The sequence below is a fragment of the Xenopus laevis genome, chromosome 2S (genome assembly GCF_017654675.1).
Source record: "Xenopus laevis strain J_2021 chromosome 2S, Xenopus_laevis_v10.1, whole genome shotgun sequence".
Classification (NCBI taxonomy): domain Eukaryota; kingdom Metazoa; phylum Chordata; class Amphibia; order Anura; family Pipidae; genus Xenopus; species Xenopus laevis.
This window is the reverse complement of record NC_054374.1, coordinates 115,710,688-115,999,045: the sequence shown is the minus strand read 5'-3', so window position 1 is coordinate 115,999,045 and position 288,358 is coordinate 115,710,688. Positions and strand designations below refer to the sequence as shown.

General features: G+C 38.1%; 1 protein-coding gene across 1 annotated transcript in view; it reads right to left on the bottom strand.

Annotated features, from left to right (window-relative positions):
• spry2.S (sprouty RTK signaling antagonist 2 S homeolog) overlaps positions 1-1,678 on the bottom strand; it is a 10,388-nt gene extending 8,710 nt beyond the window's left edge. Inside the window, exon 1 of the mRNA XM_018248124.2 lies at positions 1,657-1,678. The gene's annotated coding sequence lies outside the window, so the exon portion shown is untranslated. The remainder of the gene's footprint in view (positions 1-1,656) is intronic.
• Positions 1,679-288,358: the final 286,680 nt, after the last annotated feature.

Sequence of the window (288,358 nt, the reverse complement as noted above, 5' to 3'; positions counted from 1 at the left end):
GCTGGGGGAAGGCGAGACTTACGCAATAACTTGTCTTGCCTGTGGTTACCTTGTCTTTGTGCGTCTCAAAGCGGAATTTAGGAATGAAAGTCGGAACAAAAACAATATTTCAGTTGGTGAACAGCCTTGAATACAAAGAGTCACATGTGACAGGATTCAATGAGTTTCTGTCCTGCAAAAGTGAGGACGTTTGATCTGAGCTGCTCTTGGGATTCAGAAAATAGAACCGACTCCCCTTTCTCTGTACTCAGTTTTGTGTTTAACAAACTCCATGTCAATTGGACTGTATGATCCGCTCCACGGTAGTGTGGGCTCCAATCCTATCATGTTATTATTGGGGTGAACAGAAATAGGCTTTTAATTCGGATTCAGGACTGGATAATTACCATCCTACGCAGTGCGACTTCACCTTCCTGCTTAGGGTCCCTAGAGATTACAGTAAAACAACATGTATTCAAAATATGGTTGTCTAGTAGTGATCAGATTATGCTTCAGACTTAATTTAGGGTTGCCTCTTCTGGAAATAAATACCCCATTTCATTCCTGGTACAGTATGGGACCCCTTATCCAAAACCCATTATTCAGAAAACTCCAAATTGCAGCCATCTCCTATGCAGTCCATTTTAAGCATATTATTTTATATATTTAAAATTATTTCCCTTTTTTTCTATAATAAAACTAGTATTTTGTAGTTGATGGTAACGAAAACTGGCCATAGACGTGCAGATATTCCTGCAATATCGGACAAATGATCGGACGTCCCAGTCTCCCGACCTGCCACTAACCATTCAGATCAAATAAAGTAGCAAAAGAACAGATCAGACAATGTTCTGCTCCTGACAGCAATCGTACGAACGTTATGTCTGACAAAAGCTGACATAATCAAAATCCACAAGTAATAAAAAATGAAAACCAATTGCAAACTGCCTCAGAACATCACTCTCCACGTCATACCAAAAGTTCATCCGCTGATAGCAACAGATCAGCAATATATGCTGAGATAATATCAGTAGCCGACAGAAATTTTCTAACCTCTCTGATTAACTGAAACGTCGGGAAACAACACACACGTTCCAAAAATCATACAAAACCTTTTCGTACGATCATATCTGCACGACTATGGCCAGCTTTAGATGCATGAAGGCATATTGATGGCAAAACAATCCTATTAATCTAGAAAATAATACAGTCTCACAATATAAAGTCCTGGAATGCACTTACCCTATCCATACATCATACAGAAAGAAGGCTAGTAGTGTATTACTTCAGATGCCGGTCCCAATAGCCAGTGAATAATGTAGTTTATCTGGAAGCTCATTCAAACTAAACCAAATGCACAGGCCTGATGCAAAATAATTACTTTAATTCCTCTGCCCACAGAGTTCATTCCCAAGACCCACAAGTTTGTTTAATCGCAGACATATTTATCTCGCAGTATTTGACTGTGGACCACAATGGGTGATGAGACTTGTGGGTTTCATAGAGTTTGTATTTTCTGGATGAATATGGCCCAGTGTGCAAGGGGCATAATTTTAGTAGGCCAGGCCCCCTGCGAAAATAAAAATTCCATGCCACCTCGCACAAAATCTTAGGTAACCCATGCCATGACACAAGCAAAATTGTAGGTTATTTGCGATTTCACGTGTGCAACCATACCTGTTAGGCTCCCCCCTGCAGTTGTGGGGTCTTCTTCCTCGGTAGTTAAGCCACTGCAGTGTGCACCATGAAAGGCAGAGTACTATTACTGCACACACAGGGCAGAATCTGCATTTATTTTCTGTGCTTTTCCTGTGGAGGAGATGGTACATTGTGTGACATTATGCATATAATACACACAGATGAGAAAAATGGATGCCAACTTAGAAATTAGCTGACAGTATCCCCATTTTGATTGACTGCTCAAAGTAGTGCCAAAGTGTGCCATAGCTGTTAGAGGGAAGCAAGGAAGTTTAATCTCACTCTAATTGGGCACTTAATAGATGTATCCTTAAGGCAACGGCACACAGGGTGCATTCGCAAAAGCTTAGCATTGAATTTAACAGAGATCACATGTACTTGTGAATGCACTAGAAAGTTAGGTAATAGTTGCTTGGTTAAGACTACTGGAAATTAGGAATGCACTGAATCCAGGATTTGTTTCTGGTTTCCGCCAGGATTCTGCATTTTTTCAGCAGGATTCGGCCGAACCAAATCCGAATCCAAATTTGCAAAATAGTGGATTCGGTGCATCGCTACTGGAAATCAGCCAAGTGACAAAACTCCTGAAAACACTCTATGTGCCATTGACCTGAAAATATTTGTTCTTATTTAAATGAACACTTAATTATGGTGTTTGGGGATCTACATTACAGAAAGATTGCTTATCCAGAAAACCCCAGGTCACAATCATTCCAGATAATTGATCTCATATCTATATAAAAAAGTACTTCCAGGATTAATAAAACACACATTGCACTTACAAGATAACAAAGGAAAATACTCATCAAGTAAGTATGATATCCTTTATGTGCGCATAGTACTGTATACAAATACAGACGCAGGTTTTCATAGTCACCAATTCCACTTATGGTACAGTCGCACAAGCAGATGCCGTGTGTTATAAATCTGCACTTTCCTTAAACTGTTTTAACGGATCCCTGCAAGTAGAACTTATTACTTGTAGCGATATGGTTTAATTGTGGGAAGAGGTGGAAGAAGGTCTTTTCCCATGATTAAGCTGGATCACTGCAAGCAATGTGTTTCACTTGCAGTGTTTCAAAACTTAGACAAGGGGACACATATCCTCGTGTACCCTCACAAAAAATAATTACTTGCATATGCCCATATGGAGTTTCAAGACCAGTATGGGATCTGTTATCCAGAATGTTGGGGACCTGCAGTTTTCCGGTTAACAGATCTTAAGGTAATTTGGATCTCCATACCATAAGTCTACTCGAAAACCATTTAAACAATAAGCTGGGTTTGCTTCCAATAAGGATTCATTATATATTAGTTTGGATCAAGTACAAGGTACTATTTTATTATTACAGAGAAAAGGGAAATCCATTTTAAAAATTTGGATTATTTGGTTAAAATGGGAGTCTATGGGAGACAGATTTTCTGTAATTTGGAGCTTTCTGGATAACGGGTTTCCAGATAATGGATCCCATACCTGTAGTAAGTCTGCTGTGCCACACATAAAGAGCATCACTCCTGGTCTCTCATGGACAAATTACAATAGCCAGTAATGTATTTTAGATGTCTCAACTGATGTCTCTCTGTTCCTTGTTCGATGTCTCTACCGCCTTCCTATATACTATATATTTTTTTTAAAATTTAAGATTGAAAAAAAAAAAAGACAAATTTAACCTACAAGAGAACAAACCAAAATATTCATTGTTGCAAGTGGAGACACCTGCTGGATTCACATGAGCAGTGGCGCCTACATCTAACATGTTTTGGCAACCAGGCTTTCTCTGAAAAACCTTCCCTTTTTAAATTGTTACCATTTAAAGGAACAGTAACACCAAAAAATGTAAGTGTTTTAAAGTAATGAAAATATCATGTACTGTTGCCCTGCACTGGTAAAACTGATGTCTTTGCTTCAGAAACACTACTATAGTTCATATAAACAAGCTGCTGTAGAGCAATGGCGGAAATTGAAAAATGGCTATATGGCACAGGTTAACTAATGGATAAAAGATAACACCATTAGACAGACAGAGCTTATCTGCTATCTGCTGTGTAACCTGAGCCTTTCTCCTTTGAATGGCTGCCCCCATTGCTACACAGCAGCTTATTGATATAAACAATAGTAGTGTTTCTTAAGCAAACACAGCAGTTTTACCAGTGCAGGGCAACACTGCATTATATTTTCATTACTTTAAATTACTTTTATTTTTTGACGTTGCTGTTCCTTTAAACATTTTACACAAATGCATTGTTATGTCCTTTATAATGTTTGTTGTCACTGGAAATATATCTCTGTCTAGTTATTTTTAATGTTTTTCTACAGGTCCAAACTTTAACTCTAAGCAATGCCTAGTTGAGTTTTAGAACATTACTGGGTTTAGATGCACGGCAGTAGTTTGAATACATTTGACTAAATTGCCATGCAAAGAGATCTTGTTGAGGAGGGAATCTATAAAGTCAGTTCAAGTTAGAGAGCTCAGAAAATAGCAGGATTTCTTCTCCCATTCTGCCTGTTAATTAGGTATGCTTAGTAGAAATATATTTAGGACTGTGTGCTATGGGGTGTAGGCTGGAGAAAAGCCCATTCAGGACCTCCCTGCTGCTGCTGTCACTACCAAAACATGTGATTGGGTGCTTGCAAGTATGTGACAAGCAGCCAGAAACTCAAGTCTCACACCACATCATTCTTTATATTCACTAATGTTTAGCCCACAGGGGGTTCCTTTATGGTTTAAGTGGCATATCTAAGACTTCTCAAAACAATTGGAAATGTTACCTTTAACATAGTGTTAAGAATATTAGCAATTTTATACTGCTATTAGGCTTTCAGTTCAACAACATTCTTTGAAGGGCTAAGGATAAGTCATATCTGCAACCCTAAACATCTAAGCACTTTTTATGCATTTCCTGTACTTCTCAGCTTAACGAAAGCCTGATGTTATCAGTCTAAAAATGCAAATATCTCAGCAACAGTTAAGATCAAAGAACTCACCTTTAAGACCATTTATAACATTATCCCCAAAGCATTTTGTTCAGATTCTTTTCCTGGCAGCTCTTAAATAATTGTGGCCCCAGCTTAGTTGCCCCAATATCCCCAGTTTTTCTCTTTAGTGGTGAAAGATCTACTCATCTCATGCCCTCTGTGGCTCCAGGGGGCAGTTATGGTCACAATCCTTGCAATGCTTTGTCTAGCTAACCAATACGGCAGCTCCTTCTAGTATGTTTAACTGTTAATTATACAGAAACTAGATGACTTGTGCACATTGAACTATGCCAACCTTTTGTGAATCGAAATTAAAGGAGAATGTAATCTTTACTTTAAAAATCTAAGGATCTGTTAAAGTATCCAGACTTTGTATTAGATATACCATGACCTGGATGAATGAAAATCTTCATAGTCATATCCAGACCTTGTACTTATGTTGGATTCAAATGATACATTTGATTGGTATGGCGCAGACTTTAACCTCTGAAACAAATTCAATGGAATGATAATTTGATAAGAGTGTCCATTACACTGTACCATCATGCAGGAGTCATTTTAATGATAATTGATCTGTGAAGCCCAGAATTTTTTGCAGCCCTGTAAAATAATTACATAAACAGAAATAAACCAGAATGAACTGTCATGAGACCAGTGAAAATCTATTACTCAGGCGTGCTATGGAACGCTATTAAAAAAAAGTTGAATTATGCACAAAGAGATTCTGGTTTAAGAATGCTGGAATGTGAACCTTTTTTCTGTGGGGTGGAACATAAGCTGCAGATTGTTGTCTTGGGATCTTCAACTTGTTCACTTTATACACGAAATGTTCTCAAGTGATTCAAGATCAGGCCTGGAGAGACTGGAAAACGCAGGAATGTAGGCAAACGTGTAATGTGTGTTTCAATTGCTAGTTTCCTGTTTCACCTTTACAATACAACTCCCTTCTGCCAACTTGTTCAAAATAGTGAGATGATTAATGGCACTGGATTCATCCCAGGGTTTAGCACATCTAAGCTTTTGTTTTAACCACTTCAGTATTACCATGGAAAAATGTCATTGATGCATATTGGTGAGGCCTTAGTGTTCATATATAATACATATATACCTAGCACCAAATCATTTGCAATCTTTAGTTTTTTTCTGGGAATTTCAAACCAACTGTCTAAAAAGTACACATTTTTTTTTTTTACAAGGATGGCTGCTTGCCTTGTAAATCATATTATGTAATTTTTAAACACTACATTTTTTGTTTTAAATATTTGAAGTTAAATAAGACATCTAAGAGCTTTACAGTGGTTGCTGCTAAGAACCATGCAGTTTTTGTATTGTAAACCATTAGACTTCTGCCCTTCCCCCTACAAGCTGCCAGCAAAGTTCCCTCAGTCTTTCTCACTACTAGTACTCTGACCCAAGGAGATAAAGAAGTTACATGGAGGTTACTCAAGCATATTCAGTGAGCAAATCAAATTTGTTATTTATCATGATGTCCTTGTCTGGACTTTTGAGATGAAAACTAAAAATTGTTGGATAGTCCAGCAGGGTGAGTGCTAAAGAAGCTTAAAGTGAGTAGACACACAAGGATTAATATTAATGTGTATTGCAGTTCACGGAAGTCCTGCTGGCCTGGGTGCAGTTCCAGATAAATCCATATATCCACAGCAAAGAAGGAATCCGCAACAATAGGTTGTTTATTGGGTGGAGACTAATGTTATGGTCAAAACGTTTGTCTCCACCCAATATACAACCTATTTTCCAGTACACCTGTTTTTTATGCAACCCAATGTGTGTTGGGAGTTTCCTTAAATTAGAATCTAGGTTTTTTTGTAGATAACAAGTTGTCTAATTCGGGGCAGTGTCATTTTGTGGCTACTAAAGCAAATAAAGTTCTGTCTTGCATAAAAAAGGGCATTAACTCAAGGGATGAAAACATAATTATGCCTCTTTATAGGTCCCTGGTGAGGCCTCATCTGGAGTATGCAGTGCAGTTTTGGACTCCAGTCCTTAAGAGGGATATAAATGAGCTTGAGAGAGTGCAGAGATGTGCAACTAAACTGGGTAGAGGAATGGAAGACTTAAATTATGAGGGTAGACTGTCAAGGTTGTGGTTTTTTTCTCTGGAAAAAAGGTGCTTCTGAGGGGAAATGATTACATTTTACAAGTACATTAGAGGACATTATAGACAAATAGCAGGGGACCTTTTTACCCATAAAGTGGATCACCGTACCAGAGGCCACCTCTTTAGACTAGAAGAAAATAAATTTCATTTGAAGCAACGTAGGGGGTTCTTCACAGTCAGGACAGTGAGGTTATGGAATGCACTGCCAGGTGATATTGTTAATATGCCTTTAAGAATGGCTTGGATGATTTCTTGGACAGACATAATATCAAATGCTATTGTGATTCTAAACTCTATAGTTAGTATAGATATGGGTATATATAATTTATTTGAGAGTAGGGAGGTATGTGTGTATGGATGCAGGGTTTTCATTTGGAGGGGTTGAACTTGATGGACTTTGTCTTTTTTCAACCCGATTTAACTATGCAACTATGTAACTATGTAACAACGTTGCCCCCAAACCAGGAACTGAAAGCAACATCCAATCAATTGCACATGTTGCTAATATATATATTTATATATCCACCTGGAGCACTCCGAAAATATGTCAAACACCTGGGTGCAGGTTATATAATATACATCCAAATAGCAAAGAAACCGCACTCCAGGTCTTTTAAGGTGAAAAAATCAAATCGTATTTATTTTCGGCTCCTAACTCAAGCCGTCCTCAGGAAGTGATAACAACACAAACAACACACATATTTAAACCATAAGATGGCGCAAAATCAAATCATGACGTCATCATCAGGAAGTGCTTTTCATTGGTTTTCATATTACAAGGTGAATGACCCAGCAGTGAATGGGTGTATACCCTTAGTGACTAATCAAACCCCGTGACAGACTTAAAAGTAGTGACAGCATCAACAGGACATACCTGTTTTATGGTAAGTATAAAGAAGGTATATCATATGTGCCCCTGTGTCATAAATATCCTCTTTGTGACTGCGTGTACATAAAAACATTGCATAACGCGTTTCACATAAACATAGCTCCTTACCCCTCTGGACCTCATCAATTGTATTCGGCGCTCTGACAAGTGTATAACCACATGTCCATCCAGGGTTCTATTACTCCTGCTCGGAGGCACGTATCACCGCTCAAGGTCGACCTTCAATCGTTACCCAAATCGTCCATATGTACCCTATGGATGGACTGAGAGTTGTGGAGTATCGGTGCCTGTTGGTATCCTGTGCTGCTTGCTGTTCAGTTTAGAGAATAGGAAGGAGGTTGGAGGTCTTGATATATCGGCACAACCAATGGCTAAGAGAGCCACAATGGCTAAGAAAGCCACTGAGATCAGTGCAGGCTTGTTGCAGGTAGGCGCTGACAAATTGAAGCGGAATAAAATAGGGTTACTCCAGCACAGATCGTAGGTACGTGTTCCACACATAAGGCGATACATCACCAAGATGCAGTTGATGAGGTCCAGAGGGGTAAGGAGCTATGTTTATGTGAAACGCGCTATGCAATGTTTTTATGTACATGCAGTCACGAAGAGGATATTTATGACACAGGGGCACATATGATATACCTTCTTAAGATACTTACCATAAAACAGGTATGTCCTGTTGATGCTCTCACTACTTTTAAGTCTTTTACTTTTTACTTTTTACTTTTTAAGACTACTTTTTAGTCACTAAGGGTATACACCCATTCACTGCTGGGTCATTCACCTTGTAATATGATCACCAATGAAAAGCACTTCCTGATGATGACGTCATGATTTGATTTTGGCGCTATCTTATGGTTTAAATATGTGTTGTTTGTGTTGTTATCACTTCCTGAGGACGGCTTGAATTAGGAGCCGAAATGTCAAAATAAATACGATTTGATTTTTTCACCTTAAAAGACCTGGAGTGCGGTTTCTTTCCTATTTGGATATATATTATATATATGTTGATGTTTTTATCTCTTCACTTGTATTAGTCCAACATAGAGTTTTTTTCCCTGGTGGATTTTAAATGTGTTTTCTTATACTGCTTCTGCTGTTTTATTATATGCCTGAAACAAACATCTAATTGCAATCTGAGTTATTATAAGCAATAAATGTGTGCATTTTACATTGCTTTATATCTCTGAGTCATGGTTTATTAGTTTACTCACGGCTGATATGTTGAAGCATTTTATGGTCCTTATAGGAAATAAAAGATTGCTCTTCACTGGAACCTATTGCTTTTATGTAATTTACCAGCATGAACATATACAATTCTATAATATTTATATAACATTATATAGTATGTGAGAAAGCAAACTTACTTTGGGCTAGCTTTGACAAAGGTTGGATTGCTTTCCCATTAAAGGAAAACTATACCCCCGAACAATGTAGGTCTCTATACAAATAGCTTGCATAAAACAGCTTATATGTAAAACCCTGCTTCATGTAAATAAAGCATTTTCATAAATATCCTTTTTTGTATTATGTGTGATTGGGTAATTCTAAATTGAAAATTGCCATTTGAAGAACTAAGCCCCCCCGCCCCCGGGATCCTACAATTCATGGTGTACACAAACAAACCAAACATGTTAGGTAATTAGCCAATTAATGGACAAAGTTCTGTCTTTTACTCCTACACTTCTTCCTGTTACAGAGTCAGGGTTGTAACTACAGAGGAAGCAGAGGGGACCCAGGAGGTACAGGGTGCCTCATGAGGCCCTAATTAATGAGCAATTTCAACTAATATTGGTAAAAAAAGACATCCTCTGAATATGTTGGGTCCCTCAAATAATTTTGCTGTGGGCCCAGTAATATTTTGTTACGCCACTGGTTAGAGCTGCAGTATTTCTGGCCAGGTGATCTGTAAGGGACCACAGAGACCATAAAAAATGGTTGCTCAAGGGAAAAGATGTAAAAGGTCAATATTTTCTGATATTTATATTCCGGTTTGGTAAGATTATTTAATAGGCCACTTAATATGATATAAGCTTTCTGTTTGTTAAATGTTATTCTAGGGGTATAGTTTCCTTTAAAATGTTGCCTTTTTCACACAGAATTTTTTTGCTAAAATGAAAAAAAAAATTTGAATAACCATAAAGATCAGTTAGTCTTGGAACTACAAACTAAAGCATAACTTAATAGAGATTTGGGGAGATAGCATGAATGTATACTATCATATTACAACCTAATGGCCTGCCCCCTGTGCTGTCCCGGATACAAATGTGTAAACAATGGCACCATAGTAAGGCTACAGTCATATGCAAAACACTCATTGGTAGTGTAATAAGAGTCACAATTTTTGTATCAGGTCATGTAAATGCAAATTGGCATGGGCTTGCAATTGTACTGGAAATACATGTCAATTTGGATACACCATGCACTGCGTTCTTGTTCAAGTTTTATCAGATGGTACAGAATAAACATCAACTGTTGGAGAGGGCCTGTCATAGCTCCACAGTCGCCACAGTAGGTTTAATCTACTAATACAAACATACCAGCCGAGATGAGAAGGGGTCCAGGTGCATCTTGCCCATGCCTGTCCCAACCAATTGCTGGCACTTGCTGTTCCAGACCTGTTCCTGTGGGCGACTGGTGAGGAGGGATTATATTAGAGTAACACCTGAAAAATACAGGTGAGTTGTCTGTTGTCAGTAGGCATATATGCCCAAGTAACCCATAGCTACCAATCAGAAAACAAAGTTGTTTGCTATAATTATTGCACTGGTGCAAATTTATCCAATCTCAGAAAATTACCCCTGTTACTTTTGATCAAAGGGACATAGTTACTTGTTGTGTGGGAAAAAGGTGAGTCTATTACAAGTACTATCATGCATACAATTTGGTGCTTGTTTGTTTTTGAAGTACTGGGTTATACAGTTTCCATCTCTGAGTGACAATATCCAACATGCTAAATAAATGATTTCCCCATCATAGGGGAGGTGTCATAAGGAAGTGTAATGCCATAAAATGAGGTGAAATGCATTGTGAAGAAGTACATTCTTTGTCAGGAATTTAGACTCTAAAGTAATGACTGGGGAGCAAATGACAGAGAAGTGGTTAATGAAATACAGCGTTAGACTGCTCTTACTTTTCTTCCTGTGTCTGTCTTTTTAGCATTGTCACACCTTATAAGCTGATTTGTATTCAAATACACGAGTGATCCAATTTCCATTGTTCACTTTCTTACAGAACACTTTCACCTACACCTCCTTCCTCTCATTTTATAGTCTCTGAGCTTCTTCCTGCCCTGAATGCAATAGGCCCAATTCATTCAAATTCCCATCATTAGTACCCAGTCCTCCTACTGAAATTATGAATGAAAAGCCTTGTTGTTCTTTACAAATAACCCTGGCTTCCTCGGTCAGTCAAATTCAAATGAAAGTGACTGCCAGCAAAGTGACTGTATGATGAACAATCCTGCCAGTGAGTGAACAAATGAGACTGGAAGCTGCGTCGGCTGCTTAGTATCTGCCATCAAATGCACACAAGGACAAATTGTGTGGAAAATGAATGCTTGGTGTTATTATTTTTTTAAATTTACAATGCTGCAAAGACATCTCCATTATTCCATTTTTAGTACTTAATGCATATTCAATTTATTCTTCTTATTATTGCATTGCATGTGTTAATGTTCCCCTGACACAGCTATTTCATAAAAAAAATCAGCTTCCTAGATGGCCCGGCTAGGATGGCCCCTGCCTTTTTATAGAGGCCCAGCAGTAGTAAACATTCTTCTGATGGCTATTTTTGTTGAACAAAAACAATTTCGCCGCACAACAATTTTTTTTTGACACCCATAGACTTTAATGGCCGTCTGCGACATTTCGCCGGCGGCAAATTTTTGGCGAAACAAAATGAGTCAAATTCGCCCATCCCTAGTGGTTAACTGCTAATTTGTAGTCAACGGATATTTGCTGCCAACTTTAGAATTATCAGGGGTCAAGTGTAACTTAAACTGACCATACATACAGAGATCCGATGGTTTGGCGAGGTTACTAAATTAGCGGATCTCTCCCTGCTATGCCCACCTAGAGATGGGCGATATCAACTGAACCGATCGTGGGCCCTAGGGCCCAACGATTAGATCACAACTTGGACAATACGGGAGGTTGGATTGAGGAACACATCAACGAACCATTGCGGTCCTCGATCCAATTGGAGTTTTACACCTGCCCGATCAACTTTCGGGGAAGCCCATCGGAGGGCCCTATACACCGCCCAATATCTTGGCCTGTGTATGGGAACCTTTAATGAACAGTACTACTAAATCCTGCTTTTCAGGGTCTCCGTAAACATAGGTTTTAAGTAAATTCATGTATAGCTTGCTGAAGTACTTAGGGGCATAACTGCAAAAAAAAATCATTTTTAATAAAAGAGAGACTGTTCTTTTAAGGAAACTGTATTATAAACTCTGCTTATGTATCCTTTGGCTTCATTGTACAGATTATTTACACTTGTATGCCCATAACACAAACACACACAATTGTTGAGCATATTTTATACTTGTTTTTCCATGTATTTTTCATATTCTGCTGTTATTCTATGAATAAGCCATTTCTTACCATCCCGATTAAATGCAGTTCTGGTTGAGCAGACTGTGAAGAATCCCTGCAGTGGAAGCACCTACACCTTCATTTGCTTTTGTTGGGGCCTAAAGAAGGACAGGCAGGGTTTTATTTGGTTTTGAATGTGGAGAGCAGGTCACATAGTTGAATTAGCACAACCCCCAGCTGAGAAGTTTTATTCTTCTCAGCTTTCCTTTCAGAGCAGGGCAAAAGGCAATAGACAGAGTGATTGTGCAGCCAAGGCCCCAGTCACACATTGTTAATAATAGCTGTCTGAGGTGATGAGTGAAGGAGGACTGTTCAGGAAACACTTTGAGCCCTTCAAGTGGACAGGCCTCAGTGACTTCCACATACATGCTACCACAAATGTCTCTTCCAAAAATAACACAAAACATCCAGCATTGCGTTTGTTTTTCCTGCACCAAGCAGAGAGAATCATATGTTTCCTCATTTAGGAAGTAATACTTCTTCCAAAAAAACACTCCCAGCATACCATTGTATTTCGAATGTACTGTACTTAGCATTTCCATAATTGGTTCCAGAATGTTCTGTGTTGGCATACAGCATACGGTTAACCCTCTGTGATCTTACCAGTATTGCTTCACTTAAATGTTACTGGGTCCCAGAACAGTAACTTTTAAGACTATTATTATTATTATAAATAACAACAATTTATTAGAAGAGCTACATGTTATCTTATCTTAATAATACAGGAATGGGATCTGTTATATGGAAACCCATTTTCCAGAAAGTTCCAAACTACGCAAAGGCCATTTCCCATAGACTCGATTTTAATCATAATCCATATTTCTTAAACATTATTTCCTTTTTCTCTGTAATAATAAAACAGTACCTTGTACTTGATCCAAACTAAGATATAATTAATCCTGATTGGAAGCAGAACCAGCCCTTTGGGTTTAATTAATATTTAAATTATTTTTAGTAGACTTAAGGTTTGAAGATCCAAATTACAGAATGATCTATTATCAGGCCCGGACTGGCAATCTGTGGGTTCTCGCAAATGCCAGAGGGGCTGCTATAAAGTGCCATAGAAAGTCAGTATTTAGTGGGCTGGTGGGGGCTGTTTGGGCCTCTATTTGGGCTGTTTGGGCCTCTGTGTACCTTAAATGGCAGGGTCTATTTTATTTCTCAGTCCGGACCTGTCTATTATCTGTGAATACTGGATAACCAGTCCCATACAAGTAGTTTTATTGATTGTATTCCACAGATCTCTTTCATGCAATAGACATCTGCCCAAATATCTGATACACCACCAAACTTCCGAACATCAACATAAAGTGGTACATTTTGAATGTAAAATTAACACAATGCTTATATATTGCAAAGAAATGGGAATGTACCAACAATCACATTAAGTTAAAATGAGAAACTTCTTTGTCACGACTACATAGGTTAAAGCTTGTTGTTTAGTTAAGGTGTTTAATTCTTTCCATTGTCTCCTGTTGGGATAGACGGACTACTTTAAATTATTGAAATTACTGATTTGGCACAATTTGACAAAATGGTAAAATAACAATTGCCCATTCTTTTAGCCAGTGATCTGACTAAACAAACCTGAATCTAAATTAGAGAGAATTATGGCCCCTTCTGCCCCTTCAATTGTTAGATTGACATTGTAATCTTTTAGTTTTGTACTACTTATATCTTTTCCAATTTAATCAATTATATGGAGAACTGATATCTGACCCCTGTCTTAATCCCTGATGGCTCACAGTGGACTGTAAAGTCCAAGGTACTTTCAGCTAACTCTTCATATCGCACTCCATAGAATGATCTAAGGTCCCAGTCACATGCACACCACCACTAACTGCACATCTACATTTGTTATGTGTTTACAGACTCTCTACTTGCATAATACATTGAATGCAAGTGCTGGCAGGGCCCCAGAGAAATAACTTTTCTTCAATGAAGTTGCAGTGTATAATCTACAATTTGCAACGTTGCACTAAAGATAATGCACATCCCTGTGATGTCATCTAATGCTCATCTAATCGCACTGTTAGATTAAGCACTGCCATTTTCAAAGTTAATGGATTTGAGTTTGATATGTTTCGCAAGTTGTCACATGTACGTTTGTACTCAGGAGGTCAACGATGTAGGTCTCTATACATATTGTATTGCATAAAACCGCTCATATGTAATACCTGCTTCATGTAAATAAATTTTTTTCAAAATAATATATATTTTTAGTAGTATGTGTCATTGGGTTATCATAAATAGAACAAAAAAATAAGGCCCCCTGGGATCCTAGGATTCACAGTGCACACAAACTATACGTTAGCTCACATGAGCCAATTAACAGACAGAATTCTGTCTTTGCTTCCACACTTTTTCCTGTTACAGTTAGAGCTGCAGTATTTCTGGTCAGGTGATCTCTGATGGAGCACACAGACCATCACAAAATGGTGGTGAAAGGCAAAATATGTAAAAGGGGCAATTTTTACTTAAATATATGTACCAGTTTGGTAAGATTCTTTATTATGCCACTTAATTTAATATAAACTATCTGTTGCTTCATATTCATTTGGGGGGTATAGTTTTCCTTTAAGCGTAGGCGACAAATCATCCTGTCTGCCATTACCTTATAATGCAGATATGCATGAGGCCTCATCTTTATTCCAGTAATAAAGGTTTGGTTTATTATCCCCCCTCAAAAAAAACATAGATCTTGGTGTTTGTGGTTCTTGCAAGAAAATATCAGATTCTGGTAATATTACTGATTGTGAAAAGAACTTTAGATGTTCCATTTAGTCTGGCTTTCCCTATCACATCAAGATATTGTAGCAGAATGGCCTAATATTTATAACCTGCTCCAGTATTAAGCAGGACTGCCATATACTGTATTTATTCAGGATGGGCTGTAGTCACCCACCAATCAGATCAAATGCACTGTGCTCATTAGAGCTTTAAAGAATCCCTGTGCCACAGTAAAAAGACAATTGCAGAGAGCATAAGATGAATCAAAATGAAAAGAATTGTCACTCTGACAAGCAGACAGGTAGACAGAATGCCTCTGGGTAAAACAAAACAGAACTAAACAGACAGTACATGAATGGCAGACACAGCATGAAATGGCACAGTGGGTAGCAGGTAACATATGGCACAGTCAATACAAAATTGTCAAAGCACAATATTGGCGCAAGCCTCACGAGATAAAAAATTGTGATAATTAATTTGATGATAATAATAATAAAACATTTTAAAATACACTCAGATTTGTATACTTGAGCAGTATAATAGTGATATAGTGCTTGGATAGGGCAGTCAGGATAGTCCACGTGGCTGTGTCCACGTGATTTATTTTACAACTCTTTTTGCACACCCATCCATGTGTTTATAAAGGGGAGTCCCTACTTTAACCAAGACTAATGCTGTAATTTAGCTTATACCACATCAGACTTGCGGAGACCCAATCCAGTTAGCAGGACAAAATCAGGCAACTGCTCGAATATAAAAACACAATGGGGCTCATTTACTAACTTTGGGCAAATTATAATCAGTAACCAATGGCAAGCTGTCTAATTTTTGCTTTCTTTCTTTCTACCCACAGCGGATTGGTTGCTACGGGTTACTGCTCAGGTACAAATTAGCCTACTTTGCACTCATTTAGTAAATGAGCCCCAATGCCTATATGGTTCACATAAAGCTTGATAAAAATAATTATAGTTATTTCTATATTCCAGTTGCACTGGCCTGACGCTTGGTCTAGGCTTGTAAAATGGTAACAACTTGTTTTACCTTAACTATCAGTAGCATTGCTACATGCTGTACAGTGGCAGAAGTTATTAGAAAAAAAATCAAATTCAACTGCAATGCCTGTTTAGACATAGTGATGATGTTGAGTACTAAATGACACAAAGGGCCCACTCTGCTTATAGGTTGTACCTGCATAGTTTGTGCATTGAATGCTGGAAGTTTATAAACTCCAGACTGTATGTTAGACAGAGTGTTGGTGCTTAAAACACCTGGTCAATCCTTCTTTTTGGGTAAGACCAAGAGCTGTAAATTTCTTCCTATGTTTGTATACCATACGACTATCTGCACATGCACTGAAAAAGTGTTATATGAAACATATACAAAGGTTTTTTTTTTTTGGGAAAAAAAATACACTTTCAGTTTATGCCTTGGGTTTCAGAAGGAATCAAAGACAAATGTCTGATTGCTGTTATGTTAACAATTTTATACAATACATTTCTTGGCATCTTTTCAGTTGGTCTTCATTTATATACTTTTTAATAGTTGTGATTTATATTTCCTCTTTCAAGTTAAATGAGGGTCACAGACAGTGGCGTATTTATATAAAGGCACACGAGAGCCTGTGCCTAGGGTGGCAGCTTTAAGGGAAAGCCCTCGTGTGACTATATAATTGCTTATTTAAAAAACAAAACCATCAGCAGAAATTACCTGCATAAATCTGGGAGCGGGGTTGGGGGATTGAAGGGGTCATCTGGAATTTCATTGGCGCCATGATGTCATACATAGAGCTAGTGAAATCACTTTTGTATATTAGGGGGCAGGTAGGTCTGGTGCCTAGAGTAACTCTGGACCTTTATACTTCAACTGACAACGATCCCAGCATTCAAACAACTATTGTTCTCTTGATATTGATACTTTTTAATGTCTTTCTTTCTGTTCAGGCACTTTCCAATTCATTTTCCAGTTTCTCATTCATACCACTGCTTGGTTACTATGAGTTACAAACTGGAGAGCCACTGAAAAGCTAAATAATTAAAAGTCCATAAAAAATGCAAAAAAAAAAAAAGACCAATTTTCACTGTCTACATCATACATAAAATTAAAAAAGAACTATTCTTGTTTCAAACTATACTGTTTCAACTGCATATAGAAATCAACTATAATTTTCTTGTTTATACATTCTCATGCTAGTTAACATAATCCATTAGCAAGGCCTAGACTATCACCAGATTAATTTCTCTAGTCCTGGAAAGGGGTTTCCTTATCTTGGTTTGGAATACTGAGAATAATATATGTTCTATATTGCATAACCTCTGCCCTGTTCACTATTATTTATAAATAGGGTTTTATCTTAAACTTCAAGTCCTCCAGATATTTTTGAACTACTGATTCCATTAACCAAGGGACGCATTTGGTTGCACCTTATTACAGCTGGCTCCAACATTGTTAGAGGTAGCTGCTTCTAGAAGAGAGGAATCTAAGCCCAGGTACATATAAAGTAATAGAAAAAATTCTGTACACACCAGACTTGCAACAAGAAGGCTTTATTATAAAGTATGGTGTCACACATGTTGGCTTCAAGAAAGTAGCAATGTTGTTCCCTGTGACAATTAAATGTTACAATAATGACTTACTAATATCCAACATGGCCAAAACTTTGTTCACTTGGTTTATAAATGTGTTCCTTTGAACAATCATAAGAGTCTCTGTTCAGCCAACAGGGGACATGGCTAAATTTCTTGACAAATCCTTCTCTTGTGTAAAGAAGCCCTATAACTAAGGATAATGGTACACAGGGCAATTTCAAACTTTTTATACCTGTGGGCGAGGGGAATAAAATACTTAAAACTGCCCCCATTCATTCTGATTCCTTTTCAAAGTGGTTGGTATTCTGTTCCCCCTCCCATGTAGCTGCAAAATGCTCTGGTGGCAAAATGCTCCTAAGAGCCCCATGTGCCATTACTCTAAGTCCTCTCTATGTCCTTATCATAAAAACAAGTGTTCAGAGCAACTGGAATATAGATTTCTTCAGAATAAAACTGGTAATTAAAAAAATAAAACTGGCCTCTCTATGGTTCCAAGGAACTATTAATACAATTGTTCCATAGGGAATCCTAAAAAAAGCCTTGAATCAGGAAAGTCAATTTATAGAAGTGTGTGTGTTTTTTTTTTTTTTGGCAAAGTCCGTTTTCAAGCCTTTCCTTTACTATCCTTTATCTGTCAATCTTCCTTGATAGTCTTGAAACACACCTCCCTATGAAGCACTTGAAGTTGTTGCTGCCCCAGGTCTGGAGTAGTGTTTTCTCAACTTTGTGATCAAGTACTGCCACCTACTGCATGGAGTCCATTTCTCCACCCAGGATGACATAAACCTCTTGTGTTGTCCCAAACAAAAAGTAGATGTACATATTTTTTTTTAGAATGGACAATGAACTAATACAGATATTATGAAGCCAAATTGTTTTCTGTATTAACAACATGGTTATAAAACTAATCAGAATATTTTTGTTAGGTGGGCTAAGGGTACATGCCTTCAAATGTTAACCAAACAGTGAACAGTGTTTCTTGGAAATACACATTTAACATGCATAATACACTTGCGACTATATCTCTAAGGTTGTAATAAATAACAAAGAAACTAATAAAAACTGGTAAACAATAAATGGTGTAAGCTTTGTTGTTATCCTAAAGTGGTGGGAATTTACTCCATTATCTTAAAACACAGCCAAAGCCCACTAAAAACAGATTCAGGTAGCAAAGTGTTTCTGATGGGAAAAGTGGCATTAAATGCTGAATATAAAGTGGCAGCATATAGTGCAGTTTTTTTTAAATAGCTTTTTTTGAATACCAAACCTCTTTTATACCAAACCGTTACACTTGGCTACACATTCACATAAAATCATTACACATCTCCATAAACTGCTCAGTTTTTTTTACATTGCATATACCATGACATTAAAAAGGGCGAAATTTGGTTTATTTCAAGGCTGTTTTATTTTTAATGCCTTTATAAATATGCCCCGTAAAATCAGTCACATGGTTCTACTGAACATGCAGCCCGTTTTCTCCTCCAATATATCTACATTTAAATTCAAGTGAAGAAGTTACTGTACAAGAGAATGAAAGCTACAGTTTGTTCCAATGAAACTCTGAAAACTGTCAGTGTCATTATCAGTAGGTAGACATAATAATGGAAACACAACAGTTGTCTCGTGTTATATCATTACAGTAACATCAAGACAACCATAGGTCTGGAAATGTCTTTATCTTTAAATATGTTAAGAACTAATTTAAAGGTAAAGATATACTTGAAGATTAGACCGATCTCCTCTGAATACTTCTCCAGCAGCTAAAACACATATGGCCACTACTTTCAAAGAAGCTCATAGTTTCCTTGCAAGGAAACTTCGGGCAATTTTGCACCATGTACTATAAGGGGGTTATTTGCAAAACTTCAAATGCAAAAATTACGAAAAATTTGTGATTTTTTTTTTAATAAAATCGGACTTTTAAAAAAATCACAAATTTTTCGGAATTTATTAAACCCCGAGAATTAGAAAATCCCAAATTAGAAAATCCAGCATCTCAGACCTGTCGAGGTTGCATATAAGTCAATGGGAGGAGTCCCAATGATTTTTTTTATGTGCGCTGGGTTTCATGCAATACTCCGAAGTTTTCGGGCAAAAATCTGAGTTTTCGGGTGAAAAATCAAAAAAAATCTTGAAAATCGGATGAAAAATCTGAAAAAAATTGAGAAAATTGCTTTGTTCTTTCAAAGCAAATTTCATGGAAAATCTAATAATAAATAAGCATAAAAAACCTGAGCAGATTTGATCGGAGTTTGTAGCAGAAAATATTGAGATAAATTCGGACTTTATAAATAACCCCAGTGGCCTCAAAGCAGAAGTTTATTTTTGAATTCCAGGCTTGGAGGTAAGTTTTGGTTATATAAAAACCAGGTGCATTGCCAAACAGAGTCTCAATGTAGGTTGGTAATCCACATAGGGGCTATTAAATGGCCAATCACAGCACTTATTTGGCACCCCAAGAACATTTTTCATGCTAGTGTTGCTCCGCAACTTCTTTTAGTGCTGAATGTTGCTCACGGGTTCAAAAGGTTGGGGATCCCTGGTTTAGATACACAAGCTGCTGTGTAGCCATGGGGCAGCCATTGAAGCTGTAAAAAGGAGAAAAGGCACAGATTACCTAGCAGATAACAGATAAGCTCTGTAGTATACAATAGGATTCTTCAGAACTCATCTGTTATCTGCTGTGTCTCCAGTACTTGGATGGCTGCCCCCATGGCAACACAGCAGCTTAATTATATAAACTATAGTTCTGTTTCTAAAGCAAACAACAGTTTTACCAGTGCATGGCAACACTATATTATATTGCATTCATTTAAAATACTTTAATTTTTTGGTGTTACTGATTGGGAAAAAAACAATGGGTTTACTGTATTGAGGCCCTCAGGTCAATGACTGTCTGACTCTGGACATCTGTGGCTACTTCAGTGACTGACTTGTTGACTGTCCTGGATGGGTACCACACTCGGCTGAACCTTAGGCATTGAAGAAAAGATGGTCAGGCTACCTGGCAGGCCTATACTTCTCTTTGACGCCTCTGCTTGCTGTTTAGGGGGTGAGTTGGCAACTGGTGTCTTTTACACTTGCCTTTTCCTTTGCTGACAGTTACAGGCTGTGTGCAATATCTCCCTAAATCCAGTCCCATTTATGCTTCTGTTAATAAAAAGTTTGAGACCTGGAGACGCATGTAGTGAATCTGCCCTTACTGTTATGCTCTAAACCTGTCAGTCACTACAGGAAGATGATTGACAGGAGGATTCGACAACAGTGAGCTGCCTGCCACTTCCCACCAATGCACACAGAAAGGACTTTAGAAAACAACCAGGACAGTGCCCCTGCCAGAGTAAACCCTTACTTAAACTTGCCATGACTGAGCAGCCCTAGACCCCACTGGGGCCCAAAAGGTAAAATCAGACTAAAACTGGCTCTGTGGATGGAGCAGCAGGACAGAGGAAACTGGTCTCTGTTTACCATTTTCACTAATTCCTTTCAGTGCTGTAAACTTATGGAAAAGCCTTAAGACAGCTGTTGCCTCCCTTGCCAATACTTATCCCATAAATAATTATATAAGAAATTCTATTATCACGACCAGCTGCAGAAACGAAAAGCTTGAAGTGTTTCTGTAGCGTTTTGTTATGCTGTGTAAAATAGAGCGGGATAATACACCACACATCGTCACGCTTCACTGTGAAAAAAACAGCCTCAAATTGTTACGAGTTTTTTCTTATGTTACTTCCGGCGGAAAAAATGTAAGATAATGGAGTCAAATCTGGCATTCACATGGTATAACATTACACACACCTTTGTCAATTATTTTACACAACTTTTTACACCGTTTTTTCTATAAATTTCGTTTTACACAGCATAATAAAATGCCCCTTAATATAGAAGGAAAACTTTAGCATAGATTGTGGTGGTGATTCCCATTCCTAAACAATGCTTTAAATTGCATCCTTTGAGCATGCAGCTAACATCTGGTTCATTGATGATCATTTAATAATTCATTGCTTCTCTTTATACTCTTCTCATTCCTGATCCTATTAGGTTTCTAAAATGCTGGCATTGTTCTTCCTAAAAAGAATGGGGGATTGAGATTGTTCATATTTGTTCTTACTTTTTAAGGTAATTTTCTCCCTCATAATGAAACTGCAATAGTGAAAATACCACCTGGTGGAGAGGCCCCACAATTGGAGGAGGCTCCTTATTTAACAGCTTTATGTGCAGACAAAAAAAGACTGGAATATAAATCAGAAGTTTGATGAGTTTGAAAACCTGTAAAACCTCATCATTCTTTAAGGGCTTAATTTTTTCCCCAGATCTAACTTTGCTGTACATTGCACCCTCAAGTGAAATACTTTCTAGGCATTTCCTTGTTGATAACTTTTTTGCTATACGAGTAAAGGTCTTCTTTTCACACTCTACATTTACATTATAAATACAGAGCTAATACATACCATACTAATAGAAATGTAGGTGGCTGTGCTGCTAATCTACAGTGCAACCAGTCAGCACCAGCATTTAATTAATTTTATTATTCTCATTCAATGGTTGTCACTTCTTTCTTCTGTGTGGTTGAATTTCAATCGGTTTTAAACATAGATTCTATTCCACTTTTTCCTTTATTGTTGATATTTTAGCATTCGTTGACTGAGGGTGTTTTCACCTGAAAGTGTTTTAACGTTTTTGTGGTCTGCGGTGATATTAATATAAGAAGTGCCAGTTGAGCTTGAAGCTGGGAGCCAGGTATCACTGGGACTAATAAGGTAAAATTGGTACTAGTGCAATAGGTAAAAGCAGGTTATGATCTTGAAACAAGCCTATCTTAACCAGACAACCCGATAACTATGACCATGTACTTTATTAGGTATATCATGCTTTTTTGGACTTTATCACTGATTCCCATTTGAGCCATGGAGCCAAAATTAGTACTTAATACATGAGAACTACCCTCTCCAATGCTGTATAAAATGATGATTTCCTCCAATTGGTTTATACTCTTAATACAGTACACTATTTTGTTGGCCCTCACTGCTTCTGACGTTCCAACTTTTCCATGCTATATGATTAGCACAATGTACTTTAGGACTGGATAGTGGCAAAGTACTCTGGTTTCTTTCCATATGTCAATAACCATACAGGAAGGTCAATTGGCTCCTGATGAAATTGAGCCTAGTGTGTGTGAATGTGAAGCTTCAGTGGTCATGAACTGGTGAATGATGACATGTTGAATAATCTATTTTAATGTTGCAGAATATATATATATATATATATATATATATATATATATATATATATATATATATTTTTTTTTTTTTTTCAAAGGTATATGAATAAGAAAGTAACTTTTTGGCATTTTAGTAATTCTATAATATATATATACACATATATACACACACACACACACACACACACACACACACACACACACACACACACACACACACATATATAATCAAACAGAATGGAATGCACAACCATTAGTATGCAGAAACCTGGGTGCTAGTCTGAGAAGTATGTAGACAAAATGCAGGGATTGACAGCACTCCAAGGAAATACATCAAGTCAATAATTCAAATGAAAGTGGAGATTTATTGGTGATCCAACGTTTCGGCTCCACACAGAAGCCTTCGTCAGGGAAAGAAAAGCAGTGCACAAGTGTTTGGGGGTTTGAATAGGGTAAAAAATGGCTCCAAGACACCTGTATACGATGCCTGTCACTCATCGTTTGTTATGCAAAGTAGTATATACAAGTGGATACAAAGGCAAATGTTGTTATCCATGTTAGGTATGCCCCTTTGTATGGGAGAGTTCTGCTTATACACAGGGTGCGTCCTACTGTTACCCCACTCTGTCACATTATTCTGATGTGTAGCGAGCTACCCGTCCTATGCCCTGTATAGATGGGCTGGAAATGCACCACAAACCCACAGTGAGCGGTACCCTTGGTAAGAGGGGGTGATAGGGACCAGGCCCTACTGAGAATGGAGTCCCGCTGGATTTTGAAACTGGACACAGTTGCTCCCCGAGGTCTCAATGAGACCCTGCCTTTGGGTTGCTTTTTGTGAAACAATATTGACTTTTACTACCTTGTATCCTGTTTTGTTGCCATATAGCTTGCTACAAATGTTGCTTTTTTGTCCAATTATGTTTATTGTCATTTTGGTTTACCCATTTGTCCTCCCCTTCTTATGTAAACACAGCGCAGTTCACTCTGACTATATGCACTGTTATGTATCCATATTTGCCCTGTCTGTCTGTTCCACTGATGACCACTGGGAGGTTAATTGGCTTAAGGACGCGGTGGTGCTTTAGTCAGTTCCCCTAACATAACTCTGCAAGGCCCTAACGTGTTTGTACTACCTTGCCCTGCATGTGGGTCCCTATACCAAGGTGAGCTGAGCACAAGCAGTACGAAGGCCGGTGGCACCCATGTAACCCTAATGATGCGGCTGGGTAGAACCGCTGGCAGTAGGCAGCCGTTGGTTTCAGTGACTGCACACTCCGCAAAACCCTCCGCTAACAATCGCCCACAAGCGCTGTCTCTGCTGGCTCCCCTTTGCGGTTGCTAGCAGTTGAGTGCTCGGCGACGGACATGGGTTGCCTAGCAACGGTACACACCGCTCACTGTGGGTTTGTGGTGCATTTCCAGCCCATCTATACAGGGCATAGGACGGGTAGCTCGCTACACATCAGAATAATGTGACAGAGTGGGGTAACAGTAGGACGCACCCTGTGTATAAGCAGAACTCTCCCATACAAAGGGGCATACCTAACATGGATAACAACATTTGCCTTTGTATCCACTTGTATATACTACTTTGCATAACAAACGATGAGTGACAGGCATCGTATACAGGTGTCTTGGAGCCATTTTTTACCCTATTTAAACCCCCAAACACTTGTGCACTGCTTTTCTTTCCCTGGCGAAGGCTTCTGTGCGGAGCCGAAACGTTGGATCACCAATAAATCTCCACTTTCATTTGAATTATTGACTTGATGTATTTCCTTGGAGTGCTGTCAATCCCTGCATTATATATATATATATATATATATATATATATATATATATATATATATATATATATATATATATATATATATATATATATATATATATATATATATACACACACACTTTTAAATTCATTATTAAGCAAATGACTAGAGTTAGCAGTACCTGAAAACGGTTCCTCATGTAGTATATGTGGTATTGACATTATTTATTTTGTTACTATATTTGTCTTTTAAACAGGAAGGAGATTTTCAGATGTGGTTAATATGCTGCAAACTTCTACACTTATTTTTAAAGAAAATATAACACTTTTCTTGTCTTCAAGGAAAGCCATTTCCTTTTGCTAATGGAATTATTAGCACTTTACTTCCTTCTACAATGTTTGAAACAGAAATCTAGTCATTTTAATACAGCTAAATATATTTAATGTTCCCTCAGCATCTGGATGATCTGTACATTAAATGGCTTTTATGTGACCACTTCGTATAAATATTGAAATACTAACATGCAAGTCCACATTGCAAATTGCCTCTTTACATGGCAAACTTTGTGTATATAGGTTGCATACCAAACAAATCAGTTTATGTCTGTGGCCAAAAAAATGTACTAGGAAGGATTTACAGCTCCTGAAAAGAAAATAATAGTTACCAACTGGTAGCTAGTTTTCATGGGATTATCCATCCATTAGCTATTTCCATAAAGTAAGTTTCATGTTACCTTTCAATAAGCACATAATCATGTTGTACTTGAGAGGTAGCTGGGCAGTTGCAGTCTTAAATTCCTCTGATAGAGAAATTATATTACAGAAGAAATATATATATATATATATATATATATATATATATATATATATATATATATATATATATATATATATATATATACCTTATGTTATATTTTCCCCAGTGCTGGTGTGCTTTATATATGCCTGATAGTTATGAGAGGGTAGGTAAAAAGTGTATGCAGCTGTAACTGTACCTGAACTGCCTAAAGCATTTAACAGGATATACTATCTAAATAATTAGTATGGTGAGTGCAGCAGAAGAGGTATACCAAGTTGAGACCTCTACAAATGTTTCCTCATTAGTGACTGGCAAATTTGACCCATTGCACTTGGCAAAAAATTTGTGAAATGACAAAAATTTGCTGAAATGCATTGAAGTCTACTGGCGACAAAATTTTGATGCGTGATGCGAGTCTACAGGCATAATTTCCACTGCGAAACTCTGCAATAATTTCATTCCTCACTTATCCTTATCTGATGAATATAAATCTTCCATGTTATGATGCTAAGAATAATCAATATAGCTGCCAATCCTTGTTGCTATCTGTTCTAATCAGTTAAGTATATGGAAGAAGGTTAGGCTGAGTTGGAATAAAAGGAGCCCAAAAAGCCCAGAACTATGCATCAAAAACTTCTGCAAACAGCATAACAAGAACCATGCTCCAAAACAGGGCATATTGGAGAACAACAGGTATGGAAAATGAGCAATGAGAAAGATCTCCATATTTCAGTTTGGTTTAGAGCTTGATAATGTCTTATGCAGCTACCCTAAGCCTGAGGTCAAGCAAGGAATCTGGTTCTTACACACTCATCTGTTTTGTGACAGATATACATCATTAATGCAGTATTACCATCTGGAAGACATAGGCATTCTGTTAATAGACATGCTAAATATATTAGCAGAATGAGAACGCTCAGTCTGCTTCTTCCATTGCAGCTCAGAAATTTCCAGCATTTCCTTGAAATATGGAACTTGGACTACAGTACATGGCAGGCATTATCTGAATCTCTCTCTGAAGCTGCTTTAGAGCAACCGCTTCTCAGCCACAAGTATTTGACGACCAGTATATTTTGGGATGAATTATATGGTCTGTCTGTTCACATCCATATGGATGATATAACAGTATTTGTTCACCCAGTTCACCCAGTCCAGTAGAAGTTTACCAAGTGGTCTGTCCCATTTTCAATAAGGGCCAATTACATTGCAAGTGCAAAATGCAAATTTTGGACATAAATTGCCATGTTTCTTACCCAGAATCTCAGCATCATTGTGAACACATATGAGTCACTAATATAGATGCAAAATAGATGCAACATTTGCAATCACTTTGGTAAATCCCGCACAAGTCAGTTAAGTGTGTAGACACACGAAAAATGAAAACCAGAACTCAAGGATGATGTAAGCCAGGCCTATTGCTTGCTGAGGTGCAAATATTTGTACAAGTACCTATGTGAATAGTGTCTTGCATTCAGTAATGTGCCTTATCATTATCAGAGAAAGAAACTAGCAGCTTTTCTGTCACCTTTTTTGAATATGTTCATATATTTTTTCTTTAAATTTCCTATTAGTACAATTTTTTATTGCATAACCTCGCAATTAACTTAGAAAAAACCTTTATTTTATCCCCTTAGCTGTCAGATTTGCACTCCATTGGTGATATGATGCTTAGCCATGCATGATACAAGAAAAACTCATTGCTAAATCACTTTACTTTAAACAATGTAGAATTGCTTATTATATTGGCTCATTTTAAGCAGCTTAAAGCTTTTCCTTCTCTAATAACTCTTTACAATACTTTTAACATAAAATCAATAAATGCAACAAGTACATCTTAATACATCTACAGGCGGTGTTTCAGACACCTTGGGGGAAATTCACTAACGGGCGAAAATTCGACAGCGATGGCTTTGTCGCCTTTGCTACACTACGCCAGGTGCTAATTTAAGTTGCAAAGTTTCGACGCCGGTGCCGAATGCTTGCGAAGTTGAGCTAGTGTTACTACGGCAGGCATAGCGAAGTTGCGCTAGCGTTAGATAATTTGCATAGGCCGGGAAGATAAATTTCAATGGACGTATATGTTGCAGCAAATACAGTACATGACACAAGCCCAGGGAACCTTAATAAAAGAAAATAGAGTTGTTATATTACCCTACACATGAACCCACAGTATAGTTTATGTGCCATATGTAAGGAAATGTAGGGGGGAATGAGTGTACCCCAAAAAAAATGTACGATATTTATCAGCCTATCACCCTGTAAGAAGGTAAAGACACCAGCGTTTTTTGGACCAAGTCCTATCTACTCTGTTGCACTTCGCCTGGTCTGAGGTGGCGTAGGCAAGTCTGGCGATAGAGGTAACGTTCCGTAAAAACAAAATCGTAGTGAATTTGCGTAGTAACGCTCTTTCGACAGAGCGAAAATACGTTAGAGTGTCGAAATGACGTCACGCTGGCGAATTTTCGCCAGTGTAAGCCACTTTGCCTTTTAGTAAATTTGCCCCTTGTTTCTGTTTAGTGGCTACCAATAAAAATTAGGAGTCCAAAATCACATGCATTTTCACCTCTACACAAGCCTACATTGCTAGTGGACCTTATCCTATATACTAAACGAAGGTTGTTTCTATGCCCGGCGTGTCGGGGAGGCAGATGCGCGCGCATCTTCAGCTGAAAGGTTAGGAAAGATGCGCGCGTAGAAAGACACGCCGGACATAGGTTGCTGCCAGCTGCCAGAAGATTCAGGCAGACACCGTCCCCCTCACTCATGCCCGGCGTGTCGGGGAGGCCCCTCACTCATGCCCGGCGCGCGCATCTTCAGCTGAAAGGCTAGGAAAGATGCGCGCGCAGAAAGACACGCCGGACATAGGTTGCTGGCATAAGATCATCCCCCTCACTCTTACCGCTGTCTCCTTCTGCCTCCCGCCGCCTCTTCTTTGCTGGGCGGCCATGTTGCTACTCCTCTGTGAGTGCCCGGCGTGTCAGCTGAAAGACACGCCGGACATAGGTTAGGAAGGAGGCATATGCGCTGTGCTGGCGGCAGATTCAGGCTCCCCAGACACCGTCCCCCTCACTCTTACCGCTCACTCTTACCGCTGTCTCCTTCTGCCTCCCGCCACCTCTTCTTTGCTGGGAGAGTGGGCGGCACCGCACTGCCCAATCAGCACGCACCATCGGCCATGTTGCTACTCCTCTGTGAGTTTGTGTAATGGCGGCGCTCCTCTGCCTCTGTCACACCACCAGTGCCGGCAGCTACTCCACTGCCTCTGTCACACCAGTTAATAAGCTGTCTGCCTCTGTCACCAGTGCTGGCAGCTACTCCACTGCCTCTGTCACCAGCCGACTGCCAGCAGCTACTCCACTGCCGCTGTCACCAGTGCCACCAGCTACTCCTCTGCCTCTGTCACACCAGTTAATAAACTGTCTGCCTCTGTCACCAGTGCCAGTAGCTACTCCACTGCCTCTGTCACCAGTGCAGACTGCCAGCAGCTACTCCACTGCCGCTGTCACCAGTGCCACCAGCTACTCCACTGCCTCTGTCACACCAGTTAATAAACTGTCTGCCTCTGTCACCAGTGCCGGCAGCTACTCCACTGCCTCTGTCACCAGTGCCGACTGCCAGCAGCTACTCCACTGCCTCTGTCACCAGTGCCGGCAGCTACTCCACTGCCTCTGTCACACCAGTTAAAAAACTGTCTGCCTCTGTCACCAGTGCCAGCAGCTACTCCACTGCCTCTGTCACCAGTGCAGACTGCCAGCAGCTACTCCACTGCCGCTGTCACCAGTGCCACCAGCTACTCCACTGCCTCTGTCACACCAGTTAATAAACTGTCTGCCTCTGTCACCAGTGCCGGCAGCTACTCCACTGCCTCTGTCACCAGTGCCGACTGCCAGCAGCTACTCCACTGCCTCTGTCACCAGTGCCGGCAGCTACTCCACTGCCTCTGTCACACCAGTTAATAAACTGTCTGCCTCTGTCACCAGTGCCGGCAGCTACTCCACTGCCTCTGTCACACCAGTTAATAAACTGTCTGCCTCTGTCACCAGTGCCAGTAGCTACTCCACTGCCTCTGTCACCAGTGCAGACTGCCAGCAGCTACTCCACTGCCGCTATCACCAGTGCCACCAGCTACTCCACTGCCTCTGTCACACCAGTTAATAAACTGTCTGCCTCTGTCACCAGTGCCAGCAGCTACTCCACTGCCTCTGTCACCAGTGCCGACTGCCAGCAGCTACTCCACTGCCTCTGTCACCAGTGCCGGCAGCTACTCCACTGCCTCTGTCACACCAGTTAATAAACTGTCTGCCTCTGTCACCAGTGCCACCAGCTACTCCACTGCCTCTGTCACACCAGTTAATAAACTGTCTGCCTCTGTCACCAGTGCCGACTGCCAGCAGCTACTCCACTGCCTCTGTCACCAGTGCCGGCAGCTACTCCACTGCCTCTGTCACCAGTGCCGACTGCCAGCAGCTACTCCACTGCCTCTGTCACCAGTGCCGGCAGCTACTCCACTGCCTCTGTCACACCAGTTAATAAACTGTCTGCCGCTGTCACCAGTGCCACCAGCTACTCCACTACCTCTGTCACACCAGTTAATAAACTGTCTGCCTCTGTCACCAGTGCCGGCAGCTACTCCACTGCCTCTGTCACCAGTGCCGACTGCCAGCAGCTACTCCACTGCCTCTGTCACCAGTGCCGGCAGCTACTCCACTGCCTCTGTCACACCAGTTAATAAACTGTCTGCCTCTGTCACCAGTGCCAGCAGCTACTCCACTGCCTCTGTCACCAGTGCAGACTGCCAGCAGCTACTCCACTGCCGCTGTCACCAGTGCCACCAGCTACTCCACTGCCTCTGTCACACCAGTTAATAAACTGTCTGCCTCTGTCACCAGTGCCAGCAGCTACTCCACTGCCTCTGTCACCAGTGCCGACTGCCAGCAGCTACTCCACTGCCTCTGTCACCAGTGCCGGCAGCTACTCCACTGCCTCTGTCACACCAGTTAATAAACTGTCTGCCTCTGTCACCAGTGCCGGCAGCTACTCCACTGCCTCTGTCACACCAGTTAATAAACTGTCTGCCTCTGTCACCAGTGCCGGCAGCTACTCCACTGCCTCTGTCACCAGTGCCGACTGCCAGCAGCTACTCCACTGCCTCTGTCACCAGTGCCAGCAGCTACTCCACTGCCTCTATCACACCAGTTAATAAACTGTCTGCCTCTGTCACCAGTGCCGGCAGCTACTCCACTGCCTCTGTCACCAGTGCCGACTGCCAGCAGCTACTCCACTGCCTCTGTCACCAGTGCCAGCAGGTACTCCCTGTCTCAATCACCAGTGCCAGCACCTACTCCCCTCCATCTGCAGTCAGCTACTCCACTCTGTCAGCAGTCACTGTGATCTACTCTATAGTGCTAGCATTCACTGTGCTCTGCTCCACAGTGCCAGTACTTATTTGTGCTCTAATACACTGCGCCAGCTCACTGTGTGCATTTTTACTCAACGTTGCAATCAACTTAAATTATGCATCCTGCAAGACAACTACGTCTAAAAAATGCCACAGCTACAGAAGAACTAAAACGATCCCGGAGAGATAAAGAACATGAACAAAAGCGCATTCAGCGCATTACAGAGACACCAAAAGCAAAACAGGAAAGGCTCCTAAAACGAAGAGCTCAAGAATATAAATACAATGAGCAAAAACGTCTACAACGCGCTACTGAAACACCAGAAGCAAAAGAGGAAAGGCTACAAAAAAGAGTTCAAGAATATCATGAATGCAATGAGCAAAGGTGTCTAAAACGCGCTACAGAAACAACAGACGCAAAAGAGGCACGCCTCCAAAAAGAGAAAAAAAGAGATTTGGATAGACGTGCAAATGAGACCACCAAAAAACGGGAAAAACGTTTGGAAGGCTTGCGCAAACGTGCATCCCAAAGATATTTGGAGGAAAAAGCAGGAATGTCACAAGAACGTTTACAAGGTTTAAGAGAGTAAGCAGCCAAAATAAGAAAAAGACAAAGAGAGAAACATCGGACAGTTGCAGAACAATTTCGTGAGTTAGCTAAAAATGCATTCAATAATGAGTCCACTGTTCAGGAAAATTTCTTGGGATTAATGAATGTCATCTGCACTCATTGTCATTCACTTAATTTCATGGAAGAAAAAAGGGGCAAAACAGCAGACGAGTTTACACGTTGTTGTCAAAAAGGTCAAGTAAACCTCCCTCCTTTGGACAAATATCCTCAATATTTACAAAAACTTTTGACTAATGAGGTACCTGAAAGCAAAAGCTTTATGGAGTGCATACGATCATACAATAGTTCCTTTGCTTTTGCATCTACTGGGGCAAATATCAAGCCACCACCGGGCAATGGCCCATACTGCTTTCGTGTGTGTGGACAAATATTACATCGGATTGGAACATTGCACCCGGAAAAAAATGACGTCCGTAAATTTGCTCAAATTTACGTGTTAGATCCAGATGACGCAGTTTATCAACGAATGAACCTTCCTGAAAACAAACAATGCACAGAGATGATAATGAGAAATGTAGCTGAAGTCATAAACAATCACCCATTAGCAAAATCAATACAAATGCTACATGAGGTTGAAAAAGAAGCCAATGCGAAAGCAGAGGCAGAAGGTGTAGCACCAACTAAAATAGCCTTGGTGTTAATAAAAGATAAAGATCAGGATCAAAGACGATACAATGTTCCCACTATTAATGAAGTAGCTATTGTGTTTCAAAGTAAAGATGGTGAGCCTCCATTTCACCGCGATATTGTCATGCATTTGCGGACAGATGGAACCAACCAGCCTAAATTCCAACGTGTAGACATTTGTTTTCCAAAACTTGATACCTTAACATACCCAATTCTGTTTCCAACTGGCCAGGAGGGATGGAGTACTGGAATTTCCAGATATAAAAAAAACCAAGCACAAAAAAGAACACGTGTGTCAATGAAAGAGTATTTCTCCTACAGACTTTCCGTAAGAGATGACTTTAATCCATTACTCAATGCTGGAAAACTAACTCAACAGTACATAGTTGACGTATATGTTCGCGCTGAATCAAATGATCTCCAATGGATTAAAAACAACCAATCTGCATTGAGAGCCGATAACTACAATTCACTGATGGAGTACATAAATCGTGATGCAGATGTGGTAGATCAACCTGCAGGAAAAGCTGTTATTTTACCATCAAGCTTTCAAGGCAGCCCGCGTAATATGCAGCAGCATTACCAAGATGCAATGGCTATTGTTAGAAAGTTTGGAAAACCGGATCTATTTATCACTATGACTTGCAATCCAAAATGGAAAGAAATTACAAATAATCTTATGCCGTGGCAAAAAGTGCAACATCGTCCTGATTTAGTTGCAAGAGTTTTTAGAATGAAACTGAATAATTTGCTAGAAGACATCACCAAAAACTCTATATTTGGGACTGTTAAAGCAATTGTCCATGTTATAGAATTTCAGAAGAGGGGTTTGCCACACGCTCATATTTTACTAATCCTAGATGATAATTCAAAAATTCGCACTGAAGATGACATCAATAACATTGTGAAAGCTGAAATACCAGACCATAACATTTCTCCACGTCTCTTTGAAATTGTTACCAAAAATATGATCCATACACCATGTGGCAATGTCAATCCAAAATCTCCATGTATGTTAAATGGTAAATGTTCAAAGGGCTTCCCCAAACAGTTTCAAGACGTTACACTTGGAAACGTGAATGGATATCCTAAGTATATGAGAAGACAAACAAATGAACTGGAAGTTGTACCGGGTCGTCCTATTGACAATAGCTGGGTGGTACCATATAATCCTTATTTGTGCTTACGATACAACTGCCATATCAATGTTGAAATCTGTGCAACAGTAAAAAGCGTAAAATATTTATTCAAATATGTTTATAAGGGACACGATTGTGCTAATGTTTCAGTGTCCGAAAGTAACAATTACGATGAAACTCAAATGTATGTGGATTCACGGTATGTCAGTGCTCCCGAAGCCATCTGGAGATTATTTTGCTTTCCAATGTATGAACAGAGCCATACAATTTATCGATTGCCAGTTCATTTGGAACAAGAACAGCATGTCTGCTTCCAAGTTGGCAATGAAGTTCAAGCAGCAGAGAGAGCAAGTATAAGAGACACAAAACTAACAGCATGGTTTAAGCTCAATCAAGAGGATCCAGATGCTCGGCAGTGGAAGTATTGGGAAATTCCAATTCACTACGTCTGGGTTGACAATGGTACTTTCTGGAAAAAGAGGCAGTACGGTGGTGATAAGGTCATAGGCCGAATGTATACTGTGAGTATTAAAGAGCAGGAAAGGTATTACCTAAGATTACTTCTTCAACATGAAGCTGGAGTTAGGTCATTTAATGACATTAGAACTGTGCATATTGGAAATGCTGTCAAAGTGTCCAAGACATTTCAGGAAGCAGCGAAAGAGAAAGGATATTTGTTGGATGATACAATTTGGCAGAAAACTATAGAAGATGCAGTATCTTTTTCAATGCCATGTCAAGTTCGTCAGCTTTTTGCTTACATCTGTGCATTTTCATCTCCAGCTGATCCACTGAATCTGTGGAATACAAATAAGGATGGAATGATAGAGGATATATGCCACAAACTGCATGGAAAGGATGATCCTTGCATCAGCTGTGAAGCCTATGCACTTAAAGAAATTCAGTTTGTTCTCATGCTCCTTGGATTTACTTTGGAGAACTTCAATTTGCCAAATTTTCCAAATACGTTACCTCAGTTGAATTTGCTGCCAATAAATATTCAAGAAGAGCAGGATATTGCACAAAGAATGATTTCAAGCTTGAACACTTTACAATCCACCGCATTTAATAAAATTATTGTTGCTGCAGAAGACAATAGAACAATGCCTAAATGCTACTTTCTTGATGGCCCATGGGGAAGCGGAAAGACATACCTTTATGAAACACTTATACATTTTTTCCGTGCAAAGAATCTCTCCATTTTGGCATCGGCCACCACAGGAATAGCGGCAAATTTATTAATAAATGGACGGACATGTCACTCCTTATTCAAACTTCCAGTTCCAATCACAGAAACATCTGTTTCACATATGAAAATGGACAGTGACAGTGCAAATGAGATACGACTTGCAAAACTATTGATTTTAGATGAATGTACTATGGCATCCAGTCATTTACTCAATACCATTGATAAACTTCTGAGAGAATTAATGGATAATGATATTCCATTTGGAGGAAAATTACTTTTATTAGGAGGTGATTTTCGACAATGCTTAGCTATTGTTCCGCATGCCATGCGTTCCGCTATTGTTCAGTCAAGTTTGAAATATGCCGAAAATTGGCATTACTTTGAGAAAGTAACCTTAGTAGAAAACATGCGCTGTGCAGACCCCCAATATAACAATTGGTTATTGCTACTTGGAAATGGAAAGCTTACCAATGACTTTGAACTTCATCCAGATATTATTCAAATCCCAAAAGAATTTATTTGTGAAGATTTGGTCACAGAAATTTTTGGTAAAGAAATATCATTAGACCAGATACCATTATTAGCAAAACGGGCTATATTATCTCCAAAAAATATTGATGTTGACATGATAAACAACCAAGTGATTGCATTACTTCCTGGACAAAGCTGTGTCTTTCTGAGTACAGACTGTATTGATTCTGAAGACGAAAGTGAGAAACTTAATTTCCCATTAGAATATTTAAACACTATCAACCCTGCTGGATTACCACAACACAATCTAATACTCAAAGTAGGAACAATAGTCATGCTGTTAAGAAACCTTAACACTAAGCAAGGTTTATGTAACGGTACACGGTTGGTTGTGAAGACCATGAGACAAAATGTTATCAAGGCAGAAGTGCTTACAGGATCCCATAGCGGTGATACCATTTTGATTCCCAGAATTGACCTTACCAGTTCTGACCAGGAATTACCTTTTAAACTTAAACGACGACAATTCCCCATTAAGGCTGCATTTGCCATGACAATCAACAAATCACAAGGACAAACATTGGATAAAGTCGGCATTTACCTATCTGAGCCTGTGTTTGGTCATGGTCAACTTTATGTTGCATTTTCAAGAGTGCAGCGTTCATCTGATATTAAAGTCAAGATTTTAAGTACACCTCACCAGGGAGAACTCATTCAAGGACAGGAGAACATTTTCACCAAAAATGTTGTTTATAAAGAAATTTTTCAGTAACACTTTACTACCAATAAACTCAAAATTTAAGAATTCTAATAGCAGATAGGTAACAACAAGCAATCGGCACAGATTCACTCTACATCCCCACAAATTAGCGTCGCCAGTTGCTGCCTGGGGATGGAGAGTGAATCAGCACCCATCACATTTTGCTGCCTCACTGTTGTTACCATTCTTTCATTAACGATTCTTTAGAGAATCGGGGGTTTACTGGTATCCACTAGGCTCCCATGTTGCCAATTTCTATCTGTGTTTTTTTTTACTTTACATCTGGTTGACTGGTTATGGTACTACTACTACACTATGTTGCTGTTTAAGCAAAAAGAACCATCTATAGATTATATATTACTACTATCTTACTAACACAAGCACAACTAATAATACATCTGACCACCAACAGCTAATACTCAGGTGCTTTGTATCCCACATTAAAATGAATAAACCATATAGTTATGTATTTGTCCTTATATAGACAGTGGGATGGGCCAGATGCCTTTGGTTGATGGGGAAGGATAAAATTACATATCTGTTTGTCGCGTCTATTTATTTGTTGCGCTTCAATTTTTTTGGTGCGCAAAGCGTAACGAGCCGGAAGTGGGTTACAAATGTGCATGTGCCTATGTTATGAGAATAACTATAACTCATTAATAAACTTAATAAAATATAATAGTAAAAAGTGCACAAAAGCAGTCCTTTCCATTGCACACTTTTATAGCAACATCATTCCCATATGTATAATGTAGTAACAGGGCATTCCCCAAATCCTGGCAACATTGGTAACAGAAATATTGTTTTTAAAGATTATTCCTTACAGCTGCGATAGTCTCAAGCTTTTTAGTAGGAATTTACAACTAGGAGTGGGGTAATTCATCCTGGAAGAAAAATTCTGTTATGGAGGAACTTTGCATAGACTTTTATGTGGCTAGTTCTAAATTACAGGACCTAATACATACAGTTCTAATAGTCGTTACCTAATATAATTGTTAAGAGCATAGACAATCTTGTCTTTTATTACTTAGGAAAATAAATGTCCTTGCTAATAAGTACAAAGTGACTAAATAAATCTAGGGATACATCTGAATTCTATATCAGTTGTTTATATTTGCAATATATTCTTTGTGCATGTGATTCTGGCTTTGCATGAAGCTAAAACAACATTTCTAAGTAATTTCTGATCTCAGTGTTTTAGTCTGAGGGATTGAGGCTATGCCACGAGTGAACTCAGCCATAACTGACCTTCAGGAAGAAAGGGGAAATAAAGCCTCCCTTTTAATTATGTCCTTATAAACATCCTCAGAGCCTTTGATAATGTGGTCAGAGGAAGGCTTTCAAACCATAATACTTGAGTCTGGAGCCTGTACGTGCAATTAGGACAAGCTATTTACCCTAATCATTCAGTCAGACAAAAAATACATGTTCATTCCTGGAGGCAAGACACAATGAGGGTCATTTAAAACAGCAATCCTACAAAGTCATCAGCTTTTGATAAATTAAGGAATGTGTGCTGGGGTGGAGCAGGCAATTTCTTCTAATCTATTTTTCCTATTCCAGTAAATGCACAAAGCCAGGCTTATCAACGTCGCATTTGAAATATTCAAGTTTGTTTCAAATAAGAAAAAAAAAGCAACCCTTCTTAGCATATGAAACAAGCAGACTGACATTTATTAATGTAAAATACTCATAAATATTGATATCTCACTGACAACTCAGCCAGCTGCGACAAATATAATATTATGAATGCTGAAGCGGAAATCTTTTCCTATACATCCCATCTCAGTGTTTTTATTTTTAGCATTGATATGTTGAAATTAAATATGTATATACATAGTTGAATGCACCGTCATTTCTGGTCACAGATCTTTAGCACATCTGCTGCAAAATGTTAAACACTGAGTTTATTACCAAATCAGGCCCATCAAATTTCAGACACATAAAGTTTTGCTGGCACTTGATGTGAAAGGTTCTTTAAAGCTTTGCCATACTCCATGCACAAGTTAGAACAGATGTACAGTTTGTGAAAGCGAATAAAGAAAAACATTTACATTTGCATGTCATTAGGAGAAATCACGGGCTGCAGAGAAAATATTGTGACAGATCGTTTGTGAATGTAGGTTTTTGCAATTGGCAAATATGCTGTATGTGCAGATGCTTTTAGTGTACAAGTAAAATGAATACTGTTTGATAGTTTAATGTTAAACAAATAGGACAGGGGTAGTGATGAGCACAAATTTGAGCAACACATTGAAGTCAATGGGCTCTCTGCTTTTCGCAAAAATATTCGCAGAGGGCGAAATGTGTGCCTCGCAAATCCATAACTGGCAAAAAATTTTGCTCAGAGCTACACAGACGATACTGTACCCCCTGATGTAAACGATAAAAGTAATTAAAGGAAGTGTTCAGTGTAAAAATAAAAACTGGGTAAATAGATAGGCTGTGCAAAGTAAAACATGTTTTCAATATAGTAAGTTAGCCAAAAATGTAATGTATAAAGGCTGGAGTGACTGGATGTCTAACATAATAGCCAGAACATTACTTCCTGATTTGCAGCTCTCTTGGTTTCCACTGATTGGTTACCAGGCAGTAAGCAATCAGTGACTTGAGGGAGACCACATGGGTCACAACAGTTTGCTTTTGAATCTGAGCTGCATGCTAAGAATCAATTGCAAACTCACTGAACAGTTATTTGTTCTTCGGAAGGATGCCACCTAGCAACAGCTGTTGGGTTAGGCGGCAGCCTCCCGAATTGATCGCTGGAAACTTCTAATGCTCTGAAAAGAGCGGGAAGAAGTTACAGGAACAGGATCTCTTAACTCTCGCGAGATCTTGTTCCTGTCAGAATTTTTCACAGCGCTGTGATGGAGGACACACTCTCTGTAACGGCTACTGAGTCGTTAGAAATTTCTCCTCACAGACAGTTAAAAAATGTTAAACAAAGGAGACGAATTCAGTCTCCAGATAATTCTTCATCCTCGGAAGAGGAATTTATAAAAAATAAGAAAAAGAAAAACTATAATATTCAAGACTCTTCCTCAGACTCTGGTAAGAGTTCAACAGACAGCTCTCCTAAGGCAAAAAAGTCTCGTTTGAGACAGAAAGGAAAGGAGAAGAAAAGAAATTTGGTCCCGTTTGGGATTTCACAAAAATTACCCAGAAAGGGTCATTTTAAACATTATGATAGCAGCAGTCATTCTTCATTATACTCTGAAGCGGTTGCTTCTGATTCTGAGCCCGTAGCTGGCAATTCAAAAATCTCTGAGGTGGATTGGGATTGTGAAAAAACAATGAAATCTTCAGCATCCTCTGTAAAAGGGAAAATAAGTGACACACAAATGTCAAGAGTTGATCTCTTAGGAAAAACACCTCCACCAAAATTATTTAATGCCAGATGGGCACTTAATGATAAATCTGAGGTGTATGATTTCACAAAGTATGCCTTTCGCTCTTCTTTAATGAAAGAAGATGACTTGGTTTTAAGAAACCATATTGGAATCCCTGATATACAGGCTATGTTAGCACCAGAAGTAGACCCTGCACTATCCTCTATTACTGGTACAGTAACTAATAATGACAGGATGGATCAGTCCTTGCGCAACATACAATTTAAAATTGCAGATGCAGCCGGTCTTTTGTAACTCATGCTTGATAAAGCAGAACAAGAAGGACAACAGTCCAGAAAGAATATTCATTCCTTGCAATCTTCAAAATTAGCACTTCTTAAAGCATCCACCAGGGCTGCATTGATGATTGGCCAGGCTTTTAACCATGTCACAAGTGTGAGAAGAGCTCGTTGGTTACATACTATGGGCATGTCAGACCTGGCTCCGAAATCACATGAATTTCCAAATTTTGAGGACTCTAATTTATTTGGTCCAGATTTTATTAAGGAGGTAAAATCACGCTATAAGGCAAGAAAATCATTTGGGGACTGGAAAAGACCTTCCTTTTTCAACAAAAAACCCTTTCGTGGAGAGGGACGTCCTTACAGAGCTCAGGGGTCGTCCCGTGAAGCCTCACAGAGCTATAAAAGACCTTTCTTTGGCCAGAGAGTCCAGTCCAGTGGACGAACAACCAACCCAAAGTGGTCTACTGGTTATAAGAAAAGAGTGCCAGGTAAACAAAACTCAAGCTTTTTCCCAGTCAGAAATTATACCTTTATGGCAAACAATAACCACAGACAAATGGGTTTTAAACATAATAAGAAGGGGCTTGTACCTTCCTCTAAAATCTTTCCCACTTCAAATCTCAAACAGATACAGAGACACCAGTGCAGTTCTAGACGGTGCCTTAGAAAAGGCTTTGCTAGAGGGAAAGATAGAACTCTCAGACCTTTCACAGTCAGGCTGGATAAGTCATCTTTTCCCAATACCAAAGCCAGATGGTTCTGTCAGACCAGTCCTGAATGTGAAGTCTTTAAACAAATTTTTAAAAAGGAAACGTTTCAGAATGGAAAGCATTGCAGATCTCACATACCTCTTGAAAGAAAATGCTTATTGCATAAAGATAGATCTAAAGGATGCATTCCATGCTATAAAAATATCAAAAAATCACAAAAGGTTTTTTGAGATTCCAGTGGAAGCAAAATATTTACCACTGGAATGTAATGGTGTTTGGCCTCTCCAACGCTCCATACACATTTTCCAGGATAATGAAATCAGTAATTTCTCACATAAGACAAAAAGGGATAACATGCATTTTTTATCTGGACGACATTCTTATTCTAAATCCAGATATTTCAGTTCTCATAGACCAAAGACAGATGTTCATCACTTTAATGCAAAAATTAGGATTCACAATAAATTGGGAAAAATCAGTACTAAACCCTTGCCAATCAATAACATTTCTGGGATTCACAGTAGATACAAGAAGGTTAACCCTTTCCATTCCCAGAGAAAAGTGGGAACATATTCAGGTTTTCATAACCCAGTTGCTACCACTTCATCAAGTTTCCCTACGTTTAATTGCAGCAGCAATAGGGAAAATAATTGCTTTGTCCCCAGGATGCACTCAAGCACCTCTTCTGTGTCGGCACTCACAAATGTGGCTAGCACAAAAATTAAGGGAAAATATTCACTGGAACAAAAAATTAACACTTCCAAACAAAGTAAAAAGGGAACTCGCTCTGATAACCTGGCAAACCCAGCCTTTCCCAAAGCCACTTATAAAAAACGATTACGACATCATAATAACAACGGACGCCTCCTTAAGAGGTTGGGGAGCTTACACTCACAAAGGAGCAGTCAGAGGTCTTTGGTCAGGAAAAGAAAAAACACTTCACATAAATGTATTAGAGCTAAAGGCGATGTTTTTAGGCTTAAAGGCTCTAATATCACCAAATATTCAAAAGTCTGTGTTAATTCAGTCAGACAACAAAACAGCAGTTTCATATGTAAACAGAATGGGAGGAACAAAATCAAAAACACTTTGTTATTTGGCGCTAGACCTTTGGGATTGGGCTTTTTCCAATCAAATCACATTACACGCCACATATATTCCCGGAGAGGAAAACGAATTAGCAGACGCTTTATCGCGTATACACTATCACAAGTCTCACTAAAAAAGGACATTTTCCACAAAATAGAGACACAACTGGGAGAAAGATCAATAGATTTATTTGCATCCCAGACATCAGCTCAAACAAAGAAATTTGTAGCCAGAACCTGGACAAGCAATGCATGGAGAATGGATGCACTTTCCTTCCCATGGACAGGTTTAACAAACCTTTATGCCTTTCCCCCTCCATATATTCTCCCGAATGTTCTCCAAAAAATTCAAATGGAGGGAGTCAGAGATCTAGTCCTGGTGTATCCAATTTGGCCATCCAAACCATGGTTTCCACTGATACAACCCCTAATTTCAGGCAGGAAGGTTCCATTGGGGTTCACTCAGGACTGTTTTCAGGGTACACAAGAGATACTGAAGAACCTACCAACACTAATGTGGATTGCAGCTCCAATTTCTTATACCAAAATCCTTCATTGAAACATTCTACCATAAAGCTGATAAATTCTTCCCTTCGATCTAGAACATGTAAAAAATATAATTCCCTTATTGCGGAATTTAAAACTTGGATGTACCCTCATTTACAGGACTCAAATAAAGGGATTTCACTACACTCGGCATTAGATTTTTTAGCATATAAGTTTGAACAAGGGACAGCTTCTAATACCCTAAAATCATACGGTTCAGCACTAAATTTCTTAATTCCAAATTTCACGGATAGTAAACTCTATTTGAGATTAATCAGAGGAGCTTGTTTATCAAGACCAATTTGTCCTAAATATGACAACACTTGGGACACCGAACCTCTGTTGCAGTACCTATCTACGATAGATAATCAGAATGCAGACTTGAGAAGCCTTACTATAAAAGTGACTGCTCTCTTAGCTTTAGCTCTAGCAGCAAGAGGGGCAGAACTAACTCTCATCCACATAACAGACCCATGGTTTTCTTCAACCCCAGGTGGTTTCCACATTATTCTTAAAGGTAGAACTAAAACGCTAATTGAAAACTCATCTCCAGTGGAAGTGGACTTATTAAGAGATGAGGAAGATACATCTTTATGTATTGTATCGGCTTTATCCACCTACTTAGAAAAATCTAGGGAGGTAAGAGGTGATATGTCGCAATTACTCTTGACAACAAGAAATCCTTTTCGTCCCGCTAAAGTAAACACAATAAGAGGGTGGATACTGCATGCTATGAGTCAGGCCTCGATTGATACTACCATATTTAAAGCACACTCACTAAGATCAGCCACAGCCACAAAGGCAGCATCAAAGGGTGTTTCACTTCCCATCATACTTAAAGCAGCCAGGTGGTCTTCTCAGAGGACATTTGCAAAATATTATTGGAGACCTACAGAGCAAGAAAAACTCAATTTCATTCGCGCAACCACCAGGTGTGTGCTATTCTACCCAACAGCTGTTGCTAGGTGGCATCCTCCCGAAGAACAAAGAGGAGTTTGCAGGAATCTATGATCTGCGAACTCTATTTGTTCTAGGGAATAAGGATAGCCACCTAGCAACAGCGCCCATCCCACCCACCCAAGTTAACTGGTGGTTTAGTTTTACATGTGTTAAATTGAAAAATAGAAAATAAACAAAGATTTTCTTTTCTCTACAGGATTCAACAAGCCAGCTAAGGTGGATAATAACTCATCTACTAAAGATACAAAATAGAAGATATTTCAGTCAAACAAGATACACACTGAAATTGTATTTCAATTGAATTACAAAGTATCTCATACCAAATGTCACTAAAGAATGTTAATTGTTACAATTACAAATATCTTACAAAAAAGTTTCTTTATTATCTCTTCCTCTCAAGGAATAAAGAGTTACACTGTTTATTTCAAAAATGTGTTTTTTCACTCTTATTTGAAAACAGGTATACTTAAGGATAGTCATCACCAGTCTTCCGAAAAATTCTGACAGGAACAAGATCTCGCGAGAGTTAAGAGATCCTGTTCCTGTAACTTCTTCCCGCTCTTTTCAGAGCATTAGAAGTTTCCAGCGATCAATTCGGGAGGCTGCCGCCTAACCCAACAGTTGTTGCTAGGTGGCTATCCTTATTCCCTAGAACAAATAGAGTTCGCAGATCATAGATTCCTGCAAACTCCTCTGTCCCACCTTCATCCCCTTAAAGTCACTAACTAACTCAGAGTTAGAGAACTGCAAAGCAGGAAGTAATGTTCTGGCTATGATGTTAGACATCTAGTCACTGCAGACTTTATACATTACACTTTTTGTCTAACTAACTATATTAGAAATATTTTTTTATTTTGCACAGCCTATTTATCCAGTTTTATTTTTACACTGAACTGTTCCTTTGAAAGAACTTATGCGCCACATAAAGGAACAAGACTGCAGCCAATGTACTTGTAGTGTAGGTGATGGAACGCAGAGGTGACTTCTGATGCTTTCATTTAGGGGCCTATTTATTAAACTTTTTTAAATTTTCTGGTCGACATTTTAAAGGGGAAAAAAAAAAACTTATTATGCTCTGAAGCTGCTAAAAAAAAAAAGAATTATCTGAAAATACTCCAGCTAAAACCTGTTTAAATCATGCATAAGTCAATGGCAGATGGTCCCTTCATTTGTAACATGTTATGTTCCCATTGTTCTGTTAGGCTGCTAGGAGGGAAAGGGAGGGGGTTATATCACTCCAACTTGCAGTACAGCAGTCAGGAGTAACTGAAGCTATCAGAGCACAAATCACATGACTGGAGGCAGCTGGGAAACTGACAATATGTCTAGCCCCATGTAAGAGTTCAAAATTAAATATAAAAAAAATCTGTTTGCTCTTTTGTGAAATGGATTTCAGTGCACAATTTTGCTGGATCAGCACTATTAACGGATGCGTTTTGAAAAAAACATGTTTTCCCATGACCGTATCCCTTTAACGTGCAATAATGCTAAGGTACCACTTCAGTTGGCTCTGGAGAATTTGATCCTAGACTTACTGTTAATTACAGGATTCCTTGAGTGGCAGAACTTGCTGTAAGTGTATCAAACACCGATGGTGTTATTTATATCATGCACTGAAAGAGACGTAATTTCATTAAAAAAAATTGTGTACATTGCAACTTGTGTGTGTTTTATCAAAACAAATAGTAATTTGTGTCCATATTTGTGCATTGCATTCATGTTGCATTCGATGTAACTTAAAGGTCTATTTATCAAAATTCTAATTTGTTATAGGTTTTTTTTAAAGCGATTTTATAGACAGTTTTTTAAAGCTTATTTCAAATTCAGGAGGGAGGGTGATGAGGGGAGTGACGGAGGTAAGGAAGAATGATAGAGGGGAGGGGAAGAGAGAAGAGGGAAGCCTGGACTAGGGATAGGCAGAAGACCTTTGAACACTTACCTGCCTAGCACTCCCACATCTGGAAAAATGTGTGGAATCCTTGACTTGAGTGGTGTTAAAATTGGTGTCATTATCAGGATTTAAGCACTTTTTTGAATAGGAAATGGAAAACTCTACATTATTTTGCAAGCTTTTTTGTATGGTTTTTGAGATGTAACAGCAAATAAAATATCTGAGAAGTCATCTTATTGGTCTTTGTTCTTTGGCAACAACCAACAATTTACTTTGATTACTGTGTTAACTTATTTTGAATTATTTTACCTTCTTAAAATGATAAGAGGTGGCCATTTACCAATGCCTCAAAGCTCTTAGCAGTACAAAATTGCTCCAATTAGTGGTACTTATACATACTCATTTACCAAGTGGTTGTACCTGCTGCATTTGCTGTACTCAGCACCTAGTGCCAAATTGAAAATCCAAAGCAGGGGGCAGAGAGCAGCTACAGGGCAATTCTGTACTTAAAAATGCCATAGGCAGCCATTAAGTACATGGTTACCTGTGCTGTGTGGCCTCTGTGATCCCTTACTTGTGTTCTGAAAGACATGTAGGCTAGGTGACGTTTCAGGGTATGCCCATATGACAAATGCTGTCCCACTGGCAAATGTAATGTAAATTGTTAGTGGGGAAAAATATTGCTACACAAATATCAATAGAACACCCTTTAGACTAGAGGAAAAGAACTTTAACTTGAAGCAACATAGGTGGTTTTTCACAGTGAGGACAGTGAGGTTCGGGAATGCACGGGTGACGGCTGATGCCTTTAAGAGGGGCTTGGATAATTTCTTGGACAAGCATAATATCAAGGACTATAGTGATACTAAACTCTACAGTTAATATAGATATTGGTATATATAGTTTATGTGAGTATATGTAGGTGTTGGAGTGAATGCGTGTGTCTATGTATGTGCATTGGGTTTATTTGGAGGGGTTTGACTTGATGGACTTTGGTCTTTTTTCAACCCAACTTAAAATGTGATGTGACAGTTGTAATAAACATTAAACATGATATCACTATATACAATTTATAAGGGTCATTTTAAGTAATTTTATGTTATATTAGTTATGGTCATACAAATGGGTTTTCATTGCACAAAGCTTGCAGTAATTTCAGGATCTGCCTTAAAGCAATGGTACCTCCAAGCCTCCCTTTGTATGTAGTGCCTAAACATATGAATGGCAGACACATAGCAAATCACATACTAACCATGTTACTGATGCACATTAGTATGCAAAAAGTCCTGTCATTTGTGCACAACAACTTACATGTTAACATTATTAATAAAAAGTTGGGAAAAACGGAAAGAGTCCATTAAACTTATATCAAGACCCTTATTCATTATACATTTTACTAAAATGCTGTATGCTTGTGATAAATAAATAAATGATCATAAAATATTGCCACCTTAAAGTCTAGGTATTATGGGTAAATGTTGAAGAAATATGAGCAACAAAAACAAATGCGTAGTTAAATAATCATGAAAATATGGCATTTATTTTACGAGATAGAAAGAAAAATTACAAAGCAAAGATATGAGATTCCACTTTGTCTATCACTATGGTAACATTTTAAAACCCACAGGAAATTTTTTCAGCATTTTGTTCAGTACGACAAGCTTCTAAGAGCACTTCATTACTTTTGAGTGTTTCCATTTTACTTGTTTACACAAAATTTGCTGACCGCCTAACATTACAGCCCATCAATTAAAAAGGATTTGTATTAGTACAGCCAGTAGCTGTTTAGCGTACACTTTCAGTGCAAATACACCCCTCTGCACAAAGTAAAAGCTTTCTATTGGTTTCAATATTTACTTGTTTATTGAGAAAGCAATGACAAACATTAAACTGCTGTGAATTATTTTAAAGAACCAAAGTACCTATTAAAATACAGCTGTTGTTGAATGAAAACTCACAACATTTATTGACAGTTGTACTTCAACAACAGTCTTTAAAAGAGAGTGAAAAGAATTAAACTTAAATATACAAGACCAATGGACAAACTTGGAAACTTTGACTTAGCAACCCGTAGTGACCAGTAAGATGTAAACGTTGATTATCCTGATTTCATTGGGCTAGTAATAGACTACATTTTAAGCTTAATGGAAGAGAGAATCAGTAGGCCCAGTGTCGGACTGGCCCACCAGGATACCAGGAAAACTCCCGGTGGGCCCAGGTGTCAGTGGGCCTCTTGCTTCTAATCATTTGGCCTATTTCATGGTCATTCCCTATTTCTTTATGGGAAAAAGAGGCTTAATAATGGAAGAATAGAGTATAGTATGTAGAGAAAAGAGACTAGAAAAATAAAGAAGTTGGGTTAGGAGAGGAGGAATAATAGTCTGGAAAATGGCCCCATGGTCTAAGGTTTTCTAATGGGCCCCTGGCATTCCAGTCCGACACTGAGAAGGCCTTCTTTATGAAGTGCAATGTAGGGCTCAAAGTACAATGAAAAATGTTTATTACACTTTGCACCCTCACCTGTACTTAGTATCCTATACACAGAACTTTGTGTTTGGAATGAAACCTAGACCTTAAAAATGTTCACCTATGATACAGCATTGCCTGCATTTTGAAAAACTATATTCAAGAGGGGCAGGCTGGGGGCAATCACCAAGGCAATTCCTAGCCATTGTATCATTCAAATGGGCATTTATGGAGCATAAATGTGTGATTGGCAGGCATCGAAGGGACTCTGTCCGTAAAAAACACATTTTTTTATTCACAAATTGAATCAGTTAATAGCACTCCTCCAGCAGAATATTGCATCAAAATCAGAGATAAACTTTTTTTTAGATTTATTTTGAAATTTTGACATGGAGCTAGACATGTTCTTAGTTCCCCACGTGCTCTGAACTACTTCAATCATTCTTTACTGCTGAACTGCAAGTTAAAGTGATATCACTCCCTCTATGGGAAGATAAAAAAATGCTCTCATCCCCACCTAATGGTACATATGAGAATAGTACTCAATAGTAAAACACTCAAGTCTGGTGATGACTCCCCCAGTTACATTGAGTAGGAGAAACAATAGCTTACCTTATGCAACTTCTATATGGATGGATATGCTCTTTTAGCTGAATGCTCAGGGTGGTGCACCTGGGCATCTTCCTTTTTGCAGTGAGTAATTTGACTTATTTCAGGACTGCAATTTTTCAGTGTCCATTCTGACTTTCACACTGTCTCATTGCTAAAGTAATGAAGCTCTATCAACCATTTAGCAACCATTTATGGTGCATGCGAGTGCGGGAGAAGGGAGGGAGGGCAACGAAAGGGAAGGGCAGGGGCGGGAGGGATGTAGGGGGAGTCTCTTTGGCTGTGATAATTCAAAGATGGCACAGGTGTGCTCCTGTGTGTACTTTGCAGTCTACCTTATACGGGGTCTATATTAATTCAGTATATGGGCTATAGTAGTGTATACTTATCACATGTGCTTTTATATATTAAGGTGGAATTTCACCTGGAAAAGGGAAGGGCAATGTAAATCTTTAAACAGTTTGTTAAATTGCATTCACAGAGTCTGATGGGGACCATAAAAATATTATTCATATTGTCATACTCACAATAAAAAGGCTAAGCACCTGTGTATATGGTGGCTTTCTTGCCTTAACACTTATTAACACAGCATATTCTACATGGAAAAATAATATGTTGTCATGTTGTCAATGTAAAATGATAGACTGTAATTGTAACTTTTGCAGAGCAGCTCTTCCCCCAGATGGAAACCATAATTGTTTCAGGTCAGGACCACCATGAAGTTTCTTATTCTGATTTCAAGAAACATCTGACAAATAAACAAAATAAAGAGAGTAAAGCTGTACATCAATAAATTACAGCACATGCAACCTCCAGAGTACTTAGAAAGTATTTTACAGCACTGGAATAATTTCCCATATACAGTACTTGGTTGTTTTCATCACATAAAAATGGAACATTTGTTATAAAGGAATCTTGACAGGTCACCGAACCCATATAAATGATGCATTTCCCTCTTATCCTGTAGAAGTTATGGAATTCCCCAAAGAATGAAATGAAGACAAAGTTTTAGTGGAAGCAACCTGGTACATCCTTCAAGAAAGCTGCACTGTGATTTGTTCTTCTTATTTTTTTTATTTCCTTTTATGCTTTGTTTAGAAAATTGTGCAAAATGTGACATATAATTTTATTGATATAAAAAAGGACCCAACGTCAGTTCTATCCCAATACAGCTGCTACAGAATATTGAGCAAGACATTTTTTGGGGTGGGGGGGTGGGGGAAGGACTATGCAATGTTGGTTGATTCTCAAGGGGTCACACATACTATTCATATAGTTTGGTTGGAATAAGTGAACTGAACAACATCAACTAATGTTTTGTTGTATACCACACTAAAGCAAGATAACATCTCTACTGCTTACCAATCTCATTTGTATCTGTAAGTTTTTCACCCTCTTAGAACAAGATCTGGATAAAGTCTATGGGACAGGGACCTTCTTCTTCATTACCTGGCACTTAATTTATGTAACAGTATTTATGTAATATTACTCCCTTGTTCTTTTATATTACATCCTTACCTTGCATAAATAAAAAAAAGTGTAATACTAAACTATATGTATGGGATCCGTATCTGGAAACCCATTATCCAGAAAGCTTTGAATTACTGAAAGGCCATCTCTCAAAGGCTTCTGGATAACGTGTCATATCTGTACATAAACGCACTGCTCATTATATGAATTCAAAGCCTGGAGAATCAAATAAGAACAGTGCTCACTGAAAACATAATTTTGGTCATGGACAACCAAAAAGGAGCCTGCTAAGCAGCACTCTCCAGTATATCAATGTTACAAAACGTTTTATTTAAAAAGTGCATTTAGGACATGTACTCCATTAAATATTCATTAACACACCCCCCTCCACAAAACAATACAAAATTCAGTGGAGCTCCCAACCATATTCTTTACCACCTAATGAGGCTCATTTATTAACGCAGCGCAGCGCTAAAAAGAGCGCAGAGGTCTGATATTTGCCCAGAGCATGCGAGTATTTATTAATGTTACGCACAACCCTGCAAGATACCTTAAAAAGTGCGATTGTGCGCTGTTGTAGACGCAGGCAGTTGAGACGGCGCGGAACTGCGTCTCAGTTGTCGCAATGCTTATAATAAATTGTGCGCTCTGGAAGTCCGCAAAGGTAAGGCTTAGTTGTGCGCATGTATGAACGCACATCTTATTTTAGTTGCGCTACCTATCGCGCATATTGCGTTCAATGTGCCCCACCTGCGTTTATTTTTACGCAAATATTTCTTTGCTTCCAAAGGTTTTTCGGCATCCTGGAACTCTTAAAGGAACCTTGGTCTCTTTTAAAATGTTGGGGGCGAGACCTGGTTACTTGTTCTCCTTTGAGTTATCTTTTAGATTAACATTTGGTTAGTGGTTATCATTTTCCATTAGTTGTAGAGTTTGTTTTAATTAGCTTTTTATTTAGCAGTTCTCTTGTTTGCAGTTTTAGCAATGTGTTTGCTAGGGTCCAAATTACCCTAGCAAACATGCATTGATTTCAGTAATAGATTCAGATATGAAAAGGTTAGGCTTTCAATAGAAACTGGAGTAATAGACACAGCATTTGTCATCTGAAAAACAAACATCCCCACCAACAGGCAGCAGACACTAATTGCCAGAACCCAATTTAGCAGTATTGCCCTGCACACATAAGTAAAATTAACATTCAATCAACATGAATCGCAAAAATGCGAACAAACTAGCGCAGCTATTTTGAAGAGCGTTACTATTACGCCACCAAGAGGCTGTCGTAAAAATTGTGGTGCTGTTGTGTGGGCGCAAATGTGCGAATATATAGATGCAACTCTGTGACGGCCGCAGTACAAGCGCATTGTAGCCACGCCCCCAGACACGCCCCTCTCAAACACGGCATAGTTTGCAACATAAATGCCCAATCTTTTGCGCAAAGCGCATAAAAAAAGCCATCGCAAAAGCTGTGATGAGCGCAAAGTGATAAGCGCAAATATATTTGCGGTGTCGCTTGTGATGGCGCAGTCAAATTTTGCGTCCAATTATGCGCTGCGCTGCGTTAATAAATGAGCCCCAATGTGTCCATTCCAAACTGTACAGTTTTTAACTGGCTTGACACCATCAACTGTGTATTTATTAACAGATCAGAGTGGATATATTTGTGAAGGAGTAGCTCAATCATAGCACTACAATTCAAAGCACCACAACGCTTGAATACTGTCAATTATAGTCAGGAGATGGAATTTGCAGTTCAATTGGCACTGAATGAGTTTATACAGACAAGGACCCCTGTGCTGTTATCAACATGATTGACAAATGTGGATCCCATTCCACATATAAATGCACCTGGGAAAATACACTGTTCTCAGTGGGTGCTCATGTCACTCAATGTGTAAAAAGGTGTGTTTTGCCTTTAATTTTAACATAGTAGGAGATTTAAGCTGCAAGGGAGAAATTTCTTAACAGAGATGGGTATTTAATTCTTATTAAAGTATTAGGAAGGTCTCTCTGAGCAGGGCACAGAACAGGAAGGTTACCTGTCTGTGTTAGGAACTCCCAGAGGGGCTGGGGCGCTGCCTGCAACTGCAAGGGGCTGAGCAAGACATGACTGAGTCTAAAGTGATTGAGGAAATTCAGAAGGTGAGCCAGGCCAGAGGCTGGTGAATTGGTATCCCTGGAGGGAAGCGTTAACATTGCTTAGTAAGAAGCCCAGAATATTCTAGAGTGTGGAAACCACCCTGTATGGCGAGAACCCCAATGTGGGGAAAAGTCTTGAATGCTTACTGTTAAAACTCTGTGTTCCTGTATGCCTGAATTTTTTATGTTGGGAAGAGTTTGCCAAAATAAACTGTGTTCTTGCCTGAAGACATAGGGGCAGATTTAATAAAGGGCAAAGTGGCAAATACTAGCGGCAATTCACCAGCGTTACCACCCGCAGGGACTTTGCCGTTCAAAAAACGCTGGCGTCTTTTCCTTTTTTCAGGGTGATAGGCTGCAAGGGTCCTAAAAAAATATTTATTACAGTGGGCTCATGTGTAGGGCATTAAAACAACTCTATTGCCTTTATTAAGGTTCCATGGACATGTCTAGATATCAGTGTCAATGTGATTTATTAGACAACATGTAACATAAAGAAGTCCATTCAACTTTAAATTTCCCGGCGTATGCAAATTAGCCTGATCGCAAGACCTCTAACGAATTTGCGCTAGGCAGAATTGAACCCTAGTGCATCTTCGCTTTGATTTGCTCTCATTGCCAAAGTAATGCTAGCGAAAAATCGCCCAGCGCCCGTTGGCCAGGACGAAACTTTGCATTTTAGTAAATTAGCAAATTTTTGCATGGCAAAGTGTTGCGATGGGTGCGAAGCCGTTGCTGCCGAATTTCATCGCTTAGCAAATTTACACCCTGGTATCTCTGTCTCGGTGTCATCTGCTGTCCCACGGTCATCGTACTACTCACAGACTGAGCATTGACTGCTTTTGGACCCCCCACATATTTTAGTGAATTTACCCTACTAAGATGTATTGGAATCCCCCTTGAGCATAATCCTTTATAACAGAAATGTCCAAGGCTCTTGTTTAAGCAACCAAGCCTCCTCCAAGATAAAATCAATACTGACAGAACAGAAAGAACCAAAAGCCTTGAAATAATTCCCTTGAAGAAGCTACATTTCAACTGCTCATATAACCTTTATTTCAAGAATGAAGCAGATCATTTTTAAGATAAAGCGAATCCCTTAAATCATTTAATGCACTCTTGAAAAAAAAAAAAAAAAAAAAAAGAATTCTCTTTTGCTTTTTGGGCACAGACATAGCGGTTTATTTGCAGTGATCGCCATTCGTTTGCATTACAAGGGTTTTTTAGATGCTTTGTCATCTGCAGGAGAGGCAAGCCTATATATGCCTTTGCCTTTAATGTCAAAAGTTAGCTACATTTTAGAGATAAAGTATTGTTAGGTGGTCCCCAGAAATAATTGGACCATATTCCATTCGTCTCTAGCCATGCAACAATAAAGGCTTTTTATATATAAAAATGGTGCTGTCCATCATTGAGGTTTTCCAGTGGAGCTTACATTCCAATTCGTATGGCAAGCACACACTATGCTTAATTTGGTTTTACAGGCATTAGAATAAAGAGCCGATTACAATATTACATACTACTTTTTGCATAATCAAACCAAAATAATAGTTTCATCCAGAAAACTTGCTAAATATCAAGTAGAATGCGGAAACTTTTTTTTTTTTTTTTTTAATTTAAAGGTGACCTATCACCCAGGCATAAATAGCTGTAAAATAAAAGTTCTTTTCAAATTAAACATGAAACCAATTTTTTTTTTTAAAACACCCATAATTGTTAAAAACACATTTGAAAATCTCAGCTGTTAACCATATCATGCCTGCCCATCCTCTATGCCTTAGGGATAGAGGCCCTTCCTAGAAGTTATAGCTTATTTATATAAACTACAGTTGTCTTTCTGAAGTAAATACACCAGTTTTACCAGTGTAGCACAACAGTACATTATGGCTTCATTACTTAAAAGGAATTGTTCAGAGTACAAACAAAAACTGGGTAAATAGATAGGCAGTGCAAAATAAAAATGTTTCTGATAAAGTTAGGCAAAAATGTAATCTAGAAAAGGCTGGAGTGGCTGGATGTCTAACATAACAGCCACAACACTACTTCCTGCTTTGCAGCTGTCCCATAGGTTACCAGGCAGTAACCAATCAGTGACTTGAGGAGGGTCCATATGGGTCATAAATGTTTGCTTTTAAATCTGACCTACATGCTGAGCATCTAAAGCAACCCCCCCATGCGGCCCCCTGACTAAAGAAGCTGCAAAGCAGGAAGCAATGTTCTTCTTGATATGTTAGACATCCAGCCTTACAATTTTGCCTAACTAACTATATTGAAAACTTTTTTTATTTCATACTGAGTTTCTATATACCGAGTTTTTATTTTTATACTTAAAGGAAAACTATACCCCCAAAATAAATACTTAAGCAACAGATAGTTTATATCAAATTGAATGACATATTAAAGAATCTTACCAAACTGGAATATATATTTACATAAATATTGCCCTTTTACATCTCTTGCCTTGAACCACCATTTCGTGACTCTATCTGTGCTGCCTCAGAGATCACCTGACCAGAAATACTACAACACTAACTGTAACAGGAAGAAGTGAGGAAGCAAAAGGCAGAACTCTGTCTGTTAATTGGCTCATGTGACCTTACATGTGGTTTGTATGTGTGCACAGTGAATCTTACGATCTCAGGGGGCGGCCCTTATTTTTTAAAATGGCAATTTTCTATTTATGATTACCCAATGGCACATACTACTAAATAAGTATATTATTATGATAATGGTTCATTTACATGAAGCAGGGTTTTACATATGAGCTGTTTTACTCAGTATCTTTTAATAGAGACCTACATTGTTTGGGGGGTATAGTTTTCCTTTAACAATTCCTTGGGTGTCGCTGTTCCTTTAATGTATACATTTTATAAACTACTCCCTAGGAGTCTGATGACATATAAAAGATACCTTTCACCTAAATAAATATCTTTTCTTAAGAGCCTTGCATCTTCACACACATTCCACCAAATAAAAGAAAAGCAAGTGGCATAAATACAGTTTAGTGCTTGGCTGTAATGCATGACGGGTTTCTATGAATGTGCTTATTTGGATTCTACTTCTGTTTGGAAAGATAGCATTCAAAGGCTGTTCTTCTTGAAATATGTCTGCATCAATAGATTTGCATTGATCGTAGAATGTGTAACATATGATTGATCAACCAACTATTGTATAAAATATGTTTCTCTGCACTTCAATCCAGAAATGTACTTTTCACTCCACAGAAAAGAAGAGAAAATAGACTGAGAATATAATAAATACAATATTGCGCATCAGATTTATGGCATAAATATGAAAGTATTTGATCAAAATGGCATGCTGGGAAGGTTAAATGAATAATTAATAACTAGGAGCACTTAAGGGAAATGGACACAAAATACAATAAATAAAGAAAAATAGAAAGCATGGGGAGAATAAGCAGCAGAAATCAAACTGTATAGAAATAATAGCACTCATGCTTTTATATGGTGATGGAACTTCTCGTGACTTATATTTTACAATGGGGGGTACTTTATTCACTATATTATACACAATGGCCATGAATATCCTATAAATGATATCCATATAAATGGTGCTTAGTGATATCATCACTTGTAATTAGGTGTGCACCAAATCCACTATTTTGGATTTGGCAGAACCCCCGAATCCTTCATGAAAGAGTCGGCTGAATACCGAACCGTATACTAATTTGCAAATGCAAATTATGGGTGGAGAGGGGAAAACGTTTTTTACTTCCTTGTTTTGTGACAAAAAGTCACATGATTTCTCTCCCCACTGCTAATTTGCATATGCAAATTAGGATTCAGATTCGGTTCAGCCAGGCAGAAGGATTCTGCTGAAAAAGGCCAAATCCTGTCTGAATCCCGAACCAAATCCTGGATTCAGTGCATCCCTACTTGTAATTAGTGCTTAGTGATGTAATTCCTGTCACATGACTTGCTGAAATGTATGTATTGCAATGAATAATGTACCCCTTGTTGTAAAATATAAGGTTATTAAAAGTCACCTTAAAGTCCCATGTAAATAATCTCTTTTGCCTTTATATGGAATTTCTCAGTCAGACTGCATAAGTTTGGAAGTTATGTCTTTTAAAATGTATTGTATCTACTATATGTTATGGAGGTTAGTTCATTAGGGTTGCTGGATTTTTTCATATGTATGGAATAATTACCCTCATGGCTTGCAAAATATATATCACTGACATCTTTTACCCACATTTAGACTCAATAATGCTACCCCTAATTAATGTCTAAATGTAAGGGATAACATAGGGGGCCCTGTGGAGGCAGCAGGAGGAAAGTGAGTCTTTTAGGCAAGAGCTGGCTGAACCCACGGGACACAGACAGGAAAAGGGCAAGAACAGGGTGACGAGGGCGATGAGTCAGACTGGAGCAGGCGCAGAGTGGAATAGGACAGAGAGGGCAAAGATCAAGACTGGACTAGACAGGATGAAGAGGGTGAAGGTCAGGACAGGAACAGACTAGATTAGGACTGGATGGTGCAGGAGTAGATCAGATCAGGAGACAGGAGCAGACTAGAAGTATAGAACAGGACTGGTGTGGGAGTAGATCAGGAGACAGGAACAGACTAGAAGTACAAGACAGGATGGTGGATAGTGGGAGGAGACTGGAGCAGATAGCATTTAATTAATGATAAGTAATATAATTTCTATCAAGGGTATATATTTAATGTATGTGTACAGAATAAGATTGTACTTTTCAAATGACAGAAATATGTTAAAGGAGAACTAAAAGTATAATCACTGGGGGTGCCAACGTATTAGGCTAACCCCCTTATTATGGTATGGGATCTGTTATCCAGAAAGCTGTTATCTGCAAAGATATAAATTATGGAAAGGTTGTAATAAAACAGTAATAATAAAACAGTACCTTGTAAATTGATATAATGAATCCTTATTGGAAGCAGACACAGCCTATTGGGGTTATTCTATATTTACATGATTTTCTAGTAGACTTAAAGGGGATGTAAAGGCAAAAAAAAAAAATCCCATTTTTACTTTCTTTAATGAAAAAGAAAAATATCTCCAATATACTTTAATTAAAAAATGTATACAATTTTTATAAGAAACCTGACTGTATGCAGTGAAATTCCTCCTTCATTTTACTTGCTGTGACTGTTGTGGAAACTTCATAAGGTCCCTAGCTGCTCTGCAGGGAAATGATCATATTGAACAGCAGAGGGCAACCCCCACCTTACTTCCCAGCCATGCAGAACTAAAGGAGCTTTGTTTGTTTCCTTGTTTTGGATTTTATTTTTGCTTTTACATTCCCTTTAATGTTTCCAACTCCAGTGGCAGGGAGCCAGATTCAAACACATAAACTGGGGTTCTCATTGAAGTATTGTTTTTCTGCAGCCACTGGTTCTGCAGAGTTGGAGAAAGTATGTATTAAACAATACAAAAACTATAAAAATCCACATTAGATTACATGACAACACAGGACCAAGTGCAGTCTGCCTATTCTGATTATTAATCAGTCTTGTTGTATCAGCTTCTGGCAGATATTATTTGACTTGTCTTGATAATTTATGAAGATCCCTAAGCTTAGCCTCTCAACAGCAGAACAGACCACACTGAGCATGTGCATAGTCTTGGTCTTGCAAAGATGTTTAACAAAGTTACAAGATGGTGACCCCCTGTAGCCAACTTTGAAAGCATAAATCATTTGTTTGATTAGGCTTGTGGTGCAGTAAATTCATGTTTATGTTTAGTATAAAAATACAGCATTTCTAGCATTATTCTATTTTAGACTTAGTTCCCTTTAAGGTATGAAGATCCAAATTAGGGAAAGATCCATTATCCAGAAAGCCCAGAGTATTCTGGATAACAGGTCCCATACCTGTAATTGTTTACCCTACCTACCCGGTGTACCTGTCTGATTAAAACTGTCCCGCGTCAAAAAAAAGATTGTCACCCATAGATTTAGCACATTTGGCAAACTTTCCACCGTTTCGTGGATTTCAGCAAAGCAGATCAGATTCGCCCATCACCATTGGTGATCATATGATACAGCTGAAACGGCTGTGTGCTAGTCAGCAATGAATGATTAACTGAGGTTCCAGATCTGTCTTTATGTTTGAACTTTGTGAATGTGTGGATTACAAAGGCCTCCGCTACATATACGGTATGTTGTTCTGTAACACTAGATGCAAGAAAGTTTTCAGTAAATATACTGTATTTTCTATATTTTAGTGGATATGTTTTTCTAGCTTAATTTATGTTTGCTCTTTATGGTTTATATACCTGTAATCTTGCAAATGTCTGTACATAGTGGTATTCAAGATGAATCTTTGCAGCACCAATGTAACACTGGTAGCTATACAGGAAAGGCAGCAGAACCAGCATGGTTACACACTAAGGGAATTCATTAAGCAGCTACCAGTGTGCAGACCATAACTTCCAATCAAGGAGATGACATTCATTTTCTGAACAGCGAATCAAGAGACAATTTTGCAAAATTAGCATCATCAACCCTTTATAGGATGTAGTAGTCTCCATAGACACTATGCATGCTCTTTTATTAATGCTGAATGTCATTACTGCTAACAGAGAGTCCATGTTATAGGAGCTTGCAAAACAAGGGTTAATAAGGAAGAGCAAGGTGATTATACATTTCCCAACAAATACAGGGGCAGCAACGGGAATACAAGTCAAACAGATATATCATATACAAAATGTCACCAGCAAGGTCCCAGAATACTTTGAATTTACTGAAAATGTTTTTTAGAAATGGTCACTGGAATGAAAGGGAGATTGATTCAGGGGCAGTATTTACAATAATAAATTCAGAATTATTTGATACTGTTCCTTCATGATCCTCCTATATTAACAAAGACATTGTTTACACACTGTAACTATAATGGGCAGTGTGTTAAACTTCAATGACCGCCATTTTTATATAAGGCTGAGCTCTAATCATTTACGTTGCTCTCCTGTAATGAAAGGCCAAACAAAAACCAATGTGAAAGAAAATCAAGCACAGCATTTTTCCATAAAAAGAATGTCTAGGAATTGTATGAATACCTTTAGTCTGTATTGTTTTTTAACTAGCTGAAGGTAAATAAGGATCATGATAAAGTAAATAAACAGGTCCTGTATTACATATGATATAATAAATAGATTTATATAGCTTTTGCTAGTTTAAATGATGGGAATGCATTTGAGAGGGGCAACCATCAGTTCAGGAACATTATACTGGCCACTTATTAGATCATTAGCAATACCAAAACTGTGGATGCACTGAATGTTTACAGCTCCATTAGCAGGTTATTGTCATGAGCAGGCAATGGAGACAAAACCTCCAATGACAAATTGCTTGGTCTCTATAAAGGCAGAGTTTAATATGAGCAATTGCTTACAGTCTTGTGTTGTGACACCTCACATGAATAAATGATGCAGGGTTTATTTTGGAAACAGCTGCACAGATGAATTAAACATAACCAGAATGCAGTTGTCCAACTCTATTATGTGTGCACTGAATTTGTGTACTGTTAACACTGGCACATGAAGCATTGGTAGTTATGATTCTGAACAGCAGAATCATGTTTGATGCTATTTTTTCGATATATAAACTCTGCAAATGTAGTGCTCCATATCCAGTGCATTTAAGATGCTCGCAACAAACCAATAGCATTATACATTTCACACAGAAGAAGAAACAATAAAAACAGAGATAACTAATCAAATCTTCATTATCACCATAGCAATTGTGGGTGAAAATATAAATAATATGAACCATGCCAAATGTATGTATCTATTATGTATAATTTGCTGCAAGATACAAATAAGGTTACAAACTTGACTGTGCTATCTGTTGTCTGTACATTAGTGCAAAGGTGGCCATACCTCGACAAACCAGCAGGTCTTTCTTCTGATATGCCCACAAAAAGCAAGGCAATATCATGCTAATTACAACTATGGCGTCAAGGGTGAAGTAGGGGGTACTGTGGAGGTAGAGAAGGAAGGTTAGTCCTTCAAGCAAGAACTGGCTGAGCCCACAAGACACGGGCAGGACCAGGGTGAAGAGGGCAAGGAATCAGACTGGACAGGATGACAAGGACGAGGAGTCAGGACAGGAGGACTGGGAAGGAGCAGTATGGAGCAGGCGTAGTACAGAAACAGACTGGATAGGACAGGACAGTGCAGGCGAAGATCAGGGCAGGAGGACTGGAGCAGGAGGACTGGAGCCGGAACAGAAGGGCAAGGCAGAGCAAGACCAGGGAAGATATAAGACAAGGTGCTAGAAAAAGGTCAGATAAGGTAAGGCAAGGTCAAGGCAGGATAAGGCAGAGTAAGATACAAGGCTGGATACAAGGAAAAGGGCTAGAGCAGTAAAACAAGCTAGGGGTGATGCTGCATTGCTAAGGTAGGCCTTATATAGGGCAGGGTCAGCCCTGATTGTCTGACCCCAACCCACCAATCAGGATGCTGGGGTAAGATGACTAATCCTGGGACCCAGTGGAAGTATAGATAGCAGCTTGCTGGCTGCTCATGTGGCCAGGTGCATTTGGCAAGCAGCTAGTAACCAGGAGGTCCAAGGATGAAATACCACCAGAGCCTGACGAGCCTATTTTTGCCCAGGTTTGCCCCGTGTATGGCCACCTATACACTCTTACCTGTGCTGTTGCCTGTACGTTTGAGTTAAACTACAACCTTTGCTGTCCATTGTCCATACTGAAGATTTACCTACTTCCCTTCTCTGTCTGTTGCTTGACACTTATTTGTGCTGTCTTTTTCCTCTACAATAGTGTTACATTCTTGTCTGTGTTGTCTCTTGCCGGTACATTCGAGTTACACTCTTGCCTTTGCTTTCTCTTGCCGGTATATTAAAGTTACAGTCTTGCCTGTGCTGTCCATTGCCTGTACATTAGAATTACACACTTGCTTGTGCTGTATGTTGCCTGTACAGTAGAGTTACACTCTTGCCTGTGCTGTCTGTTGCCTATACTTAAACAGTCCCTGTTAGCTTCAGGTGTTCTGTACTTGTGGGTGAAAACCTGATGTTTAAACTTCCAGAAACTGCTAACACAAAGAAGTAAGCAATAAGCTGCATAAGTGACACAGATATTCAGGTTTATTACACTGTGAGGAAGTTACCCATCAAAGCATAGCCATAAGCACCGGTGCCTTTCAGATGTTCCAGATATTGAGATATAGCTCAGTGGAAAAACAAAGCCATGGGATATCAGCAGATTCCATGTTCTGAATAGGTAGATCAGAAAAATATGTTGAATGCGATTTACCCGTATATTTAACTGATAACAGTTTGCCTTGAGTTATTGTATTTTATTGTTGCAACAAATTTTACATAATTCCTCTATGCTCTGTATGTTCCGCAAATTCTTTCACAAGCTTTAGGCAAGGATTGATGCATGCATGATTTAATTTCCTCTTTTAAATTGGAAACAGGAATCACTAGAGATGGCTAAGATGTTGATTTGCTCCAATTTAGTTTTCCAGGCTGTCTAATTGAAGCCTGGTTCCCAAGCCTGATTAGGCTGTGTCTCCATATGACTGCAGTTTACAGATAGTGTAGATAGTGCTTCCAGGCAGGAACTTGTACACATTTTCCAATAAATGGAACAATCTGTGCTGGATTTTTTTCCCTCCATTTAACTATAAACCCCCCAAGCGACTGTAGCGTTGTGGCAACTCACAACATATGGTGGTTCTTCTACTAAGAGAGCATTTTTCCTACAGTCAGAACTAATATATTTAAAATCCCAATTATAGATCATGGAGTCTTCCATAAATGTGACATAATGGCAGAAAAAGGTATAATTAGAGACATGGCAATGGCTTAAGAAGTAGACATACATAGCGATGAGCAGATGTCAGAATTAAAATTTGTGTGGATGTTAATGACATCCAATAGCATTGTCTATTTTAACGAGTGCTTTATTATGCAAAGTATATTTCCTTCTGGAAAGTGCTAGAAATTTAATACAGAAGTTATTTAACTCTGTAGAGCCAGTGAAAATATATTTCTCAAAATCCCTATTAAAAGGTATATGGAATATTATGCTCTGCACAGCCCTTTTTTATAACCTATAGTAACTGTTCTACTTGTAGTCTGCTAACAAACCATGTCAGACTGGGACACCAGGGGCCCAACCAAAAATCTTTGACTAGGGGCCCACCAATTAATCTTAGACCAGGGGCCCACTCTCAGTACTATTATTCTTCCTCTCCTCGCTCAACCTCTATTCTCCTAGTCTCTTTTCTTTACATACTATAATACTATAATCTGTTATTCCATCTATTTAGCCACTTTGTTCTCATAAAAATAGGGAATGGCCATAAAATAGGCCAAATGTCTAGTAGCATAAAGGCCCACTGACACCTGGGCCCACTGGGAGTTTTCCTGGTATCCCGATGGGCCAGTCCGGCACTGCTAACAAATGTCTGTTTTTATTTTGTACACTGTAGCATAATGAGATCCCTTTGTTACACAGCATCCTCTAACCAACCATTTTATTTTATTTTTTTTAGGACTAAGCCTCAATTTTGTCATAAATTTTATGTCCTCTGCATAGCAATAGTAGCTGTAATGGTAAACAAAAGTTATTATATTTATACAGTAAAATGTAAAAAAAGGGAACTATACCCCCACAAACTGGGGGTTAATGTATAATTTCTTAGAATGTTTTTTTTATTTTAAAGACACCGTTGCTTTAATTGGTTACTATAAAAGCTTTATAGTAACCTCTTCTTATTTCTTTTCAATGTCCTGTCTTAAGGCTAATATTTTAGGGGCAATAATGTATGAAAGGAGTAATGTAATAAATGCTCTTAAAAGGGAACTAAGCCCAAAAAATGTATTAAAGGGATATTGTCATGGGAAAAAACATTTTTTTCAAAATGAATCCGTTAATAGTGCTGCACCAGCAGAATTCTGCACTGGAATCCATTTCTCAGAAGAGCAAACAGATTTTTTTATATTCAATTTTGAAATCTGACACGGGGCTAGACATATTGTCAATTTCCCAGCTGCCCCAAGTCATGTGACTTGTGCTCTGATAAACTTCAATCACTCTTTACTGCTCTACTGCAAGTTGGAGTGATATCACCCCCCTCCCTTTTCCCCCCAACAGCCAAACAAAAGAACAATGGGAAGGTAACCAGATAATAGCTCCCTAACACAAGATAACAGCTGCCTGTTAGATCTAAGAACAACACTCAATAGTAAAAACCCATGTCCCACTGAGACTCCTTCAGTTACATTGAGAAGGAAAAACAGCAGCCTGCCAGAAAGCATTTCTCTCCTAAAGTGCAGGCACAAGTCACATGACTGGGGGCAGCTGGGAAATTGACAATATGTCTAGCCCCGTGTCAGATTTCAAAATTGAATATAAAAAAATCTGTTTGCTCTTTTGAAAAATGGATTTCAGTGCAGAAGTCTGCTGGAGTAGCACTATTAACTGATGTGTTTTGAAAAAAACATGTTTTCCGATGACAGGATCCCTTTAACGTTAACTTACTCAGGGTGCTTCTTTTGGGCCTTCAAAGAGAGCTGAAGCCTGCCTAGCAGTATAAATGTGTCTAAAACTGCCGTTATCTTAGAAACCACTAAAAATAGAAAAATTATTGTAAATTGCTCGATTTCTGTTACTAGATTACTAGATGTAGGCAAACTTCAGACTTTTTATTACATGACCCCATAAAATGTCACCCAGTTTGCACAGGTTTAAAAACATATCTGGTGTAACCTTGGAAAACTAATCTATTACTAGGAATCTTTATTTATTTTTAGACAGGGGCAGATTTATCAAGGGTCGAATCTTGGATTTGAAAAACTTCGAAATTCGAATTCAAAAAAACCAAACGAAGTTAGATCAAAGGGGTTTATTTGGCCAAATAGGTCCGCTTTCGATCTAATAGGTCAGTTTTTGATTGAATTTGAATCGTACGAATCTAAGTAATATAACACATTCGAATCGTACGATTCAAAGTTTTTTTGAAGTCCACCAATTGACTCCAAATGGGTTCTAGAGTTCCCCCATAGGCTAAAACAGCAATTCGGCAGGTTTTAGATGGCGAATGTTCTAAGCTGAATTTTTAAAGAGACAGTACATGATAGATTTCTAAATTATTTTTTTTTTTCAAATTGAAATCGAATTTGGACTATTCCCTACTCGAAGTACACAAAAATTAGCTCGAAATTCTAATTTTCACTTCGACCTATGATAAATCTGCCCCTCAGTTCATTAAGATTTAACTTCTTGAGGTATTCTGATTGTTTCTCACTGCTATCTTTTATAAGTAATTATGCACAGGGAAAATGTAACAGCTAAACTCTACAAAATATCACCCTCTAGTGGAGATGCTTAAGATGACGGCATATGCAATAACTTAACAGTCACCTTGCTGTAACTCCTGATTACAGGAAATAACTCTTTAACTACTTTTTTAATAGCTCACTTTATATCTGAGACAACTTTTCAGGTTGAAATATGCCATTTTCCTAGAATTTGAAATTGATTGAAAACCGAGCCGAGCCAGTATGAGCAAATAAGATATAGGGACAGTTTATAACATAAAATTATGTGGCAAATATTATTCTGCGGCAAGGAAAAGATGATGATTTAATTAATCATCTCTGTATCAGCTGTTAGATTTGCTTTTATTTCTGCAGTGCCAATTTGCTGGGAAGTGGAGTATAATGGACAGTAAATGCTGTGAGGTCACAGCGCTCAAGTATATGCTGCTTTTACAGTTTTCAGAATTGCTTAATAAAGACACCCCAGAGTGGATCCCACATGTCTAATTATAGGGAGCAATGTCTACTCCTGAGATTCTTGCATGCTCAGCAAGCTTTGGGCTAGTGTATGAGCCCAGAGTGCAAGCAGATATGTTACACTGTGGATTTGTGAGGAATTCTTAAAGGGGCTCTACACACAAACATGATTTAATGTAAACTTCTATGCTTCTTGAAGAAACTTTGTAATTAGATTACATTTCTTTTTTTGGTGGTTTCTGAGATACAGTATTTGGTCGAGATGAATTATCAAATGAAAAAAAAATCCAATTTTGGTGCTATTTTTTGTGCACTTCGACTAAGGAATAGTTTAAATTCGATTCAAATTTGAAAAAAAAAAATTGAAATATCGAAATGTATGATGTACTGTCTCTTAAAAAATTGACTTCAACCATTTGCCATCTAAAACCTGCAGAGTTGCTGTTTTAGCCCATGGGGGGCCTCCTAGAACCCATTTGGAGTCAATTGGTGGACTTTGAAAAACTTTGAATCGAATTCGATTGAATGCACTATTCCTTCGATTCGTACAATTCTAATTTGGCCTAATATGAACCTATTCGATTGAAAACGGACCTATTCGACCAAAAAAAAAACAAAACTTTGACTTAATTTCGGTTGATGTTTTTGAATTCAAATTTCGAAGTTTTTTGATAAATATGCCCCTTAATATTAAGGATTTTGACTCAGCTGAGAGTCAGGAACCCAAGACATATCTGAATCTAGGAATTGTATAGATAATGGACAGTTAGGGTGCATTTAATAACATTAGAGTCATACATCACTGGTGATGTTACCCAGAGCAACCAATCAGGAATAAGATTTGAACAGTCACCTAGAACTTAGAACACAAATATAAATATCTGATTGCTTGGTTGATTGCAGGAGAAACAAGAATACCCACTAGGCTGGGTAACTGAGGAACATAATAGAAGAAGCGGTTCCCATGGTAACCCATTAATAAATAAGTATTTTGCCATTTGTAAGAGAGAGAGAAACCCCTCTACATGAGGAACATAATTACAACACATATGTGATAAACCGAAAACTCAGGTCACTAGTAGTCAAGGAAAAAGCGGAGATAGACTCAAACAAACAGAGAACATAGAAAGAGAAAGTCACAGTCGGTGGAACTATGAAGACCCAGAGCTAATATTGTGACACTTTACCTTAAACCTTTTCTTTGCAGAGATATCATGATTACTTGACATCATCCACCTATGATTTATGTACTGTACATGCACAATAGAGGCAGATTTCATGGATAGTACTCTTAATGCTGAGCACTATGTGCAAAAACTATGATACACAAACACAAATCTGACCTTCCACCATTAAATAAATTATAAGCCCCGGGGACAAAGATAAAAATTGTAAGCTCCGGGGACAAAGATAGCCAAGAATCTTAATGAACACAAAATCCTAAAAGGGTTAGAAAAACAGATATATACTATATACTCCTCCATGGGCACCTGTAGAAATCATGGGACCCTGTACTGCAAATTTTCTGGGCCCCCTGGTCCCTGCCTGCCCCCAAGCCCCACCCATGTATCGCCCACCCACAGTAAAAAGGTCACACAGACATCAGAGCTAAAACAGTAACCCCCCTAAGTTATAAAAAGCCATTGATGGCCAGCCCCCCACACATGGTACTCAGAGGCCCCCTGCAAGCCTGGGCCACCCCCCACAAGTTATAAAAAGCCAATGGCCAGGACCCTTATTTAAGTTAAAAAAAATTGGCGGCCAGGCCCCCCAAAAATTTAAAAAAATTGCTTGCCAGGGTCGCCCATAAGTTTCGCTCTTAAGGGGGGCCCAGCCATGCTTCACTTACTTGATTACTCGGGCCCCCCTGCTGTCAGCCTGCTGCAAGCTTTAGAAGAGAGGACGGGAACTCCTGTGCCAGCATGATTCTTCTCCTATAACACAGAAAAATCTAATTTCTTCAAGCTATAGGGACACCAAAAACAGGTACACAAGAGTTCCTTTCAAATGTGTTTACATTAGGATTTGTAAAATTAATTCAATGAAACCTCAGCCTGACACACAAAAGATGGAAATGTAATTCATAGAGCAGGCTGGGCTTAACATCCAGTTTCTACTCCTTTTGAATTTAAAATTAAACTCTGTGATATACAAAGACCCATGTCTTTCTGCTACTTAGCATCATTTCCTGTAATGAAGCAACATTACTTTAGAAATCTACTTAAATTACTATTGCGCAATTTGCATGAGTGTTTTTCTGATTAAGAGATTTCAGGTTATCAAGTGGCAATGCTATTTTCTATTTTCTTAAAAAAAATTATATAGATAGATCATGGATTTTTCTTTTTAACCCTACATGATTTTAAAGGCAGAAATGAAGGCACAACAAAGCATCTGGCGGTGCTGTAATTTAGTTATTAGATGTTGCAGTGCTACTTAGGGTAAATAAACAAAACAATGCATTCAATTTAGTTCTACCAGGAAAAAAATTAAAAACAAATTAAAAGGAACTGAAATAGTGTTTTTCCGGAGGCTTTGCAGGGAATTTCTGGCATGGTTTCCTATTGCCATATGAGCTCTGTTTGTCTTCATTGGGTCATGTTTTCTAAGGAAGACTAAGATGAGGACAGACTTCCTTGTCATCTGTATCCCATAATAAATTAAAATATTAAATAATAGCAGTTTAGCATGAGTGTTTTCCTAACAAGTAGGGAGTTATTTACTAAGATCCAAAAATTCTTCACTATTTTCTTAAAATCACTTTGACCAAACTCCCATGCACATTTTTACTGTATCTATCAATACTTCTTCTCAAAAAATCTGGTGCAGGAATTTCCTGATTTTAAGCCCGAAAACAAAACCCAATGCAGATCATGATACCTTCAAATTGTACATGGGACATTTGCCATTGACTTCTACAGGTTTGAGATGGAGTACTTTTGTATTCAGACTTTTAACAGCATCAGGGTTTAAAGGATAAGTAAACCTTTAAAATAAGTGAATGTAAAATTGATGAGGGGGCTATTCTAAGCACTTTTGTAATGTACATTCATAATTTATTTTGTTTTTATTCCAAGATATTAACGGATATATGTACTGTTAATACGAATGGATTTTGTTACAACAGTGCCACCTGCTGGTCAGTTTCCCACCAGTCTGACCACCAAGTAGTCAAGGAATTTGTCAGGAGAAAGAAAGAGGCTGATGTTCTTCTGCTTAGGAATAGAATTAGAAACCTTTCTCACATCTTTCCTAAGCAGAAGAACATCAGTCTCTTTCTTTCTCCTGACAACTTCCTTGACTACTTGGTGGTCAGACTGGTAGGAAACTAACCAGCAGGTGGCGCTGTTGTAACACAATTAATTTTGTTAATAAATATAGATAATAAATCACAAAAAACTCAGAAAAAAATAACCCCCATAATGTTGGGTTATCAAGTGAAAATCTCTCAGAGTTCAACCCTACAGGTGCTCGACAACCAGTAAGACACAAAGCATCTGGTAGTGTTTTAATTTAGTTATTAGATATTGTTATGTTATTAAGTTTAAATAAATAAAACAATGCATTTAGTTTCCGTTCATTTAGTTCTACCAGGATAAAATTAAAAATAAATTAAAAGAAAGTAAAACTGTTTTTTTCCTGAGGTTTCACAGTGATTTCTGGCATGGTTTCCTACTGCCATATGAGCTCTGCTTGTCTGGATTGGACCAATGTTTTCCAAAAAAAGCCTGAGATGAGGACAGACTTCCTTGTCATCTGTATCCCATAAATAAATTAAAATGATGTTCTCCAGATAGATTTTCCCCCTTTGGCAAACCAAGCTGCAATCATAAAAAAGTGAAGGCTTTCATTTGTGGATCGGGCTGAAGGAAGGAAGGAAGCATTTGTATGTGGATTCACAAGAGACCAAGCTATGAAAACACTAAAGAGGAAAAACACATGTTGCCTTGGTTTTAGCAAGGCTTTTTACATTTTCTCTGCAGCTAAATGGTCTAGCTTGCTGTTTTGGCCTAAAACCATTTTAAGGAAGAAAACTCTGCAATCGTAATGAAGAATATTTAGGTGCATACTTATAAAGATGTGTTAAAAAACAACTTTGTAGTGACCCAATTATTGCCACTTTAATGCCATGGTATGCTCTGTATTATTATGTACTATCATACAAATTTAAAAGCTGCACAATGATTTTGTGTGTAAAATTCTGTAAAAGAGGTGTTAGCCTGAAAAAACTTTCCATTGCAAAAAGATTTGGGGAACAAAAGCATGAAAAAGATTCCTGGGAGTGCCAAATAAGGACTATTGTTTGGCTATTTGGTAGCCCCTATGTGGACAGGCAGCCTACAATGAGGTCTGTTTGGCGGCACACCTAGTTTTTATGCAACAAAAACCTTTCCTCCAAGTCAGGAATTCAAAAATAACACCTGTTTTGAGGCCACTGGGAGCATCTTCCAAGGGATTGATGGCCAACATGTTTCTCATGAGCCACTGGTTGGGGATCGCTGCTTTACCAGATTATTTTCCCACTACAGGAGCACACTCCTTTCCCAGCACTTTCAACAGCAGCATTAATTTTCAGCAAAGATATTTCTCCAAGCCACTCATATATCAGTATATCAGTATCAGTCTAATTTATTTGTTGCTTGTTCACCTTGTTAACAGTGGCAGGAATTTCTTATGGAGCAATGTAGTAGCAGATTTCTGAGATAAAAACCAAAAGAGGTGAATAGCATACATTGAATGGGTAAGCATGAGGGCCTGGGTATAAATAAGGGGAAAAAAGAAACAAACTGGAGACCATCAAGGAGAAAGGGCCAGCAAAATGGCATTGAGAGAAAAAAAGAGGTAGGCCAGAGCCTCAAAGAAAGGAGGATAGAGAAAATGGACATCTGAAAAGGAAAGATCAAGACGAGAAGGGGAGAGGAGTAAAAATAAGAAAAGTGGACATTAAAAAACTGGGCCAAGCATATGAAAGAAAAAGTTTGGGAAACACAGGACAAAGGGTGGAAAAAGACAAGGATTATACTGGAAGAGATGGAAGGAAATTGAACTAGCAAAGAGGAGAACAGAACAAAATCACAGTGGTAGAAAAGAAGTTCCATTTTTTTTTCAATTATTAGAATTCCATTATATATATATTATATATTATAGACAGTCTATTATTTCTTATGATGTTGAAATACTTATTGAGGGATTTGCTGGGAAATAAAAGGAAAAAAGCTGTGGCTTGAGAAAAGGGGCCTTTTCCTTTTCATAGGCCCTCCATTAAGTATAACTTACTGAAAGAAAAGGGAAAATTACATCATACTTACCGTGATTTTCCTTTCCTGGCCATCCTACATGTCAGCTACGTGTGGGTAAGCTCCTCCCCTTGACCCCAGACAGTAGAAACAGAAGAATTTTAAAATTCATCTTTTAGCGTTAGTATTACTTAAGATTAGCTGTAGAACAACCCAGCTGCAGCCTGCAATGTCATGTTACTTCTACCCAACAATCAACTGCAGAATATTCCCGAATACTACTGCATAATATTCCAAATAGCCCTAAGGCATCATGGTTAGATGCAGTAATGCTGGTATTGAGAAACTACTGATTTGTATTACCAAAATAATGGTTAAATGTAGCAACACCCCATGCCTTATAAACTGCATAAACTTTATCTGAATTAGATTAATGGAATAGATATGATGAAGTAGCAGCTGCTCCCTTGCTTCTACTATTATACTTAAACTGCAGAAAATCCTGTAAGGTTCCATATTCACCTATTACCTGGTTATAAACAAGTATTGCCATAATGAGCAGCTGTCTTAATGTGGCCTAGAGTAAAGGCTCTAGAACACAGAGAACCATTATTCCCTTTAACAATACGCAAAGCCTTATTGCATATGGCTTATCTAAACTGCTGATTAATAATCATTGCCATGGAAATAATAACATAATGAATGGCCTTACAGACAGATGACTTGACCCGAAGCACACAACTTGGCCAATTAATTGGTCTATAACCCCTAATATAATAGTAATGCATATAATCACTAAGGGCATAAAATGGTTGGAAGTCTTATACTACAATATACAGTATTGTTATATAAAAGGGCTATCATCTAAGGGCAGGTAATAACCCTATGCAGTGGCCCGCACAAACATAAAATGTTTAGATAATTCATAACCCTGACAAGTCCATATACTGAATTGATTGCAATATTAACGATGATCCATGGCCTGCTGCACTGATATCATAATAAGATTGTTCACTGACTTTAGGCAAAGAACAAACCGCTCCTGTGTTATACCCATTTTGCCAGACTATGGCCCTTAATGTACAGGGCAGGTAGAGATATACACAGTATGCAATTACTGGGTGGCCTCTAATTGCAAAAATGGGCCTATAATTATGAACACCGTATAGAATCACTGAGTGACACTCAATGTGAAGGCCCATAGTGCAAGGCACAAAACACATTTACTGAGTGGCCCCAATGCTTGTAACACTATACACAGTATGCAGTCATTGAGTAGCCTGGATAATAACAAGGGCATGCGTAACTATGTGTCCCTGATTGTGAGAGCATGTAACGTAGTATACACGATATATAGTATACAGTATAATCACTGAGTGACCCTATTGCAAAGGGCTGGCCCTGTTGTAAACAATATGATATTACCGAGTTGACCTAAATGCATAGGGCACGTAGTTCTGTATACCTTATACAAATTACTGGATAGCCCTGATTGAAGGGCACAGTGTGGTGTTATAACAGTATTGTTTCATTGAGTGGCCCTAATTGTAATTGGTTTGCCATGCTATATACAGTTTGATATTATTGTGTACACATTATACAATCACTGGTTGGGCCTGATTGTAAGGATATGTTGTGCTATACACATTTTATTTTTACTGGGTGACCCTATTGTAAGGTCCTATGATATTACACACAGTATGATATTATTAAGTATCTCTATAAACATTGAACACTAACTGAATGGGCCTGACTGTAAAAGGTTTTGCCATGCTATACCCGTGCTAAATCAATAAGGGATAATAATAATAAAATCAGACATATACAGGTATGAGACCTGTTATCCAGAATACTTGGGACCTGGGGTTTTCTGGATAATGGATGTTTCCATTATTGGGGTTTTCCTACATTAACTCTATTAGAAAATCATGTAAACATCAAATAAAACCATATGAAAATTATTGAGTGAGCCTGCAAAATTATACATTCACGGATTGGGCTGGATTATAAGGACATGTAGTGCTTCACACAGTATACTTTTACTTAATGCCCCTATTGCAAGGTTTGGTGATGTTATACCAAGTATGATATTACAGAGCATTTCCCAATAACCAGTCTGGTGTAACTAGTATGGAATAACTAGTAGGTATAACTTTTAAGGTATCACCAAAATTAAGCAACTACATTTATGGATTCAGTATGGTGTGTAACAATCCAGAAGGCAGCCCAGACTGTGATTGACAGTGCCAGAAGCACCTGAAAAACCTGAGTATTTTTAATCTTTCCTGTAAATCAAGGAGAACAATCCCCATATTCTGTCCCAGCAATGAATATGCTTGAAACCATACCTTGGAAACACTTGTTTCCTCAATTCCAGTGCTTAACTTCTGGGTGAAAGTGAACAAGCATCAGGGCCAGAGACCTGAAACAAGATCTCCCCCCCCTTGCAGGGTGTGGCCATCCTTGCAGGTAAGTGGTTAATTAGCTCAGCTGTGGCTTAATTGAAATCAGCCTAATACTGATTAAACCAGATCTGGATACAATTCCTTAGGTCAATCTTAATCTGGAAACAGATCTGCAGCCTGAACTGCCCCACAGATATACCAATTTACTGAGGCTTTCATCACCTACAACAAGGTATACACTCACAGTTATCAGCATGGAGGATAAAAGGATTTCTTACCAGACATCTCTGAGGATAACAGCACTGAGATTAGTGTGGAACAGGCTCTTTAGGGCTGGGACACACTGGGCGATTTGGGGAGATTTAGTCGCCTGGCGACTAATCGCCGCAACTTTTCTCCCCGAATGCCTCCCCTCGCTCTGCGCCTGGCTAAAATGAAAAATCACCTGCGCTAATCACAAGCGGCGATTCGTTTTCCGAAATCGCCCGAAGTTGCCTCATGAGGAAACTTCGGGCGACTTCGGAAAACGAATCGCCGCGTGTGATTAGCGCAGGCGATTTTTCATTTTAGCCAGGCGCAGAGCGAGGAGAGGCATTCGGGGAAGATTGGTCGTGGAAAGTCGCAGCAATTAGTCGCCAGGCGACTAAATCTCCCCAAATCGCCCAGTGTGTCCCTACCCTCAGGTAGATGAGTAATTATTGCCTCCGGCTGAGTAGACTGGCAATCAGTGGACTTGCACAAACCAGAAGGGTTTCTTTTTTTTTTTTTTTTTTTTAGAAAAAACATGTATACATACCCTATACACCAATATATAGTGCGGTAAGTATATATATCTATCTCAAAAATAGTGGTAGACCGTTCATACGTAGCTGCGACCAGCTGCCGCCACCAGGGAAATAGGTGGAGCTTGAGAAGAAGTGTCTTGCCCTTTTTGGTAGTAACTACAGTAAGTCAAATTATATACAGCCTTTCATAGTTTGTCTAATAAGTTTACATTATTAATGTATTTGATGAACAAGAGTAGGGGTAGTTCAAAGGCAGGACTAAGTGTATGTTGCACTGCATATCTCAGCATGACAGTGGGCCCTTGGGTGATATATGTTAAAAAGACAAATTATGTTGTTAATGATCAAGGTTATCAGGGAGATAACAGCAAGTAAATATAGTCTGTGCATTGAAAGCATTACAGCATGACTCCTTGCAAAGTTAATTCAAGGAATATGGCCTTAATAGCTACATTAAACTGCAGGAAATCTCACTTTGTGGTTTATCAGTTCTTACTATGATGCTCAGTTCATTTATTACTGAGTAAAATATGTTAGGAATTGCTAATGATTTGCTTGTTATTTGCTCACAGAAAGAAGTGTTTTTTTTTCCTGCAGTACACAAAAATTTCCCAGCATGCCTTGACATTTCAAAGGCCATGTATTACCCTCAGCAATTACTAAAATTCTTATGTTTAGCACTATAGGAGCAAAGTGGCATTGGGATTATGTTAGAGGCATTTTGTGGTCTAAAATCCTCCCCTTTAGCATGCTTGTAGTATGAAAAACCCTGTGTTGATTGAAATGATGCTATGGTTATATCACCTGCTATATATTTATATATATATTATTGCCACTTCATGAATAACCTTGTTTTCTGCTATCCACTGTTGCCTGTATTTTGTGGTCCAGTTCTAGGAGACCCCTTCTTTATCTGTAGCTCACCTTCTTTCTCTTCATTTAGGCCTCTCACTTTCCTTTTTTTACCTTGTCTGGCTAACCTTGGTTGACCTGGTAAATTTGGACTCTAAAAGGTCATCCCCAACTCTTTTTGAGCCTTATATCTTTCTTAAATCTTATTCTGATCTGCCATCTCTCTACTGCCCTCTACACTTACTTTGCCTTGTTACCTTTGTCCTTTATGTTCCTCTATGTGTCTTTTCTTTCTCATCCTCTCAGCTCCTCTCGGTCCGACCAGGCTTTGTCAGTCTTGCTTTCATTTGTCTTAGTATTTTCTTTCATGCACTCGATAACTCTCTCACCTAGTCAACTAATGCCACTTATTCAGTGCCCCATGTTACAGGACAGCCTTATACATTTTCAAAGAATTATGAGTTTAAGGTGCTTTATATGTGTTGCACAGGGCTGCCTTGGAAAAAAGGGGTTCATTTTTCCATCCAGCCAAGTAATTAGGTGGCAACTTAAAGCAGAGCTGCAGCCTTGTAATTTAGGACATTGGTCAATAGGCCCTCACCCCATGATAAACAGAAAAGTTATACCTATATTCAGTAGAGCCAGGCAGTATTTTATTTTCTGTATTTTCTTTTTCATCTTAAATAAACTATCCAAGGACCAACTACACTGTATTGAGCTGCCTGTGCCTCTGTTTTGATCATATGCAGTGGTTAGTGATGAGTGAAATATTTCACCAGGTTTTGTTGGGTTTCGCTGCGAAAAAGATGCCCATAGACTCCAATGGGTAAAAAAAATGTCCATAGACTTCAATGCATTTGTCAGATCTTTTTGACATTTCACTAATTTTTGGCAAAGCAAAATGGGTCAGATTCACCTATCACTAATAATGGTCTATTCCCAAGTCAGTACAAATAATTGTTTATTTGCGAAGGTGCAATGTTTCGAGTTGAACCACTGTTCCCAAGTGAGAACACGATTCAACTACTTGGAATCCCTATAGCCTATAGGGTTTTAATTTTAGTTTATTACAGGGATATAATGCAGCGTAGTTAAGAAAGTTGACTGTTTGGTGTCAGCATCAGGAAATCAAGGGACAAGATTATCATTAAGGAGTGTTTTTTGGGAATCTGAGTACATATTTTTAGTTTAAGATGGTCATAAAGTATATACAGTATGTGTCTTAGTGACATAGAGTAACTTTTATAAGATATCTGGCCTAAGTAAATCAAAACAGTCATTATCGGAGTGACTAGCAGAACCTTCATATTTCTAAAATATTTCTAAATAGATAATAGGGCATCTCAACAATGACCAGTTCCCGGTGGTACTGATTAAACAAGAACACAGTAAATAGAAAGCATTTCAGACATACAAGTTACATAAATAATGTGTCAAATAAAGCAGTTCCAAACCCCAGGAGAGTACCTATAGTACCAGCTACTAGGGTGCCCAAAATGAGTACCTGTGCCATATTGTGAGTGCGAAGATGCTGAGCCCTGAAGCAAAATGCTAAATAAAAGTTGCATGTGGACCTAGAGTATGTCTTGCTTTGTAGGGTCCTGGGTGTGCTCTAATTGTTATATCTGATTAATTATTTGCTTCCTGATCCTTTTTTTTTTTTACTGGTTACTGCCTACCCTAAAATTGCTGGAATATTGACTATGACTTTGTTTAATGCTTTGATTGCCTCATCTTCCATTACAAATTTGTTCCTATCTGTTCTTTGTGTCACCTCCTCCTGATCCTGACTACAAGCCAAAAAGGCTGAAACACAGATAAATGACTGTACACAGAATCGTGAGACAAACTCGAAAACAGGAACAAACTGAGATTAAAACATGAGATTAACACTTAAAACAGGAACAAAGTAGGAACCAGGATACAGGACACCAGGTACAAGCTGACTTGGGCATTACACAGGTAGGTTGATGGGAGCTCAGAGCAGCTTGGTCAGATTTTTATCTCCTCCAGGATGATAACTATATAACCAGGAACCTAGAAGTATTGATAAGTTAAAAAAAAGTATTGAAGACTGCCCATTAAATGATAAGTCCCAAGTTTAAATACACTTGTATTCCCTCACAAAATGTAGTATTATCTAAACAACAATTCCTTGAAGCTCAGAAAACATAAAGGTTGCAATATTCATAGCCAGATATGAAATGGCTTTACTGTGTTACTTGGAGGTGCATATAATTTGGAGAATTTCACAGCAAATCCATTTTTGGTGGGAAATTTCTCTCATCGCCTAAATGGTGCAGTGGCTTCTTGACAAAGATAATTTCAAATAATCTTTTGTACTCCAGCAGTAGGCAGCAAAGCATAAATGAGTTTTGATCCAGGTATAAACTGGGACACACATACTATTAAAAGGACAAACCCTTTCTTTTCCATGGATTACCCAAAAGGAGAACCTGCAGTATTGGACTTGGTGATAGAACTTATAAAATATACTGAATGTATAGATAATGGGGTATTCAGGTAACAGTAACCTTAATATGATAACTTTAGAAGATTGTTTTTAGGCATGCTTTAAAGCAATACATTAAAAAGGCCTGACATTTTTTAATGCACAAGAAGCCTTAAAGTTAATGCATTGGGAGATTTTCCTCTTAAATAAAAGCATAGAGGCCAACTGGGACATTTACAAATTATATTTTGGATGCACTAATGGAGGTGTATACCTTTTAAATAAAGACAGAGGTTTTGAGATTTTAAAACAAATAACTAATAGGACCTAATAAAACATATAATAGGTTAAAAATTATAACATTATGTAATAGTGGTAAATGGATTGCTAATGTCAGTTAAGTACAATGCTGACATGTTGTTCAGGTATGTAAATAGCAAGAGTAAATAGTGTAGGACTGCTAAAAGAATTAAGGCTAGGGAGATTGGCTGGGCAAACAAAGAAAAAGCATTTCCCAGGACCTGCTACTTCTGCTCACAAATGTCCACCACTACCTTGCATTGTAGGAATTGATTCTAGTCATTGCATGGAAGGAATTTTCTGCAAGGAATTCATATTTTCATTCCTGCTTGCGTGGATTTTCTTGCACACTCCAAAACATACAGGCAGGTTAATTGGCTCCTGATAAAATTAGATTGTAAGCTCCTTTGAGGCAGAGACTAATGTCAGTGTTGTATAAGCTTTGTTAAACACTGCAGAATTTGAATACCATATAAGAATAAGAATAAAAATGGCAGTAAATGTAAGAGCAGAAATGATCTGTGTGTGCAAATGAATGAATATAGTTATAATATATTAATCATGAGATGTAAAAATGTGTTCAAAGGGAATTGAATTCCACACTAGATGTGGCTTTTTTTCTTATAATATTTAAAAAGGAATTAAAACAATGAACTTTAGTTAATTTATAAACATGTTACTGTAAAGACAGTCTCTTCGCTCCAGACCAATCTGATTAATTTTTATGATGTGGTAAGTTTTTGGATCGTGGTATGGCAGCAGATGTGATATATTAGGAATTTTTAGTAGCATACTGTACTTTATAACATATTGGTATATGATATGAGAATGGTAGAACCAGGCAAAATGCTGTACATGAGTTGGCAGACAATTAAAAGAGAAAATAGAGAGATTTTTTAGTGGGCTACCACAGGAATCAATTTTGGTTTTTGTCCAAATTTTATATATATTTCTGTTCTAGTTGATGACCTAGAATAAGAATAATGATTATATACTTACAGTACTTCCTGGCAATTTGCCATATAAGCTATTACATTAGAAAAGACAGAACGATGATAAAAAAATGTAAAAACTGCACTGCAGAGAAAAAGAGAAGCACATGAGTATTACAAAAGCTATGAAAAACAGGAAAATGCAGAAGGGGTGGAGAGGGCAGGAGGAGCAAAGACTTTGGAAAATAGATGAAAATTAATTCTTACCTCATGCCTAAATAAATATGGGGAACCATAGAAGTGAAGGTTTTAATTTAGAAAGGAATGTCTGTAAAAATAGGGTATTTACTTTTTTTGTCTAAGCCTTATATGGTCATCCCTTGACATGTGTCTGTATGATAAATAAGAATTAATCTCAGTATCATTGTTTAGTGGAAACTCACTAGTAGAAACACTGGGTTTGGGTACCAAGCCCCAAACCTACAGTCCAAGGGAGCAGAGTAAACAATCATCTGAGTAGGCTTGTGCAGGCCATACAATAAAAGATAAATGATGTACATGTCCTTTAAAATAGCATTATGTATTTCATGCCACAAGGCATAAAATGTGCCCCTTACTTCTCTATTAAGTTGGACTGTCAGTCTTAGGCTAAGCTTTGTTTTGTTTTCCAAATTCAAGAACCATGTAGAGGAAAGTATGACAAAGAATATTGAATTATCCCTAATCTAATGGTCCTTTTTTCGGTTTTTGGAAAACTTTCAAATTTTAAAGTAAATGCTAGCAAGTCAGAAGCTCTCAATATTAATTTGACAAGATCCAGCAGGATTACTATTAAACGTAGCTTCCCCTTTCACTGGCCATCTGTGGGCATAAAGTACCTAGGAATTCAGATTACCCCAGACCTTTCCTCATTGTACCAGGTCAATTTCCCGCCTCTACTAGGTAAACTGACCAAACAGATAAATTCTTGGAAGACACTGGGGCTCACCTGGTTTGGTAAAATACAGGCTATTAAAATGTCCATTATGCCTAAGATTCTTTATTTCCTACAAACCCTACCGATTAAAATTCCTAAACAATTTTTTGCTAAAGTGCGGGGACTGTTTACTAACTTTATATGGGAAAATAAAACTCCTAGAATCAAATATGAGACTCTTACACTCCCGAAAGATAAGGGGGGACTTGCACTACCGGACTCCTACTTATATTATGTCTCTGTCCACTTGATTAGAACTCTCCATTGGTGTCTAAAAGATAATTCAAAGTCTTGGAAAGATATTGAGCAAGCTACGACAACTATTCCCCTTTGTAATACCTTATGGGCTCGTCATATTAATGTACTCAAAGTCCTATTATCCCATCCAACTATATCGGCGACATTGGACATTTGGTTTCGACAGAGAGGTACTCTCAATCTTATGTCCCAGCTTCCCAAACAACAACCCCTTTCACTCAACCCAGACTTTCCCCCTAGCCTAGATCCTAAAGCATTTGAAAGATGGAGCTCGTTTAGAAATAGAGAAACCAAATTAGTAGATTTTTATAAAAACAATACGATTATTTCCCTAGCCCTTATTCAGAAAATCTGGGGTAAGCACCCTAGAGATTATTGGTGTTATAATCAACTTCACCACTTTTTGGACTCTTTGAAAATACATTCAGTTGATGACCAGCCCACAATATGGGAAAATATCTTAGAGACTAATAAACTCCCATCTAGACCACTTTCACTAATATATAGGATGTTGCAACATGGGAAATCGCTGAATCATCCTAATTACTTTGACGCTTGGGAAAAGGATTTAGATATTGAACTATCACTGTCAATGAGAAGGAGAATCTTGATACAACTCCACAAATCCTCTAGAGCAATTAGAGTTCGAGAAATGCTTTATAAACTTGTGACCAGATGGTACTATGTTCCTGTGAAATTACATAGACTCTTCCCAAATACTTCTACGCTATGCTGGAGATGCGACTCGGAACCGGGTTCATTCACACATATTTGGTTCTCCTGCCCCAACGTTACCTCTTTTTGGGAATCCATATGTGTAGCAGTCAACAAAATAACAGGGTCTAATCTGCTCCACCTAGACATCCCCGTTATACTGTTTGGTATAGATACACAAAACAAAACCTTGTTAACTGATAAACTCTCCCGATTCTTGTTTCAAGCGGCGCTGGCACTAATACCAAAAAAATGGAAATCACCAATTTCCCCTTCATTCGTAGAATGGCTAAACGTAGTAGATGAAACAAGGAAACTAGAAGAGATAACGAGTCTACTTAATAACAATGTCGATCAATACAAACAGATATGGGAGCCCTGGATATCATATCTTGGGAGAACACACTGAAGGTCGCTAACCAGACAGATAGGAATTTTATGGTCGGGTTTTCAGCATATAACTTTATTACTCACTTTATAATGTTTATTTTATGTATATTTGATTGACTACATTTTCTTGATATTTTCTGTTAATTTGAACTGGATCTAAGTGTTGTATGCATAGATATGACTCATTATTTACCCTGAAATGTGTCAATAATTTTGCTCATCGCATTCTTCCCTCCCTTCCCCCCCCCTTTTTTCTTTCTGTATCCCTCCCTTGTTTATCTTGAAAATCAATAAACAAAGATTTGCAAAAAAAAAGAATATTGAATTATAAGCTGATATGTGCATATATATCACCTCAGTCTAAATGGGCACCCTAAGGAAGTTTGTGATGCAAATTTCAGTAACGTTCTTATGGGTTGCATATATTTATAATTGCTATGGGGTGTGCTTATTCTCCGAGTTACACTAGGGCAATATTCTTCACTGGTTTGTGCACTTGTTACATATATCATAATTTTATGTTTCCATTTAGGGAGCCTCAATTTCTCCAGTAGCTATGGGGGTCATTTACTTTCCCCCCGGGCATTAATTCTAGGGGCATATTTAGTATGCTGTGTAAAATGAATTTTCCCGAAAAAACGATGTAAAAAGCTGTGTAAAATAAATGGTGAATTTATGTTACTTATGGCAGAAGTCAAATAAAAAAAAAACCATGTAAACATTTACGCTGTTTCTTAAAGGGGAAGTAAAGTCTAAAATAGAATAAGGCTAGAAATGCTGTATTTTGTATATTAAAGATAAACATGAACATACTGCACCGGAAGCCTAATCAAACAAATGATTTATGCTTTCAAAGTTGGCCACAGGGGGTCACCATCATGTAACTTTGTTAAACATCTTTGCAAAACCAAGACTATGCACATGCTCTGTGTGGTCTGGGCTACTTAGGGATCGTCAAATAATCAAAACAGCACAAGTGAAATAATATCTGCCAGAAGCCGATACAGCAAGACTGATTAATAATCAGAATATGTCATTTGTTGTCATGTAATCTAATGTGGATTTTATAGTTTTTGTATTGTTTAATACAAACTTTCTCCAACTCTGTGAACCAGTGGCTGCAGCAAAATTATCCTCCAAATAGAATCCCAGTTTTTCTGTTTAAATCTGGCTCCATGATCTTTGTCCCTGCAGCTGAAGTTGGAAACATTAAAGACAAAAATAAAATCCAATACAAATCTTTACACTGTCGCCGACTGCTCTACAGGAAAACAAACAAAGCTGCTTGAGTTCGGCATGGCTGGGAAGTAAGGCGGGGCTCCCCTTGCTGTTCAAAAGTATGATTGTTTCCTTGCACAGCAGTTAGGGACTGTCTGACAATTCCTAGGGAGAATTTCACTGCATACAGTCAGGTTTATTATAAAAACGGTACACATTTTTTAATTAAAGTATTTTGAAAATAGGTTTCTTTTTCATTAAAGAAAATAAAAATGGGATTTTATTTTTTTGCTTTTACATGCCCGCTAAGCTGTTTTTTTTACAAGGCGAAGCCTAGCAATGTCTGGTGAATTATGTCACCATTTTTTTAAACAGTATAATAAATTTGCCCGCTATATTCTGTGTGCCCTCTCCCCATCACTAATGAATATAGCACTGTCTAACAGACATACGCAGGTCTCGTTTAGCAGAGACACCTGTGGCAATTGTTTAAGGGGCAAAGGCTGTGTACAAAGTGCAAAAAATAGAAGCACTGCTCCTGTTTTTTGCACTTTGCACACTGCCTTATAGGCCATAAATGACACCTAATACATTTACATGTACCTTGCAGGCACACAATTTGATGCATATGCCAAGCAAATCAACAGGCTGCAGAGCAACCCATTTAAGACGCATTTATATGCTGCTAACGAAATCTCTCAGCCAATGTCATCTTTGGCAGATGACATCAATAAATGTGTCCAAAGTATACAATGTCTATTCATCATACCATTTATACATTCAGTAAGGGGGTTATTTATCAAAGTCTGACTTAATCTATACATTTTCTGCTTCTGATCAAATCTGCTTGGGGAAAATTTGCTTTGCGGGGAAAAAAATCGGATTTTCATGATTTTTTTTTTGATTTTTTTCACCCGAACAACTCTGAGAAAACTCAGAAAACTTTGGGGTATACCCAGCACACATCAAAAAACATTGGGACTTCCCCCGTTGACTTACTTTATCTGCAACCTCGACAGGTCTGAGATGCCGGATTTTCTGATTTGGACTTTTCCATCCTCAGGGTTTAATAAATTCAGAAAAATTTGTGATTTTTTTTTTTAAAAATCCAATTCTATAAAAAAAAATCATAATTTTTTGGGGATATTTGCATTCAGAGTTTAGTAAATAACCACCTAAGTATATCCTGAATGCTGTGACATACCAGAAACACTGTGTCCAAAACAACTGTCTGAGAGTAAGAATCACACTGAATAATATGATGCTTTCGATAATGTAGGCTGAATGTTCCTGACTGAAAGACTACATAGTGCTCTACATGAGTCCTTTAATTCCTCAAGAAATGTCATCAAGTAGTAGTTGTAAAAATTATCTATGTTTTTTTGGTAGAGAATATATTTCTCTACGCAGTTAAAAAGGTGATTTCTTGTACTCGGGTAGTTAGACTTCTGGCTCATTTACTAGCATGGTGTGCCAAATACACACTCACTGTCATAACCATACCCAGACAGACTGACAGATTGAATACAACTAATGTACAATTACTTGCAGAACAAAAGAAAACTTGTAGAATTTAAAAGAGCTTAATGGAGTTCAGTCCATCCGAATGACCAAATACAATCGAGGCAGCATTAACATAATCTCCTTCATGTTTAATTGTTTTTAATACTTGCAAATTTAGTGCCGCCTTGCAGATTCTAATTGAGGATTTGATGGCAAAAGTAACAAGAGATACATTTAATCAGAATGGGCTTTTTAATTTTTGTTTTCATCTTTGCAGAAATAAAAATAAATCTATGATTTTTTTATTGCTGGCAGGAATATAAAGATGAAGGATATGAAATACATACACAAAGATTCACATTTTAAGGGTTAATGGAGAAATCAAAGTTGGGACTGTGGTAAGAAAAATGTGAAGCCTTGCTGGGCTCGGGATTAGAATAAGCAGTTTAGATATGTATGTTTAATTGCGTTTAACAAGGCCTGCTGATCATGCTGTGACATGCATTCATTTAACTACACATATTGCTCAGTATGTATTAATTGCCTTTTGATTACATTAAATAAACTGCTGTATAATTGTAGCCACATTATGGCATATTATGCATGCAATCTATCATTTTTAAGCACTGATCGTACATAGCTGTACATTTCTTAGAGATTAATATAAATTAATGTAAAAATATAAATTAATATAATTTTTATTTCACCATGGCTCCTGTTCTGACTCATCCGGAACCATCTCTGCCCTTTATCCTTAAGGTTGATGCTTCTGAAGTTGCCGTTGGAGCTGTCCTTTTTCAACGATCTGTTCCTCAAGGCTTAATACATCCAGTGGTATTCTTTTCCAGAAAATTATCTGGGTCGGAACAGAACTATGACGTTGCTGACAGAGAGTTGTTATCTATTAAATGGGCTCTAGAATAGTGGAGGCACTTTTTGGAAGGTACTGCACATTCAATTCTGGTTCTTACTGACCATAAGAATTTAGAGTACCTGCGCTCTGCCAAAAGACTCAGACCCAGGCAGGCTTGATGGGCACTTCATTTAACTTATCGGCCTGGTTCCAAGAATGTCAAGGCTGATGTTTTCTTCAGATTCTTCCCAGTCTTCTGGAGCTGATCCTGTTATTTAACCAAATTTTTTTCTACTTCTTCAACCCTCTTTTCTTCAAAAGGTGAAAGAACTCTGTGCTCAGATTCTATTCCTGGTACCCCTCTGTTAAGAGCTCAAGAGGGCCGTTATTACTTCAGGGATAGACTTTTTGTTCCGTCAAATCTCAGATTGGAGGCTTTGGTGTATGTTTATGATGTTCCACTTGCAGGACATTCTGGGTTTCGAAAGACTCTTGACTTGGCTCGTCGTCATTTTTGGTGGCCCACGTTAGGGGGTGATTGTGCGAAGTTCGTTCATTCCTGTGAGACTTGTGCTAGATGCAAAGGAGCTACTTCTAAACCTTTGGGTCTCCTTCATCCATTACCAGTACCGGATCACCCTTGGGGCTCCATTTCAAAGGATTTTATTACTGATCTTCCGTGTTCTGAAGGTTTCTCCACTATTTATGTTGTGGTGGATAGGCTCACAAAAATGGCAAACTTTATTCCTCTTTGTGGAATTCCTTCGGCCCCTGGGTTGGCTAAGACTTTCATTCAGGAGATTGTTTGCCTTCACGGTCTTCCTGATAGCATTATCTCAGATAGAGGAATACAATTCACTTCAAGGTTCTGGCGAGCGTTATGTGAGGGGTTACAGATTGATTTATATTTGCCAATCTTGGGTTTCATCCAACAATTATTCCAGGTATACCCTAGATGGTGTCAGTTCCTGCAGCTCAAAAGAGACTTGGGTTTTTGACATCGAACATTGTGACGTTGCGTCAGAATTTACGTAAGGCCCAATTGAACTTCAAGTACTTTGCTGATAAGAAGAGAGCCCCTGATCCAGAGTTTAAAGTTGGAGACAAGGTTTGGCTTTCAACTGTTAACTTAAGATTTAATTGTCCTACGAAAAAAATTGGCTCAACGTTATATTGGACCCTTTTAAGATCCTACGGAAGATCAATTCTGTTGCTTTTAAGCTTCTACTTCCGAAGTCCTTACGGGTTCATCCAGTTTCTCATACGGCACTTCTGAAACCAGTGTTCCCGAATCAGTTTGTGGGTCGGAGGTCTCTGGTTCCCGATCCTATTATTGTCTCCGATCATGAGGAATATGAGGTGGAATCAATTCTGGACTCAAGGATCAAGAACAAGAAGCTTCAATATCTTATCAAGTGGAAAGGGTATGGTCCTGAAGAAAATTCTTGGGAACCTGCTGTTAATGTTCATGCTACTGATCTTTTGAAGAGTTATCAGAAGTATCCAAACAAGCCTTCCCAGGTAAACGTCCAGTGGCCGTTCCTAAGGGGAGGGGCAATGTCAGGTACTCATCAATCTTCAGGGAGATGCGGCTCTTCGTCGCAATGCGTTCCAGTGACGGCATGATGTGTGCGCCATGACGCCGGCACAGGGAATTCGCTGAGTGCAGCGTATTGACACAGACAACATTATTTCTTTTGGCGCAGAGTTTCTTCCAGTGCTCGATATCGTTTTCCTAGCTAAACTGAGTAAGTTATTTCTGATTATTCTTGAACTTTGGTTTTGACCTTGCTATTGCTTGTTTGACTACGCTCATGTTTAACCCTTGGAGCCATGCTTGATATTTGATCTCCTGCTGCCACCTCTGCTTGCCATTTGACTACTCTTCTATATTAACCCTTGGAACCCTGCTTGAACCTGTTTTCCTGTTGCCGAACTTTTGCTTGTCATTGACTACGTTTTCTCGCCTTGACCTCTGTTAACTGTTTGGACTTTTGATCACCGTTGCCGACCCAGTTCTGTCTAACCCGACTACGCTCCAGCTACCACCCTGGGAACCCTCTTCCTGTGAATACTTCCATCAACGTGATGCCGTCTGTTCCACCAGTGCTACTAAGTGAAGCAGTTAATTGTATCATCTGCGCTGACCATCATATCTGCTGACTACTCGTCAACAATTGCCTGCAGTTGACGCTAAGGTGATTGCCGCACCAGTATCCTCTGATGTACTCCCTACTCTTAGCTACCCTCACAGCTAACTCTGCGTCTTCCTGTACTTCTACAGACACAAGACCCGCTACGTCACAGAAGGGCGCATCCTGCAGGAATCAGAGGCTCCCATACTACACCTTCACTAATCTCCCTCTGTATCCAGTCGAGGGTGTAATGGTAGAGGAGCTGTAAGGGTTGTCTTCCTCAACATCCGTTATCCCTCCCGGTTAGGTAAGTCTGACACCATTACATAGATATCTATATATATATATTATAGTTATCTATAAGTTCTAATGTTCATGCCTTTGCTTATAAAACATACATGTTATCTTGCTCAGCAGAACTATTTCCATTTTTGTTGTTCCATCCTGTACTTGATAGAGTATTGGAGGCCTATTTATCAACATTCCCATTTTAGTGGTTTTAAAGGTTTTTGAAACCAGTACTCACTTTTTTTTTCTGGCGTCAAAAAGCCCAAACCGGAAAAATCATGGTTTAATAAATCAGGACCTTAGTATATCAAATTATAAACCCTATGTTTTTTATTGTATAAAACTTGGGGTCATTAATCATCATCCATGGATAGAGATGTCGCGAACTGTTCGCCGGCGAACTTGTTCGCGCGAACATCGGGTGTTCGCGCTCGCCGGAAGTTCGCGAACGTCGCGCGACGTTCGCCATTTTGGGTTCGCCATTGTTGGCGCTTTTTTTTGCCCTCTCATCCCAGACCAGCAGGTACATGGCAGCCAATCAGGAAGCTCTCCCCTGGACCACTCCCCTTCCCTATAAAAACCGAAGCCCTGCAGCGTTTTTTCACTCTGCCTGTGTGTGCTGAAGAGATAGTGTAGGGAGAGAGCTGCTGCCTGTTAGTGATTTCAGGGACAGTTGAAAGTTTGCTGGCTAGTAATCGTTTTGATACTGCTCTGTTATTGGAGGGACAGAAGTCTGCAGGGGTTTGAGGGACATTTAAGCTTAGGTAGCTTTGCTGGCTAGTAATCTACCTTCTACTGCAGTGCTCTGTATGTAGCTGCAGTGGGCAGCTGTCCTGCTTCTGATCTCATCTGCTGACTGCTGCAATAACAGTAGTCCTTGTAAGGACTGCTTTTATTTATTTTTTTGTTGTTTTACTACTACTACTACTACTACTATAAGAGCCCAGTGCTATTAGTCTAGCAGTGTTGGGGAGTGGGACTGGTGTGCTAATCTGCTGCTCCTAGTAGTTCAGCAGCACCAACTTTAATTTTTTTTTTTAATATTCATTTTTTTTTATTTTACTTTTTTTATTTTACTACCGCTGTAGTAGTGTATAAGTTGACCTTTTAGGCATTATTTGCCCTGTAGGCATTATTTGCACACTGTTTTCTTCAACCCGCCATCTAGCTGTGTGACCTTGTTCACATTCTGTCTAAATATCCATAATATTACCGTCTCCAGAAAAACACCGGAGTGACTTTTTTCAAGCAGCATTCATATATTTTACGTAATCCGTATCCACCGCTGTAGTAGTGTATACGTTGACCTTGTAGGCATTATTTGCACACTGTTTTCTTCAACCCGCCATCTAGCTGTGTGACCTTGTTCACATTCTGTCTAAATATCCATAATATTACCGTCTCCAGAAAAAACACCGGAGTGACTTTTTTCAAGCAGCATTCATATATTTTACGTAATCCGTATCCACCGCTGTAGTAGTGTATACGTTGACCTTGTAGGCATTATTTGCACACTGTTTTCTTCAACCCGCCATCTAGCTGTGTGAGCTTGTTCACATTTTGTCTAAATATTGATAATATTATCGTCTCTAGAAAAACCACTTGAGTTACTTTTTTTCAAGCAGCATTCATATATTTTACGTAATCCGTATCCACCGCTGTAGTAGTGTATACGTTGACCTTGTAGGCATTATTTGCACACTGTTTTCTTCAACCCGCCATATAGCTGTGTGAGCTTGTTCACATTTTGTCTAAATATTGATAATATTATCGTCTCTAGAAAAACCACTTGAGTTACTTTTTTTCAAGCAGCATTCATATATTTTACGTAATCCGTATCCACCGCTGTAGTAGTGTATACGTTGACCTTGTAGGCATTATTTGCACACTGTTTTCTTCAAGCCGCCATATAGCTGTGTGAGCTTGTTCACATTTTGTCTAAATATTGATAATATTATCGTCTCTAGAAAAACCACTTGAGTTACTTTTTTTCAAGCAGCATTCATATATTTTACGTAATCCGTATCCACCGCTGTAGTAGTGTATACGTTGACCTTGTAGGCATTATTTGCACACTGTTTTCTTCAACCCGCCATCTAGCTGTGTGACCTTGTTCACATTCTGTCTAAATATCCATAATATTACCGTCTCCAGAAAAAACACCGGAGTGACTTTTTTCAAGCAGCATTCATATATTTTACGTAATCCGTATCCACCGCTGTAGTAGTGTATACGTTGACCTTGTAGGCATTATTTGCACACTGTTTTCTTCAACCCGCCATCTAGCTGTGTGACCTTGTTCACATTCTGTCTAAATATCCATAATATTACCGTCTCCAGAAAAAACACCGGAGTGACTTTTTTCAAGCAGCATTCATATATTTTACGTAATCCGTATCCACCGCTGTAGTAGTGTATACGTTGACCTTGTAGGCATTATTTGCACACTGTTTTCTTCAACCCGCCATCTAGCTGTGTGAGCTTGTTCACATTTTGTCTAAATATTGATAATATTATCGTCTCTAGAAAAACCACTTGAGTTACTTTTTTTCAAGCAGCATTCATATATTTTACGTAATCCGTATCCACCGCTGTAGTAGTGTATACGTTGACCTTGTAGGCATTATTTGCACACTGTTTTCTTCAACCCGCCATCTAGCTGTGTGTATTATCGTTTCCAGAAAAACCAACTGAGTTTTTGTTGTTGTTGTTGTTTTTTTAAAAATAATGCCAGGCAAAGGCAGGCCGCCACGCAGAGGCCGTGCTAGGGGCCGTGCTGCTATGCAATCCTGTGGCCCTAGCAAATTGCCCAGTTTTAAAAAGCCAATGACCCTGAACTCCCAAAATGCTGAAGAGGTAGTTGACTGGCTTACACAGCACACCCCATCCTCTACCGTTTCTAACTTTACCACAACATCCTCCTCATCCTCCACTGCTATGGCCACCCCACGTAACACTTCCTCCACCACCGGTGCCCCTTCTTCACTGGGGTCAGAGGAGTTATTTTCCCATGAGTTTCTTGAACTGAGTAATGCGCAACCATTATTGCCAGAAGAAGATGAAGGAGATGAGGACCTTACACCAGATTTAATTCTGGCAGAGAACACGATAGAGATGGACATAATGAGTGATGAGGAGGAGGTCCCCGCTGCTGCTTCCTTCTGTGATGTGTCAGAAGAAATTGATGCATCTGAGGAGAATGATGATGAGGAGATTGATGTTTTGTGGGTGCCTAGTAGAAGAGAGCAAGAGGAGGGTAGTTCAGATGGAGAGACGGAGAGTCAGAGAGGCAGTAGGAGAATAAGACTTAGAAGAAGCAGGGAGGACAGCCCGCAGGGATCAGTAGGGCAACAACATGTATCGGCACCTGTGTTCAGCCGGCCAACGCACCCGCCATTGCCGCCAATGCCGCCAACTTCTACTGTTACCGCCAGATCGCACACTTCCAAAAAGTCAGCAGTGTGGGATTTTTTTAATGTGTGTGCCTCTGACAAAAGCATTGTAATTTGCAATGAGTGCAGTCAGAAACTGAGCCTTGGTAAGCCCAACAGCCACATAGGTACAACTTCTATGCGAAGGCACATGAGCGGCAAGCACAAAGCACTTTGGGAGCAACACCTCAAAGGCAACAGGCAAACTAAAAGACACACTCCTTCTGGTCCAGCATCTTACTGCTCTACCTCTGCTCTCCTTGACCCGTCTGAACCACCCTCCACTCCGCCTTCCACCTTGACCACCTGTTCCCATTCCCAGTCATCTGCCACCAGCCAAGTTTCTGTGAAGGCCATGTTTGAGCGTAAGAAGCCAATGTCTGACTGTCACCCCCTTGCCCGGCGTCTGACAGCTGGCTTGTCTGCACTCTTAGCCCGCCAGCTTTTACCATACCAGCTGGTGGACTCTGAGGCCTTCCGCAAATTTGTAGCAATTGGGACACCGCAGTGGAAGGTACCCAGCCGCAATTTTTTTTCTAAAAAGGGAATACCACACCTGTACCAACATGTGCAGAGCCAAGTTACTGCATCTCTGTCACTTAGTGTTGGGCCAAAGGTCCATATGACTACTGACGCATGGTCCTCCAAGCATGGTCAGGGCAGGTATGTCACCTACACTGCCCACTGGGTGAACTTGGTAATGGCTGGGAAGCAGGGAATGGGTAGCTCAACAACAACAGTGGAGTTGGTGTCACCGCCACGGATTGCACGCGGTTCTGCCACCACCTCTACTCCTCCATCGCTCTCTACCTCGTCTTCTTCTTCTTCTTACTCTGCTGCTGGGTCCTCCTTCTCCTCCTCCACACCTGTGCACCCCCAGCTCCCCCTAGGCTATTCGACGTGCCAGGTACGCCGTTGTCACGCTGTCTTGGGGATGACGTGCCTGGAAAGCAAAAACCATACCGGATCTGTACTCCTGTCATCTCTGCAGTCACAGGCCGATCGGTGGCTGACCCCACACCAACTGCAGATCGGAAAAGTGGTGTGTGACAATGGAAGCAATCTGTTGGCAGCGTTGAGACTAGGCAATTTAACACATGTGCCCTGCATGGCACATGTGTTAAATTTAATAGTCCAACGTTTTGTCTCCAAGTACCCAGGATTCCAGGACGTTCTCACCCAGTCCAGAAAGGTGTCGGCCCATTTCAGACGTTCCTACACAGCCATGGCACGCCTTGCTGACATTCAGCAGCGCTACAACATGCCAGTCAGGCGTTTGATTTCTGACAGCCAGACTCGCTGGAATTCAACGCTCCTTATGTTGGAACGTCTGCTGCAACAACAAAGGGCCGTCAACGAGTACCTTTTTGAACTGGGTGGTAGGACTGGATCTGCACAGCTGGGGATTTTTTTCCCCCGTTACTGGGTGCTTATGCGCGATGCCTGCAGGCTCATGCGACCTTTTGAAGAGGTGACAAATATGGTCAGTCGCACCGAAGGCACCATCAGCGACCTAATACCCTTCGCTTTCTTCCTGGAGCGTGCCGTGCGACGAGTGACAGATGAGGCTGTAGACCAGCGTGACGAGGAGCTGGAAGCGCACGATTTCTGGTCGGAATCACCAGAACGAACCCAGGCACCTGCTGCAACGCAGGGAGAGGTGCCAGAAGTGGAGTCAGAGGAGGAAGGTGGCTTTGTGGAGGAGGAGGAGGAGGACCAACAGGAGCAGGCTTCCCAGGGGGCTAGTGGTGACCTTTTGGGGACCCCTGGTCTTGTACGTGGCTGGGGGGAGGAGACCGTGGATGATGCAGTCCTTGATAATGAGGAAGCGGAGATGGATAGCTCTGCATCCAACCTTGTGAGAATGGGGTCTTTCATGCTGTCATGCCTGTTGAAGGACCCCCGTATCAAGAGGCTTAAGGAGAAGGACCTGTACTGGGTCGCAACGCTACTAGACCCTCGGTACAAGCATAAAGTGTCAGAAATGTTACCAACATACCACAAGTCCGAAAAGATGCGGCATTTACAAACCAGCCTGCAAAACATGTTGTACAATGCTTTTAAGGGTGATGTCACTTCAGGAACTCATCAACATTCCAGGGGCAGAGGTGCCAGTAATCCTGCCACGAGCACACCTGCAAGGACAAAGCCCTTTGGCCAGTCTGTAACGTCAGACATGCAAATGTTTTTCTGTCCAAGGCAGCGCCACAACCCTTCGGGATCCACCCTCAAAGAACGCCTCGACCGGCAGGTAGCGGACTACCTGGCATTAACTGCAGATATCGACACTCTGAGGAGCGATGAACCCCTGGACTACTGGGTGCGCAGGCTTGATCTGTGGCCAGAGCTGTCACAATTTGCCATGAACCTCTTGTCTTGCCCAGCCTCAAGTGTGCTCTCAGAAAGGACCTTCAGTGCAGCAGGAGGGATTGTAACTGAGAAGAGAACTCGCCTAGGTCACAAAAGTGTCGATTACCTGACCTTTATTAAAATGAATGAGGGGTGGATCTCGGAGGGTTACTGCACGCCGGAAGACTTGTTCTGACTTCTATGCAGCTGTCCTTCTCTTCAAGCCTCATGACTCCACACACAGCTGTCCTTTAGCGTCCTCCTCCTCCCTCCGCCACCGTTACAAACTAGGGTGCAAACCCTACTGGTTTAATTTTTTCTGGCCTCTGTGCTTCAGTGGCTGCAACCAAAAAAACTGGGCAAACAATGTCTACTAGGTCAACGTATGGCAAAAAATGACTATTTTCAGCATTTATATGGCATATTTTTTCTGGCAACTGTGCTTCAGTGGCTGCAACCAAAAAAACTGGGCAAACAATGTCTACAAGGTCAACGTATGGCGAAAAATTACTATTTTCAGCATTTATATGGCATATTTTTTCTGGCAACTGTGCTTCAGTGGCTGCGTCCAAAAAAACTGGGCAAACAATGCCTACAAGGTCAACGTATGGCAGTTGTTTAAAGAGAACAGTAGATTACTAGCCAGCAAAGCTACCTAAGCTAAAATGTCCCTCAAATCCCTGCAGACTTCTGTCCCTCCAATACAGAGCAGTATCAAGCAGATTACTAGCCAGCAAACTTACTATCATCTGTCCCTGAAATCACTAACAGCTCTCCCCCTACACTATCTCTTCCAAGCACACACAGGCAGATTTTTCAGATACATTTTTGCCCTTGATCCCCCTCTGGCATGCCACTGTCCAGGTCGTTGCACCCTTTAAACAACTTTAAAATCATTTTTCTGGCCAGAAATGTCTTTTCTAGATGTTAAAGTTCGCCTTCCCATTGAAGTCTATGGGGTTCGCGAACCGTTCGCGAACCGCTCGCATTTTTGCGCAAGTTCGCGAATATGTTCGCGAACTTTTTTTCCGACGTTCACTACATCCCTATCCATGGACCCCTAAAAAAATTTAAAAAATATATAAATGGTGTAATAAAACACATCACACAACATACCCTTGCTATAGTTTATACAGGAGCAGTGACCAGCTCCATGTTGTAGCTCCCACCCTTTCCAGCTAAAGTCAGGTGATCCCAGTGGTGGCCAATAAAATGGCAACCATGTTTGGGAGTTTTAACCTTGAAAGCAGCAAGTAAGTTGCAGGTAAAACGTAGTCCCTGTGTGAAATCTGTAATGAAGCAATAGAATTCTTAATGAATCAGATACAAGTGAGTGCAGGACTGACCAGACCAATATATGGACACACAATCCCCGTTTTGTTTAAAGGGTAAGGCATTTTTAGTAGCTTAAGGCAAAAAGTTTCAATGTCTTAAATATATTGGTAATGGATTGAATGCAGAGCATCTTTTGTATTTCTCTGTATGAATTGTGTGGTCACAGCCTCATTACACCCCCACTTAATGGTTGAATAAATATTATTGGTGAGCACAACTTTCCCTTGTTATAGTATATATGTATGTATATTTAAAATAAAACAGAGTATGAGAAAATGGCCTTGATTGAGGGGTTAAGAGAACTTTGATTGTTAAAAAAAAGTTTAAGCTCTATACCATTTCTCACGTCTTTTCTTTATAGAGATCTCTACAGGACAGATTACTACCAGAAAGCTATGGCCATTTCCCACACAATCATTTCATAGCTATTTTGATGCTTTTAGAAAACAGAACTCAAACCTTGCATTTTAAATTTGAAAATGTTTATTTGAAATTTTGAAAAGTTAAAAAAAAAATGATTTTGCCAAAGCAGCCCTTATCATTATGGAAACACAGGGCGATTAGTAGTTGGTACTTACAGCTAACACATAATAGGTTTCATTTCTACTTGTGAAGACATATTGGAATACTAGCCAACAGAACGTAATTCCTTTATAGCTATATGTTGCAGCTGCAGATCTGCTATTATGAAATATGTATGAAAGTATTAATAACCTCACATTTTATTCTTTTTTAAAACCAAGTCATAAGTGTATGGCTATGTTTTCCCATTCATTGTCTATTTTATTACTTTGGAAGCTTTACTATATTTATTTTAGGGCAATTTCACTTTGATTATTCTTTAAAGAACCAATTAGGTTTTTTTTGGTAGATTGCAAAAAAGCAATGACAAGTTTAGACATGGACTATGGCCAAAAAAGCAATTTTCCTTTACAAGCTTCTAAAAAAGTAGAATATATCTGCAAGAGGTAATTCAAATTTAAAGGTGAAAAAGCACTGGCTTTTTTAATAGCATTCCCCAAAGCTTTTCAGTTACATTTATCAGGAGATTATATCAGTGCACATTTCAGCAGCTTCATGTTCGCAGCTTAAAGGGATACGGGCATGGGAAAACACCACTCAACATGAACTGTCAAAAGTGATTTATTTTTTCACAAAAATCTCCAATGTTTCGATCACAAACTGCGATCATTCTCAGGTTTCTACCTGTTTGAAATAAATCAGTTTTGACAGTTCCTATTGAGTATGGTGCTGTGTTCCTTATACACAGCAAAATGATACACTTGTATTGGGAGTTATTGGGAGTTCCTGGTTACTATGTGGCCCATTTACTAACAACCAAATTGCGTTTTGTTTTTTTTCACCACCAATCTCAGAAATGTTTTCATTTTTCTAAATTTATAAAAAAACTCTAGAAATTAGAAATTTATTACCTCTACAAGGCAGTGATAAATTATACTGACAGTCACAGAATTAGCAAATGTTATGTTATTTTGGTGTTATGGAGCTTGCTGGCATACATCAAAATAACCTCAGAATTTGACCTTTAATAAATAATCCTCTATGTATATATTTAGAGAGAACACTAGTACAATAGTTCACCGCTAGCCTATGTTTCTACTATGTTTCCTTAGGTGTAAGGGTCTTATTTCTACTAAAGAATATTGTAGTACAAACTACCAGTGATTCCCTTATGAAGCAAAACATATTAAAAAGATGCATTTATGCCAGCAAGCTCCATTACATCAAAATAACATAACATTTCTAACATCTGCTAATCCTGTGACTGCCAGTATAATTTATCACTGAGCTGTGATCTCATCTCATTGATTAGTTAGAAAAAATTCTGACCCATCTGATACTTCTGTAACCTCTTCCGATCTCTGACTTGGCAACCTACATCCATTCATGCAAATATACAGTAGTTTCTTTGATAAATATGCCAGGATTCTAATGCTTATTTTCACCCTCCCCAAAGCTGCATATGGTGATATCAAAGGGGGGTATTTACTGTACTCACAACTCAACTTTTTTTCCATATATATGTATATATATATATATATATATATATATATATATATATATATATATATATATATATATCTCAAACTCCCAAATCCGTATGCCCATAATTTACTATTAAATCTAAATTAAAAAAGGACGTCAAATTGAACTGTGCAACATTTTGGATTATTGAACAAAAAACAGCCCAAAACCCTCAAAGATCAAGAAAGTAAGAAACATCTTCAAATTAAAAAAAAAAAAGTAAATTTTTACATGATTTTGACAGGTTTTACCTGCCGTATTATTGGAATTTAGATTTTTAGCAGTTTTGCAGTATGATAAATCTAAACAAATTCAAGTTTTTTTTTCTCACTAACAATTTGACTTTTCCCCATAAAAAAACAGAAACAAATTGAGGCTTCATAAATAGGCCCCCAAAAATAAAATTCAGTCATTTTTGTATAATTCTAAAGATGATTGAAGCAAAGTATTACAGTACACTGACTGTACATAAACATACAGGACAAAGGAAAATATCTACTCTTTAAGACATTAATACCGTATATTTTTACTGTTTTATTTTGTCACTTTGAGGAGCCATAGCGGTAAGTGTAATGGGTTTGGCATGGATCAAGAATAATTAGGGTGTAGTGGTTGAATTGGGTGATAGTGTAAACCAGTGAACCCCAACCAGTAGCTCGTGAGCAACATGTTGCTCTCCAACCCCTTGGATGTTGCTCCCAGTGGCCTCAAAGCAGGTGATTATTTTTAAATTCCTGGCTTGTAGACAAGTTTTGGTTGTATAAAAACCAGGTGTACTGCCAAACAGAGTCTCAATGTAGGTTGACAATCCACATAGGGGCTACTAAATGGCCAAACACAGCCCTTATTTGGCACCCCAAGAACATTTTTCATGCTAGTGTTGCTCCCCAACTCCTTTTACTTCTGAATGTTGCTCACGGGTTCAAAAGGTTGGGGATCACTGGTGTAAACAATGTTGGTAGACAGTTTAGCATTACTAAAATTACGCTCGGAATAAAATAGTTTGAAGGGCATGTATATACTGTATTCTGAACATTATACAAACCAACTGATATTTAGATTGCACAAAACTGTACAGTTGGTACTGCCCCAGCACTCTTCACCAAAGAATATTCTATTCTATTATAACCATTAAAGGGATATAGCCAATATATTTGCAGTGCAGGACAGGAAAAAACACATTTTGGACAACTGACAAAAGGTAAATTAAACTCCTAGATGCTTATTTATAAGGGTAAGGGCACATGGTCAGATTCGGGGAGAATAGTTGCCCAGGCGACAAATCGCCTCTTCTTCGGGGCAACAATCTCCCCGATCAGCCTTCCCCTACCTTCCCACCTGCTATAATGAGAAATCGCCAGCGGGATGGCACCCGCGGCGCTTCGTTTTCCATAGTTGCCCGAAATGTTCTTGTGAGGCGACTTCGGAAAATGAAGAGTCGATTTGTCGTCTGACCGTGTGCCCTTCCCTTAAAGGTAGAATTTTAATGGTTTTAGATGTTTTGAAAACCACAAATAAACTCACAAACTTTAAAACCACGAATGTTACTGAATTAATTAACCCTTTAAGTGCCACCCCACGTAGAATCTACGTTCTGTGGGGATGGCACTTGAAATGCCACAGAACGTAGATTCTACGTTCTGCAGCATTTCAGGGTTAGGGAACGGAGGAGCGGCTTTTCAAGCCGCTTGCTCCGTTCCTCTTCGTTCCCCAGCCCCCAGGCAACGAGCAGGGGCCGGGAACGAGTGGCCCCTGAGGCGCGATCGCCCAGGGGCCCCAAATGCAGCAGCAGACACGTGCACACTGCGTGTCCTGCTGCTGCTTTCACTTCCTGAGCCGAAGCTCCGCCCCCTCTCAACGGATCTTCCTGGGTGATGCAGCATTTTCTTCCTCCAGCCCTGCACAACGATCTGGACCTGCTTCCCCCAGGTTAGTGCCCATCCACACACAGAAACACACACAAACACACAAACACACACTTATTTTCCCATTACACACTTACATTCACACTTACACACAATCACATACATTTTTGGGGGATCAGGGGGGTCACACACATTCACAGCACCCCCACACGCTTGCACACACACACAACATGCAATTGGTCAGTTGTACACACACACATACACACTTGCACTGTTGTGTATTTTATTTTTTTTTTCTTATCGCATCGTCTGTTTTTTTTGCTGAAAAAACTGTTTTATTGCCATTGCGAATAGCGTATTCGCTAATTGCACTGCGCAATACCTTTTGTATGTTATTTTGGTGATTATACTGCAATTTGGGTGATTTTGGTGCATTTTTAGACATTTTATTGCATGTTTTGCCATTTTATTACATTTTCAGCTTTGCAAAGGTGTTGTTCCCCTTTTTCTGTCTGTAAAACCTATTTGGCCATGCTAAAATTATCAAAAATTGATTCTGACTGCTGATTACAGTAGGCGAAAAAAAAAAAGCATTGATTTTTGCGGTTTTGTTGGATTTTAGGGATTTTTGTTACTTCATTTTTGACCTTGGAAATTTTGTCTGCTATATAACCATTTGGAGGTCTCTGTGTACAAAATAGTTTGGTAAATCTTTTCATATCAGGCATCAAACTGTTCAGTACACTCCTTGCTTTCATATTTAGGATGACTTTTGCTGGTACGTTACAAAATGTGGGGTATATAATGGGGTAAAATGCAAGCTTTGTGACTATTTTCAGAATTTCCATAAAAAGCGTTATGTTTAGCATTGCTTTGCGGTTTTGTAGTTTGCAGTAGAAAATTGTAATTACCTGCTTTAGATTCGTCTGAATGTGTACTTTCAGAAAATATATGGGTTTCTAGGGTCTCCATACTGTTAGGGGGTCTTATGGTGCATAATGCACATACCAGGTGTTGTATTGTAGCAGTCAGAGTGTCATATGTGAAAATTCATATGTACTATTTTCATTGGGACGTCTCTGTATGCCACCTAGTTTGGTAAATCTTTTCATATCAGGCATCAAACTGTTCAGTACACTCCTGGCTTTCATATTTAGGATGACTTTTGCTGGTACGTTACAAAATGTGGGGTATATAATGGGGTAAAATGCAAGCTTTGTGACTATTTTCAGAATTTCCATAAAAGAGTTATGTTTAGAATTGCTTTTTCAGTTTGGTAGTTTCACAATAGAAAGATGTAATTACCTGCTTTAGATTCGTCTTAATGTGTAATTTCAGAAAATATATGGGTTTCTAGGGTCTCCATACTTTTAGGGGGTCTTACGGTGCATAATGCGCATACCATGTGCTTGTATTGTAGCAGTCAGAGCGTCATATGTGAAAATTCATATGTACTATCTTCATTTGGGCGTCTCTGTATGCCACCTAGTTTGGTAAATCTTTTCATATCAGGCATCAAACTGTTCAGTACACTCCTTGCTTTCATATTTAGGATGACTTTTGCTGCTACGTTACAAAATGTGGGGTATATAATGGGGTAAAATGCAAGCTTTGTGACTATTTTCAGAAATTCCATAAAAAGCATTATGTTTAGCATTGCTTTGCGGTTTTGTAGTTTGCAGTAGAAAGATGTAATTACTTGCTTTAGATTCGTCTGAATGTGTGCTTTCAGAAAATATATGGTTTTCTAGGGTCTCTATACTGTTAGGGGGTCTTATGGTGCATAATGCACATACCATGTGCTTGTATTGTAGCAGTCAGAGTGTCATATGTGAAAATTCATATGTACTATTTTCATTTGGGCGTCTCTGTATGCCACCTAGTTTGGTAAATCTTTTCATATCAGGCATCACACTGTTCAGTACACTCCTGGCTTTCATATTGAGGATGACTTTTGCTGGTACGTTACAAAATGTGGGGTATATAATGGGGTAAAATGCAAGCTTTGTGACTATTTTCAGAAATTCCATAAAAAGCGTTATGTTTAGCATTGCTTTGTGGTTTTGTAGTTTGCAGTAGAAAGATGTAATTACTTGCTTTAGATTCGTCTGAATGTGTGCTTTCAGAAAATATATGGTTTTCTAGGGTCTCTATACTGTTAGGGGGTCTTATGGTGCATAATGCACATACCAGGTGCTTGTATTGTAGCAGTCAGAGTGTCATATGTGAAAATTCATATGTACTATTTTCATTTGGGAGGTTTTTGTGGGGTAAAAACACAGAAATATATATTTACCCCCCAAAACCATATATTTTTGGAAAGTACACATTCTACCGAATCTAAAATGAGTACCCATGCCTTTCTGCTCCAAACTACTGAGTCGCAAGGCCTTCCCAAAATTGACGGTTTTGGTGAAATATCTGAAAATTGCCTCAAAGCTTTGACTTCCCAGCACCATATTACCCATGTATCATTACGTACCAAGAAAAAGCACCCTAAATATGATTGCCAGGGTTCCTCCAAACAGTTTGGTGGCCATTGTTCATAGGTTTACCAAAGTATCTTGCATTTAGAGGCCCCAAAATGAAGTTAGCGCATATAAATAGTCCTGTAGGTAACTTCAGCTAAATCAACACATTGACTGCATTTTTTGTGGGGTAAAAACACAGAAATATATGTTTACCCCCCAAAACCATATATTTTTGGAAAGTACACATTCTACCGAATCTAAAATGGGTACCCATGCCTTTCTGCTCCAAACTACTAAGTCGCAAGGCCTTCCCAAAATTGTCGGTTTTGGTGAAATATCTAAAAATTGCCTCAAAGCTTCAAATTCCCAGCACCATATCACCCATGTATCATTACGTACCAAGAAAAAGCACCCTAAATATGATTGCCAGGGTTCCTCCAAACAGTTTGGTGGCCATTGTTCATAGGTTTACCAAAGTATCTGGCATTTAGAGGCCCCAAAATGAAGTTAGTGCATATAAATAGTCCTGTGGGTAACTTCAGCTAATAACTTCATTTCGGGGACTCTAAATGCCAGATTCTTTGGTAAACCTATGAACAATGGCCACCAAACTGTTTGGAGGAACCCTGGCAATCATATTTAGGGTGCTTTTTCTTGGTACGTAATGATACATGGGTGATATGGTGCTGGGAAGTTGAAGCTTTGAGACAATTTTCAGATATTTCACCAAAACCGTCGATTTTGGGAAGGCCTTGCGACTCAGTCGTTTGGAGCAGAAAGGCATGGGTACTCATTTTAGATTCGGTAGAATGTGTACTTTCCAAAAATATATGGTTTTGGGGGGTAAACATATATTTCTGTGTTTTTACCCCACAAAAAATGCAGTCAATGTGTTGATTTTTCATTAGCTGAAGTTACATACAGGACTATTTATATGTGCTAACTTCATTTTGGGGCCTCTAAATGCCAGATACTTTGGTAAACCTATGAACAATGGCCACCAAACTGTTTGGAGGAACCCTGGCAATCATATTTAGGGTGCTTTTTCTTGGTACGTAATGATACATGGGTGATATGGTGCTGGGAAGTTGAAGTTTTGAGGCAATTTTCAGATATTTCACCAAAACCATCGATTTTGGGAAGGCCTTGCGACTCAGTAGTTTGGAGCAGAAAGGCATGGGTACTCATTTTAGATTCGGTAGAATGTGTACTTTCCAAAAATATATGGTTTTGGGGGGTAAACATATATTTCTGTGTTTTTACCCCACAAAAATGTGGTCAATGTGTTGATTTTTCATTAGCTGAAGTTACCTACAGGACTATTTGTATGCACTAACTTGATTTTGGGGCCTCTAAATGCCAGATACTTTGGTAAACCTATGAACAACAGCCACCAAACTGTATGGAGGAACCCTGGCAATCATATTTAGGGTGCTTTTTCTTGGTACGTAATGATACATGGGTGATATGGTGCTGGGAAATTGAAGCTTTGAGACAATTTTCAAATATTTCACCAAAACCGACAATTTTGGGAAAGCCTTGCGACTCAATAGTTTGGAGCAGAAAGGCATGGGTACCCATTTTAGATTCGGTAGAATGTGTCCTTTCCAAAAATATATGGTTTTGGGGGGTAAACATATATTTCAGTGTTTTTACCCCACAAAAAATGCAGTCAATGTGTTGAATTTTCATTAGCTGAAGTTACCCACAGGACTATTTGTATGCACTAACTTCATTTGGGGGCCTCTAAATGCCAGATACTTTGGTAAACCTATGAACAATGGCTACCAAACTGTTTGGAGGAACCCTGGCAATCATATTTAGGGTGCTTTTTCTTGGTATGTAATGATACATGGGTGATATGGTGCTGGGAAGTTGAAGCTTTTAGGAAATTTTCAGATATTTCACCAAAACTGACAATTTTGGGAAAGCCTTGCGACTCAGTAGTTTGGAGCAGAAAGGCATGGGTACTCATTTTAGATTCGGTAGAATGTGTACTTTCCAAAAATATATGGTTTTGGGGGGTTAACGTATATTTCGGTGTTTTTACCCCACAAAAAATGCAGTCAGTGTGTTGATTTTTCAGTAGCTGAAGTAAAGTCCTGGACAATTTGGATGTGCTAACTTCATATTGGGGTCTCTAAATGCCAGGTACTTTGGTAATCCTATGCACAATGGGGATCAAACTGTTCAGTGGACCCCTGGCAATCATATTCAGGGTGCTTTTTCTTGGTATCTAATATAGTGTGTGATATGCGGAGCAGCAAAATAAAACCTTTGAAGTGATTTTTCAAAATTTTGATACATTTTGATAAAAAACGCTACGTTCAGACAAGCTTTGATGTTTGGTAGTTAGGAGTAGAGAGACACAGTTACCCATTTTGGAATCGGCAGAATGTGTACTTTCCAAAAATATATGGTCTTCTGGGGTAAACATACTGTTTCAGGATTTTGTGGCCTTGGAATCAAAAGTATGCCGTTTTCTGCCTTCTGCTTTCAAAATTCGGTAATATACTGCCGGTAGTTTTTGCTGTACAGATGTCCTAAATCTTCCTAAAACTATACATATTTGGTATTGGCATGTTCAAGAGACATGAGGCTTTCCAAATCAGTTGGATTTTCATGCGTAAAATGAAATATTTTTCAGGTATAAGTTCATATATTGTGAAAAATAGGAATTTTTCATTTTTTTTTGTATTTAGCACTATAAATCTTTTTGCAGAGGTGGAAATACAAGAAAACTCAGGCAGATTTAGAAAGCTCAGTTTCTCCCGAAAAAAACAATGTATAGTTTTCCTAGCTGAACTATAGGTTTCCCCTCAGAAAATGCCCCTAAAGTGAGAGAGCACAGAATGTTTCAAAAACGTCTGGCATTTCGCGTAACCAAATTGGTCAATTCTGCTGGCACTTAAAGGGTTAAAAGATCAGAATATAAAAAGTGTAAACAAAGAAAAGCACTGAACAATGTGCTAAAAAATCGAATACCTCAAAAACCTCTAAATATTCAAGTTTTTTGGACAAGTCAAAGCAAAAAAAGTCAGAAAACATCTAAAAGTCAGATTTAATTAAAAACAGTCCAATTAGGTCAGAGCAGGTCCCATTGACTTTTATAGAATATTGACACGTTTAATTTGGCATAGTTTGGTATCAAAGGTTTTTGAGTTTTTTTCACTTCAGAGTTTTTTAGAAATATAGGAAAACCACCAGGGTTGGACTGGGCCGGTGGGACACTGGGGAAAAAACCCGGTGGCCCCTCGGGTCTTGTGGGCCCTGCCGGACCAGATTTGTTCCCTGTGTCTCTCTTCCAGCTTTGGCAAAAAAGCAAAGTGTGTGTGCATGCGCACACGATTGGCGGGGGCCAAAAGGAGTGCTGAGGCAGCAGCCCCGGGCCCCCCAGTCCAACCCTGAAAACCACATATTTTTCAAGATTCATGGAAATCACAATTTGATTGTTAGCAAATGGGTTCCCATAGTGTAATGTTTGGTGTCTTGTCCAGGGCGGGAACTATGGGTAGGCAGAGTAGGCACATGCCTAGGGTGCAAAGCTGGGGGCGGCACATATCTTTTCTGCCCCCTACCCCCAGTCCAGTACCTTCTGTGCACTCTCGCGCCAGCTGTTCAGCAAGTATATTTGCGCACACCTGTCCACGCATATGCATGCTTTCTCCTGTTTTTTGGGTTACCTAGGGCTGCTGCTATAGTTTGGCAAGGGCATGTAAACCTATGACTTTTTTGATTCCTTCTCTTAGTTTTTGTTGCAAAACTATCTTTATTTTATTTTTTTTAATTTTTGTTTTCCTGTGCCCTTCTTTCCAGTGTTGGTTGTTTTTCATCCTCAGGTCTATTTACACACTGGGTATTTTTGCTGCTGGGTTATTTCAGCTGCCAGAGAAGCAAAAAATACCAACCCATTGGCCTCCAATTGGCTTATATGCATATGTGCTGTCCTTGATCTGAATTCACTCTAATGCTCTAAGTGGTGGCATCTGACAACTGCCACCGAAGTCAGTGGTAGGCCCCAGGAGGAGAACCCCCCCCCGTATAACATCAGCCTTACAGAGCCAAATGAGCTTTAACAATGAGATTCCAGCCAGTTCTGTTTGCATCTGAGGCTCCTGTGGTTTGCAAATGTCCTTGGATTAAAATGCTCAGTCACAACACAAACAGAAAATGTCAGCCAGGAGCACAAAGTGCTGTTTCTAAGCTAAAATATAAAACACATCTGTTTAGTATCGTTAATAAGGTTAAAGGTTAAAGGTAAGGTTAAAACTTGCCCATGGGCACTCATGCTATTTAAAAGATTTCAGGAACTTTATATGCTGTTAAATTATTGATAATTGTAAAAAGAAACCATAGCTCAACATATACAAGTGAAACAATTCTAAAATCAAAGCTTGCCCAACAGTTAAGCCTGAGTTTCACAGTGAATAAAAAAAATGAAATGATAATTTCTCTTTTAAGTCTTCCACTTTCTGGCCCAAAACCTTTGGATATCGCATTTTCCACACATGCCGTACCTTGTCCTGCACTTTCTCGTTAATTGAAATGAGTTCATGAAGCAACTGAAAAGCTAAACATGAATAAAAACATAAACCATCAGTGTTAAATTCTCTTTTTCTGAAATTACAACCCCATCAAATTTAACTGTGCCTCAAACTTAATTATTAAATTCAGGCACTCAAAGATGCCTAACAAATGAAAATATGTATCTTTTTATTGCTGCACTACAGCTAAATGTTTCCTTGCTTCATTTCTTATAAAGAATAGATGGTGGGAATAATAGCAAGGATAATGGTAGTTTAAGAACTGTATTGCATAATTGCTGAAGGTGGGATAATGTCTCTGTAACGACGTTCTGAAAAATCCAATAGTGTGCTCTTTATTTTTTTTTTCAGTTTCATAAAACAATCTTTAATGTAGTAATGAATAAAAGTGAACAATTCAGCTGCCACTTTATTTTCTGTTCCACTAACCATGTATGTTTTGAGTTCATAATTTAAAAGTAATTGTCTTGCATTAAAATCATGCTCATGAGAAATGAAAGGACTGTAGAGCAGAACAGTGTTACAAACGTATTGCTTGCCATGCTGCCATCCACATGGTGCATCTTTTAAATGAGGCTAATAGTTACTGTTTAAGAATGGATTCATTTGTCCCAAACTGACATAATTCACCCACTGGGTGTGACTGATTTTCTTTAATAGATAAACACGGGTAGATTTATTCATCTTTCAATTTGTTTGATTCAAAATTTGATTTAAGAAAAAAATCACATTAGAACTAGATATTTTTCCCCTCAATCACAATTGTTTTCTTGATCACTAGCATATATAAGAAAAAAATGTAATTAAAAAACTTTACAGTAATGACATTCATATTGTTCCATCATTTTTTACAAATAGCTTGAAGGTAAAACAATTGACTAATTTAGAGGCTTTCCATGTATTTTTTCATATAATTAAATTTGGATTTCCACATTCTTTTCCACAGACAAATCACAGTTAAACACAGTTTGGGAAACCTGAATTTGGAAAAAAAATTGCTGCAATTTATTGAAGGTTGAGTTGTTAGTGGTATTAGAGCTTTTTTTAAAACTAATTTTCTGACTGTGAATGGGAAAAACACTGAATGATGGGCTAAAAAAATTCAAAATACTTCTAAAACCTGTAAATATTGAATTTTTCAGACAATCGCTAGCCCAAAAAATCCAAAAACTTCAAAAAGTCTAAATGAAAAGGTCCAATAGGATCAGTGCAGCTCCCATAGAATTCTGTAGGACCTTGACTGGTTTTACTTGGTGAAGTTTTGTATTAAGTTTTTCGTGGCAGATTTATCAAACATCTAATGGGATTTTTTCCAAACTCACACATCCAGGTTATATTTAGAAAAACTTGAATATCTGTGAGTTAACAAGAAACACTGAAAAATTTATTTTTGATCCGAAAACTCGATCAATTCCAGTTTTTGGGACAAAAATTTGATTGATTCGCGGTTTTTCGGGACATGAATTCAATCATTAGAGTTTTCCCCCTTGTTTTTCATGCAAGATTTTTCCAAACATTCTAAATTCTAGTTTATCCGAGGTAGAAATCCTAACCTATGAAATCAAAATAGTTAATAAATCGGCCACATAATCTCGATTTTCATACATTCATACGTACATCTTCCCCTTACTATATGTTACCATTATTTCTAACCTTAAAGGAGAAGGAAAGCTCCAAGACAGTTTATTGCCAACAGATTCGCCACAATAGTGCCAGCTAGAACGCTATATTTATTCTGCAGAATGCTTTACCATACCTGAGTAAACAACTCTAGACACTGTCTCTGTTTAGGATAGAAGCTGCCATATAAGCTTGGTGTGACATCACTTCCTGCCTGAGTCTCTCTCTCTGCTCACTTATAGCTCTGAGCTCAGATTACAGCAGGAACGGGAGGAGGGATGGGGAAAGGAGCAAACTGAGCATGCTCAAGCCCTGCCCTGGAAGTTTATGCTGAAAACAGGAAGTCTGATACAGAAGCCCATGTGTACACAATAAAAGAAAATAAATTCTGTGTTTCTTTTGACAGAGGACTCAGAGCAGCATTGCTTTGAGGGTTTACTGGTGTATTTATAAAGACCTTTCTGATAAAGATTACTTAATTTTAGCCTTTCCTTCTCCTTTAAGAGTATTTCTGTCACATTATACATTATTTAAAAATTGAATAGTAACTAATAATTATAATAATAATAATTGATATTAACTTTAAAAAAGTACAATATGTGACATACCTGATTTTGCACATTGCACTATATTTATATTCATAGATGTGTTTTTTCATCTCATTAGGGTCAGTCAGGTAGCTCTGATACAATATAAGCAGACAAACATGTCATTGTCCTCTCATTACCCATTTATTAGGAAAAAAGGTGGAATGTGTGCCCACCTTTACCAGGCAATACCTTTTATTGATATTACTATTGAATTGCTTTATAAATCCACAATTGGCCAGGCTACAGAATATGTGTAAAGGATAGCAACACTATAATTCATCCCATCTCCTTTCTTGCTCTTTATACAATTCCTAAATGTTCATTTCACCCATCACTGAACCTTTCATCATATTCATATTCAGCTTTCCTTTCAAACACCTGTTAAACAAGTAAATATCAGCACAAAGGATTTTTTTAGCTCTCTTTGTAAGCAAAGTAAAAGAAATGGTCTAACAAAACACATGAAACAAACCCACTGTATATTACAAACTGTGGTTGGCCATAAAACATCAGCAGCCTTTGTGATGGTATTGAAAACAGTTCACCACCTACATCTTGTCAGTGGCTAGACTTAGTTAATCAACACAGTCCCTTATACAGAATAACATACTACAAAAGGAGCTGTCCAAAAAAAAATTGTCCTGTATGGAAGTATGAACATTTCCCAATGTTATGGGAGTAGGTCTCACCATCGGGGCTCACTTTTCCCTACCTAGTGTGAAATAAACCTCCCTTCCTAAAGGTTATTAGAAATGAATTTTAATCAGTTTATTAAGAGTATTACAAAACAGTTTACAGAATATAATAGACAGTGTCTGCTTAACTAATGCTTACTGATCAGGATTGTAATTGATTCAATTTATACTCATTGAAAATCAATCAATGCTTTATGACCTTCTCATGTACACCTGAAAGCTGCAATATATGCTAATTACTTTCTTTTGATATATATATATATATATATATATATATATATATATATATATATATATATATATATATATATAATGTTTGGATTTCTTCTATTTTTTCTTTACTTTTTGTAACTGTAAAATTTCAGTAAATACAATTAGTGATGGGTGAATCTGACCTGTTTCTCTTTGTCGAAAATTCGCAGAACGCCAAATGCTTTGAAGTTAATTGGTGACAAATTTTGGATTTTTCTATTCCCTGAATATAGGTTTCATATTCTACCCACACCAACATCTCTTTGCTTCACTTCCTTTGAAGTCCACAGTATATGCTTATTTTCCACAATCCTATGCAATTATGTATCACTCAGCTGGCATTCAAGACACGTCTCTTTCATGGTTTAATTCTTATCTTTCTGATCATTTTGATCACTCCTACTTCTCTATTGGAGTTCCTTAAAGGGATACTGTCATGGGGAAACATTTTTTTTCAAAATTAATCAGTTAATAGTGCTGCTCCAGCAGAATTCTGCATGTGTGAGTTTGACCAGGGGCAGCTGGGAAATTGACAAAATGTCTAGCCCCATGTCAGATTTCAAAATTGAATATAAAAAAATCTGTTTGAACTTTTGAGAAATGGATTTCAGTGCAGAATTCTGCTGAAGCAGCACTATTAACTGATTCATTTTTTTCCCATGACAGTATCCCTTTAAGGCTTAGGTTTTAGGCCTTCTGCTGTTCTAACTCTATACTACTTGTCTAGAAAAATGTATTCAGCCATTTGGACTTGCACCCAAACTCTCACATTCAGGTTATATTTAGAAAAACTTGAATGTCTGTGAATGTAATATGCACAAGGAAAGGGCACTCCATGTAAGTAATATTACAACTGTAATAAAATTAATGTTAAAGATTGCACTTACAAAATGTAGGAGTATTCAGTCATATTAAAAGAGCTTAAATATGCCTAGTTAATTTAGTCAATGGGGTAAAGACTGCGCTCTGTCCAGAACGGTGGGGAAGAGAGCTGCACCAAAGTTCAATCTATGGATCCACTTGTCCACATACAATTCAAAAGAAAATAGGGAATGGAAGGTGCGCTGGGGGTACCTGTAGAGAAAGGGAGACAAGCCTATCTAGTGTAGTATCCTTTGTACACTTTAGCGGATATTAAATAATCAGATCTACTCACATTCGTGAAATAATCATATCGCAAAAATGGGATCTGGTCGCATATGTCTTCAGTGTGAGGTTGGTTTGTAGTTGGCATGTCTGATCGATTCTTTCGCCTGTTAAGTGAGGATGCCGGATAGTGTAGTACAGCTAGCAGAGAGGTGGTTTTAAGCCGATAATGCGCTTACCTTAAGTGTATGTATAAACGGCTTAATCGAACGCTGTCTGGATCGTGTTCAGATCGACCTCCGCAAGGGTTGGATGGACGGCACTTGCTGGGGTTTTCATCCGATCGCGTCCCGATGTCTAAATTCTGGCGATGGTGCTAAAATATCCAGTAGAGAAGTGGAAAGCAGCGCCGACAGTATCCCCAGGTGAGACTGAAGACCGCGTGGAGCAGAACGCCGACTTGTGCAACTGCGGGAAACATCAGAGCAGCGTCTACTGGAGGAGAACACACCATCGCCAGAATTTAGACATCGGGACGCGATCGGATGAAAACCCCAGCAAGTGCCGTCCATCCAACCCTTGCGGAGGTCAATCTGAACACGATCCAGACAGCGTTCGATTAAGCCGTTTATACATACACTTAAGGTAAGCGCATTATCGGCTTAAAACCACCTCTCTGCTAGCTGTACTACACTATCCGGCATCCTCACTTAACAGGCGAAAGAATCGATCAGACACGCCAACTACAAACCAACCTCACACTGAAGACATATGCGACCAGATCCCATTTTTGCGATATGATTATTTCACGAATGTGAGTAGATCTGATTATTTAATATCCGCTAAAGTGTACAAAGGATACTACACTAGATAGGCTTGTCTCCCTTTCTCTACAGGTACCCCCAGCGCACCTTCCATTCCCTAATTTCTCTTAAATATGCCTACTTGTTGTAAATGCAACCTATAAAGGGATTCTGTCATGAGTTTTATAGTGCAGTTTTTATTTCTAAATTACAATGTTTGCACAAGTGTTTGTACAAATAATTCACTTGACGATATAAAATGTTATTCCTGAAACGTGCATTTTTTTATTGTAATATTGGCATGTGCTTTCAGGAAAAGCCAGCACTTCATGATGGAACTGCTTTCAGACAGGCTTCTCCGACTCTATGGGGTAAATTCACTAGCGTCTATTTGACAGAAATCCCATCCGCAAGGACATCGACAATTCACTAACAGGCGTAGAGAACAATTCACTAGTGAATGAGATCATCTTTTTGCTCTGGCAAACGGTCGTTACTGTGCAAATTCACTAAGATGCAAATTTTACTGAAAGTTACCTCTTTTGCCAGAGTTTTCTTCACCACCTCAGACCAGGTGAACTGATAAAACAAAGCTACATCTTCCTTAATCTTATGTCAGTGACATCATATCCTGTATGCCGGAAATTCATTAAAGTTGTAAACAAAACGCTGGCGACTTTTTTTTTTTTTTAAAGCGGGATTGCCTTCAAAAGTCATTTGTTTTAGGGGGGGGCTCATGTGTAGGGCATTATAGGATCTAATCTGTCTTTATTATGGTTCCCTGGACATTTGTAACAAAAAGTGGCCATGGCAAGCATTTGCACTAATCACTAATAAAGACATCTTTATGACTTTTATGTACCTGCCCTATTTAAATTGACCTAAGCGTAAGAGTACTACCGTATATACTTGAGTATAAGCCGACCCGAGTATAAGCCGAGGTACCTAATTTTACCTACGAAAACTGGGAAAACGTATTGACTCTAGTATAAGCCTAGACACAACTACAGCCCTGTCTCCCAGCAGCGCACATTCTGCCAAAGCGACCCCCCCCAGCGATCAATCGGACTTCTTTGCAAAGTTGATGGTGACAGAGAATTGCCAAACGGATTACTGTGTGCATTGTCCCACTGTCCCACTACCATGTGCAGAGGGTGCTGTTTGATATTGCCATCACTGTTAATCTTTCGTATAACCAACAGAGGGCGCTGTGTGATATTGCAGTCACTGTTATTCTTTCATATAACCAATGGAGGGCGCTGTGTGATATTGCAGTCACTGTTATTCTTTCATATAACCAACAGATGGCGCTGTGTGATATTGCAGTCACTGTTATTCTTTCATATAACCAACAGATGGCGCTGTGTGATATTGCAGTCACTGTTATTCTTTCATATAACCAACAGAGGGCGCACTGTTATTCTTTCATATAACCAACAGAGGGTGCTGTGTGATATTGCAGTCACTGTTATTCTTTAAAATAACCAACAGAGGGCGCTGTATGATATTGCAGTCACTGTTAATCTTTCATATAACCAACAGAGGGCGCACTGTTATTCTTTCATACAACCAACAGATGGCGCTATGTGATTTTGCAGTCACTGTTATTCTTTCATATAACCAAGAGAGGGCGCACTGTTATTCTTTCATATAACCAACAGAGGGTGCTGTGGGATATTGCAGTCACTGTTATTCTTTCATATAACCAATAGAGGGCGCTGTGTGATATTGCAGTCACTGTTATTCTTTCATATAACCAACAGAGGGTGCTGTGTGATATTGCAGTCACTGTTATTCTTTCATATAACCAACAGAGGGCGCACTGTTATTCTTTCATATAACCAACAGAGGGTGCTGTGTGATATTGCAGTCACTGTTATTCTTTAATATAACCAACAGAGGGCGCTGTGTGATATTGCAGTCACTGTTAATCTTTCATATAACCAACAGAGGGCGCACTGTTATTCTTTCATACAACCAACAGATGGCGCTGTGTGATTTTGCAGTCACTGTTATTCTTTCATATAACCAAGAGAGGGCGCACTGTTATTCTTTCATATAACCAACAGAGGGTGCTGTGTGATATTGCAGTCACTGTTATTCTTTCATATAACCAACAGATGGCGCTGTGTGATATTACAGTCACTGTTATTCTTTCATATAACCAACAGAGGGTGCTGTGTGATATTGCAGTCACTGTTATTCTTTCATATAACCAACAGATGGTGCTGTGTGATATTGCAGTCACTGTTAATCTTTCATATAACCAACAGAGGGCGCACTGTTATTCTTTCATATAACCAACAGAGGGCATTGTGGGATATTGCAGTCTCTCCCCAAGTGAACTGTTGGTATAGGAATGATTAAAAGTGACTGCAATCTCAGCTACTCGGGTCGGGTACCGCTGACCCGAGTATAAGCCGAGGTAGACTTTTTCAGCACATTTTGGATGCTGAAAAACTCGGCTTATACTCGGGTATATACGGTAACAAAGTTTCGATAGGCAAAAATGAACGCTAGTGAAACTTCGCTATTAAATTCTCGCACTGCCTAAGTAACGCTAGCGAAAATTATCCAGCGTTCAGCTGTTGAGACACAACTTCGCATTTTAGTGAATTAGCGGCGTGGTAACAAATTTGTGCCTGTCGAAATAGCACGAAGTGTGGCGAATCAGTCGCTGGCAAAAATTCACCTTTTAGTGAATTTGCCCAATGTAACTGAAGAAGTCACAGTGGGACTTGGATTTTCACTATCACTATTTTATATTCCTATATCTACCAGATAGCTGTTATCCTGTTACATTCCAATTTTTCTGTTGATAGGCTGTTGGGAGGGAAAGGGTGGGGGGGTGACATCATGCCAACTTGCAGTGTAGCAATAAAGAGTGACTGAAGTCTATCAGAGCACAAGTCACTGAGGGCATCTGGGAAACAGGTCTAGTCCCATGTTAGATTTCAAAATCAAATGTAAAACAATCTGTTTCCTCTTCTGAAAAACAAATTTCAGTGGACAAGTCTGCTGGACCAGCACTATTAACTGACGCACTTTGAAATAAACATGTTTTCCCATGACAGAATCTCTTTAAAATTCTATTCACTCACAAGGTGGGGTGAGCTTTCCTTGTGCTTATTATTCTCTGGATGAAAAAACACTTGCAAGTTTGAAATGTAAACAGCAGACAACACACATACTGTATAAAGAAGAATTAATGCTTGATGAAGCCATTTGGAACTTTATTATTGACAAAAATGTCTTATGACAGAAAATATAGTAAATATAAAGTTATAATTAAGGATATGTATTTATAGATGCTTTTTTCATATACAGTTTAGAGTATTGGAAATATTGTACTATAGTGCCTTCTGTGTATAGGAAGTCAAAATAATGACTGCTTTGGAAAAACTATACAACTGCAGTACAGTTGCAGATTTCCCTGCAGTTATTCAGCGGAAAATCCCATTCATTCAAAGTACTCGCATCTAGTGATGAGCAAGATTTTTTGCCAAATTTCAGCACAAAAATAATGCCCATAGACTCCAAAAAAAAAAACATATTTGCACCACCTCGTGCCACAAAAAATATAGTTGCACTCTGCACAACTTGGTCTATCCTGTCACCTGTTCCAAATTGAGTATAGCGCTCCTACTGATTACTCTGCCAATTAGGGGCAAAATGTGAACAGATTCAAATGCAAGCATGAAGATGTTGGCTCAAGCGCACTTCCCATGGCTGTGCCTGAGATCTTGAAAGTAGTACGAGTTATATTTCTCAAATCTGAAAATGTTACGAGTAAATGTCAATTCCAGTAGATGAAGAAGAAATTCAGTGTGGACCATCGAGGAGTGTGAGGTGAGCAGCTCTTTCTTGCAGGCAGAGATCCCTTGATCATGAGGGATTACGGTGTACAGACTCTTGAGTAGTTACAAAGATACTGTTTGGAGGAATATCTGTCAGTTCATTGAGTCTTTTGATAACATGACTTGAGTCCTGTGTATATGATGACATAGATTGTACTATTGGTTGTAAAAAGTGGTCAATGAATGTTGAAATAGGTTGGTATAAGGATTCCACTGCTGAGATAATTGGTCTGCCTGGTGGAGCCGATAGAGATTTATGGACCTTAGTTAATGTGTAAATAATCGGGATACGGGGATACTCTGTGATTGGGTAATTGTAGGTGCTCTAGTCCAGTCACCTTGCATTCATGGCAATTATAACACCTTCTTCTAGTTCTTTCTTAAATTTACCAGTGGGATCACCAGGGAGTAGTCTGTATGTGCCTGTATCTGATAACTGGCCGAAAAGTTCATTTCTGTGGTACGTATAGTCAAGTAACACAATGGCTCCCCCTTTGTCAGCAGGTATAATAACCAAGTCATTGTCAGCTTTAAGCATCTTAATGGCCTGGCGTTAACTCGGGGAAAGATTGTTAAATGTTTTGGTGTTATCCTGCATTTGCTTGATATCTCTGCTGATAATTTTGCCAAAGGTTCTGATAGGTGCAGGTGTACTGGGAGGATCGAAAGTGCTTTTACTTTTAAATTCTGATTTGGTTTGTATGGGAGTGTCCCTAAAGTGTTTCTTTAATTTGAGCTTCCTCTGGAATCTATAGATTTCTACAAGCAGATCCAGAGTGTCAGGTTTATTGCTAGGGACAAATGACAGACCTTTTGATAATAATGAGATCTCACCCGGTTTCAGAATATGTTTACTAAGGTTAAACACTATATTCTCCTGCCCCTTGGGGGTTTTCCTCTTGGGTTTGCAGCCTTCCTAAACATGTTGTCATTCATATATATAAAGATATGAATGAAAAAAATAATACTGTGTGTTTTATTTAGAACAGTGCAGTGTTTATCATAGGAATATGCTGGCTTTGTGTTTTAATGGTTTCTCATTGTATTGTTTTTCTTCTTTTTAAAACAAACTATTCTAGTTTGCTACTTTAGAAATGTCAAGACTTTTATGATTCATAATTCATGTTTATGTTTCACTGTTTTGTTTGACATAATCATTGGTAGGATTTTTAATTTGAAAAGATTTGAAACTTTGTCCATTTGTTACTCTACTACAGATGCACTAAAAATATCTTACTTAAACAGGAGAATAAAGATAGGAATGTTCTCTGTGCACAATATGTTCTTGTGAAAAGTTGAATTAGTTGCTTCTATCATAAAAAACACTTTAGAACAGGTGGGATATCAGGATTTTATCCCACAGGGAAAAAGGCTTGTCAAAATAAGAACATAATTGTTTTCTATATACAGCAGTGGGGCCTATTATACATGTGGTATCATGATGACAAACACCTCAGGGCCCTATAACAGTTTGGCTGTCCTATTTCTGACTTGTGGTTCTTCCTGTCATACTGACAAGAATATATTAAAACAATTACATCTGCACAGCTGTTTTAGCAATTGTGGTATGTTTTTTCAAAGTATTATTTTACAAATTTAAGGTCTGTCCCAAGGACAGAGAGACAGATTTTATATAAATTTTCTTAAATATATAATAATATTTTAATAGTTACATCTAAAACGATTCTTATAGTACGCATTTTTTCTATGCTTGGAATTTATTTTATACGTTTCATTGTATGTGTTATAAAACATAATGTTATTTGAGACATGTTGGTTTTTTATCTCTAGGAACTTATTTTTATGAATTCGTTTTAATTAAGTAAATAGCTATAAACATTTAAAGATCTGCATTCTCAGAGTTTAAAAGGAATTTAAAATCCATTTTCAGTCAATCCCCTAGCAAGGCATGCTCTCTTGTTTTTCAAAAGTGTGCAGGGCTGGCCATGCTGGAGAGCAGGACCTATGGCCAGTGATGTAACTAGATGTTACTGGGCCCCACAGCAAATTATTTTTCAGGCTCCCAAAATGTCTAGAGGTTGACTTGTTTTATCAATATTTATCAAAATTGTATATGAATTATGACATTGTGGGGCCCCTATACATCCTGGTCCCCCCTGCAGCCGCAGGGTCTGCTTCCTCTGTAGTTACGCCCATGCCTATGGCCGAGAATTCCTTTTGCTAATATGCTAACATGCTTGTATCTTTTTCTAAGTCAGTTAACACAAGTGCAATTGCAATGGAAAGAACATTTAGTTTAATGTAAGGTGCGCCACTGGTCCAGTGCGTACTCCTGCCTCCACTCGAGGCGGTCAGTGGGTGCACTCCAGGGGGCAAATTTACTAAAGGGAGAAGTGACTAACACTGGTGAAAATTCCCTAGAGTGACGTCATTTCGGAACGTCACAAATTTACTAACAGGCGCTGGCGTAACTTCGCTAGCGAAGAAGATAGAATCTAGCGGTACTTCACACCCTAACGCCAGGCGAAGTTGCGATCTGGCGAACAAACTTAACTATGCTAATTCACTAAGATTGAAATTTGACTGATTGAGATTTGACTCAGACCAGGCGAAGTGCAATAGAGTAGATAGGACTTGGTCAAAAAATAGTTGAAAAATCTTCTAAGTCCCAAAATGCTGGCGTCTTTTACTTTTTACAGGGTGATAGGCTGCAAAAGATCTTTGGGGTACCCGGCTTCCCCCCTACATTTCCTAACATATGACACATAAACTATACACTGGGCTCATGTGTAGGGCAATATAACAACTCTAGTTTATTTTATTAAGGTTTCATGGGCTTGTGTAATGTAATGTATTGGCTGCAACATATACGTCCATTTAAATTTAACTTCCCGCCGTATGCAAATTAGGCAACACTAGCGCAACTTTGCTTTGCTTGCCGCAGTAACGATAGCGCAACTTCGCCAGTGATCGGCGCCCTGGACGCAACTTTGGATTTTAGTGAATTAGCGTTGTCCTGTCGAATCTATGCCTGGTGAAGTGTTGCGATGTCAGCGAAGCCGTCACTGATGCAATTTCGGAGGTAAGTAAATTTGCCCCATGTATCCTAGGTGCTTATGTGCATGTTTGCATCAATGTCATTGCATTGCTGGGTGTGCATCCTGATGTACACAGTGATGTGCGGCAGCTTCAGGCACTATTTTTGTCATCCATTTTTTCCATTCTTCCTCTCTCTCGTTTCCTTCTGCAATTTTGCCACCAGAACTGTCTTCCCTGAACCAATTTATTTTGATTACATTTTGCCAGATCCTTGCCTGTGCCGACTATTTGGAAATTTGATCTCTAAAGTTAGTAGGTTCCCAGCTAGAATCACAATGGGGCCCAAAAAGAGCTTACATGAAAACCAGGACTAGTTGGGCTCTCCTATTTTACAGAAGAGTTCAATGTGTGCCAGCAGTCTGGCTTCCTGGTTCCCGCCTAACTAGCACATTGCAATTAAGGGTTAAGATACAGAAATACATTTCAAATCATCACAACACATTGGGGTCTATTTATTATGCTGTGTAAAACTAAATTTGCTTAAAAAAAAAAAAAACGGTGTAAAAAGCTGTGTAAGATAGAAATAGTAAATATATCAAGGTGTGTTTTATTTTAATTAGAAAAAATTACATTGTTTTGCACTGTTTTTTACAAGGTGATGCCTGGTGAATTATTGTGTGGTGAATTATTCCTCAGTTTTTTACACCACATAATAAATCTGCCCCTATATAGGGAAAGAAATCTTCTATGAGGTGAGCAGAAACCTAGCAGGCTAGATTAAAAATGCTGGTGCAATCTAATAAAAAAAGGTTCAACATAAATAAATTCAATGTTATACAGTTGGGTAAAGGCAACAAGAGCAAGTGCTTTCTTATCTACAAAGCAACAAAGCAAGAAATAAAAGTATATTTTTGCCTCTTTATATAATGGTAAGACACACATTGATTATGGTCCAGCTTTGGGCAGTAGTCCATAAACATGAGATTTTGGATTTTTTCAAAAATAGTTGTCTGAAAAACTAGAATTTGTAGAGGTTTTTGTCATTTTTAGTGCATTGTTCAGCTTTTTTTGCTCATGCTTTTTATATTCTGATCTTTTAATATATTATATTAGAGAAAATTTGTTTGTGTTTCTAAAACCACTAAAATGAGAATGTTGGTAAATGGGCCCTATGTGTCAAATATTTATTACATCTCATATATACCAGAATTGTTTTTTTCACTGGCATCATAACATATACATTATAAGGTAGATGTTGCCTGAGGTGCAGACACATGAAAGAAAGAAGGATGGAAGCCAAAAGCTTAACTGAAACACTACTGCACTTAATATTACATCAGAATGTGTAGTACAAGACAGAAGTCATATCAATCCTACCTGATTCTCCATTGGTGCCAGAATAGGGCATATACAACTTTAGAGGTCATCTGCTTTTCATCTTCCACTCTAACATGCAAAGAGATTCCTGGTTTTAAGGCAGATGGTCTAGCAACCAGTTTCTAAAATTCTGTAAATTCTGGGTTGTAGGATAAAAAGTTACCTCATTCAATAACCACAAAAAAAATAAAACATATAAAGACTTTTTAGAATTAATAGAGAAATTCATTATATCTAAGGAGAGCCTAGAACCTATGGAAGTACTACCAATTACCAAGAACATTATTTACAGAACATAGAAAGAAAGAAAACATCATTTATAATCATAAAAGTTGCATGATAAGAAGGAATAAGATAATATAGAGTAGGATGCCATTTATAGATATACATTTAACAACAACCTTCAGAGAACTTTAAAATCCTCCAAAGTTTTCCAAAAGAGAAGATAAAACTTTAAACCCGCCCTTTTAACATAGACCATAAAGATGGCATGAACCTAAGAAGTTCAACTGCTCTGTAGGGTCACAGACAAGCCTGGATTTGGAGGCAGCCGAAAAGGCCTAGGGTGGCAGAGAGCTGTAGACGGCATGCCGCCAGCTGTCCACATCTCAACTGGGGATTGGGCTGGAGATTTTGCCAATTGCTTGAATCGCCCACACACCCAGTCGCCAGTGCTGGCAATCGGGGGGAACAGTAAAGTAAGTGAAGAGGCTGGTTGTGAGCAGGTGGGGTTGCGGGAGGGGAATGTGCCAATGGAGCAGGAAGTATGTGGTAAGGGGGTCAAATGGCTTAAAGGGAGCACAGGTTTTAAATCCGGCCCAGATATTTTGAGCAACTTCTTCTATAATAGATAGCAGAGGTTATAGTTTTTAAAGTTATTGTATTATGTAAAGTTATTGCATTTTTCAACACAAGGAAGCATACTGTTTGACCATATCCATGTGTTACCTATATTATATTACCTATAAAATGACAGAAATAATGTTATTTTGAACAACTTGTAATAATTGCATGCACAGCATAAATGTTAAGCCAACTTTCTTTAGAATATGATACATAGTTTAGCTACTTGTATTTAAGCAAATATTTTGTAAATATATCTGAAGGCATGGCAAACATTTTAAGCGAGCCTTAAAAAACCCACAGAAAAGGATTCCACCTCATTCATCTAACTTGCAATGCATTGCAGTAATGGAGCACAGAGAAAAATTATGTTGCCCAACTTTGCCAACATCTTTTTCATGTTACTACCAAGGTCACTATATCTGACAGCACTCTGAATTTGAAATGGAAGAAATCTAGACTCACCAAAAGTGAATTCTAAACAGCAGAACTTTTATGTATGAGTGCTCTCAGCTAATGCACATGGCAAAACAATAAGAAATCATCACTGCTTCAGAAAAAAACAGCATATGGAACAGACTCATATATTCAATACTTGTCTAGGCTTTATACTTATGTAAAAATAATACAATGCAAAAATAAAATGTATTGTTTATTTGATTTATTCACGTCTACTTGAATAAGCCTTTACATTAGCCCTCTAATCACCTATATTATCTGATTAATAAGGTTATAAATTTTTTTACTATAAAATCCAAATTTTTGTGATTTTTTAGAGATTTATTATACCCCAAGGATGCAGAAAGTCCATCTTCAACCTGTAGAGGTCCTGTAGAAGTCATTTGCAATTTGAAGATATTATGGTCTGCAATGGGTTTTGTACGATAATCCAAATATTTCAGGCTTTTTGCCGATTTCACAAAAAACATTGGAATTCTCTGGGTCAAACCCATAAAACTCCGCTTTTTAGTGTGTCAGTTCAAAAAAGTTGTGGTTCTCGTGTGAAAAATTGTGGTTTTTCCTGATCTGATTTTTTCATGGTCTTTTAATGAGAAATAAGTGATATATTCTAATTTGGTCAGACTTTTTTATTTAAAATATCAAAAAAAAATCAGATTTTGATAAACAATCCCCTGAGTGTTTATCATCATTTATTTATATATAAATATCCCTATTATTAGGGACACAATAAAACAAATAGATAAAAAAATATAACACCAAGTTTACTACTAGTATAAGGAGGGTGCCATGTCACTCTGTTGGAAACTAAAGGCATCGCTTGTGCCACACAGATAGCTCCAAGTACATGCGTGATACAAAAAACCCTAAACAAAAACACAATTAAATTTAGCTAAGTGACTCTTACATAACCCAGAAATAATTTTCTTTTCTGTACTCAAAGCATTCAAAGTCTTATACAGCATTTTCCAGGGCTGGAACTAGGGTTAGGCAGAGTAGGCACGTGCCTAGGGCACAAACCGGAGGGGCCTACCCCATGTCCAGTCCCCTCTCTCCCCGACTGCCCCTGCTATTGCTCAGTGTAATTGCGCTTTTGCGCATGCGCCAATTCGTGCATGAGCAAGCTCTGCCGTCACTGTGACCGGCCAGGTTGCCTAGGGCACCTGGCTGGCCTGGCCCGGCTCTGGCATTTTCTCACTATCAATGCTGACCACAGATTATTTTAAAGAGTAGAGTCTATTTTTTATAGACCACAATAAATGCATTCAGTTAGGTTTCACTGCAAAAATAGAACTATAAAAAAATATAAGAAACATAGTATACACAGCGACCAAAATGTGGAAGTACAAAATTGCAGGATTGCATTTAGCCTATGTAAGGCAAGCTGTTTTTGGTCCTTTAGGAGCTACAGGACAATAAAAATATTTATTTTTATAAACCTATTTATTTTACAATATATTGTAACCTTTGTTTAGATGCCTCACATCGCCTCTTAGACTTAAGACATGCAGTTCTCTCTTTCTTTTGGATAACCACATTTCTTATATTACTTAAAAGAGAAGCATCTTGGCTGCTTCCACCCAATTATTTTGGAAGCAATTTCCTTTTCATTTTCAGTATGTCACTGGGGAAGTCTCATTTTTTTCTATGCCAAACAGCTGCTTTTTATTGTCTGTTTAATTATTACATTTCATGAAGGCTATTATACTCAAGAGACATCATTGTCTTTCCTCCTCTCCCTGAAAGAAGGTGGCGGTAGGGTGAAAACGGAGAAAAGAAGGCTGGAGTGAAATTGGCAACTTGAATAAAAAAGAAAAGTGAGGATGAAGAAAATTGTTAGTGGCTTGGTAAACTAGGAGGCACAAGTAGATATATATAATAGTTGCAAGCATTCCAGATAAAAGATATACTTGTACTAACTTGAAATTGAAAATGAAATTTGTTGTCACTATTGATTAATTATCAATTAGCCAGTCATTGACAATTCAGTGTATTTGCTAGAGAAAAGGTTTATAGATTAATAACATTTTATGGCAGGTACTCACAGACTCTTACTGGCAAAGTTTTAGAGTCTCAGTAAAGGGGGAGTGATGGTACAGAAAATAGGGTAACAAACAAGGGAAAGTTGTGCTCACCACTATTTTTTAAAACCATTAGGCGGGGGTGCAATGAGGGTGTGACCACAAAATACATATAGTCAAATACAAGAGTCCTCTGCACTCAACCCATAATCAATATATTTAAGACAGAGACATTTTGTGCATACTGCTACTGAAAAATGCCTTACCCTTTAAACAAAACAGGGATTGTTTGTCCATATATTGCAATATATTTAAGCTGGCCAACTACGTCAAACTCATCCCATATCTGGCCAGTCCTATGCTCAATTTTATCTGATTCATTAAGAATTCTATGGTTTCATTATACATTTTACAAAGGGACTAGGTTTTACCTGCAACTTACTTGCTGCTTTCAAAGTAAACCCCCATACTTGGCTGCCCTTTTATTAGACACCAGTGGGATCACCTGACTATAGCTGGGAAGGGTGGCAGCTACAACATGGAGCTGGTCACTGCTCCTGTATAACTATAACAAACAAGGGAAAGTTGTGCTCACCACTATTTTTTAAAACCATTAGGCGGGGGTGCAATGAGGGTGTAACCACAAAATACATATAGTCAAATACAAGAGTCCTCTGCACTCAACCCATAATCAATATATTTAAGACAGAGACATTTTGTGCATACTGCTACTGAAAAATGCCTTACCCTTTAAACAAAACAGGGATTGTTTGTCCATATATTGCAATATATTTAAGCTGGCCAACTACGTAAAAGTCATCCCATATCTGGCCAGTCCTATGCTCAATTTTATCTGATTCATTAAGAATTCTTGAATTATTGATTTGTATTTGACAGAAAATAGGGTAGGCACACCCATAAGACCATTCATGTGAGCATATTGCAAAGAGAAAAAACTTCCACACAAATAAGAATAAAAGATTTCAGTCAAGTCAGATTCAGATGAGTCAAGACCCACAAGCACCTCACACTGGCTGGAGGCTTACCTTTAGCTGGGACAGGAAGCACATCAGTGGAGAGAGGCTAGAGAGCCATATATCGTGGTACAGAGAGGGGTATGTAGAAGAGTAGTCAAACGGATCCAAGGTCAGGTCAAGCAGCGTATTTTCTTAGACAGGGATCTAGGCACAGGTCAGCAGACCATGGTGAACTTTATTAAGGTTGTCAAACAAAGGAAAAGTCTCCTGTATAATAGGGCCCAATTTGATGAGTGACCCATCAGCAACTCTAGCAACTGCTTAGCTCTTTGTAATTTGTTGTTCATTTGCTGTCTTTAAGTCCAAAATACAGCCACTTGCTCCTGAAACAAGGATGGCTGTTAGGACCAGGACCTTGTCTTCCCACTGCAGAGAGAGGGACAATGTAAGAAGGGGTGTGGGAGAATAGCGTGATTCGAAAGTATTAGACATAAGTAACTCAGGTTGAGTCAAAGGTCTAATCGGACAGCTGTTGAGAAGGTGGCCAGCCAAAACACAATACAAACAAAGATTCAGACGTCTGCCACATAGACACTCCTCAGGAGAAAGGGATGGGCAGAGGGTACCAGTTTGCATTGGCTTGGGCTCCGACGCTGCTGTGGCTTCTGGGTCCATCAGAGAAATCTTCTTTCTCTAAGGCATGTCAATCTGGATAGATAAGCCTATAAAGTCTTCCAAGGAGGCTGGTATACCAACTCTGGCGAGTTCATCTTTAAGCATGGTGGATAGGCCCAGGCGTAACTGATGCTTGAGGGCTGCAGGATTCCAATCTGTGTCAGCAGCAAATTTCCTGAAGTCAGCAGTGTAATCCTTTACAGCTCGAACCCCTTGATGGAGATTCCTTAAAGCAGCCTCATTGATCAAAACCCGATGTGGGTCATCATATAAGATGGCCATTGCCTGAAAGAAGGACTCCGCTGTTTGCAGGACTGAATCTTGCAGTTTCATTAAATGGAAAGCCCAGGACTGTATTTGTCTCTGCAGAAGGGAAATAATGACCCCACTCTTGTGTGCTCCAAGGCATACGTTTGAGGCTGGAAAGAAAATTGTATTTACAGGCATTTACTAAAGTCCGGAAGGAACAACTATCTATCAAAAAATGTTCAGGCAGCAGAATTTTTGGTTCCAGGGACACTGAAGCAGCAGGGAATGCAGCGTGAGGAGGCAAAGGTGCAGGCCTGGGGGATGGGGCAGGTGGCTGGATAGATCGAAGCTGAACTTGCATTTGATTATACCCTCCCTGGAGCTCTCTTACCACATTAGTGAGATTGGTGATTTGCTGGGTCAGCATTGCGAGAGGTGAAAGATCTTCCTCTCTATCCATGGCTTGGTTATTCTGTCAAGCTGGATTCAGATAAGTCCAGGCCCACAACCACCTCACACTGGCTGGAGGCTTACCCAGAGCTGGGACAGGAAGAACAGCAGTGGAGAGAGGCCGGAGAGCCGTATATCGCGGTATAGAAGGGGTATGCAGAAGAGTAGTCAAACGGATCCTATGTCAGATCAGGCAGCATAGGTTCTTATACTAAATTCGGAGGGTTGTGGAAGCACTCCAAAGGCTAAATAAAAGTATATTTAGGTATAATGGAAGTGCTACTTACAATGCACTTCCCTGGTCCCCTGTCAAATAAATAATTCAGTATAAATGCAAGTGGAGACCAGGGAAGTGCATTGTAAGTAGCACTTCCATTATACTGAAATATTCTTTAATTTAGCCTTTAGAATGCTTCCACAACCCCCTGAAATTTGTATATTGTATTAGCCGGAAGCTGTAGCTTAGCTTCATGTGTTTTTTTTGTAATAGCACCCCATACCCACCCCTTTAAACTAATGGTGGTCCTATACTTTTAGATATGGGCGTTGGTTTGGGTAATCTCTCTCTCTTAAAAGCCTCTTACTGGTGGGGGAGGATTCAGCCTTCAGACTGGAACCAATGTTCAACTCACACACTGAATACAGGTAATGCTATTATGCAGAGAACTAAGTCTTTTTATACTATGAACTGAGGTAAACAAGTTAGGGACCGCCATATGGGGTTTACCTTGGCGTGGTATGGTGGCTTTTCAACTTTATGATCATAACTTTGTAACTAAAAACCTCTGTTTTGTAAACACATGTACTTGCATATATACTGAATTATTTATGAAACAGGGGACCAGGGAAGTGCATTGTAAGTAGCACTTCCATCATACTGAAATATACTTTAATGTAGCCTTTAGAGTGCTTCCACAACCCCCCGAAATTTGTATAGCGTAGGTTCTTAGACAGGGATCTAGGCACAGGTCAGCAACAGGCAGATTTGAGGTGATAACAATGCCAGGGTACAAGTAAACTTGATAACCAAGCAATTTGGAAATAGTGCTTGGCCACTTTTAGGCACTGGATGCAGGTGTCATAATGTTGTTAAGACGCCGTGCGCATGCGTTTGAACGCATTTGTGCCTTGCATTCCACTTGGCGCATGCGAAGTAGCGAGAGATGACCAGAAGATCGGCCGCACCGGTAAGCAGCTTTTACAATTGTATTTTGCAATGCAATATTTTTTGTTAACTGTTATTGCATTGAGAATTTTAACTGCACATTTTCTGGAGCAAACATAACTTTTTTCAAATATTGCTGAAGGCAATATCATTTTACCTTAATGAATATAGTACATATGGTGATTCTTTGAAATGTTTCTTACTTAAGTCTATCAAATATTTACTTATACCCAACTACTGCTTACAAAAGTGGGTGAAAATTTTGCTCCTACCTACAACAACTTGTACATGGGCTGGTGGGAGCAGACTCACCTGTATCATGAAAATAATCAATTTAGCAAATCATTTTTTAATTTGGGGAGGTAAATAGATAACCCAGTTTTTAAAAAAATTGTCCACAATCTCTCCATTTTTAGGTTAACAAGTCAAGATGTCTGATAACTCATACAATCATATTTTTCTTTCAATCATATTTTTCTTAGTTATGTATATATGTATATATTTGGTTTTGACTAGTAAATGTCATCACAGTCTTTAGTACATTTTCAGTACCTAATGTACGCATGTCCTATTAATCATATTCTCAAACATGTGAATTTGCTTAAAATATATCTAATAAAAAAATTCTATTGTTTTCAGATTTATTTGGAAGTTTTTTCCAGTGCAAATATAAAAAAGAAACATTTACTCATGCAAAAAACAATAGCTTTGTGCTCAGTCCACCTTAAAGCTGAGAATGCATTATGGAAATGATTGCAGATGGTTTCAATTTAATTGGAGACGGTACATCTATTTAAGAAATCTAGCTGAACTTTGCTCATGCAATGTGCACATATGTTCTTCACTTTTCATGAAAAGCCATGGGAATATGTCCTGGAATATACATTTATTCCCCAACACTTTCTAAATTCCAGTAATAAGTCCATCTGGAATAATGGCCCCTTGATATGGAAACATTAACAGCTCTGATTTGTTTCTTAGCCATTGGCAAGATGATTGACCTCAAATAACTTATTGAACAGCTGTAAAAGACAGTAAAATGAGCTGTGCAGCCCATTGTATGAATTCTATTACTGGATCCTTGATAAAGATAATAAAATATTGCGTTTAAATATTTGAGATTTTTTTCTGTACTGTTATTACAATTTTAAAAATATATTTGCAAAATAACAGGCTCTGTTTTTTATCAAAGTAACAAGATGATCTCTTTTGTGTGATGGTGAATAGCAAAACTCAGTATGGTATTCAAAAACGAGGCCTACATTTCCCACAATTATTTATTTAAAATTATCTGTGCGTTATATCTCTCTGGTTTTAACTTCTAATCTCTACAATTCTTTCTCTATATTACTAAGGGGAAAACAGATGCTCTGTTTCACTGTGGAGTAGAGCCAATAATTGACTCCATTTTTAAAATATATGGTACCTTACCAAAGCGGTTCCATTGCACACACATTGTTTTCCCTGTACAGTGGAATAGGTGCTGATTAAAGTGCAGAGAAAGTAAGGCTACTTTAAACACCAGATATTTTTATATCTTACTTGCATTTGTGACTTTCTTTTGCCACTGCTCCTCTCTGTCTTACACCATTTTTTGCTTGCTATGAGTTTTATTGGATCACAGTATTGCCCAAGGCTTTACTGCCATGAGTAACCTTCTAACTGCAATCCCATTATATTAGTAGCAGTTTTGTGACTTCCCAAAATTATCATTATCAGGGCATTAAAATATTTATTAAAAAGTTTTTTACCCTTCTGTAGGAAATATTTGTATTTTGACAGGTCTAAGGGTCAACTGGTGTAATTACTTATTATATAGATCATAGATTATTTAGATCTATGATCTATATAATTATCTATGATAGGCATGTTTATATCCATAGATTTAAAAGTTTCTAAGAACAGAACATTCTATAACATACTAAAGGTTATCTTTAAATGTAGAAATCAAGACAGGATGTCAGAGACTTCAGTATGTAAATTGTGTATTTCTGACTGCCCGTTTAAGCTGATCCTTGACAGAAGGGCTGATATATCATTACCCAAAAATATCATTACTTAGTTAAATCATAGTTAAATCAGGTTGAAAAAAGACAAAGTCCATCAAGTTCAACCCCTCCAAATGAAAACCCAGCATCCATACATACACCCCTCCGTACCTTCACATAAATTATATTTATCCATACCTATACTAACTATAGAGTTTAGTATCACAATAGCCTTTGATATTATGTCTATCCAAGAAATCATCCCAGCCACTTTTAAAGGCATTAACTGAATCAGCCATCACAACATCACCCGGCAGTGCATTCCACAACCTTACTGTCCTGACTGTGAAGAAGCCCCTACGTTCTTTTCTTCTAGTCTGAAGGGGTGGCCTCTGGTACAGTGATCCTCTTTATGGGTAAAAGGTCCACTGCTATTTGTCTATAATGTCCTCTTATGTACTCGTAAAGTGTGATCATGTCCCCTCGCAAGTGCCTTTTTTTCAGAGAAAACAACCCCAACCTTGACAGTCTAACCCCAACCTTGACAGTCTACTCTCATAATTTAAGTCTTCCATCCCTCTAACCAGTTTAGTTACACATCTCTGTACTGTCTCCAGCTCAATTATATCCCTCTTAAAGAATGGGGTCAAAGTCTAAGATTCAGCTAATTTAAATAATTGTCTAAATCATTTTCTTTCTCCACACACAGCTGGAAATCCCCCAGGATTGTCCAGTTTGTTATTTTGATAAATATGCCCCTAATATTTTAAAAGAAATATTGGCAAGAAAACCCATGGAAGCTTGGGTTCTGATGTTGCACCCTATTTTCTTATAGGCAAAACAACCCTGTTGGGTTTATTTAATGTTTAAATTATTTTAGCAAATTATGGAAAGTTCCCTTAATTAGAAAATTGGATCTGGATAAAAGATCCCATACCTGTACTTTATTTCCTGTTTTATAAAATTACTTTTTAAAGTGCTTCAAAAAATGACTACTCGTATGTATTTGCACATACTTCCTTTCATTTCTAGACTGCAGAGACCAAACTTGATTTCTGTAATCGAATGTGTCATGTCAGCCTCACTGAGGCCTCAATCATTTTTTGGTTATCATCTACATTTTGTAGTTGACATGCTGGATTTAGATTGGGGTCATCGAAATCTTCCCTATGTCCTTTCTCTTACTCCATATTGCTCACAATGGAAATTCAATCCCTTTTATCTCTTTACTGGCCACTGTGGAATATTCAGTAATGGAATTCTAGCTTGGCAGATGAAACAGCAGCCAAGCATAGAATAATCTATTCCCCATGTCTGAAGCTATCAATATTAAAAGCTACAGCTGGTGAATTAAGCAGTATATGACAAAATAATATTTTCTTAATTCTACTGAAACAGGGGGGAAGACTAAACTTTAGTGATGAGCGAAATTTTTTGCCAAGTTTTGCTGCAAAAATGACCCATAGGTGGAAAAAAAAATGATGCTCGTCAAAAAAAAACCAAATTTGACACCCACTGACTTTCATGCATTTTGGCGAATTTTTACCATTATACGAATTTTCGGTGAAGTGAAATGGGTCAGATTCCATCACTAAAAATTTCTTTAGAATTATAAATAGGGGGTCTGTTCGTAAGTAGTTTTAGTGTGTGCATAAACTGTAATGTTCATTTTAAATATATTCTTAGCCATATTTTTTCAGTTGATGAAGTAACAGATATCTTCAGTCTTTTAGTTTAATTATGTTTTAGCTGCTATTAATGGTAAATCTATAAAGTAAGTAAGTATCTGTACTATTACACAGTTGAAATATAATTCTTTATTATATAGTACATGTTACAAAGGCGTCTATTTACTAAAGTGTAGTAATGTGCGATACTGATGTGTGCCATAAGTTGGTTTACTAAACTGTGATAATTTTTGCTATAACATATATGGTGTCATTTATTATGGCTTACACACCACATAAGCTGTTTTGCATGATTTTGGTTTATTAAAGACTAGCACCAAATTTATAACCTGAAAATCAACCGCCAAAATTGTATATTGCCTCCCACAAAGTGGTGTAATGTTAAAAAAATAGTACATAGAGAGAGGCATTTTATTATTATATTATTATACTGTGGAACAATGATATTTATAAATGTATTATTCATACATTCAATGACATTATACAATATAATAATAAGATAAAATTAAATGTACCTTATATAATATAAGAAATTGATAATAATTGCTTCATTATGTAAACTATTATATAAACTTTTCCTTTGGCTGTCATTTGTAATGGTGCCACAAAAGGTTGATAACATGATCTAAATAGAGAGCATCCCATTTTTTTCAAACTTTAGTAAAAAGTGACATAGTACATAAGGAGGTAGAGATGTATATACATTCCTTAAATACATCCCTTTACATACTGACCAACTCTCCAAGGAAGTCACTAAATAGTAGCAATCTATTGTGGGCAGAGCTATCATTGCATTTGTTTTAACTCCTTTGTCTTAAAAATCTCAATCAAGGTGTGAAAGGAATTGATCCATTTTATCTCATTGAAATCTGTTAATTCTGTTATCTTTTCTCTCATTGCCTGACTGGAAATGACCAAGTTATTTTTGTTGTCAAGCAAGACAAAACATGTATTACTGTGCTACAATCCCTTTATAGCCAACACACAGCAGCCATTAAACTAAAATGGCTCAAACCTTCCTATTAATTAAGCAGCACTAATAGCATGATACAAGAACACTCTTTTCCTCCTGATTTATATAGTTTGTGAGAAACCCATAGGAACAGTAATTCTTCAAGATCCTAATATTTAATGCATTCAAATTTTTGATAGGCAATTAAGTTGTCCCAATATCACATAAGAGTTTCATTTTGATAAGCAAGTCACATAAATACGTAAATATTGTAGGATGAATGTTTTGTATGAAGATAGATTAGATTTTTATGCTTCCTGCTTCCCGCATGATTGACATTGTTTCTTTATTTATTTGATCACAGTCAATAGAATCGTGGAGGCTTATTTATTAAAAGTCTAAAAGTGGTTTTAGAAATCACGAACAAACTCTATGCCAGGAGCGTCCAATGGCGGTTCCCATAGCCGCCACGTGGATAGCGGCTATGGGAACACCTAGACACCAGGTCACCAGTTCAATGCCAGATTATAGGTCACGCTCATAGTGTTCCTGGGTATTCCTAAATTCCTGTTTTATTGACCCTTGGACTTTTGACTCCTTGCTTTGACCCTGACATCAATCCTTGCAACCTGCCTACTGAATTTCTGTCTGAAACTTGACTACACTACTTCTTGACCCTTTGGCTACCACAAATCGTATTTTAAGCCTTGGGCTTACTCCTTGGTCCGGACTCCTCCGCTACTGGAGCCGCAAGTCCCCTGACATGAATAGCGGTGCGAGTGCCTTTATGCTACACCTAGACACCAGGTCACCAGTTCAATACCCGATTATAGGTCACGCTCATAGTGTTCCTGGGTATTCCTAAATTCCTGTTTTATTGACCCTTGGACTTTTGACTCCTTGCTTTGACCCTGACATCAATCCTTGCAATCTGCCTACTGAATTTCTGTCTGAAACTTGACTACACTACTGTCACGGTCGGCACCCTACACCAGAACAGATGCAAAGCACCCTGGTCTCGGCTCGACTTCACCAGTTAAGTGACCGCCTTTGGCCTCGGGAGGAGCCCTCGGCATACTCAGATGCCACCTGGACTTAACGAGAGGTGCAAGGCATAAGTTCTGGCAGGCAATGGGGCACGACTGTTTACAAGGATACTGGAAGATAGGAAGCCACCAGGAACAGGCAGGCCGGGCCAGCACAAGCAGTAGAATAGTCAGACAGGCCGGAATCAGGATGGAGAGCGTAGAATCTTCGATAGACAGGCTAGGTTTCAGGATAGGAGAAGTCAGCAAAGTTTCAGTCAGGCAAGGGTCAAACACAGTAGATCAGATCAAGAATCAAGATAATAACACCCAGGAACAAGCAAATTGAACCTAACAACGGGCAATTTGCTAAAAACCAAGTTCCCCTCTTTATACTTTTGAATTTTGCGCCTCTCGCGCTGACGTCATTAGGTCAGCGCGCCTGCTCCTTTCAGAGTGCGCATGCGCGCACGCGCGCGCTAGGGAGCCGGCACAGGAAGAAAGCAGCACAGCGGGTGTCCACGCCGAGGACGCGGCGTGGACCCTGCTGCCACTAGACCACCAGGGTAAGTTCCTTACAACTACTTCTTGACCCTTTGGCTACCACAAATCGTATTTTAAGCCTTGGGCTTACTCCTTGGTCCAGACTCCTCCGCTACTGGAGCCGCAAGTCCCCTGACACTCTTAAACTGCGAATGTCAAGAGTGTTATTAAAAAAACATAACAATGCACTAAAAACTACTAATACCTCGAAAACCTTGAAAAATTCGAGTTCTTTGGACATTTTCTAGTGGAGAAAAAAAGTATAAAGAGATTTCAATAAACATTCTTAAGTTATGGCACATCACTATAAATTGTACAGTGGCATAAAAACACCACACTGCCCCCTAAAAAAAAACTTGGGAGGGGGTCCAGTGCAACTCGTAGCTCGTACTCAGCTGCTTAAATTGGGTAAGGGAGGGGGACTGAGTCCTTTGTCCCTAATGGAGTGTGCACTGGCAGATTCTGGATTTGGCCAGAAGGTGTCACTGTTGTGTAATTTCTTCATATAGCTGAGCTGCCATGTGCTTGGGGTAAGTATACTTTCAGTTTCAGTCAGGATGGTGTGATTTATTCTGGATGGGGCTCTTGCAGCAACAGGCTCCAGGCTATGGAGAGAACCCACATAGGTGTCAATCCCCTGGGCGGGCTCGAGGATAACAGAATCGGATAATCACGAGAGAAATCTACCAGAGAGAGAGAGAGATACCTGGAGTTGGATTTCAGTGAAAGATGCTTAGGAGTACTCACACTCTGGATGAGTGTTAGAGTCAGCCTGAAGATATCTGTGAGAAGCTGTGCATGCCTGTACTAGTTCTGTGTGCACCCTCAGTGAGTTTTGGCCTGAAGAAAGTGTATTGAAGGATCCCAGCATGTGTCTTCTGTCTGAGGACAGGTTGTGCTCAATAACCTTTGGGAGCTTCTGCCTCTAACCAAAGGAGAGGTATAGGGGCTGGAAATGCTACCTGGGGTAAAGAGCTCTTGGGACTGTGAATGTAGTGGAGTATGGGAGTTTTACTTGCAAAAGACTTTGCCAGGTTTTGGCTTACCACAAGGTTACCCCAGGGTAGGGTTAATATTGATATTGTTATTGAATTTGCCTTTCTTTATTTCTGTATAAAGTTATATTTTGTTTGCAACTCTGGTTTGTTTAATTATAGGGATGACTGGGTGTGTAACAAAACAGCCAGAACATTACTTCCTGCTTTTCAGGTCTCTTGGTTTAGACTGACTGGTTACCCTGGTTACCAGGCAGTAACCAATCAGAAACTTGAGGGGGGGGCATGGGTCATATATGTTGCTTTTGAATCTGAGCTGAATGCTGAGGATCAATTACAAACTCACTGAACAGAAATGTACCATGTGGTCCCCCTTCAAGTCGCTGACTAACTTAGAGTTATAGAGCTGAAAAGCAGGAAGTAGTGTTCTGGCTATTATATTAGACATCCAGTCACTCCAGCCTTTATACATTACATTTTTAGCTAACTAACTATAGTAGAAGCATTTTTTATTTTGCACAGCGTATTTATTTAACCAGTTTTTATTTTCACACTGAACTGTTCCTTTAAAGGATTGAGTTTGCATTTTTATATCACCACAACATTATAGTCAGATATAAAGACCTATCCTGTCTATCTACTGTAGGTAAAACTTCTTTGCATCAATGTTTTTGATGCCATGTCTACTTTGAATTTTTCTGGGTGCTATCTGTCCACAATGTTTTTAAAAGTACTTTATGAAGCACCTACACAACTTTATATTGAAAAATGGGGTGGGAAGTGACAGTAAGCATATCCTCATTTAGTTTAGCCTAAGCCTCTGTCTAACTTTTTTACCCAATGTTATTATATATATATATACTGTATATAATTCAGTAAGCAGTAATTACTGTATATATATATAGTATATACATGTATGTTTGAGTGCCTTACTCTATAATCTGTCCAGGATTGAGGTATTTATATAAGGAAAAACATATCTGCTAAGACTACCAACTAACATTATGGCAATTATGGTAAGTGTTTGTTTCAGATGTGCCTCTCTATGTTCTTTGGTTATCAATATTTCTTTTTATGTTAGGACATTTAAGCCACATTTCTCAGTTTTTTTAATAGTTTGTATGCCAACTGTTCTCTAGTCTAAAGTTTAGTCTTACTCTGGCTGCTCACACATTACATATCTTTACATATATCCACTTTGCAGAGTTATTTGTCTAAATTGGTATTTTGGGAAACTGGGCAGCAAACTGGAAAATGAGGTCCAATGTTGATAAATGCAAGGTTATGCACTTTGGCAAAATAAATGCAAGTTATACACTAAATGGTGTTGGGAGTTTCCTTAAATGAGAAGGATCATGGGGTTTTTGTAGATAACAAGTTGTCTTGTCATTCTGTGGCTACTAAAGCAAATAAAGTTCTGTCTTGCATAAGAAAAGGCATTAACTCATGGGATGAAAACATAATTATGCATCCTTATAGGTCCCTGGTGAGGCCTCATCTGGAGTATGCAGTGTAGTTTTGTGCTCCAGTCCTTAAGAGGGATTTAAATGAGCTGAGAGAGTGCAGAAACGTGCAACTAAATCGGTTAGAGGGATGGAAGACTTAAATTATAAGGGTAGACTGTCAAGGTTGGGGTTGCTTTCTCTTCAAAAAAGGATGCTTGCGAGGGGACATGATTACACTTTACAAGTACATTAGCAGACATTATAGACAAATGGCAGGGGACCTTTTTACACATAAAGTGGATCACTGTACCAGAGGCCACCCCTTCAGACTAGAAGAAAAGAACTTTCATTTGAAGCAACGTAGGTGGTTCTTAACAGTGAGGACAGTGAGGTTGTGGAATGCACTGCCGGGTGATATTGTGATGGCTGATTCTGTTAATGCCTTTAAGAGTGGCTTGGATGATTTCTTGGATAGACATAATATCAAAGGCTATTGTGATAGTAAATTCTATAGTTAGTATAGATATGGGTATCTATCTGAGAGTATGGAGGGGTGTGTGTATGGATGCTGGGTTTTCACTTCGAGGGGTTGAACTTAATGGACTTTGTCTTTTTTTAACCCAATTTAACTATGTAACTATATATCATTTTTCGTAAACTACAATTTAATTCTGATCTTTCTTTTAGAGTCATTTGTTTCATTGTGCAGTTACAAGTTTCCTGATTGTGAGGTTTACCCAATAAGAATGCATTCTTTTTTTCAGGTGTCCTTTTAGAATCTATTGACTTCCCATTATGGGGAAGAAAAGTTTGTTATATCCATGGTGGTGTCAATATCTAGTTATCCAAATAAAAGGGAAAATGAATGTTAATTGTGATTGGATCGGTAAAGTCTTGCATGTAAGGCAGACATATCAAAGGTCGAGGTGAATCTTCGAATGAAAAAAATTCGAATTTCGAGCTATTTTATGTGTACTTCGAACTAGGGAATAGTCCAAATTCGAATTTGAAAAAATTGAGTATATTCGAATATCTAAATTTATCATGTACTGTCTCTTTAAAAATTCGACTTCGACAATTCTCCATCTAAAACCTGCCAAATTGCTGTTTTAGCTGTGTTAGGACCTCTTAGAAACCGTTTGGAGTCAATTGGTGGAATTTTGGGAAAAACTTGGAATCGAATTCGATCAAATGCGTTATTCCTTCGATTTAAACGATTCGAATTTAAATGTGAACCTATTTGATCAAAAATTGACCTATTCAACCAAAAAAACCTTGGACTTAATTTCAGTTGGTCGTTTGGAATTCGAATTTCGAAGTTTTTTTAATTTGAAATTCGACCCTTGATAAATATGCCCCTAAGCAATATAGGTGTAGCACTATAATAAATTGAACACTCCAGGTTTACTTAAGGCCTACTTTTTGTATATTTGTGCCACGGATGAGACCCTTTTCACAGGGGTAAGCCCTTGCAAAGGGGTGGAGGCAGCGTGTTGTGCAACTGTAACCACGTGCTAATGCACAAGAATTGGGCTAGTGGTTCTTTATTATTAACCAAACAACTGAGTTTATTTATCTGAACAATCCACGTAGGAGTTTATAACCATGGACAGAACATAGTGCAACAAAGGAATAGTGTATACTCACAGTAGTAGAAACAGTTGTATCTGAAGGCAAAGGGAACACACAGTGACTAAGAAGTATGCCCAGGGCAATATCTACATCTCTATAGCACTTAGTCCCTTCTTCTGGGTTATTAGTACCATGGATCTTAATCCCTCTGACTCTCCTCGTCGGAGCCTTGAGCTGCTCAACTATATATAACCTATCTATCACCCCTAGAGTAATCTATGAAAGAGTATAACTACCCACTTTACTAAGGGCAAATCTTGGTTTCTACTACCCCTTCCCTTTCTAATAAACAGGGAAGGGCTCAAGCTAAAATGGACTATGAGCATTTTGTCACAACCCTTTTTATACTATCGCACAGAGCCATTTACTTTTCACTGTAGGAACAAAAGGCATAATCAGAAAATGGGCCCCTGATAAGGGCCCATTTAGCTGTCTAACCACCGGGGATTTGCCTGCCAGTATTAACTAAATTAAATTGGCTATTTAACACATCCCTACATAGGCAATATCATGAAAAAGATTTTTTAAATGTTAATTCAGCTACTTACAAATTCTACCCACATAAAGAATAATAATAAAAAATCTTACTTAGATTAAACTGCAATCAAATTGAGTGACTGCAAAAGTCTCCTGATTGCAACATGAAGAGAGATTTATGCATTTTCATGGGTGAATAAAAGTTACATAGCTCATATCTTCAAAGGCTTGTTATTCACTAGCAATGATATATTTTATTCATTAAAGTTCATAATTGGAACAAACAAATCTTAATTAAAAAAATAAAAGCTGTCCTTTACTCCCTACATAAATATTTTACCAAACCATAAATTGTTAGCTTTCAAAAATGTATATACAATGACTTAGTAAAATACAGCTTTTTATTACATAAAGAGTAATAAAAAAACAATACAAATATATTAATGCCATGAACTATGCAACAAATTATAAGAAACAAGGGAAAGTTGTGCTCACCACAAATTTTTAAAACCATTAGGCGGGGGTGCAATAAGGCTGTGACCATAAAATTCATATAGACAAATACAAGAGTCCTCTGCACTCAACCCATTATTAATATATTTAATACAGAGACATTCTGTGCATACAGCTACAAAAAATGCCTTACCCTTTAGGGTTTAAGCATACGGGCAGATTCGGGGAAATTTAGTCGCCTGGTGACTAATCGCCACTTCTGCGGGGGGCGACAATCTCCCCAAACTGCCTTCCCCCTGCAGGGATTGTTTGTCCATATATTGCAATATATTTAAGCTGGCCAACTACGTCAAAGTCATCCCATATCTGGCCAGTCCTATGCTCAATTTTCATCTGATTCATTAAGAATTCTATTGCTTCATTATACATTTTACAAAGGGACTAAGTTTTGCCTGCAACTTACTTGCTGCTTTCAAGTAATGCATCAGATGCAATATGAGTGTAGGACTAGCCAGATATGACGTAGTTGGCCAGTTTAAATATATTGCAATATATGGACAAACAATCCCTGTTTTGTTTAAAGGGTAAGGCATTTTTAGTAGCAGTATGCACAAAATGTCTCTGTCTTAATTATATTGATAAAGGGCTGAGTGCAGAGGACCTCTTGTATTTGTCTATATGTATTTTGTGGTCACAGCCTCATTGCACCCCCGCCTAATGGTTTTAAAAAAAGCTCCATGTTGTAGCTCCCACCCTTCCCAGCTATAGTCAGGTGATCCCACTGGTGTCTAAAAAAAGGGCAGCCAAGTTTGGGAGTTTTACTTTGAAAGCAGCTAGTAAGTTGCAGGTAAAACTTAGTCCCTGTGTAAAATATATAATGAAGATGAAAATTGAGCATAGGACTGGCCAGATAATGGATGACTTTGACGTAGTTGGCCAGCTTAAATATATTGCAATATATGGACAAACAATCCCTGTTTTGTTTAAAGGGTAAGGCATTTTTCAGTAGCAGTATGCACAAAATGTCTCTGTCTTAAATATATTGATAATGGGTTGAGTGCAGAGGACCTCTTGTATTTGTCTCTATGTAACAAATTACTTTGTTACCGTATTTCAGATTTAAACGGTGGTGTTTATATATTTATTAAGAGTAAATCCCAGAGTTGCCAGATTTGCTTGTATGTTTTACGGCTAAAGACAGCAGCAAACACAGAGAGAGAATATATTGCAGCTAAAAAATATTAATATAAAATGAAAGGAATAGGGAAAAGTTATGTGTCAAAAGTAACAAATAAATAAAGCCACATATTGCTGGGAGCTAAAGCAAATGAGAAAACTGGGGAGTGAGGGAATCCAGGCTATTCTGACTAAGAGATTGGATGTTGCCTCCTGTTTAGCTAAAAATTCTAAAGTCATATCTCCACAAAAAAACTTAAAGTGATGCTTTACTATTTAGTTGAGATATTTAAGTAAAATATTAAGTATGTACAAAAGAGACCAATCTTAGTTACAGTACCTGAATAATGTTGCCTTGCTCATAGAGACATTCACATCCTAGCCCAGTTATTTGCAAGGTTGACAATTAAGTATTGTTACTTGCTTTAGTAACCTTCTTATTTGATCTTTGTTCAAAAATATATTGTTCATTATATCCAGGGATTGGCAAATTGTTTTGCCTTGTTTTGCCACGGAAATGACACCCATAGACTTGAATGGAGTCGCGCATCAAAAGAAAAGGACACGCGTCCAAAAAATTTTGTTATGCTACTAAAAATTTTTTACGTCCAGAGACTTAAATGGGCTTCTGCAAATTTTTGATATTTGACGAATAGAAATCAAATCTAAACGGATCAAATTTGCCCATCCCTAATTATATCAAATATTGTAAACTGAAGCTAAGTGCAATTGCAACCAGGATGAAGAGAATAAAATTGTATCTTTATAGTTAATCATAGTGCCTTTATAGTATGAAAAGGTTGCAAGGATAAGGCTGAGAGGCAGAAACACTGCTCAAAGTACTTATTGTTCACTGCAAGACATGCTTGGAGCCACCAGGCAAGGTACATGTTTGGAGCCACCAGGCAAGGTATTCTACAAGGTAAGGTGCAAACATATCTTTTAAGGTGTAACACAGGATGTAGCATAATTAAATCATGTCCACAATTTGATTAGTGTCTCTGCCTCCAAGCCTTATCCTTGCAACTCTTTCATAAGTTACTCATTTTTTGTACCCTCAAAGCTTTTGGCCTCTTCTCACCTTACCACCTGCCCACTTGATCCAATTCCCTCAAAACTTCTCCGCAATACCAATCCTTGTCTAATCAAAGCCTTAACTCACCTATTTAATCTCTCACTCTCAACTGGACTGTTTCCTTTTCAACTAAAACATTCTCTTGTCATCCCCATTCTGAAAAAAACCTCTCTTGATCCCTCCAATCACTATCACCCCCTCTCCCCAGGCCCAGTTCCTTGGGGTTATCCTAGATTCTGCCCTGTCATTCACTCCTCATATCCAGTCACTTATTAAATCATGTCACTTCCACCTAAGGAACATATCCAAAATACGATCATTTATCACCCAAGATGCTGCCGAAATTCTTATTCATTCTCTCTCGTCATATCACGTCTAGACTACTGTAATTCTCTTTTAATTGGCCTTCCCCTCCAGAGACTGTCACCTCTCCAGTCCATAATCAACACTGCTGCGAGGCTCATACACCTCAGCAACCGCTCCTCCTCTGCCACGCCATTCTGTCAATCCCTGCACTGGCTTCCACTACCTCTCAGAATTAAATTCAAATGAATGACCCTGACCTTCAAAGCACTTCTTAACTCTGCAAATCAAAATGTTGCGGCACACTTCCAGGGCCAAATGATCGTTTCCATTTTCAGTTAAAAGAATCACCTTTATTTGTTACATCAGTAAAAGAATGGACAACATTGTTGTCCATTCTTTTACTGATGTAACAAATAAAGGCGATCATTTGGCCCTGGAAGCGATCATTTGGCCATGGAAGTTCACCGCAACATTTTGATTTGCAGTGAATGATTGTCCCCTTGGCGATGGACTCGGGGCGGCAGCACCCGGGTCACAACATTCAAAGGGTAAGTCCATCCTTGTATATTTATATGTAAGAATAAGGGCTGCTGAAGCTGGTGGCACGGGCATATTCACCTGTGGTAACAAACAAAAGTAGGGTTCAGGGCACATTGCACCCGAACCACCACACTTAAACGGTGAGCAACCTTCGGCCATATTAAGTATTGTAACAAACAGGATTGGGAGACACGGACCCTAACATTGAAAGTCTCTACAAGGGTGCGGGGTTATATACATATATGAGTAAAAGTCACTTCTTAACTCTGCCCCACCCTACATCTTAACTACCAATTGCAACACCACATACAGTACCATATTTCTCACCCACTTAATTTGATCTTGCCCACTCCCACACCTTGTGTATTGCTCCCTTCCCTTTAGAGTGTAAGCTCTTTCTGCATAGGGCCTTCCTCACCTTTTGTACCGGTATTTATTGCAATGAATGTAACTCCATATGTTCTATGTATATAATTCATGTGATTTAGTTGTATGATCACATTTACTTTACAGCACTACGCAATATGTTGGCACTAAATGCATGTTAATAATAATAATAATAATAATAATAATACCCTGGGCAGAGGCACAAGATTTTTTTTGCCTTTTCCAGGATTTCAATCACCAAATAATTTTGCCTTAATACTATTTTGTGAAGATACTTACAAGGTAAAGTATAACTATGATTCTAATGGCTTTTTGCTATTTCATAACAATAAGTTAAGTTCTGTATGGGGCTGCAAGATCACGGTGGTACTACAACAAAATACTATTGATGGCTAAATCTTACACTCGTCAGAAAAAATATTGTTTATAGTCATACAAACACACATACGCACAATAAAGCACTGATTAGCAGGTATTCTGCTGTTTGCCTCTGATTTCCATACCCATGATTGAAGTATTCTTGTGGTGACTTGACGGAACACCAGAGGGAATCAAGGCTTGCAAATAATGCTTGGCGTTCTGTGTGTTACCCTGTGAGTGATACAAACAAAAGGAACATTTCAGGAAAATCAGACAAAACTTATTTTTGGTAGCCATAATAGATAAACCTAGGAAGTGAAGAGTTTGAAAAAAGTTACTGAAATATGAAGACATAATATTTGTTAAACATACGGACAAACGGTTAGAGAGCTTGCTCTGAGTTAACTTGTCAAGCAAGCGACCTTTTTGTAGGGAGTAAATCATCACAAAAATAAATGTGACAAATAACCACTTGCGGTGCAAATCAAATGAACTAGTGAAGCACTTACGTGTGAACTTATCATTAAGGACCTTCCCATCAATAACCATGCCTTGTTGGGTCTTTACAGAACTTCTGTCTGTATAGGGCATTTAGGCATAAATGGTAAATTTAGCAAATGCAACTTTACTGTTTAACATTTTCTTCTAAATATACAGTTATTGTACTAATTCCATTTTTAGAATACATTTTAGAATCCACTTTTCATCTTAATTTACCTTGATGTAAATCATGCAGTTCTGTTAATTACTCACATTACTATAAGAAATGTCAGTTCAACACACAATATCATCAATTTGTCCATTAAAAGTCCATTAAAATTTTTGGTATGAACAGTTATTCTGTAAATAATCTGATCTGACAGGTTTAGGTTTCTTCATCATTTTGCAGAAATCACTGACAATTTTAATATGAATAGTCAATGCCCATAAAAGTCAGCTTGGTTTTGAAACACATTTAGAAAGCTAGTGTGTACAAATGACACAATCTCATTGTTTCTCTTAATGCCTCCATTCGACTAGAAGTCACTAAGGGATGATTTCAACTTCTGAGAATCCATATATTATTATGCTGCCATGGTCATCACTGAAGCAACAGAGATTACATGACAGCTTTTATCCCATACACTCTGTGTGTAAAACAAAGAGTCAGCTTTCCTTTGAAGTACTAATTGACTGTCCCTGCATAATCCCTTTTCTGCATGCTCTGGTGTTTCCAAAGTAATTTAGTTGATTTTATCTTTTGGTAACACATTTCAGTTTAACATCTATGTTCCCTTAATATAGGGTATACACATTTGTGCAGTTCTGTGCCAAAAGTAGTGCTTTATTCACTGACACACAGACAGAATAGATAATTTACTGTTTAAAGAGATACTGTCATGGGAAAATTATTTTTTTTCAAAATGAATCAGTTAATAGTGCCGCTCCAGCAGAATTCTGCACTGAAATCCATATCTCAAAAGAGCAAACAGATTTTTTTATATTCAATTTTGAAATCTGACATGGGGCTAGACATATTGTCAATTTCCCAGCTGTCCCAAGTCATGTGACTTGTGCTCTGATAAACTTCTTTACTGCTGTACTGCAAGTTGGAGTGATATCACCCCCTCCCTTTCCCCCCCAGCAGCCAAACAAAAGAACAGATAGCAGCTCCCTAACACAAGATAACAACTGCCTGGTAGATCTAAGAACAACACTCAATAGTAAAAACCCATGTCCCACTGAGACACATTCAGGTACATTGAGAAGGAAAACAGCAACCTGCCAGAAAGCATTATTCTCCTAAAGTGCAGGCACAAGTCACGTGACTTGGGGCAGCTGGGAAATTGACAATATGTCTAGCCCTATGTCAGATTTCAAAATTGAATATAAAAAAATCTGTTTGCTCTTTTGAGAAATGGATTTCAGTGCAGAAGTCTGCTGGAGTAGCACTATTAACTGATGCGGTTTGATAAAAATATGTTTCCTGATGACAGGATCCCTTTAAGAACAATTGTCACTAGTGAGCAAATAATTGTATACAATACAAAGGTCATTAGAAGTGCTGTTTCTTATACAACTCTCTTGTATAACACTTTTTGCTACAGCTTTTATACTTGGTCACACAATCTGAAAATAATTACTCAACTCACCTTTATAAATGTGCTAGATTTTGATATTTTTATTAGTATGCCTCGTTCTCTTAATTCTTATGTTCAATCAGTGGAACTGTAGAAGCCACTAGGATGAGTGGTAAACTTTTTCAAAATCAGTCAGCATTTTATATTGACATCATAAATATGAATAAATACTAAACTTTAGAGGCTTCCCCCTCCTTTTGTTTAGAAAGCTTCTCAAAATTGAATTTCATAAACATTGTTTTTTTTATTTTATAATGTATGGGATCAGTGGATCCATGGACAGTTATCAGTTAATTGAATTAATTAATGTAATAGAGAACTGATTCTTAGGATATATTTTGAAATAGGGTTGCAGTTAAAAATTGGATTTGTCTCCATTTCCGATTGCCATTCTAAGTCCCCTCTGCCTGCCATCCAAGCCAAAACCTAAAAACCAAAATTAATCAGGGCTGTTTGATGCATGATTTAAATGCAAAGCGTTCTTAGATGGTTATTAATATTGGGAATCCTTTGGGGAAATGATGGTTATTGAGAAAAAGTAATTTTTCCTTTTCCCTGATGGCGAGACTAAAAGTAGTTACTGTTAATGAAATTTAAGAAACCTACAGTTTCAATTTCTTTAGTAATTAAACTTTTGCCAATGATAATATATTTCATTGTTTTTAATATTATTATGCATATATTTATTTTCAATGTAAAGATTAAGAATATGAGCTTCATTAAAGGTATTATTATTATTACCTTATTTAAGATCCTTCCTGCATTTCATTTTCAGAACCTATAATTGGTATAATTAATTCTGATTAAGATTGTACTACTGTGAAATGCAAAACTCCGTTTATGCTATATCAAAGAAGAAAAAAGTCCTGGAAATGAATGTATGCACATTCCAATTCATATACAATTTCTCCTATCTTTTATATAAATGCTCAGAACTACACAAGTACAAAAGACAAAAACCCAAAGAGGGTACAAAAAAGGCACAATCAGTGTAGGTTAATATATAAACACAAAAAAGCTTGGCATCTGCAGCCAAGTAAGTTAGAATATACATCTCTACTTGCTCTTCTCACAAAGGGTACATGTATGTCCCCAAGTGCAGTGAGCAAAGTGCAATTTCCAGTGCACTTACCATGTTTTTTTCCACAATGCAGCATTTTTTCTCAGCATTCCAGTCATTGGGGCAAATTCTCTAAGACTCGTAGTTGCGCCAGCGCACTTCGCCAGCACTATGCAAATTCACTAAAATCCAAAGTTGCGCTCAGGGGAAGCGTAAGGTTGCGAAGTTGCACTAGCGTTAATTCGCCAAGCAAAGCGAAGTTACACTAGCGATGCTTAATTTGCATACGGCGCCAAATTTAAGTTACAATGGAGGTATATGTAGCATCACTACACAAGCCTGGGAAACCTTCAAAACAGCAAATAAAATTTTTATTTTGCCCTACACATGTGCCCACTATATAGTTAAGGTGCCATGAGTTAGGAAATGTAGGGGGTAAGGAGGGTAGCCCCCAAAAAATTTTCAATCTTTTTCAGCCTATCACCCATGAAAAAAGAAAAAATGCCAGCGTTTTTTGGGACTTAGAAAAATTTTGCACTTCGCACTTTTTGCACTTCGCCTGGTCTGAGGTGGTGAAGGAAGCCTGGCGTAAAAGGTAGCATTCAGAATAATTTGCGTGTCAGTGAATTTGCGTAGTTACGTCCGTTGCGCAAATTCACCAGGCGTAAGGGTGCAAAGTAAAACTAGCGAATTTACACCAGCGTCCGTTAGTGAAATGGTGAATTAATGAAAATGCGCTACGCTAGCGAATTAACGCTAGCGTTAGGCGCTTCGTCCTTTAGTGAATTTGCCCCATTATGTCCAAGGGGGTGGCAAGTGGCACAATTGCGTGAAACCTAAAGCAATTGAGGTCAATACTCAAAAAGTGTTAATTGGCTTCATTTTCACGTGTTTGGCATTTGAATGATGTTTGCTCCCTATTCTTTCATCGCAACTCAACTGCAGTGATTGATGCAGGGCACTAAGGGAATGCTGGAGCTATCACTGCATCCAGACCATTCAGAGCTCAATTCAGAACAGAAAGCAGAAATAACAAGTGCAAGTTTATGGAAGTGCAAAGAGACAATTTTGAAGCAAGTATCTTTAATGAAAGTGTTTTTTTGCAGGCATGCATGTGCCCTAAAATGTATATCCATTATATAAGCTTTTTTTTCAGGGAGAAATCCATCATACCAATGCCTTTACAATATTAGACAATGCCAAAGCATTGTCTAATATTTTATATATATATATATACTGTATATATAGTCTTATGAAGGATCAGCACACACTGTTCTGTAGTGAAGTAATAGTGTTTATTTTCAAACAAAACACATTTGTTTTGTTTGAAAATAAACACTATTACTTCACTACAGAACAGTGTGTGCTGATCCTTCATAAGACTATATACGATTTATTGATCGTGCACCACTCGCAACATCTGTCTGAGTGCTGGTACTGTGGGACTGCATATATATATATATATATATATATATCTATATATATATATATATATATATATATATATATATATATATATATATATATATATATATATATATATATATATATATATATATATATATAAAACAATCCTAGTCAGGTGCACTCTTTTCCAAAAAACATCCGCCTGGGTGCTGGTAAAATAATACTATCAAACCCTCTCACAAACCGCACTCCAAGGACTTGTAAGGTGTCAAAAATCAAAATGCCTAAATATATATATATATAGAATATAAGAGGACCAGCACTCCGTTTTTCAAAAAATCACAAATGTATTTATTAATTAATATAATTATTATTATGATGAACTAAATAAATTTGTGATTTTTAGAAAAACAGATTGCTGGTTCTCCTCGAATTCTACATATTATATTGACCAAGCGCCTGAAAAGTGAAATCCGGTGACGGAGTGCGAGTACCATCCGTATTACATATATATATATATATATATATATATTTTATATTTATTGTCTTGGGTGTCTTCACTACTGTGAATTTTGCAAAGTTAGCAGTGCTGGCTTGAACTATTGAAGAGACTCGTCTGCAGCAAGAAAAATTATGGCTGTATGTATGTATGTATACAAAAATACATCTACAGGGCCATTAATTAAAACTAAATTTTCCCCATTATTTTAATAATAATATTCAACCAAGCTCCCATCCATGATCTGGCTTAATTTACTAACAATTCTGATCAAAAATTGTCCGTGCAACAAAATAATGCAACAATTTGAATCGTGCAACCTTTTTCGAATTTTCATCCAAAAAATAGAATAATTCAGATCATCGAACGAAAAAAAAAATGATACGATTGTCAAACAAAAACCAGCATCAAACACTTTTTGACAATCATAAAAGCAATGCCATTTTCCAATTGTTTAAGGGACCATCTGCCATTGCCTTTTACATGACTTCCACAGGTTTTAGCTGGAGTATTTTTGGATTCAAATTTTTAGCAGCTTTGGAGCATAATAAATATTTACTTATTTTAAATTTATTTTAAATATTTGCTTATTTTTTACAAATTTTTCCTCTAAAAAATGTTGTTTTCCCCTTTAGAACTTGATCAGAGATTTAATGCTTATTGCCTGACATCATATTCTATTTTACTGCAAGTATGGCAGAGTATGGTCTCTCTTCCCCCCCCCCTCTTTTTTTCTACTTTTTGGCCATTTTGCTTTAAATGCACTCATGTCTTCTAACATTCTGTTGGGACATTCGCACACTCTACACTTGATCATCAGGTGAAACACTTTTGTGAAACTCGATGTGATACCTGCAATGATTCTTTGTTTCATGATGTTTATATCTTGTACACACTGAACTTGATGACACACAGGGAGTGGGTTGGACACTAATTTACATAACCGAGTGCCTATTTTAGTTTGCAGAATACTGGTGTGTTTGGGATGTCTTGAGAAAGGTCCTCTTAGCAGGACCGGAACGTTGACATTTTTTTTTTCACTCATTCATAAGTCCCGTGCAGGGTCGGACTGGGGGGCCCGGGGCCCACCGGGACTACTGTCCAGGGCCCCCTCCGACCCCCTACCGTGATGCGCGTCTGTGTGACGGTGCGGCTTGATGCTCCTTCTTGAAAGGCGCCGCTCAGGGCTCTGTATGAATGTTGCTGCACGCATGTGCAGATGGCGCGGTGCCTAAAGAAATCTTTTTTTTTTTAACAAACTGGTCGGGAGAGGGGTCTGGACTGTTTTTTTCCCAGTTTCCCGCCGGGCCAGTCCGACACTGGTCCCGTGAGTGCTCCAGTTTTTCATGTGAATATTCATTTCTTTTGGATGCACCTGGGCCATTTTCTTCAACATTGGGAGTGAGTTACAATGTAACACACTCCCAAATGTCTTTAGTTTGTGCAATAGTGTAAATAATAATAATAATAAAATTATACTGTACTTCCAAAACATCCACACAAGTATAGGCGCTCAGACAACACTAGTTCCACCCTTCCTAGTCTAGTGATGATGTCATATCTGACTTATCTCACCAATCACACTTCTTTGGAGGAATTTATTTTCTGCTTTATGACACAAAAAGATGTGTGGATATCACACAAGCCTTGGGCTTTTTCTGTGCAGCCATCAAGGGGAAAAGATAGTTGTAGGTTTGGCTGTCAAGTAGCTGAAAGAACTGTCCTAAAATAAGGTAGATCCCCTAAGAGTTAGAACCATTATTCAGTTATCAAAACACTCTGCATACCGGCAGCTGCACAGTTAAGTTACTCTAAAAGAAAGATAAGTAGGTTAAAGGAGAAGGTTAAACTTTATCAGAAAGGTCTATAGAAATACACCAGTAAAACCTCATGTACACATGGGCTTTTGCATCAGACTTCCTTCTTTCAACTTAAACCTTCAGGTCACGGCTTGAGCATGCTCACTCCTTACCTCCCTGCTGTCATCTGAGCCCAGGCAGGAAGTGATGTCACACCAAGATAACAAGGCAGCTGATATCCTAAACAAACAGTGAGAGCTTCTAGAGTTGTTTACTCAGGAATGGTAAAACATTCTACAGAATGAATATAGTGTTCTAGCTTGCACTATTGTGGCTACTATATTGGCAATAAACAGTCTCAGTAGCTTTCCTTCTACTTTAATAGGTAAGATGAATGACACCCATTTAAAAAACAGAAACTGAATAGACTCTGAAAAGAGGTTAACCATTTTAAAGTGGGATATTTTACAGGTTATTTTTTTCACATTGCTACAACTGCATGCTAAGATTCACATGCAGTCTACAGGTATGAAAACCCATTATCCAGAAAGCTACATATTACAGGAAGGCCATCTCCTATAGAATCCATTTTAAGCAAATAATTCTAATATTTACAAATGACTTCCCAAGCTAACTAAGCTGCATGAGTCTATACTGTTGCTAAAACCTAATGGGCAGACTTAAGGTATGGAGATCCAAATTATGGAATGATCCTTATTCTGAAAACTCCAGGTCCCAAGCATTCTGGATAATAGATACTAAACTTGTATAAGCAAATTATCATTGTTCCCAGCCATGGGGTAACCTGTTCTTTTAGCTATAGATTTTATATGTGTCAAGATAACTGAAAATGAAGTCACGTTAATCTACAAAATTAGACATTGTAACAGTGAATTTGCCAATAATCCTGAGGGGAAAATTTCCACAAAATATGCTTATCTATTAAAAATATGAACAAAGTAATTACTAATTATACGCTTAATGGGAATCTATTATAAGAAATGAAAGGAGCTCCTTTTGTTTGGTTGTGAATATGCTGTACTTTTAAATATATATTGATTTCACTATAAAAATAGCAAAATTGTTAACTGCCCTGTTCTTAAAATGACTGTTTTCTCTTTTTTTTGTTACTTGCTTCATATTTTCTTTTCTCTCTACTGTCTCACCGTAATGTTACACATTTCAAATTTACCTGTTATCTGTTATCTATCATAAGTACAACACGGAATAAAACATTCTTTATTAGGACCTAGATAATTAAACAAAAAAAAAATCCATTAAAAAGACTATATTGCTACAGGTCAAGTAAAAACAATTGGAACGTCCATCGACATTTAGGGGCAGAATTATCAAGGGTCGAATTTCGAAGATAAAAATACTTCGAAATTCGACCATTGAATTAAAATACTTTGACTTTGAATATCGAAGACAAAGTTTTTTTCATTGAATTTGACCGTTTGGGGGGTCAAAGTAAAATCCTTTGAATTGAACGATTCGAAGGATTTCATCCATCGATCAAACGATTTTTCTTCAACTTCAAAAAACGTAGAAAATTGCTCTAGAAGGTCCCCATAGGCTAACAAAGCACTTCGGCAGGTTTAATTTCGTGAAGTATTGAAGTCAAAGTTTTTTTTAAAGAGACAGCACTGCGATTATCGAATAGTCGAATATTTAAACTATTTTACTTCTAATCGAATTCAAAATCAAAGTCGTATTATCCTATTCGATGGTCGAAGTATCCAAAAAAATTACTTCTAATTTCTTTACTTCGAAAATTCCTTCGAATTCGAATTCCTTCGAATTTACTTGGACCCTTGATAAATCTGCCCCCTAATGAATCTGCCCCTTACTGTGCTAACCATGTTTTCATAAAAATGTGTGTTGTCGCATTAACAGGCAATTATATTTAATTAAAGGAATTCTATACCCCCAAATTAATACTTAAAGGGATACTGTCATGGGAAAAAATTTTTTTTTCAAAATGAATCAGTTAATAGTGCTGCTCCAGCAGAATTCTGCACTGAAATCCATTTCTCAAAAGAGCAAACAGATTTTTTATATTCCATTTTGAAATCTGACATGGGGCTAGACATATTGTCAATTTCCCAGCTGCCCCAAGTCATGCTACTTGTGCTCTGATAAACTTCAATCACTCTTTACTGCTATACTGCAAGTTAGAGTGATCTCACCCCTCCCCATTTCCCCCCAGCAACCAAACAAAAGAACAATGGGAAGGTAACCAGATAGCAGCTCCATAACACAAGATAACAGCTGCCTGGTAGATCTAAGAACAACACTCAATAGTAAAAACCCATGTCTCACTGAGACACATTCAGTTACATTGAGAAGGAAAAACAGCCTGCTGAGAAAGCATTTCTCTCCTAAAGTGCAGGCACAAGTCACATGACTGGGGGCAGCTGGGAAATTGACAAAATGTCTAGCCCCATGTCAGATTTCAAAATTGAATAAAAAAAAATCTGTTTGCCCTTTTGAGAAATGGATTTCAGTGCAGAATTCTGTTGGGTAGCACTATTAGCTAATGTGTTTTGAAAAAAACATGTTTCGGATGACAGGATCCCTTTAAGCAATATATAGTTTTATTATATTAATTAAGTGGCATAATAAAGAATTTTACCAAGATGGAATATATATTTGAGTAAATATTGATTTTCCCTTGAGCCCTTATGATATTATGATATTCGCTGTGCTGCCTCAGAGATCACCTGACCAGAAAATAGACAGCTCTAACTGTAACAGAAAGAAGTGCGGAAGCTTAACTGAACTGTGTCCCTTAATTGGCTAATGTGTATATAACATGTATGGTTTGTTTGTGTGCACTGTGAGCAGCCCTTATTTCTTAAAAGTGCAGTTTTCTATTTAGGATTACCCAAAGGCACATAATACAAAAAAAGTAGATTATGAAAATGGTCTATTTACATGGAACAATGGATTTACAAATGAGTTGTTTTATGCAATATATTTTTACAGAGACCTACTTTGCTTGGGGGTATAATTTTCCTTTAATGAGCGTCTTTTACTGTAAAATTAGGTGAAACCTTAACAAACCTTAAATGACTACCACAAAATATTTCTTTATTCCAACTTTTGTTTTAACCTTTTTTTTTTTACCAATTTAGGGGCATGCTACATTTGTTTTAGGATGGGCTCATGTCTTGGGTATTAGAGGATCTATTTTGTCTTTAATTTGCTTCCTTGAACCTTTTTAATAAGTGGCAACGTCAAGCATTTGCACCAGCATCTCTAATAAAGACATACACTGTATATACGACCTATATGTACCCGCCCTATTCAAATTGACCTAAGCATAAGTGTACTAACTAAAAGTTTCACTAGTCAGAAACGAACGTTAGCAAAAGTTTGCTCTGAAATGCTCGCACTGACGAATTAACACTAGCAAAACTTCGTCAGCATTTGGCTGGTGAGACGCAACTTCACATTTTAGTGAGTTAACGTAGTGGTAGCGAATTTGTGCCTGGGGAAGTTTGGGGAAGCCTTCGCAGGTGAAAATTCGCCCTTTAGTGAATTTGCACCCTAGTGTCTACCTGTGGGTGACTAGAAACTGAGCAGAACATTATAGTTGATTGCCTCCTATAAACATATTTTCACATTTCAGTGTTTACAGGGGGTACATATATTTTTGAATCTCTAAAAAGAATATGGTAAGATAATGTATGTCACCATGTATGGGAAGAGAAAAAAGTTTGAAAACAGCAAATCTTTTCAATAAAGATGTTTCTTTTACACAGTGCCAAATAGCCAGCAGAAAAGGGTAACATTTTATTCATGTTCATCATAATAATGTATGGTCAGAAAGAGAATCAGTATACGCTGTTCCACAAATAAGGCTATGTTAAGTTATACATCCTTTTAGAATTTTCCTATCAGTGACTTGAAATCTGTAATAAACAAAGGAAGATGAATTAAGCGTGGTATTATTTCAACAGGGAAACATTCCAGATACTAGTTAAGCAAACTGTTAAGGTCAGAATGAGTATTAGATGCAATGTAAAAAATACTGTACATATATAAAGAAATAACAAAGCACTTCTCTTTTAGATGTATCCTAATATTACTATATCCAACCATGTCTCCAAGCAAACACAAACAACTTTTATATTTTATAATCCAAAAAATAATTAATTTAAAAGGGACATCATACTAAGATATATGCCAATATTTCTATACCTACCAAGTCTCCAAGCAACGGAGGATGAGTTTAATATTTTATTACTCCACATATTCCATAAATGACTCTGGTTATCAAATGCTACAGATGAAGCCACTTTGTCTGGTTTGTCTGTTTAAGTAATTTATAATAATAGATAACGTACATGGTAGATTTTTAGGGTGATTTATTAATTTTGATTTAGAGGGTTTAGGAAAAATATAAAGTTGTATAATAGTTGTATAGTAGTTGCAGTAGTTATATAAATCACGCGTGTTTTTTTTCCTCTCTATCTTTTTTTCCCTGCAGTGTATTCTTATTTTGTCTTTCTAAGATTTGTTTTTAAATATGAAACATTCACAAAGTTTTAGGTGGCAAGCTTTTATTTTTTTTTAGGAAAAAAGTGTAGTCAACAACAAACAAATTGAGTAAAATAAGTGCAGAAAATTAAGTAAGTGAAACAAAAAATGTCAATGTGGTACAAAACGAACTTCTTGTTTTACCTGATCCCCCTTAGTAAAAAATAGCCCTGTGTATTGGTGTTACTGGCACTTTAAAGGTAACATAGTAACATAGTAACATAGTAAGTAAGGTTGAAAAAAAAGACACATGTCCATCGAGTTCAACCTTTTTTTTTTTTTTCTTTTTTTTTTTTTGTTTATTAACTACCTATCTGCCAGTTGATCCAGAGGAAGGCAAAAAAAAAAAAACCATCTGAAGCCTCTCCACTTTGCCTTAGAGGGGGAAAAATTCCTTCCTGACTCCAAAATGGCAATCGGACTAGTCCCTGGATCAACTTGGACTATGAGCTATTTCCCATAACCCTGTATTCCCTTACTTGCTAAAAAGCCATCCAACCCCTTCTTAAAGCTATCTAATGTATCAGCCTGTACAACTGATTCAGGGAGAGAATTCCACATCTTCACAGCTCTCACTGTAAAAAAACCCTTCCGAATATTTAGGCGGAACCTCTTTTCTTCTAATCGGAATGGGTGACCTTGTGTCAGCTGGAAAGACCTACTGGTAAATAAAGCATTAGAGAGATTGTTATATGATCCCCTTATATATTTATACATAGTCATCATATCACCCCTTAAGCGCCTCTTCTCCAGCGTGAACATCTCCAATTTGGCCAGTCTTTCCTCATAGCTAAGATTTTCAATACCTTTTACCAGCTTAGTTGCCCTTCTCTGTACCCTCTCTAATACAATCATGTCCTGTTTGAGTGATGGAGACCAAAACTGTACGGCATATTCTAGATGGGGCCTTACAAGTGCTCTATACAGTGGAAGAATGACCCCCTCCTCCCGTGACTCTATGCCCCTTTTAATACAGCTCAAGACCTTATTTGCCCTTGATGCTGCTGACTGGCATTGCTTGCTACAGCCAAGTTTATCATCTACAAGGACTCCAAGGTCCTTTTCCATAATGGATTTGCCTAGTGCAGTCCCATTAAGGGTATAAGTGGCTTGGATATTTTTACATCCCAGGTGCATGACTTTACATTTATCAACATTGAATCTCATTTGCCACTTAGCTGCCCAGATTGCCAGTTTGTCAAGATCCTGTTGCAAGGATGCCACATCCTGGATGGAATTAATTGGGCTGGATAATTTTGTGTCATCTGCAAACACTGATACATTACTTATAACACCCTCCCCTAAGTCATTAATGAACAAGTTAAATAAAAGTGGACCCAATACTGAGCCCTGGGGGACCCCACTAAGAACCTTACTCCAAGTAGAGAATGTCCCATTAACAACCACCCTCTGTACCCGATCCTGTAGCCAGTTTCCTATCCACGTGCAAACGACTTCATTAAGCCTAACAGACCTTAGTTTAGAAAGCAGTCGTTTGTGGGGCACAGTATCAAACGCTTTGGCAAAATCCAAATAGATCACATCTACTGCCCCCCCACTATCCAGAATCTTACTTACCACATCATAAAATGCAATCAAATTCGTCTGACATGACCTATCCTTCATAAAGCCATGCTGATTGTTGCTCATAATGCCATTCATTAGGACAAAATTTTGAATGTGATCCCTTAACAAGCCTTCAAATAATTTGCCCACCACAGATGTCAAGCTTACTGGCCTATAATTGCCAGGCTGAGATCGTAATCCCTTTTTAAATATTGGAATAACATCAGCTTTTCTCCAATCCATAGGCACCATACCAGATGACAGTGAATCTGAGAAGATCAGAAATAAGGGCTGGTCTAAAACTGAACTAAGCTCTCTTAGAACCCGGGGGTGTATGCCATCAGGCCCTGGAGCCTTGTTTACATTAATTTGTATTAAAGCTTTTTGAATCATATCCTGAGTCAGCCACTGACTAGATTGAGCTGAACCATTCGTGCAGTTATTAAGTGAGCCTGTGAACCCAGACTCCTCTATTGTATACACTGAAGAAAAGAACTGATTTAACACATTTGCCTTATCTGTATCTCTTACAACCATACTGGTACCATTATTTAATGGAGCAACACTCTCAACCTGCATCTTTTTACTATTAATATATTTAAAAAACTTTTTAGGGTTAGTTTTCACCTCCACCGCAATTAACTCTTCATTTATTTTCTTAGCCTTCCGGATTGCTTATTTACAACATTTATTACAGTGTTTATATTCATTAAATGCAGCTTCTGTCCCTACAGATTTGTAGTTTTTAAATGCCTTTCTCTTCTTTCCCATTAACATCTTTACCTCTGTATTAAGCCACACAGGATGATTCTTAGAGCTTCTATGTTTAGTCCTTAAGGGAATAAATTGAGAACAGTAATGATTTAATATCATTTTAAAGGACAACCATTTCTGTTCTGTGTTTTTAGCTGAAAACCTAATGCCCCAATCAATGCTCTGTAGGGCAGCCCTCAAGGCACTAAAATTAGCTTTGGCAAAATTCATGGTTTTTGTTGCCCCAGTATATTTTTGTTTTTTGCACCAGACATTAAAAGATATAACATTATGGTCACTATTACCCAGGGGTTCAATGACTTGCACATTTGTTCTGGGTCATTTGAGATCACTAAATCAAGAATAGCATTTTTTCTGGTAGGCTCATCAACAACCTGTGCTAAAAAATTGTCGTGCAATAAGTTTATAAACTTGTTCCCATTAACTGATCTAGCAGTACCGTTGCTCCAGTCAATATCTGGGTAATTAAAATCCCCCATTATCATTACTCTACCTAAACTAGCAGCCTTTTCTATTTGCATTAGGAGCTTTGTCTCTTCCTCCTCACTTACATTAGTGGGTCTATAGCATACTCCTACAATTAATTTGCTGGATTCTTTACAATTGGTGAAGAACTCCACCCATACGACTTCTGGCCCCTCATTTTCTAACATAACCTCCTCCTTTATATGAGCTTTTAAATCCTGCCTAACATACAGACATACCCCTCCTCCTTTTCTATTGCCTCTGTCCCTCCGAAACAAAGTATAGCCACTGATATTTACTGCCCAGTCATGCGACTCATTCAGCCATGTTTCGGCCACACCAATCACATCATATTTTCCTTCCATCACCAGCAGCTCAAGGTATTCTGTCATGATTTTATGATGTAGTTTTTATTTCTAAATTACACTCTATGATATACAATTTTATTCCTGAACCAGCAAGTGTATTTTTTTTTAGTAATATTGGTGTGTAGGCAGCCATCTCAGGTCATTTTGCCTGGCCATGTGCTTTCAGAAAGATCCAGCACTTTAGGATGGAACTGCTTTCTGGCAGGCTGTTGTTTCTCCTATTCCATGTAACATAATGGGGCAGATTTATCAAAGGTCGAGGTGAATTTTCTAATGAATAAAATTAAAATTTTGAGCTATTTTTTGTGTACTTCAACTAGGGAATAGTCCAAATTCGATTCAAATTTGAAAAAAATTCAAAAATTAGAATATAGAAATTTATCACGTACTGTCTGTACTGTAAAAATCTGACTTCGATGATTCGCCATCTAAAACCTGCTGAATTGCTGTTTTAGCCTATGGGGGACCTCCTAGAACCTATTTGGAGTTAATTGGTGGACTTTGAAAAATCAAAGTTTTTTTTGTAAAAACTTCGAATAGAATTCGATCAAATGCGCTATTCCTTCGATTTGAACTATTCGAATTAAGCCGAATACAGACCTATTCAATCGAATACGGACCTATTCGACCCAAAAAAAACTTCAACTTAATTTCGGTTGGTCTTTTTGAATTTGAATTTTGAAGTTTTTTCAATTTGAAATTCGAGCCTTGATAAATATGCCCCAATGTGCTGCAGTGGGACTTAGAGTTTACTATCGACTGCTGTTTTTAGATCTACCAGTCAGCTGTTATCTTGTGTCAGGGAGCGGCTATCTGGTTGCTTTTCCATTGTTCTGTTGTTAGGCTGCTGGCGGGGGCAGATGGAGGAGGCAACTTGCAGAACAGCAGTAAAGAGTCACCGAAGTTTATTAGAGCACAAGTCACATGACTGGGGGCAGCTGGGAAACTGACAATATGCCTAGCCCCATGTCAGGTTTCAAAATTAAATATAAAAAAATATGTTTGCTCTTTTGAGAAATGTATTTCAGTGCAGAATTTTTCCTTTTTCAGGATGAATACTACTTGCAAATTAGGGGAACAGCCATGGGATCGAATGTCGCTCCATCCTATGCAAATCTTTTCATGGATGTGTTTGAAAATAAATCTGTTTATACTGATTATGGTTTTCAACAGCACTGTAAGTGTTGGTATCGTTATATAGATGATAACTTTGCAATTTGGCTGAGGCGACATTCGGATCTTATGGATTTTGTTAATAGACTTAATGGATGTATTGCATGTATCAAATTCACTATACATTGTGATATAGTCAGTATTCCTTTTTTGGATGTAATGATAAAAAAACACTAGGGAGGGATATCTTGAAACAGATTTATTTGTGAAACATACAGATAAAAATACATTACTGTGATATGACTCCTTTCATCCCCCCATATTAAGAAATCTTTACCCCGGTCACAAATTTTGCGGGTGAAACGTATAGTCAAAAATGATGAACAGCAAATAGAAAGGGTGTCTGAAATGAAAGAAAAAATTTAGGACACGGGGGTACCCAGAGAGGATTCTAAATAGGATTGAGAGTGAAGATGAACAAATAAGACAGAAGAGTGCTGGGAGTGAACATAAAAAAGCACGGAGAATTCCGTTTGTGAATCAGTTCAATCTATTGAGTTGTGAAATTTCTAAAATAATAAAAAAAGTCTCTAAAAACCCTATACTTTTTTTGTTCAGGGTTCTGACTCTTGGTGAGTTTAGAATCAATGGAGCATGTGTCAAAGAAACCTTCACCACAAGTTAATTTAAAATGAACTGCGTCCCATATGCTATAATATATAATCTATATAATGCAAGATCATGAACCCATGTCATGGTACAATAGTTTGTTGTCTCCCAGAGATAAAGATTGAAACAGAGAAACCAATCTGGTTAAGGTGTGACAAGCTAAAATGAGCCAAAAAGCCCTTCATAATGCAACACATGCAGTGTAAAGCTTTCTGATAACAGAAGGCATTTTCATGACTCATGAAACACACATAGCACTGCCTTCATACCAGAAAAGAGATTTTAACATTTAGCATTATAGGCAGAGACATGCAAATCACTCCTTTATGTCAATTTGGCCAGTTATGCATCTAGACCCCCTGGCTTCACTAATCTTCAACTCCTACCTACTCAGAAGACATGTTGGAATACCTTGCACTGACAAGATGTAACAAGATCGAAACTATTAGGCTTTATTCGTGCTATAAAACCAGTGGTTCTGGATACATATTTCTGTGCTGCAATGTGTAACACTACCCTACATACCTTGCAGTGTAATTGCATAAATGTAACAATGCAGATTTCAACATTTCGGGTTATAAATAAAGGCTTTAAAATTATATCCATGCAATTTATTAACTACAACGATGTCAGGAAAAACTGCTGCTCTCTCATCACTTTTGCAATTTGCTTAAATTGTTTTATTTTTTTATTGTCAGTTTTTTCTTTTCTTATCTGTTTCCTTTGCCAACTTTAGCAATGTGCTGACAGCTGGAGGGGCCCAAGAAAGGAAAAGGTGAATGTCCTACATTGCCCTGTTCTCAATCAAGCTGAGAATTGGCACTGCTTTGAAATTGAGATGCAGAAGGGTCATCCGACTAAGCTGAATATCTTGAAGCCAATCATACTGGAAGAATGAGCCAAAATCACTCGTGAACGGTGAGCAAAGATGGAACATAATTGCACCATTAGCCTAAAAGCCATTATGGTTATAAAAGGTGACTGTCCAAAAATATTTCAGTGTTACCACTGGGTACTTATGCAAACAACATTTTCAGCTGTGCTTTGAAATAAAAATGTCACTGACATTGAAAGTTCAGTGTAGGATTTTCTACTCAGTAAAGTGAAAGGATTGATCAAGGGTCTAAATATTTCTGCAAGGCACTGTATATACATTTTAACACAGGAATACATGTCTCTGTCTTAAAGATGATTAAGGGTGATTAAGGTCATGGCACATGGGGAGATGTGCAGAGTTTTGTTGCCAGAATGATTTCTCGCTCTAAAGGAAGGGGACAAATTGCTACAATTCTCCTCCCTATTTAAAGTGAATGGGAAATGCCTTGACCCTGACTTGTCCTTCTTAGTGACAGATGCGAATCATTTGAGTATGCAAGTCAATGCGCTCTTGACTACTATGTACCTGTCACTAGTCAGGATAAGGCGCAATTGCAGCATTTTCCATTCATTTTGAAGGAATTGGAAAATCCTTTATTAACTTTATGTATTATCATGTAGTTCTTAGTTCTCTTACTTTATATTTAATTATAAATTATTTTGATGCAGCCCATTAAAGATGTTGATGGTGGGCATAAAACAGGTTGGGAGTTCAGGCAATTACTGTATTTTTATTGCATCACATAAATTATTCAATCTAAAAGCTACATTAGAATTTGCTATTAAACATTCTGGACAGATTGGGTCTCAACAGCATATTGTTCCAAATTCAGTAGCAAAGCACATAAGATCCTTTCATCATTTATTAACCTTCTGTAAAATTTGAATCAGCTTTGAGAAACAGGTTGGATGGAATGTTAGTTTCCTAATCTTATATAAAGTAAGCTAATTACACAGCAGAGCTTAGGGCATTCGGAGTAGGACCTTTCCCAGGCTCTGTACATAAATCATTCGTTTTACACTAACAGTCTATTAGCTGGCCCTTATACAACATCTGCCAGCAACTGCAAACACCCGGCATCAACTGAGAAACATAAACAGTTGATTGAAACTTAGTTTATCATAAACAGGGATTCTTATACCTTCCAACTTAATAACTGTAATTGCAGGAGAATGACTCTTGTTACTCTTGTTACTGTACGTTTTCAAATGTAGTGATGGGCGAATTTATTCGCCAGGCGCGAATTCGCTGTGAATTTGCGCGATTCGCCGCCAGCGAATAAATTTGCGAAACGCCGGCGTCAAAAATGTTTTTTTCTAAAAAACGGACACCAGCGTCAAAAACAGGCGCCGGCGTCAAAAAACGGGCGCCGATGTCAAAAAAAACGGGCGCCGGCGTCAAAAACAAGACGCCGGTGCTGTTTCGTGAATTTTTTGTGCGAAATTCGCAAATTTTTCGGCGAAACGGCGCAAATTCGCCCATCGCTAATCAAATGTTTTACATGCATTTTTACATGCATTAATCCACTGTGACCTTTTATTCCATATCTGAAAACTTGTGAACTGCATAATAGAATTACAGTTGACTCTAACAGGATTTTTATTTGTTTACAGTCAGAGAAATACTTGGATGAATGAGATTAGTTTCATTCTTTTTAAAGCTATGTTAAACAGAACTGGTAAACACATAGGGGCAAATTCAGTAAAAGGCAAATTTTTGCCAGTGAGTGCTTTGCCACACTTCGCGCTACTGCGCCAGGTGCAAATTCGTTACCACGCTAATTCACTGCAATGCGAAGTTGTGTCTCAGCAGCCAAACGCTGGCGAATTTTCACAAGCGTTACTTAGGCAGTGCAAGGATTTCATAGTGGAGTTTTGCTAGCATTCATTTACTGTATGCCTAGCAAAACTTCGTTACCACTCTTACGCTTAGGTCAATTTGAATAGAGTGGATACATAAAAGTCATATGGATGTCTTTATTAGTGATGCTGGTGCAAATGCTTGAAGTGGTCACTATTTATTACAAATGTCCAGGGAACCATAATAAAGACAGATTAGATCCTCTAATGTCCTACACATGAGCCCACCTTAAAAAAAATGTGCCATACCCCTCAAATGTCTGGAAAAAAATGTTAACACTAAAATCTTTAATAGTTCAGTCTTTTGAAGGCAATCCCGCTTTAAAAAAGTAAAAGTTGCCAGCGTTTTTTACAGCTTTAATGAATTTCTGGTAATCAAAATATGATGTCACTGACATAAGATTGAGGCAGATGTAGCTTAGTTAGTTTTATCAGTTCGCCTGGTCTGAGGTGGCAAATTAAACTCTGACGAAAGAGGTAACTTTCAGTAAAATTTGCATCTTAGTGAATTTTATGGAGTAACGACCGTTTGGTGATAAGGTGTGAGCGTATGCTAGCGATGCTCTCATTCGCTAGCAAATTATCCTCTAGCCTGTGAATTGGTGATCCCCCTGCGGAATTTAATGAATCTGCCCCATAGGCTCTGCTGCTTCTCAGGGCTATCTTTAGCGGTAGCAGATCCAGGGAAAGACAGACTTTGTCATGCATGACTAGTGATGGGTGAATTTATTCGCCAGGCGCGAATTTGCAGCAAATTTGCATGATTCGCCACCGGCGAATAATTTCACGAAACGGCCGTGTCCGGTTTTTGGATGCCGACGCATTTTCGCCAAAAAAAAATGGAATGAGACGCAGGCGCCGTTTCTCGAATTTTTCGCCGAAACTACGGAAATTCGTCCATCACTATGCATGACCCATTATTAAAATAAAACGTGACATAGTTCTTCATCCCAAGTTAAAGTACAACGTCCAATAATCATAGACAGTTGATACTACTACTGCTTATTTTTGCCATGCATTATACACAAACCCTTTCCATAGGCTTTTCCATTCCTAAAAAAATTGTGAAGGCGAGCTCTTTTATGTACAAAACACTGGAAAAGCCTAACTTTGATTTTGACAAGTGCTCTGAAATTCTGTGATATAAATGTACATATAATCAAGTCAGTCATTCAGTGTCTACCAAGATATTGAAGTGCTCTCTTCCATAAAGAGGGGCATTGGCTCAAAGAATGAAAACATAAGGGATCATTTTCTCCAACCACATTAGTGTTCGTTCTAAAAGCACTTGTGTCTGGGTCTGACTGCGTTCTGTTCCTAGCGATGGATTACCACTAGTTGCAGATTGCAACACTGAGGGGCACAAGGCATTCCTGTCCATGGCAAGACTCTGTTGTATACAGGGCTCTTGGTGTCTGTCGGTTCTGCCTAACTTAAGTGTTTGAAAGTGCCTCATCCTATCCCTCATGAATACTCTGCAGTCAAATACAGGCATGAGCAGATGCTTTATCTTTGCAGAAATTAAGTGAAGTGCAGGCCAGGGGAAAAGTAGTATAAACATAGTGCACTGTGCTCAATTTTTGTACTTATATATAATATATATAATTTATATAATATATATAATTGTGCTTCTTTATAAATCCCTGGTGAGTCCTCACCTCAAGTATGTAGTGCAGTTGCATGCCCCAGTCTTTAAGAAGGATATTAATGAGCTGGAGAGAGTGCAGAGATGTGTGACTAAACTGGTAAAAGAAATAGAACAATTAAACTATGAAGAAAGCAAAAAGGGCAAAAACAAGAAACCACTCCACACAGAACTTAAACATTTGAAATTATGCAAATGGTTCTTCACAGTGAGGACGGATGTTATTTGATCTAAGTGGGTGTCCAACAAATGACTGAAAAAGACATCCTTGTACAATGGATATTGGTTATTTTTTTCAGTCCAGCAATTTTTATATGGTTCAAACAAATATATATCTGTTCATCTATAAAACCATATAACAGGAGCCATATAGGCAAAGGATGACGTTCCTTATTAGTTCCCAACTTTAGTTCCCAACCCCACAAATGATCATATTCATGTGATAGATTAAACAGTCTTTATACTGAAAGATTGGGCAGTTATACTAAAATATTTATTTTAATATGCATTAATGGGCAATTTAAGGGAATAAGAGATGCATTGAGAATGAACCTGACAGTTGTGTAAGTAGCAAGTTTACAGAGGGAAAATAAAGCATGTGGAAACAATTATACATACAGTTCTTATAATTTACATGGGGTTGGCGATCGTTAGGCAGTTCAGATCCGTGATCGCTCCCGAGTCGGGGTGTATTCTGCCCTCTCTACTGCATGCCTGGTGGGGAAAAGCTTACAATAGTGTAGAGCGGCTGGTGTTTAGGTGCAAGACAGAAAATTTCTGCGCTTACCGGACGATGAGTAATCAAGGCGCATTCAGTCCGGAAGCGAAAAGCGGTTGATCCATCGCCTACTGCTGAACGCCATCTCCCAGCTGAACTTAGCAAGAACGGCGAACCGGACCGGCGAATCCATCCACGAGGACTGCTGCATCGGACCGCTACCCCCAGAGGACTGAATGCGCCTTGATTACTCATCGTCCGGTAAGCGCAGAAATTTTCTATCTTGCACCTAACGCCAGCCGCTCTACACTATTGTAAGCTTTTCCCCGCCAGGCACACAGTAGAGAGGACAGAATACACCCCGACTCGGGAGCGATCACGGATCTGAACTGCCTAACTATCGCCAACCCCATGTGAGCTATTGCCATTCGGGAATACAGCACACCAAATCCATTTTCACGTTTATCGGCAAGTGGGCCCACACTCTCGGTGCAGCTGTTCCCCCTCCCCCCCTTCCCTCCCCGTTCCCAGCTAGCGCGGACTACAACTCCCTGCACCCAAGTTCTTATAATTTGCCTTGTAATGGTAAAATACAAAATTAAAATATAGAGGCCCTTTTGTCTCTTCATCTCTACACTATAGTGTTGCTAAATATCTGATTTGAATGCTGTACATTGCTTCAAGTCAGGGAAAAAATGCAGTCTTTGCTTTGCTATAGTGTAATCATTTTAAATACTATAAGCTTGTAATAATAGCAAGCAAAACTATACAAGGCCATTCATTCACAAGCAAACCTCAAAACCTTCCATTACTCTGCTTCCTTTTTAATTCCTTTTAGTTCCAACCCCATGTATTAAGCTACTAATTGGCCCATCTAATGAAGCTGACTCTGCTGAGGAGCAAATATTGTAGGCATAATGAGCACAGTGTTTGAGTTGATGGGTCTGGTTTGCTCTCTGGTAACAATGTATATAAATTGCAGAAGTTAAAATGTTTTGAAAGTCTCCCAACTAGTTTTAGCAATATTGATAGTGGAATTAGAACATATTAAACAAATTAATAGCAGGATATTCATATAGAAAGGAGAATGACTATATGAAAATGATATGAATGATGATGCCAAAAAGCAAATTACACAAAAAAGTGTTGGAAAAACGTTTTATTTTAAATATAATTAGTTGAGATTACTAAGGACAACAGAGATTCTATTGATGGAAGCAGTCTCAAAAGAAACATAGGGGGGGGAGTATGAATGAAAGTGAAGGAACTGGAAATGTATCACTGGAGCTGTGATGAAGGAGAAGGATTTTAGTAATTAAAAGGCTCATATCACTCGTAGGGTTCTATCCACTAATTGAATCTATGTGCTCTACCATTTTAGTGAGACTTAACTGAAAACACAAACCTTAATGGTCACATTAGACGTTTAGATTTCGTATTTTTACATAGTTAAAAGTTCAGTGCACCATTTTACTAAGTCTCCTTATCTCCTTTACTTTCATTGCTAAATCAGCCTCAGGCGTTTCAAACAGCAATGTAATAAATGTTAATGACTTATTCAGTTATATTCCTGCTCTGTCTTGCAGGACGGAGGCTCTGATGCTGTGAGTACATCTCACGTTCTTGTCATTAAACAAGATAGAGCTTCTGTTATTTAATACAAATTAAACTGAAAGGCTACAAAATGAATTCTGCCTGCAAACACAAAATAGTGTCTGAAATAATATCCCCCAAACTACCCTACTTTACACTGTATTACACATTGTTATAAGGCACATCTTTTTTATTATGACAACAATAACCTATAAATATCAAATATATCATATGTTATGAATGTCTTCCTTAAGGGAAACTACTCTGTGCAAGTTAAGGGTCAAAATCCTAGATTATTATTATGAATGTCAAAATCCATTAAACTTGGAATTACATGATAACTCATATGATTGTTATAGGTCCCACTGCATGGTTAATGTGATGCAATGCATATCTTAGATAGTTTAAGGTGGGAAAGGGATTCCTAACATCAAGTAGAGTATGTTCCTCACTATGGACAATCAGAAGAGTAGAAAACTCTTCCTGGAATGGGAGTTACAAGCCTGTGATTTGTATAGCCTCTTGGATTTTGCAGGAATGTGTACTTGTTGCAAAAGTGAAGAGTGCAGCTTCAATCTCTTTAGCAAGAGGTATATTAGAATGTGGGCATGGAGAGGAAAGGTGGCTGGAAATTCTGTCTAAGGTGTCAGAATACATTTATGTGCATTTGGTGGTTTCCTTACTTTAGTTTTTAGGGTTGAACCAGAAAAAGACCTTCAGTACTATATACAGCAATATTTCTAAAGGAAATATGTCCATTGGTCCCTGTTGGATGGCTGTTGGAATCTGATTCTCTCAAAGTATCCCTGAACTGCTCTAGTTTAACATTCCTTACCTGAATGCAATAAAACTTCTCTGAATGGAATAAAATTCACATACAACTACTATATTTTGTGCCCCAACACAGGACCATATAAAAATAATATATTGCATGCCATTGCACCTACTTATAGTTTGAAATATTCATGTGCTTATCCTCTTTGATTTTATAGTATATATTTCAATATATATTCATTCGGGAGTTTGTTGTGTTGTGTATAGCCTTCTCCCCCCATTGAATGAAGTTAATGATTAAAAATATGCAGTTTATTTAGAAATATAAATTTGTGGATTCTCACAAATATGTTTTATCTGTTTTTTTTCTTAATAAAGTCTTAAAAAAGTTTTATTGCATTGCTGTAACCTGGGGTGGGGAGAACACAACACTGAAACACAAAGCTCCAAGCAGAAGTTAACAAAACACTATAAATATGAGGGGTAGTTATTAAGTAATAAAGAGTTTATTTTGTACAGTTCCAGAAAGCTTCAGGAAAATGAAATATGATGTTATACTTTATAACATTTCTTAACCAAAACCTAATGAATGTTTAAAATGTAGAACTGAGGTATTTGGCCTGGAATCGTCCTTTCCTTTAATAATTACCCAAACAGGATGTCTTTGCAAGTTAAATTGAAAACAAATCTGAAAATCTTCCTGCTTCAGGAAAGACATACCAAGATCAGTTTAAAGCTTAGATTTCAAGGAAGGAATGCATTTAAAGTAGTTTCTAAAATGTGATACCATAGATAATAACTTGTGCAGCTGCAGTCTGTCTCTATGTGTAAACTTAAAAGGGGAAGTTCAACATTATATTCACTTTAGTATGTTGTAGATGGGGCAAGTCTAAACAGCTTTTTTAGTTAAATTTTACTTTTTATAATTTTCAAAAGATTAGTCTTCTTATTCTATGTTAAAGCAGCAGCATTCATCAAGTTGCCAGTTTTTACATTTTTTTACACACCGACTTAAAGGAATTGTTTAGTATAAAAATAAAAAGGCTGTACAAAATATATTTTTTTAAATATAGCTAGCCCAAACTGCAATCTATAAAGGATGGAGTGACTGGATGTCTACCATAATAGCCAGAACACTACTTGCAGCTCTCTTGGTTTCCACAATCAGTGACTTGAGGGAGGGCCAAATTGGTTATATCTGTTGCTTTTGAGCTGCATGCTGAAGATCAATTGCAAACTCACTGAACAGTTATATCCTATATGGCCCCCCTTCAAGTCGCTAACTAACTCAGAGTTAGAGAGCTGAAAAGCAGGAAGTAGTGTTCTGGCTATTATGTTAGACATCCAGCCACTCCGGCCTTTATATATTACATTTTTGGCTAACTATATTAAAAACATTTTTTATATATAGCACAGCCTATCTAGTTACCCAATATTTATTGTTACACTGAACTGTTCATTTAAGAATAAACTTACTTGAGGCCTTTATTTTTCCCAACAACTATAATGGCTTCCATGAAGTCAGAAGTGGTATAAAGTAATGGCATCAAATATGGATATTGGGGGGGATTAAAATCAAATATACAATTTTATAAATATGCCATGTAATTTGCATCATTTTACACCATTTTTAAAACATAAATGATTTTACACAGCATGTTAAATAGTCCATAGTATAATAGTCCACTCAAAGTTTATCCTGTCATCTCTAGGACACTTCTCATATGGAACCCAGGTGGGAATCTAACTAAATTCTTATTACCTGTGTCTGATCCTCTGACTCTGCCACAATGCCTTGGGGAATCTAATCCCTTCTAATCTCCTTGCTGGAGCCCAAAGGCTGCTCAATATAGGTAGCCCTATACAATATATGTCTGTCTCTCCTAGAAAGACTATTACAGGACCTAGCTACCCCTGACTAGGCCTGGCTACTTATGGCTCCACGTGGGACTCTCTCCCTTTGGAGAGTCCTTGGGAGAAGCATCTGAGAAAAAACCCTGAGACTGCATGGAACAGTCATTATATATAATTACACAGTGCCACCTTGCGGCCAACCTCTGGATAGCTACGGGAATACTGTGACCCAGGAAATGGGAAATTACTCCCTTGATTAGACTAAAGTTGGCCATACACGGAGAGATCCGCTCGTTTGGCGTTGTCGCCAAATGAGCGGATCTCTCCCCGATATGCCCACCTTGATGTAGGCAATATCGGGCTGATCCGATCGTTGGGCCCTCGGTAACTGGCAGTGGGATCGAGGGATCAATGAACAGATGCGGCCGCGATCCGACGGGAATTTTTAATCCCGTCCAATCGACATTGGCAGCTTTTATCGGCCCGTGTATGGCCACCTTAAGAGTCCCCTTAGACTAAGGGTCCCCTTTGTACCCAATCCTTTGGGGAATGCAAAGTAACTGGGGATACTTTTATCAGACCCCTACACTAGGAACCTGTAGGGATCCAGAGGGTTAATTCCCCTCTGTTCCTTAATACAAGAACCACATGTTGGAAATCCCTTGCCTGTGCAGCTACAGGTTGAACTTAGAGTGAAGGGAGGGGCAGGAGCCTTGTCCCTGTGCAGTTGTGTCTGGCAGATACCGAATGGTGTCATAAGGTGTCACTGCTCCACAACTGATTTGATATAGGAGAGCCATGTGCTCACACTGCCATGGCTGATTTCCTGGCCACTCCATATCAGCATTACAATCGGGAGGCTCTTCCCATCCCTGCCCATAGACCAGATCATCCCTCCCCCTAAAGTTTTAAATGTACAAAGGGAACACCCCTATCTTGAATTTTTTCTTTCTGTCCTTGTTCAGTGTCATACTTAGCTTGGCTTTTATTCCCTGGGTTGGCTTGAGCCCCACTAGGTGAATCTCGGCAGAGTGCTTCACCTTCCTCCCTCTCTTGTGAATTTAGGGATCTGGCAGGTGTCTGTGTGGTGACAGCTTTTAGCCTTACTAACATTGCTGTCCCATGCCTTATTCTGTGAGGCGTGACATGGAGGTGGCCATCAAGGTTGCCTGTGTTACAAAGAATCCTTCTTCCTCCTTTTCTCCCGAGGTTCCGCGCCTCAAGTTGGATGCCCTTCTCTAAAAAGGCGTCTGGGCTGCCCTGCCACACGTGCTGTGGGGGAGGTGTCCACTTTACCTTACAGAGACTTCAGCATTCTATTGCAGCGCACGCTTCCCTTCCGTGTATGCTGTGGACATTTTGACTTTGGGCGCAAATCGAAAGTGCCCGTTACTTCTGGAATGCGAATTTGAATTTTTGGCTTTTTTGCGCTGCACAATTTTCTTCACTGGTGTTTCTGCCTGGCAGTTCGGGTTTGCCTTACCTCCTCCCTTCCAGGTAAGTGTTTTTCCTTCAGTGCTTGTTTTATGTGCCTGTCAGGCTGTGCTTGCTCTGGGTATGTCTCAGGGATAGAGGGGTTTTGTATCTCACTCTCTTTTCTTGGCTCATTTTCTTCTTGTCCTGAGTATGGATTCCTCAGCCTCAGGTGCTTCTGCTCTCCAAGCTAGGTTGGTCCCTCCTTTCTTTTTTCTTTCTTTTTTTTTTCTTCTTTCTTTTCTCTCTCTCTTTTCATTGTTGTATTTGTCCCCTTAACTTCATGAAGATGGATTTTCCAATAAGCAGGAAAATAAGGACATTCATTCCGCCTCTCCAGAGTGTGTAGGATGCTTTAACACTCCTCTTCGGGGCAAAGCATTTTGCGGTCCTTGCTGGAAAGATTTCTGCAACTCAGCCTTGAGTCCTTCAGGCCAAGTCCATGTTGAGTCCACAAGGGGTCATGCCACAGCTTCACAGTCTGGTTATGCCTGGGGAGCAGCCGATGATTCCTCTGAGGATAAATGTCCTTTTGCAGAAGTCCTATCCAATGCATTGCAAGATTCGGATGAAGAGACTCTTTCCACAGAATCCTTTGACTTATCTCTGGTCTCTCCACTTATCAAATCTGTGAGACAGACTCTTGGTGTGGAGGAACAGGGGAAAAGGGAATAACCCCTAAAAGTGCTACCAACTCCCTCAAGTAGTCTTCAGGTTTTTCCCCTCTTCCATGAAGTCTCGGATCTTATTAAGACTGAGTAGCAGAAGTCTGCCAAGAAGGTTTCTTTTCTCTCTCAAGGGACAAGATTTTCCAAGTTGTACCCTTTTAAAGAGGTCAAGGATTGGAGTGTCCCTCATTCTGTGGACCCAGCAGTTATTCACTTGGCAAAAAGGACGACCACCTTGAAAGACCCCATGGACAGGGGTGTGGATTCGGACCATAGGAAAGGTTTTCTAGTGGCTGGGGCAGCCTGCAAACCAGCAATAGCCCTGGTATCAGTCACAAAAGCTATGTCCTTCTAGATAGATAGCATTGACAGAGCCCGTTCGGAATGGGGTTGACAAGAAGGAGACCTCTCCCAGTCTAGGTGAAACTCAAGTTCGCCACAAATTTTATTTGAGAGGGCACTGTGGACCTAACCAGGCTGGTAGCCCATTTCATAGCTATTTTGGTTCGGGCTCTATGTACCCTTCCGTTTGAAGGCCAAAGACTTTTTGGCACTAAAGTTGACAACGTCATAACAAAGGCCTCCGGGGGAAAAAGTCTATTATTGACTCAGGCTAAAAAGAAGCAAAGATCTGTCCATTTCAAATCCTCAATTTTTAGGGACTCTGGAAGGACAAGGCCCTCTCAGCAGTCCTTTAGGTCAGAAGGGGAAGGTCACAAGCCTTTTTCGTGGAGGAAGGGTCGAGCAGTCTTCCCGGGAGGTGATAAGGCAAAATCTTCCCAGTTTACCAAAAAGTCCTCCTGACTATCCGTCTCCTTTAGGGAAGGAGTGGGCCAGTTCTGAGATGATTGGCTTTCCATCATCTCAGACCAGTGGGTACTAAACATTTTAAGGAGAGGACATCACCTAGAATTCGCTTCAATTCATCCGGAGGACCATTTTGTAGTCTCCTCTTATACCAAAATAGGGCAACAAAGAGAGGCCTTAGATAATCATCTGTGGTGGCTAATGGAGGAGGAGGTGATCTCTTCAGTTCCAGAGGCAGAGAGGGGTTTTAATTCAGTCCTATTCTTAGTCAAGAAAACCTTCAGGAGATTGGAGACCCATTCTGAATCTGAAACTAGTCAACTACCTGAAAGTCCAAAAATTCAAGATGGAGTCCATATCAGTCATCGCAGCAGTAAAACCGGGAGACTGGCTCCTTTCCATTGACCTACAAGATGCTTACCTGCATATCCCGGTAGCGGAATCCCACCAGTGCTTCCTTCACTTCACTTCACCATTGCAGGGAAACATTTCCAGTTTTAGTGCCTATCCTTTGGCCTTTCTACAGCCCAGAGGGTGTTTTCCGTGGTGTTGGTAATCTTGATTGCAGCTCTTCGGCTGGAGGGCATTTCCATTTGGCACGATCTCAATGAAATTCTGGTGTCAGTCAAACAGAGAAGCACACTGCTCCATCATCGGGATCAGGTTATCAGCTTTCTGGAAACCCATGGGTGGCTGGTGTATTGGAAGAAGAGCAAGTTGATCCCTTCCCAGTCCCTAGTCTACTTGGGATCATGGTTCAACACCAGGGAAGGGTCAGTTTCTCTTCCTCCTCATAAATACCCTCGTCAGTCTGGTTTCAGGCTTCCTAGTCAAGGAACAAGGATCATTGGAACAAGTGGGAGACGGACTAGAAACAGTTAATTCCTCTCTCTCTGTCCTTCAAAGACTTGATCCAGTGGTGGCTGTCAGACAGAAATTTGACAAAGGGGTTTTCTTTATGCCAGCCGCAATGGAGAGTACTAGTTACAGACACCCCAACTCTGGGCTGGGGAGCAAACTTGGGCTCAGAGTGGGCTCAGGGGATGTGGCCCTCATGCCAAATAGGGGTCCCCTCAAACATATTGGAGATAAGAGCAGCAAAGTTAGCACGGAGTTCTTCGCTAGCGTTCTACAGGGGTCAGCAGTCAAGCTTCTGATACAACACAATACAACTGCAGTAGCCTTCATCAAAAGACAGGGAGGTACCAAGAGCAGGTTTCTACTTCAGGAGGTTTAACCGATCCTGGATTAAGCAAATTTCTAAACACTATGTCGAGTCAAGAATGAACCTTGAATCAGGAGGTTTTCCAGATGTTGATCCGGAGATGGGAAGTTCTGGAGATCGACCTTTTTGCAACAAGAGAAGGGATCTGGTATACCAAGGTCCCCTCCTTCACCCAAACCCAGCAGCTCTGTCTCTTCAGGCTTGGAAGCTGAGTGCACGAGTTTGGCAGGGTTAGGTTTACCTCAAAAGGTGGTTGAGACTCTACTTAAGACAGGGAAACTCTCCACTTCTTCCATCTACTAGAAAGTATGGGAAAGTTTCTTGTCTTGGGGCTCCAAGAATGAAGACACCAGGGATGTAGGTTCTCTTTCATAAGTATTGGGTTACCTCCAGTTTGGTCTAGACCAGGGGTCAGCAACCTTTACTATCAAAAGAGCCATTTTGCTCCCTCTTCCACTAAAGAAAAATAGTCTGGAGCCGCAAAACATAAAACAGATTATAAACTTTTAAAAGTTTTAACCTTTTTTCAATTTTAAATATTACAACACTGAATAGCCCTATTAAATACTAGTGTTCTCATCTGTTTAATGTAAATTCTTTTTCTGAAGTTCAATGCTGATCTTCCCTCTCTTGTCTTGCGTGTGTGACCGCGGTAAGGATCATGATGAATCATCTTGCTGCGGCTCGGTCTTGCCTGTCACTCCTGGGACGTCTATACAGCCCTCGCACTTGCTGACGGCTTCCTGAGTGTGCGACTGCGGTAAGCTAACTGTTAACTTACCCGGTAACACACTCAAGCAGCCGCCAGCAGGTGCGAGGGCTGTCTAGCCGACCCGAGCCGCAGCAAGCAGGATGAAGAGCCGCATGAGGCTCTGGAGCCTCAGGTTGCCTACCCCTGGTCTAGACAAAGGCCTGCAGTATAGGGCTCTTAAGGTCCATGCCTCAGCTCTCTTGGCCTTTTCTGGAAAGGCTTGAGCCAAGGAACCCTCGGTTAAAAGATTTTTCAAGGCGACCCTTTAAGTTCATCCTCACATGAACAAAGTGCTTCCAGCTTTAAGTCTTCCTCTCATTCTGAAGTTATTGTCCATGCTACCTTTTGAGCCCCTGGAATCTGTCTCCACCTGGTGCCTCACTCTCAAGATGCTGTTCTTGCTAGCCATAGTTTCAGCATGCAGCATAGGAGAGTTGCAGGCTCTTTCTTCCTGTCTTTCTTTCATGACAGAGTGGTTCTTTTTTTGTATAAAAAAAAGTTGGGCTGATTCATAATATTGATGCAACAATGGGACTCCCAATCCTCCCTGAGTAACTGACGTAGTTAAAGTCTGTTTATTAATTCTATGCTTTCTCTTCCAACCAAATAAAGCTGTGGATTGTTGCCTGTAATTCTTTAAAAAATGTCTGCAGTATAGGAATCGGCAACGTTTCAAATAAATATAGAGATTTGGGGAGGATATTCATTTTAGCTGAAACAATTTTACCCAGCCAAGATATCGGATATGTATTCCATTTAATCAAAGTAGACTTCACCTTTTGCGCTAACGGAACAAAATTTTGCCTAAACAAACCTTCATAGGAAGGAGTAATTTTAGTACCCAGATACGATATATAATCTGTCTTCCAATTATATTTATATTGCTTACACATATCTGTTATGACATGAGCTGGTAGTCCTATCGGGAGAGCTTCTGTTTTAGATACATTTAGTTAGTAACCTGATAGTCTCCCATAATTATCTATCAGTTCTTGAAGTGCTGGGAGGGAAGTCTGGGGAGCTATTAAAGTTAGTATGATATGGTCCGTGTAAAGTGCTATTTTATATTGTAAGGTTCCTATTGTTACCCCCTGTATGTTCGCATCATTTCTAATATTTGCTGCTAGAGGCTCAATGCTTAATGCATATAGCTAAGGGGAAAGGGGGCATCCCTGTCTCGTCCCATTTAAAATCTTTATCGGGGTTTGTGTCCTTGCGGGCAGTTTCAAGGCAGTACTGGGAATAGTGTAAAGTGCTTTTAAAGCTGTTAAATGTGGACCAGAATGTTTTAAGTGTGTAAGCAAGGCAAACAGATATAACCAGTCTAGGCGGTCAAAAGCCTTTTCCGCATCCAAAACACCAACATCCCATGGCCTTTCCTCTGTAAAAATCTATTATATCCACCAGCCTCCGCGTATCTCTTTTAATGGCATAAAGTGTTTTGTGATGGAATTCAATCCCTTGCAGTTTAAATAACTTTTTAAATAACTATTCAATTTAGTAAGTACGAAAATGTAAACTTGTTTTTAGCATCTTGGCATTAAGTAAGGAGTGCATCTGTATGTATAGGCACAACATTAACTGTAAAAGAGTGGGGGGAAATAAATGAAGACCAAAACTTGAACTATATATGGTGTAATTAATGTCGTTTGGAAAGACACAGCGACAAATTGATAAAGACTCAATTGCTGCAAATTTATCTGTGCTGTAGCGCGCTGCCTTTTTAATCTGTAGAAAGGGTGTTCTTGCACTTACCTTGTGCTATAGACTATCAATGAGATTATAAATCTCATCTTGTTCTTCATCACTGGATTATGGGCCCTAGAGACTGTTCTTGCCAATTAATTTATTCACTGCTCTTCAACTACCAGCCCTTTACCCTGCCAAAATATCAAGTCCACAAATACTAAGGCCCTCTTTTGCTTCTGAATAAATTTATAGCAGCAGAAACAACCTCTACTTCATATAACCATTAGAAGTCACATCATTTCAATGCCCAGCTTAGCAGTTCCCATGGGAGGAGAGGCAGCAGCTTCCCAGCACATTCAGAAGGCTGTCAGCCACAGGAAGCCTGTACAAACAATATTTTTTATAAACTACTAAAATCAATAACACAAGTAAAGTTTAATATTAAACAGAAATAGATTATGGACATTTGCCCCATGTATACCTCTCTGTTTAAGTTGTCCTGTACTTATTTATTACATATATTAATTATATATTTTTACATTTATAAGAGGCTCCTCTTTGCGCACTCCTTATTTTTGTATATTGTTAGTTGAGTAAGAGAATTTTTTAGGGAAAGGAGCATGTCATAGGCTGCTTAAGGAAATGTACTACATTATCGTTGTACATCTTATCTCTCATATGATCATATTATCAAGAACACCTTGATGTGTCATTCATCTGCTATAATTCATGATTTGTTTTACTGACTTGGCTAAACTGTTTTAGCTTTATCTTCTAGAGGATCATTAACACTAAATGACTTTGAAACAGGACTTCTAAAATCCACATATATAACCCTTTAAGTGCTGGCACATATAACCTACTTCATTATTCAAGGTTAATCAATTATTTGTGCTACACTTATTGTTGTCTATTTACAAGGTGCATAGCAAACTCAAAGTGGACCGGCACTGAAAGATTTGAATTGACATTTGTTTGATGTGTAATAATTTTTGTTGTGACTGTCCAGCAATAAAATAATTTACATTTGCTTTTCTGGGCATATATTATCATGTATCACAACATTATCATATACCATATATTAGCATATGTATTATCAAATAAATACTCCATTGTATTAACCCTCCCTGCAACATATACTTTCATGTAACTTAATTGCTGTCCTCTGCATCTTATTGAACTCAATAGGTCCACTGACATACTGGATTTGTTTCTTCATTTCCCCTTAACTCAAATTATAAGGATTTATGGATCTGCTATCAGTGTAATTTTAGTACTAAGAAAGAATATAAATTATGACTATTACTGTCCAATGACTATTACTGTATTAATGTCTTGCAAGGTCATGTGCTAAGTATAGGGCTTCCTAGCACTTGACCATGCTGTACTATGTGTATGATGTGCAGACATAGGCATAATGACATATTGGTGTATCATACTCCTGTGCAAGGGATCAAGTAGGAACAAAAACTTGTGCATGGCAAAGTAAAAAGCACACATTTGTTCTGCTCATAGGTGCTTGGTTTTGCTCCTCCTAAACATGCAGTGAGCACACATATATGTTTATAGATTTCCAAATAGATTTTACTTGTTTTTTTTTTGTATAATTGCTTGATAGTTAGTTGTGTGTATAGCAAGCAATAAAACTGTGTCCCATGTATGACTGGCTCAGTTTTGTGCTTTTTTTTATTAGAAGTACATACCAAGAATGACTTTGACTCTGTTGGCAAGCTTGAATATGTTGCAATATGTGGACAAACAAATAGAGTTGTCACCTGTCCAGTTTTGACCATGGAAGGGCCAGTTTTTTGAAGGGCTGTCCAGTTAAAAACTGCCCAAAATTCCCAAAAATTATCTAGCAATTGCCATGTCATAGCCCTGAAAAGTCATTGACTTGGCACACTAGTCATCTCTCTGCCCCCTTACCAGGGGTGCAAGGCGACAACCCTACAAACAATCCCTGTTTTGTTTGAAAGGGAAGCCACTAGATGACTTAAATATATTGATATAGGTATATATCAATGATATACTCATAAATATGTATCATTATGTATCCTTTGTACTCATATACTGATATAGTGATATGAGTACAAAGGATCTCTTGTCTTTGTCTACATAAATATGGCTATTCTTTACATAACCTTATGTAGAAGTAATGACTATGATGCTATCTCTATTACTAAAATGAATTTTGCCTTTGCTTTAGACCATGTCATTAAATGCATACAATAGACCTCAATCCACTACACAACCCCTCATACTGAATTCATATTTAAAGGATAACTAAAGCCTAAAAATTAATATGGCTAAAATTACATATTTTATATATTACACCAGATTAAAGTTCCAGCTTCTCAGAACACTACTTCCTGCTTTTCAGCTGTATAACTCTGAGCTAGTTAGTGACTTGAAGGGGGGCCACATGGTACATTTCTGTTCAGTGAGTTTACAATTGATCCTCAGCATTCAGCTCAGATTCAAAAGCAACAGATATGACCCACATGGCCCCCTCTCAAGTCTCTGATTGGTAACTGCCTGGTAACCAGGGTAACCAGTCAGTGTAAACCAAGAGAGCTGAAACGCAGGAAGTAGTGTTCTGGCTATTATGTTACACATCCAGTCACTCAAGCCTTTATACATTACATTTTTGCCTAACTATATTAGAAACATTTTTTATTTTGCACAGCCTATCTATTTACCCAGTTTTTATTTTTATACTGAACAATTCCCTTAAGTAGAATTAATAAAAGAAATATCTCAGTGACTCTTGAAATCATATATCTAGCTCTAAAAGTGGAACATCTTCAGTTTGTTTGGCTGTTATTCCCCCCCCCCCGATTAATTTATTATGAGAACCTTATTCTTAAGTGTTCCCACCGCTACTTTTATGATAGAATCATCTGTGTGCATTGTTAATAAAGGTAGGCTCGAAATAATATTCTTGTCATATGACAGGGATGAATCAATATTCCTTTATTGTCTATATTATTGCTCTCTAAAATCTGTATGTTTCTTTGCCTTTTAAATATCATGTTTCTGAGGGATTTGTTAGTTTTCCAATATAGGCTCACAAATAAATGAGTAAAGTGAAGAAATTACTATTATAAATGGATGTTGCATTTCTCTGTGATTTCTGTTATTTGAAAAGTGCTAGTTCATATTATAAAATGTCAAGGCTGTGTCATATACCGTATCTATGTACTACATATGCAAAACACCATAGATATGTGCTATTAAATCTCAAGGCAAGATTACATGTGATGTGATGTATAAATGTAACATTGTCATTCCAGTCAGATACTGTATCGCATATGTGTTTTATTTGCACATTTTTCATCAGATATTGCAATTCTCATATGACTTATTTGCAATGAAATTTTACATGCATATTCAGTAGAGCTACTGAACCTTTCAAGAAGTCAAAATGTAATATATCCACCATATATAGTATGTCCCCCAGCAGTCAATAAGAACTGAAGCTGCATGGTAGAATTTATCTGAAGACGCTACAAAATGCTTTGAGGGATCCAGTTTGAGTTTGTGATTGAAGGATTTACAGAATACTGTGCATGTAGTGTATTTCATTATTGAATCATATGTAGGGACCCATAGGGTTAATTGCCCCTATGGCTTTAAATCCCTACATGTTCAGTTTCCTTAATTGTTGGGCATAAGGGAATGTATCAAAGTAGGGTATTTTGCATATGGATGCTGTTCTGTCCTCACTACGTGTTACCTTGGGGTAGTATGTAGCTTGACATGCAGCTAAACGCCTTTCTTCATTAATCCACTGAGTATTTAATTGTAACTAGTGGTTATTCTTAGTTGATTAAAATCTTATTAACTGATGCATTTTGAAAAAAACATGTTTTCCCATGACCGTATCCCTTTAAACTGGTTTCACACCCCTCGCTAAAAAGAAAGACATCCAACCCTTTCTTGAAGCTATCTTATATATCTGCCAGTACAACCACTTCAGGTAGAAAATTTCACAACTTCATAGCTCTCAATGTAAAAACTTCATAGCTCTCAATGTAAAAACTCAAGATACCATTCTTCTAATCTGTATGGATGCCCTTGTGTCCTAGGAAGGGAAGTAAATCAATAGAGTTTTTGTATGGTACTCTTATATATTTATTCTGTACATAGTAATCATAATCCCTTCGGCACTTCTTAACATCATTTAAACCCTTTGGTTCTGCAGAGTCTTTATATGATAGCAATTGCGTTCTTATGTTTTGGGTAGCTTCGGATGAGTAGAGTATAACAATGCTTTATTAGCAGGCATTACACAACAGTAACTTTCACTTTTAAGCTGACAGGAAGTATACACAGTATGTCTTGAGCACAGTGACATCTACAGGCCATTTGTATAAACACCACATATTCCCCCTATGGTAGGAAAGCATTTGGGCAAATGTAATAAACAAGAAAAATGCATCTTAAAGCAATAATATACATTATTCACATAACAAAGTCCTTGGTCTATGCAGGTAGTTTTCTGATTCTCTCAGTAAGCCTTATAGGTTCACTTTCTTCAGGCCTATTGCAGTTGACATCAGGAGTAGGAAAATGTCCTTCATCAAATGGAGCTTCTCCAAAGTCATATCTAACAGGAGCAAGATGACTTGCATTCCATATGCGTCCATCAGACAGTTCGCTGGCGTCTCACTTCAAGTGGTGTAGTAAATTTAGATTGTCCTTGTTTCAGTATTCCTGGTTTCTTAATTCAGACTAAAGATCCAGGCTGAAAGTGTACTTCTCTTGCACGACGTTTTCTGTCAGTATAAGCCTTCATTTGGCTTGGTGATGTTTCACAATGTCAGCAGTAGATGATTTTGTAGGCACAGTATTTTGTGGAAGTTTAATAAATCAAAAATAGAAGAGTGAGGAGAGCAATCCAAGGCAGAAAATCTGCAACAATGTGATTTATTAGCAGCTACAAACACACAACATGTTTCGGGCCTCAAACGCCCTTTATCAAGTAAAGGGCGTTTGAGGCCCGAAACATGTTGTGTGTTTGTAGCTGCTAATAAATCACATTGTTGCAGATTTTCTGCCTTGGATTGCTCTCCTCACTCTTCTATTTTTGATATATGTCGAAGACTTGCGGTAAAGTCTATGAGGAAAGACGCACCGTTGCATGAAATACTGGGCTGAGCGCTGAAGTAATTCTGTTTTGAGCATTTTGTGGAAGTTTAATGTCTGCAACATGTAACTTTGGTGCACATCTGTCTGCAATGTAATAATTCAGCTGGAGATTATTGGGTTGTTGCATGGCTGAATCAGGAAATGGTATTGGTTTTACATCTGGTCTCAACTTAACTTTGTGTACACAGTTCTTTGCACAGCCCAGTGAAGTGTTGCTTTGTGGTGAAATTTTAGACACAGGCTGTGTGGCAGGCACTGGTGCTGAAGTAATGAGACCATCAACTAATTGTAGGTTTAATGCAGCAAAGAGATCCCTTCCAAGTATAGCAATACCCTTATTCACAATGTAAAAGTCACATTTTGCAGTATTTGATTCAAATTGTACAGTCACTGGCAAGCAACCAAGCACAGGGATTGGATTCTTTAAGTAACTGACCAGTTTCAGGGCAGGTGCAACAAGCGGATGTATTGCAAAGTATTTCAAGAAAATATCCTTTGGTAGTATAGAAACAGCTGAACCTGTATCAAGCATCAGGTTAATGGAGTGTCCCTTGTCAACAGAAGCAGTACTGACACTGACAGTGCATATAAACTTGTCTGGAATAAATGTACCAGCTTTATCCACACTTAATACTGTAACATTTGTTGTAGTGACTTCATGAACATCTTTAGCAGAACTACTGCAGATCTTAGCAAAATGTCCTACTTTTGTGCATTTGCGGCACCGTAAAGCTTTTGCAGGACATGTAACATGATTTGCAGAGTGTTGTGTTAAACCACAGCGAAAGTAATATTTTCTGTTTGTATTTGCTGCATGGTTTTGCAGTGTAGGTGAATCCCTTTCCTTAGCACTGTATTTTGCCTGTGACTGTGCATTATTAGGCCACAGTGTTGAATTCACAATCTGCACATTCCCAGCAGTTCCCTGACTGAGAGTTTTAGCCTCTGCCACTGCTGTTTCAATTTGGCTAGCAACTGTAATAGCCTTTGCAAGGGTTAAATCCTGCTGTAGGAGCAGTCTCTCTCTAATGTGAGGTGAGTTTGTTTTTTCCACTATTTGGTCTCTTAGCATTTCATCTGTTAGATTCCCAAACTCACAGGTAACAACCAGCTTTCTCAAAGCTGCTACAAATTGTTCTGTGGATTCGCCATTACGTTGTCCACGTTGGCGGAATTTATATCTTTCAGCAACCACATTTACTCTTGGAATGAAAAAGTTCTTTATAGCAGTAAGAGCAGTTTCATAAGTAGCATCAGGTAATGGTAATGTATAGAATATACGCTGTCCCTCTGCTCCCAGGCAGTGAATAAGTAAAGCACGCTTTCTAGCAGCAGAAATCTCCCCTTGGTCAGCAGCAACTCTTTCAGGCCTGTCAATCATGTTTAAAACACACCATTTTAACTGTGTGGCAGCCAGGGATGCACCAAATCCACTATTTTGGCAACCGATTCTGAACCTCGATTTGCATATGCAAATTAGGGCTAGGAAGGGTCAAAGAAAACTGCATGCTGCACACGCTGTTTAAAAAAAGGTTTTACTTCCGTGTGACGAAAAATCATGTGATTTTAAGGATTGGGATTCGGTCCGGAGCTGCACTTGAATTTGGTTGAATCCAAATCCTGCAGAAAGAGGTCAATCCTGGATTAATACCAAACCATATCCTAAATTGGGTGCATTCTTTGCGGCATCATACTTGTGTTCTGAAAAGTGTTGTGATTCAGATTTAGTTAACAGAACAGATTTTTACATACCTGGACATTTGAAACATACATTTTCTTAGATGGACAGTTCAGTAAATTTCAAGTAATGATTAAGTGGTAAAGGTAATCTCATATCCCATTATTGGATGCAAAAGTTTTTTTCTTTCTTTTGTTACAGAAATTGTAACCCTTACAGAAAAACATGTCCTTCTTCTAAGCTGCCTGATTAGTTTCAGCTATAAGCAAGTCTGATGGAGACACACAGATATGCTTTTAGAATTTAATTTCCGGTGGAGCTAAACCTGAGTAATTCAGCAAAAAACTTCCCAAACTCTTCATCATTCTGCCTAAGTGGCCAGACTATAAATATCATCTTTTCAATACCTTTACTTTACTCCCAATGTGTAATAAAAAAGAACCTGTTGGCCTCTGATGCCATTTTAGTATAAGCCCCATTCTTTATATCTATCTTACTGGGGCACCTGCTGCCTCCTCACCTTTTGGCTTGTAAAACTGACCATTAGGAATAGCTTTTACATGTGTGGGCTTGGAAAGTAGTACATTATTTCTGTCAACCTATTTATAATAGAGATTTGTGTTAATTATTATTATGAATGCTGACTCTTCTGTTCAAAAAGTTAATTTGAGTCTTAAACAATATATATGTAAATGTCACTGTAGGGTGACTCTTATTAGCATTACTTATTATTTTCTAAACACCTTTCTTTGTATAGCAGAATATCCTCCTCTTATTTGCAGAATGCCACAATCTGTCTTTTGTGTGGATCTTTATTGAGAAATATTTGCAAATAAAGTTGAAACCACCAAATCTAATTTCTGTAGATAAAAGTTTATACCTTGTCCAAAATAGTTCTTACATGGTACAACTGTTATAAACTCAAGAAGCATAATTAATGAGCTAACAAGTTAGTTTAGCAGGATTTCCATACATGATTTCCTCTTTTATAAACAGGATTTATACATTGAACAAAGCCATAGTTCTGAGCTAGGCAATTTACATTTTCAACCAATTTAGTAAACCCATTATATCTCTGAAACAGTTACCTACTAAAAATCTGCATATTAAACAGAACCTGACCCTGACATTATCAGTAAACACGAAGGATTATCAGTACTACTGAAAATGTGTATATGGAAATCATAAAGTCACCATCCCATTGTGCAATTACAGCATCATTTGCATGCCATATTCTACATTCTATGCTAATTCTATGCTACTCTTTAGTAAGGCTTTATAGACATATACTGTAATTTCTTTAATTGAAGTAAATGTTTTAATAGCTTTTCCATTTCCACCTCATTTGACTGCACTTTTTAAACATAAAGATTCTACAGATATGACAAGTTCACAAACATGAAAATAATAAGCTCATTACTGGGATAAGCCTTTATTTATTCTTTTTTTTTTTTTTGCTTTAACATAATGAGTTGTTACTGAAATGAAATCCTAATTATCCCTGTTATTAGACTGCATTTTGTCCTATTATCAACCCATTCCATTACAGAATCAGTGTAAAATGTATATTTACATTTTAAAGACTCAATCTCTAATATTCTGCAAAGATTACATTTCCCAACACTTACAAAATAAAAAAATAAAAGTCCTTATATACTGTATATATAACTTGATCCTTCCTTTAACACACGCAGCTGCTGATAGGTTATATATGTAAACCCACAAAGCACAGGGATCGTGATATTGCCTGTACACACCAGAAAGCCCTAGTTGGTGTTAGGTAGCAGACAAGAAATACTGGTCATTAAATGATGTAACCTAGAAAGTATTACCTTGGTTTGTGTGTGAGTGTATATTTTTTGTATGGGATTATGCAGTGACACATACTGTACTACAAGAAAAAGGAAAGGACATTTCCCATGGGCTCTATTTTATCAAAATAATCCAATTATTTTAAAATAATTTCCTTTTTCTCTGTAATAATAAAAGAGTACCTTGTACTTGATCCAAACTAAGATATAATTAATCCTTATGGGAAGCAAAACCAGTCTATTGGGTTTATTTAATGTTTACATGCTTTTCTAGTAGACTTAAGGTATAAAGAACCAAATTATTTGAAAGATCCATTATCTGGAAAGCACCAGGTCCCAAGCATTCTGTATAATAGGTCCCATATCTATATTTATGCTGCGTTCTAGCTTCTCTACATGTTAGGCTATTTATAAAACTGGTTAGGCTTCTCCTAATACAGAATACATTCTGTCCAATTGGGTTTACAGCAAGATGCCCTAAATAATGTTCTGGTGAATATAGTATTGTTTATTTCTTCATTATATGTAAGGACCCCTGTAACATGATTAAAGCCTGGACAAAGGCCTTAATCATGTGGTTCTTAGTATGAGAGAAGAGGGTTTCATTGTGTATTCCTAGGCAGAATACAAGAGCTGAATCTATATGGCCTAACATGTTTGTGCTAGAAATCCATTTTATATTAATTGTCTGTATAAATAACTGTATTTTTTCTTTTCCATAACAAATAGGGTGAGAAAACAAAAAGTAACTGGGAAACAGGCCCGGACTGGCAATCTGTGGGTTCTGGCAAATGCCAGATGGGCTGCTGTAAGGTGCCATAGAAAGTCAGTATTTAGTGGGCTGGTGGGGGGCTGTTTGGACCTCTATGTGGGCTGATTGGGCCTCTGTGTACCTGAAATGCCAGGGCCTATTTTAATTCTCAGTCCGGACCTGCTGGGAAATATAGGTCCAATCGATTTTTTAACCATTATATAAATAATTTTTTGTAGGGAATGTTTTTTGTCTTAACATTTTGAGTGCTTAACTTCAGCACAAATGACCATATACAAAGAAAACTCTCACATACAGCAATGAAAACAAGTACACTTTAGCTCTTGCATCTAACTATAGATGGATGTTCCTTAAGCTCACCAGGGGCCCATGGGAGTGTAGCCGAAGGATTGAGTGACAGGGACATGACTTAATTATGGGAGTTGTAGTCAGCAGAGCAAAGGAGGGAGGAGGAACAGAGGGTATAAGAGGGCTGGGCCAGAGAGAAGGAGTAGCCATTTTTACCTGAAGGTGGAGACAGCTTCCTACCCTACCGCCCTGGTGGCACAAGGAACAAGAGGAGAGAAGGTGTAATGATGGTTGTGATGTCACAGAGCAACGGGGGGACGTGGTAACTGTCAGATTGTTACATTATATGTGGTTATATGCAGCCAGCAATGGTTTTTGTATCTGTTCATGCATTGGTTTATGGATATCGTTATGGGTGGTTAATCATTTGTATGTTGAGGGTTATTTACTGTAACATGTACAATCATTTAAGCTGCAGCCTTTCCACCCAGATTTTGGTGTCAGCTATTGGGGAAGAAGAAATGCCTGGGGACTGAAGATCCACAAGTCATGTTACAGATTTAAAATGATCACATCGTTACAGTTTCCAGAATGCTGTCTGAGGAAACACTGGAATTTATAGCTTCTTACATTAATGTTCCACTAGATGGCAATATCAAACTATCAACAATTTGCCCTCGGTTTCACATTGGGGAAAATACACATACACTTCATATTTCTGCAAAAAAACAAAAAAAACAAATATTCTTTCAAACAGTGTCTTACAGATTTGTATCAGGGAGAAAGGAAGGACAAAGTACAGCAATATTTCTTTTATCAAGAACAAAGTTGGCAATAAAAGTTGAATTGAGTTACTGCACATACAGAAGGATGATTCATAAGTCAGAACTCAAAACTTTTAAGACATTAAATGAAAGTGCATATTAGCAAAACAATTTTGGATATTATATATATATATATATATATATATATATATATATATATATATATATATATATATATACACACAAGGGAAAGTTGTGCTCACCACTTATTTTTAAAACCATTAGGCGGGGATGCAATGAGGGTGTGACCACAAAATACATATAGACAAATACAAGAGTCCTCTGCACTCAACCCATTATCAATATATTTAAGACAGAGACATTTTGTGCATACTGCTACTGAAAAATGCCTTACCCTTTAAACAAAACAGGGATTGTTTGTCAAGATATTGCAATATATTTAAGCTGGCCAACTACGTCAAAGTCATCCCATATCTGGCCAGTCCTATGCTCAATTTTCAGCTGATTCATTAAGAATTCAATTGCTTAATTATACATTTTATAACGGGACTAAGTTTTACCTGCAACCTACTAGCTGCTTTCAAAGAAAAACTCCCAAACTTAAAGGGTAAGGCATTTTTCAGTAGCAGTATGCACAAAATGTCTATGTCTTACATATATTGATAAGAGTGCAGAGGACTCTTGTATTTGTCTATATATATATATATATATATATATATATAAATATATATATAATATTATCCAAAATTGTTTGCTAATATGCACTTTCATGTAAGGTCCCCATAGGCTAACATAGCACTTCGGCAGGTTTAATTTGGCGAAGTAGAAGTTTTTTTAAAGAGACAGTACTTCGATTATCAAATGGTCGAATATTCAAACTATTTTTAGTTAGAATCTAAGTAAATTCAAAGCCGTAGTATCCTATTCGATGGTCAAAGTATCCAAAAAATTACTTAGAATTTCAAATTTTTTTACTTCGAAAATTCCCTTGAATTGATTCGACCCTTAGTAAATCTGCCCCTAGGTGTCATCATGTTTATATTTTTAGATTAATATCACAATAGTGCTTATACTGATTGTCAAGCGAATGATGTATTAATTATAGATGGGTCTACTTATGCACATTGAAGTAATGTTTTGTAGAGATATTGTGGGCATAATTTAGGCCTACTGCACGGAGTGGTTCATATTGCATTTAATTAAAGTAGCCCTGTCACCCAGACATAAAAATCTGTATAATAAAAGTCCTTTTCAATTTAAACATGAAATCCAAATTCTTTTTTTTAATTAAAGCATTCATAGCTGTTATAAATGCATTTAAAAATCTCAGCTGCCAATCAAATATTGTCTGCCCCTCCTCTATGCCTTAGGCATAGAGGTGGCTCAGGCAACTACTTTTACTTTCCATTCAGCACTTCCACACATTCCCCTTCTATTTTTACCATTTAATTGTGTAACCAGGGCATGGGGATGGACATCAGGTCCCCCATTCTGGTGCACAAACAAGATTCTGAGATGATGCAAGCCTTGCCTTAATAACAATATCCACAAAATGGCTCCTGTCTGCTTGCTATAATTATTAATTCCCAGACGGAAGGAAACAAGATTAAAATAATTTTTAGAGTGTAATTTAAATTTATTTTGTTTGACTAATGTGATAAATTAGGATTTGGAATAGTTTTGTTCAGGTGACAGGTCCCCTTTAATCGGTTTATTAGCTGATAGGTCAATTATAAAAGCACACAGTGGGAGTTCTGGCCATGGAACACTTAGAGGAGGTTTCATCAAGATATATTTAGTGTAGATTAACTGGGGAAGGATCACCTGTTCACAGGAATAGGGGTAACAAGTCAGTTATTGGTGTGGGTACTACGGAGATATGGGGAGTGAGCAAGGTTTAAGGAGAGGGGTAAATGTGTAAGTAGTTACCACGATTGACAAATAACATTAATCGTGACATAATGTAGGAGCTAGGTGTGGATCAAGTGGCTGAGAGAATATAATAGTTTTAAGGTTAAATAAAGCTGCATATAGATTGATAGCATTAATAATATAACACAAAGATTGATAAGGAGTGAGCTTCAGGACAGACCATCAAACATAGCTCAAACATTTGATACTGTAACATAGGCAACATAGCTAATTGCCGGAATTATAAATGAGGAAGTGACAGTAAGATATATATATATATATATATATATATATATATATATATATATATATATATATATATCCCACGTAAGAAAAAAACAGGTTGCCCATGCTGTGTACATTGTGTCATAGTAGTGAAACAGCACTGTCAGATATAAATACAATTTTCTGCTCCACACAGCACATTTTTTGACCAGATCAGGACAGTCAACCCCTGTTGTAATAAACAAAGCTGTCAGCACACATCAGTATAGATAATCCCACAGCTCCTTTTTTCATTTTTCTAACACTGACTGATGTGAGGCAGTTAAAGGGCAACCTAATCAAATATGATTTTCTTTCACTGCATGCATGGTTTTCGCTCTGTTTGATGCTAAGAGCAAGTTATTAAAATCCTGCACACTGTTCTCTGCTCATTCTATGGAATAATGTGTTATTATTTTGCAGAAATGTGCGTTGTAACTTCTGCCTTCGCAGATGAAAGTCATTAGCACAGAAGGATGTGCCATTTCATATAGTGCTTTATTATGCTAACTCAGGTTCTGCGCAACACTGTGGGTGGTTCGTGAATACGGAACATGTGAAACTCCAAAAGGAATGAATTAGCTGTCAACTTCTTGTTTTCCTCTGTTGTACATTATATATATGGTTTGGCATCTTAGGAAAATATTTGAGGGCCTCGTTTTTCACAAAAGGGGGATGCTAAGTGCCTCTCTTTAGATATGAAACACATTTTTGGACTATCCAGGCCAACAGAGTTAACAACCAGCTAGTATAGTAGAGCATGGGTTAAATCACTATCCATCACTTTAGGCAGGGCCTTCACAAAAGAGAAGTATTGAAGAGGGGGTGTAGTGTGACAATAACTCCCACAGGCTACTGTGCTGTAACCAATAAAGAAATGGGTGCCAGGAGGTTCTATTTGTCAGAGATAAATGGTCCACAAGCTACTTACAGCAGTAAAGAGGCGTTTGCAGAATATATAGGCACACAGCTCAGACAGTATTTCAGAGGTAGATGCAGGTGCATTCCCTGAGGCTGTAATCAAGGCAGTACAACTTCCCCCAGGCAGAAATACCTCACACGTGGTCTGGATCTCACCCAGTGGAGTAGTCAGGGAGGAGACCCTAAAACCCGACACCCTATCCACTGTGGTCCCTTCCCTGTAGGCAAATCTTACAGCCTGGGAAGCTTCTCCCTACTACACCTCCTTTTTGGAGCACAAAGCTGCTCTTTATATCTTCCCTCACTGTCTTACTTTCCTAGAGAGTCTATAACAATTATATTCCTGCCACTCACTAGGCTCATTCAAGGGTCCCTGCGCCCCAACCTAAACACTAGATTTATCTAGGGCAAACAGGCTTTACTGGGCATTGGTGTACCCAGGCTCAATGGAAACATGCTTACACAAGAAAAAGAAGAAAGTAAATACTTTCTTCTTTTTCTTGTGTAATCATATATAGCTAGTGACCTTGCACACCACCATTTTGTATCATATCTCTATCAATGGATGGTGCTACCTACTTTTTCTTTAACATATCAATGGAAACATGCAGCTGGATCAGCAACCATAATCCAAAGAGGAAGATCCACCCCATCTCACTCACTATATCAAAGTGTGACAGGAAGTCACAACACCTATTGGACAATAACTGTGATATGTAAATTATAACTAGCTAATGGGCATCTGCCCAGCACATAGGGAATTCAGGAAGTGTAGGGATTTAAAGCCATAGGGGCACATTAACCCTATGGTTCCCTACAGGTACATGTAGGATACTGCACATCTCCTTATAAACCACTGAGCATTTTTATTTTGCTTCCCATCTGTGATATGATTACTGACATAATTGGTAGAGATGAGCAAACAGATTGTTAGATTTTAAAGTTCTGCCAGTTTCAGTGAATCATTTTGAAACAATTTACAAACACATGGCTGATAAATTCTTGTATAACAGCACAGCTTTGGAGAAAAGCCTCATGGCCAGGACAGCCTACTTTACAGAGATAGACTCATTATAACTCAAGTAATGCATGGGGCAAAGGTTACATTGGTATATAAGAGGGAATATAAGAATTAGGCACACTGAACACACTGAACACAGAAAACAACCCCAACTACAATTTTAGCAAAATTTCATTACAATACATTGTCCCCAACCAACTTCCCTGGAGATCACAAAAAGTCATGAACGATGGAACGGCGGCAGCTCTATCAGTCATGGCAGTAACTTAGGTTGCAGGTGTCTGCAACTGCTTCACATGAAGCACAGCAAAGCACCACTTCCAATAGGACCACATCTAGGGTCACAGTAGCCTTGGGAGTTTGGAGGTCATTGGGGCAGTCACATGCAGATAGGACCAGGGAGTAGTTGAGGGTTTAAGGAAAGGGTGATTGGTCGGTTTAGTAAATAATTTCATGGTAGGATTACAGCAGCTGATTCTGAAGTGGGATATTAGTAAAGAGGATCAAGGCTCTTCTAGTAACAGGTTCTCCAAGTACAGAGGGTAGTGTAGAGCCATGGTATTGGGTAGCACTACCAGTAGGGGTGTTTAAGGAAAGAGCAGTGTAGTAGTCAACATGTTTATAGTTCTCTCATAAGAAGGCTTTAATATAGATTAATGCTAAAGGAGCACAGAACAGACAAGAACGTTTGGGTACTGGTTGCATCTGAATCGCATCTGAAAAGCAGAAAGGACAGTAAGGTAGAACTTAATCTGGGACCACAAGGATGTTGGTTTATGAATACTGCTCATAAACAGTTAACAGGCTACAAATGTTATGCTGCTGGTTCCAGTTTACAGCTCTCTCCATGGAGATCTGGCAGTGGAGAGTCCAATTTAGCCAGAGAAAACATCCTACATGTCCATTGAGGATGTGGCACTGCCTTTTGCCTCTGAAAAAACTAAATGCCCAGACACATGCATGAAATATCTCTGGATATTGATAATAAAAAAACTGTTTGCAGACACCCAGCTCACAAAAGCCAAGCTTTGAGGACTAAAATACATGATGCCCAGGCAACAAAAAAGATCACTTTAAAAAGGTTGCAGACCCTACTTGTTAAACATGATACCTGCAGGATCAACCAAATTTGTAGGACTTTCTCTAGAAATTTGGCCATGGCTGTGCAGGGGCCCATAGGGGTTAATCTGCCCCTATGGCTTTAAGGCTCTATCCTTTTCTCAGTTACCAGGCAAACTCCTGTGTAGCTCAGTGGTATTGGTCAAGTGGTGTAATGACTACTTCCTGCCACATTGCAATATATTGTGTGTAAGGAGTGGCCTCTTCCTCTTTGGCTGCTGGATGGTGATCCATCTGGGTGTGCCGAGGGGGGCCTGGGCACAGCAAGGCCCAGAAAGCCATGTGCTCTTGAAAGAAGAAGTCGGGGACCAGGAATCCCCGTGAATGAGGTTTAGAGAGTTTGAGAGAAAGTTGAATTACTGCAAATGCCTAATGGCTGTCCATTCTCAGCTGAAATACCTATTACCTGAAGCTCTGTGTGAGTTATATGTGCCTCTCCATATGCTGTCTCTATCTATGAGCTCTTTGTGAGCCTGCCAGTCCTGTGTGAGCTGTGTAGTGTGTGTGTCATGTGCTTCAGTACCCTATATGGTATGGATGACTGGCTCCTCAGATATTTCCTAGGTGGAAAGAAGGGTCATGGTTCACAACAATGGGTTGGTGTAAAGGGGTTGCTATTGCTATTGCTATGGAATCAAGTGCCACTGGAATACGGGCAAGGACTAGGCAGGAGCATGTGCAGAAACCAGGTAGAGAAATCACAGGATAATGAATACACTAAATCAGGCTATAATGATCAAGCAAATGGGAGTTATAAACGCCCTTAATTGAATAATTACAGCGCAGACCACAGAAACTTCCAAATAGGATAGGGACCTCTCCCATTGACTTATATACAACCTCAGCAGGTCTAAGATGGTGGATTTTCAGATTCTGACTTTTTGCAGCATGGGGGTTTTATAAATCTCGATAAAAATTTTCTTTTTCTTTTCCACTTAAAATTTGGATTTTATAGTAAAAAAACTAAATTTTTCACATTTTTAGCATTCAGACTTAAATAAATAAACCCCTTCACGTTAGTGAGATGGGAGGGGGAAGAGAGCAGCAGGAAGTGAGCGACCCATGTCCATCAGGATAGTTAATCCATCCCTACTCTGAAAATCCCAAGTGATTGAAAAGGTTAATATAGGTATAATTCATCATGCAGACTGGTGTTTGGTTCCAGTGGATCCTTTCACAATGACCCAATAATTTAACAAAAGGGTAGATTATTCAATAAATATTGAAATTAAATAGAGTTATTTTGCCAAACATTATCATACTTTTAAAAAAATGTAATATGGTCATTAAAGTTTTATTGTATTCAACAGCATCTGGTTAGCATAAGTAAGTAAAATAATTATGCAATGTCTATGGTTATAAATAGTTGTCTTTTAAAGTGCTGTATAATCAGGGAGACTGACATTACACTTCCTCTTCCATATTACTTTTCCTTAAGATAATTCCATAGCATTTACAATTAAACCTATGCACAGTATGATAAATTACTTCTAATAAATCTTCTTCTTCTAAACATGGCAGCAAGGACTGAATTAAAGCTATTGTGTCACCTTGAATATATATGACATTTTGGAATATTCCCCATGATTCTAATGTAAATAGTGTAACTTCCACAGACTGCAAGAGTCCAGTGCTTGAAACATCAATTTCAATCTATAAGGAATAAATCAGAGTAAAATAAAGAGTTCTATAGTTTACAAGTGACTCTGAAATACTGTAGTGTGCTGTTGCTATGACTCCTGCTTGTTACATCTGTATAAACATCTAAAACTGAGTTATGCTTGCATGTCTAGAGCCACTGAACATGTTGATTATTTTCTAAATAGTTTTTAATGGCAACTGCATTACTCTTACCTTATCACAAGGATCTAGATTGGAATTGGAAAAAATCCCACTTGTCTGTTTTATTATTCGTTGCTACAAACTCCTTCTGCAGCTGTGTTTTTGATGAAAAATATGTAGTTCAGAAACATCACAGCTATTCAAAATGGTTATGGTTAGGTTTTTTAATTTTATTTTGGGGAAAAAAACAAGGAATTTTCTGGTGGATGCTTGGGGGGGTTCTAATTTTTATATTGTTAAAACATCATATATATATATATATATATATATATATATATATATATATATATATATATATATATATATATATATATATATATATATATATCATATAAAACATATGAGTTGAAAGCAAATGTCTGGTGCCTGAGACAGATGACAATTAAGTAAAATGCAAAAGACACCGATAAGTTGATACCAAGTACTAAACCCATCTTTTGTTTTGAATTTATTGATTTTAATGTTGAACCATTCCTTCTTATTTACTTTTAGGCTGATGGAAGTATGATTCAAGTAGGTGGAAAAAGGCGTAGCACATGCTTTTTTGAAATTGCAATTATCTTTATGGATGCAAGTGCAATGTATTCCTGTAATAGCTACTCACCCTGGTGGATCTAGCGGTTCGGGGGGACACCCACCACGCCATGCGTCATCTTCCTGTGCGCCGGTTCCTTAGAGCGCACACAGTGCGCATCCTCTTGCTTTGTAGGCGCAATGGCGCGAAATTCAAAGATAATTAAAAGGGGCCTTTTGTATTTTTTCATTGCCCATTATAGGTTCTTCTCTAAGAGTTCCTGAGTGCTTTACCTGTTTGTATCTTGAATCTGAATCCTGGTTTGACCCCTGCCTGCCTGATTAATCTGTCTTCTGTGATCCTGACCTCGGCCTGGTAATCGACTATTCTGAAATCTGTATTCTGACCCGTGCCTGTCTGACTCTTCTTGATTGATACCCTGGTTCTGACCCTTGCCTGTCTGACTCCGATTGTATTCCGCCTGCACCGACCCGGCCTGGTTTTGACTACGCTTTCTGTCTGCTCCTTGAACTGTGACCTTTTGCCCAAAAGAATTTGCTAACGATTGTGCCCCTCTGCTCATCCAGAACCCTTAGCTTGGCTCCTCTCTTAATAAGACCTGGTGGCATCCAATTAGCCGAGGGCTCCTCCCGAGGTGAAAGGCGGCTGTTAAAGGCAGAAGAAAGAGCCGAGACCAGGAAGCCTAGCATTGGTTCTGGATTCTGGGTGCAGATCGAGACAATTCCTTTGTTATCAAGAGGCATAAGTTGGCTAAAAGTCAGGTCAAATCTGATCACATACCTGATACATACTATTGACTTCTGATGCCCATTTGCTGCTACAGCAGCAACATCACCTTCCTACATAGTGAACGTCTTGAAGAATTGAACTTAAAAGTCTCTATTCCATACACCTGGCCCAGAGTGATACATTTTGCAAAGGTTAGCACACATCTTTTAGCAAGAGAGTTTAAAAGTCTCCCTTTGAATGAATGTAATCTCCCTTGTAAATGCAATTATACATTATAATGTTAATATGAAAATGCCTAATTAAATGAATAAGAAATGAAATAGCAGAGACATTGTGGCAGAGCCAGGCTAAGCTGACCGGGCACCCTAGGCAACCCGGCCAGCCACTATGCTCCCCACACTGCCCCCCGTGTGCAAAATTGCAAATCTGAGCAAGCATGCACTATAGCATGGGAGGGCGGGGGGGGAGGGAGGAGAGCGACATAGGGGAGAGAGAGAGATTAGCAACATGGACTAGGGGAAGGCAGAAGACCCTTTAACCGGTACCTCTCCAGCGCCCCTACCATTGTTTTGCCCTAAACATGTGCTTCTTCTTCCTAACCCTAGTTCCTGCCCTCATTGCTGTTCCATATGATAGAACAACAGACAGCAGAGTATTTGAAATGGTATTGTTTTATTGGAAATGTTGGTAAAAATTTGGAAAGTTTGGAAAAGACAGCATTCAAGAGTAATTTTAGTACTGAAAAAGGAAATAACATAACCCTCAATTGCAGTCAATATAGAGAGATGTAAAGGTTAGGAAAATAAAAAGGGCAAACTATATTATAGATTATAGATTTGGAAAGTGTATAGGAAGTATAATGTATGTTTGTTTGACCACTGTTTAAAAGCAAGATGCATATTCTTGCATCAAGCTCTGTGAAATAAAAAAAAATACCTTTTATACCAGGTCAATCTACCCATGCAGAAAGTGTTCAGATGTGCCAGCATAAGAACAACTCAAATTCAGCAATTTAAGGCAATATATAGAGCTCAATATAATGATTCTTGTTCAATATATTTTTTAACTCAAATTTATTTTAACTGCCATCTCTGTATACAAAATTAATACACGTGACCAGGAGCAGCCATATTAATCAAACAATTATGGCTAGAGATATAGAATTTACAATGCTGTATCTGCGGTGTTTTACCTTGATGTGTTCTTTGCACACCATTAGGGATGTAGCGAACTGCCGATTTGGTGTTCGCGAACGCCGTTTGCGAACACCGGCAAAAAATGCGAACGTTCGCGAACAGTTTGCGAACTTCGAACACCCGCTAAAATCGTTCGATTCGAACGATCGAAGGATTTTAATCGTTCGATCGAACAATTTTCATTCGAATCGAACGATCGAAGCATTCGATCGAATGCTTTTCATTCGATCGAATGCTTACAATCGTTCGAACGAATGGAAATCGTTCGATTTTTAGCGGTCGAAGGAATTCGAATGGTCGAACGATTTGTATTCGAATCGAACGCAAACTCAAAATGCGAACGTCGCGCGACGTTCGCGAACATTCGGCGGACGCGAACGGTCGAAGTTCGCGCGAACAAGTTCGCCGACGAACAGTTCGCTACATCCCTACACACCATGTCTGCTTTGTGCTGTGTGTATTGTCATCAGAGCTTTCAATGATAGCTGCAGTGTTCACTAAAACTACAATTCAAACACATATTATTCTGTAATGACAATTTCAGGACTTCAGGACATTATTTTCTTCAACAGATTGAATTGCTTATGCACCCAAGTCTGTGAGCCAAGTGCACATTAGAATAGAGGCACGCAAGTAGAATCTAAAAAAGAAAACTTATAGAAAATTCCTCATTTAGCCCTTTTGGTCACCTGGTCTTCAATATCCAAATTCAAAATGCTTCCTATTGAAGCAGACAAGGAAAAGTTGTGCTCACCACTAATTTTTAAAGCCATTAGGCGGGGGTGCAATGAGGCTGTGACCACAAAATACACATAGACAAATACAAGAGTCCTCAGCACTCAACCCATTATCAATATATTCAAGACAGAGACATTTTGTGCATACTGCTACTGAAAAATGCCTTACCCTTTAAACAAAACAGAGATTGTTTGTCCATATATTGCAATATATTTAAGCTGGCCAACTACGTCAAAGTCATCCCATATCTGGCCAGTCCTACGCTCAATTTTCATTCCTATTGAAGCAGGACAAAGAACCCATTTTGGTAGATTGCTATCCTCAAACTTTTTGGGCCTGTCCAAGTGTAATAATGAATAACTTAAACAAATGGAAAATCCAAAATTCCGTGCAGAAAGAGCACTATTTTATTTTTAGAATATTTATGTTGAATAAATATCCTACTGAAACAAGATAGAGCGATCGCACACCCACAGCAGTCCTTGGCGATTGTAGCTTGGTGCTCAGTATGAGAGGACACGGCAGCCTCCAAAATGTATCAGGAAAAGGAAATACTGGCACACAGAGCATTTGCAGCAGGTAAACCTTGCTTTAATTCAAAAAGTGCGGAATGTGCAACGTTTCGGGGTCACACCTTGCTTGAGAAAGGGGCGTGAGCCCGAAACGTTGCACATTCCGCACTTTTTGAATTAAAGCAAGGTTTACCTGCTGCAAATGCTCTGTGTGCTAGTATTTCCTTTTCCGAATAAATATCCTTGGCACTATTACTATAATTTGATGGAGAAAAGCACATTATTATAAAGTACATTTTAAAATTTTGATCCTGCATTTTATGAATGCATGTTTTAACTCTTAGGGGCACATTTACTTGAGTGAAGGAATAGAAGGAATAGAAGAAAAAATACTTTGAATTTCAAATGTTTTTTTTGGCTACTTCGACCATCGAATTGGCTACTTCGACTATGACTTCGAATTGAGCGATTCAAACTAAAAATCGTTTGACTATTCGACCATTCGATAGTCGAAGTACTGTCTCTTTAAAAAAAACTTCGACCCCCTACTTTGCCAACTAAAATCGAGGTACAATGTTAGCCTATGGGGAAGGTCCCCATAGGCTTTCTAGCAATTTTCTGATCGAAGGAATTTCGTTCGATCGATGGATTAAAATCCTTTGAATCATTCGATTTGAAGGATTTAATCGTTCGATTTGAACGATTATTCCTTAGATCGTTCGATCGAACAAATATCGGTAAATCCTTTGACTTCGATATTCGAAGTCGAAGGATTTAACTTCGATAGTCGACTATCGAGGGTTAATTAGCCCTCGATATTCGACCATTAGTACAGTAAATGTGCCCCTCAGACTAGACTTGCCTGTAGGCTATGTATGTTAAAGGAGAAGGAAAGCTATGGCGGCATTTTATTGCCAATAGACTAGCTGCAATAGTGAAAGCTAGAATGCTATATTTTTTTACCATAACTGAGTAAAAAGCTCTAGAAGCTCTCTGTTTGTTTAGGATAGCAGCTGCAGAATTTGTTTGGTGTGACATCATTTCCTGCCTGAGTCTCTCCTTGCTCTGGGCTCAGATTACAGCAGAGAAGGGAGGGGAGCAAACTGAGCATGCTCACGCCCGGCGCAAGTAGGTTTAAGCTGACGGCAGGAAGTCTAATACAGAAGCCCATGTGTACACAATAGAAAGAAAGAAATGCTGTGTTTCTTTTGACAGAGGACTCAGAGCAGCATTACTTTGAGGGTTTACTGGTATATTTAGGTGGACCTTTCTGATAAGGCTTACTTAGTTTTAACCTTTCCTTCTCCTTTAAAGGTTAAATAAAAAGAATAAGGACCCCAACTAAGTCCTGCTCTTGATTTAAGTATGTGCCATTTGGTGCCTGTACCCTTGCAAAGACAAACTGCTCTTCAGTATTGTAAAAGAAATTGTAATGCCCTTTACATAAAAAAAATTGCATCAAATTGTAGCAAGTGAAGACTGCTACAATATTAAATGCTTGTTAATTTTACCAAGTAATTGTGTCATCAAAGTCCTGTATAAGCCAAAGCCTTCCTGCCAGCTATTGCTGGATCATTGAATTTTGTCTGTGTTCTAGTCCCTTTTTCCTGATTTGTTCCTGATCTGCCCTGTTCCTGCTTGTCCATCAGTCCTGTTAGTCCCTTGCTGATGCTACCCATCCTTTATCTGATCTGCTGGTTTTGACCACTGGCCTGTTCCATGGATTTGTATTGCCTGCTGCCCTCCAAAGAGCTCTTGTCTATTTACTCAGACTTGCTTCAGCTTGCAGCCTGCCCCCAACCTCTAGCTTGTTATACAGACTTATCTTCAGGTTGTATTCTCTATTCTCATTTGTCCTCTGTTTTTTTAGTATCTGTTTCAGTTTCATATTAAACCACATTCTGAGCACATTTCTGTATTTTGGTTCTTCTAACGCTAAACATGGAGTCACCATGTTACCAAGCACTGCCAGCCACTCACCTGTGGCCCAGCATGGAAGGAATATAGTCAAATATTTTTTGTTTGATTCAAGATTTAACAAAACAAAAAAAATGGAAGCCACTAGTCCTGATATTACTTATAAATTACTACATTAGTATATCGTATTGAGTAAACATGTGAGCAATCACTGATACTTAATGGGCATTAACAAAATAGCCACTTCTTACAAGTTGATCCAGGGACTAGTCCGAATGCCGTTTTGGAGTCAGGAAGGAATTTTTCCCCCTCTGAGGCAAATTGGTGAGGCTTCAGGTTTTTTTTTTTTTTTGCCTTCCTCTGGATCAACTGGCAGTTAGGCAGATATAAAAAAAAAAAAAAAGTTAAACTTGATGGACATATGTCATTTTTCAACCTTACTTACTATGTTACTTACTATGTTATATTAAAAGAAAATCACTTGGTCTACTTTAAAAAAAAAATCCTGAAAATCTCAGGAAAAAAACTTCAAGGCCCAAAAGATTAATGACTTTCAGGTATATTTAATAAATGACCCCTAATTTTTGTTGGCAGCATACAGCAAAATAATATTTGTTATATTGTCAGACTCTCATATGTCAAAAGCAGCACAGTTCTATTTGAGAAAGCTGGACTACTGGTGACTGTTCCTGGTGTTTTATTGCAGTCATTTTGTCAAGAGATTGCTATGATAAAAAAATCTTGTGTCACATAACTCTGTGCTTCATTCTTCATTCTTTACACTTTATAAAGATTATCTGTCTGTCTGACATCTGTTTGCAAAACAAACTAACTGGTCCATCTAGTCTCCCCATTATATATATATATATATATATATATATATATATATATATATATATATATATATATATATATATATATATTTATATATATATTCTAGTTTTGTTTTAATCACTTAAGTTTATTTGTATCCCTCCCATGCAATTAAAAATACTGCTGTGAGACTTGTACAAAATATTTACAGAATAATTGCTAAAATAAGTGACTGAGAAATTAGCATATGTACTCTGATAATTATACTGTGGCTTTTTTATTCTTTCCCCTTAGGATAAAGAGCATGTAGTGTACGTTATGTATAGAGAGGTGAAGACATTGCCAGTTGCTAAGGGTTGTTGCTAATGAGTGTTTATATAGTAGATATGGTTTTTATTTGCCCAGAGTGTTTTTATTTGATTTTGTAATTACAGTGCATTAATTGAAAAGAAACAAAGCCAATTACATTGATTTTAGAATCTGAGGCATATTGAAAGGGTATCATTGGCAGCCATAACACAAATTGAAAAAATATACATAACATGATGGTTTCCTTATTGTTTTGACATCTTTAATTCCATTGGGAGGGATATAATCCCACTTTCATACAGCAGGTAACGAGTTTAAAAACAAAATTTATTTTTTATGACATGACAATAAGGCTAATCACAGAATTAAAATTCAATGCTATATATTGATTGATAGTATAAATCTTTTCTTTGCTCATTTAGAAAAGGATTTAGAAATTTTACACAAATAGCAATGTCGGTTACTGCTCAGTAAAGTACCAATACCCAGCCTAGCGATGGGCAAATCTGACCTATTTGTTTCGCCAAAAAAGCAGCCAACATTGAAGTCAAAAGATGTTTCTTATGTACAACACATTTTTGAACCACACAACAATTTCTAAACCTTGCAATTTTTTTTACTTTCTATTATAGGCGTTTTTCTTTGTGAAACAGGGCAAAATATTTCACTCATCCCTAGTGCCTGCTAACACTGTACTCTAATACCCCATAGAACAGAATGGAGTTTAATGTTTAATGGTCAATTCATTCATTAAAAATAAATGTATTCAGATTCAAACTGCTGAGAATCATTAATGATTATCCTGTTTGAATTCACCTAAATCTGCCACTTAGTAATCGTTTAGTGATAAATAAGCTACAATGTAGTATGTACTGTTCTACCCAATAAGAAGCATCGATATTTTTTAAGGAAAGATAGGTATAGTAACCTCTAAGCCCCACTATTACTAAGAAAATGTAAAATATTTAAATTTGGCTATTCACAGACAGGGTCGGATTTACATAGTGGGCGTCCCTAGGCCAACTGCTGTTTGTCGCCCCTGTCCCCTCCAGTGGGACAGCAACAATGGGGATTTGTGCATGGGAAATTTAAAAAATGGTTGTATCTCAGGCTAATTACCCTCCTCTCTGGATAGATATTGATAATTCTCTAGTAGCCTGGTCTAAATCACGTATATCATGGTTCGGCAGAATAAATGCCATAAAGATGGTTCTTTTACCAAAAATTTTATATTTTTTTTGAGTTTTGCCAATTGAACTTGCACGGCCCCATCTACATAAAATACAACGAAAGTTTACGAATTTTATTTGGGCTGGGAAAAAACCACGTTTGGCCCAAAAAACGTCATTTCTACCCAGGAATAGGGGTGGCCTGAGTGTTCCCAACGTTTTTTTCTATTATCAAGCAGCACAAATTGCGCCATTAATTCATTTCTATAGACCTACCCTCCCATTGTGGGCACAAATAAAAGTGGCGCTGCTCAAACCGATTAATCCTGCAGCGTTACCATGGATGTAAATGTGAGAGGCCCATTACTTCCACCCCAATATTGAGAATGGCGCTGGCCATATGGGATCAGGTTATACTGACAGCCCCTTTGAAATCGCCACATTGTCCAGCTATGCCTATTATTGGTAACCCTGTCTTTCCACCAGGTCTACAGGGTAGTGACTTTCACTGGTGGCATTCCCATAACATGCTCTTTGTCACTCAGTTTTTTGGCTTACAAGGCCTCAAGAAATGGTCCACTATAGTTGAACAGTATAATCCTCCAAGAGGGGAATGCTTCCGATATATACAGATCCAACATTTTCTTAATGAAGTGACTAAAGGGTGTACTGATATCCTATCCTCTTCAGCTTGGGAACAAATGTGTATCAAATTCCCTTGTAGTGGGGGTATAATATCTATGCTGTACAAGGATATTCTAAATTCATCATTTACCTCTCCTCCGACATATACTATCCAATGGGAACGGGAACTAGGTAATATAATGGATGACACTTCCTGGCAACAAACGTGGGTGAATACGGCCAAATCCTCCATAAATAAACTGGCGCAGGAAACTCTATACAAGGTGATCTCTAGATGGTACATGGTTCCTGCCAAGCTACATAAATACTATCCCACTGTTAGTCCGCTCTGTTTCCGTCATTGTGGAATGGGCGGTACTACGTTACATGTTTGGTGGCAGTGCAGACAGGCGTTCAGATTTTGGTCCAGAATATTCACACTAATTGATTCGATATTGGGAATTAGACTCCGAAAAGATCCTCTGTTAGCCTTGCTCAATACTGCTATTCCAATTTCAGACAAATATCATCGCAAATTGATACAGTTTATTTTTATAGCGGCAAAACAAACTATTGCCGCCTCTTGGAAGAAAAGTTCTATTCCTTTGGTTATGTTTCGTATGAAATTGAACTGGATCATGGTAAATGAAAGATTATTGATTATAACTACCGATACCTATACTAACTTTACTAAGGTCTGGACCCCCTGGATGCAATACGCCAGGCTACGCTAATTTTTGTCTAGTGCAGGCTTTACAATTTTACGATTCCCCTGTGTCACTCAATATCTGGTTCGCTTGTTGATTCGTGCTGAATTGAAACCTATATGATGGAATTTATGGTAGCTTCACCTCCTGAATTGCGAGCTAGCTGACAATAGTATAATAACCACGGACACGGTTGATTGAGTTTACTGTTCAGTTTTTCTTTTTATTTCATTTTCTTAAATACATAGTCTTTATTACTGATACATATTGTTTTCCGATGTGTAATTATGTGGAGTGTCTGAAACCAGTGTTTTTCCTTCACTCTCATGACATTTGAATATTATGATGATAATCCCCTCTGCGTAGGAGGATATACACTTTCTACATGTAAGAATGCATAAAAATCTTTGTTATGTGGAAAGTATATACTGTTTTGCTGTCTAATAAAAAGTTTTGAAAAGAAAAAATGGTTGTATCTTCAGCGCATCCCCAGTGTTTTTGAACCAATGTGGGTGTGGTTGGGAAGCATGCCGCCCCCCTAAAATCCTGCTGCCCTAGGCCCGGGCCTAGGTGGCCTTTCCACAAATCCGGGCCTGTTCACAGACAAATTTGTAGGTTTATTTAGGTTTATCAGCCAGTGGGACTTTTGTGTTTGATAGTACATTATAAAACAAAAGGATTTATATTTTCCTAAAACGTACAGAAAATACACTGGACAATAATTCTTATTGGTCAGTGTTGTGTTTACATTTAAATTCTAACTCACAAACAGAACATTTTTACGTGCACCTAAAATGTGTATCTTGTTCTAGTAATTCAAGCAGCCAGTGATAACTGGATGGTGTTTTTCTAAAGCAATTTAAAAAGTTTTAAGTTTCACTTTTTTTAATTCGTGTTGCTGGAACAGGAGTTATTGAAGTAGAAGACAAGCATCTTTGTACCATAATGAGTTGTAGAGGATTTATGATAGAAATGGCACCTCACACATTGTAAAGATATGTTGTGATTCATTATGTCCATGTATTTCTTAGTTAAATTAAATAGTCTATTTTCTGTAAATTTAAATTGTTAGAATAGCTTGTCAGTAGATGGCAGTAGTATATAGGGTGATATATATATATATATTGTTATTTTGTGTTATTTTACATCTCTGACTTGAAGAAATCATAAATACAGCAAGTCTGAACCCTACAAACTGACAAAGACCTTGCTTTACCTCAATCAATCTTTATTCGCCAGTAGATTAAAGTGTTTAGAAATGGTATACCTGATTGCCTGAGGTGTAAGATAAGACTTCTACACAATAACATATGTTATGTCCTTCATTTTGTGTTATTATTTTTTGGTTTCAATGTAATGTAAGCTATTTATTCTTAATTATTACATATCGTTTGAAAGTCCAGTCCATCTGCCAAATTTGTGTTAGCTGTGTTAATGTTGTGCTTTAACATTTATATTTGGATAATTATTTTTATGGAACAGAGCTTACAAAGCTCCCCCACCTTTTTATTTATTTATTTATTTATTTTTTTTATAAAGGACTTAATTGAGATGTTGGCAGGAAAATTCCTATGTGTTTTAAACAGTTGGGATGCTCTGCTTTAAACTGAATTAATCAGAAGTGATTGAAACATAATATAAAAGTATAATTGTCTTTTCAGCTTTTTAACAACATCTGTATATACTTAGGGGCAGATTTACTAAGCTCGAGTGAAGGATTCGAATTAAAAAAACTTCGAATTTCGAAGTGTTTTTTGGGCTACTTCGACCATCGAATGGGCTACTTCGACCTTCGACTACTACTTCGACTTCGAATCGAACGATTCGAACTAAAAATCGTTCGACTATTCGACCATTCGATAGTCGAAGTACTGTCTCTTTAAGAAAAACTTCGACCCCCTACTTCGGCAGCTAAAAGCTACCGAAGTCAATGTTAGCCTATGGGGAAGGTCCCCATAGGCTTGCCTGTGATTTTTTGATCGAAGGATATTCCTTCGATCGTTGTATTAAAATCCTTCGAATCGTTCGATTCGAAGGATTTAATCGTTCGATCGAACGAATAATCCTTCGATCGTTCGATCGCAGGATTTGCGCTAAATCGTTCGACTTCGATATTCGAAGTCGAACGATTTTAGTTCCTAGTCGAATATCGAGGGTTAATTAACCCTCGATATTCGACTCTTGATGAATCGGCCCCTTAGCAATGTTTTTATTTTCATATATATGATTTAGCTCACATTGTTCTTAAAAAACTTTAACCATGTATACTAAGCAGTAAATAATTAAATTAATTCCTATTTTAAAGTTATCCTGACAGCTGCAAGAATCATACAGAGATATATATACATGCCTTTTCCTGTTCCTGTTCTTTATTTGTTCCTCTCTCTCTCTCTCTCTCTCTCTCTCTCTCTCTCTCTCTCTCTCTCTCTCTCTCTCTCTCTCTCTCTCTCTCTCTCTCAAGATTACCCTCTTTTCTGTATAAAAGGATAAACTTAGAGCTTAGTGTGTGAGCATTAAGGAGGTAGAGAAACTAACAGACATTTAGGGGCTGATTCACTAAGGGTCGAATATCGAGGGTTAATTATCCCTCGATATTCGACTGGGAATTGAAATCCTTCGACTTCGAATATCGAAGTCGAAGGATTTAGCGCAAATAGTGCGATCGTATGATCGAAGGATTATTCCTTGATCGAACGATTAAATCCTTCGAATCGAACGATTCAAAGGATTTAAATCCAACGATCGAAAGAATATTCTTCGATCAGAAAAAGTTAGCCAAGCCTATGGGGACCTTCCCTATAGGCTAACATTGAGTTCGGTAGGTTTTAGATGGCGAACTAGGTGGTCAAAGTTTTTTTTAAAGAGACAGTACTTCGACTATCGAATGGTCGAATAGTCGAACGATTTTTAGTTCGAATCCTTCGATTCGAAGTCGTAGTCGAAGTAGCCCATTCGATGGTCGAAGTAGCCCAAAAAATACTTCGAAATTCGAAGTTTTTTTACTTTGAATCCTTCACTCGAAGTTAGTGAATCGGCCCCTAAGTCTGTAATATTGTGGTACATAAAATTTACATGGAGAGAAAACCTGCTTCAACACAGTAACATTTTTGTCTAATAACCATTAGTTATTTGCTTTCTACAGTAAAAGCCCATTTAAGCAGAATTAATAAATAAATACATATTAAGCTTTTAATATTTCTACTGAGCAAATGTCTGGAACATCTGCAAATTTACCAAACTTTGGGTCAAAAATCTGTAGAATATAAATTTATTTGTTGAGTGCAGCTACTGATTTTTCCTATTGTTTTATTGATTTTGCAAAACAAGATGTAGCACATTAGTGGGTGGGCCTGAGAAGTGTGTGAAATAATATGACTTGCTGCCAGTGTATCCCGGACACACTTGGGCTGTTGGCAGCTCCTTGCAAAGAGAGAGAGAGAGAGACCGAGAGAGAGAGAGAGAGAGACCATCTTTACATTATCTCAAGTAGTTCAGAGGTAGTGCAGCCTGTCTTGAATATCCTATCCCCAGCACAGGTAATTCATGGTGGTATCTTGCTCACTGGAAGCCCCCCCTGCCCCAGTGCTCAATCACTCTCTGGTGGTATCTTGCCTCCTTGCCAGACCTCCGAGCTCACCCATTCACTGGTGGTATCTTGCTCCCTGGCACTTTTCCTGCTCCTAGACTCACCCACTCGTGTCTGGCAGCTTCATCACTGCAAGGGTGCCAACCCCAACAACTCTCCTCATTGTAGCCAGAAAGCTGCTCACTAAATTACCCTGCCCCTATCTTTTTGCTCCTAGAGTGACTATTACATAACTTCTGACACTAAATAAACTCTACCTGCTTTTGAACCTGACAACATTCAGACCCACTCATGTGCCCACCTCCCGCAAGGTGGGATCCAGGAAAAGAGCTCTGAGCACATGTGTGCTTTCCCTTTTAAACTTTCTATTCTAACACTGCCACCTACTCTGTAAACCTTGAACTTCAATGGACCCAGGAAAGGGGACATTGCTGCCTGGGTGAATTAAAGAACCACTTAGGTATCCAAATACAGGGGAAACTGCCTGAGTAAAATATACCTGAACCTCATGGTCCCTACAAAGGTTAGTCATGTGTTGCAAAGTTTTCCACAAAGTTGATTAACTTGCTATAAAACCTTTAGACAAGGGTGCAAGGCAAAGTTTGAAGAGGTGGTGAATTTTGCAGAATTTGCAGGTGAACTTTCAGATAAACATCTTACTTATATAAACAGGTGTGGTGATGGTAACCCTTCAGACTCTTCCTTATTTGTATTATTAAAATGCCATTGTGTATGGCAATAAATTATTAGATCCACCAACATTTCACACATATGACAGAAAAGGAAACCTCTATCCCACCAAAGGTTTGGAAGACAATGCCTGAATTAAGAACAGGATAGGGCAAAAAAAGTGGTCAAGATTTTGTCCCACCAGCAGTCACGGGGTTTGATGGACTGAAGGACCAAAGGTAGAGTGCATTAAGTGGATTGTGATCCTGACAGAATATTACAATTAAATCTAGGTTGTCTAAAGCCTGTACATCTGCAGAAACATTTTCTTTCAATTGTGTACAGTCAACTGCTACTTTTTCCTGGATGGAAATAGGCTTCATTGTTTTTTTATGAAAAATATAATCTTTTATGTCCACTATTAAATTATTTCTAGACAGGTACAAGTAACAGCTAATACCTCACAATGTGATGTAAGGTTTAATTAAGAGGGAGTTATGAATAACCTTCACAATACTTTTTTAGAGTCTCATAATGCACCACAAAAAGCAGATATCTGTCTTTACAGGAGGCCAGTAAATGCTACTTCCTGAGTGGCTGCTATGGGCTATTGGACAAAATTCCTCACTTCGCCGTATGCAATTTTTTCTGCAAAACTGCGGCAAGAATCTGCAGTAAAACATTTTTACATACAGTAAAAGTCACCAAGTCAAAATTTTTGCAGAGACAAAAAAGTCACCATAAGAAAAAATGCCCATTGACTTTAATGCATTTGGACAAAACAGTTAAAAAGAGAAAAAAGATAAAAAAAAAGGCTATTGACTTTAATGAATTTTTTCACAGAAGCAAAAAATTGTCACGCGTAAAAAAAAATTGCCACCTATTGACTTTAATACGCATTTGCTTCTCGAATTTCAAATCATGCAGATCATGAACTTACCTAAACATTTTGGATTTTGCTGCTGATTGGTATTCTAGGATTGCAATAAATTAATAATTAATTCATAATTAATTTTTGTGCACAAATTGCTAATTGATTTGTAATTCGCAAAACACTTAGACAATTCAGGCACAGCTGTCAGAATTTAAACAATTTACAAATTTTAAAATAAATTGACTTGATTCTGCAAGATAACCATTTACCTCGTCAAAATTATTATTGTTATAATTTCAAGTATAGCAGCTGATGCTAAGACACAGATTTTTCTGCACCCCTGAGACACTAGACAATTGCAGAAGTAAGCTAAATGATATTAAGAACATGCTGAATGAAGCGAGCCTAAGGGGAAAAAGCATACACTATTCCTATGGGGGAGCACCTCAAAGCAGATGCTTAATATAAACAGGAATTATAATATTTGGATGTTATTTCACTGGAAGCTACATAAATACTGACAGAAATACACGTAAATACAGGTATTCCTTGCTTTGTTTTACATATTCTTTTATCCCCACCAAGCAGGGCAAGGTACTGAAGGCTGACTTGTCAGTATTCAATAGTCAGCAAATGTCTAACCATCAGGAATCCTGCAAAGCGAGTGGACCCCATGTTTCTGATACACACACACACATTTAAACCAACATGGTACATTATTTATTTATCTGGTATCTCTAGGGTATTTCAGGACAGGTACTATAGTTATTTTATTCAAGTTCAGTTGAGGAGTATGGTCATTTTTATTCATAAATCATCAGTTATAGTGTCACACGTATCAAAGTATGTTAAATTCTGATGTAATTCGATTTTTTTTTTGCAGAAATGAATGAGGAATACCTCAGAGCATAACATTAGCGACATTAATAATCATGTACGTCATGAATCAGAGTATAGGAAATCCAGAGCATTAGAAATATAGTATATACGCACACAAGAAAAATCACATACACACACATCACTAGAAAATGTTCCTCCGTTCAGAAATGCATGGGGGAACAACAAGAATGTGTGACGTGAATACTGAAGTGCTTATTCAGTCAAGGATTCCTGCATAGGGACAGTATAACATTCCTTCAACATTAGTGCAATAAATAGGGCTTATGCTCAACATACTTTCTGCATATTGTTTTAATTAGGAAATGGCGGACTGCTTAATTTTTTTTTAACCTTGCTCAGAGGAACACTTACATACATACGTACATGAAGTGCATACATATACATTTCACATTTTAAAATCATTTTAAAAAATCATTATTAGCATACTGGAATGATATGTGTTTTTAAATCAATACCATAATCATATGTATCTAAAAACGCCCAGTGAAAACAAAACACATCAAACATCCAATAATCCATACATTACGGAAAGAATGAAAAAGTGCAACCTTGTACCAGACCAATATATCTGAACAATTCAAATCTATTATGTGCATATATTATGGGTTACAACTTCCAAAGGCAACAGAAATCATTGATGACATCTACCAAGGCCTGTCTCTCAAGAGTTCCATCTGAGAAAAATAACAGGAATCAAAAAGACGTTGTATTAATGATCAAGGGCATAGTAATAACCATTGGCACATTGGCACAGATTCCTTTGACGTCATCCCTCTATGATACTCCTTTTGGGTATTATCTTAACAACAGTTCCCTAGTCTATGCGAATTGTCTTCAACAGATCAATAAGAAGCAATAACTTGACTCCATTGTTTCAGACCTAATTATGATTGATAATCCATCAAGAAACAAATACTAGAATATTTTTTTTTAATGTGGTCTAGATGACTAAATTAGAACCCTGTTGCATGGATGTCTCTATAGGCTGAGGCATAAACTAATCTTTGATCCTCAGACACATCTAGAATTGAAAGACTGAAGTCACTAGAATACCTGTTCAGCCAATGACTACAGTAGCTAATCAGTATTCTAAACTTTATATGTGTCATAGATCAAGAGATACATGAATGAAGTCTATCATCCAGGATGCTTAGAACCTTGGGTTTCTTATGATTTGTTACATGAAGTTACTGTTTTCTTATTACAAAGAAAAAAGGATATATAATTAAAACATTGTTTTCTTTAAGGGATTCTATCATGGAAAACCATTTTTGTTACAAAATGCTTTAGTTAACAGTGCTCCTCCAGCAGAATACTACATTGAAAAGTTTTTCAAAAGAGCACACAGAATTTTTTATAGTTAATTTTGAAATCTTAAATCGGGCTAGTGATGTCAGTTTCCCATGTCCCCCCAGTCATGTGACTTTTGCCATCGCCCCCTCTCTTCCCCCCTCAGCAGCCTATTAGCAGAACAATTGGAGTGTAACAGGATAACAGCTCCCTGACACCTGCATTGCTAAAAATTCTCCAATGCAACACCTAGTGGTAGATATGAGAACAGTACTCAATAGTAAAAAGTCCGACTAAACCAAGTCGCCACTCCTTCAGTTACTTGAGCAGGAAAAACTGTAGCTTATCTGAGAGCAGTTGCCTTTGAAGTGCTGTCTCTTCCTAAAACACATGAACAGGCAAAATGACCTGACATGGCTGCCTACACAACAATATTAAAACTAAAAAATTAATTATATGCAATTTACACAGTATACTTCAGTAATAGAAACTAAACCATAAAAATCATAACAAATCCTTATAAATTTGAAAATGTCATTTCTGTATTTTGAAACGTTATGGATAATGTATTTCAAATCTCATGAGCAGCATTTCTGCCTTCTAGTGCTGGGGTCCTAAGTTTGATTTCTGTCAGGGCACTGTCTAAGAGATGTTTGTGCTGCATACTAATACCTTCGGCAATGCCTTTAAATTAATTATTCAGCAGAATGTGGCACAAGCTTTCGAGGGTCAACCCCTTCCTCAGGTGCAATACCCCTTCCTCAGTATTGGACCTGAGGAAGTGCTTGACCCCCTGCAAGCTTGTGCCACATTCTGTTGAATAAATCATTTAAAGGCATTGCCAAAGGTATTTGTGTGCTTCCTCCCTTTGGGAAATCGAATGTGATGACTGGCTGGGAAGTAGCCTGAGGAGTTGAATGCACCTGAATAAAGTAAGTGGTGTGCTGAAGAAACTGTATATTGAGATGTATGTGCTGAACATACTGGGTGTGATAAGGACCTTAAATTCAGAGAACAGAGGCAGAGAAATTGAAATATGATTTTGCGATTTAAACAAATGATAATAATACTACTAATAATAATAACTGTATTATTAAATGACAAACATTATAATACTTACTATAATAGTAAATGACAAATTTAACTCTATCACTCTATGCAATGGTCATATAAATAGCAATGAGAAAATATGCAATATTTGAGAAACTGTCATTTGTAGTAAAGGGTTATCCATTAAGTCTGTTCTGTATTGATAGGAATGAGACTGAGCAAGTTAAGAGATGGCTCCATCTGGGGGGAAATGTGCAGATTTTATATTAGATCTAGTGATGTGTCAGGAATGGATTAGTGCAGAATTTCCGCATTTCCGCATTTACCACCTGCAAATTGTTTTGCAAAACTGCTGCAACAAAAAGGTTACTCATGTAAAAAGTGTTGCACGTCAAAATAATTTTGACACCCATGCGGCTGCAAAAAAAACGTTGCCATAAGAAATAACGCCCATGGACTTTGATGCATTTGGACAAAAAAGCTGCTGAGACAAAAAGTTGCTGAGACAAAAATGTCACCACAATAAATGGCCATTGACTTTAATGCATTTGGAATGAGAAAAATTTTTTGCACACGTAAAAAATTTTCGCGAGTAAAAGAAAGTTGACGCTCATTGCCTTCAATGCCTTTCCCAAATTTTTTCGGAGTTTTGTGAATTTTCTGGCAAAGTAAAACGGGACAGATTCTCTCATCACTAAAAAAAGACGCAGTCCAGGTATGGACACTAGTTTGCATGGGATCATTTTTAGAAATACAGGTATCAGGGAGCAGTTATCTTGTTACCTTCCCATTGTTCTGTTAAAAGGCTGCTGGGAAAAGGGGGTGGGAAGGGAGGGGTTGATATCACTACAACTTGAAGTGCAGCAGTCAAAGAGTGAGTGGCGTTTATGAGAGCACAAGTCAAATGGCCGAGTGCACCTGGGAAACTATGAATGTGTCTATTTCCTTATCAGATTTGAAAATAAATATTAAAAAACCTGCTTGCTCTTTTGAAAAATGGATTTCCCTTTAATTTTATAATTTATCATTTTTATCAAACTAAAATTATTTATTTATTATTTAAAAATTATTTAATTCTATAAAATCTGTGATCTCTTATTATTTTTGAAATGGTATTCAGTAGGATTCTTGAAAAATTTAAACCCAACAGTTCCAAACTATTCTATTAACTTGATCATTTCTAATTTCACAAACAATCCTCTATTACAAGCACAGTTACAGTTGCAAACGTGTATCGATAACTGATATCAAATTATATCAATTACTATAAGGCTACTCACAGTCTTGCTGACTTGTCTGTGTCACTGCGCGTCTGTTTTGGTATTGGTTTTTTAAAAAAATTCTAATTTTTCAAACTCGGATGAATGGGATCAACACTCAAACAGGAATCTAATTTGAATCGAATACGATTTGAGTTTTTTCTTCTTCAAAAAAATAAAAATAAATCGATTTTCAGGAAGGCTGCAAGCAACTCCAAATTGATCCCAGGAAGTCCCCGTAGGCTAAAAAAGCAATTCAGCAGGTTTAAGGTGCCGAATAGTCTAATTAGTCTAAATTGAATTTTAACTATTCCATTGTCAGATTTCACAAAAAAAACTCAAAAATCTTAAATTCGAATTTTCAGTTCAACCCATGATAAATCTGCCCCTTTGTGTGCATATACTGACAATGCATACAACCTGAAGTACACTGATTTGACATTTTAAAGCAATTCAAGTAAACAAAGTAAATTGCTAGGTTAACTAAGTTTATTATCAGAGGCCAGTTTCTACTTTTTCAGTGAAGAACTCCTTTTTGTACATATTATATTGTAGTTATTGTTGTTTAATATTAAATGTAATCATCATCATCATCATTTATTTATATAGCGCTGTCAAGATACGCAGTGCTTTAAATGTAATAACTTTATCACATGCAAAATAAAAAAAGGAAGCTGGCCAATGCTCCTGTATAGCAAAAGGAAAATTTGTGCTCACCAGCAAAGAATTTTTACTGACCAGGGCCTGCGTAAAGGCACAGGGAAGTCCGAACACCCTACTGAACAACTGCCAATTACCATTTTCCTGTTCACCCCAAGAAAGAATACATGACACTCCAGGATGGATGTGAAAGGCCACAGCTTTATTAACACAGTAATCAAACTGACAATTTACAAAAGCTGAATAAAAAATGAACTAAATGATCAATACTCCCCAGAAATGATTGCTACTCGGCTGGAGTGCCACCCAGCTACACCGCGATAAGCGGGGGGGGGGGGCAAGTGAAGGCATAAGTAGGCTTCACTCTGAACTCCTACCTCCCAGGGCCATTACCCAAGGAGGTTGAACCAAACAAAATTACGAAAAGGGAACTAGCCCAATGGCAAGCATATCTCCAGCTGTGACTTACCTGGGATAAACCCACCAGGAGAAACCAGAACTCCAAAACAGCACTGAATCCCCCCCTCTTGCCAAACCATTTTAGGGCAGGTGGGTGGTGTGCTGTTCTTGCTACCAAACAGTAACTGAACCAGTTCACTCCTGGCAGTCTATAGGTACTCCCCCCTCCTATCTCCCTATGGCCCCTGTAGAAAACACTCATATATTTCTCTGCCTTCCTAGCTCTCTGAAGGCTCCCCTCCTTTAACCCTTTGGATCTTGATAGCTCCATTAAGTGTGTGTGTGTGTGTGGGGGGGTGCAATGAGGGTGTGATCATACAATTCATATAGACATCAAGACATTTCTTTATGGAGTTAGTTTTACCAGCCACTTGCTTTTCATGGTTAAAATTCCCAAATGATTGCCCTTATTAGACATCATCACTTCATCTGAATTGACATGGGTAAGTGCAGTGGATTCCTTGTCTTTGTCTGTATTCATTTTGTGGTCACCTCCTTTTAATATTTTAATAAAAATATTGAGTAGCCGATTCCCTTTTGATATAGTTTATACAGAAGCAGTGGCCAGTTCCACGAGTGCCCATCCATCTGTGATTATCTTATAGCAATTCCAAATATGGAAGACAGACTGCAGTCCCATAATTATATTACACGTAGTGGTCTAATGTCTAAATTATAGTGACACTCATACAGAGTATATTCCTGAATAATCAAGCCCAACAGAACTGTTCTCTGTTGTATAAATCTTTCAATATTGTGAAAAAATATGTTGTGGATTGAATTCATATTATGTCCATTTGTGAACAGGCCTTTAGGGATCAGAATTACTTATGACTCCAAGGTAGACTGCAAGGGTATGTCCATAACACCTCAGGACAATGATACCAGGGTGGCACATACCTATGGGAATAACCTAACTAACCTAGCTACATTATACCATTATATAATATGCTTATAGAATATATGGGCATATTACTTATGCTATCATTGAAGTTAAAGAATTTCCAGCAAAATTTGTGAAACAGCGAAAGATTCGCAAAACGTGAATGCCTGCATCAGTTCTGACGCTTGCATAAATTTTGACGCCAGCGTTAAAGTCAACGGGCGTCTGAAGAATGTTGATGTGTCTGTTTTGACGTGTGCAAATTTTCCGACATTCGGCCAAATATTTTGTTGCAGTTTCGCAAATTTATTTGCCAACGATGAAATGCCGAAATTCAATGTGAATTCGCGCTGGGTTAATTTATTCGCCATCACTAATAAAAAATATTAAAGTTCTATACTGTTAGGGGCAAATTTACTTATGGTCAAATATCGAGGGTTAATTAACCCTCGATATTCGACTGCCGAATGGAAATCCTTCGACTTCGCATATCAAAGTCGAAGGATTTACTGCAAATAGTTTGATCATCCGATCTAAAAAAAAATCGTTCGATCGTTCGATTAAATCCTTCGAATCGTCCGATTCGAAGGATTTTAATCCATCGTTCCAACAATGTTAACCCATAGGCTAACATTAACTTCAGTAGGTTTTAGGTGGCGAACTAGGGGGTCGAAGTTTTTTTTAAAGAGACAGTACTTCGACTATCGAATGGTCGAATAGTCGAATGATTTTTAGTTCGAATCGCTCGATTCGAAGTCGTAGTCGAAGGTCGAAGTAGCCAATTCGATGGTCGAAGTAGCCAAAAAAACCATTCGAAATTCGAAGTTTTTTTTTTATTCTATTCCTTCACTCGAACTAAGGAAATGGGTCCCTTATTGTGTAAAACAAAATAAAAAATATAGAGTTGGTGATATGATTCATTAACATATTCTTAACAGCAGTAATGCTATATTTGAATAAATTAAATTCTCCTTACCCTTCCAATATTCATGAACAGTATATCCCCAGGCATTAAAATACATTTAAAACTGATTTATGTCATGGTGCACATTCTTAGGCTAAAACTACTAACATTGAATTAAAAAAAACACATATAGAGCTAAAGCGTGACTTTCTACTACAACTAAGTAGTCTTCCACTTGCAATTATACACATATATAACTAATATTTTGGCTATAGACAAGTTTTTGTTTTTTCAAATTAATATTCTGCAACTGTATTTACTGATAGACAATATCTTAAAAATAGCATATTTATAAATTCTGCAAAATAAGTACATGTACTTAAACACTTTCAGAACTAAGTACACTGCAATCTTTCTCCTTCTGTTGTTGTTCTCGAAAACACTTGTCAGCAGAATGGTTTTTGCTGCCCTTGTCTTGTAGTTTGAAACAGAAAAAAATGTTTAACTGAAAATACAATGGAAATATAGTATTAGACTAGCTTGTTATATAAACTCTCTTCTACAACAAAGCATTTGAAATAGAGAATACAGCCTAGAAAGAGCAGGAACACATTTCTTCTGTTAAATATATGCATGTAGGAGGTACAGGACTGTACCTACAACATCCCTAGAATAATTTTTATGTCCTGAAACCCTGTATCCAGAAAGCTCAGAAATAAAGGAAGGCCATCACCCACAGACTCCATTAGAAATAATTCAAAGTTAAAAAAAATATTTCCCTTTTCTCTGTAATAATAAAACTGTATCTTGTACTTGATGCCAACTAAGATATATTAATGCTTACTGGCAACAAAACAAACCCATTGGGTTTATTTAATGTTTAAATGTTTATTTAGTAGACAAAGTATGGACATCCAAATTATAGAAAGACCCCTTATCCAGAAAATTACAGCATTCAGAAGAACAGGTTCCATACCTGTATACACCTGTATACATCTGTACACTCTCCTAGTAATGACATAGATGAATATACGTACCTCCTGTGTGCCATATGACTTATCATTTAAAATATGTTGTACAGGTATGGGACCTGTTATCCAGAATGCTCGGGACCTGGGGTTTTCCGGATAACGGATCTTTCCGTAATTTGGGCCTTAATGCCTTAAGTCTACTAGAAATGCATTTAAACATTAAATAAACCCAATAGGCTGGTTTTGCTTCCAATAAGCATTAATGATATCTTAGTTTGGATCAAGTACAAGCTACTATTTTATTTTTATGGAGAAAAAGGAAATCATTGTTAAAAATTTGGATTATTTGGATAAAATGGAGTCTATGGGAGACAGCCATTCCGTAATTCAGAACTTTTTGGATATCGGGTTTCCGGATAAGGGATCCTATACCTGTACTACAAGAGCAAGGCACGTTTCAGTAATACTGTTTAGTGTCCAATAGCAGGAGTAGCTATTGTCCCCCTGCCAAAATCTCACTGCCTCTCAAACTGCACAGAACCAAAATGAGTAGCTCCAAACCAGTTTCCAAGTTGGATGCCCATATCTTTTCAGTTTGTATGCCATGCCATGCTTTCCGCTTCTCCTAACAGTCTTTTTGGGGAAGATTTCCAAATTGGCTGAAGAAAGAATTTTGGCTGCAAACATCTTTATATAGAGTACACCACTTTAAATCACTTCCTGTTTGAACTTAACCCCTTATTCTCCCCATTTGGATACTTGCATTACCTTTAAAATGGATTATCAAGATTTTAAATAAAGTACCAATTCAATAAATTCATTAACCACCATATGCAATCCCAAATCATAATGATATCAGCAAACAATGGGTTTTCCCAAACATCTCCAACTCCCACATACCAACAAAAAGTCCTTAAATATACTGTATAGAGGTGAAAGGAGTGCACATTTTGGTTCCATGTATCTGTTTCAAAAATCTTTTCAAATTCAAAATAATTATGAGACATCATAAATACCTAAAAATTACATAGTTGCTTTATGCAATATGTATATAGAAATATAATGCCAAAAGTTACAAGCCAATATTTTTGGTCTCATGTTATTACTTAACTTATGCAAAATGTCCATTATATTCCTCACATATACCTTTAGATTTTTAACTGCTAAAGAGAGAAAAAAAATCAATGAATGTGTATAAATTTATGGTTAATTGCCCAACCTCGGATACAATTGCATGACTGGAGTTTATGCTTTATGTGCTTTATGTGCTTTATGTTCACCTCTGGATATATTATCATTGTATTGATTACCACTTTACCACTTTTTATTTTCCGTAGTGATTCTCTACCAATGTAACCTTTGGTGCTGAACCCCTACTGTTTACTGGATTTAATGTGGGCTTATTTTTTAAAGTTGATATGTTTATCTTCATCTGCTGACATCACCATATTTTCTCCAAGGATTTCAACACTCCCTTTCTCCTATTTAACCTGCAACCCTTTATCTTCTGTTGATTTGCTCTTGTAATGTTTTGACATTCCTTGCCTTTGGAACAAATTGTAGTCCTTTCCCCAAAAGGGATGCCTCCTTATCCAAAATGATATATCTTAAAATGCTACACTGCTGAGAGCTTAATCCCTGTCCCAGATCTTGAATTCCTTCCTGGTCCCTCCTCTCTCCTGTATCCTCCTGTTTCTTCCAGTTGGGAATAATCCTTCTCCTTTTTTATCAAATGTGCTGGACATTTGTCCTTCCTCCCCTTGCAAATGTTTCTCTTTTCTTACTCGCTTCAAGTAGGCCATTAATTCCATGTACCCTTATCTGCTACTAAACCCTGTGGTATTTATCAATTATAACATTTTAATACTGACTTTTAACATTTGGATACTGATTACTTTGACCCGATACTGTACAGGGATATGTCTTAGTTACAGTACATTTTTTCTCCCAAATGGAGTTTGATCATTTTACTCATTCTAGAGAAGGGAATTAAGATTAGATTCCCAGATTCTTGATTTTGCAAGTCTCTCTTCATTTAGGTACTTTGATGTTGCTATTTTTTTTTTTAACTTCGCCTTCCTTTTTATCACCATTGTATTTCTTCATAATAAACAAAGATTGAGGTTTGTTGAGAAGACTCATCTAAGCAGCTGTCTTATAAAAGTATTGTGGAAGGTATTATGGATGCAAGCTCTATTTTATGACAATGGTCAATGGTTCCGATATACTCAAAGTTTCAAACGGTTCACTCAGGAAGTCAGCCAACACGCAGAGCTTGCTGCAAAGTGTTTTTATTCATGACATGTTTCGGCTGAAGCAGCCCTTTATCAAGTGTTATATACAGGCATACAAAGTGCATACATTTATAGTGTAGCAAGGAAGTGAAGTCATCACCTGGGTAGGCGGGTTAATTATCACAATTAGCATAAGTGTTCATCTAGTACAGGTGTAGAGATAAAGTGCATGTATATCCACAATGGCACACATACTGGTATTAACATAGTTTCAATGCCCATAGTAGTATTGCAAAACTGTTTCAAAAGTTCATCGTATAGCTGCAAAAAGCCTAAGAAGGCAAACAAACAAATGGAACTGCCCCCTATTTAGGCCTACCACAGAAACTTGATAAAGTAAGATAACCTTAGTCTTACCCACAATCCTTATCTGGATTCAACGTATAGTATTCACTAACAGCCTTGAGTGTACTACACTTAGTCACCTCTACAGATTCGGTTCCGATATACTCCTACAGTATATACTGTATATATACTTATAGCCCTTACAATTTCCAGGTACTTTCACAGATAAAAACTGACAGCCTCCTAAGTACCACTTTTATGTGAGAAAATTGGAATCTTAGCAGAACATCTCTAGGTACTGTTACATGAGTGGTTTACACTTTATATTCCACTAATAGACAAAAGGTTTATTTCCACAATGGAGTGGAGTGAGCTAGACATGACTATGTATTTCAAGGTAATGATCTTGAGCAATCTTTCAGACTTGCTGTTTTAAACCTTAATCTTTGAGTCTCCTGTATTTCAATGTGCTAGTAGGTTGTCACACAACAATATAGTGACTTTTGTTTTGCAATCTGTCAGTATATTTTGTATATAGCATTGGCCTGCTGTATGTTTGCTGTAGTTCCTATAGAGATTGTTCTGAAAGGTCAGCATTTGTGTGGGCACGTGCCTCTATCACCAGAAATCTGTTTAATGGGAAGGCTTGTAAATAATATAGACTATATGACATCCATTTAGTAAGGTGCTTTAGACAGGCACAAGTAAAAAACAGCAGAAAAAAACACTAAAGCAGATTTACTAAAGCACAAACACTTCTGTCATTGTGGATTTTCTGGCATACATATATATTATTTGTTGTTTCGCAAGGTTTTTTAAAGATTAGCACCACAATTGCTGCCAGATATAGACAATATTTTCCCCAAATTTTATCATTATCAGGAGAGTGGCGTTAGGTGAAACAAATCCATAAAGTTTATAGTGAAAGATGTGCATAAAGTCATTAGGGGGAAAAATGATACTTATAAATGTATTGTTAGTGAATTAAGCATAATTAATATAATGCAAAAATAATTGATTCCTGATATTATTTAATTGGGCTTAAGTATTATTTAATAATACATTAATAAATTGCTAATAAATACTATAATATTATATATATATATATATATATATATATATATATATATATATATATATATATATATACATATCGTATTATATTCATTCCTCTGGATCAACTAGCAGTTAGGCAGGTTATAAATAGACTTAAACGTTGAATTTGATGGATGTGTGTCTTTTTTCAACCTAACTTACTATGTTGCTATGTATATAAACTATTCATTAATGTGGACCAAAAAAATCTGCAAGATAATGTGCACCAAAAAAACTCACAATTCGCCAAAAATAATGCTGAAATGAACTGCTATGCTTGTGTAAATAACTCCACTTATCGCACTAAACTTTTATCGAAACTCATAGAAACTTTTAGTAATGCTTACTTTTCGCAATCCCTTACGCCAATCTGAACTGCTATTTCTTGTATTGCAACAGCCTTTTTGCCTTTCAGTTTTCTGTTCTGACACATGCATCTTTTTACACAATATGTTTATGGAAATATTAATTAGTTGTGACCTTTAGAGGGTAACCGGAAGTTATTTGCCACAGAAAAAAAAGGAAATTCATGTGTGTTTGATTTAACAAATTTTAGATGTATGTAGAATAAGGAAGCATGATTGTTAATCAGCTAACATTCTGAACATTATTTTAAACATTGTATTCCTTTAAGTACACAGATTATAATTAGCATTCTACAGGAATTGTCTGCAATACTCCCAAATACATTAGGCTTTCATAATTGCTGTAAAGTAAAGGGTGATCAAGACATCTGGGATTAAGGATCAGATTGCAAAGCAGCTGCAATTTTTCTTGGAATACTTTTAACTGTAATGTTTGTAATAGATAATTTTTGGATTAGTCCAGTACAGTGGAGATAATTATGAAAGGCTTTTTGTGAATATTATTAACTTGCAGTCTAGACAAATCTACAATAGAAGTTGAAGTCTTTCTTTGGTTTCTACCAATGTTAAGAACTGTAATTCAACCTTTATTAATAAAGGTTAATAAATATCCTCATAAATTTCAGGAAAGCATCTTAAGATCATTATTTTATAGATCATTATTTTATATATTAGTCCTAAATAAGTTAGATAAAGACTACCTTCCCCTAACTGAATCAACAAAGTGGGGCCAACATGTAAGGGTACCTATACATGTTCTTCAACTGTAGAGATGCACAATGTAGTTGTTGTGCATTGGTAACTGTCAGTTATATAGCCACAGACGTTTTAGTTCTCTAAACCATTATTGTTCTGAATGTATTCTCTTTATAATCAAATGCAAAAGCATAAGTGTCAATTTAAAAGAGTAAACTAAAGGGAGGGATAGGAAGTAAGAGGAAAGCATCTGAAACCAATGGCAGACAGGCACATCTCTTATGGCAAAATACTTGTCACGGTCGGCACCCTACACCAGAACAGATGCCAAGCACCCTGGTCTCGGCTCGACTTCACCATTTAAGTGACCGCCTTTGGCCTCGGGAGGAGCCCTCGGCGTACTCAGATGCCACCTGGACTTAACGAGAGGTGCAAGGCATAAGTTCCGGCAGGCAATGGGGCACGACTGTTTTACAAGGATGCTGGAAGATAGGAAGCCACAGGAACAGGCAGGCCGGGTCAGCCCAAGCAGTAGAATAGTCAGACAGGCCAAAATCAGGATAGAGAAAGCGTAGAATGGTCAATGGACAGGCAGAGGTCAGGATTGGAGATGTCAGAATAGTCACAGACTAGCAGGATCAAGATTCCCTGTGGATAGCCATACCAAGTCCCCAACCTGAAATTTGGATACATCCCTATGGGACCTATCTACTGCTCTTACTTGAGCGGATGTAACTGCCGATAGGGACCTACATATCCCAGAACAAGACTTAGAGCTATGCTCAACAGAAGGGAGTTTCTCTAAGGAAGTAACTGCAACCATTAGAGTGGAAGCTAGACATGAATCTTGGCACTTGGAACCCCACTGAATAACCTCCCCAGTTACCCAATCAATGTGGGGGTTGTGTACCTGTAGCCATGGTAACCCCAGAATTAACGGAGATGAGGAACCATCGAGAATGTGAAAAGCTAATTTTTCATAATGCATATTGTTCACACACATGGTTAATGCTTTGGATTTTTGGGTTACCAAACCTGACGTCAGTGGGCTTTTATCAATAGCAGAAATCCTCATAGGAGGTGTGAGGGGATAAAGGGGGATTTATACCTTTCTGCGAAGGCAGCATCTAAAAAATTTCCCCCAGCCCCCGAATCCACTAAGGCCGAAACTGTAACTGAACCCCCAGGCCAGGATAAAACTACAGGTACTAAATTTTTTGAGGCGAATTGGGGAGAGGAAATCTCTCTACCCAAATGGAGCTTCCCTTCTCCACAAAGGTTTTGAGAATTTCCAGGCCTCTTGGGACAATTTTTAAGGAAATGCCCCTTATCCCCACAATACATGCATAGACCCAGGGATCGCCTACGGGCCCTTTCCTCGGAAGACAGGCGAGTAGCCCCCAATTGCATGGGTTCCCCCTGAGGGTTAGGAAACAAGGGAGTTGGTGATTTGTCATTACATGTAGTAGGGAAATCTATATCCCCCTCAGCTCGTCCTTCCCTTTGCCTCCTATCAATTTGGATGGCTAACCTCATGAGGTCATCCAAAATGGATGAAGGAGGGTAATTAACCAGGCTATTTTTGACAGAGCTAGAAAGACCCACCCGGAATTGACTACGAAGAGCTGTATCATTCCACCCCGTCTCAACTGACCAGAGGCGGAATTCGGTACAATACTCCTCAATAACTCTTTTCCCTTGACGGAGTTTACGAATAGCGGAATCGGCAGAACTAGCACGATCCGGGTCATCGTATAACATGGCCATGGTAGCAAAAAATGCTTCTAGGGATAAACGGGCAGGGTCAGAGGGGGGTAATCTTAGTGCCCAAACTTGTGGGTCACCTTGTAGTAAGGTCATAATGAACCTTACTTCATCCTCACTAGTAGGGAAGTTGTGAGGGAAAAAACTGAGATATAACTTACATGCCTCTTGAAAAACAAAAAACTTACTCCTATCCCCACTAAACCTATCAGGAAAGGGGATTTTTGGGTCATGGGAAAAACCTCTATTACCCGGAGTAACTGGCGAAACAGACCCCTCAGGAATCTCAGATTGCTGTGCATCCAACCTCTTGGAAAGAGACCGCAGACCTTGAATGATAAAATTCTGCTTCCCCTCTTGTTCATCAAGGCGCTGGAGGAGGGTTGAATACAACAGTTCAGTGGTTTGTGGAATCACGGGAGCTTCTTCCATTTTCTTCCATCTCATGGGCCCGTTGTACTGTCACGGTCGGCACCCTACACCAGAACAGATGCCAAGCACCCTGGTCTCGGCTCGACTTCACCAGTTAAGTGACCGCCTTTGGCCTCGGGAGGAGCCCTCGGCGTACTCAGGTGCCACCTGGACTTAACGAGAGGTGCAAGGCATAATGGGTCACGACTGTTTTACAAGGATGCTGGAAGATAGGAAGCCACAGGAACAGGCAGGCCGGGCCAGCCCAAGCAGTAGAATAGTTAGACAGGCCAAAATCAGGATAGAGAAAGCGTAGAATGGTCAATGGACAGGCAGAGGTCAGAATTGGAGATGTCAGAATAGTCACAGACTAGCAGGATCAAGATTGGAGAGTTCGGAGTTAACAGACAGGCAAAAGGTCAGGATTAGAGAGATCAGCGTAGTAAATCAGGCAGGCATGGGTCAAACACGGTAGATATATCAGGAATCACAAGTAATAGCACCCAGGAACAAGCTAATTTGAACCTAACAACGGGCAACTTGCTGAAACCTACATTCCCCTTAAATACATTTGAATTTGGCGCCATTGCGCGCTGACGTCACACGCCAGCGTCACTGCGCCTTTAAGAACCGAGCATGCGCGGCGCGCGCACCTTAGGGGAAACCGGCACCAGGAAGCGAGCAGGAGCTGCGCAGCGGGCGTCCACGCCGAAGGAGCGGCGGTGGACCCCGCTGCCCACTAGACCACCAGGGTAAGTCCTGACAATACTTCAACAACCAGCAATCAAGAAGGCAAACATATAAAATCGAGAAATAAAGGATTCACTTGAAAAGAATCATCTTTTACAAAATGTATATCAACTGTATAAAGATAGATGTCTGCTTTATTAAAATACAGTATGTCACTATTTGTTACAGGGACCATGAAAAAGCAGCCAAGGTTACTCTGCAGTAGTACAAAAGGCTCCGCTCTATCAAATCCATACGCCATGTTTAAGCAAAGTTATTATGAACAAGACCCATTGGCCTGATGAAGTACAGGCTTAAGTACGTTCAGTACTTAACTTTATTTGGTTTTAGCCTGGTTACAATCTTACTACCCTCCTTGTTGGAGCCTCTGGCTACTCTTCTAACTACCTTGATCCTGCCTCTTCTCCTAGAGTGAGTTCTTAATAGCAGTTACTGTACCTCACTGATTGGAGCCTACCTCCATTCCAGGCCCTTTAGCATGCACCACCCCCTCCAGCAAGTGAGGAGACCAACTGAGGTTGCACACATGTAGGCTTACCTTGTATTTAACTAAGGTAATCATGACACCCTATGGCTAAATATTGAACTGCCAAGGGAAATATTCCAGCACCCAACTTTAACTATTCCAAGCAAATAAGGAACTTTAAATAATACTAACTCAAGCAATATTTAAGTCTATGGCATCAATGTTTCAAGGTTTGATCCCTTTGAGGCACAGTACCTGCCTTATAAAGATATGTGCTAATATGCACCATTGAAGCTTCCCATGGCAACCAATCCAACAATAGATTTTATCAGTTTACTATCAGTTAAAGCAAAGATTTGATTGGTTGCTATAGGAAACTGCAATGATGTAATTTATCTTATTTTTAAGTTTCTGCTACAGGCCATAGGCACTGAAAGGACAATTTTCTTTATTCAAGTTCAAGTTTTTTTTTCTTGCCTTAAATTGCCAAAAACACACAATCTTGAATTTAAATAAATTTCCTCCTTAAAGGAAAACTATACCCCCCGAACAATTTAGGTTTCTTTAAAAATATATTGCATAAAACAGCCCACATGTAAAACCCTGCTTCATGCAAATAAACCATTTTTATAATAATATACTTTTTTAGTTGTATGTACCACTGGGTAACCAGAAATAGAAAATTGCCATTTTATCCTAGGATTCACGGTTCACACACAAACCAATCAAACCATACATGTTAGTTCACAGGAGCCTATTAAGAGACAGAGTTCTGTCTTTTGCTTCCACTTCTCCTTGTTACAGTTAGAGTTGTAGTATTTCTGGTCAGGTGATCTCTGAAGCAGCACACAGACCATCACAAAATCGTGGTTCAAGGCATGAGATGGAAACTGGCAGTATTTACTTAAATATATATACCAGTTTGTTAAGATTCTTTAATATGTCACTTAATTTGCTATAAACGTAAACTTAATCTGTTTAAGTATTCATTTTGGGGGTATTGTTTTCCTATAATGGCTATTGTACGTGCTTCAAACCATCATGGGACCTCAGACATTTTGGAGGTGATGTGAAATAGTTAATGCATTTTGGAAACATTCATTGTGCACTGGTAGATACACTGATAGCTGAAATTTAGATTTTTTTTTTGGGAGCAGGGTTGAAGAATTGTGAACTGTGATGGATTTGAGGCATAATATGTAGGAAAATAATATAGGCAAGTTTGTAGTTGACAGTATGTCTATGTACTTCCTAAAGTTTAAAATTTTATGAAAATTCATTCTAATTTGTCCTTTAACAATAAAATCATCAGCACATTAAAAAAACTAAAAGGTACCAAAGGATAAGTAATTATATTCTCAAACATATTTTGCTAAATATATAAGATTCAATTGCAATTTTGCAGAGCAATATTCAAAGGGGCATATTTATCAAGGGTCGAGTTTTTTTTTAACTCCCATAACTTCGAAATTCGAATAATTTTTCTGTGGGTGAATAGTCAGTATTCGTTCGAATTCAAATCACACGAATCAAAGTAATTTTATCGAATTAGATTCAAAGTTTTAAAATAAAAAAAAAAACTTTGATTTTTCAAAGTCAACCAATTGACTCCAAATAGGTTCTAGGAGGTCCCCCATATGCTAAAACAGGTTTTACATCGCAAATGATCGAAGCCGAATTTTTAAAGAGACAGTACATTATAAATTTCTATATTTGAATTTTCAATTTTTTTTCAAATTGAATTTGGACTATTCCCTAGTAGAAGAACACAAAAATTGGCTCAAAATTAGAATTTTAACTTTGAATTTTCACTTTGAACCTTGATAAATCTGCCCCATAATGTTTAGTTTGCAGTTTAGTAACCCTTTAAGGCAGTATGTTTCCTACTTGAATTTACATAGAAGGTTTTATATACACACACACACACACACACATACTGCAGTGCATTGCTAATTAATAAATATTAAACTTCCATAGACATAACTGGGCAAATAATACATTTGAATACAAAAAAAGAATGAAAACAAATTAACAAAAATAATATTGAAAATGTGAAGAATAGATAAGACACAATGGGGCTCATTTATTAACGCAGCGCAGCGCTAAAAAGAGCGCAGTGGCCTGACATTTGCCCAGCGCATGCGAGTATTTAATAATGTAGCGCACGATACCTTAACAGTGCGATTTGTGCGCTAATGTAGACACAAACAGGTGCGACGTGTGAAACTGCGTATCAGCGGTCACAGTGCTTATAATAAATTGTGCGCACAGGAAGATACCGCAAAGGTAAGGATTAGTTGTGCTCATGTATGAATGCGCTGCTTTAATTAGTTGCGTCACATATTGCGCATATTGCGTTCACTTAGACGCATCTGCATTTGTTTCTGTGCTAATATTTGTCTGGTTGCAAAGGTGTTTAGCCTACCTGATACCCTTAAAGGAACCTTGGTCAATATAAACATGTTGGGTGGAAGGCGTGGTTAATATGCACTTTACAGGGGTTGTTCATCTTTGAGTAAACTTTGAGTTAACAAACATCCCCACCAACAGCAGCACCATTGTATTTGCCAGAACCCAGTTTAGCAGTGTGGCTCTGCACACATATATAAAATTCTCTTTTAAGCAACATGAAACGCAAAAATGTGAATATACTAGCGCAGCTGGGCAGGAATGCGCATTTTGAAGAGCGTTACTATTACGCCACGAAGAGGCAGTCGTAAAAATTGTGGTGCTGTTGCCCGGGTGCAGTTTTGCACATATACAGACGCAAATCTGCGACGGGCGCAGTGCAAGCGCATTGCAGCCACGCCCACAGCCACGCCCCTAACAACCACGGCATCGTTTGCGACATAAATGCCCAATCTTTTGCGCAATGCGCATAAACAAAACCATCGCAAAAGCTCTCTGTTATGCGCAATATCACGCAAATATATTAGCGATCACGCTCGTGATGGCGCAGACAATCTTTTGCGTCCACTTATGCGCTGCGCTGCTTTAATAAATGAGCCCCAATGAGTGATAAATTGCTTTAATTAACAGCATTTCTTAATTTCTTCCATTATAGCTTTGTTCTATGATGAGCAATAATGTTTAGAGGAAAAATTCTGCTATTAAAATGTTGACCTGCTGTTTTAATAACATTGGGATAAATGATTTATGCTAACTGTAATAAAATCACAAGAAGTAAACATAAATATGATGGTATATTCATACATTCATATACAGTATTATGGATTTATTGTAATTACTCATTTTTATTATTTCTTAGAATGTGTTACATGCTAGATTATTAAATACAAAGTAAAGCCATGCAGTACACATTTTACTGTGTAGGCAATTAATTATATGTAATGGACAAGTTATCTCCCCATAACCGTGGTTAATGCATATTACCTGTATAAACATTTAAAAAATATAGCCTTGTGGGAAAGAAAAAAAAATCATATAATAATGAAAAAAGCCTTTTTATGTTTTCTCTTACCAACACCGGGAATGACTTATGTGTTTTCCAATACAAATCAATTTTAAATGGATTTCTGTGCAACTATGATCTGCCACACCTGTAAAATAATATGGATGAAAATATAAATAATTTAGGCAGAGATAACATTAGTAAATGAAACCTGATAAACAATTTTATGGTTAAAACCTGTCAGCAGTGGCATGCTAAAAAGCGAAGATTTAACAGCAGCAGAAATGAATTTGGAACATTTTGGATTACAAGTAATAGTTTAGGACTGCTTTGGTTTTGTTCATGTCCAGGCATATAAAAATCTCAATGGTGCTTTTAAATCAAATATTTATTTATTTATTTAGCAGGTTACACTGAGCACACTACTCCACTTTTACAGTGCCAAATGATTGAAAGTGATGTATTTCCTGGCAGTGGTCAAATAGGGTTGTTAACCACAAACTGTAAGTTTCTACAGTGCATGATAAATGTTTTCCTTTACACTGCAGTGAGAGTGATTTAGTGCCTTATATTGCTTGATCTATGAGGCATGGGGTATCTTACTCTTTGTAGATTGAATACTATAAATTAATGATGTTCACCCTGTTTCATCATGTATAGATTCATACCAAAGAAAACATATGGTACAGTCAAATGACCTCCCATGTGATCTTCTGTCACAAATCTATGATATCTATCTGCGGTGCCTAAAATAACAAAATAAATAAATAAATAAATAAATAAATGTTATTACTAAAGTTGATCTGCATAGGTATAAGAAGCTACTTAGCTACTGCAGGAATCAGTGTGTTAAAAAATAATATGTTTGTAAATATCAATGCATAGTTATGTTTTATTTCATGAACTTTAAAACATAAGAACAATCAGGAATGGTGTCACATGTACAAACATGGTTTATTTGGAGAGAAAAAAAGCAGTAGCATTTGAACAACAAAAAAGGCTAAACATTTTGTTGGATTCTTTATGCTTTGGGGTTGCGTGGTAATGAGTGGCACAGGAAAGATTGTACATGTAGAAGGTAGGGTGGATTGCACTAAATATCAGCAAATTCTGGATGATAGAATGTGAAACAGTCAGCCAAGTAGCTAAAGTTGGAGAGAGGATGGCTCCAACAAAGAGATAATAATCCTAAACATACCTCAAAAGTCAACATGAGCTAATTTTTTTTAAAAGATTTTATAAAATATATATGAGTTTTCATAATAATAAAAACAGCATAACAAATTATACAACCTTAAAAAGGAAATAGTAAAGGAAACAAAGGAGAAGAAAGAGAAAGATTCTCAAGGGCCATAAGAGGTGGGGTCAAGTGAATTATACATCTATATGTTTGTGTATCCATATATCACCTTATTTTCTTTGCACTGTTACCCAGTTACCCCACATTGCGTCAAACTTTTTTGGGCAGCCTCTGGCAACATACAGTATGTCAGTTTCTGTTTAGGTAGTGAATCATTAATTAGTTTTTTACAAAAATTGAGTGAAGGGGCCATCATAGATTTCCATTGAAATAATATAGATTTTTTGGCATAATACAACAATTGTAGATAGTATAGTCTCATGTATGATTCTATGGTGGAGTCTTTCATGACACACAGATCAGGGAGGAGTGTGTATCAGGCAGGTTAAGTTCTGTTGCCATGTATTGTATAACCTCATTCCAGAACTGTTGTATTTCTGTACACTCCCAGAAAATATGAAAGAATGTCCCTAGTTATAGTCAGTTCAGGATTTTGTTTTAGGGCGTCTTTCCACATATCATCTTCTATTTCAGGAATGTCCCTAAACCATTTTTGTTTAGGCTTGTCCAATGGATCAGGACCTGCCTGCAAAAGAATTGTATAACAGAGTGATAGTGTTTTTTTCAGGCATCGTTTGAGTTGATATTTTTCTAATGTTGTTTAAAATTATAGATTCTAATATTGGTCTAACAGGAAATTGCATTCGGAAAGCGTGTTTAAGTTGAAGGTAGCAAAATAACATATTGGAGGGGAGGCTATACTATATTGGAAATTGTTTAATGTCACCATTTTCTATGATATCTTTTATGGTTTTGATGCCATGATTGGCCCAGCAGCTAACATCCCATATGAGTTGAAAGTAGGGTAAATTAGTGTTGCCCCACAAAAGGGTCCAAATGGACCATGTGTGAGAGGTACCCATCACCATTTTTAGGGCTTTTTGGAATGCTTGGGTTAATGTGAGCATGGGTATTGTAGTGGTGTAATGTTGGGATGGACCTCTATACAATGATCAAGATAGGGCTTCAAAGGATCCCACAGCTGCCTCCTCAAGAATAATAGCATGGTTATTCAGTGTTGGGTTGATCCACCAGTGTGCAAATACCAACTGACTAGCCAAGTAGTAAAATTTAAGATCAGGGAGGGCTAATCCTCCTCCTGTTGTAGGTGCGCATAGTGTCTTAAATGTTAGTCGAGGGTGTCCACCCAACCCAGGAGATTTCTCATCAACCTTTCGACCTGTTTGAACCAGCAGGTTTGTGGAGTGATAGGAGAATTATGAAGGGCGTATAAAAATGTTGGTAGGAATGCCATCTTAAAGATGTTCACCCTACCGGGTAATGAGAGTGGGAGGGCTCTCCAAGTCTCTAGTTTTTCCTCAAAGGACTTTGCGCCACTAAATTTGTTTCCTGAAGGAGCATGAGGTCAGCACCAGACTTTCTAAGCGTGTCCAATATAACAGATCTCTTGATTTTGTCATTCAACCCTCGTACATTCCAAGTAATTATCTTAAAGTTACCATAATTTTCTTGTGTAATGTGATGTGGAAATAACAGCTTGAGGCGACCTGGGGGCTCCAGTCAACCTCGTAGCTGGCGAGTCACGTACTTTAGTAGTGTCATGAAGGCACATGGCCCCAGGGTGCTCCCAGCGATGCAGTCCACGACAGTGTCATGGTGTCTAACAGTGGCCCTTGAGATGAGATTATAGAGAGGGTAGAACCTGGAACTTAACTGTAGTCTGTAAGTCTTATTAGGCCATCATCCCTTCTGGCCCGGATGTGGTGCATCTTAAAGGTCTGCCTGTTTAAAAGTCAGACTCCTTGCTTTAAGTGTCTGAGCTGATAGCATGGTAGTGACCCAGTTTAGCATGGTAGTTGTCTTGCTTATTGTCCTCGATAAACGTAACAAGGATTAGGGTGGATGCTCCTACCTTGGTAAGGTCCAGTGGAGTCTATTTTTCTCCCCCTTACCCATTAGTTACACACCTTGGGGTTTATTATTTCTGTAGTGGTTTCTGTTGTTTGGTGGTTCTTGGTAGAAGTGGGTCTGTATCAGGTCTTGGTTTTAAGCCTTTAGTCCAGTCGCAGTTTAGAGGTCTGATTACTTGCTATCAGTGTCTGGATTAATGACTTGAGTCTGTGTTAGTGTCCCCACCTCTTGGGTGAATGTCTTCCTTTGCTGACCTGAAGGAGCCATATAGAGATCTAGGATAGGTGTGCCTACCTTGGTGTTAGGCACTTCACAATGTGTCGGGTCACCAGTGGTCTTTGTAGGTTGGTTTTGTTGTGTTAGCATGGGGTCTGCAGCAGGTCTCCACCTTTTACATTCAGTCCTGGTGCAGGCTGTTGCAAGGCTGTTGTCTCTGTGGACCTTTTGTTAACTTCTACTGGTGTTGTAAAGATATGGGTTCGCACCTCACGTATACGCAGTTTGGCAGGAAAGAGCATACTATATTAGATTTGCATGTCTTGCAGATGTTTCTTGACTCCCTGGAACATTGCTCTTTGGTTATGGACTGCTATTGAAAAGTCAGCATAGAAAGAGATGTATTTCTCCTTTTTGGTGAGCAGCTCTGAGGATAGCGTCTCTGTCCCTATAGTTGGTGGGAACTCTATGGGCCCTTTCTACTATGAATACGTCCAAGAAGGTGTTTGCATCAAAGAGGTATTTTAGCCAGGTTTCTGTGAATTGTTCGGGATGTTGGCCTTCCACCTTTTCTGTCAGCCCAACAATACGGACATTGTTGCGTCTATGTCTATTTTCGAGGTCGTCAGATTTGTCCAGGGCTGTTTTAAGCTGTTGTTGCAGGTCTCGTACTGTCTTACATAGGGGAGTTACTTTTGACCTCTGTTGTTCTCTCCCTCACATTCTGTAGGTCTTGCCTCACTAGTGATATATCTATCTTGAGCTCCTCCAGTTGAGCAGTAGTTGTGGTTTTCTAGTATTGCCCCTAGTAATTCGCTTAGCGTTGGCTCGGAGGTGATTGACCATATTGTGGGGGAGGCGGGTGGCAGATCGGCATTCCCTTCTTTGCTTGCTTCAGGATCAGCCCCAAGAGCCCCCAGTGGCTCATGAGGCAAATGTAGCCAGTGTCCAGAACCTCAAAAACAAGGGTTCGAGTCCCGGGCTGATCCTGACAATATTGCTCCAGATGGGATGCAGCATCATTCTTTACTTTGGGCCTGTATTTGCCCATGGTTACTGGTTATGATGGTATAATGTGGGTTGGGCATTAAGGAGGAAGTGGCAGGTATCCAGTGGGAATTTTGAGTCGGCAGACTTGGTCAGGATGAAAAGAAAATGAGCACAGATTCCAGGCACCTTCAGTTATTTATTGCATCATGTTAAACCTATTTGTACCAGCTAGCTGGCACCCTTTGCTGCCCACACCTTGTTGTCCCAATACTGAATGTCTTTTATATTATTTGTAGGCATAGGGCATTAAGTAACTGTAGGGAGTATCCCTATGTGGTCTATTGGGTACAGATTTGGCAGCTGGATCCCTTTGTTGTTAAGGCACTGGGATGGGTGCCTCTAGGATGTGTGTCTCGGGATGAGTGGCTTCCGTATTCTCTAGTCCTTGGTTGCAACTAGTGGAGTCAGGGACGATTGTGTATTTGACTGTGCAGAGTTATGAGGAAGCATAATAGAGCATGCAGTCTTCCTGCTTCGCTGTGTCTATTAGGTTCTGGTACGTTGTGTGGCAGCTCAACTTATGTAAGGGCATGTAAGGAAGAAAAGCGCCTCCAGGGTCTGGTATGCACTCACCCTCCTCTGTTATGGAGTCCTTGAGGGTTTCAGAGTGCTAGGTCTGAATGGTCAGTGCTCCGCGCCGTTCCACCTCATTCCCGGGCAGGCTTGGCAAAATTGTGCGCCAGTTTTTTAGGAGCGCATAGGCCGCAGCCCGATCTGTGATGCAGTGGCGCATAGGAGGGGGATTTTTGCTATGGGCAGCGGCAGGGATGTGCCATGGCCCCTCCAGTTCTGTGTTATGCCAACAGTGGGCCTTATTTTGTGGCACCTTGGCTCTTTTTAAGAGCAGGACCCCGGGAGTGCTAGAGAAGCGCGTCTTCTTCATAGCACGGTCAGACATGCCCCCACGCTAATTTAATTGTTAAACTCCCTTGAATGAGAAACTCAAGCGTGGCTTTGATGTACAGTATATTTAGAATTATTGTTTTCTTGTTATATCTCTGATAAAATTATCCTACAAGTCCTCACTTTCTTAGCTTTTCATTCTGACATCATTAACTGGTTTCAATGTATCCCAAGACACAGCCTGGTCGTCCCAAGCCCCAGGCCCGGATTTGTGGCAAGGCCACAGAGGCTCGGGCCTAGGGCAGCACATTTGTAGGGGTGGAATGCCGTCCAGCCGCATCTATATTTCCGGATTCCAACAGGACACCCCAAGCGAAGTTACAGTGCTCCCACAGTGCTCACCAGCGGACCGATCAGGGTAGGAGGCACACGCATGTGCATCAGTGGTGTGCATTGGGGGCAGTGCATGTGCCCATGCATCAGGGGTAGCGCGTGCGTCAGGGGCACAAGAGATGCACGGCACGTAGAGACACGCTGTTTTCACATACTTCTTTAGAGCTGAAGGTGCAATAGACATACTGATGTGTCAGTACAGTAAACTAAAGAAGTATGGCATCACTACGTTCCAGTACGTGTCTATTGCTAACACCTTCAGCACACAGGCAGCAGTATAGACCAAGTGGCAGATCATTTCACTAATCATGTTCCCAAATATTGCTGCTAAGATTACACGATTCTTGTAATTTAGTGTTAATGGTTCAAAGAATGTCGGGCTGAATGGTAGGCCCCCACACGTTTTCACCTCATCAACTCTGGCCCTCGTTGCAAAATGGGCACCCCTAATGTAGATGTAGAGTGCCCTCATAAATAGAAGTTGCCCATCTGACCAAGGAACACTGGTAGTGATAGGCGAATTTGGGGCGTCTCGCTTCGCTAAAAAATTAGTGAATTTCCCGCGAAATTCTTAACTGTCATCTATTGATGAAAAATATACATAACATACATTAAATTTTAACCTGTCACCCTCCTAAATGTAGGATATAGGATCCTACAAGAGGAAAATCAGCCTACATCTTTCACAACTGAACACTCTCTGGAATGGTTGCTCAAAGATCTCATAGGGCATCTATTGAGAGGCACAAACAAACCCAATAAAACTCATCCTTAAACTGGCTTCTTACTGCTGACTACCAAGCCCAATACCTACTTTGTAAACCCTTTCACTTTTAAACATCTGTTTGTTTTCAATATTTTCCACCTTTCAGTGCTGTATGCCGAACAGGTTGTAGGTGGATATCAAATGAATACTTACTGTCATACCCCTAGCCCCTTTCTTTTAACACTTATCTAATTAACTATACATGTAACATTCTTTAATGTATAAATTAAGTATATGTGTTTTCAAATATTCCTTTAATATTAGAATACTCCTAGGAACCTGTAAATCAACATATATGCAGAGCTCTACTCTTCTGTCTTGCAATGACTCCCCAAGGCTGCAGTCAATGAATGTTAGTCCTAATATGAATGGCAGTAATGATTATTCAAGATTTTATCAGCATTTTTTAACAGTAAAGGATTTTACTGGCATCATTATCTTAAACCATATGCCATCAAATTACAGAATTTTAGAACTATACCATTTGTGAGAGCTACAAATAAAACCTCAAACACAAAATATTTATTTATACTTTTATTGCAATTTTTTTAGTCTCTAGTTCAATGGTTAAATGGTATAATGAAAATCACAGGATATTGCTTTTTCTATCCTTAGATCACCTTCAATTGTTAGTTTCACTGTATTCTCTGCAAAATGCTGTGGAATATGTCAGTGCTATATAAATAAAGAATAATAATAGAAGTAATTCTTTAAGTAGCATGCTTTATTATCAGGTCTGTACACAGAGCATAAATAGTTTTGGATATGTTCCAGTACAGATTCCTGGCATGTAACACTGTTTATGACAGGAGTGTAATAGTCTTTCAACAAAGTTTGCCAGCCTCCTGTTAAATTAAAAAAAATATATAGCAGATACAGAATGAGCAATTCTGTTGTTATGAGGATATGAGATCCCTCTTATCATGAGAATAAATGGATAATCATGTAAATATCCTGGAGAGAGATAATGCATTGGAAATTATATACAGATTAATGCAGATTAATCCACCACACAAGCAGACAATCATCTCTGAATCTGTGGGAAAGAATACTGGTGGAATAAAGCAACATGATTAGCAGAAGTAAAACATTACTAGCTATTACAAATAATATATCAGTTTGTATATGTACAATATACAGTTATAGCTACAATAATCTTATTGTATGGAAACTGCACCATGTAAAGTCTGTTGTCAATCATAGTATAATGGGTGGGTTACCTTCTACAAGAGAATAGTAAATGTTGCCACTGGGGATGCAGCACCTTTTTGTATTTTATTCTGTGAGCCTCTGTTTTGATATAACACAAACTTCAATTTAAATTGTTATTCTAAATCTACTCATATCTGAGATTACCAGATTAAATATGAGGATTTCTTGGCAAGTCTACCTTTCTTTAGCAATAAACATTGGAGATTGTGCATGAAAAGTGAATTGCATTTGTAAATGAGTTTTTGGATCTCTACAAGGCTGCTGGCTCTGATGAAGTCTCCAATGGCTGGGAGCACCTTGGGGAGTCAGACAATGAACTCATGCCATTAATCCACAGCCAATCTGCACCTCCTTTCCTAAAAAAACCAATAAACACATACCCGGAACAGTATCACCCAAGGGAAGTTGTGACTCAAGTGCCGTAAAACAGGTTCAGATAGCAAATATACACCTTTACCATTCATTTATAGCATCATGTGGTTTACAGTATCTAATGAAGAAAAGTCTATGGCAACTGGTGTTTCTGAGTATTCTTGAAAACGTTTCACCACTCATCCAAAGGGCATCTTCAGTTGAAACCTTTAGGGTAATACAGTCACAAACATCCAATCACAATGATTCCATTGAAGTGGAAATTGTTGTGAAAACTCCTGCGTAAAGATGTTGACGCTTCATTGTACTCATAAGCAGCATCACAGGAATCTTCAAGTTTCCCCATGAAAACGAAACCCATAGGGGTAAAGGTCGAAGTTAAAAAAACTTCAAACTTCGAATTCAAAAAGACCAATCGAATGGAGGTCGAAGTTTTTATGGGGTCGAAGTGGGCCTTTAAATTCGTACGATCGTACTTCGAATCGTACTTCGATTCAAAGTTTTTTTTAACTTCGAACTTCGATCTCCCAAACTCCCCAATTGCCTCCATACAGATTGTAGGAGGTCCCCCATAGGCTAAAACAGCAGTTCGGCAGCTTTTAGGTGGCGAATAGTCAAAGTCGAAGTTTTAAAGAGACAGTACTTTTTTCAAATTCAAATCGAAGTTTGACTATTCCCTAGTCGAAATACACAAAAAATAGATCGAAATTCTAAGTTTTTCACTTCAAAACTTCACCTCGACCCCTGATAAATCTGCCCCATAGACTCTAATGGGTGAAAAAAATTGTTGCGCATCAAAAATTTGTTGCACAATTTTCCATTTTCCATTTTGTGAATTTTAAGCTAAGCAAAACAGGCCAGTATACCTAAATGTTACCTTTTATCCATACAAAAAAAGAATGCTGTTCAATGTATGCATTGCATAGATTTTTGTGATATGGATTTCCTAGTGAGCAGATATTTTAAAATTGGTCTAAAGGATATATGTGGCGTTGTTGTGTTTATCTATACATTTATAAATGGGTCCATGGATAATAATTCTATTTGTATGGTAATGGCTATTGGTCATTCATGCTATATCTTGATTTGATTTTCCAGGTATGTTTAAGGAGCTCTTCATGCATTACCTAGGAGACATTCAAAGGACTGAAGGAGGTTATACAATCAAAATAAGAATGTTTTCTTTTTTAAAGGCATTCAGAAATAGATATCTTGAAAAAGTCCTAGTGTAACAGCTGAAATGGTGGCTTTGCAGTGAATTAATGATAAGACCAGCGAATGTGGATTTTGTCAACACATGAGTGAAGGATATGGTTACATAATGTAGTTAATTTGAAAAAGTCCAACCCCTCCAAATGAAGTGCACATATATACACATACTTATACAGATCTATCTATTCACTCACATATACACACCAAATATACACCATATTATACTAAACTAACAGTAGATTTTGAGATCACTATAGCCTTGAATATTATGCTTGTTCAAAAAGTCATCCAAACATGAATAGAATTTCTCATCACTACATCACCCAGCAGGATATTCCATAACCTCACTGCCCTCACCATGAAGAACCACAACACTGCTTCAAATGGAAATGTAATTCCGAAGTGGAATGGGTGGCTTCTTGTTTTTTTGAAAAAGAGCCCCTGCTATCTGTCTATATTGTCCTCTAATAAACTTGTATTATGAGAAAACAAACCCATTATGTGCTTTATTGTATGAATCCATAAAAGGGTTTTTTTTTATGTGAATATGCATTTTTAGCCATGATTATTAGAAATAACATTACTTTCAATACTCATTGCATTTAATTGCAAAGGAACATTATTCTTGTGTATTAGGTCAACAGCTCACATAGAGGCACTTTTGGGGGAATGTAATATTGATCACTAACACAAAAATTGTTTGTAATTCGTTCACAAAGTGAACAATTTTGCCTTTGCAAACACTTTGCCCCTTCATACGACAGTAGGATATCGATTGCAAATTTTATAGTTTCCGTTAGTAACATTGTTAAGCTTTCTCCAAATGTTTACACCACCTTCTAGGAGGTGTTTAAGATTCACAATGCGCAATTAAGATTTGCAATGCAATAAAAGCCTAATGAAGCTTATTACATTGTGACATGCTAATTTTTATTTGCAAATTTGCAATTTTATTTAATTTGCACCATTGGTCTTACTAGGTTCCATATTAGCATAAGAGTCTTCAGTATGAGTTACTTAGTTTAGTTAACTAAAACAACTACCCCTAAGTATTGACTATATTTATATAATTGTAATAGTGCAAACTCTGTCTTGCTATAAAACAATTATTGTGCATTTATTTTTTTAAAATTACATTTCACATGTATAAAGTGGTTGATATGTGTTCTACATGTAATTCTACTGTATGTTAAGTGCAAGGAAAAAAAACAAAACAGTTGGACACATGCCCAGAAATATTTCCTCTTTTCTTTTTGTCTTGCATGAAAGTTTGGTTTAATTTACTTAAAATATAAAATTAGGTTGGCCCTTTGGCTAGTCATATTCTATCAATAAAACCTTGTTTCTCTTCACTAAAAATCCTAAAATTATCAGCCGTGCACAGCAACCAGCATGGCAATAACAAACACCAGAGCCAATGCAAATGTGTGGTCTCTAGATAGCTCCTGTAAGCTTTACAGAACAATTAGTCAAAATATACTGTGAATAAATCTGCTGGGAAGTGGCCCTATTTTGTAGCTGGAAATAAATCAAAATCTCTGAAAGCCCATTGTTAAATCTCAATAGCAGAAACTGAAATGGTAATCAGCACAAACAAAAGATGTAATCTGTTTCTCAATAATCATCCAAATACAAGCAACGACAACCATGTATTAGCATAAAGAGGGGGGAAAAAGCAAGATAAGCAAATCTAACTCTTATCCTGAAACTAGATTCCGCAAAAGACATTTAAAGTGAATGTTTATGTAATCCAAAAATGGCATGTCAACATTTACCCTTGGTATTTGCAATGCATTTGCATTCTCTGTTAATAATCCTTTGTAGCCTTATGACTGCTAGTTAAATGTTTAGGCAATAAGATCTGTACTCAATGTTGAATAATTGTTTTTTAAGAACAGACAATTAAAATGCCATCTTCTGGCAAAATTGTTATTTTGTAGATTGACATATAACATCATTATTTATTCAAAAATATTATTGTTAAATATGTATATTACAAATATCATTTAAAGTACATTTATGTAGGTGCCCAAGATGTTTATCACCTTCAGACATATGCCACCTGGATACACAGTTTTACTTTTTAGCACTGTTACACATAATTGATTCAGCCCCCATAGGATAAGGAAGTGAGGAGAAGATCTCAGTGTAGGGAGCAGGGATGTGGATGATATGTCTAGGATTATAAATACATTCATGCTGTCATTGACTACATACATGCCAGCTTGTTACCCAGAATCAAAATTGCATCACATGAGGCACAATATGGGTGGTCTGGTGCAGATGGAGCAACATGACACAGCACAACATATCACTGCCTTCATTTCAATAAAAATTATGTCATCCCCCTCCCTCCCCCCCTCCCCCAGCAGCCTAACAACATAATAATGGGAAGGTAATGAGATAGCAGCTCCATAACACAAGATAACAGCTCCCTGGAAGATCTAAGAACAGCACTCAATAGTAAAATCCAACTCCCACTGAGACTGATTCAGTTACATTAAGTAGGAGAAATAGCCTGCCAGAAAGTAGTTCCATCCTAAAGTGCAGGCACAAGTCACATGACTGGGACAGCTGGGAAACTGACAATATGTCTAGCTCCATGTCAGATTTTAAAATTGAATATAAAAAAATCTGTTCTTTTGAGATATGGATTTCAGTGCAGAATTCTGCTGGACCAGCACTATTTTGGAAAAAACATGTTTTCCCATGACAGTATCCCTTTAATGCTACTTTGCACAGTGTGCACATTTTCCCAATACATGCATTTTGACAGTAAGTGCATGCACTCAACCTTTTTCGAGATTCCAGCCTGACCATTCATTGCTAGGAGTTCAAGGCATTGGAATTCTAGCTTTCCTGTGAGATGTGGTGGTTTAACCTTGCCCCTCATTGATGCTCTGGTTTGACCTCTGCATGTTCCTGGATTTCAAAACAGTGTCTGATTTACTCTACATACTCAATTTTCACTGCCTGCCTCTTGTCATGACCACTGTTACTAGCTCTCCTATTCCTATTCTGACTTCACAACTCTCCACTTTGTACCCAAAGGGACTTTGTGTTGCAGAATCTGAAGGTGCCACCACTACCTGGAACTCCACTTTACATCTTGACAAATGCATTGAAGACTGTATTAGAAAAATTTAATTACTCATGATATTCTGTTGCATTGACATTATTTATCCCTAATAAATAAATAAACAAATAAATAAGAAATGCAGGTGCTCTAGGAGCACAAGGTAGTGAGGGTTGAATTAGTAAGTAGCTAAGTATTTCTTAGTGGTAAGACACGATTTGGTGTTTTATACGATGATTCATTCTTATGTAATAAATTCATGCCCCAAATATTAATACACTATAGAAAAATGTCTTGGAACCTAGGAAATGTTCCCTGGGTCAAATTATCAAATACCTAAATCCTTTCTTTTAAATCCATTATCTTTCTACATATTTACTGTGATATGTGCATGAGAAATTCTGAATTCTTTTGCTTTTTTATGCTTAATAGTCTTTGTTTTATGGCATTAAGTTCCTAAATATGCTGTTTGGTAAGTGATTGTTTTTATGTTTGAAACAGTATGTTTTCATGTAGTCTTTAATAATGAGATTTAGGGGTCTTTTTATTAAAGGTCGAGTAGGTCGAGTATCTGTGGTCGAGTTTTTTAGTGAATAAAACTAAAAAACATAATTTGAAAGTACTCCAGCTAAAACCTGTCAAATTCATGTAAAAGTCAATGGCAAAAGTCCTTTTACCATTTGAAGATGTTTTTTGCTCTCTTTTGGGGTGTTTGTTGCTTTTTTTTGTTTGAAAACTCAATAATTTGAGGTTTCGGGCATCAAACTTGACCGATTCAAGTTTTTCACTCGACAATTAGAAAAAGTCGCACAATTCGATTTGAAGTGCAATTTTTCCGATGTGATTATATCGACCTGAATTATAAGTAAGGTATTAGTATTATTAGTAAGTTAGCCAAAATCATGGATGGGAGTTAGGTCAAATTTGTTTTTGCAAATTACGGGAAAAAGTCAAGTTTTAGTGAATTACCCCCTTAGTGACATATTTAAAAAAAAATTCAAAGTGTATTTCCCAGTATGATTTATTTCAGGCCTTAATGACCTTAGGTATTACACTATTACAACGTGGGCTTTTCTATTCTAGGGTATAGGATAACAAGCTGAACTTGAATTGTGTGCTGTAAAATTTCTACATTTCAAATGTAAAAATACAAAAAGTAAATGTTCTACATCATAAAAAAACATGCTTAGGCATAGAAAGTCAACACTTATACAACACTATATCAGAGCACTGAATTCTGATGCATTTTCATTACATGGGCTGTTTTGCAAGCCCCACTTAAATGCACTTTAATGGAATTTACAGATTGGATATAGGACTAATGCTGTATGACCTGTAGTTCAAGCAATCTGTTTTTGATTCGATTACAAGAAGTCATTAATTATTCAAACAAAAATTGATTTATTCGCAGTTGCCTTGCAGTTATGAGTATAACTTAAAATGTGAGCGCATGGTAGATTATACAACAATACATATTTTATGTCCGTGCTGCTTATTATTTCCTTGCCTTGTGTATAAGCATAACTTTACAGAACCATAAAATTCTCAAGCACATAAAACAGTCATAAACAAATTTTATAAGCATTTAATTCTGACATTTAAAATTTGTAAAGAATTTTTCAGAATTGACAATGAATTATATATTTTTTAGAATGTCCTATATATAAATCCTTGTTTTGTTTACCATGTGCCCCACAAGGATGGAATAAAATAATTGACCCTCTTGCTAAAGATAATACTTTTTATTACTAGCAGTTGCAACAGATCTGGTCGGTAGACAGACAGATGTATGAGAAATGGTTAATTCTGGCCTTAATACAGTATTTTGTATTTGTGCATCATATTAACGTTCTAACTAAGGATAAATTATAGTCTGATTTCAGGATAGAATTTTTGGATTTCTTGTCATGTGGGACACATCGCAATATATTTACAGTCTTTGTAATATAAATGTATTATCATTTGTGATGGTTGTATTTGTTCTAACCAGTACTAGAACAGATGAAGGCTGGTGCACAATGTGGGAGGATTCGGCAACCCCCAAAGGTCAGTAAAAATAGGACACACTGGCACTCAAGGCATAGAAATGCAAGGTTACCCCTTGCTGTTTATTTAATGCGAACATGCAACGTTTCGGGGCAAGCCCCTTTATCAAGCATTATTGACATTACTTTTAGGTACAATTATTTTTTAAAAGACAGCTAAAAAGGCATTTACCACCCATGAAATCTTCAGCTAAAAAACAGTCCTTTTTTCTATATAATATTAGGGCCAGAATCACTCAGATTTTCATCTAAGGATACATATGTATCTAAGCAATGTCTGGCCTGCATTTCTACCTGTATATTCCACAAGTGATGTAAGCTTTTTCGATGGTCTTTTGCTGCATACGGGTCAGGTGTCCACATGGGGGATGCATCCAGCAATGAGATGAACCTGAAGTGTGTTTGTCTAAATGTTATTTTGTTCCTTCAACAGTAATTATTTTGACAGGAATGCAGCTATTACTAATATACACAACAATTTTATTGACAAATGGTGTGCAATGGTGTGTAATGGAAATCTGGCTTTTAGTCATGCTCCAACGCTAGGCAGCTATGTGTAAATTCTTGCTACAGTTTTACAATTTAAACCAATTTCATAGCATAAATGCTTGATATAGTTACAGAACCCCATTAAGCTACTAAATGCCATCACCTTTAAACTGAACAGTGATTGTTTGCCCATAAATTGCACTATATTCAAGTTGGTCAATTACATTAAAGTCATCCCTGGTCTGACCAGTCCTACGGTCACTTTTATCTAATAATTCTGCAATTAGATCATCTTGCTGTCCTTGATAGCCATAACTTTTAAATTCTCAATTTCCCTGTTAATATTGAGATTTTTTTTGTCATCATATGTTTTTTGGCATCATGCCAGATAGATTTCAATTGACAAGTGACATTATGGGACTAAGGTGGCAGGAATATTGCTATTTGGTACAAGATAAACCTTGTTCATATGTTTATACAGTGAAACTGACAAAATGGAAGTTAATGAGGCATCCATTAACATTATTGCTTTTTCTCTGCTTATCTTTTTATTGAAAGAGCACACAGGAGGTTTTTTTACAACTGTAATATTGTTTTCATCGACATTATCAAGGTTTATTTCATTGTCTAGTTTCTAATTTGCTACTTCAACAGGGAAATGCACATCTCTTATGGCATATTTGAGCTTTAACAATAATTTTTATTCACTTTCACAATATTTTATAGATTTAGTTTTTTCAAACACATTTTAATTTTCATATAAATAGTTCTAATTATTTGAGAACAATAATCCAGTTCCATTTTACATTACATTACTTTGTGTGTCTCTCCAAATGATGTTGGATGTAAATGTTTGGTATGCAAAATGAGTCTTCAGTGTTTCTATATATGTATCCACCTGTCCACCTGGTGTACTGTACTATCTAATCTATCTATCTATCTATCTATCTATCTATCTATCTATCTATCTATCTATACATCTATTATCATCTCATTCATTTCGGTTCCCTCCCAAATGATTTCATGCTTGAACTCACAAAATTCGACTCACTTGTGCATTGTGTGTGTGTGTGTGTGTGTGTGTGTGTGTGTGTGTGTATATATATATATATATATATATATATATATATATATATATATATATATATATGCACCTCCTATATTATCAAATGCCCTTGTGGTCTGATATACGTGGGGAAAACTATTACCAACTTTAGAGACAGGATGGCTAACCACAGATCCACCATCAGAGCGGCACTTGGAAAAGGAAGCGGTGACACCCCAGTTGCACAACATTTTGTGGAATGTAAACACACTCTAGCATCCTTGAGAAGCATGATCGCCTGCTGCTACAAGCCAAACTTAAATGGATCCACCGGTTGGACACCCTCAGCTCTCACAGGCTCAATGAACTTATCTCCTATGCTCCATTTTTCTGACGGACTTTCTCTTTTGACCCACTGTTATGTGAACCTGGTTGTTATGAGAGGACACACTGCTGTACTCTAACAGATCCTGGAGAGGGCTGACTATCTTACTGCTCTTTCTCTACTTTTCCCCCCACTACCTGCCTCCACACCAGACCTGATAATCTATGTGGTTTTATAGCAAGGGATACTGAGAAAGTGAACCCTCAAGACTTATACTTATCCAATTGAGAATGTCCAGGCAAATGACAATTGCCCATACTGACAGACCACTTACACACACCATTGGAAGGGCTGAGTGTCGCAGACCCCTCTAAGGGCCAGACTTCTTAAATGAGGTGGTTGACCTAGCCCATGTATCCAATGTGTAACAGGATCTAAACTGAATATACCAACACCCGGTGTGGCCCCAGCTTAGACACCTTGAACAGGATAGGGGTTCTGGCTCTCTACATAGGCTAAATATAATTAAATACTCTAAATATGAGCAATAGACAACACCACCAGCATTTCCTCCTATGGCCTCCCTATTTGAGGCATGATCAAGGGGCAAAGGTACAGGGCCGAGGGTGTGCAACTGCCCTTCTTATTCCCGATTCTCTTTACCACCCATCTATCCCCTCTAACCGTTCCCTTTCACTGCGGCCAATCTATCTCTCCCTGTGATACAGAATTAACAGCATATAGAACAACCTGTGCACTGCAGGATACTATGATGTGCCCCTCTGATCTGTGATGCAAGTTGCAAGTTTTGATGCCAATTTATTACTAAATTCTTGCATGATTTAATTTTTATTACATTTTTTGTATAGGACTATTGGTTGCCAGGCATAAACCCCCGAACAACGCCTCCGCTCCAGAGAGGCTCGTCGCAGCACCACCTGCTGCCTGAAGGTTAACAGCTCATCACAGTCAAGCCAGGAATGCACTGGTCTGTCAGCATCGAACTTTCGGCACCCCAGTGGATCCAGCGATACGCCTCTGCACAGCTCAATTGTGATGCTCAAACAAGCTCTGATACTGAGGTGCCATTCCACTCTGCGACAGAACTACTACTTCACTGCATGTGTCGGCTCTTCAGTGGACTGGTACGCTTGTGCGCTTCCCTTATCCTTTATTGATAGCTTCCCATACTGAAGACATCACACCATGTATAATGCTTGCATTTAGACCAGTAACATAATTTGTATCCTTATGAGTAAAATAGCGATAGTATCAAAGACTCGCTACATTCTACTAACTACATATTACTGAACATAGGGCTATGCTTGTATGATGTGTATATATATATATGTATTGTCATTTTTTTTAATGTTTTATCAGTTGTTTTTTTGACACATTTTAACTAATTATGTGTATTCACCTCAACAAAAACGCCACCACTGGGGGTTTAAATGGTTGGTGTTTGTTTGTGTGTGAGAAAGGCTAGAGTGCTAGGAGAAACATTAGTTGTTTTTTTGATTCAATAAACGCTTGAAAACCTTTTGCAAGACCTATGAGTGCAAACTTCATCCTTCTCTCTACCTCTACTTTTTGGGCTTGTTGCACCCAGGCATATTCAACCTGAGTTGTGCTGGCTTCCAGAACTCTCTCTCTCTCTCTCTCTCTCTCTCTCTCTATATAATTGTAGGTATATAGCACCCAGCCTGAGGTATTGGCTCCTTTAAATCTCCAGGGTAAGACAGGCTAGGCCCTGGAGCAAAGCTAAACCAGTACGCTGCCCAATTAGTCTGCAGGTGGGGCTGGAAGTGCAGTGTGGGGCTGGACGGGGAGTCAGAGAGACGCTCTGAACACATGCTGTGTTTTATTTTGAACTAAACTGTGTATGCTACTGGAACTCCAAAGAGGGACTGCCTTGCGACAGCAATAAGGAGTTTTTTTCTGCCTTTTGTAAAACTACAAACTGGAGAGGTTTTCGCTATTTGTTTACTGCTACAACACAGAACTTGTGACTATTTAAGTTTGTCTGGTTTGAACAATAAACCCAGGCAGGAGCCTGTCCATTTTTATTGCAAATCTAAGCCTCCTGTCTCCTCAGTAAGAGCTGTTTTACCTGAGCCCTACCCGCTGTTATGAGCAATTCCCCACTATTTATATATTGTAAAGTTCAGGGGGGAGAGGGATCGCCCATGCACTACGGCCACAACACAATATAGTGAATAAAGTACCCCCTCTTGTAAAATATAAAGATATTATAAGTTACCGAGGAGTTTCATGACCATGTAAAAACACTAGGCCCAAGGGGGGGTACTTTATTTATTATAATACACAAATTTTAATGAGTCATGTGACAGAAATGACATCAGAACTCACCGTTTATAACTGATGACATCAGAACTCACCGTTTATAAGGATATCATTTACAGGATATTCATGGCTTTTGTGTATTATAGTAGTATAAATGTCCTTTTATTTCTTAGACAAACTTAAACAAGCTGGATCTTCAGCAGGTACAAATGACAACTTAAACAGGCTGTATCTTCAGCAGGTAAAAATGGCAGTTTGAACACAGTTTTCAGCATAAAGTAACATTGGCTTTCATGCTCAGCAAAACTGACAAATTAAACAGTTCATTTTCCCATTCAGGGATCAGGCTCACCTAGCCTTGCAAAACATTGAACTCCCAGTCAGGAGAGCAGTTTCAAACACACTTCTCTCTTGCAGACCTCACGTGTGTCTACCAACCCCCTTCCTGAACTCTCAGGGCTCTCTTAACTCCTGCACTGCTGAAGTAATTAGCCCTACTGGGCACCCTCCAGGTACCTGAATAAAGGGGAAATATACCTGTTGTCCAGGACCCACCCCTGGAGTCCTGTACAATATATATATATAGAGAGAGAGAGAGAGAGAGAGAGAGAGAGAGAGAGAGAGAGATATTCAGTAGTGACGGCACACCGAGGGAAATAAACAAAGAAGTCAAAAAAATAAACTAAAGCTGGTATATTACTTCCAACGTTTTGGTTCTATACTTGAACCTTCATCAGGGAAATGATCCTTTCCCAATTATAGTCAGGTGATCCCACTGGTGTCTAATAAAAGGGCAGCCAAGTTTGGGAGTTTTACTTTGAAAGCAGTAAGTTGCAGGTAAAACTTAGTCCCTTTGTAAAATGTATAATGAAGCAATAGAATTCTTAATGAATCAGATAAAATTAAGCATAGGACTGGCCAGATATGGGATGACTTTGATGTAGTTGACCATCTTAAATATATTGCAAGATATGGACAAACAATCAGTATAGGCAATCTCACAATGAAATGTTTCTTCTGGTCATTCTACCTGGTCCTGAGCTCACCCACTCATGTCACTACACTAGCAGCTTGATCACCGCAGGGTTCTAACCCCACTAAAATACCTTGTGGTCTCTACACTAGAATTACTGGCATAGAGCATATACTTTGTGATCAAAATAAAGGATTTTTTAATATGACTTTCCTGCCAAAACATTCCATTAACCTTACACTTCATTTTCAGGTACAAAATGTTATTTTTGTATCTTTTTATTCACAAACTATTCATTGATTAAGAAATCTTTATCCAATGCATATCCATGCAATAAAAATGGGATATTTGGGCAATGTTGTCCAGACTTTAAAGTAGGAAAGGTTTCCTACTAAGATTCCCTACTAAACCAGTATAAACCTTTTAATCCCAATATTAACATAAAGATACAAAACAAACTTAACGTGCAAATGTAACACTAGAAAAAAAATAGAAAATAATAAAAAATACAGTATATCCCAGTGATGAGAGTTAAAGCTACAGAGAGATGTATCAAGCACCAAATATTTGGGTCCTGTCCAAAGATACAGATTATCTTATCCACTGTATTATGGATAAATAGAGAGGAATGTAAGATCTTTTTAGAGCAAACAGTTAGTCTCCTAAACTAGAGTCTCTGGATTTAATGCTCTCATGTGTTGTAAAATGATTTACTGATCTTCAATGCATTGCTACAGCATAAGAAAAACGCTGTGTAAAGATGAATGATTTGACAGTCTAAGAAAAACACACCAAAAAATTAATGCAACATTCTGCAACAAAACGTCGATAAAAGGCCCCTCTTTGCTGAATCACAAAGGTCTAAGGTCACAGTGAGCTATGATGAAAGCACAACAAATAGTTCAATATTTGAAAGGAGATCTTCAAAATATGAACTGTAACAAAAATTGGTCTCTTTATCCCCACGTGGTTTTCCACACGATTCCCTCATCTTTTTTCTCTTTAGTTTTTCTTCTGGTCCTGTTTTGACTTCTGGCCTCTTTTTGCCTTGTTTACATTATGTATTTGTTGCAGCTTTAGAGATTTCCTCTGTTTTTAGAGAACATCAGCAGATGCAGTGATGTACAGTAACTTGTAATAATTGTTTTGATATATTGTAACATAAAAACAGATTGTTTTGTGCAATTTTTAGTTTTCCGCCATTTGTAGGACTTGGGCCCTTCTAAGTATTTGTCAAACTGTTGACATTTACTGGCTCAGTCAGTAAAATGATACTTGCTGGCAAGGCTATTAATAGGGAATGTTGTTTTCAAGAAGCACTGGCAACCATAGTCCCTACCTAAATAAGCCTTGCATAGGACTCGTAAGTTATTTTCCAACAAGAGCTTAATTAGGAGATCATGGTATGTGTGTAAGAAACAGCATCGTTTAAGCATTCAATAAATGTAGAACACTCACTGCCAACAAATGTAACAGTAACACTGGCATAGGACATTTGACAAAACAAAGATGAATGAAACAAAAACGAACAGCATGCTTCAATCAGGGGACAAGAACCCCCATAGTGTAGTGCAGTACAGTGTTTTTTTAGATGGATAAAATACATAGATAAAAATTGCTACATCTGAACATTCTGTGTGAGGCATGTAAACAGAACTAAGAGCACAGGCAGCAGCTAGAATCAAAAACAGAGCTGACTGGGCTCTTGCAGAATTTTCCTCTCCATGGGCAAAGGGAGTTAATAGAGAAGTTGGTTTGTTTGAAAGATACATCAGTGGTCCTGATCATTTTGCTAAATGTATCAGTGGAAAAGTATTCCACGTGTGGTCATATAGGAAGCAAAACCAGCCTATTGGATTTATTTAATGTTTATATGATTTTCTAGTAGACTTAAGGTATGAAGACCCAAATTACGGAAAGATCTGTTATCTGGAATAACCAAGGTCCTGAGCATTCTTGATAATAGGTCCCATACCTGTTTATCTTATATGAAGTCTATATCTAGTATAGGCATCTTTTCCCTTTGTTTAATTTCCCCTTTTAAGGGGTTGTAAAAGCCCCATTCTATTTCTAATAGAGGCCTTGCGGCATGGTAACTTTAATTTCCTTCTATAATACCCCATCATTTTCTCTTTCACAATCTATCGCACACAATTTGAGCGTGTGACTGAAATGAAATTCTTCTAATCTTTTAAAATGTCCTTAAATTTTGGGATATTGTCCAAAGGAAACTGTTCTATAGCAGTTTCATTTATTATGCATCTATTCGTGTGCACTGGTTTAAACAATATTCCCATTACAATGAATTTCAATTCATCCCCTTATCAAATTGTGGTTTGAAGGTAACTGTACATTTCTTGTAACACTTTCTAAAAAATGGATCACAGGGTCCTAGTGATCACTGAATAATATACCTCAGGGGTCATGCTAGAAAAATAAAATACAAAGCAGCAATAAAAAACTTAATATAAAAGAAATGCAGTGGCCATCTAATAAAATCACTCCTGCAGTGGGGACACGTGTCCATCACCTTTGCTAAATTGACTGGCACAAAGGTGATAGTATTCTTCAAATTCTTTTTCTAGGCTGGAATCTAAGGTCTATGCACCTGGACTTCCTACACATTTTTTAGTATTTCTACCCTTTAGGGTCTATTCATTTATTTTTGCAGATTTTTCGCTTTATTTTCTCACGTGGCAACACGTCAGCAAATCGTGACATAAAAGTTTGGGACATGTGGAAATAAAGAATGTGGCCTGAGTATTGGGATGTTTTATATGCAAGTTTACTCCATGTAAATAATGGGTTATTTATTAACCCCCGGACATTTCTTGTGAGTACCCACTCATACTGTAATTAGTCGATGGTAAGAACATATTTGACGAAACATTAGGTAAAAGGTTAACCCATATCTAAGGAACTAACAACACAGTGGTGATCATTTTTGTTTAGTACTGTAAATACAAAAGGGTAAAATCTCCCAGCCTATAAAAATGCTATATATAATCTAGTTTCCCCTGTGCCTTTGTGAACATTGTCTCTTTCTAGAATGTATTCACTATGAAGTGCTGACACTGTCCACAGTGGTACTGGTAACATTCTGGACATAGGTGCAGTTGCCGCTCCAGGACTGGTCCAGGCCTCACTTTCTGGCTGAACTCAGCAAATATCTGTCTGATCTCTCTGGGTGTGAGTTACAGCCAGTAACCCATTCTTTAGATCTGGCTCTAAATCCAGGCTTTTTCTGGGTCCTACTTATTTAGCTATATGCTGGGATATATAGTGAATAAAGTACCCCCTCTTGTAAATATAAGGATATTATAAGTTACCAAGGAGTTTCATGACCATATAAAAACACGAGGCCGAAGGCCGAGTGTTTTTATACAGGTCATGGAACTCCGAGGTAACTTCTAATATCCTCATATTTTGCAACTGGGGGTACTTTATTTATTATAATACACAACTTTCAGTGAGTCATGTGACAGAAATGACATCAGAACTCACCGTTTATAACTGATGACATCAGAACTCACCATTTATAAGGAAATAATTTACAGGATATTCATGGCTTTTGTGTATTATATATTGATTATATATATATATATATATGTATACATCTTTCCACAGTTTCATTTTTAACGTACTGTATATTGGCACAAAGGATTTTATTGGTGTATCACTATATGGAAGGGTATAATCTATGGACTAAGATTATTTACGGACACTATGGACAAATATGACACTAAGGTACTATGTAACTATGGATTGCTATGTATATATCGGTGTAAACATCAATCGTTGTTATGATGTCATCACTTAATCACATGAAGGGGGAGTTACTCGTTAACCTTCCCTTTAAATATTTGCCTGCACATACTTTGTAAGTAGCACTTGATGAAGGGGCTTGGCCCCGAAACGTTTGCTGGGATCTCACCTTGAATAAAAGAAAATTTGTTTGCTTATCACAAAAGCTCTTTTTTGCAGCAGAGCTAATACTGAGCACCTCTCATCGTTAACACATCTATATCTCATATAAAGAGAAGCAGAAATAAGTTTTGGAAGTTATATATGCTGGGATTCTCAGCAGACTCCAGGCACCTCCCAGGCAATGGCCCTGCCTGTAACCATGAAAAGTGGGTTGTAACTAATTATCATTGTATAAGTGTTTTATTATAATAAAGGTTTATTTTTATATACTACATTAGCCCTGATATACAGGACCTATCCGCATGATCTGTATTAAAAAAATATAATTTACAAAGATTTTTTCTTTTAAATATTTCAGGACAAAATTATCTTTTAATTCACTATTAGGTAGCATCTGGGTCATTGAGAATATAGAATATTTTCTTAGCATGTATCTTAGTTGCAGACAACTCAGATACATATCTAAAAGGACCTACATCTAATATTTGATATATATGCCCTGAAAGAAATGCACCGTGACAGATAATAGTTTTTTTTAACAGTGATAAATTTAGAACAAATACTCAGGGGCCGATTCACTAACTTCGAGTGAACGATTCGAAGTAAAAAAACTTCGAATTTCGAAGTGTTTTTTGGGCTACTTCGACCATCGAATGGGCTACTTCGACCTTCGACTACGACTTCGAATCAAAGGATTCCAACTAAAAATTGTTCGACTATTCGACCATTCAATAGTCGAAGTACTGTCTCTTTAAGAAAAAACTTCGACCCCCTAGTTCGCCATCTAAAAGCTACCGAACTCAATGTTAGCCTATGGGGAAGGTCCCCATAGGCTTTCCTAAGTTTTTTTGATCGAAGGATATTCCTTCGATCGTTGGATTAAAATCCTTCGAATCGAACGATTTGAAGGATTTTATCGTTCGTTCGAACTATTTGCGCTAAAATCCTTTGACTCGATATTCTAAGTCGAAGGATTTTAATTCCCAGTCGAATATCGAGGGTTAATTAACCCTCGATATTCGACCCTTGGTGAATCGGCCCCTCAATGTTAGTTTCAATACAAAGACTTTCAAGACTTTTTTTTTTACTTGGTTCAGTCCATGCAGTGCATAAATAACTACATATCTTTATGAATCAGTTTCTATGAGCTTTCTTTTAATCTGAAAAATGTATTGACAATTTTACATAATACAAATAAGTAATGCAACAGAAATAAAGTACAAAAGAAATTGGAGGAATTTAAAGGAATTACACATATATGCATTATTGATATTATTAACATGTATTTATAAATGGGTATATGCTTTGTGCATAGTGTATATGCTTTGGGTATATGTGCTGATGCATTCGTTAAATGCATTTCATTAAATTTTTCTAGAAATACCTTCCCAAATATGTGAGTCAAATTAAAAGCTTCTCTAATCATATTGGCTATATTAGTGTATCTTAATGGGAAACAATCCTAAAAATCATGATGCAATATAAGCTTATCTCTTAGAAATAAGAAGCTTTCTAAATATAAACAATTCAAAATTCTGCAATAATCAAATAATTATCTATTATCTCATCTCAGCAATTGGTCTTTTTTGTCATGCAGAAGTTAGAGTAGAAGTTAGTGTCACATTTTAATTGATAATTAGTTTAGATTAATGTTTGAATTATTTTTTAGATTATTTTTTGGGCTCCCTATACAATTTGTAAGAGCTGAACCAACTCTGGCACTGCACTTAATAATAGACCGATGGTTAAGGGGCAGATTTACTAAGCTCGAGTGAAGAATTCAAATGGAAAAAAATTCAAATTTCGAAGTATTTTTTTGGGTACTTCGACCATCGAATTGGTCAAATTCGATGGAATCGAATGATTTGAACGATTCGAAGTAAAAATCGTTCGACTATTTTAAAGTGGATACTTTGCAATTATAATCATTTGTAATTTGCCCTAGCATCACATAGAAAATTTCAGGAGAAAAAAATTCTGCAGACTTGCAGAAGTATCTATTCAGGCTTACATTTAACAAAATGAAGATGATAATACTGGTTATATATATATATATATTTCTGCACAGAAATTCACAAATCATTGAATACGGCAAAAAAGTTGATGGGGAGGTCCATACATTTTAAACCGGTTCCAAGTTAGATCAAAAAGGTGTTCTGGACTATTCCATAGCTAAGAAATGTGGCTGTGGTCATTTTAATACTACCATTCTAATTAGGTATCAAACAATACAGACATTATACTAGAAGCCAGTAGATCTCCAAATATACCTTAGATATGGTAGCTTTCATTTCAAACTTGAACATGAACTTGATCTGCAGTCAGTAGTGATGAGTGGAAATTTTTGCCCTGGTCATTTTATCGGGGAATTTCCATGTTTTGCAGTGGACAAAAGTTTTGCGCAGCTGAAAAAAAATCACATAAAAAAAACGCACTTAAGAATAAAGAAAAAAATCTGACGCTCGTAAAAAAAACTTGTTTCACAAACTTTTCACGGTTTGGCAAATTTTTCAGCAAAGCAAAACTTCACAAATGTGCTCATCACTAGCAGTCAGGCTATATGGTACAATTGTATTTGGTTTCATACTTCAGACAGAAACCAGCATCTTAAGTCACTGAAAGAATTGTATTAAATCAGAGATACCATCCCACAGCAAGTGACAATATGATATGCATATGGCAAACCATTAATCTTTCTACCATTTGCTACCCATTTCCAAAGAAAATTTTAGCAGTAGGATAAAAAACAGAAGTGAATAGAAATGGCACCCTTTAGGTTCATCAAGAAAGAAAACAAAGAAAATCTTAATCGGTTTTCTATAGCCCCTGCAGAATACACACTATGCAACCAAATTCAGCATCAGATAATTTATCTGCTGACTATCTCACACGCTGCCAAGCTAGAAGTATACCCCTAGAGAAACTTGGTGCTGAATTGTCTGCTCCTGCTTGATCAGTTTTAATCCCCTAGGGCCTAGTAAGTGAGCAACCCTCCTTATGTGCATGTTCAAAAAGAGTTTGATTGATTCCACTTGTTCCACTAGTCAAACTAAGGTAAATATAATAGCAAAGCATTACGTTTAAGCATGATACAGATGAATCTACTCTAAGCATATTGGTATACGTTATTCATTTTGTATAGTTTTTGAATTATTAGGAATAAGCAAACTTTTTTTTTTAACTGGTAAAATTTACACAAAGCCACATTAGAATGTTTTCATGATCACAAACAAGTGCAGACAAACAGCAGATGCCATTATTATGCACCTCTTGCCTTCCACATTAACCAACCAATTAGAGCCCTCCCCAGCTTTCACTCTCTAGCTAAGGAGCAACATGGGAACCTTTTTTTTATGAAGAACAGTTGTAGAAAGGAACATCTGTAATAAGGTACAGTAGGGCAATGTATATGCTACTGCAGAGTAAATACACCTTACATTTCACTTTCCTATTGACTCCAGAGTAGTGATGGGCGAATCTGCTGTGTTTTCAATGGGCGTCAAAATTATTTTGATGCGTTTGACAGTTTTTAGATGCGCGACTATTTTGTCAAAATGCATTAAAATCAATGAGTGTCCTGATAATTTTGATGATTTTTCACCGCATTTTCGTGAATTTATTTGCTGGTGGCGAAACGCAAATTCATACCTGTCAAATTTATTCGCCCATCACTACTCCAAAGCATTTCAGCTAATTTTCCAGAGAGCTGAAAAAGGCCAGTGTTGCTCCTCACTAATTTTTCATTTTCATATGCTGTAAATTTATAGCCTATGCCTCTAAATGCTGTTGGTCAGTATCACTGATTCTGGTAGTTGCAAACAGATTAACTGCAAGTCTTACATTTTTCAGTCATTATTTGTTATTGTTCTTTTTTTCAGGACCTGTACTATTCATCCTTCATTCTCACTTCCAAACTGCTTCTTGATTTCTAGGATCTGGGCACATTGGCGTGTGGTGCGATACACATGCTATAGTGATGTGTGTTGACAAAAAGTCGGACAGCACCTGATCCTAATCCACACGCTGCCAACCCAAATAGCCAAGCTGTCACTATTTATATACCCATGCCCTACCCACCCACCTGTGATGACAATAAAGGAGGTGGGTGCAAGCGCAAGTACAGATGGATATCCCAATCCCAAACACACTGGTCTCTCTTATTTGGGCTCAACACACACATCAGTTTCATGGTGGGAGGGGAGGAGGATTACTGGTAATCTGCCTCAATGTGGGAACTACTGTAGTTTGGCAGTGGGTTTGTAGTGTAGTGGTGGCCTTCCCTCAAGTGTTCTAAAGGGACTCGTGTACACCAGATCGGCACTGTATATGATTCTAGACAATAGAGTTTTAGAACAAATAATGAACAATCTTTCAAAAACCACAAGAAATAAAAATGTATATATATATATATATATATATATATATATATATATATATATATATATATATATATCAGTATATAATAGCCTATTAATACTGTTTTTCAAGGTTAACTACCCCTTTAAAAAATACATGTTAAGGAAAAGCTGTTCTGTCTTCTCAATTTTACTTTTTTTCAAATTAATTTAATTTCTTTTTTCTCCTTGATTCTTTCCTGTTTACTTCAGCGTTAATTGGCTTTTGAAACATGAGTACAGCAGAGAGTCCTTTGATATGTGGATTAATACAGTTAGCAAAGGGTTTTGAAAATCACTGTGGCGTTAGATTGTTTATGCCAAAACGATAACTCAGCTTAAAGCAAAAGTCAGTTCTGCACAACTGCAACTGGTGATGAAGCTGTTGCCTGTGGGATGTGTCCACATTACTTTCTCTTTTTGATAAATGATGCCACACATAAAGTTTAGTCTGCATTGAACTAGAGGTGATCACGACCATATTTCTAAAAAAAGATTCTACCTATTACAATAGTGGCTGAATTTAAAGATAGGTGTGCTTTATCACATAATAAAAAGAAACAAGTAAACATCTTTTTATTTATTGGTAGCACGTACTTACACTTTTACTGTTTTACAATACCCCTTACAGTATTTATTTTGTTATAATAGTGGCCATAATGTGATCTCATTTAATGTTTGGTGCAAAAAGCAAATATACACTGGAACAACAAAAACCCTGAATTTCAAAAAAGCGAGCAAAGATTGGGACAATATGTTTTCTGCTAAAAAGACAGAACAGAAGTAGTTGTCATTTAAAATGATATTAAATTGTTACTCTTCTCAATGTATAAATGTAAAAGCACTAAGAACACCTATGTGGCTTAATATAGAAGTAAAAAGGTTAATAAAAATGAAGAGAATGGGATTTAAAAACTATTAGTCTGTGGGCACAGAAGTTCCATTTAATGAATATAAACACTATACTAAATATTGTAAATTAGCAATCCGGAAGGAAGATTGGAAATGAAAAGTGCATTGCAGCAGAGGCTAAGACTTATCCCCAACAGTTTTTAAGTACAGGGAGTCCTCGAGTTACATACACCTGACTTACATACAACTCATATTACAAACAGAGGCTATTACAGTAATGTACGGTGGTTTTCTTGGCCTTTATTAGCATTTATCATTTAGCTGTTAATAAGCCACCTGCCCCAATCCCATCTGGCTTGTGGTCTACTGCAGAGCACAGAAAGGTAAAGATAAATATGCACAGAAAGGTAAACATAAATACAAATATCTGTCTTTGTTGCATATAATAAGTAAATGTACCTGTTCCACCTTACCTACACATTCAACTTAACTGCCTGTATATTAATAGTAAAAAAGATGCAGGTTAAGAGTGTGGCTCATTTAAATAATGGTACCAGTATGGTTGTAACAGATACTGAAAAAGCAAATATGCTAAATCAGTTATTTTTTCAGTATATACAACAGAGGAATCAGAGTTCCCAGACTGACACCATAGCTGCACAGTTAGCTCACCCAAAACTAGTCAGTGACTGACTCAGGATATGGTACATAAAGCTTTACTAAAAATGTATATGAACAAGGTGCCAGGGCCTGATGAAATACACTATCAGGTACTAAGAGAGCTTAGTTTAGTTTTAGACCTGCTTTTACATGTATTTTTGATTTTCTCAGACTCGCTTTTATCTGGTATGGTACCTATGGATTGGAGTAAAGATGGTGTAATTCCTATATTTAAAAAGGGATTATGATCCGCCTGGCAATTATAGGCTAGTAAATTTGACATCCATGGTGGACAAATTATGTTAAGTCTTGTTAAGGGATCACAATCAAATTTTGTCCTGGTGAAGGCATTATGAGCAGTAATCAACATAGCTTTATGAGGATAAGTCATGTCAGACAAACTGGATTGCTTTGTATGAGGAGGTAAGTAAGATGCTGGATGGGGGGGCAGTAGATGTGATCTATTTGGATTTTGCCTAAGCCTTTGATACAGTGTCCCACAAATGACTGCTTTTTAAGGGCTGTTGGGCTTAATGAGGACATTTGCACATGGATAGGAAACTGGCTACAGGATCGGGTACAGAGGGTTGTTGCTAATGATACATTCTCTGCTTGGAGTAAGGTTCTTAGTGAAGACCCACAGGGCCCTGTATTGAGTCCACTTTTAGTTAACTTTTTCATTAATAACTTTGGGAAGGGTATTGTAAGTAGTGTATTAGTGTTTGCATATGACATAAGAATATGCAGCCCAATTAATTCCGTTCAGGATGTGGCATCGTTGCAGCAAGATCTTGGCACACTGGCAATCTGGGTGGCAGATACGATTCAATGTTAATAAATGTAAAGTCATGCACCTGGGATGTTAAAATATGCAAGCCACTTATGCCCTTAATGGGATTTCATTAGGCAAATCCAAAATGGAAAAGGACATTGGAGTCCTTGTAGATAATAAACTCGGCTGTAGCAAGCAATGCCAGCAACTTAAATGCAAAGAAGGTCTTGAGCTGTATTAAAAGGGGCATACATTTGTGGAGGGGGTTATTCTTCCACTGTACAGAGCACTGTGTTTGCGTTTTAAGGGCAGCCATATGGAAATGGCACATATCCTCCTGAGGAAGCATGATGCAGCAGATGAAATGCATAGAATAATTAATGTTGTGGACTTGGACTGAACATTTGTTTGATGCTGTTTTAATTTCAAATAATGTGAGTTTTCCCAGTCGGGGGCTCTTTTATTAGTTATTAAAAAAAACTCTACTTCACCATATGGTGTTCCTATCTTTGTTTTATTCAAGGTTGTGAAGATTGAATGAACTGTGATTGGCTATATACCTCTTAAATCTGGTAAGTAGGTATTCTCTCCAGAGAGGTTTCTTATTGCCTTTATTAGTGGGGTTACCATACTGACATCGTGGATGTGTTTTTGCACTTGTTATTGAGCACTTATGTATTTAGATATTCTGCACCAGGAGTTTTCTTGTTTGTGCTTCTGCACAGAATAGATTTTCATACCAGCAATGTAGTTGCCAGCAAATTTGAAATACCCTTAAGATTTCTATAATCTACCCTTGATCCTCTATTGCAGTGCTGTCCAACTTCTGTGGTACAGAGGGCCACATTTTTTCCAGCCTACATAGTGGAGGGCCGAAAATGGAAGCCAGTGTTGGCCACTCCCTGTTTTTAAACTACACCAAATTTAAACCCCATCCATGTTACTACAAGATCCACATTAATTGTGTTAGCACACCAAAAAAACAAATGGCTGGTGCTCACTGCAAGGATATCACTCATATTTGAAAAATGTTGTCAAATTAAGACATACCCTTAAATCCATATGCCTCCTCTTCCCCTTGGATAACACTGCACCCCCAGCACATGATTAAACTCCTTAGGGGCCCCTAACAATTTATTTTCAAATGCTAACAAACCCCTGCAACAAACACCAGACTTATGTTCCACAGGCAGAGCAGGGCACACACAGGCAAAACAGTGCACACAGGCAGAGCAGGGCAAACACAGGTAGAGCAGAGCACACACAGGCAGAGCAGGGCACACACAGGGAGCATAGGGCAGGCAGAGCATGGCACACGCAGGGAGCATATGGAAGGCAGAACAGATCAAGAGACAGGGAAACCTATCAGGACCACTCTAAGATGTACTACATACAGTGACACAGTGCTAGTGCCTCATTACCATTTTGTATAAAGTTTGAACAGGTGAACGATGTGGACAGTTTCAGTCTGGGTCTTAGGTGTGAACAGTACATGACTTTAGGGGTGTGAACAATAGAGGTGTCACAAGTGTGAACAATGCAGGGGGATCACAGGTGTGAACAATACAGGGGATTACAGTCTGAATTTGAGGTTTAAACAATGCAGGGGCCAGTTAATCTCTGTAGTGATACCATTTAAATACACATGGTAAGCAAACACAGCAGGTAAATGGGGGGGCCACACAAGGGGGGTCGCTCTGCAGGCCGCCAGTTGGACAGCCCTTCTCTATTGCATGGCCAATCATCACCCCCTTTATGGCATGACCTGCCATTTTACATTACAACCCACCCTTTTTAATTATACCTCAGTATGCTGGTAAATATTTTTTGAAAAAAATACTGATTTTGGCTTTGCATGCATATATAGAGCTTTCACCAAGGACAGTTTTAGAACACATATAACTAATACAGATATCATTGACTGAAATTTTGAGGCCCATCTTGATACAACAACCATGAGTCGGTTTTAGTAGTGGGACAGTTAATCATTTTCTTCACTGTGTTTTTCACCTTTCTTAATTTTACCTACAGTGGTCTTGAAAACACCTTAACTTGAAAACTTTTCCTTATATCATAATGGTTATGTAAAATCCAAAGACCTGGACAGGATATAATTGCTCAAAGGCCCAGCTATTATGGTGTAAACAACTTTTCTTCCTGTCGCACCCATATAAATTTCACATGATTCATGACGAATAGCTTATCAAATGAAACACATTTCTTCAAATTTTTTTTAATGAGAAAGTATAGTTCTGAACTGATTATTGTATAGTTCTGAAATGATTATCAATCAGCCAATCAACCTGTTTATGATTTATGTTTTATACGTATTGTGATACAACAACCATGAATTTTACTATGCCTTCTCCAAGCATCTCCCAAGCCCTCTTCTAGGAATAGGGTTGGGGAAAGTAGCAGCCCTTGTTTATTAACTGTCCTTTGTTTTTCTAAAAAAAAAAATCAAAAAATCAATTACCTTTCCTAATTTTTCATTTAGCTCAGTTAATTTTTTTCTACTATTTCAGCTCTTTGTTTGGTTACGCAATCAAGCATGATCCTGATGAAAACACCTCATAGTAATTGCATCTAATTTAAAAGTACTTTTTCATCAGCTTCTGTCTTTGATTTGAATCAAGATATATCTAATTAAAATTCTCCACACATAAAAGAATGAATAAAATCAGCAAAATAATGAAGCTACACTTGAGATTAATCTGCCTTTTTGGAAGAAAGTGTAATAGCCTAACTATTAAAAGACCATTCTTTCTTCCAGCAGTAATAGCAATTATATTGCCTGGCAATGCAGACAAATAAAATCTGCATTTTCATTTACATTTAGTCTGTTTTAAAGTTTAAGACATATTTAGTCTCATAGTTGGATTAAGATGTAAACGATAATTCTTAGAATTTTCATTATCCTGATGTGCTTGTCAGTAATGTATATACAATGTGCTAATCTATATTTAGTAAACCCTGTCAGTTACACTTCCAGGCATGAGACACTTCCTGCAGTGCTTAAATATGGACAAGCACCCAAGAAACTGGGACTTGGATTTAGTATAGTGTAGTGCTTTTACTATGAAAAGGTCCAAAGAAGTATATGTGTTGTTTGCTGAGATTAAATGCAAGAGGTTGGCGGGCTCATTTAAGTCTGCAAGTGCAATTTTAAACACAAATGCATGTTTTTTTCCCACAATGCAGAGGTTTATTTATTGCAGGTAGAATTTAAGTGGTTTTTGAAACAAAACACTTGAAAATCTGGTGTGCTGGTCCATTTTGAAGGTTACATATTTCTCTGACCATAGCACCCACAGATAAAATAACAGAAAGAGTGCAGGTACTGTCTGGACATTTATGTGTATATATATATATATATATATATATATATATATATATATATATATATATATATATATATATATATATATATATATATATATATATATATATATATATATATATATATATATATATATATATATGTATAGCTTAGTTTATTGATACATGTGCAAAAACCTAAAAAACATATCTGTATTTCTTTGTGAGAGCACATGCACTTAGTCACTGATAAACCCTCTGTTATCTTTATGTTTTTTTATTTTTCTCTTTATCTGTGCTCTAACCCCTGCATACACCGAATAGACCAGATGCCATCAGACTCTGTTTGCTTTCTAAGCACTACGGGCCCCAAGTGCACAGTAATATGTGGGTCGTGATCTAAGTAGCCTGTGCGATTAAGCTATTATTATTCTGCGATAGACATTCGCCCGGTGGATTAGATTCCATCAGCATGTGGGGCACACACGAGTCTGTATCTCGATATAGCTTTGGTACCATGGCCAGAGACAGAGAGGCTAGTTGCTTCCTCCTATGAGAATGTAAAATTAGTGTTGCTATGGATCTCTGCGATAGCCACCAAGACTGTGGCTCCTTACAAGTATGGGTGTACCATGGCTGGAGACAGAGAGGCTAGTTGCTTCCTCCTAAGATTTGTGTGATAGCGACCAAGACTGTGGCTCCTCACAAGTATGGGCGCATTCCACACGTCAACCTTAGGCTTTGATATACAGGCCTGAGGGATCCAGTGCTCTTCTGCATACACCCACCAATGTACTGCGATAGGACAGGAAACCCTAACCTCCTAACAACTACCGGAGGAGTCGGGGTACTACTGGTATGGTGTCTTGGTGTTTATTGCTCTAATGCCCTCTACCTTCTGAAAGTTTTCTGTCTTTCTTTGTTTCTCCTATATGCTATTCTCTATCTCCCTATACTTAGTGGCAAATTTAAAAATATTTCACTACTCGATATGGACCCCACTATGGTTGCCTAGTTTTGGCGCCATTTTATGCCTTTATTACCAGTGGGGTGATGGGGGGTGTCTGTTTGTTTGTCTGTATATTGCTCCTGACAAAGATCCCTGTGGGGGGATCGAAATGTTGAGGCTAAATAAACTTCTTTTTTTTTTGCAACATAAATCCTGAGTGCCGCAAGCTTTCTGTCTATTGCAAATAATCAGTGCTGGCACCCAGGTAGTTGCTTCTCACAATGGTTTCAATGTCAGCCAAAAGTTTCCACCATATCTTCCTTTCAGCTTATAGGCTGCCATATTTGACTACTGGCACTCATAAGGGAGAGAGAAATCATTAGCTAAAATAATGGCTTGATTCAGCTGTAGCTTGTGGCTACAGAGAGTAATGCTTTGATCACTGAGATAGAGCAAGATCGCTGGTAATCACGGAGCTAAACTCATGATGGACTGTATAGCTCCTACTAAGTCCTGAGTCGGTATTGATTTGTATATACATTCCAAGAAAAAAGAAACAAGAGATAACTTACAAACAACTGCATAATTTACCATTTATCCATATCACTGTTTATTTCTTATTACTGTGATGTGACCAAAGCAAGGGGTTAATTTGGCAAGTCCTCCATTTGCTTCACACTCACTGATGACACACAGCTTTAAAAATCAATATCTTAGAGCAACCATATACAAATATAAACAATTCAATATGTATTTGCATGAATCGTAAAAATGTAAATAAAGTCTTTGATTAGGTGTTAGTATCACTTTAGGCAACATACAGATGAAGCCATAGGGATTTCACATTATATTGCACCATGTCCAGACACCACTTAATTCTGCCTCTAGATGGTGCAATTTTTTCAGTACATTGCTATGACTACGTGTGGAAACACAGGAACTAAGTAAGGTGTTTGGTTATTTGATGTGAAATAAAGCTTTTTTCTTTGCTCTTACACCGCTTCCAATGAGTTCCTGGAGTGTATGTCCAAAGTGGAATGATGATGAAAAGTGTTCTCCACAAGCTACGGGTTCGGGGCGCAGCACCTGGACCACCAATAGAGAGCAGTGAATGACCCTGACTTTTAAAATTTTCAAATAAGATAAAGCAAGCGGCAGGTTCGGGTAGTTGCACCCGAACCACATCTCAAATCTGGTGAGTGTCTAAACTGCAAATATATAATTGCAAAATACAAATGATTAAGAGAGACACCAAACTAAATAATTAAATAAGTTGGTAGCACCTGTATTTATATGGTATTAGTTTTCACATCTAGATTTTTGCCCTGTGGCTGGCTAACACAGAACAACAACTTTAGCTGAAACTACAAAATACTAATGGCTTCATCTGTATATGCGAGTATGGGACAAAGTGCTTGGTCCATAAAATATAATGGTCTAGCTCAAAAGAAACGAAAAACAGGTTTGGGTAAATAGTGTAATTACTTGTTTTTTTTATCAAAATCCTTCTGATAATAGAAGGTATTTACATGTTCCACACAGAAATGAGAGATGAAATTGGGCTGCAAATTGATATTGAGATGCAAGAGGTAAGGTGTGAGAATAATGATAAAGCATTAGAGGTTACAGTTATAGTACATCATGTAGAAAGTATCATTTAATGCCTTGTATGTCAGTGCACCATTATAGCTTTATACACTGTATTTGTTATTTTGTGGCTTTCAGGGCAGGTAAAGTAGAAGAAATCATTCACTTTTCATTTTAGATGAAATATTTCACTAAGTACAGTATATACATAAAGTATATTGCTTAGTCCATTAATGCACATCAGGCCAATGGCTCTCAGGAAGAAGCATTTACTTACCAGACCTGATGTACAAAGTGCATTATTCAGACGCAATTTGTACGATAGACTCATTTTACAAATTAAGACCTACTTCATGTAAGCTTTTTTTTTCTACTTATAATTTAAAGAAATCTTTTTTATACAAAGAAAAATAGGAAAAAAAAAACTTGATCAGGGTCATGATGGCAAACATTTTTAACATATATCTATATCCACCATTAATCAAGTATAGGTTTTGCAGGACAAAAATACCACCCCTTTTTGATATAAGTTCATTCACTTGGGCTTATGTTAAAAATGTGCAGAAACACCAGACTGCCAAAATACACAACCCACAGACATAGAACCCATTTCCCAACCCCCTGTTGACCGACAGGATCATTTAACCACTTTCTCATCGTTCATTTTTAAGTGATGGATTCTGGGACTTGATGTCTCTCTGCTTTCCATAGAGAGTGGAGTAAAGATTTTCTGAAAAAGGGGTTATGTTTCCCTTTATTTATTTATTTATTATTATAATTGTATTTATTATTTATTTATTTATTTATTTAATGCATGCCAAAAAGTTTTAGTAAAAGTACGAGCCATGTGTATGATTTCTTGAACTTTGAGTTGTAACTTTGGTGCTCCTTATTCAGTCAGCTAATAAAATTATAGTGTATTTTCATTTTTAATATTGTGTAGATTTTTTAAAATATGCAGCACTGCATTAGTTAACGTTTGACTCTAGACCTGTGAATCAAAAAAGGTCTTCGATTTTTGTTGTGTCAACAAGATGCTTGGTTATAATTGAGTAATAGTAAAAGAAAATGGGACAAAAATAAAAATACAAAGTACAACGATACTTTTTTTATTCTTATGTTAATTTTGATGGATAACCCATATGGTCTGGGACCTTATAGAAAGTACAGGACCAACATTTATCCATGCTTCTTTTTGCAATTTTCCCATATCCCCTACACATTGCATCTAGCTTTACAGCCCTGAGATGTTTAACTCACCCACATATTTTTCTTTTCTATTATTCTATTATCCTTAATTTATGCACTGGCGACTCTCCTAAAACACTGTACAAATTATATTTAATTGTGGATATTGATCCCAGTGGAACTTAAAGTCTAATTTTTCTGCCATAGTCACACACACTAGTGTCAATCTCACCAGAAGCTAATTAACCTACCAGTATGTTCTTTGACTGTGGGTGGAGAATATACAAAATCCATGACCAATAAAGAACAGATCCCACGATCCTAGCAATGCAAGGCAGCAATAGACTACTTATAGCTGCTTTTAAGAATGATTATATATGGTTTAGAATGCAGTCTCACACAAACCTGCGCATACACTTTCATTACTGTCTAACTGTTTGTATCTCTAACATTTCCTAACATTATCTATATTGCATATCACTTAAAATATTTCTTCTGTGTAATTTTTTTTTAACAATTTATTTTCTGTATAATAATGCACGTTATTGATTTATGTCAAGTGGCTAATCCAAAAAGTACATGCTTCTGGGAAATAGATAATATAATTGAGAGATTGGAACCAAGTAAATCAAGCAGGACCAATGCTAATGAATTCTGGGATGTTTAAAGGTGAAAAGTGAAATGCTGAGTTTCTGAATCTTTTTAAAATTTCGGAACATAAAAGGGCACATTAAGAGTGAAATAAGATAATTCCACCACTCTCTATTCATTTTTAGAGCCATATTTATCAAATGGTAACCTCTAACTTTTGCCCATTGATAAATGCACCTCTAAAAGTCCCATAGAAATGAAGAAAAAGTGGTGGAATTTTATTATGGTGAGTTCTAATTTCATACTTTAATAAATCTTCCTTTCCACATTTGCAAAGTGAATTTGATATTTATTCAACTCAAAATGATAAACAAATTGTCAGGCTCTGCTGGGGTTTGATCCTGGGACTGCCAGGTTGCTGGCTGCTCTCCCTAACCACTGGGACCAGGGAGCAGCTGGCAAGCTCTCATTTCCTTTTCAACTGGGTCTCTGGTTTAATAATCTGCCCCAGCATCCTTTTAATAATCTGCCCCAGCATCTGCCCCAGCATGCCTGGTTGCAGCCCTGTCTGTCCTGCTCCAGTCCTCCTGTTCCAATCATCCTTGTCACCCCCCATCCTGACCTGATTCTTCCCCTCTCCTTTCTAGTACAGTCCTGTTCCTTATTCTGGCACTTTGCCTGCACCATCCTTCTCCAGTCCTCCACCGGCTCTGTTTCAATGTAGTTCTCTTCGTCCACTCCATCCTTAAGGTGGCCATAGACACACAGATCCAATCGTACGAATCGAGTGTGGCCTGTGCCGACATCTTTCGTCCGGCGGAGATCGGTCGTTTGGTCGATCGGTCAGGTTTGATTTTGAACCGACCGATCCCGCCGGAGCTCATGGCACATCGTAATCTGATCGTTCGGCCATACGGCCAAACAATCAGATTACCCCCGATATAGCCATGCCTGTTAATGGCATATCGGGGATGTTGCCAAACGAGCGGATCTTTGCATTTATGGCCACCTTTACTCGACTTGACCCTGTACGCCCTTGTCACCCTGATCTTCTATCTCCTTTGTGTGTCCTGCTCAAACAGATCCTGTCTGAATGACTCACCTTCCCTACATCTTCCTCCTTAGTGCCCCCTACCTATCCCTGACACAAATTATAAAATTAACAGACCAAGGGACATATTCTCTTGATCTTAGCCTTATTAAGTAAAAATGTCATGTTGCATGGGCTTGCTACATAGATTGCATGCATAGGTATTCCAGCAAAGTAATTAAGTGGTAGCTGAGAGAGGAGCTATCTGGGAATGTAAAAGAGCTGTGTAACCACATCTCAGTGCTCTCCAGACACCTCCTAGAATGGAGGGAAGTGTGTTGCAGCTGGGAGAGACAGTGCCTGGCAGAAGGGCTCTTGCTGCCAGCATGAGTGTTGCAGAGGCTGGTGAGCCTAAATCCCTGGAGGAGAGAAGGGACTGGCAGAGGCTAGTGAGCCAGAGTCCCAGGAGGGGAACCAGCAGGGCTGAGTGAGAAACCCAAAGTTCCAGAGGGTGAAAGATTCCCTGGATGGTGAGAGCCCAGAGGGTGAAAAAACCTGAATGTTTTGCATGGAAGTTGTGAACTGTACCCTGAACTGTTTTCTGTTGCCTTTTGTTGGGAATGACCAGTGCCTAATAAACCTGTGTTTTGTCCGAAGCCTTCGTGTCCCTGACTCTAAGCTCAAAATCCTTTGCTTACCCGCCTACCAAATGCTAATTCCCCCAAAAGTGCATGTGCAGGCTGAACAGTTTTCCAGATTATATTTGATCTAAAAATTTTCAGTATAAATAGTATTTAATCATCTACCAAGAAATCATTTAGATTACATTGAAAAGTGTTTGTTGGCAATTTAGAGTGTAAAATTCATGTATAAGGTGTAACTGTAAATGGAAACAGATTTCAAAATGCCAGTCCTGTAATCCTAGTGCTGTAGTATTCAGTGTTTAGAGATAATATAAAGTCTTGCTGTCAAGTTTTTCAAACCAATATCTTTGTTTAAGGAAGCAATCTGATGATACCAGGCATATATATTTAATTGTTTTTATGTTGTCTGACTGCGATATTTGATTACAATATCCAGTATTTGGAGAGATGCAGGTGCATGTAAAATGTGAGGCAGCTGTCTTGGGTGTGTTATGATAACATTCAAGTCGCATAGGCAGATTTTCATTAAGGCTAGGGGAGGCTAAGCCTCCCCAAAGGTATCTGACCTTAAACAAAAAGAAATAAAACAAAATAAAACCTGCTCCCTTGCTGCCCGCACCGTTCCTTTAATCAGCGATTGAAAGTTAAGGTCCTGCCTCCAAACCGGATGCTGAGGAGATCATTTGTACTCTGATTGGATAGTTGTGGGTTTGCAGCTTGTCCAATCAGAGCACAGCTGACTTTACAGAGAGGAAAATGTACCAACCAGGTACAGAGTAGGTTGGGCTGGGAAAACACGTCACTGATTGAAGGCATGGCAGAAGGAAGAAGTTGAAATATCGAACTGGGCATATTTGCAGCAATTTTCATTACATTCACAGCTACAATATACATTCTGAGGCACTATTCCACCAGATCAAATAAATAAATGCTTTTTCTCAGCCAGCATCACTCCCATCCATGTCACGAATTAATATCTTTCCCCTGAAAAAAAAATGTTTTTATAGATCTTTTTCCTTTTTTGCTGCTCTTCTGTTTGCATTCTACTAGTTTTTCTTACTTTTTTCATGGTTGTTTTCATGCTGTTGGCACTGTGTTATTTAATACTATTTTTCCTAAGGCTCTTATATGTTAATATGTTATCTTAATTTATGTTCTGATGGTATTCCTACTAAAATCAATACTGAATGTTTGCTATCCTGTAATTTTTAAGGGGGTATTTATTTGCAATCAGTCATTCATTTACTTTGGATGCATCCAACCCTAATTTTCCACTGCCTCTCATAAGGTGCCTGGTGCTGTCCTGGAGTAACAATCTGCGAGTTTTAGCAAATGCCAGAGGGGCTGCTGTAAGATGCCATAGACAGTCACTATTTATAAGGCTGGTGAGGGATGTTTGGGCTTCTGTGAATTGCCAGGGCCTGTTTTGATTCCTAGTCTGTACCTGGCATGGTGTGCCAGGGGCCACTGTCTCCCACTGGGTATAACGTGCCAGGACCCACTGTCTCCCACTGGGTATAATGTGATAGTACTCACTGTCTCCCACTGGGTATAATGTGATAGTACTCACTGTCTCCCACTGGGTATAATGTGCCAGTACCCACTGTCTCCCACTGGGTATAATGTGCCAGGAGCCACTGTCTCCCACTGGGTTCAATGTGCCAGTACCCACTGTCTCTCACTGAGTATTATGTGCCAGGACCCACTGTCTCTTACTGAGTATAATGTGCCAGGACCCACTGTCTCCCACTGAGTTTTATGTGCCAGGACCCACTGTCTCCCACTGGGTATAATGTGCCAGGACCCACTGTCTCTCACTGAGTATAATGAGCCTGGAGCCACTGTCTCCCACTGGGTATTATGTGCCAGTACCACTGTCTCCCTCTGAGTATAATGTGCCAGGACCCACTGTCTCCCACTGGGTATAATGCACATGGTGTTTTACTACCCACTGCCATACACTGTATATAATGTGAATCTGACATTACCTTTACAAGGCACCAGTCACCCTGGTTGGGTGGTGGGAGCTATTTTTTTTTTTTATTAGCTCACAACTTTGGTTGTGTAAAAAAATTTAGGGTGACTGGTTCCCTTTAAGTTAAGTATATAAACAATTTTAGCCTCTCCAAATAAAAAAAAAAACACCCTCCGCATATGTTCAAGGGTCTAAGGTCCAACAATCCTCCACCATAACAGTAGGGATAATTAAACTGTTTCACCTAGTACAGTTTCTCTGCAAAATAATCAAAATTCTTCAACTGAGAACATTTTCATGAATCTGTACCTAGAATTTTGCCATGTAGTCAAAAAATGCATACATCAGTATTACCCACCCTTTGCGTGCCAGATCAGCCAATGGGATCGGAGACATCCCAAACCTCCCCATCGAAGGAGCTGTACAGATGGAAGAAATTGGTGTAAGCTTATAGTAAAATGAGCAGCACCATTGATCTAACCTGTAACCTTACTCCAATATGTGCCCTGTATGAGGCCTCATTAATTAGCAGGGAGCAAGCACTTGCAACGGTGTGGAGGCAGGGTATATCACACTGTTTTAGTAAAAAAATGGGCGTCAGTGGTTCTTGCAACTGGATTTCAGATTTTATATATTAGTAAAACACATGTTTTGACACATATAACTCGTATATTTTGTATGAATAACACATACTCACAATGTAGATCAATTGCAGAGTCTTCCCTCTAGTAGTGATTGAGAGGGTAATATCTGTACATCAAGAGTTTCTCCTGTTTCGTCTGGGGACATGACTTATGGGTTACTCAGGGGGAATCCCTGAAGTCCCTATTACTTGCCTTGTAGTTCCCTGACTAGGCCACAATGCCCTTGTGATCTAATCCCTTCTATCACTCCTCGATGGAACCCAAAGCTGCTTGATATAGGTGATCCTAAACCTAGCTGGCTCTCCTAGAGAGACTATTACAAGATCTAGCTACTCCTTACTAGTCCTGATTAAGGATGGCTCCACAGATGACTCCAATTTACTTAGAAGAGTAACTGCCAGAAGCCTCTGGCAAAAATCCACTAGAGCTGCATGGCTCCCTTTTATATTAGAGCCTGCTGCCATCTAGTGGCAGAACCCGGGATAGCTTTGAGTCATACTGTGACCCAGGAAATGGGGAATTACTCCCTTCCTTAGACTAAGGGTCCCCTTTGGGCACAATCTTTGGGGATTGCAAAGTAAATGGGGACCCATTTACGAGTTCCCTACATTGGTAACATGGAAGCCTTCGATTTGTAGAGGATCAAGGAACCCTCTTTCCATTCCTTGAAGTCTGCCTACATTGCTCTACTGCAATCTGAGTGTTGTGCCTTAGCTTCTCTGCCATCTGTGACATAAATGGCTCAGTCACAAGCACATGAGCAATCTAATTGCATCTTTTGCGGCACAGTCCTGCTTTTGACAGCTCAACACACAGTCTCAGCTTGTTTACTGAAATGTCCCGACTTTCTGTTTGATCTCCTGCACTGAACAGCCAGAAAAAGATACAATGTTTAAAACGTAATTGGCTTTAATTGGCTTTTGGCAGAAAGTCCAAAACAGCTACAAGATGCACTTGGAAACTTTTGTAACAATTTCACATAAGCAAATAAGTAATTGTGACAATTTAATATAACAGGTCTATTGGGGAAACTGTGACTTGCAGCTTAAAGGGAATTCACTTTCATTAGCAAAACTGTAATACATAAAAAATACAGAAATGTGTTCAAACTTTCAAAACCTGCTAAGTTTTGTAAAATGAACATGGTAATTAGGGGGTGTGGCCACAAAATGGACGTGGTCAAACAATTTTGCCACCGTTTTTGTCCCTCTTTCTATTTCCAAAATGTTGGGAGGTATGTATTTGACTGGACATTGAGAAGTATCTAAAGCATGCTGAAGGGGAATGTCTCAGAAAGGAGGAGGGTTTTGATTATGACAGATCTCCTGAAGTCACTCCAGCTCATTTATATCCTTCTTAAGGACTGGAGTCCAAAACTTCACTGCATACTCCAGATTACCAGGGACCTATACAGAGGCAAATTGTTTTCATTCCTTGAGTTAATGGCCTTTTATGCAAGACAGGAAATAGACTACTTGTTATCTACAAAAAAACCCTAGATCCTTCTCAGTTAAGGAAACCCCCAACACACTGCCATTTAGTGTATAACTTGCATTTATATTATTTCTGCCAGTGCATAACCTTGCATTTATCAACATTGAACCTCATTTTTCAGTTTGCTGCCCAGTTTTCCAATTTAGTCAAATTACAAAGTAGCAGCATCTTGCATGAAACTTATATTTCTGCACAATTTAGTAACATCAGTAAAATTAGAAATGGTACCTTCAACCTCCAGGTCGTTAATAAACAATTGAAAAGCAAGGGACCAATTACAGCCCCCTGCGGTACTCCACTTACATCACTCGTCCAACTAGTAAATGTTCCATTCACCACCACTCTTTGTAATTTATCTTTTAGCCAGTAATATATCCAGGTACAAAACTATGTTCCAGGTCAATATTCCTTAATTTAACCATTAACTGTAATATCCTGCTTGCAGATGAAGTGGGGACCTGGTGTTTCTGTGTGGTCTGCATTGCCGCTGCTCTTTGTGGTTGGACAGCTAAGGCCCTGGTTCACTCCCATTGCTATACTTGTAATTGCAAGTAGACAAGGCTTGTTGCCAATCTGGCCACAGGCGATCGGTGTAAGCCATTAGGCTGCCTATAAAACTGCCTGCTCTGTACTTACTCAATATTTAACATAGGCCTGTTCTCAGATAGTTCCTGGGTGTGCTTGTGATCTGATTTACCATTCAAGACCTTTGCCTGTCCTTGATCTATGCTGATTCGCAGCCTGAACCAACCTTGCCTGATTACTGACTAATTTTCTGGATCCTAATGTCTATATGGTTTAGACCCCAGCTTGTTTATCCTGATTATGCTCCTGGTCCCTGATCCTGTACTGCACTGGTACTGACCTGCACTGGTAATGACTCTGCTCCCTGTCCTTTCTGTATGCATTACAGTTCTCTGCCCAGAACTCCCCCCTTAGTCCTCTCACTTTAAGACCTGGCAGCATCTGAGTAGCGGAGGGCTCCTCCTGAAGCAAAAGGTAGTTGTTAAAGGCAGAAGCGTGAGACAAGACCGGGACCTTCGGACTTGTTATGGGTTTTGGGATACAATACGATACATTAATCTTCTCTGTGGTATTGTATCAAAAGCTTTAGCAAAGTCCAAGTAGATTACATCCACTGTCATCACAGAGTCAAGGTCCCTGATCACCTTCTCATAAAAAGAAATGAAATTAGCCTGGAAAGATCTGTTACACATAAAACCATGCTGGCACAAACTCATAGTATTATGATTTGCAATGAAGCCAAGTATCTTATCCCTTAATATCCCTTCAAATAGCTTTCCTACCACTGACGTCAAACGAATAGGTCTATAGTTCTGAGTATGAGAACAGGATCCCTGTTTGAATAGGGGCATCACATTAGCAGTTCGCCAGTCTCTCTGCACCATGAGAGGTTTGGCAATCACAGAGCTAAGCTTATTTAGTACCCTAGGATGAATACCATCTGGTTTTGGACCTTTGTTTATCTTTACATGTTCTAGTCTCTTTTGAATTTTCTCTTGCGTGAACCACGCATCTTTTATTGTTTTACTAGAATTGGGACTGTTACGAAGGAAATCTATATTAATTGGTTCCACATTTGTATAGACTGATAAAAAATAACAGTTCAGAATCTCTGCTTTTTCTATGTTCTGATCAACCAACTGACCCCCCTTTGAAATCAAGGTCCCACCCCATCCTGCTTCATTGTTTTACTATTTACATATTAAACAAATGTTATGGATTCATTTTACTCCTGATTACCTGAGTGACACCCTAACAGAGCAAAAGGATCCTTTTCAGTTGTGTCCATCACACTGAGCTGGAGGCAGTGCAATCCTTTCATAGACTGGAGCAGGTCCGGACTGAGAATTAAAATAGGCCCTGGCATTTCAGGTACACAGAGGCCCAATCAGCCCACATAGAGGTCCAAACAGTCCCCACCAGCCCACTAAATAGTGACTTTCTATGGCACCTTATAGCAGTCCCTCTGGCATTTGCCAGAACCCACAGATTGCCAGTCCGGGCCTGGACTGGAGTACTGATTTCATTTGTAGTTAGCCTATGAAAATATTGCGCCACTTCCAGCTCTGTGTGACACAGGAAAACAGTGCAGATCCCTCAACTCTCTGTCTCCTTTTTTGAGGAGCAGGTACTGCTGGGTTGGAAGTGGCTTTGGAAGACTTTTGCCTATTCTTATTGTGCTACAACTCTTTAGTAGTACTGACATGTTCCTATGGATTTTTATAGGAAAGTGTATGTCTTTAAACAGTCAAACAATCAATGTTAATGCAAATGCAAGCTGAATCTTTGGATATCCATGTTAAACCAAGAGACATGGGACAAAAGTTGATTTGGAAGTCCATCATCACTAAAACAGCAGAACAAGATTTTATATCAGGGCAGCGACTAAATACCAGAAGGACTAAGGAAGACACTGGCTCTGAGAAACAGGCAGAAAATATAAGAATCCAATAGGTTATCAGAATGATTCATAGATTAGGCAAAGATATACAGGTATGGGACCTGTTATCCAGAATGCTCGGGACCTGGGGTTTTCCGGATAACGGATCTTTCCGTAATTTGGGTCTTCATGCCTTAAGTCTACTAGAAATTCATTTAAAAATTAAATAAAACCAATAGACTGGCTTTGCTTCCAATAAGGATTAATTGTATCTTAGTTGGGATCAAGTACAAGCTACTGTTTTATTATTACAGAGAAAAAGGAAATCATTTTTAAAAATTTTGATTATTTGGATAAAATGGAGTCTAAGGGAGACATTCCGTAATTCGGAGCTTTTTGGATATTGGGTTTCCGGATAAAGGATCCCATACCTGTACTAAGATGCTAGGATGCATACTGTAGGGCATGTCAGTTGCCAGCAGCACCAGGCAAAAATCTACTATTTGGTGGGAGTGGCTCATGGTCAGTGTAGTATCTCCCACCTTGCCAGCCAGTAGCTCTGCTGGGAGAAGCATTATAGGACAAATGTATTCCCTTTTAATTTGTCTTTGGAGTGTTTAGTAACAATTTAACAATTTATGCCCTAGGTTTATGAATCACTTATTTGCTATGGATATACTTTAGAATATATTTAGTTTGCTATAGACCTGCTTGGGCCAATAGAATTAATTATATTTCCGTATTTTATTACTCAATGTAACATTTCTAGCTACTTTATTGTTACATTTGAAAGATTGTAGCTGGTTAAACAGCGTTATGTTTTGTCTTTGTCTTGTACAATATGTTCCCCTCCTTGTAAATATAATAGTAATAACTGAATCTGTGCTAAGTGTGTGTAATCTCCCTTTGGTGACATTTCTAGTTTTAAGAACTCTTTGAACTATCCTTACAATTGGACAGCACATATGTGCTATTACCATTATAAACCTTATAAGCAAGCTTACCCCTAAAAAACCCTACTTTATTAAAGTGATTAGCATTTTTTATATAGATATGATGACCCACAGTAGATGTTATTACTGCTATTTGCATATTTTTAAGGCTCCATTTGTAAAGCATTCATTGTGATAAAATAATGGTGCGTTCGTAAAAAGCAGAAAAGATGACCTATGTAACTTAGATAATATTTTCAAGTGGCTTCTTCAGTTTGTCATATTTTTACACAAAGGAACCTAACACCACCAATATCTAATTGTAGGCCTGCAATAACTAGCTACACATGAATAATTTCATTATAATAATAACTTAGCCCATTTAAAATTGTTTTCTACTAAACATTGATTTACTTTTTTATCATTGTATGCACAATTTAACTATAGAAGTAATGCGCTTAAAACACTTTCCCTGCCCCTCTGTTCTACTTCTTGCCAGCTGAATTTTCTGGTTGTGCAGGGGAGCCAGCGGCACTCAGCACACTGCACTGTAAGATAAGATATGTTTTTAATGATTACTTGGTAATAAAGTTTTTTTCATTGATTTTCACCCGTGGTTGTAAAAAGCTCCCATCAATTCACTTTCTATTGGGACTTAGCAGACTCTGGCTGGAACGGAGTCCAGTCAACGGGCAGCCAACACGAGGGTAATTATAAGACCATCTACATGTAAGTACTCCCAATGTATTGACTGTAAGATAAGAACCAATCAGCAGCTTGGCTGACCTGATAGGGGACTGAAGCCTGTCTTTGCTTGTGTGACTACAGTGACTGCTGTGATTGGCTATTCCCTCCTACCGTGCTTATGATAGGAACCATTAGTACACACCCACCCCCTCATTTGACATGAATTATAGCAGATCTGAAGAGAGCTCCAATAAAGGGTGCATTTTTGAAAATAATATCAATATGTAGTCCCAAGTAGAACCAGCAATATGTATTATTCATGAATGCCTACAAAAGTAGGGTTTTTTAAACATATCTTATATGTCTACTTTAAAGTTTAGAATCGCCTGTACCATTCAGAATAACTTGGCAGTTTAACATGAAAATATTAAACATATAAGGGGTAATTTACTACATGTAGGGCAGGATGTGTATGGCCAAAAATGGATTCAATAAATTGCATGGTGCACCCTGGCCTGCCCAAAGAAAAATTTCTGCTGGAGAACAGAGATCTACATTGGCCGACAAAGAAAGTGCTGTCTGCATTCAGAAGTGCTGTATTCATGAAGGTCGGGGAAAGGCATGTAGGTGTCCACTATCCTACCACTTGCATGCCTTGTAACTAGCACACAATTCAGATGCGTAAGTTAGGGAGCACCGGTAGGTTTCTCTTTACCATCTGCCCTATGGCTGAGAAGAATGTCTGGAATAAAAAGTGGGGTAAATAGCAGAATTCCTTTGCCTAAAATTCGGAATATGGATCAAGGAGAAAGCAAGAACTTGCATTTGGGCAGGGCAGGTGCTTGAAAACAAAATATATACTTTGTTAATGGCACAGACAGGTTAACAAGACAGGTAAGGAACAGCTAAATAAACAGAATAAAGAGACAGACAATGGTATGGTACAATGCAATGCTCTGTGTTGCTACATCAAAAAGAGAATAATACTTTTTAAATAGGTAGATGTCCATTCTTTCACATGCGATCAGCTGCTACAGTGCGCTTATTAGCAATGTGTGTTTTACATATAATCTTTTATTCAAATGGCCATATCTGGGACATGTTCTCATTTAGCACTTTTATAAAAAGATGCAATCTGTACATATTACAGTATGCTTTTAGCTGTGAATGTCCCTTCATGAAAATCTGTATAAAAATCGAATGTATGCAAAAAAATACATAACACTGACAATGATCACACATGCTCAATCCAAATGATTGGATACATATGTTGTAACAATAACTCAAGTGTGATATTTCAGTTAGGCATGAAGATACAGGATTCTGATCGCAGAATGTACATCTAAAAATGACATTGGCTTGACAAAGAGATAGTGATATATTCCTTGGAGATCACCAAAGTGCTTTCGAAACATCTGCTGCACAAAATACAAATAGCAAATTGAGCAGATATCGAGTACAGTGCACTGGAAGAAATAAACTCTAGTGGTTTGTAAAATGAAGATAAAACAGTCACACATAACCTTAATAAGGTGTGAAATGAATTTGAAGATTGTTTATTATTGACAAGACTTCTCTCAATATAAAGTGACTGCATTTTATATGTTATAGAAACAATTACAACATTTCTACTTTTCATATTTGGTATGGAATATTTTTGACATTGTGATGAAACACTTTGGGGCTTGTTTTTTTAGGAAAAAACCTTTCATTTTTTTGAGGTTTATTAAACCATGATGGTGGTTAAAAGTCAGAATAAAAAGGACTCCATCTCAGACGAGTTCATTTAGAAGTCAATGACAGATGTTGCGTTTGCAATTGGAAGATATCCTGATCTGCGTTTGGTTTCAATAATACGATTTAGTGGTTTTCACACGATAATCCGAAAAAATTTTACTGTATGATGACAAATATGAAAAATTGCACAATGCAGATTTTTTCACAATTTTATCCCAAAGAAGAAATTTTCGTGAAAATGTATTGATAAATAAGGGGGAAAGTCTGTGCGGATTTGGTTGCAGTGGTTTTCAGAAAATAGTGAGAACATTGGATTTTGATAAATAACCCCCTTTTTGGGTGTTTTTTTCAGTATAAATATATGGTGACAAAAGGCTTTGGCTCATGAATCAGAATATTGACCACATATTCCCAGCCAAATTAAACAAAGACAGAAACTTGAGAAATAGGCATTCTGGTTGTAAAGGTAAGAGACCTGTTATACAGATTGGTTGAGACCTGTCGTTTTCTGGATAACAGAGCTATTCCTAATTTAGATCTTCATATCTAAAGTTTACTTAAAAATAATTTAAGTATTAAATAAACCCAATAGGCTGGTTGTGCCTCCAATAAGAATAAATTATATTTTCGTTGGGATCACGTGAAAGGTACAGTTTCATTATTACAGAGAAAAAGGAAATAATATTTAAACTTTGGAGGCAATAATTGAATTTGTCCAGTTGCATTCCAAAATATAAAAGAAACCCTTTACCATACCATTATCATTATTGCTATGTTATACTGTGATAAATGTTTATATTTATCTTACATTGTTCCACTCTTTTCACATTTTTAATAGAGGATTTTTAACAATTTCTTCTCAATTTTCTTTTTTTAAACCACACATTATTATTTACTAGCAATAGATCAGTATATTACTTGTTGGAATGTTCTAATCTTAAAATAATGTTAAAATCAAACCAGCGTTTTAAAAAGAGTTAATTGCTACTGAAAAGAAACTTAGAAATGTGTAACTTTGCATGTTCTTCTAGTATTCAGCATCACTGAACCCTTTTCCCTGCTGGTTTATAAAAGTGCTCTTTGAATCTATAGAACTGAATGGAACAAATGACAGATAACTTTTGATGGATATACAGTATTTGAAGATGATATTTCAATGACATTCGATCAAATTTATGTTCAGCTCAAACACAGATTTATACATTCAGCCATGTTACTGTGATGGGGTTGCTGAACTTAAAGTGTTGCCAGCAGGCAGATTTCCTGAGCAGCATCCTGAATAGACAGTCAAACAGCATTTTATATGTTTAATAGAAAGCCAAGCTGAGTTCATGTTGGGTAAGCCAGGTGAAGATTTTAATCCTGCGCTCCCTTTTTTAGTTGTGTCTATGTTCCCTCAATGTAACTTGACAGTACCGGGCTCCCCCTGCAGAAATATCTTCAGTGGGAGCAGAACAAACTGGCCTGCTTGATAGCAACCCCTCAACTTGCCCCCTCCCTATAGCCTACTCTTTCCTCAGCATTGCCAAACTTTGAGGCATGAGAGGATCTGGGAAGGGAAGCTTTTTATACAGCAGACCTTGTGGTCCAGGCCCCCCTGCTCCCCCCCCCCCGTGACCATGGGGTCTCCTGAATTATAGTTACTCCAGTGTGTTTTGGGAGCTTGAACATGTGTCCATTTCATTATTATTGTTGTTATAAATATTGTTTTATTCCATTAATTTTCAATCTTGATTTTAGCATACAATGGTCGAACTCTAACCCCCATATGTAATAAAAGGCAAAACATTTACCGGAAAAAGACTCGCTGCCACAGAGAAGCACTAACAGCACCGGTACAGTCCTTGCCACCCAACACTTCCAATGGCCCTGCACTCAGGAACAGTAGCGGCACACAGCTTTACCCGATGGCTCTTGTATCCTAAACATCTGGTTGGTTGCCTGCTTCTAACCAAGGAACACGGCTCCTTCACATGCTGTCAGTAGAGTATGGGAGATAGCAAGGGAGGAGTAATCAAGCACGGGATGGTCACCCTGTCGCCGTTTTCTGAAGAGGAGCAGAAGAGGAGTTTCAGTAAGTTATTTCTTAATAAAGGCTTTGCGATTTTAAAGTTTAATTTGTGTTGGTGGTTTTTTTTCGATGTATGATAACGATTTTTTTAATTTTTTTTTTGATGTTACTGGTTCTTTAATGGCCTCTTTTCAAGCATAAAAAACACCCAACTTGGCCAGACTTTCATCATAACTTAGACTTTACCCTTTAAAAGCGTAGTTGCCCTTCTTTGGACTTTATCTAATTCAATAATATTCTGCTTTAAAACTGCAAATATAACTACAGGTATATACCTAAATCTATACACCTATTGATACAGCTAAAACTATTTTTTAGCTGTAAAATACCATTTTATTTTTGTAAGTAATACAAAAGTATCCATTTGCATTTAAAATGTTTTTTTTCACTGTGCTAATTCACGCATACAAACTCTAATTAGCTGAACTGCAACTTTGTTGACAGTTTTTTACTTTTCAGGAATTTCCAGTCAAATGGCAAGTCCTCATGAAAAAAATAATTGCGATGCAAACTCATTTCATTTATTTTCAGTGTATAAATCAAAATGTAATACATTTGGAAAAATTATTGAAAAATCTGAGCTGCTAGTTAGATGTATTTTGGTGTTTAACAGCTTCCTTAATCATTGTAACCAAATGTTATTCACATATGAAATTAAAATAAATTAATCATTATAAATATTATTAGTCTTACACCTTGAAAAGCACAGCTGTATTAAAATAATATATATGTACAAACTAAATAAGTCACATTTAATAAAAGTTAGTATTTTCTTATATTAAAGTTTTACCCAAAGGCCCTGTTAAGTATTTAAACAGCTGTATAATGTAAGTAAAAGAGAACATTATATGATATAATATCATGATCTTTAAAAATATAAATATATATATTTTTATGTGTGCATAAATATATTTTTATGTTTGCAATGTGACAATATAATGTGTGACTGCTCCATACCTACTGGGCCATTTCTACTATATGATGTCTGTTTTACTCTAATTATCACATATATAGTTACATCAGGTTGAAAAAAGACAAAGTCCATCAAGTCCATCCCCTCCAAATGAAAACCCAGCATCCATACACACACCCCTCCATACTTTCAAATAAATTCTATATACCCATACCTATACTAACTATAGAGTTTAGTATCACAATAGCCTTTGATATTATGTCTGTCCAAAAAATCATCCAAGCCATTCTTAAAGGCATTAACTGAATCAGCCATCACAACATCACCTGGCAGTGCATTCCACAACCTCACTGTCCTGACTGTGAAGAACCACCTATGCTGCTTCAAATGAAAGTTCTTTTCTTCTAGTCTGAAGGGGTGGCCTCTGGTACGGTGATCCACTTTATGGGTAAAAAGGTCACCTGCTATTTGTCTATAATGTCCTCTAATGTACTTGTAAAGTGTTATCATGTCCCCTCGCAAGTGCCTTTTTTCCAGAGAAAACAACCCCAACCTTGACAGTCTACCCTCATAATTGTAGTCTTCCATCCCTCTAACAAGTCTAGTTTGGACACTGCATCAAATTTTGGACACCTGTCAATTTTGCCACTGGTGTTAAAGTCAATGGGCGTCTGAATAGTGTTGACACACAGTGATTTTGACGCAAGTGACTTTTCGGACATGCATCCAAAATCTTTTGACACTAGCGAAATTTCGCAGGAGATTCACAAATTTATTCAAATACATTTTCTCGGCGAAATGCTGAAATTCGCAGCGAATTTGTGATAAGCAAATGTATTTGGCCATCACTTATAATTATGTCTTCATCCCTTGAGTTAATGCCTTTTTTATACAAGACAGAACTTTATTTGCTTTAGTGGCCACAGAATGACACTGCCCAGTATTAGACAACTTGTTATCTACAAAAACCCCTAGATCCTTCTCATTTAAGGAAACTCCCATCACACTGCCATTTAGTGTATAACTTGCATTTATATTATTTTTGCTAAAGTGCATAACCTTGCATTTATCAACATTGAACCTCATTTTCCAGTTTGCTGCCCAGTTTCTCAACTTAGACAGATCACTCTGCAAAGTGGCAGCAGTTTCCCAGCATCCTGCACAATTAGTATCATCTGAAAAATGTAAACAGTACTTTCAATGCCCACCTCCACTAACAACACTGGTCCAATTAGAAAATGTTCCATTTACCACCACTCTTTGTAGTCTATCTTTTAGCCAGTTCTCTATCCAGGTAAAAATACTATGTTCCAGGCCAACATTCCTTAATGTAACAAGTAACCTTTTGTGTGGCACTGTATCAAATGCTTTAGCAACATGTTTCGGGCCTTGGCCCTTTATCACTTGATAAAGGGCCAACGCCCGAAGCATGTTGTGGAGCACTTTTCCCCAATAAAAGCACTTTGCAGTCATAGTTACTGCCTTGGATTTGTCTTGCTTTCTACTATAATACTGACTTACCAATTTGGGTGTGGACACAGGACACCCTTGCAGGAGAATCCACCTACATATACTAAAGGTGAGCTACAGCCTATTTATAATTGATTTATCAAATGCTTTAGCAAAGTCTAAGTAAATCACATCCACTGCCATCCCAAAATTGAGGTCCTTGCTTGATTATATTAAACATTATCATCATCATTGTTTATTAACAGTATATAGTGCAAACAAATTATGCAGTTCTTTCATTTATAACAAACAGGGATTGTACAAAAATATAACAAACAAGGGTTTACAGAGTATGATTAGAGGAGAGGATTAGAGGGCCCTTCTTGCAAGAGCAATGGGTGAAAAAATTTGTTGTTCCAAAAAAATGTTGTTGGCCATAGACTTCAATGCATTTTGACGAATTTTCGCCATTTCGCAAATTTTTGGTCCATCACTACTTACAAACTACTTACAAACTATATTGTTAGGGTACAATTGAGACATAAGGATTATAGAAACAAATTTGTGATTTATGATACATTTATTAATCAAGATATAGTAAATAAGCAATTAAGTGATCATTTTGGGTCATCCCCTTTTCATTCTCAATAACAAGGTGATCATGCATTAAAAAAAGTTTATTTGGGGCATCTTTTCTTTACATTCTCATTTCTGTTCCGCCAATTCACAGCACATTTTATTTTAAAATTCACTGTCCCTTTAAATAGATTGATTTAATAAATAAGTACAGTATTTACAAAAAATATTACACCCTTTTATTTATAAGAGCATACAATTTACATATTACATATGGAAACACTTCTAGTTCTAACATTTAAGGGGCACTAAAAATAACAGCAATGATTCTGTCATAATTCTATAAATATTTTAAAATATGTTATTATTGCCATGGGATTCCTGCCTTGTAGCAATGATTGAGCAATTATAACCTCAGGACATTTCAAAGTCTTAACACCAACCCCTAGTTTTTCAACCGAAAGCATTTTATTTTACTGTAAATAATTTATAGCTTGAATTTGCTTGCTATCCTGTTAAATTCTGCTTGTCTGGCTTTAAATTAAGTGAATAGCCTACACACAGACAAACATATTCCTGGGGTATAGGTGTGTAAAAGGCTACATTGGGCAGTTGGTTTTGGTAATTTAGGGTATTACTGGGCAAATTACAGATACATCATTTAGATAATCATAGTTACATAGTTACATAGATAAATTGGGTTGAAAAAAGACAAAGTCCATCAAGTTCAACCCCTCCAAAACCCAGCATCCATACACACACCCCTCCCTACTTTTAATTAAATTCTATATACCCATACCTATACTAACTATAGAGCTTAGTATCACAATAGCCTTTGATATTATGTCTGTCCAAGAAATCATCCAAGCCATTCTTAAAGGCATTAACTGAATCAGCCATCACAACATCACCCGGCAGTGCATTCCACAACCTCACTGTCCTGACTGTGAAGAACCCCCTACGTTGCTTCAAATGAAAGTTCTTTTCTTCTAGTCTGAAGGGGTGGCTTCTGGTACGGTGATCCACTTTATGGGTATAAAGGTCCCCTGCTATTTGTCTATAATGTCCTCTAATGTACTTGTATAGTGTAATCATGTCCCCTCGCAAGCGCCTGTATATTATAGTTTCTACAACAAGCCCTGTCATATGGACATAGTAGATTGCATAGGGATGAGTTAATGCACATGAGCAGGCAAGGGTAAAATGTATACTCTGGGTAAGGAGTTTTTATAGTCAGACTAATGGCTTACACAGAGCACCTGGGTCAGCTAGGTTTCAAACTCTGGGGTGTTTGTTCCAGAGACTATGCACTTTCCAGTTGAGCCACTGGAGGCTCTCATGGCTGCTTCTGATCAGACCTGTTTTGGTATTCATTGTGTTCTGTCTGCTCTATTGTTCTGCTCTATGACCTTTGCCTGATTACTGGACACTGTTTGCCTGCTGGCCTGACCCGACCACGGCCTGTTTTACTGGGCACTATTTTTGTCTTCCAATTCCTTATTTCACCGACTGGTATATTATTTAATATTTTCATCAACCACCTGTTTCCTTTTTACCTCATTTAAACATTATTTTCCTTCACTGTGTCTCTAAGACTCTGTACCGCTATTTTTGGTTATACCCTTGGTTCACCACCATACAGGCTCCTATCTGATTATTTAAGTTCAGTGTCTGATCCTTACAACCTGTGGTCAGATTAATAGCAGTTGGATTAAGTTTTGCCTACTTGGAAATAGGAACAAGGAAACCACTAACAGTTAAGCAGGACCTTGTCTGTCTGCTCATATAGAACTGTAGACAGCACTGAAAACATCAGGTCACTGGTTCAAGCCCAAGCAGCATGTCAGTAAATAAGTCACCATGTCAACTATTGCTAAATCAGTTGAAGACGTGATTGAGCTATTAATTACTAAGCAGGTTGTTAGAAGAGAAGAACACATGGTCTCTGTCCTATAAATTGGGTGGTCCTGGATTGAACCCTGAAGCCTTTGTGCAGACCTATAGCACATGCTTGCACATCTTGCATCAAGATTGGAAGCCATTGGTATCAATAAATCTAGCCTAGCTAGCAGACTGGCAATATGAATGCTGGTAGTTAATTTAAATGATTACATCAGCATATATACATGACCATCTACCTGATGTCTGACTGGGAAAAATAATCAGATGAGGCTGGGATATATTAATTTGGCAACTATTATTTGTAGCCAATGTGTTCTCTATTTAGTTGTTGTGTAGAATGGGCATATGTGCTTGTAGGATAATCATTTTCAATTCTTCCTTGACTTAAGACACTGGAGATTATTGTTAACACTGAGGCAATTTGTTCAAGTACAGTAATGTACCTCCATTAGGTTTTTAGTTGGTAAGAGTTACTGCCTTGGCCGAATTTGTCCATTGTTTCTGATATATGTGGACCTCACTCGGCTCAAATGCTCACAGTGAGCGCACTCTCTCTCTTTTTTGTAGGCATTCTCACTAATTATTGGGTCACAACAACTGCCTTCTTTCATATGCAAGCATCATAGCTGTTGGTCGCACACCTCCTGCTTCAGGTTCCTCCCAAGTGTCTATCTATTGATTAGTCTGCTATTGTAATTATTCAAAGATTCTAATCCAAATATATTTACCAACCACCAATTAGAACAGATGTCCCTGTGCAGTGTGTTCTGGCAGATACAAGAGGGTGTCACAAGGTGTTGTTGCTTCACAACTTGTTTGATATAGGCAGAGCCCTGTGCTCACAGCCATTGCTGCTTTCAATTTCACTGAGAACAAAGTGAATAGAAACTGATGCAAATGTAGGGGCTAAAAGGAGTTTTGATTGCCCTGCCGTGCATCGGGCAGGGTACGCCAAAGCTTGGTAAGCTCAACCATGTGGGTTTAGAGCTTGGATGGACTTTTTATGTGCTTGCACTATGGAGAGTGCTGGGAGCAGAGGAGGAGGACTTTGTGTGCTCGCATTATGGAGAGTTCTGGGAGCTGTGCAAGTAAAGGGGGTTAGTTGTGCTCACACTGCTGATTGGGAGTGTTGGGAGCAGTACCCTGAAGATGTAAAGCAAGCTGTGTGTGCTTTAGGATTTCATTGCTGTGGATGCCTGTTCCAGCTCTTGATGAGCCTACCCATATGAATGAATCCCCGATGGATTTGTCTGCTATTGTAACTATTCAAAGATTCTAATGCAAAAGTATTTACCAACCACCAATTAGAATTGGGTATTTAAATACTGCTTATTTATGAAAACAACAACAAATAAGTAACAAAATATATCGAAAGCTAACCATACATTTTTTTTTCAATCAGCCAAGGCAACATCCAAATAAGTAAAATCAGTATTGATCAAAACAACATTTATTTTGTGGGTGCCACCCAAACGGAAGAGGGCTGAAGTTCAGTCAGAAAAGGGTATTTAAAATCAGTGAACATACAAAACAGACATTCTGTCCATACCCGCAAGTGTGTTATTAAGCTAAAAGACCCAGAGCATTTGTCACAAATATTATTCACATAATCCCAAGTCTTCTAAACATCACGACATGTAAATTTGTATTCGTTTTTGTGAGAGTTTCCGACTGCTTCTTACCCTTTTAAATTGTTTGTCAATGTGCAGAATTCAACAAGGTGTCTTGGGTAAGAGGGTGAGATGGTCTGATCTTGTTCCCTGGGTCTTAGGATAGCTTTGCATTCCTGCTAATCTATCTCAATGTTCTTATGTTATTATACAATATATGGGAACAGATAAAACACGCAAGTGAACATGAGATTATAAAATCAATGTTTCAAGGTTTGCTACAGGTAATAATAACCTATTATATATACTAATAACCTATATCAACAAATAAAGCTGGTAGCATTTAGTGGTCACATGTTTAAAAGCACTGCTATACAGGAGGGATTGTAGATGAATAGAGGAACATATAGTACCTTCCATGAAATACTTGTCCAGCTACCAAATCACATTCATAGTGATAGTTAGGGAGGAATTTTAAGTGTTTAATAACACTGGCACTTTAAAAGTTCTCATCAAGATTTAACGAAAAAACATTTAAGGCTTTGTAATTTCGACTTATATGGTTTAAGCGTTGTGCATGAATGGGTGCCAGATAACAGCTGAAATGCCAACATTTATGTCTACAGAAAATGTCAGGACAAAGAACACTTCTCTTTCATGTCATTCAAAAAAGCAGGTATTTACTTTAAATGCTCACAGTGTTGCCCTGGACATCAAGTAAAACCTAAGAAATCAGAGTCTAAACACATATTTTTAGGTTTTTATAGTTGCACAATCGCAGTATTTCTAAGTACAATGCCTTTAAATACAGGAATGTGTTTTCCTCATGTCATCTTACCCACTTGTAAACAGCAATGGCATTAAGAACAGGATTGACATCTTTCAGTGAGAATTTTTTTTTTTTCAGTATACCTGTCTTACACCTGTCTTATGCATAGACATTATTTTTCTCTTGGCCAATAAACCCACATTCTTTTCCAGAAATTAAACTTTACAGTGTAGAAAATGAAAATAACCGTGTTACAGAGTGCATATACTGTATATTACCTTGTTAATGATTTCAAAACAACGCCTCCTTGGCTGGTAGGTCACACAGCATTCTGGTTTCTTGTGGTACAGATATCACATTACAACTGAAGTGATAATAAAGGTAAAAAGAAACGTGTGTCAATTTGGCTGGGGCCAGAGTGGCAGCCTAGCAATGCTATAAATGCAAGCCAATCCAGTAACACATTCACAGAAGACAAATACAAAGAGAAAATAATAAATCAAAGTCCTTTCATACCGAAAAACCATATGTTTCATATAGTATCCAAGGGAAAGTATATAATTAAAGGCTTTTTGACAGTGAAGACATAGGCTGTTCATTTGCATTTAGCCTCAAAAAACAGCTGCATATTCAAAAGTCTAAAAATAAAAACACATTTCTCTATAGCAGAGATAAACTGATGTTGCAGAACACCATAAATTCCTACATCGGTTGAACAATTGGCTTATGCTGGGAATACTTCTGCAGTATATGAAGTTTGCCCACAAGCCCAAAGTAGTAGTTTTGAATTTGGCTGTTGTTTTCAGTAGAATATTCCCATTTTCATCTGTTCATCTAAGTGCATGCAGGGTTAGAAATACAAAGAGGGTGGCAAATGTGTGCAGCACATTAATTTAGCTGCTCTCTTGCCACTTCAATGCCTCTCATTGTATGTGAGTCCTACACTGCCAAATGGTCTACTAAAGCTATAATGCATTTAAAACCATGTATCCACAGAAAAACTGTGCACTAATTTGAAACTGAGATGTTAAGTTATGTTTACTGGTCCTTTACTGAGAAGCTCTAGCGAGAAAAACAAAGATGCTTTTAAACCCCAGCTAATTAAGATATACATTAATGTATTTTCCTGTGATAAGCATATTCTGTGGGTTTTTTTGGGGTTTTCTATATATCTAGCACATGCTGTATAACCTTTCCTTTCCATCGTTATATTGTTGTCCTGCATATTAGTTTGTCTATCACTTTGCAGTTTTTTGTTCTCAGTAAACACAAATTGATACTATTTTAAGACATTCATAAGGCATTACATTGGGTAAAATCGCAAGCCCCAGGATCCCGCATTTAGGGTGATGTTAAAGGGTCACTATTATACCCTTATATTTTCTACAGAATTGTGCTTCTTAGATGCAAGCACCTATGATGGTATAGTTGTAGATGTCTCTACAATTATAATTTGCATTTATAGCACTTTTAACTGTGTATTCCTACGTTTTTTTCTTAGGACAATATCACAACACAGTAAGGCTATGTGGGATAGTAATATAGAAGGTTGTGACAAGTCAGTGTGAGACAATGGCCCCTTTAACAGTAACACTTGTAGAGAATTTAGCAGAGATGTGACCATTAAAGTAACACCAAAAATAAAAGGATTTTATACTCATTTAAATATACTGTTACCATGCACTAATAAAAGTCTGTGTTCGCATCTGAAACATTACTACAATTTTTATAAATTAAATGGGTGCAGCCATTGTAGCTGAATAGGGCAAATAGGTAAATATTTATGCAGCAGCTAGCAGATAATATCATAGGTGTAATTTATAATTCCCCCAGACAGAAGTTTAATGGGGGAATGTAATAAAAGTCGCAAAGAGCAATTTGCAAAAATTGTAATTATGTAATATTCTTCCTTAAATTGCATTGCCAATTTTAATTGCACATTGAGAATTTTAATTGTGCATTGGCCACTTTTAAGAAGTGTTTGAAGGTGTCATAATCTTCTCGAGCAAACTTAAAAACATTTTGATTAAGAAGTTTTATTACATTCACTGTGCACTGGAACAAACTATAAAATTTGTAAACCTTCTTCCACTGTCGGAAGTGGTCGCTAAACAGTTTCCGAGTTCGCAAAAGCTATATTAAATGTGCACAAAGGAAAATTTGTTCACACAAAGGCATACATTTTCGCATTGTGGATATTTTTTCTGTTACAGACTTATATAACATTCTCCCATAAGAGTGCTAAGAAGCACAAAAGTAGCCCATAAGGCTCATTCAGTCTCTCAGGCCTACATTCCTCACCCCCACCCCTCTTGAATAGAGTGCTGCTGAATACAGATATCACTCTATTGGTGAAGCTCATTTGCATATTTATGTAAGTATAACCCCTTTTTGGCCACCCCCCTGTGCCAAAGGTTATACATAACATATATCTTACCAGGTCCTGAGTCTCCTTTGCTAAGTGAAAGGGTACTGAGAATTACCTCTCATGGCAGTGCCTCTACCTAATGGGATCCAGGAATACACCTGCGGGTGGCTCCATTTGGAAAAACACACTGTTTGTAGTAAAACACATAACTTTATATTCAATTGAAGGTAATTATGCATTCATATAACAATGACCCATTACCCCGGGAATATTTGCAGTCCTATCATGCCTTGCCAGGCAAAGTCACACATTCCACTCTTGGTGGACAAAGAGTCACATGTCCCTTTTCCCCAAAGAGCTCTTAAGTTTCCCAGGTAGCGCTACCTGCCAAATATCTCTCCCTCTGGACAAAGGTATTTGCTCCCACATGGCAGGCATGCGAACATAGCCTGTATCTATACAGGAACACATGCTGGATCCTTTCTTTCTTTCTTTACCCTCCCTGGGGCACAACTCACCCGGGGATTTACTCAGATGGGTAGGCTCATCCAGAGCTGGAACAGGCATCCACAACAATGAAATCCTTCAGCAAATCACACACAGCTTGCTTTACATCTTCAGGGTACTGCTCCCAACACTCCCAATCAGCACAACAAACCCCCTTTACTTGCAGAGCTCCCAGAACTCTCCATAATGCAAGCACACAAAGTCCTCCTCCTCTGCTCCCAGCACTCTCCATAGTGCGAGCACATAAAAGGTCCATCCAAGCTCTAAACCCACATGGTTGAGCTTACCAAGCTTTGGCGTACCCTACCCCTTGCACGGCAGGGCAATCAAACTCCTTTTAGCCCCTACATTTGCAACAGTTTCTATTCACTTTGTCCTCAGTGAAATTGAAAGCAGCAATGGCTGTGAGCAAGTGGCTCTGCCTATATCAAACAAGTTGTGCAGCAACAACACCTTGGGACACCCTCTTGTATCTGCCAGAATACACTGCACAGGAACAAGGGCTCCTGCCCTTCCCTTCACTCTAAGTTCAACCTGTAGCTGGACAGGCAGGGGATTTCCCCACCATATGGTTTCAGGCCGTAGGCTATAGTAAATTGAGTGGCACCATAACTCTGACTAGTAGCTTTACCCCAATGTGTGTTCCAGATAAGAACTATTATTCTCAGGGGGTGAGCCCTCGCAACACAACCGAATGGAGGCAAGGTGTTGTGCAACTGTAAATGTATGAAATGCACAATAATTGGGCACCGGGGGTCCTTGCAACTTAACCATAGAACTTATTTATTAAAGAACAACATAGGAGTTTGATTAGAGATAATCAGGAGCACAGAACATTAGTGGATAGGCATGCACTCACAGCACCAATGATCAGTATATGTCCCCACATTGTAAAAGAGAGAATACACAGTGTAGGCAGAGGTACTCCTAGCTTTCAGTATTTCACCTAAGTGGAGATCCGAAGGTCTCTCTCTAAACCCTAGCTCTAATATTAAGTCCATACTTCTGGGCAAGTAATACCCAGGATCTAGCATAAGAAAGGTCCTCCGAAATATTGGACTTTGATACAATGTGATGAAAATAAAAGATTAAGATTTTAAAAGGGTGTGCCAGTTTAAAGATTTTTATATAGTAAGATTTCATAAGTTGGAGAGAAAGGTTCCACGTATAGCTCTATATTTTTCAGTATTTTCAGATATATGTATCCTACTGATTTTGAGAAAGACAGGAAATGCTGCATCTCCTATTCCACAATAAAGTCTACTACAGTACTTTAATTAAACAAATCTCATCATTATGTTCATTATGCTCATAATATTCTCCAGACCTTTTTCCTCTTGTAAGTGGAAGTTAAGAGCCCTTGAAATCAATCAAGATAGGGGAAAAGTTTGCTTGGGTTCCAAAAATGGTTACAATTAGTACCATCATTTGAGCACAGGAGCTGGAAACAGTTAGGAGACAATAAAAATACCTTTTGTGTACCATGCCTAAAAGAACAGATAAACTGGCATGAAATATAGTGACAAATATAGTTCATAACAGCAAGTTCTATAATGCAGATATGAGCTCTTAACTGAAGCGGCAGCAAATACTGGTAACAGAATGTAAACAGTCTTATGGCAGAATGCCAAATGCTTAATAATCAAAATATCTGTCCTACTTTGCAGTATATGTAACCAGGGTCACAGAGGCAAAGGAGCAGAAAGAAGAGCAAGCTCATGTTACACACTCTAACTATACATAGAGATTGAAGGCAGTGATGTATGTGTTTCAAGGTCTCTTTAACTCTTTGTGGGCACTAAGCAGAGAAGTCTTTGGAGAGTTTCAATAGGGAAAAAGCACAATAAAGCAAACAGCTTTTCAATTGAAATACACCTTAATCTGAATGCTAGCAGAAAATGACAGCACCATTAAAATTGCCTGAGGTAGGATCTACAAGAAAAATCCAGTGTTTGAAACAACTGATCCATGATTCAAACAGACAAAATGTGCCTTCTTCTGTGATACTCCATTGGGAGTGATGTTGTTGCTTGAGTTGCCTACCCAATCTGTCCTTTGAAGTCAGATCTGGACTGAGAATTAAAATAGGCCCTGGTATTTCAGGTACACAGAGGCCCAACACAGCCCCCACCAGCCCACTAAATACTGACTTTCTATGGGACCTTATAGCAGCCCCTCTGGCATTTGCCAGAACCCACAGATTGCCAGTCCGGCCTGTTTGAAGTGATTGGTCTTTTCTTCTATAGACCCGATAGGGTTGAAACTGGTTTGTGTACTCCTGCTGGAGTTAAATTCAAGACACTGATATCTTTCTAGTACCAGTTTTTATCTACCTGTTGGTAGGGCAGTTTATCCCATTATCCCTTACCCCTGCAAGTGCATATTAGGGTTGTGGGTTCAGGACGCTAAGAGACTGGAATATACAGTATCTGCCATGCAGTATATGTTTAATTTGTTACTTTCTTTATAGTATAACCATTGTCAAGGGTATCTGGACCATACCCAAGAAGTGGTTATATAAATGAATGTCTCTAATGTTGCTCAAATGCTATGCAATGCAAAGTTTAAAAGTGAAGCCTAATTAAGATAAAACTAAAGGGGAACTGAAGTCTAAAGTAGAATAATGCTAGAAATGCTGTATTTTGTATACTAAACATAAACATGAACCAGAAGCACAATAAAAACAAATGATTTATGCTTTAAAAGTTGGCCACAAGGGGTCATCATCTTGCAACTATACATCATACTATCTACCAGAAGCTGATAAAGCAAGACTGATTAATAATCAGAATATGCAGAGTGCACTGGTTCTGCGGAAACAAACAAAGCTGCTTGAGTTCTGGGAAGTAAGGCGAGGGAGGGCTCCTCCTGCTGTTTGTAAGTATGAGTGTTTCCTTGCAGAGCAGCTAGGGACTGTCTGACATTTCCTATCCTCAGCAGTCAGAGCAAGTAGAACAGGGGGGAATTTCACTGCCTACAGTGAGGTTTCTTTTTAAAATGGTACACATTTTTTAATTAAGTATATTGGAGATAGATTTCTTTTTCAATTTTCATTCAAGAAAGTAAAACTGTGATTTTATTTTTTTTGCCTTCACATTTCCTTTAAGTTTACATTTAATTCTATGCTGCTGTTTTATTTACAGCCAATCCATTGTACCCAGGTAAACTCTGGAGAGTTACCCTGGTGAGTTTATATGCAAAGATTTAAGTACCACTATTTAGGTGAAGTGTTTGGTATGGTAAGGACCATGTCCCCACGTAATAAAATAATTAAACCCATGCTCTATAGAATATAGATGGGATGCCACTGTGGTATTAAAAAGATTTTTTGCAAGATTGGCCTTCATTGCTTAAATTTTCAGGTTAACCATTGTTCCCTGGTAGTCTTCCAGGAAGGCTACTAAAGCGGATGTTAACTGATATGCAATGAATTCTTTATATGCTTCAGTGTTGTGATTTGCACTTAAAAATGTTAAAAGTGTTTATTGTTCCTTGACAGAACAGAATGAATTCACCAGGGTGAGAATGTAGGGGACTGATAAATGTAATTCCCATTTATTTCGCAATCCCCTAAAGTTTGGCCACTTAACGGCCCCTTAGTTATACAGGAGTGAGACTCCATTTCCTGGGTCAAAGTATACCCCTAATTATCCCAGGTTTAGCCACCAGGTAGAGCTTTGTTATAATATGAAAAGCTGAGCACACATGCTGAGGGTCCATTTTGTCTGGCCTCTATTCGAGAAGTGGAACCTAGACAGGTCCAGGTCTAGTAAGGGTAGGCTAGTTCACTTTCATAGATCACGCTAGGAGTGATAGGCTATTTATCTGAGCAGCTGAGGCTCCACGAAAAGTGCGAGTGGGATTATGATCCTGGGTTCCAATTGCCAAGAAGTAGGGACTAAGCAAAATAATTCGCTCCGTTTAGGGAAAAGGCCGAAAGCTGGTTGTACCTTCATAGACGCTGTTTATGCTATCATTCCTATTCCTGTTGGGACTTATACTGACAGTTATGAGTATATGCCTATATACTGTTGCTCTATGTTCCTACTTATCTTTATTGAACTCCTACATGGATCATCTTGTTCTCTAATAAATCTGTTCTATGCTAAGTATTTAAGAACCACTGGCACCCAATTATTGACTGTTACATTATACTATACCCTGCTTCCACACTGGTGCCGCTCATTTTATTATAAGCTTACATATGTCTAACTTCCTATTGTTCCATTTCTTCAGGCCAAGTGAGAAACTACAGGGAGTGAATTTTCTCATCTTTAGATGTACTGTGCACTCACCACCATGGTGCATCTACAGGTGAAATTTCAAATAT